This window comes from Rhamphochromis sp. 'chilingali' (genome assembly GCF_963969265.1).
Source record: "Rhamphochromis sp. 'chilingali' genome assembly, chromosome: 16".
NCBI classification, from domain to species: domain Eukaryota; kingdom Metazoa; phylum Chordata; class Actinopteri; order Cichliformes; family Cichlidae; genus Rhamphochromis; species Rhamphochromis sp. 'chilingali'.
Genome location: NC_137943.1, coordinates 13885880 through 14114369, shown reverse-complemented (window position 1 = coordinate 14114369; position 228490 = coordinate 13885880). Strand labels below are relative to the sequence as shown.

At 41.6% G+C, this 228490-nt stretch overlaps 12 protein-coding genes across 30 annotated transcripts in view; 3 read left to right on the top strand and 9 right to left on the bottom strand.

The window, feature by feature from the left end:
* Positions 1-1247, top strand: part of cactin — a 15826-nt gene extending 14579 nt beyond the window's left edge. Inside the window, exons 8-10 of the mRNA XM_080907250.1 lie at positions 1-44; positions 140-462; positions 559-1247. The exon at positions 1-44 is cut by the window's left edge and continues 79 nt beyond it. Of these exons, the coding sequence (XP_080763376.1) occupies positions 1-44; positions 140-462; positions 559-1049 (858 nt within the window). The 3' untranslated portion in view covers positions 1050-1247. The remainder of the gene's footprint in view (positions 45-139; positions 463-558) is intronic.
* Positions 1248-1371: 124 nt separating this feature from the next.
* On the bottom strand, positions 1372-7997 carry LOC308412716 (semaphorin-4E-like). 5 transcript variants are annotated; one of them, XM_080907252.1, is made up of 16 exons: positions 7521-7997; positions 7369-7397; positions 6099-6413; positions 5792-5937; positions 5010-5072; positions 4834-4932; positions 4626-4725; positions 4429-4536; positions 4199-4350; positions 3877-4055; positions 3608-3764; positions 3265-3487; positions 3022-3137; positions 2595-2767; positions 2454-2506; positions 1372-2344 (listed from the first exon to the last, which is right to left on the bottom strand). In XM_080907252.1, the coding sequence occupies exons 3-16, from the start codon at positions 6205-6207 to the stop codon at positions 1785-1787; spliced, it is 2238 nt and encodes a 745-aa protein (XP_080763378.1). In that variant the 5' UTR covers positions 6208-6413; positions 7369-7397; positions 7521-7997; the 3' UTR covers positions 1372-1784. The 5 variants fall into 5 exon arrangements, with proteins under 5 accessions (XP_080763378.1, XP_080763380.1, XP_080763379.1 ...); XM_080907254.1 differs by having other exon boundaries at positions 7575-7997; XM_080907253.1 differs by lacking the exon at positions 7369-7397.
* Positions 7998-8652: 655 nt separating this feature from the next.
* stap2a (signal transducing adaptor family member 2a) lies at positions 8653-15662 on the bottom strand (the record flags this gene model as incomplete). Its single annotated transcript, XM_080907256.1, has 11 exons — positions 8653-9958; positions 10044-10175; positions 10253-10348; positions 10428-10530; positions 13509-13578; positions 13684-13815; positions 13915-14066; positions 14151-14207; positions 14299-14418; positions 14504-14575; positions 15417-15662. 11 exons carry the CDS (start codon positions 15660-15662, stop codon positions 9903-9905), a joined length of 1236 nt encoding a protein of 411 aa, XP_080763382.1. The 3' UTR covers positions 8653-9902.
* Positions 15663-15857: 195 nt separating this feature from the next.
* Positions 15858-28248, bottom strand: LOC308412721 (endophilin-A2-like). 2 transcript variants are annotated; one of them, XM_080907262.1, is made up of 9 exons: positions 28041-28248; positions 21775-21843; positions 21404-21620; positions 21020-21153; positions 20611-20769; positions 19625-19728; positions 19133-19266; positions 18967-19026; positions 15858-18279 (listed from the first exon to the last, which is right to left on the bottom strand). In XM_080907262.1, the coding sequence occupies exons 1-9, from the start codon at positions 28083-28085 to the stop codon at positions 18092-18094; spliced, it is 1110 nt and encodes a 369-aa protein (XP_080763388.1). In that variant the 5' UTR covers positions 28086-28248; the 3' UTR covers positions 15858-18091. The 2 variants fall into 2 exon arrangements, with proteins under 2 accessions (XP_080763388.1, XP_080763387.1); XM_080907261.1 differs by lacking the exon at positions 18967-19026 and having other exon boundaries at positions 28041-28241.
* A 3031-nt stretch (positions 28249-31279) lies between these two features.
* On the bottom strand, positions 31280-43297 carry LOC308412607 (nuclear receptor ROR-beta-like). 2 transcript variants are annotated; one of them, XM_080907101.1, is made up of 10 exons: positions 42832-43297; positions 37222-37307; positions 36969-37110; positions 35765-36289; positions 34612-34733; positions 34017-34149; positions 33417-33524; positions 32591-32701; positions 31968-32080; positions 31280-31882 (listed from the first exon to the last, which is right to left on the bottom strand). In XM_080907101.1, exons 1-10 carry the CDS (start codon positions 42836-42838, stop codon positions 31721-31723), a joined length of 1509 nt encoding a protein of 502 aa, XP_080763227.1. In that variant the 5' UTR covers positions 42839-43297; the 3' UTR covers positions 31280-31720. The 2 variants fall into 2 exon arrangements, with proteins under 2 accessions (XP_080763227.1, XP_080763226.1); XM_080907100.1 differs by lacking the exon at positions 42832-43297 and having other exon boundaries at positions 37222-37344.
* Positions 43298-55389: 12092 nt separating this feature from the next.
* Positions 55390-57307, top strand: LOC308412943 (G-protein coupled receptor 35; the record flags this gene model as incomplete). The annotated part of the gene is made up of 2 exons (XM_080907675.1): positions 55390-55510; positions 56397-57307. The coding sequence occupies 2 exons, from the start codon at positions 55390-55392 to the stop codon at positions 57305-57307; spliced, it is 1032 nt and encodes a 343-aa protein (XP_080763801.1).
* Positions 57308-59295: 1988 nt separating this feature from the next.
* LOC308383313 (semaphorin-6B-like) lies at positions 59296-95623 on the bottom strand. Its single transcript, XM_080861186.1, has 17 exons — positions 95070-95623; positions 78375-78498; positions 77342-77453; positions 75717-75777; positions 75553-75615; positions 72790-72888; positions 72614-72704; positions 72242-72361; positions 71578-71666; positions 71280-71497; positions 71065-71196; positions 70679-70828; positions 70343-70519; positions 67378-67518; positions 66705-66782; positions 65248-65309; positions 59296-63914 (listed from the first exon to the last, which is right to left on the bottom strand). The coding sequence occupies exons 2-17, from the start codon at positions 78478-78480 to the stop codon at positions 62932-62934; spliced, it is 2682 nt and encodes an 893-aa protein (XP_080717312.1). The 5' UTR covers positions 78481-78498; positions 95070-95623; the 3' UTR covers positions 59296-62931.
* A 1798-nt stretch (positions 95624-97421) lies between these two features.
* On the top strand, positions 97422-104971 carry abhd17aa (abhydrolase domain containing 17A, depalmitoylase a). 2 transcript variants are annotated; one of them, XM_080907092.1, is made up of 6 exons: positions 97422-97610; positions 98322-98407; positions 99159-99637; positions 99810-100004; positions 101035-101214; positions 102041-104971. In XM_080907092.1, exons 3-6 carry the CDS (start codon positions 99159-99161, stop codon positions 102264-102266), a joined length of 1080 nt encoding a protein of 359 aa, XP_080763218.1. In that variant the 5' UTR covers positions 97422-97610; positions 98322-98407; the 3' UTR covers positions 102267-104971. The 2 variants fall into 2 exon arrangements, with proteins under 2 accessions (XP_080763218.1, XP_080763217.1); XM_080907091.1 differs by having other exon boundaries at positions 99156-99637.
* Positions 104972-105118: 147 nt separating this feature from the next.
* On the bottom strand, positions 105119-116652 carry LOC308412606 (GRAM domain-containing protein 2A-like). Its single transcript, XM_080907099.1, has 13 exons — positions 116468-116652; positions 115688-115831; positions 115491-115536; positions 114825-114894; positions 114468-114571; positions 114053-114139; positions 112641-112712; positions 112475-112534; positions 112279-112369; positions 112076-112132; positions 111891-111972; positions 108474-108584; positions 105119-107769 (listed from the first exon to the last, which is right to left on the bottom strand). The coding sequence occupies exons 1-13, from the start codon at positions 116506-116508 to the stop codon at positions 107754-107756; spliced, it is 981 nt and encodes a 326-aa protein (XP_080763225.1). The 5' UTR covers positions 116509-116652; the 3' UTR covers positions 105119-107753.
* A 6377-nt stretch (positions 116653-123029) lies between these two features.
* On the bottom strand, positions 123030-196265 carry ptprsb (protein tyrosine phosphatase receptor type Sb). 12 transcript variants are annotated; one of them, XM_080862113.1, is made up of 34 exons: positions 195935-196265; positions 182605-182818; positions 178970-179118; positions 175711-175852; positions 166728-166916; positions 157314-157424; positions 151604-151873; positions 150826-151205; positions 149714-149915; positions 148714-148850; positions 148312-148456; positions 145945-146262; positions 145646-145839; positions 145477-145503; positions 145102-145219; positions 144258-144908; positions 143426-143520; positions 142219-142472; positions 141891-141978; positions 141463-141681; positions 140163-140320; positions 137305-137420; positions 135475-135572; positions 135080-135203; positions 134427-134602; positions 134158-134277; positions 132109-132263; positions 131252-131537; positions 130383-130561; positions 129885-130011; positions 129656-129781; positions 128690-128844; positions 128391-128526; positions 123030-125805 (listed from the first exon to the last, which is right to left on the bottom strand). In XM_080862113.1, exons 2-34 carry the CDS (start codon positions 182747-182749, stop codon positions 125737-125739), a joined length of 5859 nt encoding a protein of 1952 aa, XP_080718239.1. In that variant the 5' UTR covers positions 182750-182818; positions 195935-196265; the 3' UTR covers positions 123030-125736. The 12 variants fall into 12 exon arrangements, with proteins under 12 accessions (XP_080718239.1, XP_080718236.1, XP_080718241.1 ...); XM_080862110.1 differs by lacking the exons at positions 144258-144908; positions 145102-145219; positions 145477-145503; positions 145646-145839; positions 145945-146262 and adding exons at positions 137649-137663; positions 153280-153294 and having other exon boundaries at positions 123031-125805; positions 195935-196262; XM_080862115.1 differs by lacking the exons at positions 144258-144908; positions 145102-145219; positions 145477-145503; positions 145646-145839; positions 145945-146262 and adding exons at positions 137649-137660; positions 153280-153294 and having other exon boundaries at positions 123031-125805; positions 195935-196262.
* A 2923-nt stretch (positions 196266-199188) lies between these two features.
* fem1a (fem-1 homolog a) lies at positions 199189-202906 on the bottom strand. The gene has a single exon (XM_080907745.1). The coding sequence runs from the start codon at positions 202716-202718 to the stop codon at positions 200865-200867; it is 1854 nt and encodes a 617-aa protein (XP_080763871.1). The 5' UTR covers positions 202719-202906; the 3' UTR covers positions 199189-200864.
* A 3408-nt stretch (positions 202907-206314) lies between these two features.
* Positions 206315-209014, bottom strand: LOC308383383 (C2 calcium-dependent domain-containing protein 4C-like). The gene is made up of 3 exons (XM_080861308.1): positions 208880-209014; positions 207614-208361; positions 206315-207464 (listed from the first exon to the last, which is right to left on the bottom strand). Exons 2-3 carry the CDS (start codon positions 208328-208330, stop codon positions 206910-206912), a joined length of 1272 nt encoding a protein of 423 aa, XP_080717434.1. The 5' UTR covers positions 208331-208361; positions 208880-209014; the 3' UTR covers positions 206315-206909.
* Between the last annotated feature and the right edge of the window lie 19476 nt (positions 209015-228490).

Sequence of the window (228490 nt, the reverse complement as noted above, 5' to 3'; positions counted from 1 at the left end):
TTGTTTCCCATCATCAAAGAGGAGCCTAGGAGTGAGGAAGATGAGTAAGTTAAAATGTACAGACCTGAGTTGCAAATTCCTCTTTGCACTATTGCAAGAGGTGCACTGTAAAATCTAAACCAACATTTCCTTATTCCAGTGAGAGAGGAGGGCAAACTAGAGAGAAAAAGAGAAACACTGAAACAGAGCCAGAGGAGGGTCCGTCCACATCTACAGCAGGAAACCAAGATGAGGAAGGTGGCGAAAAGGGTGACAAGAAGGATGGAGAGGAAAAGGATGATGTTGTGGAGGCTGTTCTGACGGAGGAGGACCTGATCCAGCAGAGCCAAGCGGAGTATGACTCGGGTCGCTACAGCCCAACGTTGCTCATGCAGTCTGAGCTGCCGCTGGACACCCACACGATCACCCCAGAGGAAGACGCACACCGGCTGCAGTTAGCACGCAGACAGCTCCAAGTCACAGGTATGAGATGACAGCAAAGCATTCTCACTGCAGAAATGTATAACCATGCATATTGGGAACTGTAGCCTCACTGTTTTCCCACTTTCTGTCTGTCAGGTGATGCCAGCGAAAGTGCAGAGGACGCCTTTGTGCGACGGGCCAAGGAAGGCATGGGCAACGATGAGGCCCAGTTCAGCGTTGAGTTTCCGGTCACTGGGAAAATGTACCTGTGGGCAGACAAATACCGCCCCAGGAAACCACGCTTCTTCAACAGGGTCCACACAGGCTTCGAGTGGAACAAGTACAACCAGACACATTACGACTTCGACAACCCTCCCCCTAAGATAGTCCAAGGTTACAAGTTCAACATCTTCTATCCAGATTTGATTGACAAGCGATCCACGCCGCAGTACTTCCTCGAGCCCAGTCCCGACAACAAGGACTTTGGGATTTTAAGGTTCCACGCGGGCCCGCCATATGAGGACATTGCTTTTAAGATCGTAAACAGGGAGTGGGAGTACTCGCACCGACACGGCTTTCGCTGTCAGTTCGCCAATGGGATCTTCCAGCTTTGGTTCCACTTCAAGAGGTATCGCTACAGGAGATAAATGCCACAGATCAGTACGGACCAAAGCCGCCAGTGACTGGGTTTTACACATGCTGTACAGTAAAGGTGCTTTGTTGTTTTTGTTTTAGCTGCTCTCTTAGAAAAGCAGTATTAAAGCTTCAAATCACTGTACTGATGTCTAAGAAAGCAGAACTGTAATTTAGTCAAAAAGTTACACATTAAAGATTTTTTTTTCCCCCATTCTCCTTTTGGCCACTGGTTAATGGGTTTCATACAAACTTCACGTTAGAGATGAAACAGTAAGCATTTTAAACTCGCTGAAACAACTTAAAGAACATATAGAAATTGTTTAATTACAATAAAACAAAGTCTTGGTAGCTAGTGGTTACAGAATAAGTGGCTCGATTTCAATTACTGTACATTCCCTGTTTAACAAAAAAAAAAAAAAAAAAAATCAAACCAGTCATTGCAACATATTCCAATCTGTGGTACTTAAAACAATTAGTAGGAATTTGAGCACAAACCTGCATATAAAACAAAAAGGCAGGAATTCAAGTACATCATATTTGTACCAAAAATAACTTAGTTTTATCAGTTTTGTTTATCAAAACAAGCATTTGAAATGTTTTTACATCCAAGTTTCTATGCAAATATTACCGCTGAACCCCTATTCTCATTAGTTCAGGGCAGAAATGAAACTGTTTCTGTCCCCCCCGCATTGATTTGACTCTAAAGTCTATCTTTGTTAATGTCATGCGCTTCAGCTTTGTGACTCTCAGTGTTGGTTGTTGTTACTGTTGCTGCTGATGACCACAGACTTTTCCTCTCTGGGTGCAGCTTGGTAGCTCACACCAGAGTGTAAAGCCTCCTGGTTCTGGCTCTCCTGAGATTGCTCTTCACTTTTACTCTTAAAGCAACTCCAAGGCATACACAGATGGCCTTTGTAAAAGTTCCAGGCCAAAAGGGCAAAAAAAGCAAGCCCCAAAAGAGCACATGCAACCTGCAGTCCTGTAACTGATGCACAATCAGTCTGAGCTTGGGTATCCAGTGTCCTATCACCTGAGTCTGATAGGTCAATTGTGACCAGATGCTCAATTACAGTTATGCTGTGCTTTTTAGCTCTGGAGTGCTCCACAGACAAGCAGCGGTAATGACCGGCATCGCTTAATGAAACATTCTGGATCAGAAGTCCGTCTTGTAGCTGAAGTGCAGCTGAAGGCGTCAGATCAATATTGTTCTTCTGCCACATGATTTTTCCCAAGCTGGAAAGGGGTAGACAGCTGAGCTTCAGGTCCTCACCTTCCCGGACGGACAAATTCACAGGCTTGATAGGGTCTGAAATTTCAACAGACACCCATAAATCCATTTTCAGTTTGACAACTGCAACAGATCACATGCAGAAACGTGCAAACTCCAGAAGATTCAGTTTCATGAATAAACTCACCAGCATCAGGGCAGAGGGAAGCATCTCCAACTTTCAAACTTTGAATTATTTCACTACAAAAAAAAGAGCAAGTAAATGGAAAATTAGTTTGCATATACAACATCAATATCACTTGGTCCTTGTCTTTAAAGTGATGCCTACCGGTGTGATTTAGAAATGAAAACGCATTTCCCCAGAGCACTGTTCCAGCCACAGTACGGGTCTCTGGCTAGAACACAGTCCATACAGGATGAGGACCTCTCACAGGTGGCCAGTGGTATCTGGGCTACTCCAGTGTCTGAGCCTGCATAGAGCTGACCATGTACATCTTGGATCTATGACAGAAACACAGAGCACCGATGATGCTGATGTACATTGACACCAAACATATTGAACCTGTTTATTCTTTCTGAGAAGACTCTTTATAAATAACTTAAATATGTGTTTTTTCACATTCTTGATGAATCCCGTCTTGCTGAAGGATAAAAAATAAATAAATAAAAATGTAATGGAATTCCTGAAACAATATCACTACTGAGGCATCAGCTGTGATATAAACTTTTTTAAATGAATGGTTATCTCAAATTACCGTGATATTTGAGAATTTAAGAATCTTGATTGGCTGACGGGGGTGGAAGATTTGTACTTCCTCTATGATGAACATCTCTCCGTCGTAGTTCACAGCTTTCAGCACTGTGCCTTTGTCTTTTGTATAAAAACAAGAAAACATATTTACATGCATAAAGTCCAGTATGCTTACCACTGTTAAGTCATCAAAAACAGCAAAATGGACAATAAACAGGAAGTGACAGAATGATGTACTGATGCAAACCTGTGCCTATAAACATCACGGGGTACTTGTTGCCATCTGCAGCTTTCATTTGGTTTACTATGATTTGTGTGAATGTAGCTCCTCTGCGCACCAATAGAGGTTTATCTCCTATTGGCTGGATAACCTGGTCCATGAGGGGCTTGTCCTTGACAAACTGAAGGGTTCGGTCTGGTAGATCCAAAGTTTCATGTATGCCCGCTTTACGAGCTGCATTATTTATACACTAGCAAAGGATCAACAAAAAGGAAAGAGAGAGCAGGGTGCAAAAAGGAATCAGCTTCCTGCTAGGGTTTTCTTTAAAAAAATAAAATAAAATGCACAAGGGAATTTTGGGAAGACTTACAGCTCCAGGCCGAGGGACGGGCACTTCTCCGCTATACATCACCCACTTAACAAAGGAGGTTTCTACGGGGACTGGGGTCTTGTACTTCCCCTCTGCAAACACTCGGCTTATGTCTGACACGCGGTACGCACACACTGCAGACAAGTCTGATGTGTCCCTTAAATAAACACACACACCAAACATGCAGGACATCTTAGCCAACTGGTGTCCTAAAGACATAAAAGAGGAAGTTAGCCTTTTCCTTCTTACACAAACATGTCCAAACGTACAACTGTGCTGTGAAGACGGTGTAAAAAATACAGCTCTTCCAATCCTTCTCGGGGTCACACCAGCGGTATGCGTCCCGGATAATGTACGGCAGCTGGGACTCCAGCACCGGACAGTCTATTCTAGCTTTCAAGAAGGTTGTCCACTTTTTCTGCAAAGTCCTTAGACCGCCAAGATCCCCCTGTGAACACAGAAATTCATAACAGGAGGAAAAATACACATAGCAACGAAACAACGGAAAGGGCTGCAGGAGCACAAATGGAGGAAGTGCCATTTATGTGCCAGTGTCATTGGAAGTGCATGCAATGTAAAACCTTTTATCACCTTGCAGACGCGGGCCACGCGGGACACCACCAGTTTGTTGTAGCAGTCACACTCCACAGCGGTCTCACTAAAGAACAGGTAAACTTTGTCGTCATCTCCGCTTTCACTTTCCTTGCTCTCTTGCATCTGAGCCATGGAAACAAAGGTGGGCTCTGGCACAAGAAGAAAAGAAATCTTTAACTTTGACTCAACTAATAGGTTTAAAAAAAAAAATTTTTTTTATATCTTACCATTAAGCCAGGAGCTTTTAAACTCAGTCCGTATGTTACCAGACGAGCGTATTAGGACGGGTTCAGAGCCGAGGAAGTTCATTGACGTGGCTGAGTAAAGATCATCACCTAACGAGACCAGAGAGCAAAAGAAAATCTGTTTGCTCTGCTAATCTTTTCAACAGGTTTCTTAGTGTAGTTGGCAAATTTCTACCTACCTGCCATGATTGAAGCGTATCTCTGGAAAGGATCAAATGGACACTTCCCTTTGCCATCCTCTATCTCCTTCTCAAAAGTCAATGCATCACCTGAAAAGGACTGCACCGGCAAACACCGTTTTATCTTTGGAATTATTCTGCACTTATTGTGAAGCTGATGAAAAGCCACAAAAACCATCTATTCAATCAGTTAGTGAATTTATCTCACCACGTATTTGCACTCGGGATCAAAAGCATTGGTTCCACACACATACATTCTGTCATCTCCCACCTCATGCAGGATCCTGATATAGTTCAAGCACTCCGTCTGTGAAAGGAATTCAAGAACCAGTGACTGCCTCTGCTTAATGTAAATTGACCTTTACAAAACTACAATTAACCAACCTCTGCATTTTTTCCTTTGTTTTTACATTCTGTCTTTTTTGCTGGAGTTGCTTCCCATGCAGCCTAAAATATAAAAAACACAATTTTGGTCACACTTCAAAAAAATTAATAGAAGTTCTGTTGAATAGGGTAAAGTTTGGGCCTGTCATAATAACTGATTGATGACAAACGTTATGACAAGTCCACAACTCTGACATTGCTTTCATTACTGGTCACACTACTCTGTGTGGTAGGAGAACATGTTTCTCAGGGCTAACAGGTTTTCTGCTGTACAGAACAATACTTCCAACGTTTACATTTTTTTAAAGAAAGCACAGCTGCTGTTAAGATGGTTAAACTGTGAAGATGTGGCTAAAATTGTTGCTGAACAGGAAGTGTTGCGGCTCAAATGAGATGATCTGCTTTAGTATGTCTGCTAGCTTTGTTTACACTGTGTTAAGAATCAACGGTCAAATACGCCATGATACTTGCCATTTTTTGACTGTAGCTGATCATTAATAAGGTGCAATCTGAGGTGAAAACAGGATAAATTCATGTGAAGGAAGAGTAATTTAAGGACAAAGTTTTAAACAGGTTTTTTTCCCATCTTTGAAAAATGTGTCAAAACTCTGGTTATGAGACTTCCTGTTAAGCTGGTGGTATGGTATGGTATGGTATGGGAAATGGTCTTATCGGCTATGTTGGGCACTTGCCCTGGATTGGTGAAAGAGATTGCTTTAAAAGGAATAAAGTGGGTGCTGCCTGTTAAAAAAACAAACAAACAAAAAAAACGGTGTTCTTACTGAAGCACGTTTCTGGGAGATGTTATAGAGGTCAAGTGCGTACACTTTTTCCCTAGCACCAAGCATGAGCACGCCTTTATCTTCTATCAACAGCATGGTGGAGTAGTTATAGACATCATTCTCACTAAAAAAACGAGCATTGTCCCCTAAGGGAAAAAAAAGAGACAGCAGACAAATGATTAACTCGGCAACCACCAGTGATTAAATCCCATTTCCTTTTGAGTCAATCCAAATTATATGAGCTAACACAAGCTGACGCACTGTAAGTCAAGTTGCAAGTTACACAAGACAAAAGAGCAGCGCTTACTGTGATAAGGCACAGATCTGCGGGGGATGCAGTTCAGTGGTAAGTTTTCCTTGGCCATCAAGGCCAGAGGCAGCAGGCAGAAGACAGTGAGGGACAGCAGCAGATTCATGGCTCCTTTTGCTCAAGCTCAGAGGATTTTTGGCTTTATTGTTTCCTCAACAGTCAGTCATAGAGCGGTAAAGGCGGCAGGGTGGCATCTATGACGTGATGTGGTCTGTGGTGTTTGAAGGGTAGCAGCCCCTTTACTGGCCCCGCTCTGCAGGCTGTCCATGGGGAGATGGATGGCACGGACCAAAGACACAAAGGCGATGGGGGCTGAAAAATACAAGGGTGTACAAGATATTAAAAATGGTTCATGAGTAAAGAAGGAAAAGTATAGAACCTTAATGGATGTACAGCACAACACCAGGACAATAGCTGACAGGGGTAAACATTAAAGTGCATCAAAACAAAGTGTAAGAAACTTAGCCAAAAAAAAAGGGGGGGGGGGGGGGGGGGGGGAAGAAAGAAAAGAAAAAGTAAAGGAATCGCCAGAAAGGACAGAGTGAGCTAAAGTCAGCACTGCAGTAATTCTGTCAGTGCCATAGTGATGTTAATGCAGGGCCATGAAAAGCATTCAGCAGGGTGCAGGGATGTCAACCTCAGCTCTCCTGCAGCACCAAGCACCGAAACAATGAAAGATTCACACAGAGTGCCAAATTCTGGGCTCGATTAGAGACGAGCTCTTGCACAAAGTTGGCTGCAAGGAAGTTAGATGCAAGAGTGGTTTCACTGCACAGAGCAAGAAACTGAGGTAACCTTTAATTAGGTCGTTGTTACAAAAGGAGCATCTGTTTTCATTACTCTCACAGTAATCAAATTTGAAGTAATGATGTGTGTGTTACCTGATGAGCCACAACATGTCAGAGAATGCACCCCGATAAGATTATTTAGCCTTGAGGGCCAATCCCAGCTTCACTCTACACCCACACGCAGGCGCACACGCACACACTCACAGCACAATGCCTCTCATGTTTACGTTCAACTGAATCTGGACAGTAGAACAAACCCGATAAGTGTGTGAAAATCAATGTAGAAACAAAAATCCATAAAATAAATGAGAATTTAACAGTACGCTACTTAGCTAAACTAGTTATAATAATAGTAATAAAGTACGTTACCCCATGTAGTGAAGCTTTAACGTGAAATTCACCCTGAAGCTGTTAATAAAGTAGCTCTTGCAGGTTAGCTAAGAGTGAGCAAACACTCGAATCACAAGTTAATGTCTTACCTGCGCACGGACACACCCCAAGGTTTCCTCTAAGAAAAAAAAAATAGTCCCAGCACCTGTTTACGACATATTTCACCACCGCTTCACGGATAGTTTGATAGTTTAAAAAACAAAAACAAATAAACAAGGCAAAATCAAAAACTCCCACATACCTTTAGCAAACACTCAATAAAAGTGTGAACAACTGAGACTAACGTCTAACGTACCCCAGAGGTGTCAGACGTTGGCCGTAGCCAGCAGCTTCACTGAGATTTATTATCTGCAAGCTTGCGTCTAAAAATCAGCGACCGCACAAAAAATTAAAAAGGAAAGGCGCTCAAGCAACGGCTCAGCAGCCCGTCAGCCTCCAGTGAGTGTTTCTAAAGACACAGCGGTGCTTCGTTTCTGTCCACAGCCTCTCTCAGCGGTCATATCCCTCGGTCGGTGAAAGGATCTGAATGGCCGGGGCTCCTACTCCGGACAGCCGCGCAGGTTTTTTTTTTTTTTTTTAAACTAGTCCCCCACACCCCTTCAGAGTGTGGCGGAAGGCGCTGACCTCCGGTCTGATTAAGTGTTCGTTATAGTACTACTACTGTCGGTAGAAGGCACAGCTGACTCCAGCTGGGCGGATCAGGTAAACCGTAAAAACACCTGGCAGCGTGTCCAAACAGGAGTGATGAAGCAATGCAACATAGCAGGGCGGCGTGTTGTTATCTGCCCTCCACGATGGAAACGATGTATTTACATTAATGCCACCATCATCTCCCTGCATGTGCAATATTCTGGCACTATAATAATCCTGCACATGCACAGAAATATGAAAAGCGCAGAGAACTGATGCATATTTGTTATGATCTTATAGTTACATTTGATTGAGACGCCACAAATCAAGAGAAAGGTTGTAGAGAAAGGGGAGATAGAGGGTTAGCCACTTTGTTATTAAACAAAGAAGCATGTTTGACAAGGTAAATAGATTGATTTTTCTTCTAACTTAGCAAAACCTCAGACTTTAAAAATATTCTCCTTGCTTCCAATTGAAACCAAATGTCTAGCCGTATTTCTGGCAAGACATTTCTAACCGTTTAAATGTGTAGAAACTGTCGATTACATATTAACATTTATTTCTGATAGTTGTCGAGATCGTGGAAGGACTAAAATCGCAATAATCCCCATGTTAATACCTTAACTTTTAACCTAAAAGATTTTTTTAAAGGAAAAACAGGGCACCAATAGTCTTTCTAATCATCAACTGATAACAGTGGAATTTATCAATACTATCTCGATAACAAGAGGCCTTAAAACTCACAACGGATCCATGCAAAAACACATTTAATTCTTCAGATATCCAACTACCTTTGATAATAATAAAGTAGACGAGACAATCATGTACCAACATACAAGAAACTGTTCACTGCAAGACATTTAAGAGTCATTTGACACTGATCTGTAAACGTTTTTTACACGTAGAGTTACTTGTCGTTGTTTGAGCACCTTCAGACCTATAATCAGTTAACTGTAGTGCAGCTGGAAAAAAAAAACTATAACAAAAGTTTCAGGTTTACTCTGCAAAGTAAAGGGGTTGACCTATTGAAAGTGATTGTGCTCATTAGGGTTATGGGACAGACGTACCACAAGAGGGCGCCCTCACTTATGACTACACTAGACTGATTTTTTTTTCTTTTTCCCTTTTTCTTACAGAGGAACAGAAATCATCTAGAGTTACATACAGTCTGTGGTTTCCAGGCAGGTCTGGTCAATCATAGCACCATACAATAGCACGTACACAAGAGAAGAGAATAAGGAAACACGCACAACACAGTTAAAGTTGAGCTGTAAATGAGCTACATTGTGTCAACAGCAGTGTTGTAGGACTCGGAGCAGGCAGGCAGAGAGTGTGCAGCTAAGTTGTATTGTTATTATTCCAGTCATGCTACATGTAGTGATGTGAATGAGGTGACTCAAGGAGCTGAGCATGCCTGGATTTGTCTCATGTCAGAGTTTGTTGCATTGGAGTTGATCATGGCAGTCTACATGTTGTTTTTTTAAGTGGTTTCCAGTGTTGTAGCAGCAGTTTAGCACCCAGTATTTTTTCATTTATTTGTTTGTTTTTTTGGCTCAAACAGGAAAACATGAGGCTCAACTGGAGGTCCGATATGTGCCAGTCCTTCTGTGAGTGATTCATAGTTCTTGTGGACTGTATTTTTGCTCGGAGGCAGGTTGTAAACAATATTATGCAACTGGACAACGCGCAAGTGGGTCATCAGCCAACCAGGGCGGGCAGCATTTTGAGAGATTGCATGAAAGTAATCTGTGATAACCAGTCGGTCTTGCTCTTAGGGAGCTAGCCAGAGTCAGTTAACTCATGTCAAATCTAACAACATAAATACTGAAACAAACATACACAGTTTTAAGGTTCCCCAAGAGAAAGTAGTGGTTCTGTAGTCCCTTGTCTTCCACATTGAAGGCACAGGATGAGCACGTAGCTGCAGTGAGAGTAGGTTTGGCACCGAAGATTGTGTATGCTGTGACAGGAAGTCCCTCCCAATCAGTAAAAGTCACTCCTGACTCACTCGTCTCTTCTCCAGCTTCATTTTCAGCTCCTCATTGAGCGCTGTGGACAACCAGGGATAAACAATTTGGGATTAAAGGACTGCAGATAAACTGCCGCCACTGAAATCAGCACATCTTGTACTCACTCTGTGTGAGAGGTGAAGGGGAGAGGATGAGTCGTCTCATCGGGTTGCTGGGCGAGGCCGGGACTGGTGAGGTCAGAATGCGACGGTCTGGGGCGGGGGACCTGGACAGGGGACTGCTGGAGGACCAACGATCTGCACCAGAATGGGAGCAGTGATCACGATATACTCTCTGCCTCTCATTGCACATGGTTTATATGACCGGCACAAACCTTGTTTTGGAGGAAGGACAGGGGCCCTAGGCAGGGGGCTTGAGGGGGCAGTGTGGAGGATCCTCTCTCCATTCTCATCATTGGCAGAAACATATGCTGATGACATAAACTTAACAAAATTAGTATTAAGAATTTGTTTAAAAAGGTGGGTGAGAAATGTTTAGTAATGCCTCACTTATATTCTCCTCATAAGGCTCCTCGAGTAGGAAAGGCTGAAGAGTTCCTGCTGTTTTCTCTACTAGTGCATCAATGACCTCATGAAGAGTGGCACAGGGGATCTGCAAGAAGATACCTCTGTGTTATAATAATAATAACAATAAAAACAATAACATTAACTTAAAACACACAGCTACAGTGTGTTTCATAGTTTGGATAAGCTTTACATTAAAAATAAGTATACATAATCTAGCATACAGACAAATAGTCAATCATATGTTATTGACATACTCACCTCCATATACTCATTAGATCTAAACTACGGCTAAAAAAATAATGGGAGAAAGATGAAGGGAAAGATAATCTATAAAAAATTAGTTTTCAGCAGTTGTTAAAAACAAAACACAGATTCACCCGACCTGATAGGCTGAGGGAAGCTGTTCTAAAGTTTGGGCACTCCAACTTCAAAAGCATCTCAATATCACCTCAGGCTTAAAAGTAAAAACGTGGAACAGTTCAAAGAACCTGTTCAGATAAACTGACAGGCTGAGCAGCAAGAATAGAGGTGCCTCATCAGGGCCAGTGACTTTTTAATAGCAATCTTAAAGTTGTAAATTATGAAATGACAGCGACCGATTTTTGCAGCGTTTTTTTAAATGAAAGAATCAAGTCTGGATTCCCTTGGAGGTGTATTTCAAATTTCAGTTGCAGGTCAAAAATAATACCAAGGTTTTTAGAAGATCTGATATTGGTGGAGATGGGGAACAATGTAATTGGCTGGCCTCCCTGGAGAAATTGTCAGGGCTGAACACAAGAGCCTCAGTTTTACCAGTGTTGAGATGGAGAAAATGTAAATGCATGCAAATATTAATGGCAGTGAAGCATTTGCTGAGGTAGGAGAGGGCCCTGAGGTTGTTGGGCCTAACAGAAAAGTATAGCCGTGTATCATCAGCATAGCAAAGTAGCTGTTAAGCAGAAGACCGAGGGGTACTGCATATAAACAAACAAAAACCGGTCCAAAGATTGAGCCTTGGGGACTCCACATACAAGAAGCACAAATGAGGACATATAAGTGTTAATATGAAGTATAGCCCTGATTCTCCTGCTTTCTTCAATCTCTCTACTCAAATTTAGAATTTGTCTTACAGTTCTATTTTCAAATAATGTTTTTAAGGCCTGTGTGCCAAAATATCCACAAAAATCCTCAAAACCTGAAAACTCAAAAAGCTTTAAAGGATTAATGTGAGGACAGAGCTATATTTGATTTGGACCAGCTGTCAGTACAGAGAAAATAACAGCTCTGAAGAGATCTGAAACATCAAGTTTGTATCTGACATCCTGCATAAAAGCTCTTTATTTAAAAAAAAAAATTATCCAACATAGAGCATCATGGTTAAGTAGCTGTGATTCACAATAAAAGAGGTGAACTGAGACCCGTGTTTTTAATAATCTCATGCATCAGTCTGATCAGTTGGATTTAAGCGGTTTGATGTTTGCAAAAATAAACAAACAACAACACACATTTCTTCAATAAAAACACAGCCATGATGTTAAAATTCTGAATCTATAACAGTAAGGTCTATAAGTTTTTGATCAGGCCACAATTTTGTGAATTTTGGCTCTGTGCACCACCACGATTGATTTGAAATGATGCAAATAAACTCTTTGACTCTTAACTTTGATTCAAGACAAAAATAAATAGCATTGCCCATACAGAAACTACATCATTTTTTTATATAAAAACTTAAACATTGTTTTCAGAGGGATTATTTTCAGTGCTTGAATGCAATCCTTTGCATACAAGGATTCTCTGTTGTCTGGAACTCATGGATATCACCAAACAATGTGGTTCCTTCTCTGTGATGCTCTGCCAGGCCCTTATGTGCAGCTGCTTTTGGTTGCTGCTTGTTAGTGGATTTCTGGGTTTTTTTCCCTTGCACAGGTGAAAAGCATGCTCATTTGAACGGAGATCCTGAGACTCACTCAACCACTTTCATTTCACTTCTCTGGCTTATCAAGCTCCTGGGTTACTTTTGCTATAACCTTTTCAAACTGTACCTTTTTTACTCAAAATGTATACATCCATTTCAAAGTTCACCCACTTACTTCTATGAGCAGTCATATCATCAGTAAACACTGGTGGACTTTGTTCCACTGGCAGCCATGCATGCACATGCTATAACGCTAATTCTGGTGTATTTTACAGCCGGTGTGATCTACTTTGGATCGTGTGCTGTTATTTTCCTTCTGCCCACTCTTCCCATTCTTGAGATAAAAGTTCATCTTGGTTTAATTTTAGCAAAGAATCTTATTGCACAATAATATATTGCTTTCTGTTTCCAAGCAAAGTCTAATCTGATCTTATTGTTCTTAAACGTAAACAGTGGTTTTTGTGTCTTGCCGTAAACCGTCTGCACATTCGTGAAGGCGTCTCTTGATTGCAGGCTTTGACAATGATACACTTACAGTGCCTCCTCGAGTGCTCTTAACTGGCTAGATGTTGTGAAGGGGTTTTTAATCAGTTAATTCCACAATCATCCACTTTACTTGTCTGTTATAGTCTTTAACATCTTTTAGTGTTGCTGAGCTGGAGAATGAAAGTATTTTTAGAAGCAGGTTTCGCCATTTGAAAGCCATAGTGATGACACTTGTGGCAGTTATTTATATGTGTCATCTGACCTAACTTTGATGGTCACTGAGATATAAAAGAATCCGCAGTCAAATCTGATAAACATTTTAAAAATGTGCTGACTTAACACCAAAATAAGATTTAAAATCACTGCTTTGTTACAAGTCTTGTATCTTGTGTCTCCTAAATGAAAAAAGGCACCCATGTCCACAATGTGTAATTACTTTTGAGCCTGTGAAAATGCTGTAGTTTCTAAATGGCTGATGCAATAATTGTTAAAATCCTTCCTTTTCTTTGTGTTTATGTCAATCACACCATTCCTGATCCACTGTGGTGTACACTAGAAAAATTAAACCTCTTCTCCTTTTCCTAATACTCATGAATCTGTAAGTAGGTCAGTTATACTAACATGTTTTACATTCCTCTTATGAAATGTTGTAAAACTGTAACTGATGACACTTGTGCACTTACAGGATTTTCAACATCAATGACATAACCACCTTGGTCCCTCTGTGTGACTCTGTAATGTCTGAAAACTGACCTGGAGCCACAAAAAAGAAAAAGACAGCATGTAATGATATTCTAGTTAACCTTTGATGTTTGTGATTTTGTAACTGCGGTTTTCAGATATTCAGAATGTGTTTACCCGTTGAGATCCTGTCGAGTAGTAACGGCCAACGAGCATCCGTCTCTGCCTGGACGAAGCAACATGTTGCCACAGTCTGGGTGTCTCTCTAAAAGGACTTCAGCCTCCGTCCGGGACACAGGCCGAAAACATCTGCAGATGAAACACACAGTATTACAGTTAATGTGGTGATATACCAAAGCCACTTTAGCTGCAGTGCATCTTCTCTATGTAGCACAGAGGAGCGCTCACGGTGGGATCTCTCCTACTAAAGGAACGGAGAGAGGCGAAGGAGGAGCTCGTGCAGGATTGCGACTTCTCCGCCTGGCTCTTTCTTTGTCCACCACCTCCTGTAGCATTTGTAGCTGCCCCGGCAGCAGTGTGAGATAGGATGGTACATTCAGCTGTAATTGGACAGGAAAAACATGTGAGAGGCAGGCTGGTACAGGGACGCAGGGACAGCAGCTGTGTAAAAGATTAACACCTACATCTATAACAGAGTAGAGGAATCCTTTCCACAGCTCCCGTGATTCCAAGTTTGGTGCCTGGAAAAGACAGCAGCAGCATTTTCTGTCTCAGCAAAGATTTGTTAATTTTAGCATCTTTGCGTCTGAGTGTGTGAGCCAAGTGGCTTACTGTGAGTTTGGTCTCTCCATCCTTCATTTGGAGGATGAGCCTAGCTGCCTCTAGGTTTCTGTCCCGGCTGCAGTCGTCCTTCAGGGACACAAAGCCGCTGAGGTCCAGCTTCTCCACATACTGTTGCACACATAATTATATTTTAGTACCAGCACACTATTATATGAAAAAAGACACACAAGATGCTATATAATCTGGAACTTACATGAGTGTCCTTGGCGTTGTTGAAGAAATACAAAGAATTCCCACACAGGCACGTCCACAGCCGCCTGGATGCCTGTCACATACAGATGGACACACAGACCTGAACTAAAAATGTTAAACCAAAAAGGGCCAGTGCTGTCTTCCCTGTCAGTGTAATGGATATTTTCCTTTTATCACCCCCACATTTCCTGTCCCTGGAGATGGCTGTAGTGAGTGAGCCTCAGCTGCTGTCAGTCTGTGGCCATGGATCACTGCGACACCCTGCACCTGAGCCATGCTCACATTACATGTCCACATTGCATTAAAAAGGAGCCTAATCAGAGAGGGGTAGGACACCTGGGGAGTGTCTTCTTTATCGTCTTCCCTATAAATAAAGCTAATACGTGAAAGTATCCTTGGGCAAAACTGCCAATTTCTCTGTGTAACTTTATTTGAAATCTAGGATATGTATTTCAGAGATCAGACTGGCGGATCAATAATTCAAAAGATTGAGTGTCTGTGAGTCAGCTAATGGATTCTGAGTGGAAACACTTGGCTGGGGTACCGTTTGTGACAATCAGATGCCCCGTTATCAACAAAATACAGTCCTGTTCGGTTCATGTGGCAATAACATGTAATGTTCGACAGCAGTCGTGATTTCTGTCATTCAGACGCTGTGATTAGATGCTACATCGTTGCATGCTTTGCCTCCAATATGCTTCACCGCTGTGTGAATTAAATAAATCCCCGCCAGCAGCAGCAGTGCAGTTTCGCCTCACCCATTCTCGCACAATAAGGAAGTTGACAGCTCTCTGGGAATGGTGGCTCAGCCGGTGTGCGGTCCATACACACATATACACACACACCGACTTCCAGCATCTACAGGACGCGCCGAAACCAAAATACGGCAATTGATGTGCACCGGGTGAGCCTACCTTTTCTTTCGGTCCTCGCTTCTCCAGGTACCCTTCGTAGTAACAGGGCGGGAGCTGTGCCCGCTGCCCCCCTGGTCCGGAGCGCTGCCTGACGGGTGCAGCCGCCATGAGTGTCGCTGGCTGGCCACCGAACGAGGACAAAGGGGCGCTGAGTAATTCGGGGACTGACACGCCTTCCCCGATGAGATAGTGCCGTGGCAATAATCCAACAGCTGGCTGATGCAGCCTGCTGTGTCTGGGGGTCATGCAGACGGGTGGTTATAGAGATTAAAAATAGGATGACTGGGGGATGAAGTCCCAAGTATTGAGATGTTTAGTGAGCAAGAAAAAAAAAGAGCATTTGTCGAAACGTCAAAATATGTATTGTGTGATAATCAACGAAAAAAAAAAAAAAAATCAAAACAAAAACTGTAGCAGTTTAGTTTTACACAGACACACGGGACAAATTACTTAACATTTATTTAAAGAAGCAAATGGACAGCATTCATTCATACACCACATTAATTATACAATACACAAGATTACATTTAGCATAGAGGTAATTCATACATCCTAAAGATAATCCAGGATAATCCCACTTTTAGTCTCAACATTTCTCCCTATTGTGTCACAGTTACAAAAAATGAGGCATTGCATATGGCAAAAGCTAGAATAAAAAAAACATACAAAAAGTTAGGCTACTTTCACAGAAAATTCAAAAGCGTGCATGATGGGGGGGAAAAGAAATAAAAGCTTTATTTCCACAGTAAGAGCAGCAGCTGACAAAAGCTGATCTTAGCCCTTTGTTCTTCATGAATATTATACAAGCTACAGAACAGCTCAACCTGAGCCCCTGAGTCCCTGACCCTCCTCCTCTCCTAAACTTGGGAAGGGGGCTTTTGATTAGGTGTAATGAGGCATGTAAACCCACACCTGAACCACAATTATTAGTCTGCTATGCCAAACCCCCGGTGCAATGCATACCACTAATAACAGAGCACAGATGCAAGCAAAACATTAAGAGGTATCTACTGTGATAGCAATGATGGTATTATGGACTGGGAGACTGAGCCTCAGAGGCACCGTGGGCTTGGGATGGGGTAGATAATGAGAAAGGGGGTAGGGGCACAGGGGCAGGTGGTGAATAACGCATAGTGGGGGAGGGCATAATCCAGTGCTGTGTGCCCTTGCCTGCTGAAAAGACCTGTCTGTTCCACTCTCAGTTTAAATGGAGATGGGAGAGATGAGTGGGGCAGGGGGCGGTCTAACAAGGGGATCATGACAAGAGGAGAAAGTTGGCATTCTAGTGAACAGCACAGACCATGACAGTTCATAGTTTGCTTGTAATAGGCTTAATTGGAACTGAAACCAGCCATTGTGCAAAGGTCCTTCCTTATTATTTGTAAATTCAGTACACAGTCACTGGAAGATAGTAACCCCCATCAGGTCTGATGCAGTTTCGGCCTGAAAACTGAGGCAGGTACAAAAAACACCAAACACACATCAGATTAAATTCCACGCATCAAATTGGAGGTTAGAATAATAAGGCCAAGCTCACCCGAGCACTGACGTGGAAAATGCACCAGTGACAGAAAGTTCATGAAACAAACAGCTGAATTAAAAAACAAAAACAAAAAAACACCCCACAGAACATTATGAGTGACACTGCCAGCAGTATCAATAGAGCCTGAGAAAACAGGAACTAAAAGAACATGGTTTTGGCTTTGGTGTAACGTTGCACAACATGAACGGTGGGATGCTGCATGTAATCATCTGAAATATCAACACAATTGTGCACACGAACAGCCCTTTGCATTTTGGAAATTAAAAAAAAATAAAAATTCTTTGGCATCCATGTTGAATAAAATGAGGGCAGTATGATCTAGGTTGTAAGTAACCTGCGTTACATAAATAATGTTAAATTGTAATTTTTAGAGTTTAACTGCAATTCTTTTTGTTAATGCTAAAACTACCAATGTTTAGAAAAAAATACATCTATTGACTCACTCACGCTGTTTCAACATCTGCAAACTAAAACTTAGGACAAACTACCCAACATAGATTTGGTAAGAAACAGCCAACAAACATCACAGAATAGTGTTGCTGAATAAGGAGCTAAGAAGAAACTCTGTGACCACTAGAGGGCGGCAGAGACTAAACATTGATAAAGGGTAGCCAGTCCTCCATGTTGGCGCACAGTACTAAGGCCTTAAGGTACAGAGATTAAAAATGGGAGTGTATGAATAGTGTTTAGAGGAACGCATGCATGTGTGTAGTACCAATATGAACAATGCATAGAACGAAACGTAATATTCTGAGTATAAAAACAGGATAAGAAAAATAAAGTTGTTGCACTTAGGAGTTTGTAGACCATTTCTTCCCCAAACACCATTCTCTCTCAGCATTTCTTAATCAGTCCTGGTGATAGAGGTGTAGTGTAAAAAGTGCACAGGTGCATAGAGAATGGCTATAAAACTCAGGATATGACAGAAGCACCCAAATATTACGATATAATTTGGCTCATCGAACATTCCTCTGCCCTTGATGTTTTTACAAATCTGTGTGTACTCTTTAACCTTGAGATACAAAATAATATTGGTCATTGTCTTGATATTTACTCTTTATATAATCTTTGTTATCAAGAGATCTGGTAATCCTTTATCCTCCACTCTTCATAATCTTAACCCCTGCTGTTTTCAGTGTGGCAGAGGGACCATCACTTCAACATAGTTGGTGGGGAAGTATCCTGATTTTCCACGGAGGCTTCCTTCATACCAGTTCTCATCGATTTGAGAGACCAATTTAATGATGTCACCCTCCTGGAAGCCCAGCTCTCCGTCATTCTCTGGCTCAAAGTCATACATGGCCTTACAGCAAGGCTCAGCTGAAGAAAGAGACAGAGGCACAGAGATGGAGAAAGGGAGAAAAACAAAACAAAAAACAAATACAGTTATTCCATGGAAACAATTTCCCTTCAACGAGGTTAGTATATTCTCCTTTGAAAGGTTTTCATTATAGGGAATTTAACACCAATGTTTTCCAGTCCACTCTGTAGCCATGAAGTCCAAGTCATAAAAACTGGAAACATAAAGACTTTTAAGTTAGTCACCAGTGTGCTTAAGGAGAATCCTTCTGAACCTCAAGAAATCAATGCAGGAGTACAAATCAGGCTACATATTTTCCCCATTATTTTCTTCTCTTTTGTCTGAGAATTGATTCAGACTTTAAACTGCAAATTAAATATTTGGGTACATCACGATTGTTTTTTCTTCTTCTTGAGATTCAGAAGATTCAGTCATCAGTGCACTAAGCTGTCAGATACATACAACTTCATACATAATACCATACTCAATGGTTATTTAAGATGTGTTTTTGTTTGCCAATGAATGAATGTATCTGCAGCCTTGGTTATTAATTGACCCACCAATCACAGTGTAGCAAAGCTAGTGAGACACTTCACACTAATGCATAAACTTTTCTGCTACAAAGATGTGCAACAGGCTGAGTAGTAGTAGTAGTAATAGTTTTAAGTTCAGTGCAAGTGACACATTTTCTTCCTCTGTCCCCTCACGCCGTCTGTTCTTGATGGACGGTCTTTGGAAGGATGGCCCTTGATACTGTGCTGTGTTTGCTTAATGTTGCAGAAGGAAAGACACATCAGTCATATGAATGAGACGCACGCACGCACGCACACACACAATATGAAGAGGGGAAAAAACAGAATGAAAGAAGTGTACCAGAAGAGTAAGCTGGAGGGCTTGAAGCGGATGAAGAGCATCCTCCGTTTGAGTGTTCTACTTCTCCAAAATCAAAGGCTGGTTTGGGTTTGGGTGTGTACTCTTGTCTTGGGCGAGACTGAGCATCATTTACCCTGCAAACAATCAGAATCACAAACCACTACCTCTTTGAGCTCACAAGTAGAAGATGTGCCAATACAAATACAGACATGCTAACAAAGAGTTGGCCGATCTTATTTTGGGCTTTAATCCAATCACAAAAACTAGACACATTTTATTAAAAGAAAACAAAATGATCTAAAGTTCTAAACTAAACTGATATTTTGTTTCTCTAACAGAAAAACAAAAAACTAAACATATTTTGCAGCTTGGTATTCATTGGATGTAATCAGATGGATAAAAGATACGGCTGAATCATCCTGTCATGAGCCAGAGGACGAAGCCTCAACATACAAAAGGCATGCCACTTTCCAAAAATAGTCTGGTGCTGACCTTTCTCTCAGTTTGTCAGAAAGCTCCTCCATGATCTGTGTGGCCTGTCTGTGATACTGCAGCAGAGACTCCACAAAAGACGACAGCTGACTCACCTGCTCCACCTACAAAGGCAGAAACATGATGAGTATTTAAAAAACAGAAAAAAGAAACGAAACATGGTGACAGCAAATACCACACCAAACAGGTTTGACGGGTTTCGCATAACTGCACAGCACATTGGAAAAAAAACAAGGCAAGTCAGGTGATACGTACTGCCCTTAAATACTTGTGTGTTTTGATGTTGGAGAACCTGTGAGCTGCCAACTACATGCATTTCCAAAACATGCAACAGTGAAACAGTTGGGCAATGTAATTTCACATGGTTCTCATGTTCGCTACGTAGTTTCTTATGTGACTTGCCACTCTTTTCTCAGTTTAGTGCTACTGTATTAATGCACCATTACAGACTTTAACAAGTAATCCATCAGCATACCTTGCATTATAATACATTTCCTCCTAGACTTAGATCTGCAAGTACTGGTACACAGATAGCTTGGCAGCCACAAAATCTGCCCTAAATCATTATTCTTGCTAAAATGATTAAAGATGACTATAGACTAAATAACCATGTTTGTTGACACTGAACTAGGTTAACAATTGGTCAAAATTAAAAGCTACTGCTGCTTTTAAACTCATTGGGGATCTCTTGTCACAATACATTCAGTCTCTATCAAAGTATTTTTCATTATGCATAATGCTGATAGTGCTGTAGAATAACAAAGAGTGTCTCACTGGCACTCCTGCAGATATATAATCTAAGTTTATACAGTCTTCCTACAAGTTAATCCTTTTGGTCTTACACAGAGCCACAAATGTGGCATTAATCACATCAATACTTTTGTTACATCAGACTCATTAAACAATGTCAGGTTTTCTTACAACTATCTGTTGAAGGAACTTGGCGCAGCAGTTCTAAAAGCCACATTGTACTACTTAATACTCACATCTGTCTCCAGGAGGTTGTGCATTGAGCGCTCAGCCAGTTCTTTGGACTCGTGGAACTTTTCCAGGGCCTGCCTGATCTCTTCATCTTGGATTTTACCTTGACGTTTCTTTTTATAGTCATAGTCTAGACGGCGGCCCTCCAACTTCTTCAGGTGGAACTGCAAAGTGGGGGTGGGAGATTAGTGTTACAATTAGGAGGATGAAATTTCACAGAATATATACTATCATACAAACATCAAAAGATTTTCACTTGTTCATAACTGCTTTGACAAATGTTCTTTGTCATTAGTGTAATTCAATGTCAGCTTGGATTCTGAATACTTTTTTATAACATTGTAACTCACATGCAGACTGTAGAGCTCATTAGTGAATGCCTAGGCCTGTATGCGCAAAATCTTTTGAGTCTACCTGAATGTCTTTGATGTCCTTTTCAGCGATTCCCTGCAGTGGGTCAATAAAGTTCTGCTTCACATCAATATCCAGCGCATCCTTGACCTCAGCCAACCTCTTCATTGACTCTCCTGCATCTATAAGAGCCCCACCTGTGGAAAATGCACACACAATTAGCATGAGCATGCCTAAGATAATATGAGTCATGTAATTAGCAACAATCAAACACAACAAAGCCCCCAAATTAACAATGTCTGTCGGCAACCCCCTCACAAATGCACACAACTCCCCTATCATACTGTCCACATTCTTGTGTCTTTTCCTAATTTAAAGCATATGCTATCAAGTATAACATGCCTCTTCTACCTTATATCTTTTCCTGCTATTAACTGCTGTTCTTACCAAAGTTGCTACTCTCGCCGATTTCATGTCCATATTTAGTCATACACTCCCCCAGCAGGCCCTCAGCCTGGGGGTAGCCTGGACTGTTGACCTGCCCACGGATTTTGGAAACTGTGGAGAGCATGCTAAGCTTAGCTCTCGTTGCTGGATTAGGCTGGATGTACTCTGTTGTTTTATTGAGGACTTCCACTACTGCTTTGCTGGTAATATCAGCTTTCTGGTGGCACACAAGAAATGAAAAAAATTTAATGCAAGTTGAATGCCATTAGGGCCACTTATGTAAATCAAAGGAAGCTGGAAGAAATTATTTCAACAAGCTAATACAACTTAAACACATGAGCTGTAAGTATTATGTGGAATGCAATAAATACCCTTTCAAGGTCCTTGAAGTCTTCATCCAGTTTGGTTCCCTCTGCACCTCCAACCTTCTCACTCATCAACTGTGAACCCAGAGCAAACAGAAAAATACAACTGACTGAAATTAACATTCTGACTGGCCTTCACGGAGGATTACGAAGACTGAAAAAGAAAAAATATTTCATATAAAATTTCTATTGATATCCCTGTGAATGTTTCTGAAAACTGTAAGCCACTTTTTCTACAAATGTTGTAAACATTTGAGCTTGACAAATTCTGGCTTCTCTAAATAATCTCCAGAGAATCTAAAATGCTGGTTGTCTGCGCCAACACAAAATGCCTAACCCTTTGCATACAACTCTATCCACTTCCAGATCCAAGGACACCTGTGCTTTTAGAATAGAATAGAATTCAACTTTATTGTCATTGCACATGTCACAAGTACAAGGCAACAAAATGCAGTTTGTTTCCATCCAGAAGTGCTTTAGCCATGATACAGATATATTACAAATATATGTTAGCAATAATATAGATATGTGAGTATATTACAGAAATGGGTCTATTATGGTATGTTATAATGTACACGGTATGAAGTATGTTATGAATATGCTATAACTATAAGTATGTACAGGCTGTAGTGAGTACAGGCTATGAACAGGATATAAATATGAAAAACTATACAGAATATGAAATTTAAAAAAACTATACAGAAATATGAGATATACAGTTATACAGAAATGTGAACTATGCAGTTTATAAACAGTTGTAGAATTAAAAATTATCGAATTGTACAGAATGATTATTTACAGAGAATTATACATTAATGCAGTTAAGATAAGTGAAATATGTGGATAATTTCTACAGAGGCTATAGTGCTAGTGGTTGAGAGTGGTGGCTCAGTCCATGTTATTATTGTGTGTATGAGGGTACAGTTGTCCATTGTGTGTGTAGGTGGTTGTGGATGTGTGTATGTCCATGTGTTAACGTGGGTCAGATGTCAGGAGGCAGAGTTCAGGAGTCTGACAGCTGTGGGGAAGAAGCTGTTCCGGTACCTGATGGTCTTAGTCCGGAGGCTCCTGTAGCGCCTCCCAGAGGGCAGGAGGGTGAAGAGTCCATGTGATGGGTGACAGGGGTCTTTGATGATTTTCCCAGCCCTTTTCAGACACCGCTTCCTGTAGATGTCCTTTATGGCAGGAAGTGGTCCTCCGGCGATGCGTTGGGCAGTTTTCACAACCCTCTGCAACGCCTTTGCTTTTGTTGCTTTTAAAACTTTGTTGTTTATCTTTCAAGATTTTGTTTTAATTAACTCCCAAGTTCCAATACTTGTCCATTTTCCATGGGGGAAGCAACCTCCTCAGCTCTGTGTGAGGGACTGAGTTCTTTCCTCTTTACTTAGAACCATAATTCCATAAGGAATTATACTAGAAGTTTTCCTTTTTTCCATTAGGCCAGCACAGACTTTTAGCAGAGTTTCCTACACTACAGCCACATCCATGGATAATTTTAATAATCACAGATGCAGGCTTCATCTTTCTTCCACTAGGTCTCCTGGCAAGCCAAACAGAGGCTCATTGTGTGTGCGCGCTCTTATTTCAGTTCAGTTCAGTCCAGTGCAGCTGTCAGCAACACACTACACATAAAACTCTATGAACAGATGGATCGATCAATCTCTCCAGTTTATTGTACACAGGCCTGGCAATGTTTTTTTCTAACCTTCAATGACTCTGAAATTCGCCCTAAGCACCTATCACCAAAGGGTTCATGGGAAATAGATTAGCCCTGGATGTTTCCCTATTTAGAAACTGAAATCAAAGAATCTCTTTGTACCAGATGAGAAGTTGTTATGCACAGTGGGAAGTCAAAACTTAGCTCATTGCAGCTCTGTGGTTTTCTGCCCTTATAACAAATCTGATCTGATCTGAAACTAATCAAAGGCTTGAGTTAAAAATACAACTATTTTTCTGTGCTTTATTGAACACAGACAAACACACATTCCCATTGCAGGAGGGAAAACAGTGAGTGAACATTTGGCTTTAATAACTCACCAAACCTCCAGCAATGACCTCAAACAAGCAATTAGGTGCAGATCTGACCTTGCAATGTTAGCTTAGCCATCTTCTATTGAGCACCACACGAGACAGTGGCAGGTTTAATTCAGCTTAGTCCAAGAAATGTCTTTGGCCAACAAGAAAAGTAAAACCAATTCAGCTCCTGTGAAAGGGTTTGGCTTCAGTATACTAAGGAGCAGAAATTACCACTTTAAAATCAAATTCATTTCCAAGTTCAAAATGGGCTAATTATAATGAATTATAATGTCAAATGGGGCCCAGCAGGCCCCATTTGAGCTGACATATTTTCTGTAAAAATATGTTGGATGATCCATATGACACCATGACACAGTCTGACAAGATGACTGGCAGTCTCCAAAAACTGGCAAAAAGGGAATACTGTAGCCAAAAGATGCAAAGCACAATGCCAAAACACTACACACTTCCTCCCTTTCAGAATCAGAATCAGAATCAGAATACTTTATTCATCCCGAGGGAAATTAGGGGTTACAGCAGGCAGCACGCTAATGGCGCATGCGCACTCACAAAGGATGATCTCCCTCCATCTCACCCTATCCCTAACATTCTCTTTTTTCACACCAACACTGAGGATCTCTTCCACCACTAGCTCCATGAATCTCCTCTGTGGTCTTCCTCTGTTCCTCTGGCATGGCAGCTCTATATTATTGGTAAAAACACAAAACTCTGACCTGGGCCTGCACGTCTGGGGTAGGGCTGGGCCATATTATACCGTTCACGGTAACACCAGTATAATGTTAGGCAACGATAGGAAAATGAAATATCGCGATAGAATGGGAGTAAAACGCGCATGCGCAGTGCCTTTGTTTTCATAGCACATGGCCGATTGTTGAGTGAAACAGATGAACCAGAATTGGTTTGTAAAAATGGTGCAACTTCCGTGATGTGGAACTGGTTTGGTGTTTGTCCGTCAGATACACAACAAAGCACATTTTTTTGCAGAACATGCAAGCGGCCGTTGTTATTGTCATATTTGTCGGACTAAGATGCTCTTAAATCTGGGAGTAATCTGGGTCCTAAACTCCGTATGCTTCAGGTCAAACAACACTGCAGCATCACTTAGAGTTAAAAACTGTCTAAATTCTTTCATCTTTAATAAAACGATCAGCATTGCTGCTTTACCAGGTGTAACTATAAAGTTTAACTTCCAGGCATCCATGAAAACAAAAGTTATTACATTTAACGGAGTTAGAAGTTAGCAGGAAGCTAGCGGAAGTTAGCTCGCTAGTTTCGCTAGTTACCTAAGCATGATATAGCATGTTCTGACTGAGAGATTTCTGAAAAAAATCAAACGTACAGCTCTGCTATCACTTCCAACATAAATGAAGACAGGAAACTAAACAGCAGTGACGTTTGTAGGGTTACTGAAGTTGGGCTAGCTGGTATATAATGATGTGCTACGTGATCGCTAGCGACACAGCTATGTTAGCATAACATAAACAGTGAAGCTGGAGGACGAACACTAACACTTTTCCACTTATAAAAGTTAACGTGAAGGTTCTTCATGGTTAGAGACAAATGCAATCGCATGGCAGGGTGCTGTAAACGGACCAAACTTCAGTCAGGAGAACAACTGAGATAATCCATCCACAATACGAGGTTAGTCATTAATATACTGCAACAACATGGGAATAGAGAAGCTGCCAGAGAATTCAACATTAATGAATCAATGGTACAGAAGTGGAGGAAGCAAGAAGAATGAGTTTAATAAAGTTTGATTTATCTGACTGCTTTGTTTCGCTTAATGTGCCTTATAATCCCGTGCACCTTATGGTCCGAAAAATGCGTACTGCACACTGCAGTTTAATGTTGCAAAGCACCTCTTTTTAACTTCAGTGGATATTATATATGGTTATGCTCAGGATATGTCAGCCCATTTCTACTGGAAATGCCTTTTGGTTAAACTTTCAGCAAGGAATTTGCATTTGCACTGTTACATTTTTATAAAGCTTTAATGTACATAAAAACCAGCTTCTTGTTTAAGTGAAAATAAATGGAAGGTTGTCTTTTTGCGCTAGTAATGTTGTGGAGTTGTATTTTGTCTCGCATCAATTATATCGTCGGTTATATCGTTATCACAAATTTTCAAATATATATCGTGATAAATATTTTTGGCCATATCGCCCTGCTCTAGTCTGGGGTATTTGTTTGGGATATTTTAATAAGATAAAGGGTAAAGCAACACAAAGTCCTTCTAATAAGGAGCAAATTAAAAATGGCCTCTGAAGAATGGCAGAAATTTGTGCAACACTGGTGGCCACATGCCGAGGAGAGATTAGTCTGTCAAACATAAAGGAAGTCTTAATAATCTGAGTAATTAAAGGTGCACTGATTTTTTTGATACGGTTATGAACCATTCAGCATTTATGTGATATTGCACAGGGATTTGGCACTTCACTTATAAACTGTAAAACATGCTGAAGGGCTTGTTTATTTAGTTGTTTCCTGCAACAGTGGCTATAGGAAATAAAAATTGTGGGGGGTTTTGTGTGGGCAAAGTACTAAAAACAGTAATTTGAAAAATCGCACATTTTATTTAAGATTTAACTTTAAAATGTAAATGTAGAATCTATATGTAATTAATATCTAGGCCATATGACGTAAGTCTGTTAGGCAATTACCTTACACAACTAATAATCTCCACCCCATTTTTTTCTTTTAAAACCTGAATGACAAGATGCTTAGCTGTGCTGGGCCAGGTAGTACAACTCAGATAAAAAAAACACTCAGTATAAATCTTGTGTGTTTGCAGCCATAGCATATTAAATAATTCTTGATTTTTCTATGACAGGAACTGGTCACTGTTCTGTATAGTTAGCAAACCACTTGTGCAGCTAGTTTAGCAAGAACTGGTTTCTGTGGATTCACCTATCCGTTGTTACAGTACTAACATAACAACTAGATCTGTGTTATTACTTGTGAGTTTGAAGCTGGCTTGGGCAGTATCCACATTACTAGGATTCCATTACTTACAATGGAGGACGCACACACCCACCGACGTAAGCGCAATCCCTTTTATATCACATGATGTTAGCAAAGCTGGTACAGGGACAACGCAGGTCATGGGCAGGTTTTGCATTTACATCAAAGGGCAGCTATTTATGTTTCTCTGATAACAAGCATTACTGTTAATGGATAAGTGGAAGCTGGAGACAAACCCAGTACAATAAATTCATGATGTAACAAGAATGCACAGACTTAAATTTGTGTAATCATCTGAATCTAAGCTTTCAAATCCCTCAGCTGTCTATGTTAACGTGTGCTGCTTCAGTTTTTACATGCTTGTTATGTGACATAGGAGATGCTCAGCAATGAGAAAAGCTAATGTTTAAAACACAGCACTGAACTCTTAAGCTTAGAGTTTTATACTTCCTTATTGAAGATGGAAAAAAAAAAAAAAAGAACATTACACCAGGTGACTGATGAACAGAATATCTAAGAAATAATGACAGATCATTTTACACAGCTGGGAAACATATGAAACTTAAACACTTAAAATTAGTTTACTTTTAACTGTTATCATCTTAACAGGACAGCTCATCTGTCTCGGGGTTGTTGCGATACACCAAGAAACAGATAAGGAACCTTAGTTTTGAACAAGACTGGCTAACTGCCCTGCTATGGAAAACAACAACAACAACAACAACAACAACAAAACACTGAAAAGATACGAAGAAACTCCACCCAACGTACGAGGTCTCTGTTTGGGAGACGGAAAAGAAACCTCCGATTGTCTGCTGCTCTTTTAACATCAATTTAACAAGAGCACAAGCCAAGTAGTACAAAACTTTGGTAGAAGCTCGGTACAAATACTGTTCCCAGGTCTCACTTTCTTAGGGGAAAAAGTAATTTATCAGAAAACAGTGGGTGCATAAATACAAATCGTTAGACTTGAGGAAAACAAAACTTTTATAGAAAGATTAACAGCTGGGTTAACCAGTGCTGTGTCAATGTTTCGCTAATTAGCATTAGCTAAGATAAAGTCAACTATTAACTTTTACGTTAGCCGTTACGTTAGCAACACATTTGTCATATTCTGAAATGTTTAACAAAAACATAGCCTATGGTATATGCAGCAAGCTGGAGGTGTTTAATTGTTTGTTGTTAAAGTTTTCCGTTGTGCTTAACCAGGTAGTCAGAATGCTACATGGCTAACTAAACGACAGGCTAATGTTTAACTGTCGCGCGCTTACCTGAGTGGCTTTGTAAATCTGTTTTTTAAATCCTGCGACGGACATCTTTGCAGGTTTCAGCGTTGCCACCTGGACCTCAAAGAAGGGGGGAAACGTAAGGAAAGCAGTTGCTCTGAGTTCACAGCACAAACAGCGACTGAGCAACACGTCTCCAAACTTTGGATCGTGGATGAGAAGTTTGCTAAGCAACCACAGTTTCCTGGCTTCAGGTTCGTGTGGGAGGCTTCATCCGGCTGGATAAAGTAGACCAAAGCACTTCGTGTAGACTAATAAATAAAAATACTAATAAACTGCCCACCTTAAGGTATCGTTACTCCATATTAAAACTGCAAGTACTGAAGCCTAAAGGTTGTTTCTCTATTCTAATAAGTAACTGGTCATTCGTTTTTCCACACGATTTCCACTACTGATTCACCTATTATATTTTCAAATAATATTTTATAGCTGAATATAAAAGATTAAAATGCATTTTAAAAAGTTTAAAAAAAAAATCTAAACCTTAATTTGAGGTGTTAAATTAATTTACTGAGGACAAAACGAGTTTGTAGGAAGAAAGTCACAGTCAGCTAAAGTGATTTCCTGAACTAACTAATTCTAGCAAATCGATTTTTGTTGTAGATCTATGGTTAATGGCATGTGGAAACTTTAGAGTGTACAGTGTACAAGATCAAGTACAACAATGCTCTTGGCTTTTCACGTTTGGTTTTAGCCCACACCGAACGGTAACCATATGCAAGAACTTGCAGCACTGTGAATTTTCTTTAGGTTCTAGTCAGAATGTATTTATCAATTATAGTGCATGAATTATTTTTTTTAAGTGGCAAATTACACTTTTTTTTTTTATATACGCAAATTAACCTTACACCAGCACATTCTTGCATCTTGGTGAGCTCACCAGTGGATTTAGGCTGTCTGGATTGCTTCTTTACATTCATGTAATCCCAGTCTGTCTCCATTATATGGTGATCAAGGGTCTGTGGGGATCAGACCATCTGCTGCAACACTCCTAACTCTTCCAGCGGCTGAAGATAGCGCTTCACAACTCCCACTGTCTGGCATTGGGAGGGAAGGTTCACAGAAGCATGAATTTGGGACCAGTCTGAAGCCTCCCTGATAATGCTGTACAGTGGAAAACCGCCTATACATTTGCCTATATTCTTGTGCATTGACCTGTATAAATTGACACAAAAGCAAATAAATTACACAAACACTTCAAAAGAAAAAGAAACAATTTATTACATTCTTAAAACCACATATAATGTATCCCATTGGACAACAATATACTGTATATCGAGCTGTGTGACTCTTGGACTAGTAATATACCTCTTGTACATTTTGTCATACAGGGAAAGAGAAGGGAGACAAACATTTTTTTGTTTGAAGTTTTCTTTCTTCAATTAAAAAAAAATAGATCACTGACTTTACAAGACGAAAGTGGAGACACGTAAAGAAAAAAAAATGTGGAGAACAGACAAATAAATGAAAATCACAGCAAAAGAAACATTAAACCCAATAACGAAATTCATCCTGAACTCTAACTTATTTACTTTATTTATTTTTTGTAATCCTATGCATCTTAAATTTAAAGTTACAATATTAGGACAAACGGGAAGGGCTTTGACACTTTGTGAGTAACATTCACAAAAATAACTTACGTCCACAGTGATTATGGTTATGCGTTTCATCTTAGGTGTAAAGGTGTGAGGAGTACAAGGCTAAAAGACGACACTGGTAATAAAGGGACAGGAGATCACAGCTAGCTCCCTGAGCAGCAGGCAGCAGGTCCTTGGACTCTGCTCGACAACCATCGCCCATCGTAAGACATTTATCCCCATCTCTATGCTAAAATAGAACCTTTAGAACGTGTGTTATTTATGTACATCAAAAAATGTAAACAGTTATGGGTGACTTTTGTGTGACAGGCTTCTAACAAAAGATACAAATAGCTCAACAGATTAAATGAAGTCTTAACTGGCATTGAAGCCCAACTCAGGGGGGCAGCTGGTAGCTCTGTCTGGCCTTAGACTAGTGTCCAATGAGAACGAGGAAAAGTATAAGTGCTTCGTAATAAGACAAGTGTCGGGTTTGGGACTACAGGAGGAGAGAGGAACAGCAAATGTACAAAATAATACAGTTGCACCAACCAGCAAAGAAGGTTAATGATACATATTATGGACCATCGTTATCCCGGCCTTTAACCACCTGAAACACTGTGAGTGAAGACAGTTTAGCTGTGTACTGACTGCTGGTTAGAAACAGGTGGGCAGTCCTGGTCTGTCCGCTTGTGTTATGCAGTTCCTGAAGTCGTCAGTTGCCTTTTTGCATTCTCGTTTCCTTACTGTTTATCCTCTTGTCTTTTTAGGCAGAGGGGAGGGCGGAGGGACGGGACGCCACAGTGCAAACCGAAAGCTGACAGTTCAAATTCAAAACAATGTTTGTTTCGTTAAGTTCGAGAACACCGGCTCCGCTGCTGTGTTGCATCTGCAGCAAATGTCCAAACCGTCGCTTGGGGTGACGGCCGCGCCTTTGCCCGGTTGGGGTTGTTGGTTGCCGTGCAAACCTGAGAGTATTGTCAGGAGAGGAAAAATCATCCAGGCAAAAAAAATAAAATAAAAAAATTCCAGTCCAAATATCAGTTCTCCTCACGTATCCATCCGTTAAAAAAAAAATCCTCCTCTCACGTCTTGCTATCCTCTTCTCTCTCCCTCTCATGCCAAACGGAACTCACACATTCTAACTCTCTCCATACACTTATATACTATTATCTATTTACATTCTTATTTAAAATATTTCTTTTATAAATGTGTATATAAATTAAAGATAATTTCATCATGTCCTGTCACTAAGTGGCATTTACAAGGAAGGGGGTGCGTGGGACTGAGGTTTGTCATTGCATTACAAGAGCCTACAAAAAGGCAGCACCAAACACTGTCTAAATAAGTGAGTGAAACTGGTACTTAGCTTTTTGAGTTCAGCCGAAGTTGTGAGTCATGGAGAAAAAACCCCACAAATTTTGACTCATGATCTTGGTCCCTAAGTGATGGTCAGTACAAGGATGCTGTCTGTATGAATACGCGGACGTACCATACTGAGATGCATGAATATCGACTAAGAGCTGCAAGAACAGGGAGACTTGTTACTTGATGCAACTTTATACAAACGCTATTTGTAAAACTCTGTCTTGAAAGTGGCAGGGTTGTACATTCTCTGTTGTTTGTTTCTCGCTTGTGCACTGGTGCTTATTGATTTTTTTTTTTTTTTTTTTTTGTGCTTATTGATGAGGTACATTCATAAATGGTTGGGTGATCCGCAGTGGATCACATGCTGAACATGTGTTAGAGCTTGCAGCTGTTACATGCTTAGTGGGCTGCTGTGGTATTATTATCATTATTATTATTACTACTACACCCATATGTGTGTTGTCAATGCTACAATATGCAGAGGACCGTGAGCATGTGTGGTCTGTAGTGTAAGGTGCTTTTGCCTGCTGGGAAAGTGGAGGACTACTTTGGGATCATGGGAGACGGAAAATTTAAAGTCCTGGATTGTCTCTTAACTGCTGGTTGTGGATCTTAAAAATCCTTACCCTTCTCTGTCTCTCTCTCTTTTTTTTTTTTTGCTTCCCTACATCTTAATGCACTTTCTCTCTCTTTCTCTCTGTCTTTTGCCTAACTGCCTGTCTAGCTGTCAGTGGAGTCCGGCAGAGATATCTCGCTGCCAAACACTTCCCGGTACAGTGGTGGGAAACTGTAGGCTGTCTCTGGGTGGACCAAACGGAAAAACTCCAGTTTATCAATGTGGAGGTTACAGATGGACTTCATTACAGGCAGCCTGGACAGCATCTGTGGGGATGAAAAAAATACAAGGGTAAACATGTGAATGCGTAACTGTGCGTGTTTAAAAAGGGCAACGTTTGCTTAACCTTACATTGTCCAGTTTCTCGTCAGATGCGCCACTCTTTTGTAGACTGTGCTGCAGAGCCAGATAGACTTTCTCCTGGAGTTTCTGAACCTTCTGCCCTTCTGTCAGCCAGGGTCGGTCTACAGAGATGACATTTAGATATTAGCCACCTACAGTGTAGGTTCTAAAGATGAGATTTTAAACGAAAGCCTTGATAGAGATGTGAGGGCTAGCTGACACCATCCAATCGAATAGAAACATCAAGTGTCAGGATTTCTACACCTTCTCTCCCAGCCTGATACTGTATATATCCCCAGGAAACGATAAATAAGGTAGATTAAAGCTTCATTTATGCAATTATGTCATGAAACTGATCTACGCTTTTGTCATCCGAGCAACCCACAAATGTGATGCTGAAGCTGATACACGGATGCATGAAACCAAATTAAGGTTTTTTACTGCAAGTTAGCTTAATAATCAGTATTGCATTTAGAATAAACATCTAAAGCAAAACTAATACATGAATGTAAGTGTAACCTGTTTTCTGATTATCACTATTATTTTGCAGTCAAATGTGTAGCTCTTCTCAAGCTTGTTTGCTTTTATAAGTGTGTATGAGCGACAAGGAGATGTGCATGAAAGATAATCACCCGGCGTTAGAAGGACAGCAGCGCTAAAGAGAGCCATCTCGTCGTCGGACAGCTGTAGACGGCAGAGTCCTTTCCCCAGGTCAAACACTGCACTGACGAGATCATCACAGCCTGCACACATGCATTGTGTTTGATAAGTTAATTGTCAGAAATAATAATCATAAAGGTAGCACTGCTTAGAGAAACAGGACATGCATAGAGATTGAAGATCTCGGTCTCTCTTCCTGATTTGGAAATTTCACAACAGTTAAATGAGCTGCTTTCTTACTCAGATTACTGTGTATCTGATTTCTTAGAAGTATTTAAGAAAAGGGAAAATCCTTCCCCACTGACCAATCTGTCTTTTAAAATGAGACCTGAGCAGCATTCCTTTAAATGAGTTTAAATGTTTTTAAAGCTGATTTTTCTTCTGTTAGAGCGCACCGGTGATATCGCAGAGGCAAAAACGAGGCAAAAACTGGAAAATCCATCTGCAGGGTTTCAATTAGCCCTAATTAACGTTAATATCTGTTCTCGTTGTGACGAACTGCTGCTGATAAGAATAAAAGAGAAATAACTATCTTAGAGAAAAAGCATTACAGTGACATTTATGACTGTTATGTCATTTATAATAATGATTTGTGTTGATCAATGTAGGGTTTAGGTAACAGGTATAGAGGTGTTGGCTGTATTTCTTACAGTGGGATCACTGGCAGTTTTGAATGCAATAATGGTAGATTTGCATATTGCATTTAGAACAGATGTTTGATTATAAACCTTGCATAAAGAAAAAGAAATGTGATATTTCCGACATTTATTGTATTGTTTTTAATGCTCTGATACTCACCTAGTGCTTTGAAGAACTGAGCTGAAGCAAATTTTCCATTGAAGAAAATGGTGTTGTTGCTGCTGTTGAACGCTTGGCACATACGTATAAGGAGGACCTCCAGGCAACCTAAAAACGGAGCCACAGATAGAGCAAAAAAGATGGAGACAGAAGAAAGAAGGAGGGGAGGATAGAAAAAGCCCAAGATACTCCAACACGTACAAAACAAACAACAAGATGTAAGCAATTTTGACCCAGATTGAAGGACGGCATATATAAGACATTTTTGAACAGTTTTAAAGTGTTTTAAAAAGTTCAAAACATTTACAGAAATGCATTGTCAGATATATGCAGGTATTCAGGTAACATAAAATTATGTTTTGGGTTTTTTTCCCCACCAGGATTGCGCAATTTGATGTGTTCGGTACAGTGTTCAGATCAGGAGCGTATAGTTTATTCAAACAAACGAACGGGTAGTTAAAACAAAAGGCAAAGGTAGAGTTGGAGACAAAAAAAAACAAAGCAGAAGGAATCACAGTTAGCAAGTTTCAGCCTTTGTTTACTTACGAAGAACAAACTCAGTGAACAGAGTATTTGCGCTTTCATAGACTGTGCACTAACCTGCTTTCAGCAAAATGATCTGATCGTTCTGACACAGATCCATGAAGCCTGCAATACGTTTGGCAAACTCCACAACGTATTGGATTGCGTTGGTAATGTGGTGTGCACACTGCTGCCACATCCACTCAGCAGACTGAAAAGCAAAGTGTGCAAGAAAGAAGAGATTTAAGTTCTAAAAGTTCATCAATGTCACAATGATAATGTGATGGACAGCATCCTGATGCCTAGCCTCCCATTAAAAAGAAATACGATCATTGATGCCCAAATATTAATATAGATGTAAATAGTTTTGTTTTTCTGTTAAGTATAGAAAAACTTGCATATTACAGTACATCTTATGGACACATGTGTCTTTCTAATTTTCCGACTGACTCAAAAAACCACAATATGGATGTTCATGGTTAAGAACATGCCAAGCAATAGTGTGGCTTACTGTGAGTTTTAGATGAGGACTGGAGGTGTATGCCACTGAAGAATAAGCTCCATCATGCTTTGACTATATAACCCATGCTCACTAATAGGATCAGTCTTCTTGGTTTAGGTCTTTTTTTCCTTTTCCTTATGATCCTCAGGAGGGCACGTGCGGATTATTTACCTTGTTCTGAAAAGTACGCATTTCTTCAGGTGTATATTGTACATAGTTGAATCTCTTCATATCTTCGGCGCTGTACTGACACGTTTCCAAGTGCGACTTAACAATACTCTGAGTGATGTGCTCTGTAAGACAAAACAGGTATATACACACACAATCAGTGCTGTTTATTTGCGGTAGCACCGATTTTGCGCTTTGGAAAGACAGCATTGAGCTCAGCAGAGTTACAGTGTAACACTGGTATTGTTTACACATCTACAGACCATGGCCATGTGACCTTGAATTACTAGATGCTTTGCACCACTCTGCTGTTACTGCTGACTGACCCTGACAGGAGTGTTAATGGCTCATTTCCTCACCTTATTTCCACAGCCGTTTGTCATTTTACCACCTCCTGCATTTATTATTCACAAGTGGTTTTTTTGGTTGATTTAAAAGTTCAAAAACCAAAACCCCATTCAATTCCTCACAGTCTGTTGTTGCAACACCTGTAAAGTGAAATGTGTTCACGCTCAAGATCTCCAGAGACCCGAAACACACCCATCCCTTCATCTGTTGCCGTTTTTGGAGAGATGATGTACTATATAGTTTGACTATTATTATTTTTTTGTGTTCTTTATAAAACTTGCCAACGTTCTTTGCTTTTAGATTTAGCATGTATGACTCAGATTCCTTTTATTAAATCAACCTTTTGATGAACCATGTCCTTGTCCTTGAATTGAATATGATTTCTTTTTTTGCTGTTAACTTTTTTTCATGTAGTATATTATACTTATTGCTCAACCCTTTTGCTTGTTGACAAAGAAATACTTTTAGCATTTCACTGTAAATTCTCAAAGCAAAGCCTGCATATTTTACTTGAAATAATGATCCAGACTGACTCTGCTTTGCTTAACCAGAATCAGTCATAAGCTTCACGAACCATTAAGAGTGACTATGTCAAACGGCTGAAAGAAATATTAACGTTGCATGAAAAGCATGCACTAGGAAAATACGGACTTCTAAATCACTCTTCTCTTTTATTATATCCTGTCAAATAAAGTCCTGTTACACATCAGCCACCGCTATTTGACATTTTGAGGTACTCCTGTACACACGGGTTTACGGGTGAAGAACAAGAACTTTTTTTTTGTTGTTTATTATATTAAGCACTCACCAAGGTCTGTTATTGAGCAGTCATCAGGCAGCTGGTCCAGCAGTGCATGTGTGTGTCCCAGAAGCGAATGTGTGTGAGAGTGCAGGAGCTGGATGCCATTACTGTCCGCGCCATCCAGCATGGTCTGCTGTGGGGAATTCTGATTGGACATAGACGAGGAAGTGGAAGAAGAAGACGATGAGTTGGAGGTGTTCCCGGCACTGGCTCCTCCGCCTCCGAGCAGCTCCAGGCTGCAGTATTCGCTGGCCTCCTCGGGTGTCAACGGCAGGTCAAACAGATCAGGCAGCGCGGCGATGTCATCCAGGTCACTGAGGGTGGAGCTGGAGCCGCCGCTGCTGTAGGACCTGCTCAAACCCTCTTCGCCATCTTCCCCACCGCTGCCACAGACTCCATCTTCCCTGGGTAAGGACAGAGTGGCAGAGCCCCCGCTTCCAGACCCCACACACTCTTGGGACTTCTGGTGCTTCTGAACCTCAGCGTAGAGGCTGTCGCGCTGCTTCTTTGACATACGGCCAAACTTCACCGCTGCAAAACAGAAATACTTTCATTATAGTAGACAAACAAATACATTTTATTTATTAAATGTACAGTATGTGATTGACTGTCACGTTTAAGCTAAGATACAGATAAAGATTATTTTATGTTGCTGCACAGTGAAAATGGAGTTCAACCCATTCATTCCACAGAATAAAATAAGTATAATATAAAATAGCAAATATAAAAGCTTAAATAAAGTTCTGCTGAAAAGATAAAAGGATATTGCACTTTCAAATTTTTTTTTAGGTTAATTCAAGAGCTTGTGTAAACATTTCTTCCTCAGTCTAATTGTAGGATATCTTACCTCACTTTGAATCCCCTATTTCTATATATGAGCACTGTATTACCCAGCCCTGGGTAGCAGACACATAATATTTGTCTTCTTTCTGCAGCCCACAGAACAGGTCTATATGTGACCAACCCTCTTACAACAGCTGATCTCGATCTTTACTGGTGAGGTCTTCAAATTCCTCTGGCATCAGCTTTGAAACCGATGACACCCACACGCCTTACGTGTCACTGAATACACACATATCTCTTTACTTCCCTTATTTAAGCAAGTCTCAGATTAACCAAATAGGTTGTGATAACTGTTAAAAGTTTAAAGACTGAGGAAGTTGGTAAGGTGGATAAAGTGCATGGTTTTTGCGTGTATTTTGTTTTTTACCATCTCGGCTCATGCCCAAAGCCAGACATTTCTGTAGGCGGCAGTGCTGGCAGCGGTTACGGTTGGTTCGGTCAATCAGGCAGTTCCTCTGACGGGAACAAGAGTACATGGCATTGTTCTGCTGGCTGCGACGGAAGAAACCCTAAACACACACAAGAAGACAAAATACAGACACTGCGAATGAGATGCAAACGTTCGATAAAACAGCTCGGTTAAAGTGAGATTTGATACCAAGGCGTTACTCTGGGCTCACCTTGCAGCCTTCACAGGTGATGACTCCGTAGTGGATTCCTGAGGACTTGTCCCCGCAGATCTTACAGGGGATGACCTCGATCTGAGCTGCATTGATGAAAAGAAACATGGAGGAGAGGTCAGAAAACTGCTCCTTAATGTGTCTCAAAATTAAGAGGAAAGCCGTGCTTCACATTAGGCTTTCAGACTACATATTCAGTCATACTTTGGCTTTAACATCCAAACACACAACACAAAAACAGGAAGAAAAATATTTAGTAAGACTTGCAAAAATAGTTTCATACAAGTCCATATTTGGCAAAGAAATGCTGTTTTGCGCTGGCTTTCCTTTCTCCTAAATAAGGAGTCCAACATCTGTTGTCCACACAGCCCTACAACTGTTCAAAATCTGGAAAAGTTTTAGTTTCACTCCCAAATTCAATCAGCTTAATACAATTAAAGCTATTCCTACATCTCTGTTCCCTGAGCCAGGCACAAATTTAGCCTTTAGACCGCGCTATCCCGATTTCTCTCCCAAACGCACCACTTTTACGCCTTCTGATCTCTGAACTTCTTTGTGTTGTAAACTGCTCGGTACACCATATGATTAACTGAAAACAATGCACCTCAGGCCTTTTCATTGGTATTGGTAAGAAATTATTACCGTATTTTGACGTTGACCCAGACCACTCAAAAACACATCTTGTAATTAGTCCACTGAGTGATCTCCACTATGTAGCACTGGCATCGATTATTTGTTTAATGTCAACAACCCCATAAACAAACCGTCCCGCAATTAGCACACAGTGTATATGAGAACTTGCCATAAACTGTGTTTGTCTGCGCCCTGTAAATGGCCCCCATGAGGCAACAGAGTTCACAACCACATATGAAATCACATGACACTTGCACATATGACACATACACAAAGACTCGTTCTCTTTAGGTCGCGGTAGAGACGACAAGCTCTATATCATATGATAGTTACAGCAGAGGTTTTCTGCCTGTACTATCCTAGATTGATTTACAAAATCACCCTTTGTGCCGCGAGGATCACGTATGGAAAAGCACTTAGGGATTGAGAAGGAACTGTTGCACTCTTAGGTACTGGAAAACACAACTTTCCACTTCTTTTTCTAATGACACAGTCGGCTGTCTCTTCTCTAAAACTGTTGACTGAAATACTCCAACTGATCAAGGCAGCTGCAGACATGCAATGGAAAAATATCACCCTCCCTCCCTCCCTTCCTTCTTCTCTTTCTCTCAGGTTCCCCTCCACCCCTCCCTCATCTCACGATTATATAACTCCTGTCTGTGAGCATTCCTAACAACACTCATTCAGCACGCTCACTCTAGCAACACTGACAACCCGCCCTGCTCAGCCTCTCTTTCTCCCACTGGCTGAGCTGCATTAGCAGCTTCTTGGTATTGGCTGAGTCATACGTCACTCGGGCGATGTAGCCTGTCAGCCCATGTGGACGGTCTGTCCTACTGACACACTTTCCCACTGCAGGGGGAGAGGGAGGCGAGCGCGATCCCGGCGCTGCGGAGCAGTTTTAAGGTGGAGCTGAACAATGCTCAGACTTCACCATAAAACATTTCCCTGAAGGCTTGTGGCCTGCATTAGCAAACTGGCTTGGTTACATAACAGCCAAATTTAACAAGAAAGGCAACGATAGCAGGCCTAGACAAACTGCACATTACCTAATATCCAACACAGGCCTTCACAGTTTTCTCCTACTTCTGTATAGATTAATTAGGGCTTCACCTTGCTTTTATATTAAAGATAAACGACATTTGCTAGAACTGTGACTGCCCTCTCTTCCTGTCCCTGGCTGCTGTCCATGCAAACCATACCATTTCTGAACTTGAATGTCAGTTATTCAGCCCCCACTCCTCTCCCAGGTCTTTGACATTGAGCTTCTGCTTCTATTCCTGTCCTGTGCTGAGAGCCAGAATAACACAGATGCCCAGCCAGCCACCCCTGTTGCTACAACCACACATACATACTTTCATGGGCCTCTTTTCTGAATCTGTGCAGACATCCAAGAAAAACCAGAGACAGAAACAGATGCATCTACTCTGTTCCCCTGTTTTAAAGTCGCTCTGAATAAGGAACAGCCATGCAGTTAAACTGATTAGATAGAAAACAAAATCTATACAGAAAATTAAGAGGTATGCCTTAAAAAAGAAGCAGTCAGTGGCAAAATAGATTTTCAAATAGCAGCTATTTTAATTACCGGTTAACTTTCTTCTGATTGGCTGGTTAATGTTTGACGTAAAAACACCACTAGTGATAGGATGGTGAAAAATGCCCCCTCAAATTGACGCATTTAGATTTTGGACCAACACTGTAAAAGTATTATTTTAACCATTATTAAAGACTATGAAGCCCATGCATGTATTAGAAGCCATTTTGTCCTAATTTTTGCAGACTTTTGTGCCTTTAGTGATTAAGGGATATTCAGATGTCAGATATTTGGCTAATCTTTACAGAATTATTGCTGTTAGCTAACTACCTGATAAAAATTCAGCTGCTTGAAATGCTGATAGCGACACAGCAACAGTGGCCACACTAAACTGCAAAAAAATCCAAACATGTACCTTTAACCCTGAAAACTAGTCTGAAGTATGTGACCTTTAGCACTCTTCAGACAGCCAGCTCTCCAAAAGGATCAAGGTAGTTCTTCTTCTCGCTAACATAGCTCATATATCCTGTAGCTTTATTACTGGGTGACACATTAACTTAGTAACAAATGATGAGAAATGACGCAAATGGCAAACGCAGAGTATTGTTTGAGTACGGCAGGTGTTTCGTCTGTAGGACTTTGGCGCACCCAAACCTTTTGCACAAAATAAACAGGGAACAGGCTCTTTAACGGTTCAGGTAAACACGTTGGCCTCACAGTGTTTATCAGGCAGCTAAATGTGTAACCTTGTTATCTCTAAAGAGGCTAATTCACTAAGGGTGGGGTATGGAGAGGCAAAGACAGAAACAGGAAATAAAATCACTGACTTTGAGCTTCTTCCAGCAGTTCACTTCTCTGCATCTAACGAGGAACAAACAGTCAGTAATTCACCCAGGAGCCACCTGCCTTATGGGTCAAATGGTCAGTATGTCAGTGTGTCAGTAGCTTAATAAAAGAGAAAGCTGAATTTTTACCTTCCACATGTTCCCTGAGACATACGTGCAAGAACACACGCACACATGCCACTTCTCGATGATATAATCATAAAAACTAAATTATAAGGAGGACAATTTGTTTGTGTCGGTTTATTAAAAGGGTTAAAATAACAAGTGATACACTAAGATTGATCCTAGTCTTTATAAAAGGCGGCATGCCTTTAATTCTTTGCTACCTACTCATAATGACTGGCAGAAAATACCTTCAACAAAAGGTGGAGGCCTTGTGCTGGAGCTCTATACTGTACATACTGGAAACACTGAAGTGCTTGTTGTATCATGCTTTCTAATTGGGTGTAGGCTTACAGTGTTTCACAGAGCTGTATAACAACAGTCCACTGTGACTGTTCCTTGTTGCATTGGAACTACATTACATTGGAACCGTCTTAAACAACCTATGTGCTCAATTATATCTCTGATATATATTTATATTTATTAACTCTCTTAGAATAATACAACTTAAAACACAAGAACTTGAGACTGCAGCATGCATTAAATTAACATATACAATCTGGCCACCCGTGCATTTAGCTTACTTTATTTAAAAAGATGCAAAAACAAGCAAGTGGAGGCCCAAGTTGAGGCCCCACTTGGGAGAGATTAGAACAGAGCTAAGAAAGTCACGGACTTCCTACACTGGCTGTCAGCTTATGACACGAGTCTTGTGATCTTTCACTGTCTGCTAGGTTATAAATAAGTGGAACACATTTTGTAGAAGTGCTGTCTAGTGCAGCAAACGAGGGGAAGTGTCAGAAGCCCAGACATCACAACAGGCCAGAGCCCATCTGCATGCCTAAACATTTGGAATGACTCAACACTCTGAAATCAAAACGATTCAAGATGGGATAAAATAGCAAAAAATGCTGATGTGCTTTTCCAGTGAGGACACGACAGGTTGTGTGACTAAACTACATTTTGAGTGCAGCCAACTAAGAAAGGGCTGTGGATTGTTTACATTTGAATATCCTGCCAGAAAGGGAAACTCCCTCCACCAGATACCCCCCTTCCCTACCTCCCCACCTCTCTATCTTTTAAGTACAAGAGAAAAAAAAACGATCTTTCTTCCCCTGCCAAAAAACCCCCAAACTCCTTGCAGGTAATCTCCTTTCCTGTACATGATAGATAGTAATCCTTGCTCTGGCCAAAACTCCCAAATTGCCAAACAAACAGATCCAACCATCAGAACACTATCAGCCTCTTTAAAACCGCTGTAATTGGAGGGGGTTGTCTTATATGCTGCCTCTTTCCAACAAGTAAAAAGATTTCATATGAAAGTGATTTGCATTTTTTGCAAATCTGAGGACTAGTTTGATTTCATGTGAAATCGTATCTATCTTTAGTATTTCATTATAAAAGCCCCTTCCCTTTATCACTTGGAGCTGCCCTCTTCCCAGGCCAAGTTCAAGTTCAGCCTGTGTCAGGGAGCGACACCGTGAACATCGAGCCTGTAATCGCACATGAAGCCGCAAGTCCGGGCGGCACGACGCTTCCCGGAGCCGCTTCCCCTCCTTCCGCTGTGTGTGCTGTATAACGTTGGGTGACATAACTAGGTCAGTGGAACAGCCAGGTCCGTCTCCCTCTGTAGACTCACACAGTCGGCCATGCTGCCACAGCCACCGCATCACAACAATAACACAACTACACAAACTGCTGCTCAGATCCGTGTTGTAACATCAGCTGCAAAAAAAAAACCCCACGAAAACACGCGCATTTGAAGGGCTCTTTTATTTTTCAAATATATGGAAATATTAACAAAATATATGGTTATAAGTTTACAAATTCAAGATTATGTCTTAATTTATAATTATTATGATGTTCGATTGCGTGATTATTGCTAAATGTGGCCTATTTAAGCTTTAGTTTAGCCGATTAGACACCTGATAAGGTCAAATAACATCTCGATTACATAATTCTAGTTTTGGTTAACAACATCCTCCTTCCACGCCCCTCCCTCTCCTCATTGCATAACCCCAACATGGACGCCCTGGCAAAATTTACAGGAGTCTCAGGTGAGATCGCGCTCACACTTCTAAGTTTTCTTATTTATTTATTTATTTAAAAAGGTAGGTTTGTAAGGTCTGTCACTGCACAAGTTACAAAGCACAAATGCGCATGTGTGCATTTAGGACTTGGTCTGATGTTATCATAATAAGCAGATGCATAGGAAAAAAGAAAGAAAGAAAAGTAAACATGTATAACATTTAGCATTTGTCACGAGTGAACGCCATGCCTCCAGCGCTGCGTCCTTTAGCGTTTGGCGTGCAGCTCTGTGCGCCTATAATCCAGTCATGAGGGATTAACGCGAACTGAGAGGAAAACAGGCGCACTCCTAAATCCCTGTGTGCACACATGTGGCTGTTCCAGCCCGTACATAACCACAAAATACAAAGTTCACCCCCAAAAAACACACGCATTTATTGTGACATTTAAAAAAAAAAGTAAACTTACCTCTCATTTTGGTGTTTTCTTATTTCTGGAAAGAACGACGAAAACTGGACTACATGGGTTTACTGTAAGTGACAGTGGGGAGAGAGGGGAATACGGCGCTGGAGCCAGAGTCAATTTACTCTGTAAATATTAACTTCGTCCCAGCTGCAGGCAGCTTTCGCAAACCACGGCAGGGGAAAGAAAAAAAAGCTATCCGAAACTCTTCTTTTTTATCGCTCGGTAAAGTCCGGGGAAAATAAAAGAGTGTACGAAGTCGCTTTGGTTCGCATCGTAACTGTCTCCGCGCACTGGTGAATAGATTTGGATCAACTTTTTTTTTTCCTCCTTCTTCTTGACAGAATAGTCCCACGGTGGAAGAGCGGTGCTCGGACCCCCCCTTTTTGCCTCTGTGACTTCTCCGCCTGCTTTCCTCTCAGTCTACCCTGCTAACCTACTTTCTCCAAGCGTGGACTCTCACATGATCTCACTGCCGACAGCTCCTCTCTCAGCTCTCGCGGGGACGCGCAGTCGGGAGCGCGTTTAAGGTGGCTTGGCGTTTGATTCACTAGTTGTTCCCCCCCCCCGACTCCTGACAGCACACAGTTATAGTGTGAGAAATAAATATTATTACCATCCAGCAGGGAAAAGGAAGGCAATTAAACCTGCAGTCAGTTCTGCTTTAACACACTGTTTCCCCTCATTTAAGACATAATTTACTGTAACAGCACAGGTTGGGACCTATAAATCAATGTAAATTTAATACCTGTCTAATCAGGCTCTTGCTGAAGATGTAAACAAGCGTCATGATGCTATCAAAAGGCTGTTGTTTACCAGAGAGTACTCCCCCCCTACACACACACACCATTTGTTGCATATTTTCCAGATTTGCATTAATGGTGTATGGAAATGTGGCCTCAATGAAATGCAAAAATGAAAGGCTCAAAATGAATATTTCTCCTGGAAACAAGCTTGACATTCAAGCTGATAAACTAATAATCAGTTGGGTGCTCATTGAAGAATAAAGTAAGTGACTCCAGCTCCTCAAATATTGGTTTCACGGTTTAAAGCATGAATAAAATCGCGCTATTTCTCCACTGACTCAACTTTTCCTAATTGTACAATGCCTCTTCTATTCAGCCTCTGTGCTTATGTCACCTTTTGCAGTTCTCGTCCCATTCCTGAACATTTATGAGCGACCTTTCTCCTCAAAGAGAGGGGGGGAGAGGGGGGGGGGGGGGGGGGGGGGACAGAGGGGTAAAGTGGATTTAGATTATTGTGACAAGGACTGATAGACTTTGTGGGTCTGTAAAGTATTTATTTCAGCTTGTGCACTCAGATGAGCTTTGTTCCTCAGTGGTGTTCATCTGGATTTGGAAGAATAGATGGGAAAATATTCCTGGCTGTTTTCCCGGTGATTGCTCACCATCTCTCAGTGTATTCTCGGTGGAACTGAGCAAAGTTTAGACTCAGTAACCTCAGGTTTGCTTTGCAAAAGTCTGGTTCCTGTTTCGTGTTCATATTTCTGCACTGCACATGCAAGGGCATGCAATAGAAACCCTGTTATCGCATTTGCGTCTCATTTATTTAATCTCACTATCATGTCTCAACATCGCAACAATTTTTGTTGCAGATGCATGTGTTATTCTGTTGCTCTTGTGAATTGTTTGTTTTCATGGATTCTTTGTGTGGTTGTTATAGCAAATCTCTGTCTTTAACTGATTAATAACAATAAAAGGGATTTGAACTCTGATGAATATGTGTGCTTGGGAAAGTATGAGCCTGTGGGTGTTAATGAGGATCTGGGAGGGTAGAGGGGCAGGAGGAGTGTGTGTGTGTTGCCGTAGCGGGTGGCCTTATGATGCAATGCGCTGGCATCACTGTTATGAAACAGCATGAAGGCAGAGATTACTCAAACTAGGTTAGTGGAGCAGCTGAGCACAGAACACCTACAGCAACAGATTTTTTTTATTTTGTTTCCTTGCTTTCCTCTATACACAGACACACACGCACAAACACACACATACAGATGTCCAGAGTCATTTATTTTTTCCTCCAGAGATCCTTTTCCTCTTCCCCTTCCTTGTTTTTCGTATGTTATCTTTTTTATTTATACACTTCCTCGTACTCATCGGTATCAGCCAGCGTGAAATAAATTCAAACTCCTCAGTATTTTTAATCTTTCACTCACGATAAATATCCTCTTCTTTGTGGCACAGTTTTTCTTTTTTCGTGTTTTTCATCGTGCGTGCATCTCCTCCGAAGCCCCCCTGTTCTGTGTTTCCCTTGACAACCGCAGCAACACTTTGACCTTAGCTCTTACGTAACGGCTGTGCTGCTCAGTTAGACAGCAGAGGAAGCAGAAAGAGAGACAAAAAGAGGGAGAGAGAGGGAGTTAGTGGGAGGCGAAGGGGGGCTTCGGCATTGGCTCTTATGTGGCAGACATTTTGTTGATAAAGTAAGAGGTGAAGAGGGAAGAGGCACGGAAGAAGAAGAAGAGCTTAGAGCTGGAGAAGACTTTGGAAGGTTGCCAGGAGAAGCATAACAGGATGAGGGAGCAGATGGGGAGGCCGGCAGAAGTCATATATAAATGGATGGATATTTATATCAGAGAGGTATAGAAAGGAGGTATGCAGAAAAATTGGCTCTCTGAGATGAAACAGGCTGTGAAAGAGCCCTTTGAATAATGTGTATAAGAACGTGTAGGATGGGGAACTGTAGCTAAACACATGGAAAAGCACAGTGTAGCTGCTTTTAGTTCAGAGTAATTGATTTTTCACATTTTTCCACCACCTACTGAATCTGCGCTTGCCACTGAATCTTTGAATCTCAGGCAAGCAAGCCTTTTTTGTCATACACAAGGTCTTGTTGTGAGGAATGGAATAAGGTTTCTCCTGACTGCCATCAAAGCCGGTATAACCTCGTGCCTGCCCAGGGTTGAATTTAAAGTCCTCTCACATCAAAGAGTCTTTGTAGGGACGAGGGACCAACTGTAACTGATTGGCTGCACATGGTTTCAATGGGGCCCCATGGGCGATCTCGCTCTCTTTCTCTCTCCTTGTGTTAGCGGCATCACCTCCCGTCGTTCGCGTCTAGCTCCTCATACACATTTATATGCAAACAGGGGTCAGTTTAACCAACATTTTTCATGCACCACATTCACCGTTTCATGCCCTTTCATTTCCTAATTTGTACAGAAATGCTTTCACCCTCAAGAAGGTTGAAATTTAAACACACACACATGCACACACTCAGTGTGTGCTGGGCTGTGCCAGTCAGTTGGCTGGGATTATTTCAGGTTCTGAGCTGTAATCCCTACTTCCCTCATTCAGTTAAGCTCCCTGTTTTCTTCTGTTTCGAGGCTCCGTTAATCCCCCCTCCCCTCTGCTCTAAAAAGCCACGGCTCTGTAATCTGGACTGTGAGCTTTGCTGCGTCACTAGGTCAATGTGTCAGAGAGAGTGCAAGCGCTGTTCTCTCCTGTCACAATCTACTTTTTTCTCCATGTTTCATACATATCATTCTCAGTTCTTTTTTATCATCCTTTCAGCTCCTGTTACAGCTTTACACGTGTGCACCTGCTTCATTTCGCTCCTAGTTTCCCCTTATCGGTTTCATTTTTCATGTACTGCACAACTTCACAGTTTGATAAAGGCTGAGGGATGAATAGTGCGAGTTCAATCATGGGTCACAAGGTACAGATTATCTCACCGAGCACTTCCTCAGCACTCCCTGGACTTGCATGCATCGTAATAGGAGCTCAGGCATGCTGTTTATAGTAGTGTTTTTGGCCTGTATAATAATCAGTTACAATAAAAAAAAAATTCAGTATCTGATTTGAAGGTCTAGCATCAACGGCACAAGGCTTGTAGCATACAAAGCCGCATTTGAAAACCAAAACGTGACAACATATCTCCAGTGACATTTTGATGCATATTGATGCAGCAGAATGTTCGGTTTTGATCATATTGTCACGTTACGCTTGATAGACCAAGATAATGGATGGGTAGGCTGGTGGTCTGCTTTGGCGTAGCTTTCTCTTCATATCTGTCTGTGGCTGGTTCTAAGTAGAGGCCCTCTTCGCTGCACTTTCCTGTGGTGTGCTGCAAGGTTTACTGTTTCTGTTATGTCTGTCCCCCCTTCAAAACATTTTGAGCCCTTTTAATGCCATTTCATGCCATCTTATTTGCAGATGACATTCCGTTATATATATATATATATCTATCTATCTATCTATCTATCTATCTATCTATCTATCTATCTATCTATCTATCTATCTATCTATCTATCTATCTATCTATCTATCTATCTATCTATCTATCTATCTATCTATCTATCTATCTATCTATCTATCTATCTATCTATCTATCTATCTATCTATCTATCTAGCTATGTATGTCTTGTAAGCTGTCTTGTAAGCATCAGGATGTTTCAGAGTTAAAGATCTTGTGTGTGTGAGACTCTAATAAACGTTAATAATGAAAACACAGAAGTCTTTGTTCATGCCCTCGATAAATTTGTCGCTTGCGTAATAGAAACTCGAGCCTTTTGCTAAATCCACCATCACCTCGGGGTAACTTTCGATTCAGCTTTTACTTTGGATGCTCATGGTTAATCTCTGGTTTATTCTTCTTTTTAATCATTTACGAAATATTGCCAAACTGAGTTTCACTGTGTCACATAGTGAAGTGGAAATTGTTATTCATGCTTCAAGCTTCTTCTTGCTGGTAATTTGATCAGTTGATGCTTTTTTTGTGTGCCTTCATAATTATTCATAAAATAAAGAAAAGACCAAGAAAAACCAAAGTGTTTTACTTGAAGCATTCATGCAACAAGTGTGGAGTAAGGGGGCACAGTGGTGCAGTGGTTAGCAGCACTGGTTTGAGTGCAGCAGCTGGGTGCGGCCTTTCTGTATGGAGTCTGTATCTATATCCATGTTGGTCCTTTCCAGGTACTCCGGCTTACGCCAGAGTCCAAAGGCCTGCGTGTTAGGTAAACTGGTGATTTGCTTGTGTAAATGGTTATCTGTCTATCTGTGTTAGGCCTGTAATAAACTGGAGACCTGAACAGGGTGAACCTAGCCCCTCACCAGATGACAGCTGTGATAGACTCCAGCCTATCCAAGAAAGGCTCCAAGAAAATTGATGGATGGATGAACAGACATTTGCAATACATTATGATCTCATTTGTTGGAACATTTGGTCACTTCCAATGAAACGTGCTGTCACCTAGAGGGGAAAAAAAGCAGACTTAATATAGAAGAGATTAGATGAGGTTATGCCGAGTATATTTCCTCAAGAAAAACAAACAAATAACAACAACATAATAGCCTAGCTTATTTAGTTGTAAATATCTTATGTTCTAATATTAAATTGCATTTCCTGGTGACTCTAAACAAGCAAATCCAAACTTGTTTACTGTACTTTCACAGGCATTTGTCTTATTTTCCACATATCTATTCAGTTACTGGATTTCTAGATATTGTCCCAGCAGTTTTCATCTTTCTAAAAAAAAACATCCTGAGATTTTCTCAGTGGATCAGAATTTCATTATTGACCCACATAAACACTCACCAGCAAACGTGGCATGTGCAGCATACCAGCGTGTTTGCTAAACAGGACGCGTCTTTCTTTCGTGTTGCTAAATTCAGACATGTCTTCATGGAGAGGTTCTCTATCGTTATTTGAGTTTGTAAACGATTTAACCACACACGCACACACACGCGCGCACAAGCCTATGTTTAAATTTCTCCAGTATGTCTGAACTTGTCTTGACAAACACAATCAGCAGCAAAGCTCTCGTTCTGTCACTCACTGCCTTTTCCTCCACCCTTCCACGTTTCTCTCCTCTTTGTTCTTCACAAAAGCAGGTTCACGTCCACACCCACGAATGCTTGAATAGAGCGAGAACTCTGTGGTGTTGACGCACTCGGACTACTCATGGAACCTCTGATTTAGAGAAGACATCATCCAAACAGTCGACAGCCGTGATTGATTGCATTCGTTCAGAGCCACAACTGATAACAGTGGGATTTGGTGGGACGTCACACACTGTCCTGAATCTGTAGCTTGTGTATGTGTTAACAATACAGCTGAGATCTGATGCAAATACAAATGTATAGCATGCAAAGTTGTGGGAAGAGGGAAGACATGTTACTATGGCAACAAGGTTGTGTTTATCTCCAGCATGAAACAACGTGCTTTGCCATGTGAACTTGACCCAGTTACACCCAGCTCATTGTGACTGCGCACACACTGAGACACACACCAAATGCACCTGGATTAGCACATGTAATAGCACATGGACGCTGACAACAGTGTGATATTTCCACCCATGCTAATTAAGGCCAGGGAGTTCAGTGAATAGAAAGAAGCTACTTCTTTTCTCTTCTCTGTTTTCTTTTCCACCTCACAGTGATGTGTTTCCTCAATCACCGATGACCTAAATCTGCTGTGTGCCAACAGGCAGGGCACTACTGGACAACCGCACTCTGCTGCTTTATCTCAGTGTTGTCCTCCCATTTTCTTTCATCATCCCATACTCCCATCAGGTCCTTGCTTCCTTTTCTCTTAAATCCAGCTTCTCTAAGCGCCTCAAATGATCTAATCAGGGGAGAGCGATGCTTTTGTCACTCCATATTATGGCTAAAAAAAAATCTGTGAATTAATCTTTTTTTTTATTTTGCAGCTCATTTATGGTTGTTGGCTGGAGTTTGTGATATTTTCTTGCTTGTGAGATCAGCTCTACACCTACAGATAGCAGGATCTATTTCCTGGTTGTTGTTTACCAAAATACATTTAGGAATCAGGCATGAGTGACATTGATAATTCAGTTCATATATAACCTCCCAGATGACTCATCGCAGCACAGCAAGCAGAAACGGAGACATCCAGTGTCGGGATTGTGCCATAACAGGCTGGACTTATGTAACACATGGAGTTAGCACTTGTGCTTATTTTGTGATTTCCAGTCCAAACTGTTCGAAGAACGTGTCAGACACATCGCAAGTAACAGGCCGAATATGTTATGGGTTTCACAAGTTGCAGATAAATGCATTCATTTCTATCTGCTATATCACTGGTGTGCACCAGCTGACTTTCTATAAGAGGATGTTGTTCCCAAAGCAAACAACCCTTTATGGCGGCCGCACTGTTCCTCCAAATGTGCAAAAGGCTGATCACAGATTGACAACCCCCACAAACATTATGCAATGCCGGACCATTATGTAATCTGTAATCACAACAAGAAGCCGGGCGAAATCATTGAAACTTTGGCCGATTAGAAGGTCCACATGGTGCAGCTGATTCATCTTGCCCGGGTTGGCATCTATGAAAGTTGTTTTTTGTGTGGCTGTTTTGTTGGATGTGTCAGTCAGTTAATGAAATGGAAGACTGTGCTGTGTTTTTCAGCTTCGGGAGGTTTGCAGAAAGTCTGCATTGCGTCACAGCAGGGAACAGAGGAAAAAGGAAAGGAGACAAGCAGGAGGGGGAGAGGAACAGGGGCACAGCCAGGGTAGAAAGGGGTGTGTCTTCATTGACCTAGTTAGAGCTGTGGAAACCCCCACCTCCCTGCACCACCCGCCTCACTACTGACGTGTAAAGGGCACTTTCAAACAGTACCAGACAGACAGAAACGAATGCAGGGAGTCAGAGCGAGAGAGACAGGTAGGAGCGGATCAACAGACAGGCCCGTGTGAGTCAAGCAAAATGAGACTAGTGGAGCAAATATATCCACAAAATATATCAGATCAAAGTAGATCTGGGAAATATCTTTGTGAAAACAGGATAGGCCTTAAAGGGATTTCAAACGAATTAATGTGAACAACAGACAGCATCTGAAATATCAAACCCCTTCATATCCTGTGCAATATTAGATTTCTCCCGTTGTTCTAGAGAATAATATCTTTAAGGCATAAAGTAGCTTTTAATAAAATCACAAGATTGCCCCCTCCCCCCAAAAAATGTAATAACTGCAAAATGCATACTGTAATTACTGATAAACTACATCTAATCCGACATTTCCTCCGCTTTATAGAGTTCCTCATCTTGTTATGAATGTTAAAGGGTGTTATAATGGGAAATCGTGTGGCTGCACTACATTGATTTGCAGGTATTTTACTTACTTAAGCCACTCTATTTAAAAGAGAGGCCCACAGTCAATGCTCATTTAATTCTGACCTTCAGGCTTTCCCCTAGGATCACAGTTTAGTTCACAGAGGACCCAGACGGATGGAGCCGATTACTCTTTTTTTTTTTTAAAGCGACTGTAAAACTTTCCTGAAACCAAGCTGCAGGGCCTAAAATAGCTTTAACTAGTAAAAGGACAAGCTCACACTTTGAGCCTCTCTGCTCTGTCATCTGTTTTCTCATTATTTCCATTAAGCCCGTCAAAAAAAACCCTTTCCAGATTACATTTTCAGTCACTCCATATAAAATCAGTTGATCACTTTCAGTAGTTTTCGTCAGTAATTCCCTTACCTTGGATGAACTTTCAGCCCGCTCCAACTTTTTTTTGTGGAAGTCCAAGTCTAACGCAAAAAATCTAACATTCTTCTAGTTCTAGTTTTCTAGTATTTCGTGCTTTGTCATCATAGTCCCTGAAAAATCATTGACAGGAAGTATAAGCTTAAAACCCACATTATGAATCAGTCACTCACACCATGACGGTTTTGTATAAAATGTTGCCAGGAGCCAGAATGACTAACATCCTGGCTCTTGCGTGTGTTGCCTGCTGCTAACTAGCACTTCACTGCCCATCGCTGTCTGGGCTTGTGCACTAAAACTTGAACTCACTGTGGGACCACAGCTGTATAAAGAATTATAATGATGATTATTACATGCATTATTATGGTTACGGTGACAAAAACACAAACACAAGCACACATATTCTGTGACCAATCTGTGGCCCTGTCTAGTTAAATTCCCATTGACTGTGCGGAGTCTGGCTTACATGAGTGTCACCCTCAGAAACATGTCCTCATCATAGAAACACTTTGATGAGGACGTGTTAACAAAATAACTCATGAGCCTGAAGCTGTTTCATCAGGCAGAATAAAGGTAGAAAAAGTCCCGCAGATGTCTTGGTGAGCTCTCAGTCTGTTTCAATGATCTGTGCATGCTCATAAACAGATGTTGAATCCTGGAGTCTTCGGCTGTTGTGCTGTGACTGTCTGCTTTTGACAGCATTTGGAGAAATCATAGGTGGTTTCTGGTTCATCTGCTGACAACAGAAAATGACTTAAACATTTTCACAATCAGGGCTGACACACTGACACATATTTTCCAAGGATCGTCGCTTTCCTGTTTGCGCTTGGTGAAATTTGCTGCCTCCTCTGGTGCATTTTATCTTTACAATCTACTGTCAAGTGAAAAGGAAAGTTTACACCCCGTGATTCAATAGCTTGTAGAAACACTACTAGCAGCAATAATGGGAATTAACTGTTTTCTGTATGATTTCATCACTCTTCTCTAAAATGTTGCTACAGTTCATTGAGGTTTGTGGGTATTTGTTTATGCAGAGCTTTCTCAAGGTCTTGACACAGCATTTCGGCAGAGTTGAAGTCTTGACTTTTACCAGGTAATTGCAACACTCCAAGTTTTTTCTTTTTCAGGCATTCTTTGTTAAATTTGCTGCTGTGCTTTGGATATTTTTTGGGTTGCACAACCCAGTTTATCTGTCAGACAGATGGTCTCACATTTGACTCTAGAATACTTCAGTATACAGAGGATTTCACTACCAGTTCAATTACTGCAAAACAAGCCCAAATCATCAACCCTCCTGTCATGAACTTTTAACATGCTGACTGAGGCCTGGACAGTTCTCTTTGAGAAATGAGCGGTTTGACCTTGGGGTGAAATTGTTCACACGTCCACTTCTGGGAAGATTGGACACTGTTTTAAATGTTTTCAAGTTGTGATTAATTTCTCACGCTGCAGTCAAGAGAGTGGAATACTGAGTCGGGACTTTAAAGTAGGGAATATAACTGGCGAAGAGAGCGAGCTTTCTGAAATAATGCACAAAATGAAGGTAGATTTATCATTTTTGCAGGAGACAAGGTGGAAGGGGAGCAAGAGCTCAGCATTAGAGGGGGATTCAGTGTGTTCTACCATCGTGTAGATGGGGAGAGAAATGGAGTAAAGATAATTTTGAAGGAAAAGCATGTAAATAGTGTTGTGGAGGTGCAGAAAGTCTCATACCGTATCATGAGTTTGAAACTGGAAATTGAAGGGGTGATTTTAAATGTCTGTAGGGCATATACCCCACAGCCTGGATGTCAGGCAGAAGACAAAGAGGAATTTTGGAATAAACTGGAATAGAGTGTTCTCAGGGGAGAGCGACCAGTGATTGGAACATTTTGAGTTCAGTGGACACACCGGTGAGCGAACAGAGGTCTTGAGGAGGTGTTGGTAGATGTGGTGTTAAGAAGGGAAATGCAGAAGGACAGATGGTAGTGGATTTGGGGGAAAAAAGGATGGAAGTAGCCATAGCCATCAAGATATATTTCACAAGGTGACATAGTATTGGGTGGACTACATCGTATCCAGGAAGTGCAACCGGAAAGAGAAAGGAGATGTCAGGGGAGAATGTAGTTAGGTAGCACTGGATGGTAGTATGTATGATTTTAGAAATCAAGAAGAGAAAGCCAGTGAAGTAGACGCTAGGACAAAATGGTGGAAGTTGAAGTAGGACGAATGTTGCACAGAGTTCAGGGAGGGGTTGAGACAATCTCTGAAAGCTGAAGTGGAAAGGAAAACGGCCAAGAAGGTTTTTGGTTTATCCTCCAGACAGAGGAAAAAGGAGACTTGATGGCTAGGTGTACAGCTAGAAAGAGAGGTTACAAAAGCAAATGCAAAGGCTTATAGTGAGCTGTATGTGAGGCTAAACACTAAGGTGGAGAACAGGAGTTGTGTTGATTAGCTAGTTAAACAGACAAACTGAGGTGGAGTGGACGTGCAGTAGTGTGGGGTGATTAAGGATAGATATGAAAATGTGCTAATATGTAAAGAGAGTGAGTTGAGAAGTTGAAAGGAGCCCTTTAAGGAGCTCATGCTTAAAGAAAATGAGTGAGAGAGGAGGATGGGTGGAGGGCAGTTAGTGAATCAGGAAGTGGAGAGGAAGTGAGGGCAGCCAAGAAGAGAATGAAAGCATGCTGGTCCTTAGGCTGCTACCCCTGCGACCTGGCCCCACATAAGCAGAAGAGGATGGATGGATGGATGGATGTTTAACACAATCTTGTAGAGTGAGAGGATGCTTGAGGAATGATTAAGAAGCGTGTTGTTACAGAACAGAACTACGGAGGGATGAAGTTCATCAGCTATACCATGAAGATATGGAAAAGGGCTGTTAAAGCTAGGAGCCCTACAGATGCAATGTCTGTGTGAAGAGTGTTGATGGAGAAGGTCAGAAGAAGTTGACCTGTAGATGTAGAGAAAGCATATAAAGGTGGAACTATGGTGCTGTACGACAGGAGTGGCAGAGAAGTATGTGAAGGTGATGCAGAACATGCATGACAGGAAGACAGTGGTGAGGTTTGCAGTAGGAGTGACTGAGGATGGGGGTAGCATTACATCAGGGATCAGCTCTGAGCCTCTTCTTGTTTGCAATCATGATGAATGGGTTGATAGATGAGGTCTGGCAAGTCTCTGTGAAGTTTGCAGACGACATTGCTATCTGTAGTGAGAATAGGCAGCAAATGGAAAAGTGCTTGGAAAGGTGGAGGTATGCTCTGGAGAGAAACCTGTAGAAACAAGACAGAATATGTGTGTGGATGGATGGGAGGCAGGTGTAGCAGTGAAAGTGCAAGGTGTAGTGGCAGTTAAAGTAGATGATTTTGAATTCCTGTGGTCAACCATTTAAAGTAAAAGATGGCGCAAAAGAAAGTTGAAGAAGAGAGTGAAGAGAGGATAGCAGAAAGAGCCATGCAGGAGGAGAACAAAAGACCACAATGAGGGAGGAGATGCAGACGGTTGGTGTGACAGAGGATTATAGCAGAAATAGGATGAGACAGAAGCAAATGATCTACAACGGTGATCCCTAAAGAGAGCAGTTGAAAGAAGAAGACTGTGGAATAATGGACTTATAATCTTTGCCCAGACTGATCAGCAGCAATAATTGCTTAAGTAAGCTCAGTGCCGATGTCTTTTATCCACTGCTTTGTGTTAACACACACCAGCAAACTGGAAAAACTTCTACATAACTAGAACTCCTGCACAAGGACAAAACTACACCTTTTTAAAAATGTCTTTGAAATGTTACTATACTGCCCTGACTTGGTTCTCTGGTTCCAACCTGTTTTAGATCTTTCTTGGATTGCAATGTATTGATTAAAAAATGTAAGAACTTTACAAACATTTTCTCGTATTGCATGCGAACAGCAAGTACTACAGATTCAAAGTGTAGTCATAAAAATCTGCACCAGTTTCATTTTCTCACCACACATCTTTCTGTGTGGCAGGTAGTCTGAAAATAGATACTGTTAGCCTGCCATGAAACCGCCATGATGTGGTGTATCACCATATAGCTCGTGGCTCGTGCTGCTGGACGTTTCTCATGAAATTTATAAACCGAAATGAACAAAGAAGGAAATGAGGCAACCTAACAGCAGATTTGAATTCCGGGCGTTTGTTACTGACACAGAAACATGCTGGTGCAGCAGTACGATAAATCACTTCAGCGAGCTTTATGAAGAAGAGTGCATCTCAGCCGGTGAGTTTTGGTTTCTGATGGTTGACTTTAATCAGGAACTCAAAGTTTATCAGATTTTTCTTCTAGTTTTGACAAATTTCAGCGCTATCAGGAAGTCAGACACGTTACTTTGTTACAGTTACTGTTTCTCACAGTTTTTCTTAGCTGATACTTTACTGGCTGATGTCACTTGGCTGTGAATTGAGTTTCTCTCTTGGGGATGAAGAAGACAGACAGAAGCTCGTGTTGCATGTTTGGAAATGATTAGCTGAAAAGGCAGACTTAATTTCATTTTTTTGTTCTGTTGAACACAATATTGTGAGGCAGTCCTGTAGTTATTGGTGTGCAATAGTTGTCTTTGTTATGTATTGCCTGCTTGATAGTTTATACACTTGTTTCACTGTTTAAAAAGGGGAAGATTTTGAATAATGGTTACATCTGATTTTATTTATATACGACCATTTCACTGGAATTTATATTGCAAGGTATTGATATTTAGTCTTACCAGACAGTTATTTTCAAATAATGATGAAACTTGTTAACTGCTGCGCTAATATTTCTGAGTACATATGCAGAGGACATGACTGTAGCAACTCTAAGCAAAGTCAAGCGAGTGCCTTCTACGTTTTCACTTCTTCTAATCACTTCACTGTTTCCCACACTTGCTGAACTCCAGGGTAGATACAGTAACACGTGAGGACCTTTTGTGCTAAAAAGTAAGAGTTAACAGTTACTCCAAGGCAGCATTGTACACTTTAATGTACATATGTCATGAAAATATTCCCTGAAGAGTTGAAAATATATACAGTACACACGCTTTAATGAGTAACATGTGGATTATTATGACTGATTTGCTCGCTTATCTAGACAAGTAATTAACGTATTACTCTGTTTGATTCTAACGCAGGGCCGCAGATACTGAACAATATGTCTGCAAATGAGACCGTTTGCAACATTACCACCAACTGTGCCACGAATTGCACAGTGGATTATCTTCAGGGTCTGGGTTATGCAACTTTGTTTCTTCTGGGTTTCCTGATAAATGCTGCTGCTCTGTATGCCTTCATTACCGTACGGCGCTCGTGGACAGACACGCACATCTATATGTTGAACCTGAACATTGCAGATTTTTCCCTCATCCTTTTCCTGAGCTTCAGGATTTACGATGCCTTCTCCTGCCTGCCTGTAACTTACTTTTGTACCTTTCTCATGTATGTACATTATATCAACATGTATGCCAGCATCTTCACAACAGCAGCCATCAGTGTCCAACGCTACCTGAGTATAAGATTCCCACTGCGTGCCAGATCGTGGAGATGGAAGAAACAGATAGCTTTTGCAGTGTGTTTGGTCATTTGGGTAGTTGTGATAACAGCATGCATTATAGTCCGCAAGGACAACTATCCTGAAAAACTCTGGACATGTTTTGAACGATGTAAAAATATTCCACATCGTACATGGAGTATGACGTCAGTGATATTTATAGGTTTTCTCATCCCACTCCTGATCATCGTTTTCTGCTCCACTCGGATCATCCGTATGTTTTTAAAGGAGGCCGACAAGTCAGAGGAGAAGAAAAACATTGTTGGCATAGTCACAGCCAATATGATTGTGTTTATCGTCTGTTACACGCCGATCCATATCGCCTTTGTTGCTGGCCTCTTTGACGAGCCACAGGAAGACTGGATATGCAAAAGCACTACTGTGCACAAGTATTTACTCTGGTCTGAATGGATTGCTGGCACAAATTGCTGTTTCGATTCCATCAGCTATTGTTTTTTATTGAAAGGCTTTTATTCAAAAGCACGTAACTCTTAAGGCAGCATTTGAGTGTGTTATTTAAAGAGGCAAAATACCGTAAAGTTCAGTTATATTTGAAGTCAAAAGTTAAACTAGAAGAAGATCTTAAAGCCTGAGGCTTTGATAAATATGTAGAACACATGGGCAAAAATACAGGTCAAATGACCACAATGAGTCAGAGCTGCTGTTTAACTTAGGTAAATGTTTGTTCAGTCACAGATATCAGACAACAAGATGTATGCTAACTTAAATGTATTTCATTTAGGTGCTGTTTTGTCATCTCCACACACATTTTTAAGAAAATCTAATAGACCATAAAAACAAGAAAAGACAAATACTTTAGAAATCTGTCAAAAACATCCATCCCTCATGCATAATTTAAGTGAATAATCTGTGACTCGTATGGATGATTTTTTCTGACAGCTTAGATATATCTGACTGTTCCCTTGGTTGCCACGAACTGTTTGTAGTCTGCAACAGCAAAAGCTGATTACCATGCCTACCAATGCTTAACAAAACCAATCTAAGGACTCAAAGAATATTAACGTAAAACTCACATTTACTGCACATGTAGGCATGCTGGGAGTGGGTGTCCCATTCTCCACACTGATGGCACAATGCATGAAGGGGCTTTCTAGTAAATTTCACCTGCTCTGATTGACATTTGCTGAAGACAAGTACCTGAAATCTCTGAGAATTAAAGTGAAGAAGCTGTGGTACACTGTGAGAATCACAGGAATCCACTTGATACATTTGGTTTTCACAAAAAGTTGGAATACCGCTGCTACTCTTTGACCATTTTAAAAATGTCTCTTGCTCTCTCAAGACATTTTTTGACTTTTAAAACATTGGTTCCATTTGAGTTACTTAGCAATGGAGCAGCTGATTGACTTATTGCATTAAAATAAATATTTGACTGTTTTTTGTGATTTGTTCTTTTTTATGTATTATGACATATGATTCCTTTTTCGCAGAGGCAATTTTATAGTCTATGAAGTACACAAATATTCCTGGTTAGCTATGGAAATTTGTATTAGTTGCACAGCAAGATTAGTAGTGTTGACGCAAAGCAAGAAGGTCCTGAGTTTGAATCAACTGTCTGTGTGGAGTTTGCATGTTGTCTGTGGGTACTCTGGCTTCCTTCCTTCTAGTCCATGGTGATTTAAATTGCCCATAAGTGTGAATGGTTGTCTGTTTCTCTTTTAGGCCTGTGACAGGTTGTTGGCCTGTCCAGGCAGCTCATATGGTAAATGGCATCAACCCCTGTAAACCTGAATTGGATAAGTGGAAGAGAATGGATTTCTTTTTTTCCTTTTTTTTATTATCTGTGTTTATTTCCCAGTGACTCATTGGTATATATCAGTTGTCTTTAACACCTGGCTTGGACTGACTCAATAAATTGCTGTATTAAGTCTTAGTTAATGTGTGTTATGTATGTTTTATATTTGTCTTAAGCTATAAATATCTGTATTTTTTTAAAACCCATTATGTCTTCTGTGCTGTCTGTGTGATGTTCATAGCAAAACAGGAAAGGAGATAACAAAGGCTTTGCTTTGCCAGCTTTGCTACACACCTCTCATCAAAACATCAGTCTGTCTCAGGCGTATAGCAGCACAGACAGACAATGTGCACTTAAGAGAAGCGGGCCCATGGGAGTTTGTGTCCTTCACTCCTTCCTGTGTGAAACCCAGGAGCACATGAATGCAGGCCAGTGTCCAGCTCCCTCTAGTGGCAAGAAAAGCACATGCTTGAAAGATTTTCCACTTCCTCTGCTCTGAATCTGTCTACTCTGAAGCCTAAAGCTGCCAGTTTCGAGACAAATATGTCTCATTTAAAGAAAATAAACTGCGATAATGATATACACATCACTCTAGACGGCAGTGAAGCAATCATGCTGCATTAGTGACTGTGCATTTGTGTGTGCACTGTGTGCGTGGGCACGTGTATAATGACATGCATTTATTTTAATGAGTGCATTCAAAACCACACGCGACAACATTAGCAGTCAATTATATAATGCCATTTAATAGCAGTACTCCAAAGATTGATGATTATTATATCAGCAGTGGCTTAGCGACTGCAAAACTTGGCAGGCATCAGTCAAATGAGACGGCTCAGCTCAGACTGAGGTCAGGCCTGCGACTCTACTCTAACGACAGGAAGGAAACTGCTGAAGTCTGCGTTCAGCCAATAGTCACGTAAATACTGTACATACGTCTTATTCACAGTATCGTCACCGAAAAAATAGCCTCGCACTTCAGCAACCGCGCTGCCTTAGAAGAGCACGGATCCCCCCCTCCCAATTTCCACACCCCCATCCCTGAAACCACACAGGTACACAATACATTCAGGATGGTTATTTACATTATTCACAAATGTTATGGAGAACAGCTCCCTTTTAGAAAGAAAAGGAAAGAAACCCCCACACAGTTTGTGCTTTTCCTTATTTCTGCACATTGTAATGGTGCCAAACAAAAGTGATTACATTCATTCACTCGGGATGCTGACGAGCGGTTTTCAAGATCCTCCAGTATGGCAGTTGGTTGACGATGACAGACAGACAATCACCAGACTACAGACTACACAACGAAACGTCCATAATCAGGAAATGAGCTACACAGTGTTCCCTCAATGCACTTCAGTCCATTTGAGGGTTTGCTTATGAACTACTTATAAAACATTATTATTATTGTTAGATATCTGCTATTCAGTTCATGTCACGGCACCAGCGAAAACATTAATAGTGTTGAAAGGGCATGACAGAGTATGTAATGTATGCTTACATATGTACAGTATATGGCGTGATGTATTAAACCTAAGATCAGGGTTTTTTTCCCCGGTCTGCTGCGCTTTCTATCTAAAACGTGTTGGAGATACATCAGCTGTAGAAAAGTCAGCCTTCTCTTGAATATAATGGAAGCACATTGCAGTTGCCTTGTGGCGCACAAAGTGCTGAAACACTACATTTGAAAGATTCAGCTGCAATATTTCTACAAAAAGTGTTACTTGGATAAAAAAAAAAAACAGCCCACAAACCTTGATGTAGGCAGTTTCATGGAGGAACCAAACTACATCAGCCACATATGTCACTATGCAGAAGGAAGCATCAGGCTCCTTCTCACCAATGATTAAACGTTACGGAGAAAATAGTTCCAATGACAAGCTGCTTACAGCAAGCTTTGTTGTTTTTCCGGGTTTTTTTGAGCAACTGCATCATGATGTGTGGAAAGGGACAAAACTGCTGAGTTTTTATTTTTATTTTTGAAAAGCACAAGGAAATGGTCATCTCTTTCCATTATATTCAAGAGCGGACAAGTATTTCTACAGCTGATGTCTCTAAAGGAGCAACTCACACTATGGATAAAATAAAATAAAGCAAAGCAGACCAGAGGAAGAATACATACATTTCATTTCAGAGGTGAACCGTCCCTTTAAGTAAAAGTAATTTACAAACAGACCCTCAAATAGTGTTTTTAACATTCAGCATCAGGAGCGTCACATGAAGAGAGCTGAAAAAAGTGTATTTTAACAGCAGTACAAGTCGGCATCTCAATGAAAAAAAGAAGAAACATTCATCGCGTTACGTCAAAGGCAGAATTATAAGAAGTATACTGCAATAAGTGAGTTCTTCAACACCACAGTACGTGAGGAAGGTGCACTGCTGACCTAAACTATGTTTTCATGGCACTTTTAAAGTTTCTCCCACTCTTTTTTTTTGCTTCATTAATCAGGCATCAGTAAATCATTCTTCATTTGGGTTTGGCACATTGAAGTAAAGAAAAGAAAAAAAAAGACACCGGCGATGCGTAGTGTCTTGGACATTTCCATCTTGGAGCAGGTCACTGTGAGAATTTTCCACGTTACTCTTATAATGAGACAGTAAAATGCATATTTTTGTTTCCAAGCTGATGCCTGTCTATATTTTTTCTAAGTTACTGTTTGTCTAACATTATGGTCTCACCTAAATTAAAGTTTACTATGTACATATAAACCATATATTGCTGCTCGCTTCGGATTCAGCGCAAACCAGCGTTCATTTGTCGTCTAGTAGACCGGAGGGTTGACCGTCAAGTCACCCAGTCAGCTGTAACAGATTCTCATTGTTTCCCACAGTAGTTTTAGTTCTTGCACCTTCATATGATCGTGTTTTTATTTCCTTTTTTCCATCTGCCCTCTTTATCTGGTCTCTGTTTTACTGCTGCAACACGTTTAAACCGTGTTGTGTTGATCTAAAGGCCGACCATTTCGTGGCACCGCGGACACTTTGATGGGCTGAATATATAGTCCCATTTGCCAGCTGAGAACATTTCCCCTCACCCCTGTTGGCTCTAAGATGAGCCAGAGGTTTCAATCATCCCCACTGTAACTGCCACTGTGCTCTGTATTACATCTGTGGGACCTTGACCCACTGTGAGCCTAAGGGGAAATCTTCCCCCGTAAAACTGGACTGCGTTCTATAATGCAGACCTAATGAATGTGTGTGTGTGTGTGTGTGTGTGTGTAAGCAGAAAAAACCATAAGGTGACAGTGAAGGACAAGGTGTTCTTACACTGCAGTTCTTGTACGTTATATTCTCCATAACGCCTCCTGCCTTTCTGTCTATCTTTCTGTCATTTGTGATTTTTCTGTCAGTCCAGTGCTGTGGTACAATCCCACCTGATGTCCTTGTGGAATTATTGGTTGTTAAAGAGTACATAGAGTGGAAGCAAGAAACGAATTGAGTGATGGACAGCTGAGATGCCGTCATTACAGAGAGCATGCATTTGGCAGGAATAGTGCTGACGTTCCAGTCCTGCGCCCTGCACTCCAAAGACGTGAGTTATGGTCCCATATCCCCACGAGACAGGTTAGAGGCATCTGGCACACAAGTCATGCTCCTTCGTATACACAGAATACTAAATACCCACCTGTACAAATACATGTACTTGTATGTGTGCAGCAAGGAGAAAGAGTGGGGAAAAAACTGAAGGACTTATAGGTTCAATATCTGTCTTGAGAGAATGACCATTTTTTTTTCACCTGGAGCTTCAGATACTTTAAAGATGTTCAGAATTTCCAATTTCACTTCAAGTACCCAGTTGGCAATCACACCAACAGGTAATGCAGTGGGGAACAGATGGCTAGCAGTCTTGTTAATGCTATCCATGAAGGGAAAAGCATCCCACTATTGCAGGAGCATTCGACTGGCTCTGCAGTCAATCTGCACAGTGAACGCAGTATCTAAGTGCCACGTCCATTTTCATCCTCGTCCTCTCTGCTGCCCCCCTTCTGCTCTCTTTCCATCTTCTTTGCTCCCCTCTAGTCTCTCTCTCTCTCCCTGCTGCCACTAAGATCAGGAGAGGGAGGCAACTCTGCAATGCAGACACAGCAACAACCTCAGTCCATCTGACCAATTAATGTGAGCCAGGATATGAGCGGCAGACCCAGCAGCCAGTCATAAGGAGAGGCTCATCACGGGGTGAAAGAGGGGTTGCCCGAGAGACTGACAGAGAAGATTATGGAGTGGGGTAGTGGGCCGAAATGACAATGAAATAAAGATGTGGGGAAAAGAGAAGGGAGAGAGTGACAGGCAGAATAAAGAGTAAGGACATTTATGTAAACAAAACAAAGAGCCCTGGAAACAGAATTGGTTTCCTCCACAGTCACTGGCCAGCCTGAGTCCTGTCACTGCAGTTCTTCTTACCCATCAGCTGGCTGAGATCCACCAGCTCACCCAGCTCCCCTCGCTCCAGGGCCCCTCTCAGGAGAGCCCTGCTCAGCCCGGGGGTGTGTTGCTGGGACACATAAGCTTGGCTGCTGGGAGCGGGCATTGATGGGGGAGGCAGGGGGACGGGAACCATCCCGTGGCTGCTGAGGATGTATCCTTCCTGGGCTGGCCAACGCAAAGGCAGTGGCTCGCTGTACTCCATTGGTGCGCTGGGTGCTGAGACCACCCTCCGACGCTCAGGTGAGTCCTGGGGGGTCATGGGGTAAACATATTCTACTGCAGACTTCCTGAGGGGGGCTTTGGGCGTCCCCTTCGCTTTTTCTTGCTTGCTCAGACAGACATAGTGCTGGCGTGGCGTGTCATTCCCTCGGCTGTCGCCGCTGTGTCTTCCACCTCCGCCTTGCTGGAAGAGTCTGGTGGTCAGATAAACAGAGGGGGGCATGCGACAGGGTGAACCCAGACCTACAGAACCTCCCCCGAGGTAGGTCTGACTTGTGTCCCACCCTCCAGAGTTGGAGTCGGACAGCCGCAGGCCTCTGCGTTTCTGCTGGGGTGTGTGCTCCGGAGTGGGCAGGAAACCGGGGTCTAGCTCTCCCGACTTCACCCAGCCGTTGGGCATGACAAACAAGGTCTCCCCGCCCTGAGAGCAGGGGCGCTCCCCTCCTCCCTGCCGTGTCACACTCAACACAGAGCCTTCCATCCCTCCGCCGCTACTCAGCAGGCCTCTTTCACGCCGCTGGATGGAGGCCTGGGAAGTGGTGCCATGGCGACGGTTTGCAGGCTTGTGGGCCATGATCCAACACACAGCAAGGCCCGAGAGCGCCGCCCCTATGGTGAATGCAGAGACTGCAGATGCCACGAGCAGGTTGAGCGAGACCAGGCTCTCCGGTTCAATGAGCAAACTCTGTTGGAGAATTCCTGAAGATTAAAAGACACAGTTACAAAGATGACATTCAGTAGAACTCTCCAATGACCGTCCTGTCTCAATGTGTGACCGGAGGCTGTAGTTTAAAATGATTATTATTACATATAGTCCTATTCTGTTACTTAGCACTTTCCCGTCTCGTATCATGATAGATCAAAAACTACAATACACTCCTAAGTGGTGATCATCATCTGCAGCATTATAGGATTTTCTTTCTGTGATGATTATGTTTCAGAGTAACTTCTCTCCAGTTTGGCCTTGAGGCTCCACGAGCTCTGTTTCAGAGAGGCCTGCACTTGTCATCAGCACAGCTAAGACTACAGCAGCTCCCTTTCTCCCTCTCCTCACACTTTCCATCCTGCTGCCTGGCCAGAGAGTTGCCCCTTTGCAGCAAGGCCTTACCTCAGTGTTTCCACCCAGCTCTAATAGCTCCCATCTGCAGACACAGCACCACATGCCTGTCTCTGGCTCAGCCTCTCCGACGTTTTCACCGCTTGGATTACAGTCTGACAGATGTGCAGCTGGGTATCACTGACTTCCAGTGCTATCTGTTGTCATATGTTATTTCAAGACAAATGAGTGTGGTGAGGGCTTGGAATGTGCTGCGTATCCCTTTTCTGTTGTTTTGTTGGAAATTCCGAACCAGCTAAATGGATTTTATGATGCTGAATCTGGGTTACAGCAAACGGAACACCTCGTAAAAAAAGAAAATGCTGTAGAGGAAATGCCTTTTTTTGGTGTTTTCCACTGACTCTGTGGATTTCAAAGCACGGTTCAAAGAGGGCCTCTGTGGTACTGCTGCAGTGACATCTGAGCCTCTCAACAGAAGCGGGATGTAGTGACATTATGCTCAGCCGTTTCCTGCTCGCGTACCAGCCGAACCCATTCCTCGCTATCAGATATATGACAAAACAAAACCTCATATGCTGAATGATAGTGCATTTCCAGTATTATCTACACACAGTTGCACAACTTTCACAACCTCCCTAATTAAAATGTCACTCTGGGATATGTTTTGACCTGAAGGAAGTGAGACCGAAACCAGAATCTCACTTCTTCTTCTTCCAGCTCTCACAAAAATACTAAAGTATTCAGTTTCCATGCTGAATGGATCTTGCTGAGCTGCGGAGTAAATCATGTTACATCCTTGATAATTAAAATTAACTTAATTCCAGAAATGACTGTACTCTCTCACTTGGTACTATCAGAACATAATGTTCAGTGACAAATAGGCAGGTGTAATGAGCGATTGAGCCACTAGGTGGAGCCTGCCCTCACTCGACTGCACACAACCAGCAGCATCCATGTCATAGTGCTGCAACCTACCATCACAGTCTCCGAGGTGGGAGGTGGTGTTTCCATACTCCACATCTTGCTGAAAAGGGAGTCTACGAGACAGAGAGATCACAGACAAAATAATCAGAGATTTGTTTTTAATAAAGACAGCACACAGCAGGAAACATGTTTCCTTAATTGTTATATAGACACATGAATACTCATGGAAGAGCGCATTGAATGAATTTTGATGCCTGACTTCACAAATAAATCATTTACAGCTAATCAATGAAAATCCGACCCTTTTCATGCTCACTTTTGTGCAGAAAGTTGTTTGTGAATGATGATGTTTGTTAGTGGGGATCAATAAAAACTGATATTGCACATATGGATCTAAGATTCGGTGTTATGACATTTTTGATCCCTTTATGGATTTTCTTTCTTTTTCTTTTCCACCCCTAAGAGGATCAAAGGGTGGGGAGCGTGTGTTGTGATTTACAAGCTGGTGGAAAAAGAGGGGAGAGGGGGAGGGGGGTCGTAACGTGTCCTAATAGCAGTGCTGGACCTCCATATGCTGTCAGAACAGCTTTGATGCCTCTTGGTATTGATTCTACTAGAGAAGACCATCATTCTCCCAAAAGATGCTCCCTAACTTAGTGTTTTGATTATGACGGTGGAGGCTGCTGCCTAACAGTATCTCCTATAGATATTTATTTAGGTCAGGCATACGATCTTCATCATCATCAAACTGTTCGGTGACCCCGGTTACCCTATGGATTGAGACATTGTTACGCTGGAAGTGGTCACTGACATCAGGATAGAAATGTTTCACCATATAATAAAGGTAATCGTACTTCGTATTGATTTGCTGGGTCCCATCCCTCTAGCGGGAGGAGTGGACCCAAACTATGTTGGCAAAATGACCCCCATAGTGTAATAAAGCCAATGGAGTCCCTCTGATTACGGGTTTCAAAGACTTCATCAGTCTGCAGGTTCTGCATTTGATTCAGACACCTGTATTTTTAGTAAGAAATAATAAAAAATAAGCACTGTCTACTGGTCATTACAAAGAAATAACAAAATTAACTTAAACATTTAGAAAGGAAAGCAAACTGTTCACTGGTTTTCCTTTATCAACATGTGTATTGGCACAAACTTGCTAAGGGGTGACAGCCCAGACTTGGAGGTGGGGACAGCGGTTAGCACTGCTGCCTCACAGGAAGTAGGTTTTGGGTTCAAATCTGGGCTGTGGGCCTCTTTCTGTGGAATTTGCATGTTTTCCCTTCCATTTGTGTTAATGGTTGCATCTCCTAGTTTCAGTTGTGTGACCCACTGGTGGTTTATTCATGCTAACATATATATACACACATACATATACATACATAGAGAGAGAGAGAGAGACCATTTAGGTCAAGTAGTCTGTGTAGCTCATACTGATTTTGCAATTACATCATCTTCATTTGGAGGCAGTAAACATTCAGTGTTGTGTGCATGTTTGTTGTCCTCACCGTGTACCGGGTCTTAGAAAGGAGCAAGTGCTGCCTCTGGTCCAGCCACAGTATGGATCCCTGGAGGCCAGACAGCTTCTACTCACACAACAAGCAAACAATCAAAACAACATCATTAAACATCATTAAAATCCTCAAATGTGAAACGTGTCTGTTTTGAAATATGCGGACAACTACTGAGATAATAAATCCTTGCGAGGGATTCATTTTTATACGCCGCAAGCACACATATTCTATCAAATGGTTGCTTGTTCACACTATCTAAGTGTGATTTATCTGCTGTGGGAATCAGGTCCATGGCACAGTGTTCAAAACACCTTCCTCATATAGACAGATAAAATACAGGTGCCTCCTTTGTTTTCACAGTCAATCAGCCTCTTGTGTCAATTTAAATATCATTTGCTAGCAAAACAAATTTTCTCAAAATAAATATTAAACCAAAGTAGCCAGCTGTGACATGCATATCCAAAATACAAACATGCAAAAAATGAAAATAGAACTGTACATTTTAATTGGATGATAGCAGTACCAGGAAGTGAGAAAGCAGAGGAGAAATAAAAGTTGGCCAGAAAATAAAGCCTTGGCATATGGCAGCTGCTAAAGTGACCTAATTATTGGCCAAAGAAAGATTGAAGAAAAGGAAAATACTCTGAAAGGCAAAAGTGCCACTCACTTCATGCAGCGTGAGTGAAGGTGGCAGCGAGATGTGGGGACTCGGACCAGGCACGAGGGAAAGGCCAGCAGCAGAGTGTGGCTTGTTCGGTCCAGCGACAGAGACAGGAGCTGACGGGCCTGAGGAGAGTCCTCACCACATCTGGACACAGGGACAGAAAGTCAAGTCAGATGTAACACCTCTGCACTCCTCTTTTGGCTTCACATACAGTGGGATGCAAAAGTTTGGGCAACCTTGTTAATCGCCGTTATTTTCCTGTATAAATCGTTGGTTGTTACAATAAAAAATGTCAGTTAAATATATCATATAGGAGACACACACAGTGTTATTTGAGAAGTGAAATGAAGTTTATTGGATTTACAGAAAGTGTGCAATAATTGTTTAAATAAAATCAGGCAGGTGCATAAATTTGGGCACCACAAAAAAAGAAATGAAATCAATATTTAGTAGATCCGCCTTTTGCAGAAATTACAGCCTCTAAACGCTTCCTGTAGGTTCCAATGAGAGTCTGGATTGTGGTTGAAGGTATTTTGGACCATTCCTCTTTACAAAACATCTCTAGTTCATTCAGGTTTGATGGCTTCCGAGCATGGACAGCTCTCTTTAACTCACACCACAGATTTCAATAATATTCAGGTCTGGGGACTGAGATGGTCATTCCAGAACGTTGTACTTGTTCCTCTGCATGAATGCCTTAGTGGATTTTGAGCAGTGTTTCGGGCCGTTGTCTTGTTGAAAGATCCAGCACGGCGCAGCTTCAGCTTTGTCACTGATTCCTGGACATTGAGTGGAATCCATGTGTCCCTCAACTTTGACAAGATTCCCAGTCCCTGCACTGGCCACACAGCCCCACAGCATGATGGAACCACCATATTTTACTGTAGGTAGCAGGTGTTTTTCTTGGAATGCTGTGTTCTTTTTCCTCCATGCATAACGCCCCTTGTTATGCCCAAATAACTCAATTTTAGTTTCATCAGTCCACAGCACCTTATTCCAGAATGAAGCTGGCTTGTCCAAATGTGTTTTAGCAAACCTCGAGCAGCTCTGTTTGTGCTGTGGGCGGAGAAAAGGCTTCCTCTGCAACACTCTCGCATACAGCATCTCCTTGTGTAAAGTGCACCGAATGGTTGAACAGTGACTCCATCTGCTGCAAGATGATGTTGTAGGTCTTTGGTGCTGGTCTGTGGGTTGACTCTGACTCTTCTCACCATTCGTCGCTTCTGTCTGTCTGAGATTTTTGTTCGTCTGCCACTTCGAGCCTTAACTTGAACTGAGCCTGTGGTCTTCCATTTTCTCAATATGTTCCTAACTGTGGAAACAGACAGCTTAAATCTCTGAGACAGCTTTCTGTATCCTTCCCCTAAACAATGATGGTGAACAATCTTTGACTTCAGGTCATTTGAGAGTTGTTTTGAGACCCCCATGTTGCTACTCTTCAGAGAAATTTAAAAGAGGAGGGAAACTTACAATTGACCCCCTTAAATACTCTTTCTCATTATTGGATTCACCTGTGTATGTAGGTCAGGGGTCACTGAGCTTACCGAGCCAATTTGAGTTCCAATAATTAGTTCTAAAGGTTTTGGAATCAATAAAATGACAACAGTGCCCAAATTTATGCACCTGCCTGATTTTGTTTAAACAATTATTGCACACTTTCTGTAAATCCAATAAGCTTCATTTCACTTCTCAAATATCACTGTGTGTGTCTCCTATATGATATATTTAACTGACATTTTTTATTGTAACAGCCAACGATTTATACAGGAAAAACAAGGTTACCCAAACTTTTGCATCCCACTGTAAACACTTAACTATAAAGCTCTGTGCCCTTGCCATCATATAAAGGGTCTCAGCCGAATTTTGCTGTCAACATGAAACAATAGTTAATTTGATTATTTTGGTGCTTCCAAAACAGAACTGGCACATGCACTCACCTGCCACTTTGAGATTCTCATCACGGACCTGCAGCCAACATAACTGCAGCAACCGTGTGATACCATCATGTCAAAATGGACTGAAATCTCTGAGGAATGTCTCAGGCACCTTGTTGAATCTATGCCATGAGTAATTACTGCAGCCGTGAAGGCAAAAGTAGATCCACCCTGAGACCAGCAAGGTGTACCTAATAAAGTGGCCAGTGAGTGTACCTATAAATCACTGGTTCAGCAACGAAACATCATAACATCAAATATCCCTGATATGTTTGGCTGAATGATTTGTTGCTGTCAACCATTTCCATTGTTATTTTTTAATAATAATTTGAAGGTGCAAAAAAAATGTTTTTTTTAATTAACATGTCATATTGGGCATTTTACACAATGCACCAACATTTTTTGGGACAACTAAAACTTAACTGATTAATCGATTGAATAACCTGCAAATCACCTGAAGTCTGTCCTAAATAAACAAATAAACAAACAGTTGAATATTAGATACCTAGGCAATAAAAGTTTTGGCAGCTGAAAACATTTTCTAGTCACCAACTCCCTGTTGCAGCTACATTTTCACACGTAACTGCTGTGGGCAGAGTTGTTTTCAGTCACAGTAATCAGATTAACCAGGTGCTGAGTTGACATGCGTGGACAGTGAGATTATTGGTTTGTTGCATGAGAGATTGATAGGCTGTGTTCCAGTATCCTTCAGCCCAACCGAATTTAATGAGCTGGCGTTGTGAAAGTACCATGGCTAAGACTGCTGTCACTGCTGCTAAGAAAAAAAATGTCACCACACTGCTTTAATTATATAGTCTATATGACTATACCTGTGATAGATACGGTCAAAGGCATGAAAGAATAGGCTTTTACTGTGAAATGGACTTCAGAAATGTAGAAAATCTAATATTTAATTAAGTATAAATGATGAAAGTTATTGGGTGAAAAGCACTGCTGCTCTGCAGTTATCAGCCAGAAGCAGTTACAGTGACTCGATATATGCCAAGGACAAAGATATCCTGCCTCATACTCACTTATCTGGGTTGAATCCCTCCACCTCCTCCAGAAAGACGCTGCTATGAGAGACAGAATCTCCACTGGGAATCATTAGGAACTTGAGAATGGTCCCACGGGTTGAACCCAGGAACAAGACTGTACGGTTCTTATGGGGGCCAGCTTCTGTGTCCACCACCATAGACGTCAACTGGTACCTAGAAACAGAGATCATTAAAAAGAAAAAAGGTGAATCGACTACATTTCCTATCCTATCCTGGCTGTTATTTTTCAGTTTATCCTTCCCTTTTTTTTTTTCTTTTTTAGTTCTATAGAGCTACATGGATGCTGTTAAACAACTGAGTCACTCTGTGTACCGTCCCATAGTCTTGACCACCCAGGGTCTATGTCCCAGCAGCGGAACTGTCTCATCCATGAGTGGGTGGGTCTTGACAAAATTCAGCACCTCATCTGGCAGTGTGGTCGAGGAGCTAAATCTGGATCCCTGCACTGCACATCCTCCTGGCCTGCAGACAGAGGGAGAAGTTGAAAAGCAGTCCGAGAGAAAAGCCAGAGGAGATTCTTTTTTTTTCATTTGCTGGAGGCAGTATTAGAATATTTGGTGAATAGTTGTGAAATAGAAGTAAAACTGACAGTTGGAGCTTATAGGAGGACTTTACTGAATGTGAGACAGATGCTTAGACAGCAGCACTGCAGTACTCTGCTTACAAGTCCTGCTTACATACACTTTGCATAATAATACCTTGGTTTAGGCACGGCTTCATCTGGTACAGGTGTCCAAATAGACTCGGGGGATTTTTGCTCCTTAAAGCGTCCCTCAAAGACATGAGCGAGCTGCTGCATGTCAAACACACACACCGCAGATCCCGGGATGCTACCAAACACAGGGGGAGAGGACGGTGATGAGAAAACAAGAGCAACATTACATTTATTTGGGTATTATGTGTCCCGTGGTACCTGTTGGGTGGCGTGGAGAAGAGACCCAGAATGACATCTCGTCCCTGCATGCGGATGATGCCACTCGTGGCGTGCAGGAGGTTGAAGTAAAAGTGCGAGTCTCCGGGGACGGAGCAGTTGAGCCGCGCCTTTAGAAACGTGGTCCACTGTTTCTCCAGGACGCGCTGGGAGCCACCCAGGTCTGATTTACACACACGGGCCACGCGGGACACCATCACCTAGAATAAGAAGGGAAAGTTTAACAAAAACCCTTCAGACTAAGCAAGAAGAAGGAAGGAGAAAAAGGGAAGGAGAGCACCTTCTCCAGATGATGAAACTCCATGGCCATCTCTCTGAAGAAGAAGTAAATATGAGGCCCCCACTCCATGGCACTCACAAAGTAGGGCTCTGAGAAATTCAAATGAGAAAAACACCACAATCACAGTTACAGCACAGTCCCTGGAGTCAAACAAGGCTCCGCAACCCCTGATATGGGGCTGCAGTGAGAGTCGCATCAACATGGACCGCTGCTGTCCACCAGCCTCACTCATTAAATATACATGTCCTCTTTAATTTATCGTTGTGGGTTAAGATTATACACATTACCTATCATTTATTCATCCAGCACTGTGCCAGCTTTGACCTGCCCCGGCTTGTTTTCTTCTCCATGGAAAACAGGCGCTTCGCTGCTTGGTCCAAGGCTTGTTAAAACCTCGAATCTGTGGAGTCTGACTAACCTCAATACATCACTCTGCCCGGACATGTTCCACTTATGATAAAAATCGATAAAACGAGAGCCTAATCGTGTCTGGTTTTGCCAAATTTAGCTTGCTATTTAACTCGCCCAAACTGTCTTGTGCACCTGCGAGCCACTTACAAAAAGATAGCAATGACAGTTTTTCAATTCTCTCTTATTTGTTTTGTGATTGTCTCTTTGTCTGGCTCTGGAGGGACATTTTCAATATGTCTGTTTCTAAAAGTACCTCGGAACCATTTGGAGTCGTGCTTGACTGTGCGGAGGGCAGGGCTGTCGCCGAGGCTGCGATAGATCACTGCGTCGATGGCCAGGAAGTCTGTCACGGTGCCGGTAAAGAGACTTCCATCTGACGGAGAAACGCAGGGAGAGAGAGAAGGAGGAGAAGAAGAAAAGAAGGTGAAGATACAGATAGAGCGATAGCACAAGGTCGGGAAGATTAAAACCAAACAAGCAATGCAGCGAGAGGTCTGACTATAAATCATTTGCAAAGGTAAACACAAGGGCACAGACGTTTCACTGTCTGGAGCTGGAAACTGAGTCTGATGTCAGCAACAAAAGCGACATTTTTCATCTTTACAGAGCAAAGCCGAGATGCTACCTGCAAATAAAGCCACATTGGCATGTCGTGGATCATATGGGCACCGTGCCATCCCACTGATAGGCTCTCCCACCATTTCTAGACTGTCTCTCTGCAGGAGGAATAAAAAAAAAAAAAGATAAACCAACTGGCAGATACACAAAGAAAGGGTGGATGACAGATAGACGGATACTAACAGTGTAGTTGGCACACAGAGGGTTGAAGGCATTTGTTCCGCATACAAACAGTCCACCGTCCTGCTTGAGTAAAACCTTGATGAAATTACGACACTCTCCCTGTAGAAAAAACAAACAGACCAAACAAAAGGAAATTATTATTACAGAAGGAAGGGGGGTAAACCTACAGGGCACTCGAGGTGACAAAGAGGGTTTTGAACAAAGCTGCTACAAGACTGTCAGCGTGAAGTATGAAGAATGCAGCTTAAAAACAGCCCTGAGAGGAAATAACACTCTCAACCCCACTCCATCTGGAAGAACAACAGGATGGGCACTTTATAGTAGTCTTCAAAGTGGAGGCTGCTGATTGAAGTTTAAAGATGCTACCAGAGAGTCGGAAACTTGATGATCCTTTCCTCCCTCTGTGATAGTATTTTACCACAATGTCTGATGGCGTGAACTTGAAAACACAGAAAAAATACCTGTGCAGGTAGACGATTAACACTTGTGCTTTTCGGCAGCTCCGTATTTATTCGTCAGATTGGAAATAATTGACAGGATCGCTTCCCTTGAAATCACTTTCTTGTCAAGAGTCTCATGCCAGCTACATTGGATTGGATTGGCTTAAAGACTGAGAACAGGAGAGCACAGCTATTCCAGCACTGTCCAAGATCAGTTGCATCCACCTACCACCACCACCTCTATAACACCGTTCATATACCTCATTTGCTTAATCTCAAAACTCAGAACTACCAGAGATAGATAGATAGATAGATAGATAGATAGATAGATAGATAGATAGATAGATAGATAGATAGATAGATAGATAGATAGATAGATAGATAGATAGATAGATAGATAGATAGATAGATAGATAGATAGATGTTTCAGTGAATTGTTGAGGCTTTTACCCATTTTCCTAGAAAATACAAAGAAATGAAAGTTGGCACAAGAGTTTTACACAAGCCCGTAAAAAGAAAAAAAAGAAGCTTTATCCAGAAAATGATTTAATTCCTTCTTTTGTAATTACAAAAATATTACCAGGAGCAAACTACAGTAATTGCTGTTAAATTGTCCATAAAGATTATGTGTGTGTCACAAATTATAGCTAATCTGCAAGGATGCATTTGTGTGTAAGATAGGAAGAGGACAGATGGTAATGAATTATTTAAATTAAACTTCTAAAGGGAAAGGAGAGAAGTTTAATACTTATCAAGAGCTACCCCTTTATATAAATAGAAACAAAAAATACAACCTAAACTTTATACAGGCTGTCTACATTGGCATAGCTGTAGATATGTGTACAAAACAATGATAAAGGAAAATAGCTGCACCCAGACAACCCGAGTGAGTCAAGAAAACAGAAAAGCCTAAGCCACTTATTTACTGAGCCAATTTTTTCTCACATTCACATCGTTTCTTGTTTTTATACAGCCGTGTGAACTTCTGCAGTGACAAACAGGCTTTCATTGCCTCTGTGCAGTTATTCCACAGCGTTACTCCCTTGACTGTAATTCTGTGATATTTACTCTTGGTTCTTATTGCCGGTTTATTAAACATATAGCTCCTCTCAGTGCATGATGTTTTTGTCTTCCTTCAAACAAATATTCGAAAGACTTGGGGATAATGTATGTTGTCTTGCTTGCTTTGTACATAATTTGGACTCAAGCTTAAGCTCAGCTGGGCAATTACATTTCTGTGAAAACTGCTGGCATAATGCAAATGAATGTAAAGTCCAAAACGTCAAACTGGTTCTTTTAATACAGCTGCTTCATTAGTGCCTGCTTACTATTAATGTTCAAAGAGCATTGAAGGTTTTATTAAATGTAATGAAAGTGGGGCAATGCTGCACACTTACCTACTGCTTCAGTGTTGATGGGGGTTTAAAATCCAATCTTATAACATGAATTAAAGAATTTTAATTAACGCAGTTCACTTGTCTGTCCTTTGTCTCACATTCTCACCACTCTCCAGTGTTTATCCTCTTGACTTTCTTTGTTTCTCCTTTTATCACAGCGTTACTTCTTGTTTTTTTTTCTCACTCCTACATCATCTCCTCTTTCATCTGTGGTGTTTGAAGCAACACCTTTTCCCTTTTCTCATCCCTCCACCTCATTCTTACTACCTGGTGGCTGCACTGTGCTCCTAATGTCTTTCCTCCTCAGTTCTCCTCCACCTACATGCGTCCCATTGCCATCTATACATGCCTTCCTCAACTCATTTCAATTACCGTTTCCTCCCTGAGGCTGTGTCACTCTCCCTGCTCACTTTGCTCTATAATGTCTCCCCCTGCCTTTTTGGCTTAGATTGTATTTTGCTGGTGGCATTGCTACATTTATACAGTGTACCCCCCCCCATCAGATACTTATCCTAAATTTGATCAGGTTCCCTTCATACTTCACAGAACTGTCACCTTTCACTTTATATATACACTTAAAATTGTCCCACTTTCTCTGTCTTACCCCACAGGCTGAAAATGATATATGACTAGAAAACTAGCACAATGCAGATGCTGAAGAAAAAAAACCCCCCAACAGCTTTGAAGCTCCATGAACATCTCTTGGCCCGGGTAATGTGTCACCGAGCTGGTGTGATTAAGCGATGTGCTGATTCTGTATCAACAAGATCAAATTTGTGTAAATACCGTATGCAGGTGCGCCCAAAGGGAATAAGGTTTCTGTAACAGCTGTTGTGTCTGTCCATGCGTGTGATGGTGTAGATAGCGCTGGTGCGTGCACTAGTGGATCTCAAAGTCAGTCAAAGTGCTGTGAGCGATTATTTTACCTCGTGCTTGCCCTTCATCCGACACACTCGAATATCGTTCTTATTGGATTCCCAAGTCCTTTTCTGGAAGGGGATAAACCACAGTCAGACCTCCCTGCACGCTTGTTATGTGTGTATGCGCACATGATTATGTTTTTTTGTTTTAGTGCATGTGTGAGTCTTACCTTGCTGTAAAACATCTCATCGCCTGCCATGTTATCCAGCTCCACTCTGTACAAGTCATCTCTGGAAACACACAGCAAGACAATCGAAAGCATCAGTTAAGCAATATGATGCAAATTGACACAGTGAACCCGCGTTTTTTTTTTCTTCAACAGATTTGAAATCATTTTCAGTTCGCTTAGGAAACTGTGAGTCTTCCCGTGCTCCGTTGTCTCATGGAGTACCACAGGGTTCCATTCTGGGCCCTATCCTGTTTTCACTTTATTTACTTCCATTGGGCTCAATTCTTAGAAAGCACAGACTCTCTTTTCACTGTTATGCAAATGACTGCAAGATTTATGTTCCTCTTAAAAAGAAAGATGGGTCATCTGTAAATTGTTTGCAAACATGTCTGGAGGACGTCAAGTCGTGGTTGGCGCTAAACTTTCTTTGTTTTAATGATTCTAAAACTGAAATAATGGTGTTTAGACCTGCCTCCACTGCTGTTCCGTGTGTTGATCTGCAATCCCTGAAATCATTCTGTAAACCAGAGATTGTTAATCTGGGTTTTAAAATGGATCCTGAACTTAAGCTTGAAAGCCACATCGGGTTGGTTGTAAGGTCTAGTTTCTTTCATCTGAGGCAACTGGCCAAAATTAAGCACTTTCTTACGAGACAGCAATTTGAAACAGTAATCCACGCTTTTGTAACCGTTCGGCTGGATTACTGTAATTCTCTTTATTATGGGGTGAGTCGATCTTCTGTTTTTCGACTGCAGCTAGTCCAGAATGCTGCTGCACGCCTTTTAACTGGCACTCGTAGATACGAGCACATCACCCCAGTTTTATATTCACTTCATTGGCTGCCCGTGCATTTTAGGATCCATTTTAAACTGCTTTTATTTGTTTTTAAATGTTTGTCCAATGCTGCCCCTCTGTACCTCTCTGAGCTTCTTCATCCATACATACCTTCCTGGTCCCTCAGGTCGGCAGACCAGCTCCTCCTGAGTGTGCCCAGGACTAATCGTAAGCTCAGAGGGGATCAGGTGTTTGCTGTGGCAGCACCAAAATTGTGGAATGAGTTGCCTTTACATGTTAGACAGGCACCTTCCTTATCTGTTTTTAAATCGCGTCTTAAAACATATTTATTTACCTTGGCTTTTAGCACAGCAGGACTTGTTGATGTCTCTTAATATATTTTCTTATTAATTATATTATTTTTAATTTTAAGATATTTTATATGTAATTTAAACTGTTTCCTCTCTGTTTTATATTTGTAGCACTTTGGTCAACATTGTTGGATGTAAAGTGCGTTATAAATAAAGATGCTATGCTATGCTAATTCATGATTGTTAATCAATACGCCGATGGTGGGTCAAAGCACTGATGCATTCAGAGTGAGAAGTGTTTGGACTGCCGCTGGAGTAAGGCGATTCATATTTTTCCATCTGTAAGTGTAATGTGAATGAGCAGCTTTTCACTTGACATTTAACAGCAAAGCTGAATACATCGCCACTCCAGCAAACTGCTGAAAACGTCCTCCACAAAGTGACAGCAGATGGAAGCCGTGGCATCAAAGCGAAAGCAGAAAAACATATCAGTGCGAACGCATCAGTAACGCACAGTCGGAGGTGGTTGCTGTTGGTTACCTGGCTCCTATGTACAGCGTGCGGTTGACTTGGAGGACCGTCTGGATGTGCAGCTCCTGTCTTTGTGCTGAACGATGAGCTCGGCCCAGGAACACTGGATACCTCCTCACCACTGGCGTGAACGCACAGACAAAAAGACACAGACTAAAAAACTGAGAATTAAAATCCTTGCTCAATGATTCTCTGACAGCTGAGGACAGAGTGGCTACTTTTCCCATCTATATATACCCAAAGTACTCAGGCAAGCCATCAAACAGCTTCTCTAACCTTCACTTTAATAGTGTCCTCACTCATTCTTGATGTTTTTGTTTCCAAAAACAAAGATAATGGGCAGAGACGAATTATGCAGCGGTTCAAGCGTGCTGAAACGCTGTTATCCTCTAAGTGGGGTTTTTTGTGCTTTTTTGCGCTGTTGTTGATGCGTGCAGCTCCACAATGAGAAAAACTGTGTTTAATCACTCTTGCTGTTATTTTATGATGATAAAAGGCGCTTCTTCCCTGTCTCCTCTTACCTTTGAGACAAATGAGGGAGTAAAAGATGAGGTTGAGAGAGAAGGTGGGAGTATCAGGCTACAAGAAAGTTTGGGAGAGGAGGTCTCCATAGGGAGCCCTCATCATCAGGAGACAGATTGGGAAAGCGCGTCTCTCGCTGTCCTTGACTGCAGGGGAGGGAAAGAGGACGTAGCGATCCATCTCCACCTGTCTCCTCCCCCTCTCTCCCATCTACATCACCTCATCCAATCCAACTACCCCCCCACCTTTTCATCTTTCTCCACCTTTCAAGCTCTATTATGATCATTTCTCACACGCCACTGTGTTTATTTCGTGCCCTCTCTCATGCTTATTAATCTATTGCTGCCATGGAAAGATGAGGTGAGGCTTCTTTGTATTTGTATGCCTGGGTAGTTCGAAAGTAGCTTCACGCCAAGGCTTTGACCCTTGACCTCCAATTTCCACATCCACCGCAGAGCCATTCATCAGTGCTGCACTTATACTGGTGCACAACACGTACACAAAGGCGAAGGACACGTACCCTCCACAGGGACGTAGCTGAGTGGACTGGGTTCCTCTGGGAATGAGCCATCAGCCAGTTGAAGCAGCAGGAGAAGAAATGCGAGGGGTGGAGCCACAGTTGCCATGGCAGCAACACAGATGCACTGTTAACAAAGCGAAAAGGAGAGAGAAAAATTTCATTGCGCACTGTCTGTGTGTGTGTGTTCATGGCTGGGAGTGCACACGGGTATGCGTATTGGTATTCTGACAATATTTCTCAGTGCAGAGGAACAGGTGTGTGTGTGTGTGTGTGTGTGTGTGTGTGTGTGTGTGTGTGTGTGTGTGTGTGTGTGTGTGTGTGTGTGAGACAGGGTCAGAAGTGCAGCGGGGTGACTGCTGCTGCAAACCTGGATTCAGCAGGGAGCAAATGTGTTTCTATTGTCTGCCTTAGAGGTGTAACAGGGACCTATTGTCAGAAATGTCACTCCATTGTCGAAGAGTCTGAATGGAAGGGGATTCTCACAAAACGTTCACACAGAGACAAAACACTCTTGGGTGGCAATGCTTTTCTGACTAATTGTGTTTCTCTATGTACATATAAAGGCAATAAAATGGGTAATTAGCCACAAAACAGAAAAGACTAGATGGCCTTTAGAAGTAGAATGAAGAGAGCAGAAGGTAGCGACCAGGGTAAGCTGGACATTGTCTTTCTGGTTGAAAAGACGCCCTAAATCAAAGTGGAGGAAACAGATTTTGGCCTTTAAAAAGTTAAGAGGCCACATAAGGATCACACTGGTGCTAGATGCATGAAATACAGATGCAAAAATTAGTGACCAGCTTACTGCTTTAGCATGTTAGCTTTCAAACATTTGTTGATTTGCTGAGAAGAAAGTGCAGATCTTCTGCAGGAATTTGGTCACCAGCCAAAGTAAAGATCATATATAAACTCTGACCTGTTTATGTCTCTATAACATCTCGGGCTGTTCATCATCTGTGAATTAACCAGTTGGTTCATTAAATGTGAGCGTCTTCAGAACAGACCAGGACTTAAGGTACTAAAGGGAAAGAGGAATATTAAGAATTAAATTGTTTATCGTGCTATGGTTTTACTGGTCTGGCCCACTTAAGACCCACTTCAGAGTAATGTGGATGTCTCTAATCAGATTTCAGGACAATTCATTTATTATTATTGAGAGATTTCACATGCAACCATACCAGTAAATGCTAACCTCCCGGCACCCGAGGTAGCATCAGGAGATCACTAAAATTGTTAGCATTCATCCCTTTGGGTCCAGAAATGACTGCTTAAAGTTTAATTTCCATTAAATACTTGGATATTTTAATTTGAATGGCAACAATGGACCAACAGACACACTGGAATTTATACAGCCTGAAGGGTGGGTTACAACAAAGAGTTCAAACTCTTGCAGAGACAGTGGAACAATACTGCTGCACATAAAATGTTAGGGATAAAATGTGGTAGCCAAACCATCCAGCACATGTTTGAATTCAAAAGCTTTATTAGTACGCCTTTACTCAAAATGTCTATGGCTCACACTGTTAAAAAAAACATCTTAAAAAAACGGTAATATTCCGGCAGCTTGGGCACCAACATACTACCTTAAAATAACAGAAAATAACTTCCTCATAAAAATACTGTTATTTCCAGTAATGACAATACAGTTTGTTGCGCTAATTTTACATGGGATTCTGCCTTTTCCAAGTGCTTTTAAACGTTAAATTAGAAACATTTTAACGTGATCAAACAATGAAATTAACGATAAACAAGGTGAATGTGGCAATATGAATCGTAATACGTAAATATGCAGTTAACAGTTGGTTAACAATCGATTGCATGCCCTGGGACAGACTGACAAAGGTGAGGCTGCCATATCGCACCATCGGCCCCTCTGGCCATCACTAGTAGCTGAAGACACGGACACAATACCGAGAGTGTCCGAGCCGGGGCTCGAACCGGCAACCCTCTGATCACAAGGCGAACTGCCAACTCTTGAGCCAAGATCGCCCTAAATAGCAATGATAATAATACTTATGTGATGTAACCAGAGATGGGCATCCGATTACTTTTTTCAAGTAACGAGTAAAGTAAGGGATTACTATTGCAAAAACGGTCATTAGATTACCGTTACTTTCCTGTAGGAACGCTGCGTTACTGCGTTACTAAAACCGTGATTTTTTTTGTGAGAATGTCTCATGACAGTGACGTTCGTGACAACAGCTGTCTGCAGATCAACAGTGCATCATATATCGAGTGTGGGAGAGAGTATGAGCGTGCAGCGTTTAAAGCGTGGAAGTACTGACCTTACTTTGAGTTTGATTCCATAAAAAGTGACAAAAACATTAGTGTCCGTTCTTACAGCGAAAAAACCCCCCCTAAACTTCCAAGCAAGCACCGAGTGCGCTATGACGTAATGGGAAACTCACAGAGAAACTCGCAGATTCTTCCACTGACCGCAGCGGCACATCTGCACCAGAGCAAACCTCCGCCTACCCCACTCCTGCTTTACAGGTGAAAATAGAGCAACAGGGCCGCTAGTCTTTGACTTTATTTATTTTCTGCTGTGTTTTACTTGCATCTATTTGAAAGAGTGAGTGTAAACACCCACAAAAAAAAAAAAAAAAAAAGTGCTGGAATGTGCAGAAAATAGGTTTAAATATTAAACAAATTTCTTCCAGTCAGAGAATGTTGCATATAATAAAATTTTTGCTTGATGCATAAAGTTAAAAGATTAAAACTAATAAAACAAGTTTTAAAAAGGGATCTTTCCATTTGATTACATTTTGTATGATGGATTATGTAGAAAAAGTAGAATTGGGCTGAAAGATCTATCGCTTTATCACCTATTCGGGTTGTAAATCGTGTTTTTAAAAAGTAACTAAGTAATTAATTACTTTTGAAAATAAGTAATCAGTAAAGTAACGGGATTACTTTTTGGGGAAGTAATCAGTAACTAGTTACTGATTACTTTTTTCAAGTAACTTGACCAACACTAGACAAAGGAGCTTGCAAAGAAAACACTAGATGTAACACAAGCTTATAGAATAGAATAGAATAGAATAGAATAGAATTCAACTTTATTGTCATTGCACATGCACATGCACAGGGCAACGAAATGCAGTTTGCATCCATCCAGAATTGCTTTAGTGATATAGATATATTACAATAAATATTAGCAATAATATAGATATGTAAATATATTACAGAAATGGGTCTATTATGGTATGTTATAATGTACACGGTATGAAGTATGTTGTGAATATTCTATAACTATAGGTATGTACAGGCTGTAGTGAGTACAAGCTATGTACAGGCTATGAACAGGATATAAATATGAAAAACTATACAGAATATGAAATAAATAAATTTACAGAATCTGAGATATACAGCTATACAGAAATGGGAACTGTGCAAGTTGTAAACAGTTGTAGGGTTAAAAATTATCGTATGTACAGAATGATTATTACAGAGCTATACAGTAGTGCAGTTAAGATAAGTGAGATATGTGGATAATTCTACAGAGGCTATATAAAGTGCTGGTGGTTGTGGTGGTTATAGGAATCATGTTATATGCTTTTCCATAGCATTACATTTGAATTCAACAGTTTGATCTTTCAAATAACGGACAGATATTTGTGAAATCATGATGCATTTGTGAATGTATTTTAACAATCTAAATATGCATGTGTACAGACAGATACATTTAATAATCATGAAAATTATGTTTTATTACATTACAGTGATTTAACGTTCATTTACATTTGAAATGTCTATCACAGTCTATTTACGTAACGTTAATGATATTCTCGAAGAACAGAACAAAACTGTAAAATGCAGTAAAATACTTTTATATTAGGATTTTTTCCTACAGTGCAGCCATACCCGCAACCTTGTGGTTGTTAGTTCACATTCATTGGCCGATGCTTAGCGTCATGTTATTATGTCTCCCAACGTCACATTGTTTTCATGGCCACACCCCAGGTGCAGAGACCTATTTCTGTTCAGGAATGTTGTGAATACTTCGAGATTTATATTAATTGCAATTCCTACCTTTACATTTATTTTTTAAAATATATAATTAGCACAACGTGGCCGTGCAATGTTTTATATGGGGTTTTTTTTGTTTTTATTCCTATTAATTATATTTTCACTTGTTACCTCTGAATTATTGAGTCAGACCTAGATGACATGAAATTTTCAGCAAAATTATAATTCAAATACTCCTTTAATTATTGATTATTCTCATTAATTTTCGATCATTTTATATACGTTTCCATAGTATTACATTTAAATTTAACAGATCATTCTCTCACATAACAGACAAATATTTGTGAGATTATGATACATTTCTGAATGTATTTTTACAATCTAAATATGCACATGTACAAAAAAATATATTTAAAAAACAAGTAAATTGTGTTTTACTATATTTACAGTGATGTTATGTTATTTTACCTTTGACATGTAAAATCACAGTCTACTTATGTAAATGTAATGATATTCTAGAAAGACAGTACAAAACTGTAAAATATACAGTAAGATACTTTGACATTACTATTTTTTGGAACAGTGCAGCTGTAGCCGCCTGCGAGGTAGCACAAACTGTCTTTGATGTGGAAAATACTTTGAAAGAGGAGAGGCGATATAACGAGGAGAGAAGAAAAAAGACAAACTGGGGAGAGCATAAAGGGCGGAGTACTTGGGCTTTGTCTTGGGTTTCTAACAGAGCTGCTGTAATACTGGGAAATGTGAAGAATGACACAATGTAAATGAAAAGAGAGGTTGGAAACGGAAGAAGAGATCTGAGCAATATCAATGCTGCTCCCATCAAATCAACCCGAATACCATGTTCCATGTTTCCCCAACCCCGAGCCGCTTATTTCCTTTCTTCCTCCATCTCTCTTCCTCCATTGCACACCACCTCCCTTCGTTTCTCTACCTCTCATCTAGTCTGTACCCACTTAAAAAAAACCTCTTACAGTTGTTTTCGGTGATAGAAAACCAGTTTGAGAGGTAAATGTGTTCGTTTCTAAGGAGATGACAACTGCTATTTGAGGCGCACAGATGTAGGGCACATATATTCGTACATACTTAAGTACACAGTAACCTGTGTTGCCAGTACTTCAGACTTTGTGTAAGATTGAGAGACATGCTGTTTGAAGACATCTGTGAGCTGATGTGGGCTAGAGGCTATACTCTGGGGCCACTTCAAATGTAATTCTAACCCAGAGATTGTAGGTTTGACATCTCTAAGCCTGCTGCTCATCAGATGCATTGGATGAGGCCTGAGGGGGAGTGGAGGGTTTGTTTCATCTGAAACTCCTTTGGGATACCCTAGACTAAAACAGATGGAGTCAGGTTTAGGGTCAGCCTCGTTTCATTATGACCACAACACGAGGAGGGTCCACACGTGATGCTTAAGTCTACGATGAAATTCTGTTGTTGTCCGTGGATTTGAAAGATGGATAGATGGAATTAAATGAAGTGTGTGTTCCAGTGAGATTAGCTATCATACGCCTGAACACACTGCCGCTAAACAATTGTGCTCCTTCTGTTTATCTTAAGTTTGGTGACTTACACTGCGTTTCTAAATAGACGTGCATAAATCGTAATATATATCACTGAAAGGACACGCTTTGTTTCACTCTGAGCCTGCTTGAGAATCGTCATGTTTTTTTCGCTGTGAATAAATTCACTTATAGGTTTTTGTATATTTATGAGCTCATTACGAACAGGAAGCAGTAACCACTCTCAAGTGTTAGATGTTGCTAAATATCCAAAAATAAAAACAAATACAAACTTGAACTACTCTAGTGGTGTTTGCTTTATGTGGTTATGATTCCTGTTTACATCAAAAGTTCAACTGGATTTGCGTTCAAGAAATACAAAATGAAACAAATAACTACGCGCGTCAAAATATCTTTTGCATAAAGAATTGACAAACACATTTGAATACTTTTAATAGTATTACAAATCTGAAAGCCCCATCGACAATGATCTTATATTTCTGAACCACAGGAGCTTTTTCCTTTCAAATACACCAGCAGTAGTGATTCCCAGTGGGGTAAAAAAAATACCCCAGGGGCTACTTCTGCAATTGCCAGGGGGTGCCATGACAGATCAGCTCAGTGACATCTAAGAACAGGTTTGTGCAGAAAAGTTAACAGTTCAGCAATAAACAGATACATAAATAAACTGATGATTCAAGCGGACAATTGATGATCGAGAGGTGAAAACAATAGTTACATCTATAATAAAAACTAAGACTACTAAGCAATGTGAGTCATCAAGTAAAATCAAACCAGCTAAACCCCGTATCTCTCTGGTGTACGGCGATGTTGGTTCAGCTGTGGCGCCTTTAAAATATCAGCCTATAAGACCATTTAACAATGTGACTGGGTGAGTTTCTGTTCTTTACAGATATGTTTCCAAACCATGACACAGAGAAAAAGGATACGAAAAGATTCAATCAAAGCATGATCAAATAAAATCATCCTGGTTTTATCACTATGGAAATGCGAGCATTTTAGACACCAATACCTTTTTTTTTGCCTCACAGTTGCTTCTAAGTTCAGCTTTTAATCAATAATTATTTCAAGACATTTATGAGACTGAAGATGCTCCACTGTCCGATCCTTAATGGACATGACCTCTTGTGTATGAATACATTTTCTAAAATCAATGATCATATCTTTTGTCTTAGACATGTTTAATGATGAATGCGGTTGTTGGTGCCAGACGGATAGCCTGGGTATTTCAGAAACTGCTGATCTACTGGGATTTTCCCACACAACCATCTCTAGTGTTTACAGAGAATACGCCAAAACAGAGAAAACATCACGTGAGCTGCAGTTCAAATGGCTTGTTTATGTTAGAGGAGAATGGCCAGACTGCTTTGAACTGATGAGAAGGAAACAGTAAGTCAAACAAATATTCATTTCAGCCAAAGTATGCAGAGGAGCCTCTCTGAACACACATATCAGACCTTGAAGCAGATGGGCTGCAGCAGCAGAAGACCACACTTGGACCCACTCCTGTCAGCTAAGAACAGGAAACTAAGGTAAAACAGCTAAAACAAAATTGGACAGAAGAAGATTTTGGCTGCATCATTCTAATGGTACAACAACGCAAATGCATGGATCCATCCTGCCTTATATTAACGACTCAGGCTTCTGGTAGTTGTGTTCTGGTTTGAAGGATATTCCCTTGACTCCATCTCTTTATAACCATTGTGTATCCATCATCTTATGGCTGCTTCCAGCAGGCTAACATACTCTGTCACAAAGCTCAGATCCTCTCAAACTGGTTTCTTGAACATGACAATAAGTTCATTGCACTCAAATGTCCTCCACAGTCACCAGATCTCAATCCAATAGAGCAGCTTTGCGGTGTGGTGGAATGGTAGAGTCATATCATTTATGTGCAGCTTACAGATCTGCAGCCATTGTGTGTTAATATAATCATGTCAATATGGACTAAAATCTCCCAGGAATGTTTCCAGCACCTTGTTGAATCACTGCCATGAAGAATTAAAGCAGCTCTGAAGGCAAAAACCAAAATAATTTTAACTTGCACAAAAATCTTGTGCTGCATAAAGGTGTTCTATATAATGATTGTTCTGAAAGCCTGTAAAGGCTAAAAACACACACTCCCAAACATACTAAAACCCTCTGGTAAAAGATTAATTAAGCCTGCTCATTAGAGAGTGTATTGATTACGGTTATTGATCCATAAGATAAGCAATACGATCTGGGCCAAGCCAACTTATTAAACCTTTGCTGCTATCCAGTGCAAAGACAAAGGTACTGTTTTTTTAATGATCTGAGTTATAAAAAAAAGAGGTTTGGAGCAACTCTTTGATTATCAAGGGCTCTGAGTTTTCCCAGCTGAGCCAAAATCCTGAATAAAGAAGTGAAAGATGAAAGACAAAAAGGGAGGAAGAGCGATGCCACTTGCGACTGCCTTCCAGCTCATCAAGCTATAAAAACCAGACTGGTGACAGGATGAGTATCAGGAAATCAGGAGAGGAGAGGCGAGCAAGTGGAGCAGAAGAAAGGCTGTTATGCTATTTGTGTCAGATCATGTTGGTGTGATAGGATTAAATGGTGTGACACTGACACTCGTATCATGGGACGCATGTAATGACGACGACAGCCGCACGGTGCAATCTAGCCTCATCAGGCAGCTCATTAGCAAATCACCTGCTAACACCCACATAATTAGCAAATCAGCGGGTCATCTAAAGGAGCGCACACACCGGCTTTCACTTCTTATCAGTTTGACCATATGTTTGGTACTCGTCACTTGTGACTGAGCTTCATTTGACAGTGAGTCTTCTTCTCTGAGGTCTCGCCTGCCACAGCTGATCTGACAGGAACCAGAGGGGGTGAGCAGCATGCTGGGGACTTCTATACAACCTCCAGTATGTCAACAAGCTACGTGAAGGACATCTAGTTCGAGGATCAACTATTCAATATTTACCAATGATCCTGTCCCTAAATGCCTCATTGGCCTTGAATACACGCTGCACATGCTCATATTTGCATGACATCTCAGCTATTAAAGCTACCGAGTGAGATCAATACACTCTCATCCTGCTAAATAGGGAGTAAAGAGCACCATCCCTATTCACACTGATGAGCTTTGGCCATGAGCAAAGCCTGAGCAACACCCTCTAGCCCCCCCACCCAGGCACACGAGGCCGCCAACGCACACCCACACATCTACACATACAGGCAGACATCAACTCAATGCTATGACCTGTGCTGCACCCAGCTACACTACAGCCATTAATTAATCCTTTGACACACACACACACAGACACACACACACACAGACACACAGACACACATATATATAAAGATATTATGGATGAATAAAATCCAAACCTATCTTTTCATGGTGTTGACATTTTACTCATGACTGTTACCAAGCTGTGTTTTATGGTGCGATACACCGAATCTGTTGTTGTGATTAGGTCTTACAGGCAGAATCTTTTTTTTTTTTTTCCTCTCAGTCTCTCGCTCACTGTTTGGCTGCGGCAACCACTCCACTCTGTGCCTTTGTTACCGTGGCAACCAATAGCAAAGCTAGGGAGAGATGTTTTATTGCAGTAGATGTAAACGTGAGGAGGGCGGGTCTGCCCTCTAACTCATACGTTACCCACATATGTGTGCGCAGTCAAACAAACAACACACACTGATGCGTACACACTTAAGCAGGAACACAAGTACACGCGCAGTCGTGTACATGGACACAGATGTAAGGAGGTGTGGGTCCCCGCATGGAGGGGGATGGGAGACAAGCAATTTGGTCTCTAAATTTATATATATATATATATATATATATATATATATGCTGGACATAGTTTAAACTCTGAGTCCACAATTTTGGCCTTAAAGAACTATGTGTGGTGCTTTCAATGCTTTTCCCCAGTGAGCTTCTGAGACCTCCTCTGCTGTATTATTATGACAGACTGACTTTTACTAATATGCGATATACAATATACTTACAAGGATAACTGGACTGTAGAGTTTTCATGCTGGCTATGGCAGTATTAAAGACTCAGCTGAGAGAGAATCCTTTAGACCTTGTTCTCATTTGTAACACACTTGCTCCTTGAGGACAGTATGCAGGTTAAAGCCCGGAATAAAGCAAGATGGCCTAAGGGTAGAAACACAGACACGGGCTAAAATGGGAGAAGTGGGTCACCTTCAGACTTCAGTTTTCCGCGCTACAATCAGTATCGTTTCATTAATAGGATTCAATCAGATATGAGCTGAAAATGAAAAGGGTGCACTGGAAGGGTAAAAAATAGTGAAAAAAATCCAGAATCCTTCTTTGGTATGTGCTGCTACTGTACAGTAGACTCAATTCAGGCAAAATGTGATGAGCTGTGTTTGTAGCTGACCAGGGTGTTTGTCATGATGAATTTTAATTTTGTCCATTAATAGAGTGATACCAGTTAAATAGTTAGATCAAACTGTGATGTGGTAGCCTTCATGCACAAATCTGTTTCGACACTAAAAACAGAATCAACATGAGCTTTATATTTCAAAAGAGAAGCTGAGAATTCTTGGAGTCATCGCTCCAAGATCCAAAGACTCTGAAGGTGGGTTACAGCTCCTGTCTTTATCGTACACGTTGAGGATGCCATCTCTGTTAATGGGCAGTTCAACATTTTGTTTCCTCTTTTCTGCTCTGGAAATTAAATGTAAAGAGCTGAAAGTTAGCTATTTGCAGAGACTGGAAAAAGCAAAAACAAGGTGTTTTATCACTGTTTTACATGTGTTATGTACAAGACTCTTTCTATGGCTGGGAGCTTCATGGAGAAGTCTTTAAAAACTTCCTGTAAAAGTGTGAATGAATGTTTTTACACTTCGGTTATAAGGTGTAATATGGGATTTTTCTTTCAATTTTTTGACAGAGCTAAGTTTCACCTGCTTTCGGGTTTGGTATTTAGCTAAATGAACTTGTCTTTTAATCCCAGAAGGAAAGTAAATGAGCATGGATCCCTAAAATGTTAATTTGACATGGCTCATTGGGTAAATTCCCACACATTGCTCTATAGATAACTCGGATTTTATGAATGACATGTGTCTTTGTTGTAAATCCGGGACTGGGTCTGTGACGCAAGTTCAGAATGGTTAATGTGAAAATCTCTCAAAACAGGTGGCTAGACTACATGGTGTCAAAGGAAGCAGGTTGGGAAGAAGCTAAATTAAAACACAGATATTTGATGTGTTTACATGCGCTCATATTCAATGACAGGACAGAGCAAATGTCTATGACGGACACAGTCACGCGCTCCTCAGAAGTGGAAGTGTCGCGGTCTTTATCTTTATTGAGGTGGAGGCGATATTCCCTCAAGTGGCTGCTTGTCTCCTTAGAACGGGTCTAATCAGAGTTAAAGGAATCTGTCTCCTGCTGTTAAATATCCTAAAATACTATTCAATCTATAGGGTCATTTATATGCTAATGCAAAGGTTACCTCTGCGTATAGCTCTGACGCAGCTGTGTGCTGTTAGTTTATGGGTGAAAGCGGAAAAAGGTAAAAACTGCGAAAGAGATAATGAGGCTCAAGGAGATGAAAAGAGACGGTGCTAGCAAAAAAAGAAAAAAGAGACAGAAGGGAGATGAGGAAAAGGGTGGAGAAGACACAGAGAGGAAGTGATGTTCCCCTGGGTGAGTGCCATAGGTAATTAAAATAGGATGGACAGAGCTGGAGTCTAGCCAGAGAGGGTTTCATCTCCCCTCAGACATCTTCTCCAACAGGCCCTTTGCCTAAAGCTAAATTGCTGGTAGTGACAGACACACAGCATGCAGGGAGCTATCAGTGTCTGGGTGACAGGCAGGTTTGTGCAGAAAAGTAGAGAGGATGCATCTAAACATGCAAATAACAACAATTTGTGGGCTAAAAAACAGGCAAATGTATGTACTTTTTATTGCTACTGTGGGATAGAAATGCATATGAAAACGTCTGAAACAGCACACGCACACACGCAGACAGACACACACATAGACTTGCACGCACAGAAAACATTTACCGTGCTGTACAAAGCTGCAGCAAGGGCAAACGTTGCTAACCAGAGTTTGACTGCAGTAAGCACATATACATTCACTGCACAGCTCCGAGCTGGAGGCAGGCACATGAGTATGCAGTGCACACACTCAGACACACACTATGAGCACAGAGTCAAGCGCACGCACACCCCTGTGCGTACGACGCCAGTGAAGATGCAGTCTAATTACACAACAGCGACAGGGGTTTTTCGCCTATGAATTTGACCTGGTTTTATACAGTCATTATCCTGTTTAGTCACACAGTCTTAATGGTGTCCATGACATCTGTCTCCAGGCAGAATCTTTTTTTTTACTCCCTTCTTATCAATTTCTGAAGCAAAGCCTCGTTATTTTTTAACATTCATTACAAGGAAAGAAATCATCTTACTGCTTGGTAACTGGTTCTCTTTTGACAAAAATAAACTGTGGATTTTGCAGCCAAAAATAATCGTTGCATTTGTTGTATTTTTTCTTTCTTTTTTTACCTTGTGTTTTTCACTGACCAGCACTCGTCATCCACCTGCCTATTCATTTTTCTACCTCAACAAAGACTATGCTAAATAGGCTGTGCTAATGTCCCTGCGCGGCATCCATTACCATACATCTCACACTCTGTTAGTGGCTTCTCTTATGCCGGTGTAGAAGGGGCTGAAAGGTAGCTCATTTTCATGACATGCTGTTCTTTGTGTGCTGTGATCACCGGCAGCAGTAAATATAGCTCTTTTGGCAGAGGCCTGCTAAGAGGATCATAGCCCACAATAGGTGGTCTTCTCACTGCAGATATCAAAAATGCCAAAGAATCTGCTTGTACACATGTACATGATGCATGCTTGCACAGACACACACTCCCACAGCAGCAGCAGCAGCAGCAGCAGCAGCGTATAAACACCCATACACTGACACCTCCCCTGAGAAGGTTCTCTCCTCCTCGCAGGTATAATTGTGTTTCTGCTATGCTTTGCTCCTCTCCGTTCAGTTGTGACTGGGTCCCCAGAAGAAAAGCCATAATTAAAAGAGAAAAGTTGTGTTTGCCGCGAAGATGGGATGGGTGCAGGCGAGGACAGAGAGGGGAGAGAAAGATTAGCCACAACAAAGCTTCACCAGGCCACAAAACAGTCTCAAGTAGCTGGAAAGACAAAGGACTCCAATGCTTTTATCTCCCAATAAAAAAAAAAAAAAGTCCTCCAAATCCCTCCGGCTAAGCTGCCATAACTAAAGCTTGCTTTTTGGCATAGGTGCTCACTGAATGTGTTGGACAACAAAAGCAGCAAAATATGAGAAGATAGACCAAGCTCCCAAGAAATATATATATATATATAAAGCCCCATTCATTTTGTGCAGAGAAGTAAAAAGTCAAGTGCCTTAGTGGTGGCATTTGAGAAAAGGTTACTGGTTATTTGCTTATCTTGTTTGTGTGCGCGCGTAGATGTGTGCGAGTGCTTCAGTGAAAGCATGGAGTGGATGGTCATTTTCTCCCTTTTGCAATTTTGCGATGTAAATGAGATCACAGAATGAAGGAGATTAGGCGGTCTCTATCTGTCTGAGTTGAAACAGCTGTGATAACGCTCCAAACCCAATTTCTAGCCACTTAAACGGGAATACGAGTTACGTGCAAAGGAGAGGGTTGATTTGCGAGACATACTTCCTTTTTTCAAGCTCATGTGCGACACACGCACGTGTAGTACGCGCACATGAAATATGTGCGTACACCTTCCTACTCCTCACCTCTGGGTGAGGGAGTAATGGGAGGTGCTGATGAGGTAAGACAGTGGATAGAACAATACAATAAGAACACATGTATTTGAGTAATCTAACATGCTCATGTATCAAGTTATCCAAAACTACTCAGATTATGTTTGATGTCATTTACTATTTCAAAAGCTTGCAGGTAGCTTGTATTTGGCAGCTGATTACATTTCATAATAGTATGATCCATCCCTGCATGCGAGGCCTTTATAGCGTGTGAAGAATGTGCACAGGCATACATAAAAAGAGCAGCACCCTCAGGGAGGAATCACTGAAAGAAGAGTCATAAAACTGAAGATGTATGGCCACTCTGAAGGGATTTTAACATGGAAATAACTGCACGGTATTATTACACGGCGCATGTGGCTGATGCAACAACTAAATCCACATGCTTCAGCCACCTTGGCCACCTGAACATCATTTATCTTGCAGTGTGCACTTTATGGTGTTGTGGACAATTTACAGCAGTTTTCCACAGGTAACGCTCCTCTGTTTGCAGGGGTACTTGCTATCTTGCTTCTTTCCGTCTAAAACATCTGGACGGGCTTGCTGGGGGGGGGGGGGGGGGGGCAGTAAAACTCCTGAAAGCCTCTCACATCAACACAGAGAAGCTTTGCGTAAAGGAGTATATTTTAAACACCTATCTCAGCATAGGGAACAAAGTTCTGCCAAGGAAAGAAAGCACGCCTGCATGACTCCTGACCCTCTGGCCCCCTTTAATCCTGCAGAATGACTCCCTGAGGTCCATGCACCGAGGGCCCAGCGGGAATAGGTCACCCAGCAGATGCCTGCCTGCTTAAACTCTTCTGATTTCATTGCCCCGAGGTCTGAGAACTCCATCGCCCCTTTGAAGTGTCAATTTTGTTCTGAAGAATCCCACCAAACCCTGCCACCCGATAAATATGGCTCCCTGTATGAAACTGGAGCCTCGTAATATGCTGGCTCCTTTTGAGGAAAATAAGCATTTCTTCAAATCTCTTGATACTAGACGCAGCTTTGTTTTGTTTTACAATCAGATTAGTGGATAATCCTGTCTCCGCTTTGACACAGAAATTACTGTTAGGGCAGGTGGGAGTTCATTCATCAAGTCTGGAAAGTAAAGTTCATCCAAACACTGTAAGAGCGTATGTTACCATTACTTGAGTGGGTGGTAGGCATGTCCAGGCTGTGTGAGAACAAGGCAATCTACAGTGAGCAACTTACGGGTTAAATGTAATGAGAAAATTAGAAAAGGACAAAAAACAAACAAAAAACCCCCAGAAAGCATTAACTTATTTCACAAAAATCTGCTCACCCAACCGAGTTTATTGAGTATAAAAGATCTTCGGGGCTGGCAAATAAAGAAACAAGTAAATCTGATAAGAAAGCGACTGGTTTTGCAGCAGCTTGCAGCCTCCCAGTGTTAAACCAGGGGTGTCTGACTGTTCCTTTCTGTGTACCAGAGGTAAAGAGGAGCAATTTGTCGCCAATTGCTTGACGTATTCTCTTGGCAATAGGAACAGAGAAGCTGTTAGGTAACATCTCTTTCCTTCCAACATCTTCTGTCTGTTTCATCTCACTTTGCTTAACACACAGGATCTGAGACTGTCATTCTACACATTTTTAGAAATGTGGTACTTAACAACCCCATCACAGTAATCTGCCTTTGATTTACTCTCTTTGTGTTGGGCTGTATTACTCTGGAATCCAATCTCTTTCTCTGTTTTTTCCCTCCAAGACTGAATTTCTCCGTTTGTGGCTTAGCATATGTGATTGAATAGAGTCCTATGTGATCAATAGAGTTCATTAAATGTCCCTATGGGAAGCTATCTCAACCTGAAGCTTTCTACATTGTGTTTACCTGCAGCTCGCTTTGCTTTATCAATTCAAGTAGTTTCACTTTTGCTTATGGCATAATAGATTTTATAATTAAATTCCTCATTCCTGGCTATCCTCTGCTATTTTCCTAAATGTACACTGAAGTATCCATTTGGTTCCCTTCAGTATGGGCTGTGGGCTTTGGGGTGGGGATGTTAGAAAGGTTTGGTGTAGCTGTATGTTTTTGATGGGTAGGTGTTAGATGGATTTCCAAAGGAAGGCTGAAGGAAAGAGTGGCTGCACCTGTTGTTCCCTGCGGTTGCTGTGTGGTGGGGTTAGCACCTGCTCGCACGGCTGCTGTGTGGATGTCTGTGTGGGCAGCAGGGATAACAGGGAAACCATTCACACCCGCTCCAAGTGCTGTCTGCAGCCCCTCTCCCTCAACACTTGTGCTTTCTGCTCCATCATTTCTTTTTCTGTGTTTTTTTTACCCCCCCTGTAGTTTATGCCAGGACTGCTTCATCCTTTGCATTGTTAGCCTGTCTGTCTTTTTCTGTCTGTCACCAACCATCTCTTTTTGCCTTTCAGCTCGCACAGAAAAACAAACACAAATTACAGCAGCTGGAAGCTGTAATAGTCCTTCTGTGGAACTTGATAGCTTTTAGTATGAAGGGTGAAGTTGTAAACAGTGAACTACATGTAACTGTTAAATCACTTCAGTAGAAGCTGGGACAGCGGTGACTGAGCACTTAACTTTGGCTATAGAGGTTGTGAGTGCGCAGGCTGGTTATGGACTATTCGGGTGTCAGTTCTTGTAACTGTAAAAGGCACATTTAGGAGAAAAGACATAAAGTGACTTCAGTTTGTGTCACTCTGTGACTGAACCTATGCGATGAAAATATTGAGGCACATGTGTCTATGTGTAAATTCACAACAATTTTCCATTTCTTCAATTTCATTTCATTTATCAACTGTTTTCTTTGCGCATTCACCCTGTAACCACACAAGTGAGTAATGACATAATCAATCGACTTTATGGCTTCTAAATGATCACATCTGACCTTTTCTCTTGTTAAAGAAATAAAAAAAAAACACTTGCAAACACTAAAGAAAACCATCATAAATGTACACAGAGGGGCAGTAAAATATGTCACCGGGGAGCAATGGGCACAAATCACGACCTATGATCCAATCCAAATGAAAATGTTAATTAAGCCGTATCCGTCGTTTTAATGTTACATGGTAATGTGCATTGTGAGTCTTTATTTATTTAAATATTTAGTTATTTTGCTGAGACATCACTCAAGCCTATAAAGAATAAGCATTTCAAAACCATATGCAACACGTGAAAGCAAAATGATGAAGATTTGCACGTCATACGCAAATAACACCAAACTTGCACAGCAGACACAAAGAGCAGCTCGTGCCCACAAAGGTCCAGACGGTACCACATCCAAGCCGGAGGACTGTAATAATGCAGCATGGCGTTTAGTGGCAGTAATAAAATTGCACACTTATACACTACCTGTTCACCCCAACCACCCTCCGTTTCCCTCAAAGCATCTGTTCATCTATCCATCTCCAAACCCCACCATCATTTGGCATACTCACCGCGCCAGATGGCCAGGTATTGGAGGGTGAGGCAGGTGCCAATCGCCAACTCGCCCTCGCCGGTCGATCTTCTTCTTTTCTATGATGAAACCGGGGTTGGGTAGCACAGCTCGGGGGTATTCAAAGCCTCTCTAAAATTGCGCTCCTCAGCCGCACCTCACCTGTCCCTTCCCTCTGTTGTGCGTCGCCGTAGCATCACTGCGCGTCCAAAACGCCCAGTCAACTAAACGTTTGGGTTTTTTTCTCCTCCCTGAAGGAAAAGAGTCCGTAGTGTAATTGCGTAAAATCTACTGAGGTTTCTGTGATCTCGAATGCGTTTTGCGTCCCGTTAGGTTTGTTCCGATCCTTGCAAATTCCCCAAATCCTGCAATTGCGGGGCAGTATGAAGTCTTCTTTCAAGAGGTACCGTGCAGTTTTCTGCACTTGGTCGAGCTGCGGCTTTGAAATCAGTTGTCAGCAAAATCTAATCCCCTTTTTAAATTTACAGTGGCGAGGTGAAACGTCCAACGCAGAGCAGGCACAGTGACAACAGGGGCCCATAATTCACACCCCCATGAAACACAGTCCTGCAGTGGATCAATGATGAATGGAGGACCTCTCTCTCTCTCTCTCTCTCCCTCTCTCTCTCTCTCTCTCTCTCACACACACACGCGCGCGCGCGCGCGCGCGCGCACAAACACATACAGGTCTATACGTACTGCATGTTGTGAGTTACAGAACATAAACATAAAGCTGCAGAGTGAACTAGCACATTAACAATATTTTGCCAAATAATAAAAATACCCGAATAAAGCTTATGACTAAATACATAACTGGCAGACGCCTTCACCTTAATGAATACAAAGAGGGTTTAAAGACAAAGACATGCACCTCTACTTCTTATTTAGGAAAATGGTGAAATAATAAGTAGACAGATGTAGGGCCGGATCTATACCAAAATATCACCAAATAACACTTGTTTTAATTGTAAACGACATCAGCAAAAAGACATGAAAATATATGGATATATATCTGTTATTCATTGCATAAAAGCAAACTCAAACAAACAAACACACAAACAAGCAAAAAGTGTTAATCAGATAAAATAAAATAATTAATAAAAATATCCTTGCTCTCAAATTCATTATAAGGTTAGTTTAGCATACTGTATTTATATTATTTCTTTTTCTTTTTCCTGCCATGTTCTTTTACTAACCTTATTTGAGGTATTGTATTATTACATTTATCTCTCTTTTATAGTTCTCTGTCTCATATTACCTACAGACATATGCATTTCATCACATGTAGGTATCAGGACATTGGTTGTCCACCCTGTTTCCCACCACATAGTTATACAAATAGTTTTACATATGCATATACACAGATATGTCTGGATCAATGCAAACTAAGTCAGTAAGGAATTTTGAAGGGCTGCTATGCCACATTGGTCTCTGTTTTTAAGTCCTTCATCACATAATTGGGCATAATGCGAAGAGTGGGTTGAGAGGGTTATTAGTGTGAGTGGTGAGTGCTAAGAATGCAGTGGATCTGAGAGCTTGGGATGGGGGTGCAAATAATTGTGGAGGCAGTAAACAAAGACAAGATTTTGCATTCAGAAAGCTAGGACTTCCTAAAAACTAAGAATAAATAAAATAACTGATATCTAGTTGGTCTCATTTTGTTTTGTTTTTACTCCATGTTATTGAAATAATAGAGCGTGCACACACACACGCACATAAATCCATTCTGCTGCATAATAAGCACCTTCAAGCTCGACACAGCTGCATTTTGCAGTACTTCTGGGCTTATAATTAAGATTTTAAATGCAGCATATTTACTACTGATTGAGTATTTTCTGCACTGTGGCATTGGCTCATCCTCACTGCTGTTCCAACAAATAGCACATTTTCAAATACATTTTGTCTCCAGTGAATATGAAAAAAAACAAACCCTTACTTCTGTGACCTGCTGTTCGAGCTATTTTAATTTAATCTCCCAGATTCACGGATTTGATTAAATATGCTCTATTATTATTATTATTATTACTATTATTATTATTACTATTATTATTAGTAGTAGTATTAGCATTAGTACTAGTATTATTATTTTGTTAAAATTTTGAAGAACTTTGTAAACCCCTCCACCTATTTTGTCCTTTGTAATTACACTGGTGTTACCCATATAACTGACACTATATAGAAAAGATTGACAGTGTGCAATAATAAACAATGATAAATAAAATGATAACTGAATGTCACTGTTTAAATTTACTTGCGGACAATATCTATTAAAAAATAAATTTCAAGATAATAAATTATTGCTGTCACATTATAATAAAGCTTTAAAAGGGATTACGTTCTTACGTCACTTCCGGTTGTCGTAAGACAGTAGTAGAAAAAAAATCTGTTTGCCATGAATATCAGCTAGCTAGCCACCGACAGCTGTTAGTACACTTGAGTAAAATCATCCATGTCAAGGCAAAAGAGGGAATATCGAAGTCTTGTGCTGCTTCTGTGTACAAATAGGGGCACACCTTCCTGCCTACAAGCCTACTGTGAATCGGTAAGCAGCTCGCATTTAGGATACCTTGCTAACGAGCTAGCCGCCGCTAGCTGCTTGCCTCGCTAACGCTAAGTGATGATCTATTCGACTCGGAGCTGATATTAACGTGTGCACCGGCTAGTGTGCAGCAGCAGCGTGGCCCTTATCTAGCTCATCGGTCGCATGCATTGCTATGCCAGCAGTCTGCTGCAGTTATACAGCCAACATCGATGGCTAACACTAGAGGTTATTATCGTTAACTATGTAGCTACCGTTAGCATATCGCTCTGTGTGACTGTCTGCTGAGGGGGTGTTGAATTTAAGCACTCTTGTCCACCCGTTTCAAGGGTATCTAAATAACCTTAATCTCCCCCTGAGAGGTTAGGAGCTACAGTCCACACCTGAAGTTAAATATTTCATATTTACTTAAGATTATGGGTCGTGTGCAATGATGTCAACAACAGCAGACAAATAATGGGTTGTCACATACTTTCCACAAAGCTGATCTCATCCTCAGACGATTCCAGGATGCTATTGACTTTTATAATTGTATATGACCTAAATGTAATCCAAAGCAGCGGCGACTGTTTTAGACTGAGACTCATAAAGCGGCCACGCCTTTGTAACTGTATATTGCCATGTATAATTTTGTCGTGTTGCGCGACGCAAAACCATTTTAAACATTTCTTTCTTTCTTCATCTTCTTCTTTTTCTTCCTAAAAAAAAAAAAAGATCCAGCTGGCTCAGTGACAAGACCAGAGGACGTTGGCACCATTGTGTGCCAGTAGATTTCAAGATACTGGGATTTTTGAATCCAGGTACGTCCATAACAGGACATAGCAGGGTTTCCCCAAGGCAGCTGGTTAGCAGAGGTGGTTAAACTATTTGTGTGTAGCCATCCACCCAAAACCGAATTTTTTATTCACTTTGAAAAACACTCTTCACCAATCAGTCTGTTTAAATTAACTTATAGTTCTTTTGGCATCACATCTCATCTTCAGTGTAGTTAGCAGATGGCAGTTTAAATCTTTGCCTCACTGATTAAATATTTTTCCTTTGCTGAATGATGTGATACCACTACTCTTCTCATAAGCTAAATCATCTTTCCATCCATCTTTTACTTATCCAAATTAAGGTTGGTGGGGTGTGGGTGGCTGGAGCTAGTCCAGATAAGAGGCAGGGTACACCCTGGACAGGTTACCAATTTTTGCAGGGTTATTGCATAGAGACAGAACAACCATTCGCTAATCACTAATTAATCTGACCCCATTCATGACTTTGGCATGTGGGAGGAAGCTGGAGTACCTGGAGAACCCACAAAGACATAGAAATAACATGTAAAGGAAAGACAACAGTTCTATCAACTGCACCATTGTAGCGTTGTAAGCTTAATCAGCCAAACAATAATAAATATGTAAAAAAAAAAAAAAAATTTAAACAAAGAAAGAAACTGTGGGAAACCCTGTTGTGAACTAGTGGTTAAAGGCTTTGCTTGTAGCATGTTGTTTTTGTTCTGTTTTTCCTGACTCCTAATTATTCTGTCTGCTATATCTGTATTTCCACCAGAAGATGAACGGTCTGTCCATACGAGAGCTATGCTGCCTCTTCTGCTGCCCCCCATGCCCAAGCCGCATTGCAGCCAAACTGGCTTTCCTCCCCCCAGAGCCCACCTATGCTCTTCTCCCTGACCCAGATCCAGTTTCTGGGGCTGGAGCGGCATCTGGGTCCACGTCTGCGACTGGTCTCCCTTCTCTCGGAGCCCCTGGACTTCGCTCTCGACTCAGCACTGCTAGCGGAGGTGACAGAGGAGGCGGCGGCGGTGGTGTTGGAGGTGGTGGCGGTGGTGGAGGAGGAGGTGGTGGTAGCAGCAGTGGCAGTGGTGGTGGAAGCAGTGTTGGGAGTGAGGGCAGGTGGAAGCTGCATCTCACAGAGAGAGCAGAGTTCCAGTATTCACAGAGAGAGCTGGACGTGACGGATGTATTCCTGACCAGATCTAGCCGAGGAAACAGGGTTGGATGCATGTACATTCGCTGTGCCCCAAATGCCAGGTGAGAGGCACAGCAGCACCTGGAAACCATGAGACATTTTTTGGATAAGTGGATCACAACCTTGTGTGTCTGTATTTAGAATGCAGTTGTTTGTGGGATTTCACACCAACCCTGGGCCGCACAACTCGCTGCCTAACTTCCTTTTTTCCAATTTTTCTGCTTTGTCCCTCAGGTTCACTGTTCTGTTTTCCCACGGTAATGCAGTAGACCTGGGCCAGATGAGCAGTTTCTACATCGGATTAGGGACCCGCATCAACTGCAACATCTTCTCTTATGATTACTCAGGCTACGGCGTTAGCACTGGCAAGCCTTCTGAGAAGAACTTATATGCTGACATTGATGCTGCCTGGCACGCCCTGCGCTCAAGGTAAGAAGGCCCAAATTCAGTCCTTGGTGGGTCCAAACCTAATGGGCAGCAAGCATGAAATGCCATTTAAGTTTTTAAGGGCCACTTACATCACTGACTGGTAACTTTTTGAAAAAAACAAAACCCAAATAAACAAAAAAAACATTTGGTTGGCTCATGAAAGCTTTTTCCCTGCTGACCACAGTGGCTTCTCTCTGTCGTTCAGCCAGTGTAGTCACAGCTAAACAGTGGCTCGCAGTCAAACAGTAGGATGACATACTGTGCTCTACGTGAAGTGGTGCATCTAATATTCTTCTTTCTTACTTGTCCCTCTTGTTTATCTGCTGCCATCATAGTTAATGAGCCTAATGTTGGTAGAAAATTAACATTTCCAGATGGCACCGCAGAGGACGCTGAACAAATAAAACAAGATTCTGGTTTATTTCAACATTTTATTTTTGTGCTTTTCAACAAGTTTTCCCCCAAACTTTTTTACATGCATGAATCCTTTTTGTTTTTATTTATTTTTTTCTTGTTCACGCGAATCATTTTCTTTTCTTTCCCCATCCTGCCAGCTGGCCTAATCACCCTGCCAACTGTGCAAACTGTGAGTGTAACTAGCAATTACAGCAAACAGTAAACAGATTAACTACTGTAACTCAAGCTTATGTGTGCAAGCATAAAAAAACGCTTTAACTTTGCACAGCGTGTTCTCTCTTTAATATTCAGGGGTGGAAGAAAACCGTTCAGAGCACGAGTCTGAAAATTAGCGTTTATCTGGACATGAGAAGTTTCACACTTGTACACTGTGCTCAACATATTTCTGTGTTCAGTGTTTGCACTTGCATAGCATTTGTTAACCTGAGGTAATGTGGTTCCTCTTCACCCACTCTCACACCTGATGGCGACTGTGCGGGATCAGGACAAACTTGCAGTCAGTGTTTTGTCTTGTGGAGGAGCTGGGAATAAAACCACCAACTCTCTGATTAGGGGACAGGCTGTGTCACTTATTGCCAAAATTTATTGTGAAACGTGAATTTTTGTGTCTCAGGTACGGCATCAGCCCTGAGAATATCATCCTGTACGGACAGAGCATCGGCACGGTGCCTACAGTCGATTTGGCATCGCGGTTTGAGTGTGCTGCTGTGGTCCTCCACTCTCCTCTCACCTCCGGCATGAGGGTTGCCTTCCCCGACACTAAGAAAACATATTGCTTTGATGCTTTTCCAAAGTAAGTTCACTTCCCAAGACTGCAAACCTGAAGACTGTCGATTTGATTACTTGGAAGTCATTTAGAATTAAGTGAATTATTACAGTTTAATTAAGTGAAAAGGAAACATGACTAGCGTCTCAGTTCTTTTCTGAAGCAGAATTAGTCCATCTGTATGTTCTAACTTCTTAACAGTGTTGATTGTTGCAATAGAGCGATAGTTTGAGACATCATATTTTAAATTCAGTTCATTTAAAAGGTACAGAGCATGTGTTAATGAACATATCGATATAAATATGCCTGGATTAGCCACAAAGCTACTTTTATATATAGTCCCTTGCAGGATATTAACACTTTATTTCTAAATGGTGATGTATAGCAGTGTGATGTGGTCTGTTGAAGATATTTTCATAGACTTGATAGGACTGCTTGGAAAAAGCAGATGCACAGGGGGTTTTATTTATTATTTTGTTAATGTTCATTTTAAATCCTCGTACTTGCTCATTGCTCTGTAAATGTTTTTTTTTTAATGAAAGATTGGAAAATTGTACTGTTTTACAACCAAATCGAATGATACAGAGTTTAACCATGTTTCGATTGTTGCTGAAATTATTAGCATTTAGATAGATTGCAGAGAAACCTTCAGAATGACCACATGCTGTTCTTTGTTACAGAAGAAATTAAAAATCTTATAGAACCACCGGTTTCAAATGCAGATCCTCAAAAAAGAAAAAGAGATTAGATGTAAAATCAATCTGCATGCCATAAGACGTGCTGAGACAAATGCATTACAATGGGACAGAGAAATTGATTCCGTTCTCTGCATTTTCTGTAAATATTCTTCCAGCATCGAGAAGGTGTCAAAGATCCCATCTCCAGTGCTTATCATTCACGGTACAGAGGACGAGGTGATCGACTTCTCCCACGGCCTGGCTCTGTTCGAGCGCTGTCCCAAGGCCGTGGAGCCGCTCTGGGTGGAGGGAGCGGGCCACAACGACATTGAGCTTTACAGTCAGTACCTGGAGAGGCTACGACGCTTTATTAACCAGGACCTGGCTGCACAGCATGCCTGAGAAACACACAGCCTCTCTGTGTTTGTATGAATGAGACTGTGTGTGTGTATTTGTGAATACGTGGGGGGGTGGGTGGATATAGGCATGTTTGCATAGAAATATGGGTGAAGGGAGGGGGGGGCTCTAAAGGGGTTGTGTGATTTTTGGTCACATCTGTGTGTCTTGAAGCAGCACACCTTCAGGTTAAACACAAACACAAACTATGTTCTGTTTCCTGTTTTAAAGGTTAGAACATTTTTAATAAGGATAGATGACACTACAGTAGATAAAGAAACAACCTCACAGGTGCAGTTTTTAATGAGGGAAGAGTTTGATTTGCAGCTTTAAAATGTCTTCACCTGGTTCACGGTGTGCGTTGTCGCAAAAAAAGGCATACAGATGTAATGGTGAAGTGTCTGGTGGTGAATGTGTGTGCTAACACTGTGAGTGTTGCTTGTATAGTCATACCCCCATGGACCTATGACACCTGAATAATGTGTTCACACGTTTGTGTGTGGGTGAGCGCTGATAGAAATGAAGGACATCCTGATGACTTGGACATCTGAGAGTGGAGGAGGCTTATGGAGATTTATCAGATATTGGTGTTTTTTTGTTTGTTTTGTTTTCTGTGTCTGTATGTATGAAGAATACCTCCACAGCTTGACCAGTTCTCTCTCCTGTGGACAAACACTGGTCAAGCACGTGCACCCTTCCTCCTCCCCTCCTTGTTTACTGTTAATGAACATCCATCTGACTGCCAGGGCATTTACCAAGTTGTCCAGCAAACACTACCCTCCTCCTTTTTTGTGTGGTTTTGGGGGTCCATCTCCTGTCCTTTGGTGTCAGTTATGGTGGAAATGCAAGGGACAAGCCTGGAGTACTGTCACAGTGTTATGGCTCTTAGGTGTCTCATACATTTCTTTTCTTATTTTGTCTCCAAAAAGATCAAAGAATGGTGAGCCTCCCTGTTATTTCCCGGCTGTTACATTTGACTGTCTGCAGAATTGCAGCTACATGCCACAGGGAACTATTTTAATTTCTTTTTTTTCATGTATAGTTTGACATTTTTCATACTCATTAATAAGTGGTTGAAATGGAAATAAGCCTGTCAGAAGGCACATTAACAATACTGCTATAGAAAAGCAGGTCTACTCAGTATTTCTCACCTCGCATTTTAACAGAAATCTGTTGCCCATCAGGTACTAATGAATGACGTTAAGAGGTTGGAGTGCATGGGTTTGGCAAGATTTAAGGAAAGGTTTGGCAATTTGGGACACACATACAATTGTCCCAGAAGGTGACTGCACCCAGAAAAGAAGTTGTCCAGCCTGTAACACCCCATAAAACAACTGCATGTCACATACAAAGGGTTATATAGTAAGGTTTATAGTGGCTGCTGAGTGGATTTTGTCACCTTTGCTTAGAGCCAGGCTGGCTTCCCCTCCACTTTTCCAGTCTTACTTGTAAGCTGGTAATTGCTGGTTATAGCTTCACATATATATACACAGGTGTGTCATTCATCTCATGTGACTTCCAGCAACAACAACGACAAAAAAAGAAGCAAATATGCACATTTAGCAGATGTCAGATTGTACATTTTAAGCCTGGAGTGCAGCTGTTGAGAAGGTTGTGAATAATTGTAGTTTCTTCTGGTGAATTGTGGAGATTGATGCTCTGGTTGGATTCAGAGGCTCTAAAGGAATAAGGAGACAAAATAGCTGCTCATTTCCCCCTAAACCATAAGATGTTATGTTCATTTTATTCTGAATTACCGTGCTTCATTAGAAGTGTACTGAGAATTTGTAGTCTTACAGCACAAGTTGATTTCGATGTCTTGTTACCGTAGCACTCATCACCAGGGTTAGTCAGCCTCCGCACATTTTAAAAAAAAATTTTTGTAGCGTGTTTTTGTTGTTGTTTTATTTCTCGTCATGATTGTAATGTGTTTGTTTTAGAATGGGCCATGGGTTGTTTCAGAACCACGCATGTTAATGGTAAAGGCTAACAGTGCGATTCGGATCAGGTTGCCGTGAAGGGAGATCATGTCTACTAGCTCTGGTTTAACCTCCGTGGCCCTAAATGTACAGGAGCTCTTTTATGGGTGGCAGCACGCTTCATGTGTGACACAAGCCATATTTGAGCCTCTCACTGTTGGTGTGGTGCAGGTTCCACCACACACACAGACACACACACACACATACACACACCTTTGCACATCATCACACACATACACACACCCGCACACACACACATACTGTCTCATACAGTATATTTACACATTTATATATATCAGATCAAGCATGACGAAAGCAGGTCTTAAGTTCAGCACTATTGTACAAAGTATCCAAAGTGTAATAAGGGTATAAAATGTAAGTTTCTGTGTCTTCTTCATTACTATAGAGTGTGTTCTAAAGGCCAGCATCAAAGATACAAGAGTCCTGTTTGGACTAACAGGCCCTGAAAAAAAAGCATGAGAAGGTGCCTACTGCACAGCAGACCCGCCGGTGTCAGTGATAGCAGCTGCGTTTTGTCAAAGGGAACATTTACTGAACTAGCACTGATCTGATTACTTCATTTTGGGAGTACCAGTGGGGCTTGGTAAGCAGCGGAGCAGAATTACTGAACACCACTCAACTTCCTGTTAATTGTTTTTAAACTGGGGAATATTCCCGGTTTCATCTTGTGGCTTTTTTTTTTTTTTTTTTTTTTTTTTCTGTCTGATATTTGAATAACGGAAAACTGCTACCTTCTCGAACCAGGGATCTGAACTGTCGGATGAATTTGAGAGTTATTTATTTCCTCTCTCTCTCTCTAGAAGTAAACAGTGTCTTTGAGTTTTTCGTTGACAGGTCGAGTTATCAGGGAATCCTCTGTATCCACATCTCACTCATGGGGTCAAAGAAACTGTGTGGAAACCTACCGTTTTATTGATGCACCACTATAGTTGATGTACATTGTATCCTCTGGCCTTGAATGTTTATTGATGTGGTGGGGGTTCGCGGGTGGGGTGGGGCGGGGGTAACAGTGGGGAAAAAACCGAAACTGTATGCATGTCTGTTGTGTTTTGCGGAGCAAATGAGGGGGTGGTTCATTATCTATCGTGTAGTCTGCGGGAGGGTAAAGCTGAACTCACGGCATTGAAACATTGAAGCGCTTTTTAAAAATGAAAAAAAAAAAGGGACATTTGAATTTTTTTATCGCTGATACTAACTGATGTGTTGTTGAGTTTTGTGCTAGAGTGGGGCAGTGGCAGGCGGGCGGGCGGGTGGGGCTAGATAATATTAGTGGACTGTTTATATGGTTACTGTACTTACCTATTCTATTCTTTGTATTATGATTTGTAATTTTATGTTGCTTTTTTTGAACTGAGAATATGATGTAATGAAATTAATTCATGGGACTGAATCTTGACCTTTTTATGGACAACAAAATAAAATCACTTATTTACAAAAAGATACAATTGGTAGGGTTGATTTTAGACAGTCATTGCATTTTTCCAAAGTCAATAAGTTAATAGGTTGGAGTACAAGACCTGAGAGGCAGCGTTTGAAAAATTACAGTACATATTGACATAATAAAAAAATAATTTCCCCCAGGGATCAATAAAGTATTCTGATTCTGATTCATAAAGATTTGAAAGACATGTAGAGCTTTAAATAAAAATAGCATGTAATATAATTTATATTGCATTTGCACTTTATCTAAAACTTATGTACCTAAATATAGTTTGACACATATAAGGTACTGCGCAAGAGTCTCGAGCTGTCCCTCAGTTCTTTATATTTTGCTTCCAAGCAGTCAGACTCTCATTGAACCTTTTCTTGAGAAATAATTCTCCAGGCTTTCTCAAAGTCTTTGGACGTTTTCAGTCTGGCCCTTGTCCCTGGCCATTTTCAATTTGTTCTTATCTCTAAGAAAATGCCAACAATAACACAGTTTAACTAGCATAAAATAGTTTTTTGGGGGGTACAAGGTGATTCTCAAAGAACTATTAGCCAAAAATCACAGCATATCTCTGCATGGTGTGCAGTGTGCTTTTAAAGATTTGTAGGAAACTGACAAGTGTCAGGCCTAAAAAAAAACTATTGATGAGCAGTTGAAACTCTGCCCTTAATAAACAGCAGAGAGCTGACCTGGACCTGATCAGAAATGGTCTCAGTGGAAGGATGGCTGTCAAGAAGCTGTTCTTAATGAAGAGAAATGGAGAAAAGGCTGAGTTATGGCAAATTACATGCAGAAAAATGCATTTTAGAAAGTGTCTGATTGCTACAGCATCGTTTTTCAGCCCGACAATGATCCCAAACACACTACCATTGCAGGAAAAGCAAACCTGTACAGAAAAACTAACAATGAAACACTATCAGTCATGGATTGGCCTCAACATTATTGAAGCAGTGCAGGAACATCTTGACAGAACAAAACACAAGGCAGCCAATATCCAAAGAAGAGCTTTGAATGTCCTTCAAGAAGCCTGGAGAACTATTCCTGAAGACTACTTAAATTAATTACAAGAAAGCTGCCTGTGTTGAAGAATAAAGGTGATCATAACAAATATTGATTTTAACCCTTGTTAGAATTCTGTCGTTGCCTTTCCATTTATATTGGCAAATTCAAATAAATTGCATAAACTTTCCATTTTCCTGCCAAAATAGAAAGAAACAAAAGGTGGTTGGAGACTTTTGCACAGTACTGTTTACTACATACAATTTATGAAGGGTTGGGCATGAGTCATGGAGCAGTCAAGGAAAACACTGGCCAAAATGTGCACAAGCCCTGTATGAAATAAGTTTAATGATGGGACTAATGAACCACTCACTGACTGTGTTTAAATATCAGAGCCTCAAGTCGGTGTGAAAGTGCAGTGAGTGCAACTGAAACAAATCTCATCTCTCGTCTGCGTTTAATGGAAGCGACTGCCCTCTGCTGGCTAATTCTTGTCATTACCAGCCTTCTTCTAAAGCATGCCTACGGATTCCAGCAGTTCATGAGCGCAATATGGGGCCCTAAATTAATTCTTTAACATCAATTTAAATCAAGTAACAAATTGCTTCATTTATACTCTTCTTCATCTTCAGTTTGTTGTCAATGTTGCAGATTGTGTTGATTCCAGGAAAAAAAAAAGAAAAAAAGAAAAAGGACAGCCAACTACTGCTAGCTGAGCTCAGCCGTTTATCAGCCAGCAAATAAACATGGCTTCAGCAGACTGTCTCCATATGGCTCCATGCAGGAGAGCCTCCCCTCACTTTCTGATCAGTCAGCAGAGAATCAATGTGCTCCTAACAGAAAATATTGTCCTCCATCGGTCATCCACGTCGTTCACCACATGTGGCCTCGATTCAGACACACCAACGCTGACCTCCGCCCTCTGTAGAACATCGTGCTACCACAGGAGCTCCATGTCTACTCAGTTTGTGTGCAATACTGAACATTTCTTTGGACAAACAACAGCAGAACAATGGTACAGTATGTACAAAAAGGATCATAGCAGTCAAAGATCTCAGCCAACAGCTATGTTTCCTGGTACCTGGTTAAAATAAAACAAGGAGCAAGCATGAGACAGAGAGCAGTGGTGGGGCATGTACTAATCTTTTAATAAAGTAAAGTGGCAATCTTACTATATGAAAATGCAAATGAAACTCCCATGTGCTTGAAATGGTATGTAATAAAAAAATACTGAAAATGTAAAAACAAAGTCTTTAACTGCTTCAGGTTGACTCTAATTATAGATGCAAGCCAGTTAAAGTGGAGATAATTTGAACTTAAAATGCGAGGTAGCTCAGCATCTAATTATGCCTCGTACGGCGTAATGACATGTTTTCCATGAACAAATCGACATCTAAACACAGCCTCACAAAATCAGAGCAAAAATAAAAAAGCTGAATATTTTCCTCTAAAACTAGAGGACAGTATCGATACATTTTGAGTATTTTGCCCATGTAACTTATTACATCCATTCCCATTACTAAAACAATTTAACTACAATGAGATTCAGGCGTATTTTCCAGCCTGTTGCAAAGCATCATTTCACTGCCTACAGTTTAAAATGCATAATCCCGAGTGGGTGTGATTCTCCTTGGAAGCCTATTCTTTTCCTTGTGTCATTGTTAAGAACCAGTAAAACTGGTCTCCAAAAAAAAAGTCTCCAAAAACCGGTTTGAGACACCCCCCCCCCCTTCCTCAACAGATTTCTTTTTGTGGCTTCCCCTTTGCGTGCATGTGTCAACTCACTCTCTGTGATGTGAAGACCAGTCAGTCAAAGCTCCCAAAGAGTTCAGCTGCTCCTGCAGCGCTAAAATCCTTAGCCCGATGTATCCGGACACCAACAGGAGCAACACCAGCCTACAAACACCCACAGTAAAGTCTTGAATGTGTGTTGTGCAGGAAGAACTACAGCCTGAGAGTCTAGGATGAGTACATGTTGTACAGGACTAACAGCAGGATATCAGAGACTTGGATCTGTGTGCAGCCTTGATAACATTTCCACAACCAAGGTTTAGATATTTGTCTTTCCTGGAGAGTTTGCAGCCATTCCAGTAAATCAGTATGAGAAAAAAAAGCATGCCAAGATCCAGTAGATGTGTGAGTGCTTTTGCAGTTTTATACCTCAAAAATATGAATTTTGGTCTGCTGAAAAATTCTACATAAAGCAATAGCTCATGGTCCTTTTTTCCCTTCAAACCTTCAGTGTTTTAGGATGTACAGTCAGTTTCAGTCAAACTCACAGCTGTGACTAGCACTAGGAAGGCCCAGGCTTCTACCTTTCTACCTTTAAAACCCGCCACCAGCCAAATGGCTGGTAGGCTTTTAGCTAAGCTTTAGCTTCAGGCAAGTGGAAGCTAAATTGGCTAGTCATTCATATGTAAATTGGGTTGTTACCTGGGAATTCTGGAGGGAGGGGAGTGGGGGTGTGTGGATGAGGGGGTGGGGGAGCTGCTAAAAGCGGTGAGCTTCCTTTTGTTTCATCTTGATGCATTCTCAATCATCCAGGGAAACAAATCTCCAAAAGTCACCAACTTGGAGTGTTTCAGTTTGCCATCTTAGGGAGAAATCAACACACATGGGTGTATGTCCTTTGTTGCTGAGATTTATTGATAAAAACAGTACAAAAAATCAACCATTTGTACACATTTTTACAAATAATTATAAAAAGTGAGTGAGTACATTTCAACATTTTCAGCAATCACTCACAATCCTGGCACTGCCATGGTATCTGTAGTCTGCATTTACCTTGGCTTGGCTTCCTGATCAATTGTCCACTACCAAAAGGAAGCCAAGCCCTGTGATCACACCTTGTTTTGTTGTAAAGGGTGGCAGGGCTTGGCTTCCTTTTGGTAGTGGAGCATTGATCAGTCGTCCATTGTGGCATCAATGTGATCACACCTTGTTTTGTTGTAAAGGGTGGCAGGGCTTGGCTTCCTTTTGGTAGTGGAGCATTGATCAGTCGTCCATTGTGGCATCAATGTGATCACACCTTGTTTTGTTGTAAAGGGTGGCAGGGCTTGGCTTCCTTTTGGTAGTGGAGCATTGATCAGTCGTCCATTGTGGCATCAATGTGATCACACCTTGTTTTGTTGTAAAGGGTGGCAGGGCTTGGCTTCCTTTTGGTAGTGGACAATTGATCAGGAAGCCAAGCCAAGGTAAATGCAGACTACAGATACCATGGCAGTGCCAGGATTGTGAGTGATTGCTGAAAATGTTGAAATGTACTCACTCACTTTTTATAATTATTTGTAAAAATGTGTACAAATGGTTGATTTTTTGTACTGTTTTTATCAATAAATCTCAGCAACAAAGGACATACACCCATGTGTGTTGATTTCTCCCTAAGATGGCAAACTGAAACACTCCAAGTTGGTGACTTTTGGAGATTTGTTTCCCTGGATGATTGAGAATGCATCAAGATGAAACAAAAGGAAGCTCACCGCTTTTAGCAGCTCCCCCACCCCCTCATCCACACACCCCCACTCCCCTCCCTCCAGAATTCCCAGGTAACAACCCAATTTACATATGAATGACTAGCCAATTTAGCTTCCACTTGCCTGAAGCTAAAGCTTAGCTAAAAGCCTACCAGCCATTTGGCTGCTCTCCGGGTTTTAAAGGTAGAAAAGCCAAATGGCTGGGCTCTGGGCCTTCCTAGTGCTAGAATCGTGTTGTCATGGACCCTGGGTTTTGTGTTTTTATGTGATTTCTTCTGATTTGAGAAGTGATTCATGTTTAATTATTTATAGTTTCCTGCTTTTACCCCCTTAAAGTTGATTCTGTTTATCTGGACGTAACGTTTTCAGTGGGAGAAACGTTTCATCACTCATCCAAGTGACGTCTACAGTCTCTGCTGACTGCAGGTTTCCCCAACCCCAACCACTGATCAAAGACCTTGAGCAGTGGTTGCTGATCAGTGGTCATGACAATTTGCATATTAATGATCAAGAAGCTGACCTCACAGCCTAATGTTCCTTCAGTGGTGCTAGTTTCAGTCATTGTGCAAATGTACTGTTTATAAGATTGGGGAAACCTGCTGAGAGTACAGAAGTCACTTGGATGAGCGACGAAATGTTTCTCCCACCAAAAATGTTACGTCCAGATGAACAGAATCAACTTTTTTTGGATTTCCTTACCTGGATGATTGAGCATGCATCAAGAAAACTTTTCCCTTTAGTTCCTAGTTAACCTAGATGACCTAGTTGACCTAGATGACCTCGGACTAATTAGTTCCTTTTTTGTGTTCCCATCATGTTCCTTCAGTCTTGTCTGTATGTTTGTCTTTTTGTTTCACTTTAATCTGATCTCCCTGTACAGTTTTGTCTCTTGTTTCCTGTTGTATTTTGCTCATCTTATTTCTCTGTGTCATGTTTCACGTTTTACTTCCTTTGTCTTGTTTTGTTGATTAGTTTCAGCTGCCCTCCCACCTGTTTCCGCTCCCCTCATTATTATAGTTAACTAAATATAGAGGAAATATCCTGGGTTTTATTATCTGTTAGTTCGGTAAAAATTTTAATACGGCTTTCCTGATGAGACGTTGATTGATGCCTTTATTGAGACAAGACCGTGAGGGAATTGCTTTTAAAACGTTCCGTGTCTTTATTGTAATACCTACACTGATTTTCCTAAATCTCGCCTCTGACATATGTCACTCATACAAGATAAAACTAAGACTGAAATGGATAAAAACTACACTAAGGGTAAACATTTAAAAAGAATAAAAGAAATAACTGAAAGGTGAAAATCTACGCTGGAAACTAAACTGAAATAAAAACAAAAAGTCAAAATCAAAGAAAAATAAAAGCTAATTAGAAAATGTGAACTTATAATAACTCTGGTCGGAGTCCCTGGATGTTGTGTTTCCTTACCCTGTGTTGTCCCTAAAGATCTTTTTGCACTCTTGTGTATTACCAGCGATAAAGCCGATTTTTGAATTTATTCCTGTTTCCCTGAGTCCTGCGTTCAGGTCCACAATCTGCCTTCCACATAGCTGGTCTATAACACAGAAGCTGGGTGAAGGCGCCGTCTTTAAATTTCTAATCTCCTTCCACATCGTTACTGTTGAGATGACCCTAATGGTACATCATGTTTTCTTCCTTCTACAAAGAAACTGCTCACTACAGATTTCAAGCAGTATTTATCTATGAATCTGAAAACTATACTCACAGCACCATGTAGATGTGGAAGACAACACTGAGAGTCTTAAGTTCTGGCAGTTGTGCAATGAACCTCCAAATCCACAGTCCAGCTGACATAGACCAAAAAAACAAATAAAAAAAATTAATACTTGTTCTACAATCACACGACTCTGTATGGCCGCAACATGTGTGTGTTTGTATTTGAATACACACCGCTGTCTTCTTCATCTATTATGCTGTTTTGACGAGTGGAGTTGGCTGTGCTGGGGCCTGAAAAGACATTAAGACAAGTAAGCTCAGCAATTAAACCCCTTAATGTAATTTTTTCAAATAGAAAAGTGAACTTTAACAGTTAAAGTCAAAACCATTAAGCGGTGATGATCACCCATCAGTGCTCTTTAGTGTCTTTCCTTTACCTTCACTGGACGTCTGAAGAAAGCTGGTATCAAGAGAGTCACTGCTCGGAAAATCTACACGGTCGTCCAAACTGGAAAAACTGGAGAATTGCTGACAAAGAGAGAGATGCCATAAGATAATTTATCACTACGCAGTATGGCAAGATAGTCGCTAAGCTGCTACAAGATTCCTGCAGCTGCTGAGCGTCAAACCTACCGGATTGTGAGCTTCGTTCTCTGCAACGGCCAGATGAGGGCTGCTGTTTACAGCCTCCGCCTGTTCGAAACAAATGAAAAACAAGTTCAGAAAAAAACAACAGCTCGTGTTAGCCTGAGAAATGATGCCTGCACCTGCATGTGTGTCCGGGGAGCAGCAGCAGTACCTGCGCATATGAGCACACACTTTGGAGGAGTTTGTAACACTTCTCACGGTTTCTCAAAGACACAAACGAGTACTGAGGGAGAGAAAACAAACAAGCAGAGGAAAGGCTTAAATCTCAGTGTTTCCCCGGAAAGTTAATCTGCAATGTTAGCTCGACAAGCTGTCAGGCTCACTGCAGGAGGCCTGATCACAGTTAACACACTGTCCATCATTTCCTTTTACCAGCTGCTAAACCAACCGGTACATTTGTGTCAAGTCAAGAATGAACACTTATTTTTGGAGATCTCGTCATTTATAAATAAATGAATGCTACCAGATGCTACATTGTGCTGCTGGTTTCTAAATGAATTTTGCGCGTACACAGTAGACAAAGTAAAACACATATTAAGGAACACATAATACACATTATAAAAGGTAAAAACTACACAACAAGCAGTCTGAGAAAACAAATGTCCACCAAGGCAGCTCACTCACTGAGCAGCGTTTACTTCTAAGGGAATAATATAGATTTTTCTGTACATTCATCTTGTTTTCTTTGTTCTTTTTAAACATTAAGAATTTTGTAGTGCAGACTTCTGTTAATTGGCCTGTTTCAACCTATTTTAATTATTTTCATTGTTTTTTTTATTTATTTGGAAACACTACATGTGTAATATTTGTTTTATTGTTTAGTAAAAAAAAATTACCCATTAATTACCAAATATAAAGTGAAAAAAGTTTTGTATTTAAACGGTTATAACCTGTTATTCTAATGTACGTAAGAAAGTCATAATAAAATTATGTCCTTGGTGGATGTAAGCCAAATTTTAAATGACTGTTAGCATGACCTCAGTCTACACCTCTACAGAGTTTGATCAGAATTAATTCAGAATTTTTTGAGCTATCGTGTTTACAGACAGAATGACATGCACGCATGCAAAATGCTAACACAAGCATAACCTGTGTGGTGGAGGTAACCAAAACCTCCCGATCATCCATGCTTACACGAATCAACTTAGCTGAACTCAAAAGTATCCAGTTAAAAAATTATGTTTTCAGTTTTTTGAGGCCCTGCGATAAACTGGCGACCTGTTTGAGGTGTACCCCGCCTCTCGCCCTGTGGTAGCTGGGCGACCCTGATAAGGATAAGTGGAAGAAAAGTGCTGGATGGAGTTCTTTGAGTTGTAGGTAAGAAGTTCAACAATAAAGAAAGGTTTCTGCTTTCACAACTATAATTCCCTTTAGATGTAAACTTCGTCATTGAGGCCAGAAACCCTGACAGGGTTCCCCGTGATACTGAGCACCAAAGCAGCCAGCTTATTAGAGAGCAAGTTAAGTTTCTGATAGCTTTTGATTTAAATACTTAACCGCAGAACTACACTTTACATCTGTAATGCAAAGACTCAACTGCTACTTTTAAAGGTGTGTGCTGACCTTCTCTTCAGCAGTCTGTATAGAAAGCATAGACAGGGCTGAGCCATGTTTCTTCACATCCTTTATGCTGGAAACAGGAATCACCACCTGCAATGTATGAATGGTAATGAGTGTGGTTTTCTTTAGAAACTTACAGAGCTCATTACAGTAAAATGACATGCCAAACGTTCACAAAGTGAAACAAGCAGAAACAAACCCCAGAGCAAGTTGCTGTGTCGTTCTCTCTTCAGGTATGATAAATGCTAAAAATCCTAGTGAAATACCAGGATTTGGACTTGTAATGCTGACTGCTCCTCTGTATCTTTATCTAGAAAATCCAAATGATCTCCCTTTGATTGTAATTTTGCAGCTGGGAAAGTCCAAGTACTGCAGCTCCTGCCATCACATTTCAGTGTGTGGCGTAAGTTTGAGTTACCTTGGTGTCTTTGAGCAGCACAGATGAGTAGAAACACACATGGTTCTGAGAAACAAAGAGTTTTCCGTGATACAGCACTTCCTTCTGCAGGGAACACGTGAAAGCTGCAACAGATACACACAGTTCGAAGGCATTAGGTCACTGTTTCTAAGGTGATACCCACACAACACCAGAGCCATGACTGCTGAAACATTTACTGAAGCGTTTCGGCCGTGCAGTCACCCCAGACCGCTTGGAAAACAAAGCATTAAGTGGCACTTCATCTGGCAGCAAAGACATCGGGGACACTCTGCGAAGCCATTTCCATAATCAATATTCGCAAATGAGTTACAACCTCTGGACCTCAGCTCAGCTCACCGTGTGCCAGGCTGTCCCACACAGGAATCTCTGGAAACAGCTTGTTGAAGCTTTTATTGTGCTTGAAGTACTGCAGGGAATAAAGAAACAAAAGGTTTTCATTCAGACTTGTTTCAGATACAGAAGAAGAAGAATCAGGTTTGTTAACTGACTTCGAGACCTGCACTCAGCATCAGTATACAAACTTTTGAGCTGCCAAGCTTGTCATCAAACATTTACTTATTTAAACCCTCTAGCAGTTAGAATTTGCTTTGTCTCTGAATACCTGGTAAATGGCCAATAACCAGCCTGCATTGAACTCTAGTTTAGATCACTCGTGGCTCTAAATTGTCTACTTCCTCATTCATGTAGTTGATAACCATGTGTATCTGATGTTACATTGTAAAGCTTTCCCACCTGGGATGTCCGAAAATGCTACGAGAAACTAGCTTGAAACTCAGCCCTGAAGCAAGAAGATAAATAACAACCTAAAGGTAACCACAAAGCCCCTTAAATCCAAGTAGAGCGTCATATTCAGGTAGGTTTCTTGCATTCACTTTGTCACATTGCTTTCATGTTGGAACATAATGCATTGCCACTGTGAAAACATGATTCATGGCCGCCTCAGTTCCTGTGCTGTGAATAAAAGGGAACAAGAAGGAGCAGGGTAAAGGGAAGCAGGCTTACGTGATCATCTGATCGCTGAAGATTCTCCTCTGCTATGGTCTGCTCTCTGATGACACAAAGGCACAATAGTAACACAAATGAGATAAGGATGTTTTCAGGGAGATATCTGACAGTCTGTGCAGCTTTAACATTTTAAACCATCCAATACTTAGTAAATACCCCCCCCAACCCTGTGTAGTGATGAAGGAAGACTCTACCTCAGGGCCATGTTGGAGTCAAGGCTGTGATTTAGTTGGCCCTCCAGTTGTACTGCGTCCAGCATCGTGCTCTGTTTATTTTTCTTTGTACTAGATCTAAAACTGCTTCTTCTCGTGCCAAAAATATCACTTCCTTCCACGATACTGTCCCAAGAGACCAGGATATAAATGTCAGACTGATGATCCAGCTTTTATATTACCCACAGACACACGCTATCAATATAGAACACCAAAAAGGTAATGAAATCACAGCAAAATAGAAATTAATGCATTTCTCCCTGATGGATGGGTGCCAGCTCCTGCGTGGCGATGGGGAAAATGTTACAATCTTCAGCTATTTTGTTTGCATCAGTCACAGAATGACTTTTCACAACGATGAATGGAGCTCATCAACAGGTACAAGAAAGATCTGTTCGCCATCAAAGCACTCTTGAACATTAACAAGGTACAAGAAAATAATATGCTGTTCCTACACTCTCTTCCAAGTCCTTGAGCAGCCTTTTAAGCACCAGCTGTGCCAACTTTCTGACTGTCTGCCTCGCAGACCGGTGGTTAGTCTGCTGTCTCCGGGCAACTGACTTGGCTCTCCGGAGGATGGTTTTACTTTTGCAAAAGCAGCCGCCACAAAGCCCGAGCACAATGAAAAACTGTACTCTACAGCTGGTATTTAGAGTGGCTTTTTGTTTTTACACTGCACGCTTAAAAAGTCAATATCACTGTCAACCGATAAAACATGTACATTAGGCACAAAGGAGGAAATGTGATAAGATAAACACTCACCCAGAGCTGTCCAGTGAGAATTTCCTGTTTTTCAGAGTCATGATGGAACATAAACAATTCCGGCTCACGCACACACAAAGTCATACACTCGAATACATAGTGTAACTGTATAACTTTATGTCTGTAATCCACGTTTACTGGCTCTGTGCAGGGCTTTGCTTCTCTTGTATTTCCTGGAAATGACTCTAAATCACCAAGGGCCAGGTGAACACAGATGAGAGAAAAAACAAAGGACAAAGACAGCCTCCTGACGGCTGCCTTTTAATGTTAACCAATTAGCTGTGAGAGGTGGAGCTTTGCATAACAAAACCAATCAGTGAAGGAAGGAGGAAAATCTACACTGATGCAGAGTTTGCTCCTCATAGGAAGATCTTTCTATGGGCGGCACTGTCTATGTTCACCCTTTGACTTAGAGACACACCTTCTAGACCCACACGCATCAGCACACACAATGAGAAGGTATGCAGAGACAACCGTCATGAGATTTAGATATGACAGTAACATTGTTGTCTGTCATGCAAAACCTTCAGCCTGCATAGATTAATATCACATGGAAAGAATGACGGACACACAGCAGAGGATAGCGTGACATGACATATTTTTATGTAAATATTGCATCACTGTACAGACAGTAGCTTAAAAAAGATACTGCCAACCGCCAGTGCTACCACTTTTGAAATCCTACGATGCTTACTTTTTGTGTTATTACATTTACAGGATTTTCCCAAAAAATGGACTTCTGAACTTTAGGACACTGAGATTCAAACTTGTCTGAGATTTTAGTAGATACGCCTATGGTATCAATTTGAAAATCTTACACCGCCACGTTCTCCAGTTATTGCATTCACAAGATTTTCTGAAAACCTGCCCTTTAACCTTAAGGCCAAGGTGTGCAAGGTGTCCAAAACTTGTCCAAGATTTTTGGTAAGAGAATTTTGAAAAATGTGAAAATCCTAGGTAACTTTCTTTTTAAATTATTGCATTCAGACGATTTTCAGAAAAGAGATTTGAAGATTTTTAGTCGATCCAGTCGATCCACCCATCGTATAAATACCGCAAAAAATTTCCAGGCCTATCTACATTAAAATGTTATTGGCCTTACTTTTTTGTTTTTCTTTCTCAAACTTGATTCAAACATAATCTTCAGAAAGTCATGTCTCCTTTCCTATAACATACCTGCAGCTTAGGCAAAGTTAAGGAAAATCCATAATATGATCCAAAAAGGCCCAAAAAGCACAGTGTACTATATGTAACATGAAGAAATACTGTTTGATTTTCCACAAAATTACACAGTGCTCAAAATGACTATATTACTTTGTATAATTAGTGTCTCCTTTCCTGTAAAATACCCAGTTTAGATACAACTTAAAATTAGTTATGCACAACTTAAATTTACTTACTGCATAATTATTTCCTTGTTTCTTGTAAAAATCTGACTTGTTCCAGTGTACCCACCTTTTAAATATAAGGCACATATAATTACCAGGGAGTTATACCAGGTAGTTAAATGGAAGACATGATTATAAAGTGTTACCAAATCATTTGGTCTTGAAGTAATGAAAAAGTAGAATTGCTGATGCTTGCTAACTTTTCCTTAAGAGTCTAAAAGAAAAAGCTCAACACTTTAATTAGTAATTTACAGCACAGGACTGTGGGTGATTTATGAATGTTGTTGCTGAAGGTGATTTAAAGACTGCAAAAGCTGAAGCTAGCGCCTTTTTCCTGATGTACATGATTCATTTGCTGTGTGTTTAATTTATATCGTTGTGTTTAGTTCATTAGTTACTGCACACTGTTCTTCCAATGGCACAGTTGATTTCACTGCACATTATCTAATAGGATGACAAATAATTTTTTGATAAAAGTCATTTTATACAGTTGTAAATAAAGTCCCTTTCTACCACCGTAACAGGTGACATTACACGTCTCCATTAATTTTCTTAATAGCATATCCAAGTTAGGGTGCAGGGGGTCCTGGGGCCAGAGGCAGACATATTGTATTTAAGTTGAATTTTCTTGAAATTAGCATTTATTTGAGTTTTATTTTATAATAAATTTGTAGTACTTTTACTCCCTACATTTTATCAGAAATGTCGGGTTCGTTTTTCCACAATAAATAAATAAATGCGAACAAATTATATATATGTATGTAAAAGAAGCAAGGTTGCAGGTAATTTTTCTAATAGCTCAGCAAATGTGGGCAAACACGCGACCTGTTTGTGTACAAAGGTGAAGTTAAAAGTAAAGGTTTCGCTCCTGTAGTTCCCAGACAGAGAAAAGAATGTGAGATAAAATCACTCCAAGATACAGAAAGATATCAGAAAGACAAAAGAGGAAGATACGAGATTATTTTTTAAACGTAAGCACTACTCATTTAGATTTGATAAACCAGTAATTTCAGTTGTTTTTTTTGTTTTTTTTGTACGGATATCGAAGCTACACAAGATTTGTTGCTGAAGTTATGTTGTTTATACAGTGAAACAGCAGGCAGTTTAACACAGGCGGAGGTATTGTGGCAAAGTTTACACTTATGCATTGTGTGAGACTTGTGCAGAGTGTCTGTGGTGTTCATGGTCAGAGTTAGGTTACGTTTAGATTCACTCACTGAATTCCACCTGTATATTAGCTTTATACTGTCTGGAGGCTAAAAATCAGCCGTGTTAGCTCATGCAACATCTTTCTTTCTTTTTTAAATGAATGTTATTCAAAAAGGGGCTGTCAGTATTGCCATTTGATGCATTGTACCAGAGTTAGCTGATAGCTAATTTCCATGCATGATTACACGTACAATAGATCACCATAATAAAATATCATAAAAAAAAATCGGCTTTGTTCACATTGGAAATTACTGTAGCTGTTTCTAACTGTTTTTCTCCACCTGCCAAACCCCACTTTAACCTCTGGGTCTATTCATTTTTCTATTTTAGCTTTGAAGGGAAGGTCACCCATCTACAATGCAGGCAACAGCAAAAATAGTTCCTTTTTTAAGTTTCTCTGCTTGTGTTCTACGCAACAGATGTTCAAGCTGGGTGCATTCATTAGAATTGGATCTAAGTTGCATTAATATTAATGTGACATGAGGTTCAGATGGCTTGGCAAATAAATAAAGATCTACTTTTTCTTGTATACTTTCAGTACTTCTTTACTTTGACTCGAGTGAACAAGTCGAATCAGTTTGACCATTTTTTAGAATTTTTAAGTCCATCTCACAGGGCTAATACCACACACACCTAAAGCCAATTTAAAATACCAAATTAAAGCAGCATGTCTCTGGAATATGGGACAAAAGTGGTGCAGACACAAAGAGAACTCACACAGAGAGGAGCCAAGCAGGAGGCTTCAGCTGCTGTTGGGAAATCGCACTAACCTCTGCACCCCGGTGCCATCTGCAGACCACCTTGCAAATTAATGAAATATTAGATTGTCAAAACAACTGTGCTCTTCTGCATCGCGGCATATTTTGATATGCGAGAGGGGGAAAGCACAGGTGTAAATAATGAAGCAATGTTTTCTTAATGAGATGTTGTAATGAAACAGAGCCACAACCTCTGAGAACTGAAACAAAAGTGTCTGCTCTGACAGAGGATCTTAGGAAATCTCTTTGTTTTTGTATACAAGTTCAAGAATGAAAATAAAGTTTATACAGTTGCATTTTCTAGTAATATGCAACACACTTTAGTATTTATTTCGCCCACTTATGTACTGCATGTACATGCAGAGTAATACTGCGTATTATGGAAGCAGTGAAGAAGTTCTTGCGGTAGAAGACTGTTTCTGTTATGAAGTATAAAATCAACTCAGGTTAAGGATCTTTCTTTGGTTTTCTTTTCCTTCCTCCTCCACTGAGCAGCCAGTTTGTTTTTTTGATGATCAGATTTTCCTTAGTGATAACTGCTATAAAAAGAAAGGTAATCAAAGAAATTGTGTAAACATAAAAGTTTTAATTTAACTGAGTATTTTTTTTTAACCTGTACAGTTTATGAGTTTTTAAAATGTACCGACAGAAAAACGCTATGTACAATTAATGTCAATCAGAGTGAAATTAAATTCAAGCATATGTGTTTAAATAATTCACATAATAGGAATTTTTCAGCCCTAACGCTGACACCATCACGGGTGCTTCACACTGACTGCTGTGACTTGTCTGTAGGTGTGGAACCAACTGGGGCACAAAACCGTGTACAGGCAAATAATGTTGATTTTGTAACATACCTGACGTGTTTTAACATATCTCATTAAGGACGTGCACCAGCATGGAGTCATGAAAGCGCATGTAAACGTGCCTTTCATGGACAGAACAATGCATTTCTTGACTTTCCCTTTCTGTTCCTCTGTGCAACATTTAACAGCAGTGAGGGGTTGGCTTTTAGAGAGATTTCAAAGAAATAGTAAGTTAACATTTGGCCCCGTCTGATAAGAAACAGTGTAAGATGCAGCAGATGTTCATATCAGACCGATAACAGTCAGGAACAATGAGGATGGCAGGCAGATTTTTCAGATTTAGTCCAGACGTCAGACACGTGTAGAGCTCTGCCTAGGACAGGCAAGTTCGTGAGCATTAGTGAACAGCAGTTGATAATCTCTTTGTGCATGGCATGTGCTTTGAAAACAGACCCTATCACTAATCCGAGGAGCAACATTCCTGATGAAAGGAAAGTAGTCTGTCCAGTCCTGGTTTCCGTCACTATCTGCCATAAATTCTGGTTTGTTCAATCCATATTTTTGACGGGTGGCTTTAAATGGATGGGGTGAGGGATGAAAGACATTTTTGTAATGTGAAATTTTTTTACTTTTGACTATTTAGAAGAAGTGGAGGTATCTTAAATATAATTTTTATGTTAAAAGTTTAATTTTAACTGAATAAAATTCCATTTAAAATACCTGAAATGGAGTTCTGTTCATTATTAGGCTGGTTTAAATTCCCAACAGACACATCAAAATCTCTATTTTTAACAATTTAATTGTTTGTGTTTAAATGGTCTTGTTACTGCACGTGACAGATTTGTGGCATCCATGTATTGTTTAAAATCATTAAGATCTGATTCTCAAACACTCCTGATCATCCTGAGGTCGGGGCTTGTGCCTTTGCAGTCGTTACACTGAAACTCTGGAAAAACAAACATTTCTGTCAAACTTTTAGAAACTGCTGATTTCTGGAATGGTGATTGGACGATTGGTTGTTGTTAAGTTATTCCATGTAAACATTGTGAATGTGTGTGGCATACATTTTTCACGAACCTGAATATTCTTTGTTATGTTAGTATAAGGCACTTTGGTTTTACATGTGCTATAGGAATAAAATTTACTTGCCTACTTAATTTTATCAAGTAAGGAACCTGTGATGTGACAACAGTTATAGATTTTTATAATGAACATCGTCACTACTGTGCTATAGAGATGATATATTAGATATAATGTATTAGAACTGTATAGAGTCAAAGCCTTATGGATACGTGAACTTGGGATTATAACATTTTAAACTTGTCGCTGAGCTTAAATAGTCAAAAGTCAAAGTTTAAAAAAAAATTATTGTTAATATTTAGAGTTAATCCTTTGAAAAAACTCATTAATAAACCTCGATACTGAAGATGTAGAGGTGGCCGAGGCTCAGGAACGAGGTAGGTAGACTAAAATTAAGAATATTGGTCAACGTCAAATTGTGCCTCATGCATTCATTATTATAGGTAAGATAAAGAGCTACATGAATATGTATCTGAATGCATGAATATTCTTTGTTTTGCTGAAAACCCTCTGAGTGGTTAGTAAGACTAGAAAGTGCATACACGTTCACCGGCCACTTTATTGGGTTTACCTGCTCTTTAACACAAACATCTAATCAGCCAATCACATGGCAGCAATTTGATGCATTTCGGTGTGCATACGGGATCATGAAATAATTTCCCCCAGGGATCAATAAAGTATTCTGATTCTGATTCTGAAGCTCAGACTGAGCAACAGAATGGGGAAGTGAGCTGATTTTAAGTGGCGGACCAGTCTGTCTGGCACCAGTGCAGAACAACTGTTGATCTGCTGGGATTTTCCCACAAAAACACCAAGAGTACCGAGTAAGGGAGCTCCAGTTCTCTGAGCCAAAATCCCTTGTTGATGTCAGAAGTCAGAGAAGAATCAGTACATTGTTTGGAGCTGATAGGAAGGCAACAGTACTTGAGCCCTTTGTACCAACTGATCATCGTTTAAACAACCACAAGGAAGGTGGAACTAATGAAGTGACCAATCAGTGTAAATGGTCGTCTCTTTCTCTCAGTTTGGATAGGGCAACATTTTCAGTCAACCATCTGCACTTTTTACATTCAGGCAGGGCTTTTTGCTTGATTAGCACAAGAAGTACCTGCAAGACCAAGAACTCACCTGCAATTTTTCAAGATTTTAGTAAAAGCTGAAGCTAAAGAATTTTGTACATTTTGAGTGGAAAAAGGAGGCTAAACCGAATCCAAACAGATTCTGTTTGTGTGCGCACTACTGAAGAGTAGGTGCAGCGACTTTGGCCCCATCTAGTGATCGAAGAGTGAATCACACCAAAGAGCTACCCCCCCCACAAGAATCAAGCAGCTCATTGTGCTGTATATCCAATCATCCTGCTTTTAATACAAAGTCGAGATACAATATCTACATCTATGGTTCGAAAGGAAAGAACAGGTACATAAGTGAGGGGTATGGCATCACCAGAGCTTTTCCCTCAACACATTTCATATAATGTTTCGCGTGTGCCTTTTATATTTCTCTTGACACAATAATCATTAGAAATCGAAGGAATAACATATTTCATATATGTCAAACATTGTCAAGACTTATGGACCACACATAGAGTTCATATGAGAATCATTTCAGGTTCAAACAATAACTTTTCAGGGTGTGTAAAGTGTGTAGCTAGGCAATTCTTATCCATTCTCTGTCAAAAATACACTTGCTACCATGTGCTTTCAAGCAAACTAAACACCAACAGCTTGCCAGGAGGTCTTCACCGATCTGCCCTGTAGTCTGCTCTATATATCTAATTTCTCTGATGCCCTTACACCTATCACGGTGGGGTGAAACGTACCTCCAGCTATGGAGGTTGAACGAGGGAGAGCATCGAAAGGGCATCTCTGTAAACTGAAGCTAGTCCTGCCTCTATTGTACGTACATCTCTAGCTGACTAGTTGGACATCAGTAATCAGTATCAAATAGCACCCTACACTGAGGGCATACGTTATAACAATAAAGCAATTTTCTTTTAAAAAAAAGGAGAAAAAAAAAGCACCAAAATGGACGGTTAAAGACAAAATAAAAAAAGTGACAATATCATACTTTAACAATGGCTCGCCAAAGAAGCAAATAAACATTGTCTTATTGGATAGAACTGCTAGAAATCCCAAATAAATAAAAACAAACTTAAAAAATAACAAAACAGTCATAATAAATATCCTTTAAAAAAAATCATACGAAATAAATATGACGAAGTGAACAATAACAATAAGGCTTTTTTCTTTTTTTTTTCTTTTTTCGCGACAATAAGTACTACATCACATCCAATCCCACGTTATATTTTGTGCTCAGACGTTATGCAACTGTACTGTATAGGACTCCAATGATAGACTGTATGTACACAATCGGTGATTTCGGTCGAGATGTCTGCTATATTGGAACATCGCTGTGCTGTTTAATCACCACGTGGGACCAATCATGACTACATTTCAAATTCAGAAAAAGATAAACAACCATATCGAGGAGTTGTGCAGTCATACTTAATTGGAAGGGGAGGGCGGGGATCTATCAGTCGGTAAAGCTGAGCATGTTCTGTACAACAAGGGTTTAAGGAAAAGAGAAACTTTTAATAGGGTTAACAGGAGGATGGGATAGAGGCAGAGGACTGTTGAAAGTGAGCGGTTCACTACTAGCTTTGAATGTAATTTGAATTTTTTCCTGTAATCGTTCACTGACGGTAGCCTTAGCAAGGAAAAGCAATTAACACAAGGGTTCAACTGCAGAAGCGGCAAAATTCAAGTAGGAGAACTTCAGTGGAGGAAGATGATCGGGACAAAACCAACCAAACAAAAAATTTTCATCCTCGAGTGAAGACAATGCACGGCAATAAAAGCTTTAACACGGTTTGCGCGAGCATGAAGCAGCATGTGAAGGACGCAAGAAAAAAAATAAAGTCAACGTAAGGCAAAGACATACAGTGAAAACAGAAAAATCTACAGAAAGATGGCTCTCTGAACTCAAGAGAGAGAAAGACACTGACTGGAGCTCAGTTCTTTCTTTCATTAAGCCTCTCTTCAGTAAGCCACTGCTGAACTGAACCGATAGGACTGACATCAAGAGGAGCCAAGCTGGAAGATGAACAAGGACTACAGCAAATAGCGAGCAAGCTTTGTTGAGTGAAGAAAGCAGTAGGTTTTAATCGCTGTTTCGAGGTCAGCTGTTTGGGGCTGCCAACTCATCCTTGTTATTGTGTTGTGTTTTTTTTTAAGGAGCGGTCTCTAGTCTGATTATGTTATGCTGGATGAAAGAAGGAGTCACCTCTCCTTTTAGGCCACAGTTTATGTTCACGCTGCATGGTTTCTCTTGGCACTGTGCATCAGGTAAATGATCATCCACATGCTTCTCCAACAGTCCTCGGGGTGGTGAGTCCATACTGAAGGCTTCTGCTGAGCCACGACCTAGTCAAACTACAGGCAGGACTACTGATGGTAGCAGTAGACACCTTAGAAATAGACTCACAGACACATAGAAACGTTCACCTTTGCACTTTGTAACCCCTTTAGTACATCAAACCAATAGATACAAAGTTGAGGATAAAAAGCCCATTTAGGGTGCAGCAAATATCCAGGCTCTTGTGTTTTTTTTGTTTAGTTTTTTTAAAATCTTTGTTTGTTTGTTTGTTTGTTTTATACACATAGAGTATCATAATTCCTGTTCAGAAGCCATTTGTATTTCACTGGTTCATATTGGAGATAGCTGACCACAACACACATGTATTATACGTCCTTCACACTGGAACACTGAGGTAAGTATATGGATTACACATGGATAGTCTCCACACCCAGCAGCTCCTCAGGGAAACTCCTGCTGAGACGCTGTTAGACAGAGATTTTCTTGTTGCTGTTTTTGTTGCTTTTTGTCCTCGTTGGTGCAGAATTTGAATCTCGCTCCCGGAAAAGGTTCAATGTTCACGTTTATCTCACGCCGTCTTTCTGTTGGCTCACTCGGTTGGTTTTGTTTGTGGACCTCAAAGCAGAAAGATGGATGGATGGTTGTCTGTTCTCTTACGTTGCATAGTGGTCAAAGCTACCCAGGTACTCGAGAGCAGCCTGGTAGCAGAACTGGTACTCGTCCTGTGTGAAAAACACAAGTACAAATAAGGGAAAAATATATTTCCCATAAACAGAGTGTCATATATTTGGAAGAAATGCAGTTCCAAACCAAGCCTGTGGCTTTACAACAAGCTGCTAGTAACAAAGTGCTTACAGATACTTTAAAACTGGCTCTTAGCTAAGGTTTCTGTTATGTATAGACACAACAGTGGCTTCTCCCTTGAGGTATATGCTTTTTTTCATTCATGTTTCTCAAATGATTCATAGGTCAGTGTTGAGTGGCTTAGGAACAAATGAAAAACACTGCTCAGTTCAGGTAAAAAGACTGGCCTGAAAATGAGTGAAAAAGCAGCAAATGTCCAAAGAAAATCTTTAAAAGATCAGCAGAAAGCCAGGAGAACTGTTGCTCATAGAGAAATCAGGTGGTTCAAGACCTTTGCACAATGCTGTATACTTATGAATATGCATTTAGCACTCGAGCACACTTAGAAATATATTTTCATTAATTCCTTACAATTAACATGAAAAAGTCAGATTTTTACTAGAGATAAACCGATCTGATATTACGTATCGGCATCGGTCCGATACTGACCTAAATTACTAGATCGGATATCGGAGAGAAATAAAAAAATGTAATCCGATCCATTAAATATCAAAAAAGCACCTCACAAAACGTAACTCGGCTCATAACCGTAGCACGTTGGAGCAGTATGCGTCAGGTGATAGAGTGGCTGTGGCGCGAGACCTGTCGACGGTCTGGTTGAGCATTTGGAGCCTCATCTCATCTCCGAGAGAAGTAAAGCAAGTGTGTAAGTTCATCTCTGAATGTTTGTAAAGCATTCCAGCGTTAAGCTTAACCACCGATATATGGAGCGACTGCCTCTCTCTCCCTCCCTCTCCTGTTGCTACTTCAATCCTGAAACTGATCAATGATCAGCTGATCGGCTTTTCTCACTTGTTTGTTTATTGCCCACTTTGCGCCAGAAAGAGGAAACCAGCGGCTGAACAACAGCAGCACGTTTAAGCTTGATAATCTGTTGTTAGAATGTATTTAATATTACTTTCTACACCAGGATCCTTTTCTACGCAGCTGACGGCTGGTAACTGTGCAGGGGCCCCCCTGGCAAAGTTTAGCCAGGGGCATGAACAGGGAAAAGGGAGCACAAAGACATACTTTTCTTTCTTATTCTCATTTAAAATGTCTAGCTTTTAATAAATAATTATCTGAATCTTACACCCAAAGTTTTAATCTGATGTGAAATATATAGAAGTCCATTACTGTATATAGTAACTATTAAGTCTAATATACCCTAGTAAGCTATACTACTTTTTCCTTTGGGAAGATACCATCTGTGCAGTCTGCAATTCTGTTGAAGAAAGATGTTGAATCTATTTAAATACTGTAGAAAAATAATTGATTTCTGTGCATTTTTCTTCACACTGCATCAAATTAAAGTTGATTATGCATCATTAAGCATCATGAGGTGGAGGGTGGAGGGTTCCCTTTCTCTTTTTCTTTTTTTTTTTTGCTGGGAGTTTTCAACCCTGTTAGTTAGGTTGCTTACTCTTTAAAATACCAGAATAGGAAGGATGGAGCAGGTTTAAGTTCATTAGATTGATCAGTTTTGCTGAACTATGAAATATTTTGGTTGCAGTGTATTTTTTGCATACAGGTATAACAGAATAGCTTCAGTCTCTTGTTTTTTAAAACTTGAGTATGAACTTATACAAAATGCAGCAAGATATAAAAAAAAACAGTTTTATTGATTAAAAACACTATATCGGATTCATATCATATCGGCAGATATCCAAATTTATGATATCGGTATCGGACATAAAAAAGTGGTATCGTGCCATCTCTAATTTTTACATAGTAAAACAGTGCACTAGTGCATAGTGTAAAGCACAGCACTTTATCAAATATGCGTTCACATGTTTATGCAAATAAAACTATGAATTAAACCATGTGCATACCTTGCTTCTGTATACAGAATATAACATGACACTGTTACAAAGTGCTCCACCAGCTTGTGTGTGTTGCTGTTACAGTTTACAATGAAAAATTCACACTCTGGGGGCTATTTCCTCCTTTCAGTGTCCTACTTATGCTAATGCAAATGTATATTGATGTGGGTGGGACTGCTCATCAATAGCTAGCGCTGCCTAAATGACATTAAGGCTTTGCCTGTGTTATTGTAGCATGGATTAAAAATATGCAGTACAGTTCAGCATGCCAAGCTGCGAAGCACTTTAGCTTCTTGGGCAGATAATGAATATAATTCTAAACTCTTATGCTAGTGACATTTCTGTTCTTTTCCCAGATCTGACTGCAAATACATACACAACCAGTGGAATTATGATCTCGTTTATGTGGTTAACATTTCCATCTCTGATAGTTTGGGTGAATTTTAAACGCTTGGTGATAATATGAATCTAATGGTTTCTTAATCCACATTATTCTTTACAAAAAGACTTTAATAGAGAGATTTTCCTTTAATCACCAAATAGTTAAAATAAACAATAAGCTAAATGTCAAATACCACCATTCTCATTAATGCAGCGCTCTACTTCACTGTCTCTGCCCTGGTTAATGAGTGTGTGTTTACCTCAGTCTGCACCATGGCTGGTCTCTGTGTCCGCAGCATTTTGACAGTTTGGAAGATGTCTACCGCCCCTTCGTAACGCATCCGCTCCAAGACAATGCTCAGAGTGATAAAGACACCTGTCCGCCCCACACCGGCACTGCAGCCACAAAGGAAAACAATTTTACTAGAGTATGTAGTGTGTCAGATCAACAGTGTGCTGGATTCTCACACACACTACTGTTATTACAAAGGCGAGAGTCACATTAAACTGTGATTTAATTACCAATGACGAGTTGTCTAATATAAAGTCCGGTGCTTACCTGCAGTGAACGCAGATTGGTCCATCCTGGCCAAACTGCTCCTTGGTTTTGTGCACTTGGCCAATGAAATCGATGAAGCCCTCCCCAGATTTGGGCACACCTTGCTCTGGCCAATCAGTGAACTGGAACTGACGCACTGTTCGTGACTGGCCGTCCTGGGGGAGCGAAGAATCAGTTAAAACAATAACCTGCACACTATATGGATGTGAACATCTATCTGATGTCTTTCTCACATATTCAGACGCTTGTCCTTGAATGTGCAGTTGGTCTTCATGCAAGGTGATTATTTCGAAATGATTATTTACAAAGCTTCCTCTCGCTGTATTGACTGAGGAGTGAGACTGCCAGGCAATATCCTCTCTTCCTTCTAATGATTACTGTTATCTGATCCTGGATCAGTGGTTGTGGTTAACTTAAAGCTGTAACGTCAGTGCGTCTGCTATTGTCAGCCTCTCAGAAGGCAATTACATCTTTTCTCTTCTGCTCAGCCTTTCTGACTCCCCTTTAATGGAGATCAATAGAGCATCTGTCAATGTGGCGTCGGGGCAGGACAGGCTTAACTGGATTTATGTATGACTGACACGTGTGTGTGTGTGTGTGTGTGTGAATACACACACACACACACACACACACACACACACACACACACACACACACACACACACACACACACACACACACACACACACACACACACACACACACAATGTCAAGGTAATCTGGAGACAGTATGGTTGAATGAGTGATCCATAGGAGTCTGTCAATATCTTGAACCTGCTGTGTTACACACATTCACATAGAAAACACACACTAACCAGCACACACTACAGGTCGATAGTACATGCTGTGCGCCACTGCCTGCTAACAGCACTGACAAAATACTCCTGAATAACCTCAGAGTGTGATGTTACACCGTTTTCTGAATGCAACATGCAAGAGGACACTTTAAGCAAAGCATGAACCAACCCTGGCATCTGTAACTTTGAACTCTCGGAGGATGTACTGAGGCATGTTGTATTCCGCCATGGGGTCCACCACAAAGTACTGATACCTTGCTGAGCGCTCAGCGGGCCAGTACTGGTGACACTTCTCCTGTCAGAGCAGAACACATAAGAAGTCTTCAGTAATCATATGCAAGAGGGCTGCAATGTTACAAGACCTGTTGTTTATTTAGCTTTGTGTATTTTGTCCATACCCGTCCCATTTCTCTCAGCTTAGTGAGCATAACTACTATAGTGGAGTTGTGTTCCCACAGCATTCTCCAGAAGTCCTCTGTAGTCTCAGCCAGTGGACCCTGGGTGGCAATGTAGCCTCTCTGCTGCCTACACACAAACGCACACAAACACACATTATGTTGTCACCTCCTTTTCCCTCCTTGTTTCTTCATCTGTCAAGAATCAGACTTAAAAGGGGGTCAGGCTGCAGGCAAGAAAAGCAACAGTCACAACATGTGTGTACAATGACTCTGAATGCCTGAATCATCAGAAAGTCTTCACTGGACCAAAATGAGTGCCATGCAGCAAGACAAATAGTGGCAACATGTACACAGTAATGACAGATCTGACAGGAAGTGACAGGTGAGAGCAATGTGGTGAAAAGCTATCCAGTCCATTCACTCATCAAACCATCATAAGAGGACCGCAGCGGAGGGAGGAGGTCAGGTCATATTAGCGTTTGCAGGACGAAAACATACCTGTAACCGTCTATGTAGCTGGCGTTGATGTAGTCGGACCCCTCCAGTCCTCTGATGGGCTGGAGGCACACGCGAGTGGTTTCATAGGGCATGATGTTAACTAGTCGGTTCTTGAATTTGTTGCAAGGCAGGTTGGCTGTGACGAACCTGGACGTGTGGGCTTTGGTGTTAGCCAGGCGCTGGGTGGAGAGAAAATGAAGGAAAGTGTTTATATTCTTTTAAATGCGCAGTCAGTAATTTTTTTCCTACTGTGGGCATCATGGATAGAATCATGCACTTGAATTGAGAGGGGTAAGAAATCTACCCTCTACTGACATCTGCTGGTGACATTTTCCACACTGTATCTTTAAGTATATGAATCAAGTAAATGTTTTTCAAATCACTCTTAAATCATCTTTCTGATTATTTAATTGATTATTTAATCCAATAACTGTTTAACAACAGCCCAAACACACAAAACAATCAGTTTGCTGCCAAAAAGTAAAACAACAGCATAAATTCATGTAGTCATAGCTGAGAAACTGGAACAAGCCAAGAGTTATCTTAACTACTTAATAAATTGAAAATAGTACAGGCTCTAATTATCTTTTTTATTTTTATCACAAAGATATGGGTGTTATATCATCATTGGGCCTCTAACAATATTTTCTATACTAAACCAACCTGTGAGGCAAAGATCACGTCTAGCTTAAAGGTTTACAACTCACAGACACACTATCAAACCAATTATTTCAAATGGGCACTTCTTTTTTGAAATTTGGAGACAATGTTGCCAATATTTTCTACATCTCAAACAAATATCAGACGTCAAATCTGCTTGCCTTCCATTTCATTTAAATGGTTTCCAGCTCCACTGCCTCCACTCTCACCTTAAACTCCAGCTCCATGCCAATCACATGCTCTCCGCTCTCCACCTTGGACAGCTTCTGCATGTAGGAGTAGAGACTCCTGGCAGCCACTTCAGTGTTTCCGCATGCCACAGCCTCCAGAAGGGCCTCGTGGATGAAGCTGTACTGGTCCTCCGTTTGCACCATGTAGTTCCTCTGTGAGCGCATCAGGGTCACGTGACCGTAGATGTCCACAGTGCGCTCGTGTCGGATGCGCTCTAGCATGGCGTCGATGACAATGAAACAGCCAGTGCGACCAACACCGGCACTGACATAGGAGGAGGAAAGACGTCTTATATACTGATATTTTCTTCAGTAAGATTTCTTTAAAGATTACAATGTTTTTATGGGTCTTTTCAGAAGTTCAGGTCAAATGTAAAAATAGCTGATGCTTGGCCCAAAGACTGGGAATAAAAAATTAGCCGAAATGATATAATCTACTAAAAATATAAAGAATGAACAGGACAAACTGTATTTTTCCAGTGGCTACATTGCATCCTACGCAATGATAGCAAGTCCTCTCACACTATTTCTGTTGACCACTGGAGAGTTAAGGAATTTTCTGTACTCAGCCAAGAAACAGTTCCCAGCATAACCAACCAGTGAAAATGCAATTTTCAATCTCTTCAGTTTTTTGCAGATCAAACAGCTGTGAAATTTAGTGAGCTCCGCAAGGGTCGGATATTGTTACCTTCAGATGAAATTAGCGTAGCAAATCAGCCACTTTCCCAGTCATTTTTCCAAGTTAAACGCTCCCTCAATAAAGCTTCACAGTCATGATGAAAGCCGCATTGATCCTATTTATCTCCAAGATAGATTAAATGTGGGTGTGAGCATACCTGCAGTGAGCAATGATAGGTCCAGCATCAGGGGGGTTGCAGGCTTTGACTCTGCGTAGGAAGTTGAGGAAGGGGGTGGGATACTCTGGCACGCCGTGATCGGGCCAGGCTGTGAACTGGAACTGACGCACCTCTCGCCTTTCGCTGCTTCCACTCTGATGTGAGAAACATGTGAGAAAAACTGAGGTTAGTGTCACTTAAGCCAAAACAACTTGTATGGCGACATTTGTAAGCTTCATTAGCACAGACTCTTATAAAAAAAGTTGATTAAACAAAAGAGGTGGAAGTTGTTAAATTTAACCATCTTTGACAAGATTAATTATCTATTATTGCAAGTGTGTGTTCCAAAAACCATCTTGAGCTTAGGAATGAAATGGTTCAATAATTTCCTTTGGGAATAAAATGAGTGTGTCAATAGTACAGTTAAAACCTGGAGGAGGATTTGTAGAGCAATGCAGAAAGAAAAGTGGAATGATTTTATTTGAGAGAAATCTCACAGGATACAGAATTTAAACCAAATAGGAAAGATAATGTTTTTAACTTAGTGGCTATAACGGGACTAGTCAGACTTTTAGCAAATATACCAAATAATCAGTTTTAAGACAGATAGAATATTTGATGTGTTAGAAAAAGTGGAAACTGAGTAAGGTGTGTACACACATTAAACTATGACTATAATAAGATGCAATAGATACAAAGCCGAATGCAAATGAAGCAAAGAAATCAGATGCTTAATAAAATTCATAAACCTACCAGTTTCTTATTTTGGTAGGAATGTAATTTAAAAACAAACACGGATTAAATCTTGATCCCAGAAATTTCCTCTAAAATTAATGTAAATTTATACATGTTTTTATTCATGCAAATTATTTAATGCGTAATCAAAGTTCACAGGGATCTGCATTTAAAAACACAAAACTGACCACTGGTCTTAAGACGAAAAGAATTTACTCAAAATAATTGAACTGAAAACAAGAAACAAAGGGTTATTTTGATATGTAGGAGTTAGCATGTTTGCTAACTTTTTTATGTATGGATAGCTACAAAACATCACAAAATGTCTTTAGCTCACAGGGGAAAGAGAAAAGCACAACCCCAATATCAAAAAGAGGACTGCTAGTGTACACACAATCTGATAACCCAGTATTGGTGTTATTCCTACATCATCACAACAATATTGTATGAGTATTCAGTTAGCATTAGCCAAGACATTAGCTAATGCTATTAAAAACTATCACTACCAAACCAAGATTAGTAAGCTAAATGTGGCTAACAACAAACCTCAGTTTAATCATACGTTTACCATGTTGTATAGAAAACTATTGAAATACCGACTATTTGATCCAAAAGAGTTTTATATTAAGAGAGTGGGGTTTTTTCGACTCCACATTGCAAAGCTATGACATCACAACAATGCGATTTGTCAGCTGCAATGCTGATGCTGGACCAACATTATTATGATGATGCAGGATACACATCTATTGCTCCCACTGTTGGTCCCCAGCCTAACATAAGGGGGCTGGCTGGGTAAGGACATCCGCTGTAAAAAAGGTGAGCAGCTGAAAGAAGCTATTCGTACATAAAAGTACTTCAGCCTACTATTATTATTCTCTTCGTCATTTGTTAATCTAACGCAACATTTTACAACACATAAACAAATATTTCGAGAGGTGGAGTATTACTTGGAAACTACAGCTGGCCTAGTTTCTGTTTGTAAGTAGGCCAGAGAGAGACGCGCCAGTCTGACGGTCCTAGATTAGCCCTGTGCCACAAGAAATTGCTCTGCCTCCAACAGAGATCAAATCACAGTCCCTGACACAGGGAGGCTGGCCTGGTTTGAACACTCCACGAAGCCCAGACTAATCTATTATCCTCTGTGTCCACACGCGCTGCTCGCTCATGATTACTTCAGTTGCTCCTGCTTCCAAATTGTAAGTTCAAGAGATCAAAGCTGTTCTCTGTGGATATGTCCGTAAACTTAAGGGAGGTGAGGGCAGAGAAGTGAATCGAGGGGCACACAGGTGGAACAGGAGGCGTGAAATAATGTACCTTATGCAGGGAGAAGGTGCGAACACAGAAAGTGGCCAGCTCCATTGTGTCCAGCAGCGTGGCCTGGATCATCCCGTATGTCTCCGTGCCACGACTCGGCCAGTACTGATCGCACTTGATCTGCGAGGATCGAAGAAAAGCATTAGCCTCATCGGTACTGCAGTTCTCAGAAGAAAAGCGACGTTCTTCTTCAGTTTCATGTATGCAGTATGACTCTGGATAATTGAAATTGCAGATGTGGGTCAGTGGGTAAGGTCTTGCTTTCTTACCCGTGACTTCTCCTCCAGGCGTGTCATCATGACGACAGAAGCAGCCCGTTGCTCCCACACCATCCTCCAAAAGTCCCCGAACGTCTCTGGCAGCGGCCCCTGCGTCGCGATGTAGGCATTCTGCTTCCTGTAGCCATCAATGTAGTTGGCGTTGATGTAGTCGCTCCCCAGGATACCTGCAAGCGAGACACTTCTGAGTCTCTTGCTAAACTGCAATCTGCGCAAGTGGCACAATAAATTAACCCCCGTGTATGACATCCAACAGCCTAACGAACTGTTTGTTTCTGACAGCCGTGGCTTCCAGCAGACAGGCTGCTGGATGACTAGTGGACGACAGCAAACAAACAAGAATCTGTCGGTGTAAATTCATGAGCTCCAGATCAAAACCATTCCCCTCCTCCTTGTTCTGGAGGAGAGCGGGCTGCACTTGGATGCACTCACGCTGTTTGTCAGTCTCATGCCACTGCACACAGTTGGTCTCAGCACTGTTCGCAAATTCAGATTTCATCTATCATGTAGCTCTCGCATCACTCTCCCCATACCAACTCTTTGTGTGCTATGCACCCACCCGTCAGCTCAAACATGCCCCGCCCCCTCCATTAGGAACTCTCACAATCTTCTTTAATTGACATTCATTTCCAGCAAATCCTCACCATCTATGGGAGACAGGATGACTCTGGTGTGGTCGTACGCTATGACGTTGGCGTAGCGGTTTTTGGGCTTGTTAACTTCCAGATTGGAGTGTTCCCAGGTGAACTGCTGACTCGGGTCGATTGACTGCGAGAGAGCAACAAAATACGTGCATTAATAGCGTGTGCTGGCATATTTAGTGGTGCATTTGAGGATAATGGAAAGAGAGCACTCTGTAATGTAGACGAGTTACAGCAATAAATTGCGCTGCTGAATAAATCATGAACAAGCAGCCTGCACGCAGGTAAACAAATGTTAAGTAACACTTGTTTTATGAAGGCTTAACAGGCTTAACATCGCCAAATAACAGGATGGTATCTATTTATTATATGGAATGATAATATACAGTATTTCTCACCTCGTACTCCTGGGAGAGTCTCAGGTTGTCGTTGGCTTTCAGCAGCTCTATGTGCTCAGCCAGCTCGCTGATGGGGATGGGAGGATGGCTCATCATTCCTGCGTTACAATGAGGGTCAGAGGTCACGCAGACTTCAGCTCAGCGACCTAAATTGCCGCCGCTCGACATCACTCATATGCAAAGATGCGACGATAATTATACAATCAGACAATGTCACATATCATTAAGGAACACGCTGAGGCAGAAAATCAATTTTGATCCATGTGCGCGGACAAAGTGAGGCGAGGTTTGTTTGTTTGTAAATTGTTTTTCTTTGATAAATTGCTTTCTCTGTGATCAGAGGAGCAGCGACTCAGAGAAAACAAACACAGACAGAACACTAATTAGGAGGGCGGTGCACGCACGCACGCACGCACGCACACACACACACACACACACACACGCGCGCACGGATGCACACAAAGGAAGCAACCTCTGCCTCGTACAGTCGTTTCTTTAGAGAAGCTATAGCAATCTATTCCCCATTCAAAAGGCAAACACTTTCAACAATAAATCAAACTAACACAAACTCTGTGTGCAATAAACAGATTTCACAATGCCAGATTCCAGAACGCATTTTCGATGTTTGGGTGATTTATAATGCACGCAGATGCACTATGAAAAGCATTTGACGCGCTGTGCTGCTACAGCCGTCAAACACGTGCTCACATCAACGCTGATTTTTCTCTAAAGGCAGGCACTGCAGCACCCGCAGGTAAGCACGACAAAACGTTCAAGTCGGGACCGGAATGACCTCAGATAGGATCGGCCGGTTTTGTTGGAAACAAATTTCAGCGTCTCAAAAGCACAAATCTCAGGGGAGAAGAAGTGGGCGAGGAGGGAGCGTCAAGGTTGCTGCCACGCGAGCATGAAAAATTCTCATGATGAAAGAAGCTCTGAAGTGCTTTCTTCTGTATGTGTGAGAGTGTGTGTGTGTGGGGAGGGGGATTCTTTGCTTCCCAGGAACATGTGGGGAAAAAAAGAAACTTTAGACCTTTATCTATTGATTAAATAAAAATCTTTCTCATTTGCCCTTTAATATCCTGGCAGGTGACCTTTCTCTGTGGTGACACATCTCGCCACCTTTTTCAACAAGGACCCCGAAACGCTTCTATAAATTGCAACCACAAAAAATACACAGAGAGCGGTGATTAAATTCCTTCAGGTCATGTGTTATTAGGATGGTGCTAACTGAACGGGAAGAAGTGAAAGCGAAGCCTCATTGGCCCGTTGCCTCGACCGAAGCAGCTGTGTTGTTAGATCTCGCTCGGTAGGGGGTGGGAAGCAGCAAAATCTGTGTATTTACTTCAAAGTGAGGCTTTGGTTGGTTATGCTGGCGAGAAGAGAGCCAATTACTTTACAAATGATCACTGTTAACCCACAGCATAACTTCTGAGAATCCGCTCTGAGCTCTAAACATTCAAGATTGATAAGGCAGATTTCTGTCATTTCTGTTTGTTCTGATGCTACTTTCTGCAGCTTGGCATGTGGATTGTGGGCGAGCGGAGATAATCAGATTTTGTCACACCGTGATGACTCAGCCGTGACTAAGCAGTGACTGTACTACCTGGGTAGAAGCCATTTTGATCTCAGAAACGACTAGAAGCTGCCAGGTATGTGTTGGCTGTGATGAGGAGGAAAACTTTCTCAATCTCGTCTGTGGGTTTCTACCAGGAATAAAACTGCCGGCATGAATATTTCATTTTCAAACGATGAGCAATCAAAAGTAGATTTTATCGTTCAGAACAAAAAGTGTTTCTTCAGGTGCCCGTGGAGGCGCACGCTGCCTACCGGGAGTCTGGAAGTTGATGCGTCTCATCTCCACGGGATCGGTCGGGTGATGGGCCATCATCTCGGCGTTGCTCAAAAGGCTCTTGGTTCCAGGTTCAGAGTCTTTGCGCTTACTGCTGAAACACCAGTGAGTCAAAAGAGCAATTAGCACATGCAAACAAACCGGGGACAGGAAAGCAGGCTCGGTACTGACACGTCATTAGCATGGCCGCTTGATTCGCGTAAACACAGCATTAACAGATACAGTGTTTAAGTCCTTGTACAAGTTCTTTGTACAGCATCTGGTATCTTGTAATTACTGTGGGTTAAAATGTACAAAGAGCTTGACATTGGTTTAATCTTACCTGTCAGGTTTGCTGCTTCCAGTGAAACGGGAGCATGGGCAGGAATAATTAGAGGAAGAAAGGGAAGGAAATGGACAGATTGTTAGAGAGGAAAATCAATATTTTGCATTAGCATTCAAATGCTTGAAGGCTTGCAGCAGATATCACAGGCTTACAGCAGGGTCAGACTGCTTGATGGCTGTCTGAGGAATGAACAAAATTTCCAAATTCATAGAGAATTTGGTGAATGTTGAGCTGTCGTGGAAGAGTATAACAGCAGGAGGTGCAACAAGGACATAAGCATAGTACCTGAGTGTGTATGCTTAATGTTGCTGCACTGTCTAAAACCCATCAGTGAGCCACACGGGCGCAGCTGGAACATGGATGATAAGTAATGGCACCGTCGTTTATCTTGACTCGAGTTTTGACGCATAATCGCGCTGCTGTAAATACTCACTAGCAACCACAAATGTATTTTACTCTAGTTGCTGTAAATAGTCGCTGACACATATTTGTTTGCCAAAAAATACAGTCCCTAAATATTAGGGGTGCAATGATATTCGTATCGATATTGAACCGTTCGATACAGTGCTTTCGGTTCGGTACGCATATGTATGAACAATACAACATTTGTAATTTATTTTATCAACTTTCCTTCTGACGATGCTGTCTGTGTGGAGCGCTCAGTGAATCTGCGTTCGACTACTCCGCCTAGGCTGCACTGTCGAGCGCAGATCCACTGAGCGCTCCACGCAGACAGCATAGTCAGAAGGAAGAGCGCAGGGCAAGCTAGCAAGACAGAAGTTAAGCTCTCCTTGCAACAGGCAAATTGAACCTCCCCCCCTCATTCAGATCTGGCGTTTGGAATTATTTTGGTTTTCATGTGACGTATGACCCTGAAGGTAAGCGAGTCATGGACTAAAGTAAAACAGTATGTTGGATGTGCCACGCAATGCTCAATTACATGGGTGGGAGCTAGCGTGTTAGCGCAGTTAGCTCGTTAAGTGTTGGCTGTCTAGCCCCATGCACGGGCTATCAGGGGTAGCTCGTTAACGGAGATTTGCCGTGTTGTGGCGTTAAGGTCATTTTAACGAGGTTAACCTGAAAGCACTAGTGGGAACACAACGAATATGACTGCACATTTACGCCGACATCATCCTAGTGCAAAGACAAAAACAACAAGCATGCATGCTACAAACTTTACCCGAGTCATTTAGACAGCTGTTAGCACATGATTCTCCTTATGGGGACCTGATATGTTTAATATGCTGCTGAGAATATAGCCCAGAAGAAGCGGATAGTATAGCTGTTATTTTGGAAAGAGCCATTTCTCTGTAATAAACTCTCTTTTCCAAAGATGAGTGATTCCTCAATCAGATACAGGGCTTGCAAAATCGCTAGCCTGACGTCCTGGGGCTAGAGATTTTTCCAGTCGGACTACCAAAATCTATCTCTGCCCTGCCCATCGGCCTATCGTAGGAAGGAAAAATATATGTCAATGCTTTTGCATTCTTTCGGAAATGTAGCTGGGTAATTATGTCATTGGCATCGGTGAGCCACTGTCAATATGTGACATATTGAAATCGCATTTGAATTTGCGCTTGTTTTTTGCTTTCACTTTGCAATCGCGTGAACTGTGTATAGAGAGCGACAGCACTGATTGGTGAGTGATGATAATTTGTGCACCAATTCCTCTGACATCGTCTTATTAATCGTTAGCTTACTATGCAAACATGACAAGTGAAATCTCCCGCAGCAAGCTTAAACATGTGAGAGGTTGATCGTGCAGAGAATTGCTGAGCTTATGTGAGTGCGTGTGTAAAAGCAGCAGGATATATATTTTAGTTCTGCTGAGCCAAATAAGACAGGTCAGGGTGAAGAAGTGACAGCCAAAGAAAAGCTTACCACAAAACGGAGAAGTTATGACAAATCAGACTATAAGGCAAAAAGAAAGTGCAGCTTTATGGTTTCATGGACAAAATAATTTCTGTGGCTGCGATATGATGAGCTAAATAACCAGGGCTGCACATAAGTGGCCCGCAGGTGTGCATTCGCTGTCAAAATAAAAAACACGCACAAGGGTTAGGGTTAAATTTAAAAACTTACTTTTGAGTTAAAATATATATTTATAATTTTAATAAATGACAAATTAAAAATGCATGAACATTTTATTTTGTATCGAGAAAATATCGAACCGTGACACCAAAGTATCGAACCGAACCGAACCGTGAATTTTGTGTATCGTTGCACCCCTACTAAATATATAATGTATTATATGTGTGGGACATCTTCAAAGATTGACATATTCAGTTAGAATGAATATTCACAAACAGCGAGGCTGAAACACATGAAAAGATTTCTGCGCATTTCATGGAGTTTGATGTCATTGTGAAAAGTTTTGACTAAAGTCAGTCTTATCCTTGAAGAGTCATAATCAAAGCTGCTGTGGCATTTACCCAGTGTGACCAAGAGTGTGAGTTAGCGTCATGGTTGGAAAATTTGACATTTTATTTTTATGAAGTCCATCCCACTCACTTTTTGTACAGGAGGATGGCGATAACGATGCAGATGATGAAGACTACAGCCAGGACTGGTCCAACCACCCAGATCAGACCGTCACCTGCATCGAATGGCTGCGGGTCTGAGTCCGGGGCAATCACGCGGTCTGTGTACGGGCTGGCCACGTACATCTTCTGTAAAAAAAAACGTAAACGAAAAAACACCACAGAAGAAGATGATCACAAAATTGTGGACAGGCAGTGACAAAAAAGGGCATTTTATTTTTTTGTGTTTTACTTTGGTCTACCGTGAACACCTGAGACTAAATTCCAATTTGATGCACTCTCTATCTCTGTGGATTACTGCAGCAGGTGTGGATTAGGATCACCAGGAAAACTGGAGAGAACCTGAAAACCTGAGCCTGGTGTTTCCTCACAACAAATCCCCACATTCTTCAGGCTGAGTGAGATCTTCACTCCAATGCATCTCTGTTTGATTTGTGCCATTCAAAATACTGCTTCTCATCCATCCTGCTCCCGTAGTGAAAATACCGATGATAAGACTGGTTATTTTTAAAATTTATTTAACACTCTTTTGATGTATTTTGGCAAATATTTATTTATCGGCCTTCATTCTCTTGCTCTTTTTGTCATGTCATTCTAAAGACTATGACACAGAGAAGTAAGTGTAGAGTCGAATCGTTTGTTTTCTCCCTCAGGTTTTTCATTTTTTTTTTGCAAAAGTAAAACAGGGTCAGTGTTTTCATTATTGCTGAGCTGTTGCAGTGGATTGCATTAGACTGAAAACATGTCCGTATAATTGTGATCAGTCATATAATGTGCAGGCATTTGTGCCTTTATTTTTCCTCAGCATTTTAGACAGTAGCTCAAAAAAATGTACCTAACCTTACTGTTGCTCGAACTGTTGCTTTTTATTAGTTCTGCAGAAGTTTGGAAGAGCATCCCCTGAGCTAGAAGGGATCCAATAATGAAAAAAATCTAATATAAAGACCCTAGTCTAATTTTAAGTTGTATATTTATGTCTATTCCAGTTTGAATGCACATACATAGCAGGGGTGCATGAGGCAATATTTCTTCCACTGCCACAGCGGGTACACTCACTCTTTATTAGCAGTGGTGATGGAAGTATGTGAGGGTTATTGCCTTTTGCTTACAACACTTTGACTGATGGGCATTTTATTGTTTTAGCAGCTCGGCCGTATTGATTACAATGTATAGTGACAGCCTGCAGGAGAGAAACGCGGACAGCCTGGAATGTGGGAGCAGTTTAAAAAAAACAAACAGGGAAAAGACATGTAAAGTAGTGTCTTTCATACCCCGGATGTGGAGTTCAGCTCAGCCAGAATGAAGAAGACGTACTCCTGCCCTGGCTCTAGAGCTCGGTTCTCAAAGCCGCCATAGTCCAGTTGGTCCCCCAGGGTGAAGAAAGCCGGCAGGATGGCAGGTGTGAAACGGGCTGTGATGTAAGCCCGGCGCAAGTCCACCTGCTTCTGCTGTCGAGTATCCTTCTGCCTTTGACTGATGTCTTTTAACAGCTAAAAGAAAGAAAGAGAAAGAGAGAAAAGACACAGACAAGCAAAATAAGCCGCTCCAATAACTGTGACTAATGTTTAAAGACTGATATTGAATTAAAAAGGGTAAGCGTTGCCAGGAGTTCTCAGAGATAGGATTGTGTGTGTTTATAGGTCTTTTCCTCCTCGCAGGCTCAGACATCAGTGGGTGCTGTTATTGTTGTGGTTCTCACCTCCTCTAGGTCCATTTCGTCTGGACTCTTGAGGTGTCTGATGACGCCGCGGGGCCTTCGCAGCGGAACCACAACAACATAAATATTCCTGTAGGAGTGCAAGAGGACAAACAACATAACAACAGCTGCAGTTGCACAATAGCAAACTGTCTGTAACTATTTTCACTTTAGAACAGTCATGTACTGTTATCATCAGTGCCCCATACTGTTACCGTGACTGTAATCACCAGACTTGAACACAGCAAGTCAGATGACTGTCACCCCTATATGACATGACAACGTTTTCAAGGCCTGTAAGAGCATCTAAGGCTCAGTCTTTCAGCCTTACTTGATGGGACTGCGATTCTCCAGTGATGGCAAGATAAGCGTCACGGTGGTCTCGGAGTCACGAGTGCGGTCGATCTCAGGGCGGCGGATGGTGATCGTTGGGGATGTCTTAGCAGAGATGCGATGGCGAAGGCCTCCAGGGTTCCCCTCAGGAGCAGTGATTTTAAAGTCGTAGCTCGTGTTAGGCTGAAGGTTTGGGATGACTGCCTTTCTCAAGCGAGCGTCCACCTCCATTTTCTGACGGTTATATTCAACCTGAAGGGTGGGAAAGAGTTGGTGAAGCTAATCTTTATGTTGTGTGCTGTTTAAATAGTCATTTAATGCTATAGAACTAAATTAAGGAACATTTGTAAAATTCCCTGAATAAAGTTTTTTGATGGGTTTGTTTGAGAGTTTGAACTAAAATTCCGTTCAGCTGCTCCCAAGGGGTCATCACAGCGGGGGGCTCTGCACATTCACTTCGGCAGATTGAGGTTTTTTTTATTTTTTTTTATACCAGATGCCCTTTCTGACGTTTTATTGGAGGAATGTGTGCTAAACTATTCTTAGCCAGGACCAGTGTAAACTAGGAGTTAGTAAACCTAGTCAGTTATTAGCAAGGGATATAATCCCAGTAAACCTCTTTTCTGGATTCAATAAATGAGATAATAAGTGCACTTTAAAGTGCTGGTAGATGGATTTTGCTATATTCAGTAAATGCTCAGTTTAATTGAACTTCTCATAGTCCAGAGAAATTCCACATGAATGCCTGTGGGTAGATCTGTGGGTGTATTATTGTGTCGGGGTCGTGCATGCTAAAAATATTTTAAAAATGAGTCAGCAGCTCATAAGTGTTTTTAAATTTCACATTTTTTATTTGATCAATCTTGGATTTAAAAAAATATTGCCTGTTTTGCTTTTTATTTGTGTTCTTTTTATATATTAATTTTATACATTTTTATTAGATCTGTGTTACTCAGTATTTCACGCTTTATTTAAATAGTTTCTATCCTCTTTCCTGTCATACATTTTTTCTGCATGTCTGAGATGTTGTTTGTCCTACAATGTGCTGATCTGTAATTAACTCTTGCTATTTAAAATGCACTCTATAATTTCCAAAAACTTGACCCAAATAAAGCTGAGTATTATAATCTTAAGGATCCCACAGATGTTAAAACATTAGAGTTTTACGTAACACAATGAGGCACTGCACGTGCCATTCAACATACAGTAAAGCGATAGGGGTTGCTAGTCTCTGGAAACTCCCAGGTAAGAAGAACGCTGGTCTCAGTGGCCAGATTGACCGAAAAATTCCTCGGCACATCTGGGAAGTGAAGAAACAAACAGGCAGAAAGTCACTCGTGATGAAGCGTTTTATTAAAATCGCGGCGTCCTCTGCTTTTCTCGACCTGTAAAAATGGAGAACAGCCCGGTCAGTTGATGAGGAGGGGGAAAGACATGATGGTTAGGAGGATAGGCAGGTGATGAGGAAAGTGGATGGCAAGAGTAATAAGTACAAGTAAGAGACAGACTGGCTGCAGAAATGTGACATGCCACGTTGTTAGAGTGTAAGGTTGTGTTTGTTAGACTCAGACTTCAGCAAAGCCTTTGGAAAAGGTGGTAGTGAAGGTCTATCAGATAAAAAAAGCTTACCTGCAGATACAGCGCCAGACGCCGGTTTTCGCTTCAAATCAGACCGAACACTTACCTTCGCTATTAGATACTGTATATCCGAGCCCTGTATTGACTTTTACCTGAGGGTTTGTGATAAGCAGTGCTCTTGAAGCAAACATCCATTAACATTCAGCCTGCTTCCATTGGTGGTGAAGGGTAGGTGATGAAGGTATAAGTGAGTGAGTGGAGGAGATTGGGGAGAGTAGTTGTGTCCCGCACTTTGCAGTTCTCATCCTCTCTGAGGTGCACTGGTGAGAGGCAGACCTGTAAGAACTGGCCCAGACTTCATTAAGTTTAGTGTTTTTGGAGTGAAATCCACAGTAAGGGGAGATGTGAAGTTGAACCAGCGCTTAGAAAGGTGTTCCTGAGGCCGGAGGCCAGCCCTACCTGTTTCCAAGGACAGGGTGAGGTGCACCAGTAGTGGGCTGAAGGGGCCCGGCCCTGCCTTGTTGTGGGCTCTGAGCTGCACCTCGTAAGCTTTGCTGTGATTGAGGCCCAGGATGGTGTAGCTCGACTCACTTGCTGGTAGCGCTATCAGCCGTGGACGAGCAAAGGGGGTTGGAAAAGCGGAGGGGCCAGGGTCAGCAGAGGGTTGGGTGTGTGCAGCCTCTTTGTAGGCTAGAGTGTACTCTGTAATCACACCGTTGCTCTCCTCTGGGGTTGGGGGCAGCCAGGACAACTGCAGGGAGCAGCAAGTGACATTAACAAAGTCAGATATTTTGGGGTATCCCACGGGAGGAAAAATAGGGACTGTTATTTCCTGCTGGACTACATCTCCATAGCCTGCTCGGCTCTTTGCGGCGAGCACAAAGATGTAGGAGGAGCCTGGGGAGAGGTCTCTCGCAGTGAAGTTTCTCACACGATTTGTGAAATCCACCGTGGTGTCTAAAGAGCTATTCTTCAGGCCAAACTGTAGGCGGTAGCCCTGGATTTCCACCGGGGCCCCCCGGCTATCAGAGCATTCCAGCGGAGGAGCCCACCGCACCACAACTGACGGGCTCGATCCCAGACGCACCCAAAGGGAGGGGGGACCAGGCACTGCAGACAACAGCGTAGGCAGCAGAAAAAAAGAAAATGAATAGAGATAAACATATATCACGCAAATACAGAAGAATTAGAATTGATTGTCGGCTTATTTATTGCCATCTCCTGGCGCAGCTTACTGTACGATCAATTCTTGAGTATGCTACTAAATCTGGGGCACTGAAATGTATACTTGACATATGCTTACCAATCCCCGGGGTCTGCACCAGCTTGGCTTTGCTGTGTGCTCCATCCCCTTTGGTGGTGTATGCTGCCACAGAGACAGAGTACAAAGTCTCTGCTTTCAGATCTCCTAAAATCAGCTCCTGCGGGAGAAAACACAAAATACCACCATCAAATACTGCAAACTCACTCCTTTCAATCTTAGAAAAAAAAAAGACACTATTTATTGATTTATTCCCCTTTTTTGGGGAAGAACTGTGCATCAGCAAAAAAAAAAAGAAAAGAAGAAAACTTACATAAGAGTTGATAATTAAATCTGTGGTCTATTAGCAGCATAGCGCTGTATGCATTAATAATTGGTTCATTTATAATGAGAAGAGGACGGGTAGTCTGCACTCACATATTGAGTCGCGTCATCCTCCTCCATCTTATCCCACAGACGAGACACACCCCACAGGCAGCCGAGACGGATGAGAGAAGGAGTGAGTCAAAGGAGCGGAGGAGAAAGGGAGGATGAATATAACAAATGAACACCATTTAATCATTTATATATTTAGCTATGCTGTCACCTGAGACTCGTCCAATAAGAGGTCTTTGATCCGGGGAAGGTTGCGTGATTCACCGCTCTCTGCCTGGCTGAAATGCACCTGGTAGCCACGGATCTGGCCTTGCCGTAACCGTGGCAACACTGGGCGCCACGTGACTCGGAGAGCCGAGGAGTTCAGCGGCTGGACATCCACCTGACGAGGGGCTGCGCCGGGAACTGAGCACACGTGTGGAATTAATTAAGTGACCAAAGTTCTAGCCAGTAAATAATCAACTTAGCAGTCAATAACGTTTAGGTCTGATCTGCGGCTCTCACGCTCACCGTCCTCGTCTGTTCTGCAGAGCACAGCAGGGCTGCTGGGTCCAGTCCCCTCTGCGGTGGAGGCTGCAATAGTGATGTTGTACCAACTCCATTTCTCCAGCCCCTCTACCACAGTCTGCCCCTGCTGGGCCGGGATAGGAAGGTCTTTCACCTCCGGACCCAGACCTCCACCTCCTGCCCCAGAAACTTTCTGGTATCTCAGCTCATAACCTGCCAACTCGCCATTCTGGCCCTCCATTGGAGGAGGCCCCCAACTTACTCTCAGCGAGGTGGAGCTGGCACTCTCGCAGGACACACCCTCTGGTGCGGCTGAGGGCTCTGATTGGACAAAGGGCAAGCAGGGCAATTGGCAAAGAGTTTAGGAGAGACGACCCGGGAGAAGGGAAAATACAAGCAAAAGGACAGGAGATAAGGATAAAAAAGGAAACAATGAGAAACTAAGGTAAACTGAACTGAAAGAGATAACACTGGGACAAACCTGAATTGGGCAAAAAAAGGGGGAGCAACCACATAATGTAAAAGCATAATGTTAGCCTGAGAGCCTAATGAAATAAACCAGAGACAAGAGTATCGACCCTAAGTGGACAACTTAATTATACCCAAGGAGAATGTGCATCCAGCAGTCAATGATTATATCTTATCCCCTGGCTATAGGTAGTGCCAAAAAAGGCTCGAGATTTATGAATGAAAAACAGATAACTGTCTGTTCTCTTTCAAAAAAATGGGGATGCACAGCTAGCTGCACGACAGCACAGACACATGTATACATTTCACATGACCAGCCGGCTAATCCTCGAGTCCTCAAGACGGTAGGGTGGTGTGAGATTTTTCACTGTGGCTGACTAGAGAAAGGTCTTACACATCGCAGCAGGAGATAAAAAAACAAACAAACAAACCACTAAACCAGATCTCATACGGTGCTGAAAGGATTTAGGAGGCAGGTAAAGGAGAAAAAAACAAAACAAAAGAAAAAACAAACAAACCACAAAACAAAATCTGAGATCCCGGAGGGGAAAAAAGGAGCTAAGACAGGAAATTGAAAGTCAAGCTAGAATGATGAATTGCAGACACTGAATCAGACAGAGGCTTGGATATTTACTGTCACAGACATGAGTGCAGAAACAGAAATCACGAAAAGACACCACAGATTTACGAATCACAGATATAGCTCAACCAATATAATGTCATTTAAGTAAGACACACACACACACAAACAAAGGCGGGCATGTCCGAGGTCCAGGCTTGTGCGTGTGTGTGTGGGAGTGTAATAGTCATGGCTGACAGGTTCAAGTATCTATCCACTCAGCCATACAGCCACTGTTCTGTTGGCCTCGGGGGACAATCTAGATGTGCACCAAAGCTTGGCGATAAGAAAGCGCACATAACCTCCCTGGGAAATGAATTCTGCTGCATGAAATAGTCTGCTTATCTAGCACCTTCCCTTTTTCCAAATATCACCCCCCCCCCCAACATCCTCTGGTACACAACCTTGGTTACTCTTTCCGTTTGGGGGTAAAGAGAGAAGAGAACCCCACTAAACGCAGTCTGATGGGTGACTGCAAGTACTTACCACTTAAAGGAAAACGGCGCGGTGAACTGCGGGGCTTTTCATATCGACTTTATAAATTCTTTTCCTTGTACCATTTTTCTGTTATCCTTTCTTGAGAGCAGATATGAAATAACTTGGTGTCAGAACAAAATAGTGGAACTCATTTAACTCTTATTGGCTAAGAGTGATTGCACAAAAATAGAAAAAAAACCAAAGAAATCAGAGAAAAGGAGACAAGGGAGAGAATCTAAGCTCAGCGTGGGTAAAATACAGACTGGCCAGCACTTACCTGTCAACATAGCAGGCTACCCGCCATCCTTTAATGCTCCTGACCACTGGCTGCTAGCCAATAAGTGGCAGACAGTTGCACCCTTTCAAAGACATTAGACACTGATAGAGTGGAAAGAGTGAAAAGAGGGCAAAGGAAAGGAAGAGTGAAACATTAATCGGTGCTCCATCTCCATCTGTCATGATGTTTTGGCTGTGCGAGAAAGAGAGAGGCTGAGGGGTGGAAGAAAGGCACGGTCAAACAGAGATGGATGGGTTGGAGGAGGGGGTGGGGCTGGACGTATGGGTTGATAAACGAGACACATGGAGAGATGCAGAGACGGCTTCCAGGTTTTACCAGGCCGGGAGCTGAGGGAAATGTACCGCTACGAGCTGTGTGTGAGAGCGTTTGGAGGACAAAATGTTTCCAAGATATTCGCGGCACAATACATTAAATAAATAAATAAATAAACACAATAGAATTTGAATTTGTGGGATATGCGTTGGTGTGTGCAGGAACACTGTGTGAATCCGGCTCAGTCGAGACGTACTGGCTTGTGATGTCCTCTGCACCAGTTCGTTAGTGAAAGCGCCGATGCCTTTGCTTGAGATGGCAGCCAGGGAGAAGGAGTACTCGGTGTTCGCTTTGAGACCCTCCACAGTGTAAGAATTCCTGGGCCCGAAGGTCAGCTTCTCCTGTGAGAGAGAAGAGAGGGGAGCAGAGAGGTGCGACGATGAGGGAGGGGGGGAGATGAGAAGAGTAAAAAGAGAGACATTAGAGAAGAGCTGGAGAAGAGAAGTTGACCGAGAGTGCGACCACTAGACACAAGGGTGCAGGACTTTGGGGTTAATCTTTTAAAAAATCTTCTTTTATCTCCCTTTCAAGCCTTTGTCTTGATAAGAAATCCACTCAGCAGGTGGATTTATTAAAAAAACAGACTAAGAGGTCTTACCAAGCTGCCAAACTTGACAGGTTTGTAGAGGAGCTCATAGTTGACGATTTTCTCTTTGTTGTGGACAGGCTCCCAGGTCAGCTCTATGCTTGTGTCTGTCACTTTACCCACTTTAAACTTGCTTGGCTGGCCAGGGACTGCAGGGAACAGGACAAAACACACTCAAATAAGACCTTGGCTTACAGCAGTACTAATACTTGGCTTTGCACTATTCATAAAGATTATTTATTATATGTATAACTCTGTTTCATTGAGTCATTCAAATGCAATGAATATTTTTTTGATAATATATTCATCATTATTATTGGTAATTGTGCTAGAAAGACTTCAATTTAGACAAAGGTTTTAAAAAATGTACTTAAACCCAACCTAATTACTAATCATTTAAGTACTAACCCTTAAACATCTAATCATAAATCAGATTCTTACATATACTTTCATTTCTTTATGTGTCAGAAACTGTTAGAGACTAAAAGTGGAGCAGAAGTAAAAGTGCCACAGAAATTTAACCAGCAATACCGTCGCAGTTTTTTTTATTTTGTCATCTCTTTTCACCTCCCATCATATAAACCTAGCAGCTTCTCAGGAGCTGTCACGGTGACACAATCAGCACCGGGGCATGAGGGATATTTCTCGCTGTTAATCCCTGTTTCCTTCACATAAATCTCCACACTTCGGTCCCGGCTGGTAGAATTTATTCACTTTGAAGAAGTCATATGTTCTGACAGGTCAAACTTTCACAGTGGCTTGCTACTCAAACTTTACATAAGCTCCTCGAATAAGCTCCTGAGCGGTTTGTATACTTGCACATAATCACGAGTACTTACTCATTTGTGCTCTGCTGCACATGCTCGTCTGAAAAAATAACCATTACTCATCCACACATAAGTAAATGCAAATGGCTACTTAGCCGTTATCAATGCACTAGCATGCGGGCTAAATTTATTCTCTTTCACGAACGTCTACCGATGATTATGTCGATGCACGGTCGCGCACTAACCTCCACGCAAGACTTTAACGTGGACGGGGTCTGAGAAGGGTCCGTCCCCAACGGAGGTGAAGGCGAGGACCTGGATGGTGTAGGTCTCTGAGGTTACCAGGTTCTGAATGGTAGTGAGCACACTATCCTGGACGTTATGAATCTGCCACTCGTTTATAGGCCGGGACGGATCCATGGTGTAGTACACACGATAGCCTTTCACCTACAAAACATAGCAAAAGGAAAGCCACCCAGTGAATCGTGCGGACAAGTTTGTTTTGATTGGGACTGGATTTTAAGGTCATCGGGGACTGGGATGCATTACGTGACTTTCACCTAATCCCACTGTCCTACAACCGGGGTAATCCATAATGCCATCTTTTAACACAACAAGAATTTACGGCAGCCAAGGTCATCGTGTCTGAATTATTGTTTGACTTCAGGCCAGATGGTCCAACAGATTACTGTTTCCTAGAGGTCACTGTCATAAGGTGCAGTTTTACATTTCGTCCTGATAAAGCTTCAATAAAATAAATAAATAATACTGTGGATGCCATCAGATTGTAGCATTTAAAATGTGATCACGATATTCCTCGTCTGTGGGATTAGTTTATGGGTAGTACAAAGTATAGCTCTCCTGTTATTACTCTTTAATATCCATAATCCTCATATGCACTCAGTTTCAGTCTTGTACTTTTATGGACCTACGGTGCAGGTTGGTAGGCTTGAAAAAGGAAACAGGCCTCTGGAGGGAGCGCTCTGTACTTAGAGAGGACTGTCCAATTACCCTTTCCTTCTTTAGAGAGAAGAGCACAGGGAGACATCTATCTATCTATCTATCTATCTATCTATCTATCTATCTATCTATCTATCTATCTATCTATCTATCTATCTATCTATCTATCCATCCATCCATCGGTCCGTCCTCTCTGTTACAGAACACAAAGCACAAAAATGAAGGACTTTTTCTGCTGGGTATCTGAGGTCTCGGTGCAGGCATTCACCACCCTTTTGAGAACATTTTTCAGGTTGACAGCTGGAGAAGCATGCCAGCAGATAAAAGGAAATGTAAAAATGTGTGTTTTCCTCTACTGATAACAGATCAAACAGGGCTGTTCCAATCCTCATCTCACCTGTCCATTGGGCTCTTCCGGTTCTTCCCAGCGGACCATCACAGTGTTCTCAGAGATAATGTGAGCTTGGACGTTTCGCGGCGGGCTGGCGGGGGCTTGCTCTCCCGTACGAGCCTCCACGCGAGCGGACGGGGGCCCCTGGCCGATGGTATTATAGGCTGAAACTCTGATTTCGTACTCTGTGTTGGGGTAGAGCCCCCCGATGCTGTAGCGGGTGGTGGTGATGCTGTCCACTGTCTCATACTTGCTGTCGGGCCCTTTGGCTCGGTACTGAATGATGTAGTAGGAGACGGGGTCGGGGTTGCCAGAGTCCCATGTGATGGTCACACTGGTGGCTGTGGTCTCGGTGACAATGGGCGTGCCGGGAGGCTTTGGTAAAGCTGGGGATTAGAGTGGCAGCAGGTGATTTAAACGTTTGAAAAAAGAAAAATACTCTCTTGGTCTCAGTGTTGAAATTACATTTTATATTTAGTGGAAATACTTGATTCTTTTACAGTATAAATGTTGCTTTGTTTAACATATATTACATTTAGATTCAACCTGCTAAACTGCATTTCTTTAGTGGTACTTGCAGTGTCCAGTGACAGTAACATTTAACCTGAAATACACTGATTAATAAATTAAGGATGCTACGTTATACTATTTAAATTGCTACACTTTCACCTACAAGGGATGCCAGAACCCTGCTGAGTACATATGAGAAGACAGCTGAACTTTTCTACTTTCTCACTAAAATTAAAAACATTCTTAGGCATCTAAAGGTTGCCGGGGCCCTTACTCTTCACTAAGACCTGAGCGCTGGCCTCAATGATACCCAGGCTACTCATTGCCACACAGGTGTAGTTTGCAGACTCGCGGACACTATTGAGCTCCAGCACGTTCCGTCCAATCGGCATTTCATCCTCGGGAGTCAGGTCCTCGTTACCCAGCATCCACTTGACATAAGGCATGGGTGAACCCACAGCCACGCAGGTGATGTTGATGCTCCCTCCTGGCATGATCTCGTGGTTGGAAGGGAGGATGGAGAAACGAGGGGGCACGCGGCGCACTGGGAAAGGAGGAGAGTCGGGAGGGGAGAAAGGAAGTGGGACGGGGGTGGGGGAGAGGGGTTAAGGAAAGGGAAGGAGAAAAGTGGGGAAGGGAGTGAGAAGGAGAAAGGTGGAGAGAAAGAAGGAGGAGGGGGCAAGGGAGTAAAGGGGGGAGAGAATGAGAAGAAAAAGAGCGAGGCAGAGAGCGAGATAGAGATTGAGAGAGAGAAAGAGAGAGAGAGGGCGAGAAAGATAAAAAAGAAAGAGAGAGAGAAGGAGAGGAGAGGTAACAGGAAGGGGGAGAATGAACTTCAGGGTTTTTACAGAAAATTACATAGGGATATTTCAAGTTTAGTCCCAATTACTTTATGGCACTGATGAATCCAACAAAAAGACACAAATCTTGTGCTGAGCTCAACCACTCAGAGTGAGCTGCCTTCTCAAAATAATAAAGTGACAAACTCTTGAGTATCATTTCATCCAGGACATGACACCTATAGTCAGTTTCTCTTTCGTAAAAAACCAAAACCCAAAAAACGACAACAGCGGGTTTTTTTTTTTTTTTACGGGTTATCAATTTATGCAGGAAGCAGATTTATGCAGAATTATTAATAAAACACCACCTTGAAGCAGTGACTAAGCAGGCTAAACTTTAGCAGTAACTTATGAGGGAAAAAACTTTTCTTCATTCAGATTGCCGTGCCTTGAGGTGCCTGTGCGGCAGATGGGCTCCTTTTAGAGAGTATATGCATCATGGGGGCCAATCAATAGGCCCTGCCTGCTATTTGTGTCCCCATGAGAAGAACAAGCAAAGTGGCAAGTTATATCCAATACTGCATCTGTCAGAGCTCGGTTGACTACACATTAGGGGAGAGATGCATCGAGAGACTGAACTCATAGGTCACTTGCATGCCTGGGCGACTCAAGAGGGATAAAATGGTGGAGAAACACAAAGAAGAGAACGAAGAACTGTGGACTGAGAGGGGGGACAGAGAGAAGCAAGATAAGAGCAGAGACACGGGAGGGACAGATCGAAGGACAGAAAAGAAAAAGACAGAGAGACAAAGAAAAAGAGCGAGAGGGAGGGAGAGAGAGAGAGAGAGAGAGAGGCAGCTCTGCTTCTCTTCCAGACAATGAAACGCAATGTAGCAAAGGACAGCCACATTGTACAACAACATACTGTACAATACATAGGATTCAAAACTGATACAGTGTGTAGTCAAATGAATAGGAAATGTGGACAGGAGTGGATCAAGGGTTCTAAAAAGGTGTTGTGGCATTTACAAAGTGATCATCGGACACATTTAAGTAAAGAACACCAAGACAGCATGAGAGAACGAGGCAGAACGGGAAAGAACGAGTGCGAGCAAAAAGAGAGATATGTGAGGTAGTATGTGCATGTTTATAAGTTAATAAACTTATGTACATGTGTCTGTCGCTCCTACACATCAGGGTGAAGACAGAATGCAGAAGGAGAAGAAGGAGAAGAGAAAAAAGGAGGGGGTGGGAAAGGAGGGGAAAAGACAGGGGAGAGAGGATTAGAAGAGGGTTCGTGGGGAAGGAGGGAAAAGGGGGAAGAAAAGAGGAGCGAGGAAGAAGAAAACACATGGATCTATTTTAAAACACGGCTGTATACCAGAGTCAGGCCCATTCAGAAAGAAGGTGCTTCAAAAGTAAGAGAAGAGGGAGAGAGAGAGAAAGAGAGAGAGACAGAGAGAAAAGGACTTGAAGAGAACGGATGTTGAAAGAACAGAGAAGAAGAGGATACCCGTGGGTCAAAAACACAGGAAACAGAAAGAGACAAAAAGAGTAACGGACAAACATCTCTGGATGAAAGGAGAGAATGAAAGGGAAGGCAGACAAAGAGCAGAAACATTGTTGAAACTAAACTCAAAACTAGAAAGCTTATATGTGCGATAAACAACACAAGCCCTAAAAATAGACAGTTTAAAAAAGATTACGAATAAAAGAAGATATCCCTACAGTAGCAAAACAATAAGAGTCTAGTCTTTTTTTTCTCAATTACTTGCAAATCCAGCAATAAATCTAACGCTATATGAAAGAAAATGTCAAATTAAATACTTGAATGAATACATAAATATTGATAAATTTGCTGCATAACCTCCACTCCTTAATGAGTGACATCATTACTGGGAATCTTCGTGGGCCACATCCCCCCTACTCAAAGCATCTAGAGACAATTGGATAGAAGTTAACATTTTTGCATGATTTCAAGAAATTAAAAAAAAAAGTAAATAGTTGTGGTCATTTCACGAATAACAAAGTTCAAAGCAACTTGGAAAAACAAACCAAAGCAATAAAAAAAAATCAAACTTAAAAATATACCCAGAATTGGATACAGAAGTTAAAGACAAGAAAGAGACAAAGAGACAAAAACAGGTAGATCTGTTAGAAAACAGACATGATTGGGCAGGCATCTCCTCATCTGAGCATGCTGGAGAGACACGCACACAGACTGCATCCATGACAGCTCCATGCACAAGACAAAGCAGGTGTAATGCAGCAGGACCAAAACGTCAGTTTAAGCCACACGGGCATGTATCTGTCAACACAGCAAGAATAAATAAAAGATGTCAATGTAAGCATGTGGGCTAATTTGATAATGCTTTAAGTTTAAGGATGAAAGTAAAGACTCAAGATGACTGTTCGGTAATCTCCTACATCAAGCGGTGGAGTAGTTCTAAAAATACCGGTCGTGAACACAGACGACGACTGAAGAATCCACTGGGGAGCCAAAGGTGAGTACTTTACAATAAAGTGAGCTCATAACAAGGGATAATCCTTTTTGTGCTCACAGAGCCTCTAGCTTAAAGTTAATCGAGCCAGGACGCATGATTCCCCACCATTTTCTATACAGTTTGTACGAGCCAGGAGCTTCGCTCTTTATTAGTGGAGCTATCATTAGTCCTGTTCTCTGCAGGGAGTCTGGAGGCTACGGGCTGGGGAGACCTTGGCACAGCCATAAGGATTACCGCTGAATCTCAGCATCGCTATATAGCTGACATTTACTCAGCACCATCTTGTCTGTCTCAAGGACACAGCTTTCATTAACCACTGTAATAAGAGAGAATCATTAATACCCCTCTCAATATCTAAGATTGAGAATGGATATAATTAATTTCAAATGTCAGTCAACAAAGACGTATCACAGTGTTTGGTGGGGAGTCAAGCAAGGTAAGACATGGCCTAGACTGTATAACAGTCCATTAAAGAGAGCTTATTTTACTTATTACTGTATAATAAACCTTCAGAGGCTACCTGTAGAAAATGTGCAGCATTAGTATGAATATTTAAAGCACACAGGTGGAAAAGGGGAAAAAATAAACAAATAAACAAATAAATAAAACCTGTAACCTTGTAAACCTTATGTCTTTTGTCTCATAGCTGTGGAAAATACAAATCAAATGAACTTGGTTGAGGTGTAGCTAATTTAAGTATTCTATAATGTCTAAAGCAAGGCATCCTATTTTTCATATTATGCTTGAGTATGTAACACAAGCAGCAATGCTGGGTGTTATTATTAGGAGTGGGGCAGACAGACGTGTGTGCCAGCAGAGGAGGCTCTGCGGCTAGCTGTCTTGAAGTGTCTCTAATGTTATGGCTTATGGACATGATATTAATGCAATTGTCTGACAAATAAAATGGCTTTCTGAATGGTTAACACAGTATCCTAATGAGATGCATCTCGGTGGATGCATCTTGCTAATCGGTCTTGCTAATGCGCATCCACCTTTTCATCTAAACATGGTAACTTCTGGCTCCAAAGGAAAAAAAAGAAAGCAAACAAAAAATTATTGCTCACAATCCATCTTTTATGTACAGTCTATGATGCTCCATCGTAACACGTGTATTCTGAACTGTAGTGCAGTGGTTCCGGATAATTTAGCCAACGTTAATGTTAGTTTCAACACTAGTGTCCATCATCAGTCACGTGACCCGTCCTCTTGCCATTTTGAGTTTGCGTCATGAATTTATACCAGTGAGTGATTCTCGTCTGACAAACCGAACGTAAAACTGCAGAACAAGGGGGCATACACAAGCAAGTGCAAGACTTCCACTCAACAAGTGCAGCACTGGAGCAGATGTGATGACATGGGAACAAAGACAAACCGCCAAACAAGATGGTACAAAGGGGAAAAGAATTAAAAAAAAAACATACACACACAAAAAAACAGTAGCAAGACATGACAAGACAGCAAGTTCAATCAGATCACAATCTGAGCATATCAATAAGCGTGATAACACACTGTGCCATGCTCTGGTGTCAGTCCGTCAGTCAACACACATGCAAGCGGTGCTCCTTTCTCTTTCTCTCTCACTCCTTCCATGCAAACATTGCCTCTTTTTAATCTTCCAATTCTTGGGTCTCCATGACAACAAGATCATACCATGCAGAAAACATTGATCGGGGAGTGAAGGCAATACCAAGGGTTCTGCACACAAGGCCTCACAATGCAGTCAATGCACTCTGCTGCGTAGGCAGACCGCTTCATCATCGCAGCAGCTTTACTCTCATCATTTTGGATACAGGTTTGAATCATTTCACTTCAAATCTACTCCGCTGTCCTTTAACTCATACTGTGGTTTGTTTGTTTTTTGTCGTCTTTTTTTGTTTCCCTCTGTTTCAATAAGTGAAGCTTTCTGAAACAAAGGAGTAACAAAAGAAAAGAAAGAGCGCACCAACCTTCTCGAAGCTCTGAGGGATGGAAGGGGGTTGATGCAGAACACAATGACGTGAGAGGGGAGAGAGAGAACGGGGAAACACAGAGAGAATAAAAACGGCCAGCGCAAAGCCACTCGCTTCACTGCACCACACACACACGCACGCACACACACACACGCGCGCACACACACACACACGCACGCACCAGTCAAACTGCATTCACGCTTCTCTGTTATCCCACGTAAAATAGAAACTAGAACTTGCAATACTGGACATTGGTTGTGGCCTTTGAGCCATAAGCCAGTGTTACAACAGCACCCACAGATTTATTTAAGCATGTGGGGTCCACAGTGATCCCATTAATGTGAAACACTGTAAAGCCAAAATTACATCTTGACTCTCACTCCCAATTTTGTTCAAATCTCTCAACCAATTAATCTGCCTCTAGTACAGAAACCACTTTAGCAGACAGATCAGTGATGTTTCCATGCAGTTAAACCAAGGTGTGGTCCCCACTTTATCCTTGCTTTGATTCAACCGTCGGAGCTCGCACCAAGGTTTAAGGTGGACTTGTTAAAGGTGGTTGTGAGAAATACCAAACAACAGAGTCAACATATATTGTAGACAATGGATGGGTTAGTAATACTTGTTAAAGAGCACAGTAATACAGAAGAGGTAGTTTTACTAGTAATACCTAAGGCACCTTCGTCACAGTGATTTTTCTGTGTCTTGTTCGTGCGTGTACGTGCATGTGTGTTCTGCGTTTCAGGTCCTACCTCGCACGTATAAGTTGGCGGGAGAAGAGTAGCGCACGCCTTGGGAGTTGGTGGCCACACACTCGTACTTCCCTTGGTCTGTTTCCTCGCTGTTCTCAATCTGTAACGCTCCTGCAAGAGAAAAAAAAGAAAACCCCAGATAAATATGTTTGCAGAAAATGCTTCTGCCACTGTCCGCCATCCTTTTGCATCCTCTCCTTTTCATCCTGCAATATCTGCTATAGTTTGACCCTGGGGTATCTCTTTGTCTGTTGCTTCAACATCCAATAAAGTCAGCTCAGTTGTTATTTCTGCAAGGCAGAAATGAATGGTCCGCACAACACTCTCTCTGTATCAGGAGTTGGATTTTCCACAAAGAACTGCGTCTCCTCTAACCATCCCCGTCTCCCATCCTGCTACCGAAAGGGGGAAAGGAAGCGGCAACATATTCACAAATTCAGAATTCCCTTTCGAAAAGTTTGGAAGTCAAAAACAAGTCTCAAACTCACTTTTTACAAACTTAGATGACACTTAAAGCGCCTTTAGTTTATACTTCTGTACTAGCTGGTGATTCCTCTCCAGCAGCAGGCACACTGCTGAATGAAGAAAGCCTGTTTCTATCTTTGCAGTTAACTGGCAGCAGCTACACAGCTTTACCCCAGGGCAACGACCCAGCGATGCTCTTCGGCTCTTTCGCTTCCTCAGTTTTTATCCTAGTCTCCCTAAACGTGCTATAATTACACACGGCACTCGTCAGGTGTTCTTTTGCTTCACGTGGTACTATTCTTATTGCTGTGTTTCTTAGCTAACGGCCTTTTGAATTACCAGCAGAGATGTTCTTTCTCTGGTTTTGTTTTTTTCCCCCCCTCTTTCAGTCTGCTCTGTCACATCCGTCTCATTTGAAACTGACTTTGACACGGAGCCCGAGGAGGAGGCACAAAACCATGCATCACTCTCTGCTGCACTGCACAGAGTAGAAAGTGACACAAATCTAAATGCACATGGCACACACACACACTTTTTAAGGAAAGGATGGAAACACATACGGGAGTGTGTAGATAAACAGCCACACAAAAAGAGCAAGTTTTAGTCTCATACAAAGCACTGTGTTTTATATCAGATCTTCTGTGAGACTGATAAAAGGCATCTGGCTTTTAAGAGAAGCACAGGGATATTTAGAGAAAAGCAAGATATACTGTGCATCGCTCTGCACAGATTTTTTATTTTCCATACACAATACACAAGATAAAATACAAAAATAAAAGCCAAAATACTTAAAAACAATCCCTCCGTTTATATTGATATTAAAAGGAAGTAATAGCGAAATAACCCCTGTGCATTACACCAATATGCACAACCATTCAATCTAAATATTATTTAATTTTAAAAGATAAGTAACAGAGTACTACTTACAAGTACTTTATTACCGTAACCCTGTAAAAGTGATGTAAACCTAAAGGAGGAAACCATATAACATAAACGCTAATCCTGTTGGTCTATCTATCACCAGTGCTTATCACACAAAGATAAGAAAGAGGCAAAGAGAAGCATATAACTAATGCATCAGCTCTATAGTCAGAGGTTAAAGTGAGCCGAATCAGTTAAACACAACGACTTCTTTTTAAGGAACAAATGTGTGTACTTTTGCCATCTCTGAAGATAACTGCACATGTCATTGTTGTATGTTGTAACTCTTGAGCTGCTAAATTTAGTGGGTTTATTAATTCATGTGGACCAGAAACAAATTATTTATAGACATTTTCTTTTCACTTTAAGTAAGCTGACCTTAAGGAAAGACTCTGTAAAAGATCTTTAATGGGGAAAACTGAGGTCACCTTGGGAAGAGCAGCAGATGTGGAATACCTCTTCCACGAGAGATAGACATTGTCATTGATATAATAGGCAGAGGTGCACGGCAGTGACAGACAATATGAGCCAAAAGATGGCACATGTTAAATACCTCAACCATCTGCTCCAGTGCTGGATGGTTGACTGATGCCTTTTACTGTATTCATCATTATGTACAAATGTTCTTTTGAATATTATCTGTTGTATATCTTAAAAATGGTAAAGAAAATAAAATGCACAGTAATAATATTTAGAAAGAATACACTAAATAGATGCTTCATTAGGTGCATTGGTTAATTGGACCCTTATTTGGCATAAACTGCTTTAATAAAAAAAAGAGAGATTTTGGTTCATATTGACATGATAGCATCACACAATTGCTGCAGCTTTGTTGGCTGCACATCCCAAAGGTGCTCTACTGGGTTTAGACATATTGGCTGTGGAGGTCACTTGAGTACAGTGAATTCATTGTCATATTAAAGAAACCAGTATGAGGTGATCTGATTTTTGTGACATGGTACGTTTTCCTGCTGGAAAGAGCCATCAGAAGATGGATATACTGAACTCATACTAAAGTCATTTCCCATTACACCATTATTACTGATACTAGGCAGGATGGATCCATGTTTTCATGATCCTTACACTAAATCCCAACCATAACGTTGTCACAGCAGGCAGAATCTTCTGTTGTCCATGAAGATAGGAAAAAACTGCAGAAGAGCTTTCAGAGATGCTCTTAATAATAATAATAATAATAATAATAATAATAAATTTTATTTATGAGCGCCTTTCAAGTCACCCAAGGACACTTTACAATAAAATAAAACACTTAGTAAAACAATGGCAGAATAAGAACAATAAAAGCAGAGTTCTGAACCAGTTGAAGCTTATGGAGGGATTTTTGGGGGAGACCATGCAAAAGAGAATTGCATTAGTCAATACGGGAGGTAACAAGACTATGTACAAGAATGGACGTAGACTGGGTGGAAAGAGAAGGAAGCAATCTGTTAATGTTACGTAGATGGAAGTAGGCAGAACGGGTGAGATTATTGATGTGAGATTTATAGGAAAGTGAACTGTCTAGGATGACACCAAGGCTCTTAACCTGAGGAGAGGGGAAAACTGTGGAGTTATCGATGGTGAGTGAGAAATGGTTCGCCTTCAAAAGGTTGGATTTGGTGCCAATAAGGAGGATCTCAGTTTTATCCTCATTGAGCTTTAGAAAATTAGAGGCAAACCAGGATTTTAACTCGGATAGACATTCTGTAAGGGAAGAAGGTGGGAGGGAGGAATCAGGTTTGCAAGAGAGATATAACTGGGTGTCATCAGCAAAACAGTGAAACTGAAGATCAAATTTGCGGAAGATGGTACCTAGAGGGAGGATGTATATTATAAAGAGAAGAGGGCCTAAAACTGAGCCTTGGGGTACACCAGAGGTGACGGGGAATAGACGAGAGCGGAATGATCTTAGTTGAATAAACTGGGAACGGTCGAGGAGATATGATTGAAACCAGGCGAGGGGTGAGTCAGAGATGCCGAGAGAGGAAAGTCTGCTTAGAAGGACAGAGTGAGAAATGGTGTCAAAGGCTGAGCTCAGATCTTCTGCATGGCTTGGTAAGAATGAGTGGTTATTTGAGTTACTGTTGCTTTCCTCTCAGCTCAAAGCAGCCTTGCCATTCTCCGTTCACCTCTGACATCGACAAGGCATTTGAACCGCTGCTCACTGGATATTTTTTTTTTTTTCTACCATTCTTCCTGGAGACAGCGGTGTGGGAAAATCCCAGTGGATCAACACCAAACACTTAATAAGGTGGTTGTTACACCAAAATAAAACCTCATATTTAAGGTTATGTACACACATACAGACAGATTTTGTGTGTCTTAGTATACGTAGATTTTGCACACGCACACATACACAGACACACTTGCAGGTCAGCTTATGAAGAAGTTTGAATGCTGTGATTTCAGAGGGTTAAAGGAGGGAACGTGTTAGGTGAGCTGAGACGCTGCTCGCTGAAGCTGTCATCCATTTGTTTCTGTCTTCTGCAGTTACATGACAGCAGAACAGCTCGTGCCCTCCTCTTTCTCCCTATTTTCCATCTCTCATTTCCCTGTGGTTCAGGGCAGAGTTGGGAAACAAACAGGAATAAATTATCCGCTCTACAAGAAGAGCCTTCTTCTCAACCAGAAAGCAGAGGAAGAAAGGAGCAGTGGGAGGAAAGATGGCGAGGAGGTGGAGAGGTAGAAATGGACCGGTTTAGATCTGCAAACGAGAACTTGTGCGACAGCTGGAAGCAGCTCGTGTGGCTAACAAGCAGCGAAAATTTGAAATTGCCAGTTGTAATCTACTGCTGTAAAACATGACATTACATTACACTGGGGTGGACAGGTGTTCTGAATATATACATAGAAAGGTCAGCAGGTCAAAACTTATGTACACAAGCACATAGCGCAGACAGAAAACGGGCGTCAAAACGACGTGATGATGGTTTGTGGGACGGCAAAGCAAAAGGTCGAAAAAGTAAAAGAAGAGAGACGAGGAGAGAGAGCAGTTTTGGGATGCTGACAGGCCCAGAATAAGATGTGACTTAAGTAAATTGAGCTACTGTGAAATCGTGGATGGTGTATTATTTCTGTGGGCTGAGACTCAGCTGATCAGATGACAGCGGATACTGTTAATCTGATAGCTCTGATGGGACACTGAGGTAAAACAGATCACTTGGGCTCCAGTCTCCCACAAGTTGAGACATTAAATTAACCGGAGGCACATGTTAACAAGCATCGACACAAAGGACAGTTACTACGAACGCAACACAGTTACGAATAAACTGCTGGTAATTTTTAAAACCGAAACTGTTGTTTCCAAACCATTATCAACCTGCTCTTTAATTTCACATTTCACTAAAACATGAACAGAAAAGCCTCAAAGCAAAGTGTTACGCAGCAATTTAGGTATGGTTTAACGCAGCAGTTACTTAATAAATCGATAATGAATATAGACGCAAAAACGCTCAAAATTTCCAGGTTCTGACTTAGTTCTGGTTTTTATTCTCGCACACAGAGACAGAAACGATTCCTAATTGTCAGTCTGCAGATTTATCCGTGTCACAAGTTCCACTTTTTCTGTCAGCCTGAAAGCACGTTCTGTCAAAGGATTTGTACTGCTCACCATTTTTAGATTTTTCTTTTCTTAGAAACAGACTGTTACCAAAAATGAATGATTTACTTTGGCTAAAGTCCCAATTTCAAATTCTCTTAAAATCTGGTTGTGAAATATTCTGCTGAGTAACAGCCAACCAAATATAAACTCTGTGAAAATAGCATTTCACGATGATGCGCGATTTTGGGTCAGTCTCTTTGACGCAACCCTATATAGGTGTTAAAAATGAATAACCAATTTTGTTTGGTGCATGCAAAAATTTACTTTAAAAAAGTGTTCTGTATTGACGTCAACAGATAAACTGACATACACCATTAACCTTCATCACGTCTTAGTCCTTACCAAAGAGTCTGCATATGTAATCCTGGAGTCAACCTCAGGGTCCGTACTGAATGCCATCTGTTAAGAGTGTGGGTCTACATAAGCTGTTAAGTGCTTAGGTTAACTTTCCAGCTCTAAGTCCCAAATGTCAGGGGCAGACAGATAGCTTGTCATGGTTCTCCTCATGCACATACAAACTGGTGCAGCAGATGGCATGGAAAAAAGATAGATACCTGATCGAGGCATACAGATGCCAGCAAAAGTTCATCTCTATACCACCCCATATGTTTCTGTCACCGAGGACTGATGGGGTGAGTATGTGTGCATTTGAGGTGGGTAAACACAGAGTTCACGGCTGTCAAAGGCCACCGTGGACAGTTATCTGCAGTGATAAGCCCCCACACATGATGGATACTTATGAGCTATGAAATGGCTAAGATGAGACATCCTTTGTGGGATTCTACTGCAGTCATTCTCTATCTCATTTTTCTTCCTGACCCATATGGCTCATAAAAGTATTTCCAAGAGCCAACAGAAGAAGAAAAGAGACAGAGAGAACAGAATGACTGTGGCCAAAACACATTCCTGGCTGCAGTCCAATAAGAGCTGGCAGCTATCCACTAAATCAGAAGCATTGCTCGGAAAGTGCCTCCATTAAACAAATCTTAAAGGAGTGTTTTATCCATAACGCATTTCTTGCCCAGCTCAGGTGTAATTGATTTCCTCCAAGTCATTTCGCTGCACTGTTCGGTTCATTATACAGCACATTTTGTTGTTTGGCTTTGTGATGGTTTTGGTGATTTCAAATCCTATTAAAGCCTGGGGTGAATCTCAGTAGGCCATTCGTCTTGCTACTGTTTCATTGATGTGATATGTGTCCTAACATACTGTACCACTGAATCATTGTCATGTCTGCATGACACACAAGCAGGGAGCAAACGTCTCAGAGCAGATCAAGTAAATGTACAATTTTAGGTGGCTACAATTTAGCAGTTGTTATAGTTTAGTTAAAAAAAGGACAACTAAAATAAAAAAAATAAAAATAAAAGCATGGCCAGTGATGATCAGGTGTGGTATAAGCTGCAACCATTACCGAGGTGGCACAGATACTGATGTTTTGTAATTTTTTATTTCTGCACATTCTGATGTAATAACAGTGATAGTCTTTGTTTTCTGGTCACTCACTCTTATTGTGTGCTTTGTGTGGATTTTGAGGTTCAAATACTTAGTCTATACATGTACGTTTGGTACTTTGATTTTTGTTAGGTGGAGTTTTAGATTCCTACCTTGACTTCATTATCATTCTAGTAATTTTCAGCATTAGTTCTTTTTGTTTTATTTGATTTTCGGTGTTTCATTTCTGGGGAGGTTTGGGTACCAGTTTAGACTGCCTTACTGTTCTTAAATTTGAATTATTTGTTTGTGTTAAGCCTCAGGTCCTATTTTGAGTTTGTTATTTTTTGACTGTGTTCGGTTGCTTCAGCGTTTCATTATCTATTCCTTCCTCGACTTTGTCTTTTTGTGTTTATGCATTTGCCCCTCAGTACTCCCCGTCTCTGTTTTCATGTTTATTGGGAGTCTTCTTGCCTCCATGTTTTGCATTGGTACTTTGGTTGCTTCCTGTTTTACTTTGAAGTAAATGTCTTCTAAGTCTTCTTACTTGGTTGACTCATTCTATCTTTCTATCTATCTTTCTATCTATATCCCCACTGCCATGTAGAAGTACACAATGTGAAAAGGAAACAGTAAATAACAACATTTGTTGTTTTTTTATTGTTCATGAAGGTCATAAGATAATTGCAATTGCAGTTCTAGTATATGTGCAGCTCCCCTAATGGGCTTCCCCACTGGTTGTATGTGCCAGACTAGTCAGTAGTGGTCGTGGCCGTCCTTTGCCATCCCTTTGCTCTGCGTGCGTGACCAGGGGAGGCTCTGTACTTGGTGTTGCACCAAGGGGACCAAAATGAATAAAAAGAAATGAATATAATTTATTGTGAATAATAAAATACTGTTCTGCTGAATATGCAGGTTTAAAAGTCCTATTTTTCTTTAGAGAACTCAATTTAGGGTTTCTCTTCATAATTATGGCTACTTGAAACAGCCGGTGTATTTCTGCAGGTGCTGGAGCAGCGTGCACTGGACGATAAGCTGTGTTTGAAGAATACGAATGAGCGAGGAAAAAAGAAACGAAACTGGCTGGATTACACATGCGTTTATTTATCTTTCAATAAGCCGCAATCATTAGCTTTCCTGCTAGCTGGTTCACTACCTATAGGAAACTAAACTCATCTTTAGTTAATATTCATCTATTTCCAGGATTCAAGGTGTATCAAAGTGTTGTACTAACACATCTTAGCTGGTTGTGCATGCCATCTAAGATTAGGCAGACATTATGGCTTTGTCCAGTGGTTTATTGCAGTTCCACTCCAGTCCAGTCTTAGCCAAACATGGTAGCCAAATGAGAAGTACAACTGCCAGACCTACTAATTAGTCTTCAACTAAAAAGCCTTGTCTTAAAATTTGAAATACAAAGAAACTGTATAATTCTGTAGTTTAACTACAGTTGTCTGTGTAAAGTATCCACACTGTCAAGCTCCTGGGTTTTTTCTGAGAATCATGTCTGTTTTAAATTTTGTTCCGTGTTTCATAGGTAAATGGGGTTGTCAGCACTGCTTATATTCTTTACTGCTGCACATATTCAGCTCTTGACGAGCTGAATCAGGAACCACGCTTCCACCCTAGAAGAGAAAGCGTGGTTCCTGATGCCGGAATTGGCAGCCCCAGCCCTCTGATGCTGTGTGCCCTGCAGAGCCGCAGTTTGAGCCTGCATTTCCGCCAAACCTGCCAATGCCCGGTCCCTGCCAGAGCCTGTTTCTCCGGCCACATCTACTGATGCTGGGTTTCCTGAAGCTGTGAGTAAAACATATTTATTTCCTTGTGTGCTCTTCAAATGTCCAAATATAGTAAGAGCACACAAGGGAACAAAGAGACTGTAACTCCAGAATGTTTCCCATGCCCTAAAGCATGGTTTGTTTTATTGCTGTTAACCAGTCCTAAACAGTGATATAAAACACTGTATAGGAGCTCTCATTAGGATTTCTTTGACATGGATCACAAGCCATTAAGAAAGGTAACTTGTTGCTTGGGACAACATGGTAAATGTATTTAAACATTATAAATTCGGCAAATGGAAATGCAAAGACACAGCTAACGGAGGGCACTGGTGATCAGTAAAGGATATTGGCTGACAGGAGGGATATATCAGAGCTGGCAGGCCGGAGCAGCACAGAGAATATGGATGAAACAACAACAAAATGGTTTCGCTTCACCATCACTTTCATTCCCCCTGAGGACAGCTGAGTGGGAAAGGCTGAGAAAAAAAATGTTTCTGCCTTCTCCTGGAGACACTGTACTCATCTATACAGAAGAGCATAAACAAAGCTGAATAAACTGTCTTAAGCGCACAATGTGATTCTTTGGTATGCAGACACATCGTCTTTGCTCTCTTTTTGTGTCTCTGGTAAAGTGAGCTTACCTTCACATTTTGGGACACTGAGCTATGTCGCGCACATTTAGGCAGTGGGTCAAAATAAAAGCATCACCAGTTAAATGCTTAATTTTAAGAAGCGCCAAACACATTTGACATCAGAAAAGAGGATATTGTGGTTGCTTTGGGATAAATTGAGGAAGACAGTTTCATTCTATGTGAAATTTCTGAACCCATTTGAAATGACTATACAATTATATGCTGCTATTTTTTTCTTATAATTATGATACTTAATGGAAAGCAAATTTTGCCTTTTAAGTGATATATATTTTTTATAATCCGTTCTCCCAAATGCTAATAAACAGCATATTTTTTTCATGGCTTAAGGATGGCACAATTATCCTTTTTTATGAAATTGGCTTTAAAAAGGTTTTATACCCCCAAAGGAGAGAGATAAACTTAGAGAACAGCATGTAATCCCTCAATCATAATTAAAATAATCACCAAATTTAGAGCAACAGGGATTTACCTGATCGCAAAAAAGTGCAAAGCTGTAAATGCACTGTTGGTTCCGTTGGTGGAAAATACAAACAGTCTGACTAAAAGTCACCTGTCTCACCTGATCTGAGCTGTTTGATGCGACCCTGGCTGGTGCTGGGGTCGACAGGCAGGAAGTCTTTGAACCAGGAGATCTCGGGGTCCGGGATGCCACTGGCAGCGCACAGCATGGTGGCCGTCCTTGTCCGCTCCACCACTTTCAACTGAGGGCCCATGTCTATACTAGGGAAGCCAAATGGCAACAGGTCCTCTGAAAGCATCAAGAGAAAGAAAAGAGTATGAAATGTGCAGCATTTAAAACATGAAATATAAATGTCTAATTGCACTACTTGCGCATGTCTGCTGGTAACATATGATAACAGGAGCTAACATGTATATTTAGCACATATAATGACTTGTGTTTTGACCATTAGTTTAGCATGTAAGCATGCTACGATCTGCTAATTAGTGCTAGAGGCAAACAGGAAGACGTCATACACTGAACAGTGATCATCCCCATATAGTACAGTGCAGTGCTAGGAAACATGACAACACATGTGCATGCTGTTTTCACACATACCACCCTTCAACACTGTTGCTAACCAATCACATCAACCCATAGCAACAGGAGCACCAGCCTCCCCTAGCAAGACGCCTCACCATGTTGCAAAAATCTTTTCCTAAACAACCCAAGGTACAAGACAAAGAGCCTATGGTGCTAACCACGTCTCCAAATTCCTCAGAAATCCTTTAGTATGCCTGAAAAACACGATTCTACTGAAGCCCCACCGGCAACCACCACAGCACCCAAAGGATTTGCTGCCAAAGTCCCAAAGTCCCTGTGCCAGACACCATAGGACATCCTCTGAGGTCCATGACTTTGTAAGTGCGCATGCGCCATTAGCGTGCTGCCTGCTGTAACCCTAATTTCCTTCGGGATTAATAAAGTATTCTGATTCTGAATCTGTGTAAATCAAAGTACAGGGTTAGAGTGGGGCGAAGTGCAGTATGTGTACTTATTTCATGAGGACAGTGAAGGCTCAGTTTTTCTAAAACAAATAACGGATGTATCAGCTTCTACTGCCATGCATTCAGTCCTTCCTTTCCCACACATGCAGTGATGTGAAAGCTCCCCCCTCATAGCTGCTTAAACATTAGTAGGCTTATGAAAGCAAAGATATCAGCAAAGACAGCAGAGCCACTATAGCCTTGGTGATCAAAGTTGTGTGTTCATTCCTACAGCTAGCTAGTCATTAGGTGATATAGCAGGCGGGCAGAAACACAGCTAGGATTTTTCTGTGTGTTTGACAGGCCATTTCTGGAAGAGTATAAACATACCGCCCAGTCAGCAGGAGTTACTTAAGTGCCTACACACACGCACACACACACACAAATACACACACACAGGCTTTGCAGTACATTACTAACCTAGAATTACAGGTGTTTGGTGGCAGTGGCGATGAACTACGAGTTTTCAAAGGTGTGGTTCTGTGTTATGTGGTGCTAACGATTCCTGTCTAATAACTATTCAGAAAGCTGCTCAGAAACAGCAGCGGCAATTAGAAGCTGGGACCAGAGGAGGGGCAGGGCACTGGGGGTAATAAGGACTTGTTAGCAGTAATTGTTAAAATGTACCAACGATTAGAGAGGCCGATCTGGGATGTGTCTGAATGCGTCTGGATATGTCTTATTACGTTGTAGGAGCTGAGGACAAGTGTGTGTGTGTGTTTGTGTGTTGGCTGTGTGTACATATTTGCTTCTATGGCTATGTTCTCATTAGCATCTTCACAGATTTCTGCAAAGTGTCGAATAATGTTGAGCGGCACAATCGCACATATCCAGGAAAATAAGTGTGTGCACGCAAAAAAGCAGTTGCTTTCTATTTCGCACACACACATACACAAACACGTTCACATACACTTTCTCTGGTGAATGGGATTAAGAGTCTCAGTGACAACAGTCCAGATGGCCAGACACGTAATCAAGCATCCATCAGCCCTCCTGCTTCCTTTCCTCCTTACCCTTTAAACCACTCTCTCTTTCTCACACATGCACACAGACACCTCCTCCATACCTGGAACTATAATTATAAATCCACATTCCCGCAGCAGCGAAGCAACGAGATGGCAATTTCCTTGGCTAATAAATCAAACCCATCGGAACATCTTGATTGTCAGACAAAACAAAACCTGCTAAAGTTTGCTTTGCTTGAGCCCAGAATCACAGACATATCTGGAGCTGAACGCAGTCCAAGATGCAGACCGTGGCCACGTCAACTGTCTGTGTGTTTTTCCTCTCCTCCACTCCTCCTCCGGGCCCCCTGCTACCTAACCACATGACAGACATATACCATCTGTTCCCACACACTCTGTGATGGGGATGAGAGGCTGAGTTGAGATAGGATCTATCGCTCTCTTTCTCTCTTTCTACAGTCATCAGCGCTAGAGAGACCTCGTCAGATAGGAATGTCAAGCTGTTGCTGATGCTGCGCCTGAGAAGAGAAAGTGGAGAAATGCCACAAAAAAGCAAGAGAGGAATCAAAACTTGATGATCAAGATGTTTAGTGCAACAATTAGGCCTCGTGAAGACAGGAGAGACTGGAGTGGGCAGAGTGGACCACGCTAACACTTCTGAGACCCCCCCCCCACCCCAACCCTTCAGCATCCCTGACAGATCAATACTAATGATCTACCTGAATGGAGGCTAGTGGTATGGCCACTGATGAAATAGACAGGAAGAGAAAGGAAAGAGAAGAGGGAGATCGATGGGCAGGTCAGAAGGTGAACTCCCAAAGGCGAGGAATATGCTAGGCCTACATTTGCTCCCCTCTACCCTCCCCGAATCCTACCCCTCTCTTGAGAGGGTTCAGATGGTCTTTTTATCACTCTGCCAGCTACCACAACATGGACTCCCTGGCTGTTAATTAGAGCACACCACAGCACTGGGCTCAAGGCATGTGCATATACAATGCATGCGTGTGTGTGTCTGTAGGGCGTGTGGCTCTATATTTCACTCAGGTCTTTATTAATGCTGCAAATACATGGTGTGGGTGGACTTGGACTGAACACTTGGAGAGAATTAGAAGAAATGGAGAGAGTCGGACAGATAAACAGAGAGAGTGATAGAGAGAGGGATTAAAGACACTTACTGCCGTGCTGTAAAATACCACAAAAAGAGGAAAAATAGTAGTGAATCTTTGCAAGCATCCAGAACCCAACGATGCTTTTCAGATAGCTAAGGATATTCAGCAGTGTAGAAAACAAACAAGGGTTAAGTTAGTCATTTTAACTTTAAAATTCTGCTCATTTCAAGCTTGAGTAGAATTGTTTTGCATCATTAACTGTTTAAAATAATCCGAGTTTATCTTCTACTGCAGCACCCAGTTCATCCAATTCATCCTCTGTATAAAATGAACATTTTTAACTCCATTCCCTTTAAAGCTAGCTCCCCATTTAAGTTAAATCCATACTGTCTGTGAAGGTTCTCAGTCATCCAGGTCATCGTAGTCAAAGGAGCTTGCAAAGAAAAGCGTCTGGACTTCTTTAAGTTACTTGAAGACGTTTCACCTCTCATCCGAGAAGCCATTTGACCTTAGAACTGAAGAAGCTTCTCGGATGAGAGGTGAAACGTCTTCAAGTAACTTAAAGAAGTCCAGACGCTTTTCTTTGCAAGCTCCTTTAAATCCATACTGATTTGTTGTCCTTTGTAAAAAGAACATCATACCAACAGTCAAACATAGTGGTGGTAGTGTGATGGTCTGGGGCTGCTTTGATGCTTCAGGGCGACACTGTGATTGATGGAACCATGAATTCTGCTCTCCACCAGAAAATCCTGGAGGAGTATGTGTGGGCAACAGTTTGTGTCCGGAAGCTCAAGTAGCAGGACAATGATCCGAAACACACCAGCAAGTCCACCTCTGAATAGCTCAAAAAAAGAAAAAGAAGCTTTGGAGACACCTAATCAAAACCTGGCCTTCAATCAGATTGAGATGTTTTGGCGTAACCTTTTTCACGCTCAGAAACCCTCCACTGTGGCTGCATTAAAATAATTCTGAGGAGTGGGCCAAATCTCCTCCACAGCGAAATGAAAGACTCGTTGCACAAATGCTTGATTGCAGTTCCTTGGGCTAAGGGTAGCACTATCAGGTATTAGGTTCAGAGACAATTAATTTTTTCCTTTTTTTTTTTTTTACACAGGATTTGTGTTAGGGGTTAGGGGGTTTGGAAATGAAATGAAAAGATTTTCTCTTTACATTTTCTCAGGTTATCTTTGTGTAATATTACAATTTGACAAAGATGTTTGATGATCTAAAACCTCAAAAGGATGGCACAATCCTTATGATGTTATGATATATACAAAGCTGTGTTAGAAAAACAGCTTTAATTATCTAAAATATCCTGCTTGCCCTTACCTGGGCTCTCATATTTCTTAGATACAGACGGAAAGTGAGTGCCTGTTAAAGAATGGCCTTTTTAACCCTCATCTGTTGCTTTATTTGATTAACATTTCATGATAGTTAATGTTTCATGGTTGTTTTAAACGTCTATGAATTATCTTATATTAAATCCTCGTGTTTAATACCCTAACACTAATGCCAAGATGGTAGCTGCATTAATGAGGTAAGTTAAAAAAATGTCCTAATTTCTTTAATTCATTCAGTTTGTTAACACTGACATTTTCATTTGTAATTGTAATTAATTTAACTTTTTTATATCATCACTCATAAATAAGAAAATTATCCGTCTATGGACCTGATCATCATCAATGTATAATATAATATAATATAATATAATATAATATAATATAATATAATATAATATAATATAATATAATATAATATAATATAATAGTAATTAGAAGGCATCAGTTTGCAAGGTCTCTAATGCCTTTTCCACTGAACTGTAGAGCAACATAAGATAACAAAACCCTTCTTTAAAGGGCAAAATGTAGGAAACAGCTTTGTTAAAACCAAAGCCAGCTGTTTTAATAGACTGGCTCAATTAAAAGGACACAAACACAGCAGCAACAGCACTGCCCCGCAGATGCAGATAACCCATTCCACAGTACAGGACACTAAAGTACAGTTCACCAGAGAGGAGAATATGGAGCTACAGGTATTCAGCCAGGCTCCTGGATGAGTCAGCGACCGCTTGAAATAGATACTGCGGGCATGGCCTTGATCACACTTTCCTCTAAAATGAATCATTTATCAAGAGCAAACACTGCTGCACAAAAGTGCCGCTTATTTTTCATCTCCTGGTTAAATTGATAAGATAGCCTATGGAAAAATGTGGCATGTGTATACAAACACTCTGTGTGTCAACAGCGTTTGGGGGAACATTGGCAAGGGTCGAGCAGCATTGTTCCCCGGAGCTTTGTGTTTGCGTGTATTTGTGTGTATCAAGAGGTTGAGCGCGTACATTTTGGCCTGGTTATGTTTGCAGAAGGGCAATCAGGCCTAGTGCCCAAAACCAGTCAGTAGAGCCAACCAGTTCTGGGCAAATATGCAATTTGTGTGTCCGTGCATGCACACACGCATGCGGCAGTAGAACGGAAAGACACAAACACCCAAAGGGTCAAACACATAATGCATATGATGCAAACAAACAAACATGAATCCAGGTTTTCTTTCCCCGTGCCTCTTTGTATTTCCGTCTCACGCGCACAGAAACCCAAACAGATACTCTTTCTCTCTCCCACATTCACACACAAACACGCCCGCTTCCCCGCGGAAAAAAAATCATTATTTCTCCCAGTTAAGAAACAGGTTGCCTATTCATCTCTCAGTTCATTTCAGTGGGAAATGGCCATGTGCATGAATGAAGTCTGAATAAAAGCCGATCTCGGGGAGCCTGATTCAGGATTAATCTGCTCGCACTCAGCAGTCTTCAGAGGCTCTAATGCTTTGACTCCTATTGACTGCAGGAGGGCTGAAGGGGAGCACTTTAAATGCTAATAGACCTTTATGATAATAGATCACAATGCAATGCAAATGCAGACTTTGTAGACCAATCACATGAAAAACCCATGTGTCTTCACCATTGTGTGCCCTACTTTAGGGGGCCAGGACTAAACAGGATCCCACATGTAAGGCTGATTCCCGAACCACATATAAACATTCAAGAAGAATTTAAAAAATGAAAGAAGGACCAAATATAAACAGCAAAGACGAGGGGTTAAAAATGATGAAACAGCCAGTTCTCCACTCGAGGAGTGTAATCCTCCTGCAGGCTGAGTAGATACTCTTAGTTGTTTCCAGACCGAAATGCTGCTTGAGCCGCCGGCCTGCCAATGCAGCAGACGCCTAGGGGGAATCACTGATCTGACTCTGTTGTTCATATGAAGGGTGTTTGCCGTGGTGGCAGAACATCTCTCTTCCCTCTTCTCTCTCTCTCTCACCCTGTTTCTCCCCCATCCCCCGCCTGCCTTTCTCCTAAAATGGGACACTGGGAGGTGAGTATAATCAGGATTACTTTGCACAAAACCAGACATACACACGCACACAAATGTATGCACTCACGCACACACCCGTGCGCACGCTTACCAGCGCACACACATACAGCGCTGCGGTGATGAGAATCTCTCGCCCACAAGAGGCTTTCAAACATGCAGAGCTGCAGATATTCATGTCTCCTGAAGGGAGAGCAACACAACTGCAGTGTCCATAGAAAAGAGCAGCTGGGATGGAAAGGGGAAGGGGTGGAGCAGCGGAGGGCATGTAGCAATGCAACGGGAGGAGTTAAAAACAGAGTCAGACAGACAGAATAGATGGCTAAGAAAATGAAAGCATGAATAAAACAGAAGAGAAGAAATTAGAAACGGATATTGCTGTAGGGCCAAAGTACGGCTCCTGGAGTTAAAGAAAGAAAGATATAAGGAGGAAAAAAGGTCATTTTACAGGTAATGTGTGAGGATGATAAAGATGATGATGATGTTGGTGAAAGCCCATAACCTACCACATCTCCACCCATTAGGCAGCCAACAGTGCAGCAGTAAATATCCTGTGGCCAACTGCAAGCCCCTCACTCTGTACGAAACTGCTATTAGTCTTAGTCCACCATTATACAGAACGATGAGATAAAGCACATCAGTGGATGAAAAAGACTTTTCAGTGGAAGTGGAAGGGTTTTGGCCAATAATGGAAAGCCTTTTTTCTACTTCAGTGGTGGACCTTTTCTACGATGGACTGGTTCTTTTTTAAAGACTGACCCAAGCACAATTTCTGCAGACATTTGTGCACTTAACAGCATTCTTGGATGACATGATCTATTCTGCAGAATATCACTGAGCCTACAGTAGGCTGCATGGGTGCAAGACACTGGGAGTATCCTGTCATGTTTGAAGTAGGAGGAGGTGCCGTCACTGTGTAAAGTTGAAGTAAAACTGCGCAGTAACTTGCAGGTAATTTAAATCCCTCTCCTCGTGTTTATGTATATATAGAGCAAAGAAGCTTTAGATTTACTTTTGAATATAAATTTAAAAACACTTAGAAACATCTTGGCAACAAACTTTTATTTTATTTTATATCTTTACTTTAAAATTTTCTGAAAAGTTTGATTTAAAATACACAGGCATTAATCATCTAAAAATAAATTTTAACCTCAGCTCACGCAAATCAAGGTTTTCAACAGGAATCACTAGCAACTGTGGGTTTAGTGTATTGTCCGAGGGTAATGGCCAGGGATTAAAACACCAACCCCGGGATTAGTGGACAACCTTGACAACCAGCCTACACCGTTGTTTGATGTGCAGCACTTTCCAGAATGACTTCATGCGCCCTGATACGTTAAAGGGACAGCTTACAAAAAATGGCTGATGTGCAACAAATTTCTAAGCAGCATAAAACTCTCAAAAAAAATAATATATACACAAAATTATTGCCTTTATTGCCAACTGAATGCCAGAGACGTGCCTGTGCATGATCATTCAGGCCAAATCTAACTATTACAGCTACAGTCAGCTCTGATTCTGATTGGTACTCTCGGTGAAATATTATCTTATTCATTGCTACCCTTCACTCTGCTCTCAAAGACTGAAGATTGTAATGTCACTGAAGGGATGGGGACATCACCGCACACAGAACGGGTTGAGAGAATAGGTTATGGCACCAGGAACACACTACCACCCACACACGAACACGACCACACACATACACACACACACTGGGAAGCTCGCCCTCGAGGTGTAGTTTATGTGGTAATGTGCTTTAGATTGGGGCTGTGTGTGCAGAGAGGATGGGCTGGGTAACAGATGGACAGGAGTCTATTCCCTGGGCTACCAGCCTTCTGCTTACCACACCGCCCTGCCAGCTCCACAATCCTCATCCATCTCCTTCACTCCTACACCCCCACCTCCCACCAAACCCCATCTCCTATGACATCCCATTCAATCTCTTTTGTTTCACAGCATCCTGCTGTGTTACGCAACTTACTGCCATCTTTTCATCTTCCATCATCTCCATTTGACCTCTTCCATCCCCCCTTTCCCTTTTTCCTCCTTATTTACTCCTAGCGAGCAAAGGTTCTTTGCCAAACCAGGGCGTAATCCCTTGATTTTCCTTCATGTATTAACAGCCTGAGCAGTCATGCCTCTGTTTCTTCTTTCATTCCTGCTGTGCTGGGTAGATGGTAGGTGCTCTCATGCCAAGCTATCAGCCACATGCTGCAATTTTAGTCTATAACATGTTGGAGCTCCACATTAGATAAGTTTTCCTTCAAGGGGCCAGTGTACATTCGATTAACACCCTCGCTCTGGACGGGAAGTGCAACGTTTAGAGCAAGCCGGTACAGTTTGCTAAAATGCCCCTTAGCTAGCATGCTAGCTGGCCCTCTCTGTGGCCAGATCACGCTCGCTGCACTCAGAGGGACTATAAAAAGAGCAGCTCCCTGCAGCCTCCTGTGCTGGCAGGGTGCGGCCCTGCTTCGCTGTTACATCTACGACTGACAGCTCAGTGAAGCAGGGATGCCGGTTGAAGGCGAGCGTGCAAAAGAAAGCACCTCTTGAGTAGACACAGTGTGTGTGCGTGTGTGTGTACAGTATATGTGAGGGTTTTCTGTTTGTCTTACCTCTGATAATGGACAGCTTTGCAGTGACAGACTTCTCGTCTACGCTGTTACGTGCCACACACTCGTAGGTGTTCTCATCTCGGGGACCTCTAAGTGGTTGGATCCTCAGCACAGCACCTGCACCATCATCAAACTCTATGGTCTGGACAGCCACAGAACAAGACATATTAGTCACAGCAGAGGAGGCACATAAACCCTACTATTAGAGCAGCTGACTATAATGTTGCATGTCAGCACCTCGGCCCAGTGTGTGTTGTGTTAATATCACAACAATTACAGCTAAGCACTTCATCATGCCCCACCAGAAAAAAAGAAATACAAATAATAATAATAAATACAAATAATGATTTTGTTTGCTCTTCTCTACGGAAATGCTAGAGGTCAGGCACAGATACAAAACATTTACCTGTGCTCACACATTTACCTGGAGCGGGTAAAGAAGGAGGCAGTTTCTTGCACAAATACACTTCATCTGGGTTGATACTTACTGAGATGGGGGGGTTGAATGAGGTCCTCTGGTAGAAACTGAGTATTTCTAACCATTAGGTCACAGGATCAATACACAGTCAGGCCTCTACTGAGCCACAAGAATTTACTCTCTGGACTAGGCTGCTGTATAGCTCCATGACAGCAATATGTGAATTCAATAGGCAGTAAAGTCAGTAATACTTAAGGGTCCATTGATTAGTTTTATTTTAGGTTTGTAAAATGATCGGACGTTTAATGGAACCTTGTGATCTACTGTATATTGGAAACATGTATTTTTAAACAATTATTTTTCACTAATAGTTTAAATGTTGGGTCTCTTTATCTTCTTGATAATACTGATACCGCCTGTTTAACTTTGGAGCTGCAGCCAAGAGGTCAGTTAACTTAGATCAGCATTAAAGAAGGTGTGCGCTTAGGGTTGCCAACTCCCTGAAAAATAAATAAGGGACACCTCGTGGCCAGGGCCGGGCGACCCAGTTGTCTTCACCCTTCCCAGTGTGGTGAATTTTCTAGCTCTTTTTTTGTGTGTGAAATTATTTTTTTAACCATTTGACTTGAAGTTGATTTAAGTAGATGCATATTCTATTCTTTGTGATATGAACACATGTGAAACAAATGATCATTTAGCCATTTATTTTTAGCTCAAAATGACAACATTAACACAGTAAAACAGGTCTCTTTCTTAAACAGAAGCCTGTCATGCTTAACTTTTGAGAATATAAGTAAATCTTTCTTTAAAAGCACTCTGTCCTGCTTAACTTAAAATAATAGAAAACAATAGAAAGAAAAATATTCTTGTAACAGTGCACATTTAGTGCATTTAGTACAATTGGCTTCAGTTGAGGTATTATTTCAGCTTTTCTAATGCTAATCAGCTGCTCCTGTTTGTAAACCCGCTTGTTCCCATGATTACGCATCATAACTCATCATCATTATTCATCTATGTATTACTTTTATGTATTAGTCATCAATTTGTTGTAATCATCTATCCTTGCAGTTGTTTATTACACAAAATAAATTATATTATCACACTTCTGGCCACATAGCGCTGATATTCACTGCACATGCCCATATTAACGTTTTCCAGCCAGGTGTTTTCCTTTTCCCATTCTTCCCTTTCTCTGAGGGGAACAAACATTGCTGCTCTAATGCTGGGCTCACACTGTGCGATTTTTGGCCCATTTTGAGCCGATTTTTGAGTGATCGGACCGATTTTGGCCTTCATTGTGCGTCGTGTAGTATACGTGGGGTAACGAGAAGCGATTAACACCTCACGACCAGCTCCCGATCATCAATCGCTCGTGAGGTTCTCACCACAGCCGCTCACACTGCTCGCGCGCAAACGTAAACGTCGGTGAAAAAGACGGAGCAGCACGGCTGTGCAGCATGTGATCTGGACACAAGCGATGGAGGCACAACTTGTAGAACTTTGGAAAGCTCATCCGAGCCTTTTCGATGTGGCATCACAAAATTATCACAACCACAACAACCGTGAAAATAGTTGGATTTACACTGCTGCTCAATCACAGCTGCCTGATCAATGTTTTTCATTAGCAATTTAGCAAAGTTGATGGTAGTGGTGTGTCTGTGTGAGTGAAAGACAGAGAGAGCGAGCGACAGATTTTCTGTTATAACCTTCATGTTATGGAGGCACAGTGTGAGCACTCAGGTCCCATCAGAGCATCGGGCGGTATAGTGTGGGAGTACATCGTGACATACGAACTTCTAACCCCTGCGAGTCAATCGTGCAGTTTGAGCAGGAGCTGAATAACGTGACTGAAAAAAATCGCACAGTGTTTGCCCAGCTTTAGGTGTACTGTCGTCCGAGACTTGCACCGCAGAGTCGGCGTTTGTTCCCCTGTTGGCCATGCTTCTTGTTGTGGTCATCTGTTGTCTTCCGGTATTTTCTCCGCAAGCGACCTTTCCTCGACCAATGAGATGAGCGGTAATCTGAATTGTCATACTCGAATTGTCATAAGTGTGCTGTCAGCTCATTGGTCACAAAGCAGGAGAGGGGCTGGGAATTATGTTTTCAAACAAAGTGTTAATTCCATAAACATTTATAGACTACTTTTGATTCTCACTGTATTACGGGACAAAGTGCGTCCCTTATTAGCTCAATCGGGACGTGTACTTTTGTTTCGAAATACGGGACGATTCCGTATTTTAAGGGACGGTTGGCAACCCTATGTGCGCTACACTTAGCTTCAGCATAGACAAGCTAGCTGGCTAATTGCATGCGTAGAATACTGATTTAGCATGTAAAAACAATAATAATAAACCCTTTAATACGTTTGGCATATTATACTTATTGTACAGATTAAACAAACAATGAATTACCTTTATATTTTTATTTTCAGAGACTTAAAAAGAACGAATAGCTGCTTCACCCAGCTACCATTCTGTATGCTAAGCTAAGCTAATCAGCGCACTGGTGTAGCCTCTTATTTAATCAGACACATCAAAGATACCAGTCTGTGTATTTCAAAAATTTGTGAACATACCTTGATTCCAAAACATATTTTTAGTATTTTATATTAAAATAAAAAAAAAAATAACTGGAAAAAAAACTATTTCTCACATACATAACAAAGTTTTATCTTAACAGTTTTTCGCCTATCCACTCTCTGTATAAATTTATTTACAGTGTAACGTCAAGGTTGTAATTAATGTATACATTCAAATAATATGCATGTTTTTTAAATGGATTTGCATATTCATATCTGTCATGCAGTTACAGTAGGAGTTGAACATTGAGCACTGTGACAACCACCTCGATACGCTGGGAGTTGACCTTCTTGCCCTTCTTGTTCCAGTAGACAGAGGGCTTGGGATTGCCTGTGGCTTGGCACACAAATGATGCTACACCTCCTGATACTCCGATCTGGTCTGTGGGAGTCTTGGTGAATTTTGGGGGAGCTAAGAGAGAGAGAGAAAAGGAGGGAGAAAAGTGAGTGAGGGATGGGGGAAAATTAAAACAAGACACCAGAGGGCTACAAATGAACTCCACAACCAGCAACAACCGTCCCCGCTGACCACGCCCCATTTCACTGTCAGTGACTGGTCAGGCCGACTTGTGTTCTGATGGCTATGTGTTGTGCTTACTTCCTGGGTATCATCTAGAGGACAAACTGAAGGACTTCCTGTGGGCCATAAATAAAAGATGGGGCTGGGCTTCACAGGAACATCTCTTTCTCTCTCTCCGTCTCTCTGCTTTCTCGAGGGCAGGCTGCCATTGTATTTCATGCAGCACAGGCTGTCATGACACATGAGTGTTTCACAGGTAGGTGAAGTGTTGGCTGCAAATTCACAGCATATAATTGGTTTAAATGTATTAATATCAGAGGTGTCATTTATGCCTGTGCATGCCAAAGAACTGCACAGAGATCCTGATGATGTTAGCAAACACAATGAACACAGCAGCACAGGCTTTTGTTAATTTTCAGAGTCGACTCAAGGAGACAATTTCATCTTGGAGGCCGAAAGCATCTTAGGTGGGACGTATGAGCGCTGCGGTCGCCCTCTAAGACGAAAACAGCAATTTCCAAGTGTGATATTGAGCCAGGCGTAGCGAACCTACACTTCTCACAGCGGCTGAGTCAGATCAGTCAAACAACCTCATGCATCCACCCTTTGCTATCTGTCTGTGGCCTGTTTCCATGGTGCCCAGCTTAACTCCTCCTCAGCTACAGAAACACCGCTATCCACCAGGGTGAAATCAGGATGACCCTTACCATGGCAACCTGGATGCCTCCTCCCCTACATCTGGGTGGGTGAGGTCTGCCTGTGTTGATTCACTTCTGCTCTGAAGGCCACACAGGAGCAAAAAAAAAAGAAGCCATGCCTATCAAGAAATCACCAGCAGATTCTAAAGCCTTTTTGCACGTCTTCCCACTCCTACTCACTTCGTTGGTTAACAGCCATGCAGAACACTTCCCAGTGCCTTGACAGTAACTGGAATAACATTATGTCAAAAGACTGCTCCTGTCCCGACTGCCCCGTGTTGTCTCTTAAAGACCCACTCTGAATGTCAGAAATAAAGTGGTTTGCCATAATCCGCACAGGAAGAAGCAAAAAGCTGGTACAGTAGAGTCAATCAGAACAAATTTATGCCCACCATTTTGGGATTCAAGAGCAGGGTAGTTTTTTCTGAGGACTCTTAGAAAAGCACAGACTATTGAGCAGGCTGCTGGTTTTTTCTGACAACAATATAAGAACTATCAAAAAAAAAAAAAAAAAAAATCAAAAAAGACTAAATGCCATGGCTGAAACTGCTTTCTCCATCCTATAGGGTTATGAATGAATTTCATGTTCTTCTTAGGGATTGAACATGGTTTTCGGTGGCTTTACTTTGAGTCCAAAACGTTTTCTATGTTCTTTTTAATGTACTTCAACACCAATCCGCGTGCAAAACCTACCCCACTGGCAGTGTTACCACTTAAGCCTCTTCTGAAAGCCAGAGAAAAGCCCTACAAGCTACTGGCTCTGGATGGATGTGGACTGAACAGCAACTAGTTATGAGAGGAAGATTCCAGAAAGCTGCCCCGAAAAAAGAGGCACTAATGAGAAACCGTGGCTCTTTAATACCAAGTCCCACTCTGTTTCCACGGAACAGGATGGTCTACCACTGAAATACCTATTGTCTGTTTTTAAGGGAGCACCTTTGTAACCGGTAATCATTTGACTGAAAGACTGACTGCTGCTGAGCTGAGATACAGCTGGCACCTGCAGGCGTAGTGCCATGAGTTCGGAGCTTGTTTCAAGTAACGCTGTGGGCTAAAGAGGAATAAGTTTGGGTTGGAAATTTTCTTTTGGGGGAATTAGAGTAACCTCTTGTGAAATGTACAGCTCTAAAAGACGCTACTTATGGCAAAGGTATTAGTGCAACCAGCTGTGGTCTGACAAGCCCTTAAGCCACTTTAATAATGCATCTCTTCCTGATTGTGTGTTTTTTGTTGTCAACTTTGTTTGCATTTCCTGGCTAAATGCGTGACAAAAATGAAAGGAAATTTAAAAATAAAACCTCCTGTGATACAAAGATGATGACTGCAGAGTACGATGTGTTGCTGGGCACATAAGAGACGAAAATAAAAGGAACACTGTCTCGGAAGAGGATCACTGTCAGGAAAACGCTAACCATGTTTTGCATAAAATTCGACAAAGTGATGGTGAAGCATAATATCTGAAATTAATTTTCAATAATTTGGAAAAGAGCTGAGTTGAACCAGTAAATACTCAGAGGCACTGAGGGCCTACTAGCAAATCTCTCGTTTTTAGAAGTACTTATTGTCCATTATATGGTGTAATCTGTTTACCTAGGCTAATTTGGTCATTGTTCTGCTATACATATTGTTAATGGAAGAATTCCAGTTATGATTTTATCTCCTTCGTTACTCAGAAAGCTAGAGAGATTTGGATCTACAGGGAAAGAAAGATTATTTTCCCCTCCACAATACTATCTGCTCTGCTGAGCAACACTGTAGGTGGTCAAAAAGCAGCAATATTCAGTCCCACAACATTTCAGCTGAAAGTTGGCTGTTGTGTAATTTTTTTTCTCTTCACTGAATATAAAAAGATTTCAGATATGATGTCAGTCTTATAAAAGAACCGTGGACGCAAATTGGTTACGCAAATGGGAGATGAAAAAAAAAATGCACGAGGCAACTGCCGTATCTAATGGTGAGAGGTGCCATCTCTGTCTTTAACCTATCTTACCTTCTTATCCAAGAAAATCTAAATATATCAGTTTAGTAACATTTTCAGAGCTCTGACAGCTGTGTGTGTGTGTGCATTTGTGTATCTTATGTGTGTGGCCAACTGAGGCAGGAAATTTGTGGAAATGTTGTAATCAAGGAGATGATGAGGAACATGCTGATGGAACCTCCTGGCTTATCACAACACATTAACAACGCTACAGCCCTAAGATGATGTGCTGACGGGCCTGGATCCACTCCTCTCATACACACACACACACACACACACACACACACACACACACACACACACACACACACACACACACATACAACACACACCGCACACATAGACTCACATACACACACACACAGAATCAAAGACGCACACACACACACACAGCCACATATATATACACGTCTGTGCCTCGCATTCATTGCTGACAATATACCAGCTGCCATTCAACTGAGAAAAAGACAAAAAGACAAAAAAAGACTACCAACACATAAATAGACAGACAGACAGACAGACAGACAGACAGACAGACAGACAGACAGACAGACAGACAGACAGACAGACAGACAGACAGACAGACAGACAGACAGACAGACAGATAGATAGATAGATAGATAGATAGATAGATAGATAGATAGATAGATAGATAGATAGATAGATAGATAGATAGATAGATAGATAGATAGATAGATGTACCTAGTGCTTCACCCACGCTGCTCAAAGGTCTGGTTAGCAGGATAATCAAAGGCAACAGCAGACACAGGGGAGATAGGCTAATCCACAGCCCCAGGATTGGCCTTCTGGCCTGGGCCAGGACTCCACCAGTCTTGGGCCGAGGCATGGCACCACCGTAGATTGGTTAGAGATGACGGAGATTTGAGTAGGGCTTCACTCAACAGGGATAGGCACTCTGCAGACACAAGAGAAAAAAAAAGAAGGAAGGTCAGGCATATTTCCGTCACCTCTGATTCATCATTCTGCTTTTAGAGCAGCATCTGAAATGTCAACGCACCATGAAGGAAGAGGGAAAACATACAATACTTTATACTAATGTAGAAAAAATAATAAAAACACGAAGAAAATTAAAGACATATTCATGCTAATGCAGGATTAGGTCTTTTGATTTAGTCAGAGCACTTCTGACTTGGGATTAACAGCTCAAGCAGGCCAGCTCTGGCTGAACTAATACCAGAACAATAGAGCCACTGCTCAATAACTATGACAAGAAACAGACCGAAATAGTTTCCAGCATACTGCTTCTGTATTAATAAGTCTTCTTTTCTAGTGAGCCGTGAAATGAGCTGCAATGATACAGTTTTAAGTTCTTTTTTTTTCTAAGACGTCCTAATAATTTCATTTTGCTCTGGCCTAATTCCTTCTTAGCGTTCAGTATTTTAGTTTTCTGGTGCCACATAAAAGTGTTAATGCAATAATACATCCAGAGTGTACCACCGTAATGGAAAACACTCAAACAAAGAAGAGTGGGGGGGGGGGGGGGGGGGGGGGGGTCAGTAGGAATGCGGCAAAATTCAATAACGGCAAACGTATCAGAAGCTGCTGCTTTAATAGATGTACCCCCTTCTTGTTAATCCCTAGCCTTGGGGGGGATCTCCATCAGCATTTCTTTTTTTTCTTTTTTTCACTCTCTTTCTTCACACAAACACAAGCGCACATGGGCACACAAATCTGTAAGACTGAACATAATTCAGCTGTCTGCTTACAGAGATTTAGACAAGCTGTGCAGAAGCTCCCCGTCTGGGAGTCAATAACTCCTCAGTCCTATCGAGCTCTTCCGACCCCCACCCCTCTCACCCGATGTGTCAGAACGCAGGTGGGGAGGCCAAATGAGAAAGGAGCCTTTGTTAACCTGTCATAAATCACGCACATACATGTTCTCCTTTCAAGCAGCAGTACGGGATAACATATACGCTCCCAGGGAGACATAATAAGCATTAACAGGTGACAGGGCAGGCTGTGATTGGCACATAAATATGCGCAAACACCCATAAGCACACTTTCACCCTGACATCCGCCGATACGCTGCCAGAAATGGAGGAGCAGCGATCAGGCCAACACTTAGTCGCCTTTCCTAAGCGAAAGCGGCATTTCTGGTGAGTTACATATTCAAAGTCTCCTCCAACCACTTATTGAGCTAATGACCTGCTCATAAACATTACTGTCTGCCAGTTCCTACACTAAAAATAGCTCGACTGAAAACATGGCCGTCTATCTGATAGAGACTCTTCTCGCCGCTCTGCCCTCGCCTTATCTAACGCCGTGTAATAGCCGCTGAATAGAAAAGCTTTCAGCGTCCCCTTTTCAATTGAACAATGTGATAAGAAAAATCAGATCAGAGCTCATTCGAGCACCATTGGTAGCATGTTAAGTAAATTCCCCTCTTACGGAAACTCAATTTGCCAGCGTTAATCTAACCAGGGTTACCGTTCTGCGTAGAGCCACATGGCCACTGAAACATTAGGCACTCCTTGCATGATGCAGCGTCTGCTACCACTGTCCTGTGTGCTGGATTTGCTGTGGCACTAATATCTCTCTGTGACCTCAGTCCAACCCTTTCTATCATTTCGTTTATCCCCTCCTCCCTGTTGTCTTTTCACCTACTGACAAAAACCCCTCTCTACCTCTACCTTCACTATAGACGCACAGCCTCTAATCCTTAATCTTACTCTCGTCACACTCCTGCATTAGTCTCAGTATTCCAGAAATCTCCTCTTCTCCCATTTCCTTTCATCCGCTTCCGCCCCTCTCCTCCCCGTTTTTCTCTTTTCCTTCCTCGATGCCATCTTCTCTGTGATACCCGATCATTCATCTCCTTTACTCGTTTTTGTTTTTTTTTATACGCACTCTAACCCCTGCTTGTATACAAATCCTCTTCCTCCGCCCCAGCTGCCCTGCACCGGCTGCTCCAGCTGTTGTTGGTCCATTGACACAGTTCAAACAAAAGAGCTTAGAGCATCCTACAGCTGTGAAAGTTGAGGGAAGAAGCCAAAACAGATACACAGAAGCCCCAGCAGGAGCAGACCCAGCAGACCAGGCCCATCTAAGCATATCTGAGCTCGTGCTTATGGTAACTAACAATCGTCTTCACCTCTCAGCATACAAACAGTCAACAACCAGGCACGTTGCTCATTGCCGAAGCAGAATTAAAAGGTGCGAGCACAAAAATTCTCATGACTCAGGCCAATAACCCCTCAGAGATACTGCAACTCCCCCCACCCCGATCATCCGAGCTCAGCATCCGGAAAGAGAGAGGACAGCAGGGGTTGTGCTTATTACCTTTTCAGTGTGACAACACAGATGGTCAGCCAGACAGATAGATTGATGGGGATGCGTGTGCTATTTATTGCGGGGAAGCCGATAATGACACCAAAGCTCAGGTGGTGAAACGTACACCGGTTATTGTGCCCCATCAGGCTGATGAAATAACATTGTTTAGGTGGCATCCAACCTGGCCCTGCTCCGCTGGGGCCCCTCGGAAAGATGACATGTTTTGTTTTCCTCACCTCGTCCTCCCACCCCGCACCTTCCTTCCCTCCACCCTCCTCACTCCCTCCCTTCCCACCGTACCCGCGATGCCTTGCACCACAAGTGGGTTGAGATGGTCTCCCAAGGCCCGTCTCCATGACAACGAGCCACGAGCACTCATGGAAGGACCAGATCTGTTTCCTGCTGCACCACGTTAGCTGTGAGTGAGCACACCTGATAAGGAGGCTCGTGTTGATTCCTTTTACCTTTAATTTGGATCCAGTTCTGGGAGTAAGCATCAAAGGAGTCTTGTAGAGGAGGAATCAGTCCAACTATACATATGTATATACGTAGTCTGGCATTTATAATTACAGGGAACACAACTGAAATAAACAGAAATAAACACATGGCTGTGCACCACTGAGTTATTTTTGGATTTTAATGAGAATGCATGCACTGCAGTTAGCCTTCTCTCACATTTTTATCAGTGATTCTGAAATCATGTACACAAATATGGGCACTTAAACTTTTTCGGCACAAATATAACCATGTCTTGAATTATGCACGTTTTAGTGCCAGCTTGGAGTGGAGGCATTTGGAGTAGAAATCCTGTATCACTAACATACATGGCCAGACTAGAAGCGATATTACTTCATGTTTCTACGACCCTGGACCCTGTAGGCAAACGACACTCGCAAATGCTTGCACACCCACAGGGCCGTGCGCACACAACACGAACGCACACACATAAACATGGCAGATGGCAAAGCATCATGGGGGAGATTGGCACTCGCTCGCTCACACTTCCCTTCACTTTCTCTCTTAAACACACAGCCCACAGACACACACACGTTTATGAACACACACACATGCTCACACGCTGAGGATCAGAAGCACAGGATGAAGTACGGCTTACTGCAGGCATGAGCTACACCGCCCTGGTTACATTTTTAGCAGTGGAAATAAAATATCTGAGGCTCCTCTCTAACAAGAAAAAAAACAGCTGTCACTCAAACACGGAGATGCCCCCCACCCCCTACCCCTCCCTGGAATTTAAATGCATATGTAGACCTGCGTACTCCAACTAAACCTCCATCGGTCTTGCTTAATGCTGCAGGATGCTGAAGCAGGGGCTGCCTCATACAACGCGCATCCAAACAGCGTTATCAGGGGACATTTTGACAAACACCAATAAAATTCCCAACCCGCAGCTACCATTTTCATCACGGGTCTGAGCCTATAAACAAGGCTGCTGCTGGAGTTTCAAATCACACCTCTGAGAGCAAACATGACTCACAGAAATAGCCTAAGAAACATGTAGGCATGGAAGGAAAACCCATATATGTCGCGTGCGCTGCCTTCTTTTCTAATCGTCACGTAGCACATAACCGAGGGGAAATGCGGATCATCAATTCATTGATGAGATTGTGACTTTTCTGTCATCCATTCATTTAAGCCTTATCCCAATTACTGTTATTCTCTATCTTCACTAAGTGACTATTTTGCTTTAAATCATGTCACACTGAGCTGAGTAATTAGGGGGCTTGATGGTTGGTCAGGGGAAAAAAGGCAATTTAAAGGCACCACTCTGGTCTCAGTTAAATTGTGACTTGCATTTTTCTTCGACTTAGTTAATAATTACTAAAGTGAACTATGAATGAAAGCACTAATTGCACACAAAATGATTACTTGTCCAAGAGAGAATAACAGCTTTGCTCATAAAGAAAATAAGATTGGAGGATTAGAGTGGTAGTACTTAGTAGTGGTAGTACCGCAGTACGGTTTACACATTTGCTTAGCAAGTGAAAGCTCCCAGGTTCAATCCTAGGAGAAAACACAAACCTGTTTGGGTTACGTCAGGAAGGGCATCTGGTATTTAAAAAAAAACATCTGCCAAATTAAGCACGGAGCGCTACCTGCTGTGGCGAGCCCGTGTGAAAAAGGGAGCAGCTCAAAGTATCTTGTTGTAAAATTATAAATAACTATCCTTAACTCTGCCAGATCTGACTTACAACATCTCAACAATTTTAAAAAGTACATTTAAAAACAAATCACTAGAAATTATCTGTCGTCTTTTTTTATTTGAAAATTATGCATTTTCATTTTCCTATTTGGATTAGTAGACGGAGAACAGCATACATTATTAATACATGTGTCTTTGTTCATCAGTTCTTCTGTTTGTTTAATTTGTTTCTGGGTCATACTGTGTGACAGGTGAGTGCTGACTTTAATTCCTCATTTGTTTCGACACCTTGATGTAGCTGACGGTTTGCTTTACTTGAATGTTTTAGAGAGATTTCTGTTTGCACAGTTTTGATGTGAACATACACAGGTATTCAGGGGTGGGTTTGGTGTGGGTGCTACTGTGGGTGCTTTCAAATCTTTCTGTCTCCAGCAGGAAGTTTCCTTTTATACCTTATTATAAGCTCTTCAGAAAGAAAAAGCAGCATGGCTTTCTCATTATGATGAAATAAGCTTTTACAGATTAAATACACTTTCTCGGGATGATAACAAAACAAAATTCAAAACTGAATCTACCCACATACTCTCTCAGGCTTTCTCTGGTGGGGAGCGTGAATTTAGCTTTAGGTCACAGTTTAATTAACTGATCACCCACAGCTAAAAAGAGAAGAGCTTTCCTGGACTCTACGCTTTGACTTTCCTCATTTTAGCCAGATTTGCAGCAACGTCCTGGGTGTCTGACCCCTCTTTCTAATCCCAGCATTAAGAGAAGATGCCAGTACAGCCTTTCTCTCTGCACATCAGCACATCAATAAAATTATAGAGCAGCACGAGCATCATGTGACTATTTAAGCATTAAAATCGCTGTTCCCCATTATAAAGAAAAATCTGGACGCGCTTCAGTTTTTCCCCATCAAAACTACGTTTCCGAGCCAAGACGACACACTGATTCGTGATGATGAACAAAGGGAGGGGTGGAGAGGAGAGACAGAAGCGTGACTAACCAAACTAACTTTCACTTTGACCTCAATCGCTGCATACCCGGGACGGACTAAAGCTGCCGTATCCCAACAATGGTGAGGCAAATGTACACCCACGCGTCTTAAAAGGGGCTCCAAGGTCAGACTGACCAACACAACTAGAAAGAGGCATCTCTTTCTGATGGATAAAACAGCCTCAGATAAGCCTAGCAACAGATGGACTAGATCCTGCTAAGCAGGAAATGCCTGTAAAATGCTATAAAAGTGTACACAGGCCTGATTATCTTACGGGAGGTCAGAGGGTTGACACGCATTTACTGGCTAAGGAAGTCCTTGTCGCCTCCTCACAAGAAGTTAGATTTGATCCTTCTGGTGTCCTTAACATTTCAATGAGAAAAAGATCCTTTCCTAATGTCACACATCTGTTAAACACATTCATTGCACTGGTATTAGATTACATTTAATTAAAAAAAATTAAATTACTCTCTGACCTTTATTTTAACAGCTAAGGGTTCTTTAATACCCTGCCACCTGTTTTCTGAGGTGGTAGTTTTACCCATTAGCTGCTTACACCGAGTTTAAGTATGTTACTGTCTGACAAGGCTCCAAGTCGAATGAGTGATTTTGAAAAAATATGATAGTAATATAATTATGAAGCCAGTACACACAAGGGCCAGATGGATCTGATTCTCAGCTGAACGTTGTGTGTAATCTTTATACTTGTTAAGATTGGTAGGAAAGCCAGGATATTTAAGAGTCAGCCCAGAATCCATAGGCCCTGACAACAGGTCCCATATTCATGATCTATGCATCACGGAACTGTGTGCAAACCTTGCAGCTTCAATTTGACAATTTTTCACGCTTTCAAATAAGTTCAAGGATTATTTGCTCCTCCGTGAGCTCAGTCAATTTTTCAACCCCTTAGGCTCATAAACCTCTTTCAAATCCCTTAGGGTAATGCCAAAATGCATTGTCATCCAGCTAAAACATGGCTCTTTCCTCCCTAAAAAAAAAAAAAAAGAAAAGAAAAAAAAAACAATTGACATTTTAGCAGATGCGTTTTCACCTGACAGATGAAGGTTTTTATCTGACAAAAGCAGAGGAAGAGGATGCGCGCGTGTCCACATGCAGACACCTACGCAATGCTCACTCAGCTGAAACGGCAACACTGAGCTCGCAAACACCCAAACATAATTCGTAATTTTCTTTCAGCGACCCAATCCCCCCCCCGCACCCCCTTGTTTTTTTGCCTCCTCTGTTGCCGCTTCTTCAGAGGCAGCCGATCTTCTGTGCAGCGGCTCATTACGCAGGCTGATGGTTGAGCCCTTGTCAACTCACTGTCCAATTAGCATATCCAAGGCTGGCACAGACTCTTATCCCAGCGGGAGAAAGAACTGTATATACATACTGATGTCCACATAGTTATGCACTTGCATGTACGTCCCTAATTGTTAAACAGCTCTGACATATGAGAAAAGATGCAGAGTGTAAATTGTCCGCTCCTGATTCAGATGTAAGCAGGGCGATTGCTTCTTTACATAAATCCAAAACACTGGTAATAAATGTGTTTTAGATGAAGCAAAACAAGCAAAACACACACACACACACACACGCACACACAAAACACACACTGACAACCAATTAGTGAGCTTCTCCTGCAGCAGGACTGAGGCTCCCTGACAACACAGAGCACCTTCATCTTCCTGGACGTTATTGTCATCGTCCTGACCATCATCATATTTCACTTACGCTTCATTAATGGGACATGCCACACATTTTTACCTCCACGTTTCAGCTCTTTCTCGAAACCTACACATCAGCTAGGAGACAAAGCCACGCTGTGTGAAGCGGATTTCAGAGCCCGTTAAAAGCCTCGAGAGTAATAATAGCAGCCTTGAGAAAGACAGCGCCTTTCTGATTTACCATTCATACATAACCCAACAACGAGGATGTCATTAATGTAAGCTTCACGGAGAGTCTTCAAACCGATTCATCTTCTTATTGATTTATAAAAATGAAAATCACTGTCTGCAAACACACAGCAGATGGTTTAAAGTCCAACACGCCCCGGGCATAACCTTACAAGTGTTTAAAGGCAGCTTTTGTGCTGCGATTTTGAAGCGACCCTCCTTTTAATATTTGCTCAGGTAAACGATGTGCAACCGCTTCGGCAGGTCCTTATTCATTTCCTGTCGACACATTGTTTGTTTGCCCAAGAAGCCACTCTCTCCAGAGTATTTTCGCTGCCATGGTATCACCTGTCTCCTGTGGTCACATGACACGCCGTCCACTGAGAGCTCATTAACTCACAACTGCAGCACTTTTCTCCAGCAACACTGAGATCATCTGTAGAGCATCAGCATTCATTTCACACGCCACACTGTTTGGTATGCAGTTAAGGTCAATGTAAAACATATAAAATAAGGCAAAACACTGAAAACTTGCAATGTTTTTGCCGCATACGCCGGTGAACGAATCCTATTTACGTGCTACACAGGCGCTACTCTTAAAAGGTCTGTCACTAACCAGCCATTGCATGACTTCCTGATGGAGATGAGATTTGTGACGCCAAATGAATTTCTCCTTGAGGGACAATAAAGTTGTGAATAGAATTGAAAAGCGAAGTAATGGGGTAGAAAAACTGCATTTGTCCTCTGCCTCAGAACTGAAATCAGTCGGGGAGTCTGTCTCGGTAAGTGAAGAGATGAAATGCTTGTCAAGGGTAACAGACTTGTGCACGGACGCCTTTCACCAATGACTAGCCATTACTCTCACCCCTGTCAAGCAAACACTTCATCCAAACTGGCATCCTTCAGTGCTGCGGAGACAGAGTAATCATGAAATGCCACAGACAAATGTGGAGGTGCATTCAAGAGCCATGTCAACCAGGCAGGCCCGGCACCTGCACACACACACACATTAAAGACTGCAGAATGCTCCTGCTGAATCAGGCCTAATCCTCCGGCTTTTAAATTTCCCCTCTGTGATTTGTGACGATGGAATAGAGCCACAAGTTTCCTGGACATCGTCCCTTTACCATCCTGCATGGTAAAGGTCTTCATAGCAAAGCTGTTTCACTAAAGCAATAAAGATGTTCTTTCAAAGGCAACTGGCATATGGAGGCACGCCAAAACCTTTTCTTTTATTGGACGACTAGCGCTGACAGCAGGGTTTAAATAGGTGGCACAAGCACCGGGCTTATTTGCAGGGAAATTTAAAATCATTAAGTCTGCTAATGCGGAATTACTCACATAAAGACTATTTTAAGTTTACTAGCTGCCGGTGAGGTTGTAATTAACAGCAGTGCTTGGAGTTGAACACACAAGAACGCAGGGGTAATGTTTGCATTGTGAACCTAGTTTGTTGTTTAGTTTTAAACACAGTGTATCCAAATAAAGCCTTGGGGGGTTGGGACTGCTATTAGCGTTGTGGGTATTTGATCAGCAATCATGCTGCTGAACAGTAGGATTCATCCTCTATGCAACATGAACTAAAGTGTATGAGTTTACATCTAATAGCTATAGACTGACAGTGCTATCCTTAAAGCCACAATCGGCTAAGAAACCTGAGCTAACTTTATCAAATCCAGTCTTCTGCCACACAGCGTGTACCATAATGACATAATGGTACTAAAAAAGGGATTGCAGTATATGACAGCTATACAGATGCAATTTTTCTGCCTCCATGAGCATTCGCATTGGCTTTATTACACCAATTAAACCAAAGCCATATGATTTTATGCTTTACAAGACCTCCAATCAGAATGATTTTGGCATCACTTCATCCAAAATTAACTGATGGAAACCTACACTTTCTTCAAAGAGAAGGGTTTTTTGTTTGCTTGTTTTACTCCACGAGTTGAAAATACCTCAGAGAGCAGCCAAGTGCTGCTGTGGAGGAGCATGGATTATTCTGTCAAACATTTAATGACATCTAACTGGACGCTTCAAAACAAATGGTATCCCCTCTTTCACCAAGTCCTGATTAGTCAGTTTGTCTCCTGCTTTATCAGCCCTCTTGTCAGTCAACCTTATCCTCCTAATGACTCCTGTCAGTCAGGGATGTAACTGTCAACCCGTGTCAATGGCTGCACGTCGTCCTCCCGTGACTTGATAACGAGCTGTGCACGTCAAAGCACTTGGCCATTTTCAGCGCAAATGTTTGCACGCGCCTCATCTTGAAATGCGCCGAAATTTCAACAGGAGAAACTTCTGCAACGCCCGATGATAAGAACGAGTTAGCTGTTCGGAAGGAGAACAGGGCTGACCCAGGGGAGAGCGAGGTGGCGGCGGCGGCAGCAAAACCTCGTTTGCATAAGGGAGGAGGCCGGGGGGGGAGGGCTGAAAATGAAGGTGAAGATCTCTTCAGATGTGGCAGTTGTGATGAAAAGAGAAGCAAATGACTGAAGACAAGAGGTGGAGAAGAGAGGTAGTGGAGCAGCGTGCATTATTCATCCCTGCTGACACATCAGAATCTCTGATTCATCTGGAGAAGGGCATCAGTCAAGTCAAAACCTATCTCTGAGCCTTCACTCATGTGTACGCATGGGAACACAGACCCATGAAGAAAAGACACACTCACATAACCGCAAGTGACCCTTGTGGTCGAAGAAAGGATCATAATGGGTCTGGTTTAAGAGACGCATCTTTACATAACTAGATTATAGTGCAGGTTTCAACTGTTAAAGCAGCTACCTAATACTTTTTTGTGTACTTTAATTATTTGTACACATCATCAATTTTAAAGTAGGGCAGCTGTGGCTCAGGAGGTACAGCAGGTCATGTACTGACTGGAAGGTTGGTGGTTTAATCCCTGGGTGCTCCAGTCTGCAAGATGCTGTTTGAAGTGTGAATGCTACATAAAAAAAGGTCCTGATGTATAAAGAGCTCTGAATGTTTGACTCGAGTAGAAAAGCACTATATAAGAACCAGTCCATTACACAATAAGCATGTCTCGACGCACTCTTGGAGCCAGTTTTGAACTTTTATCATTAGATGTGGTGATGAAGCCATAAAGTGGGCATTTAGTATGTGATTGTTGATAATTGTGTGTGTGTTTCTTTGCAACTAATGTCGTCATATGAATAATCTGATGGCTGGACGATTACCAAAATGAACATATAAAATACCACAGAATATACTTCCTACATGCTATAGAAAGGCTCAGCCACCTCATTTAACCATTTATGAATTAGATTAGCTCAGAAATACTAATTCGACCACCAGAATTTTGAAAAGCATTAATGCTATGCTACGATGATATGATAATAAGGAAAGCTGGTTTAATGCCCAGCCATACTAAAGATAAGGGTTAGATTTGGATATAAAACAATATAGTTTTAGTGTGCATCCTGATAGTCCCTCATTCAAGTTTCATTCCAGTTATTAGGTCAAAAAATAGATGTTTTGATTTTTAAAGGGTATTGTTTTGAGTAATGCGGTGCCTCCAACCACATTACACAGGCGTATCGGCTTCATTCTGCATGCTGTATATGAATTGCTTTCAGGAGCATATAAATAAACAGAGGCAAAGCAGACAAAAGCTCACTGTTTGGAAGGCTTTGAAAAGGTCAATTAATATCTATTCCTAGACAACAACAAGTTGTTTTTTCCCTCCTTCTTGTAATACAGGTGGCTACGCTCCCAGCATCAAAGTCGCACGCCTTTATGTTCTCCTTCCTTCCTTCCTTCCTGGTAATGGAGGGTAGGCACAGAGCCTGGCAAAATCCAAAGATGGGCATAGCATGTAACACAGGGGAAGAACGTAAGAGAGCAGAGCAGTTAGGGTGACGCTGCAGCGAGAATGTGGGATTGAGACTTCAATGAAGCCTTTGACTTGGAAACCAAAGCTGCTCCAGTGCACACGTCACCCGGCATATTAAAGTCTGGATGGATCTTACAGTGGTATCTGTTCAGAGGGAGCAGAAAACCATTGAGGCCCATGGTTGAACCCTTAGAAATGCTATTTAAAGAGTACATGCCATCACTGATTTCATAAGCTACCGCTCCTAACAGCGCGTAGATGAATACCTATGGGGCCAAGAATCTCTTGACTCTTGGAAGAGAAAATCTGATCTATTTCCAGCACACAGAGGTAATCAACCAGTCCAGTTATTCTGCTTCCACCATAATGACTTCCTTGTCATAATGATGCAAATATACACATTGCTTGCCATCTTATGAAGGTGCATAGTGTAGCCTTCTGTTAAACACAGAGTGGAGCTGAAAAGACGAGGGGGAAAAAATCGGGAGGGGATCTGCTAAAGAGAGGAATCCATGCATAAAAACGACTGATTAAAATAATTAGGGATGTGGAAATGGTCTGGAACAATAACCAGCAAACACAAGGTGCCCCAGGGAACATTTCCCATCTGTGTGTGAGGAGGAAGACCTCCCTCAAATTCACCACGACAGCGTGATTTTCTAGTTTACAGAGGCCACACAACGGAAACCCAGAAAAACTAAACAGGCCCTTGAAGTTTACATGATTAAATCCCAAACGGGCAATAGCCATCGGAAAATGTGTCAGGATGAATCGACGTATCATTAAATTACATTCTGCCTGCACGCGTGACTGGCTGTGTTAACAGTCAAAACCTTGTGTTTATAATTATAGACATCTGAGAGGTCTATGGACTAGAAACACTGCCTATATGTGCAGATGGGCTTGTTTTAAGTAATGTTGGAGAGTAACAGATGCAGCAGCAGCAGAACCACTCTATTGTCTAGGAACCAGTCCTGCTAAATAAGTCCATCCGCTTTGCCACCTGGTGCCTTCCATACCATAAATGATTCACAAATACTGGTATAATAGCCTGTATGGATTCATAATGTGTCTGCGAGGGCCCCTTTGAGTATGCTGACATAATGACATTATCATAGTGTTATATTTACTTTGGCGTGGCATCAGTGAAATTTAGACACAATAGAAACAGAACTAAGAGTTTTCTTCCTTTTTTCTTTCTTTTAAAAAATATCCTTGGCAGATATACAAGATGCCTGTGTTACATAGATTTGATCATAAAGATGAGCTCTTTCTTGTCTGAGTCTACTGTTTATATTTTTCTTTCTTTTTCTTTTCTTCTTCTTTTTTTTAATAGTCTTTAAAAAAAACGGACTCAACATAGACTCGTCGCCCCTGGAGAGCGCTTTAAAGGGCCATCAAAATAAAAGCCACTTTTAATGACAGTTGATGAGGAACAAAGGCTTTGCCAGTCTGCCCGGGTCCCTCATGCTGCCCAGCCAACAATAAGGAGGAGGGGGTGATGAAGAGGGACGCGCACTCACAGCGTTGTTGCCAACCAGCCTGATCTGCACAACCTCGTTTTTTTGTGTGTGTGTTGTTTTTTTTTTACCCAAACGCTTGAAACAAAATCTGAAGTGATGCTGCAGCTGCTGAGTAAAAGAGAAACACCACAAAGAAACACCCCGGGAAAGACTGAGCGGTGAAATTCCATCCGGGCTGGGATCTACTCTTGCCGCTTTAGTTTCCAAAAGGCTAATCGACAAGTAAAAATGTAACCAGCCTGGGTGGGGTGCACGACTGCAAACATTAACTGTTAAAATAAATATACATATGTATAAATGGATGGTGCGGGTTACCTCGGTAGGAAGTGCTCCGTCTTCCTTACTGTCTGGTAGATTCATGTGGGTGGATTTGCAGCTGGAAGCTTCCTTAGAAACAGCAAGGATAAATGTAATCCAGTGGCAGCTCCACTCAGATGAAGGTCTTCCTTTGTGGAGGGTGCATGCACACATCGCCGGCGTTTCCCCCCCCACACACCGTCCTGGCTGTCCACCGACCTCTCGGAGCGCAGCGGGTCACGGCTGCTCCTCAGCCCTTTTGTCGGGAGAGCATTGCTGATCGGGCGGCCTCAGATACTGCTGGTTGATGTCATTGATACTCCCTGCCTTCTTCCTTAATGCCCTCCTCCTTCCCTCTCCTCGCCTACCCCTCCCAGCTCTCTCTCTCTCTCTCTCTCTTTCATGCACACACCGGAGCACTCCCCCCACCCCTCCCTCTTACACATGACGTGATGCAGGCAAGATCTCCAATAGCAACCGTATCCCCCATCACCTCTATTACCCCCATTACTTCCCCACTTCAACCCCCACCTCCTCCAGCTCTCTCTGGTATCGCTGACTGGTGCAAAAGAGGCAGCAGCTGTGGCAGGTTGGTCTTGTGTATTAGTGACTGATTTATTTATTTATTTATTTGCCCCCACTTTGCTCCCCAAGGAGCTAAAATGAAGAGAAGCACCCTAGACCTCTTAGATTCCCATAACATAGCATCTAATTATAGCTGCTGGCAGGAATAAAGAGTGAGAGGCTCATAACGGCTCCCACTGAGCAGAACTCCCACACTAAATTACAGCTGGACTCTAAAATATTGTAGGGAAATACAAGTCCTGGTGAGATGTTATGGAAATGCATTAATAATTCCACAGGAGGTAAATAACGCAGTAGCATCTGAGGACAACAGATGGAAGGAGTTTAAAAGTATTATTTATTGTTCTGGAGACAGACTCAGTAGCAAGTTTATAGGTTCACTTGCCTAAAATGAACAACTATTAAAGCCAACAACAGTGCAACAAATCCACGTTCATCAAGGTTATGGTCAGCTTTCATTTAAGCTGCTGATTTAGTTTTACCTTTACTTTAGGGTTACATCACTGGCTGAGCATCAGTATCAACCAATATTAATGAGAAGGAGTGTTCTGGTAGCAGCGGCTGATGTTTATCTCTTGATGCATACGTATACATCATATATACCAGTACTGATATTCTTGGCTATTTTAGGCTGGAGTTAGCAGTAGTCTATTATAAATGAGCTGTTCCTTATAATTTATTCAGTCCTGTTATATTAACAAAGGTGGATTCATTGATCATTTATATCAGTGGGGTCAAATGTGTGCACTTTTATCATTGGTTTTCTTAATCTACAGTACATATATATCAAAAATGGTTTTCAGGGGATTTAATCAATATCACAGTAGCAAAGGGTCGGTAAAAATATATGGAAGTGACTGCCGAACAGGTTAATGTAAGAAATGAATCAAATGAAATATAATTATCAGGATAAATGCCTGCAGTTAAACAATGTGTGTGTGTAATGTAACCAATTTGGTGTATTAGCTTATCTTCGTTTCTGGCGTTGCCCACAAATTTGATTTAAAATATCAATAAAAAAAAAAAAAAAAAAGAAAAACAGGGCAACAAAGCACTATTCTTTAACCTGAAGCAAATTGAAATAGTTCAACATAGGACTTTGTTATATCTAGTTTAATGATCTGGTGCTATTTGGGTCACGCAGCATGACAAAAGCAACAGCCACAAGGGCAGATCGTGAGGTGTTGGAGTGTGGTGCTGGACGTTGGCATGGCACCTGAGGATGTCACGAAGGAGGTTTTATATTAACCTTTCTGCTGACCCCCATAGAAAACCCTGCAAAAAGACTCAGCGCCTCCCATCTACCAAGATTTCTTTTCCTCTTTACCTAAAAATGCACATTTAGTGCTTACATTTTCTTTCTTTTTTTTTCAAATAAATGCCATCCTCAACAGCTCATTCTGTTTCTCTATCGGTACAAAGACTTCTTTGTCAGAGTCAGACTCTCTGCTGAAAGAGACACAAAGAAAAAGAAAATCAACCCACCACCACCATTTCTGCCTGAGAGCTACATTTCTGAGCATTTCACATGATCTTAAAGGAACAAAAGACTTCTTGTCTGATTGATTTTCTTTGTTGCTAGTGACATCTAGTGGGAAGTTACTATTATATGATGTTACATTTACTTGAGGATGGAAATATGAACAAAGAAAATTCATGACTCCAGGTTTAGGTATGTCAGTATTTCTATGCCAAGTCTCTTCAGTTTGCAGAAGGTAAGTTCCTAAAAGGAAGCCGAGCTTTGGGATTTCCTTTTTTTTTTGCCTTCAAGTACCAAAAATACACTTTCCTCTTCTATTTATCCCAATATTACCACTTGTAAATATCTTATATGAAGAAGGGCTACTTCCACAGTTATTATCTAACACAATAAGTTAATGACCATTTTCCCCTTTAACAGAGGGGTCAGGTCAGCCATGGGAGACCATGTGGATTACGTCAGTGTTCACAGTTTCTTATTTTATGACTGTTATGCAGGGTAGACGCTACATTTACCACCTGGTGTTTCTCGACTAGCTGCCACCACACTGCCCGACTTAATGTAGTTAGGTTAAGCTTTTATCGATGGATAGCTAATATTGTGTCTGTTACTATAAGAATAATGCCGTCTCTGTTGTCCGTGCGCCGTCTCTGCCAGTCACCCTGTGACCTGCCTGTCTGACTGTATAGCATTACAGTATTCCCATTTTCAGAGTGGAAGCTAGGCCAAAAGATCCCTAAAATTAGCAGAGTAAGTGGCCTGTCTCTAGCACTACCCTGCAGCAGTGACGTTAATTGCACTCTATTTATATTTTAAGAGTGCAGGACTCTGAAAGATCAAGTTTCTGTTATGCTTTATTTCAGGGTGCTGGAGTTTATGTGAGCTGTGGAAAGCCTGCGTAATGAGAGCTCGCAGATTTTGTTTTTGATACGTGTGCACTCCAAGATAATGTCACTTCCAGTGTCCAAATTAGATCATTTCATGGACCTGGCTGTCACAATGGCATGGTAAGGCTGTTATGTCCTGCTGCTATCACAATGCAAACGCTGCTGCCATGTGAGCAACAGCGCTCAGACTGAATAATTAAAATCAAGACATCGAAAACTGGGATTCATTTCCAGCTTTCCAGCCTAAGTCAAGAACAACTCTCATTCACATTTTTGCACACAGACAAGAGCCACAGGAACGCTGAGCCGACATACAGGGATTCTGTTGTGATACTGAATTTTATTCAGGCATCTCCAACACACTTTTAATCTTGAGTTATCGCAAATCTGCTGGGAAAGACAAAGGCAGCGACAGTTTAGAGCCTGAATATAAGGTGTTTAGGATCTTCCAGAGCCTCTTCAGTGTGTATTTCAACTTTTTAGTGGTGCTTAACACAGACTGACAAATAAAATATTGCTGAAAACACAAGAAAAACAACTAAATATAAGACTGAGATGCAGGAATGGCCAAAGAGCCATCTTTTCCTTTTTGTTTTCTGTGAACTGCATCTGATGTTAAAGGGAAAATTCACTGCAAGGCAAAAACCAACACATGATCCTCGACAGTTGATTTGTGCCTTTTTTTATAGCGACGAGAGCGCGCTCAAAGGTCCGTCGTTGTCCCCGCAAACGTCATGAGGCTGCTTCTTTTGCATTAACTTGGATGTCTTTCTTGTGGATTTCATAATCCTGGGAGGAGGCACGCAGGTACGCGTCAGGCTCTGTTAGAAACTGTTCATTCAGAAATAAGTAGAAATTAACAAAACATTCTTAGATTTAAATATTCAGAAGATACCAAATTATTGTTAAAGAAGCAGCCCCAATCATTTAAGTCATCATATTAGGATGAACATGTACAACAGAGGGGAAAAAACCCCAAAAAAACAAAAACAACATGTAAATCGTGTTCATGCAGCGACTTTTAGCTTCACAATTTTTGGAATAATATTAACAACTGCATAGGTTATCTTGTTTGGAGACTGGGGAGTGTTAAATAATGGCACCTGTCTCTTTTTCTTTTTTTTTACTAAGTCAGACGGTGCAGCAGGCTGACAAAATACTGTCACAGTCCAGTCAATGTTCTCCTCAAGCTCAGAGGTTCATGTCTGTAACTTCATATTATTACTTTTGCTTGTAATCAGGAAGAAAACATTCATTGCTTTTGCCATTTTGCCACCGGTTTACAGTTTGTAACGGAACATTTGGCACAGTACTTTCAACACGTTCCCAGCGTCAGAGAAACATAACAGATGGTACACCGAATGCGAACAAGTAGAACCAGGCACAAAGAAAAGAAAAAAAAAATGCCAGCGACTCGTTGAGTTTGTTCAAATATTTCCTTTCTGAATGAATCTGCTAAACAACAAGTGAGCTACCACAGTCACACTTCATTTTCATGCATGTTATCTGGCTACTTTGATCAGATGCTTTGTGTCAGTAAAAACGAGCCCATTTCTCATACACTTCAGCCACTAGCAAACCCACACAAACCCCCATCAGCTTGTACCGCTCCCTTTTTGCTTGTTTGTTTTAGAAGGAGACACTGAGAGGAGACGCAATAGAGTCTATATGATGTTAACGTTTCACCCGGCATTAAGTAGCAGTGGAAACCAACAATCACCTTAAAAGTCTGTGTTAGAATAAAGCAACAACTGACCAGACCTCTGGCAGACACTTAAGCCCAGAGGTTGGATGTTTATTGCTATTGGTTTGGTCTGATAAAAACGTTGGTTACAGTCAGCAGTGGAGCAGAAGTCAAGAGGAGACTTGTGTCGAGCAAAAAAACCCCCAAAAGAATAGTTTGTGTCAGGTCACAGTAAAGAATAGGCGAGAACGGGAAGAGTAGTTGCTGGGATGCCTCTTCATTAGAAGGGGGCGGTTGATGCAGAAGTGGAAGTCAGTGCAGCTCAATGAAAGCCTCCATCTCTTCAGAGATGAGTCCCCTGTAGGGCAGTCTGTGCTTTTCGATTGCACGTGCTGCCAGGCACTGAAGGGTGACGTAGTTTAGCGGGTAGAGGGCCGGGTGCCCGCTGCTGTGCTCATCCAACAGCTCGTAGGCCGTCTTCCTCTGTGCATTTGTGGCATCGAAGTGAGCTCCAGCCTTCATGAGGAGCGCTATAATCTCCGGACAACCGTTGTTAGCAGCAATGTGCAGCGGTGTGTTGTTCTCACAGTCCCGCGAATCAACGTCCGCGCCGCACTCTAGGAGCAGTGCAGCCACCGCCTGGGAGGGGAAGCGGCCTACCGGGTAGCGGCCGACAGATGTCGTTTCCTTGTCTACGGCCATGTGCAGGGGGGTGAAGCCGCTCCGCCCTCGGGGGTTCAGCTTTAGAAGTCGGTACACCGTGTGCTTCTTCTGGTGCTCCTGCTCCGGGCTGCACTCGAGCTTCTCCAGTAGAAAGATGAGGTGGAGGATGATGGAGAGGGCTTTGGTGAACTGAGGAGCTTCTGGGGGATTATCCCTCTGTGCCACAGCTCTCTCTACCTCCCTCACGCTTTTGCCCAACACAGTCATGAGATCATGGAAGGTGATGCGTGTTGACAGCGAGCCTTTTGCCCGGTCTTGAAGAACAAACGAGAAGAGCTCTGCAAAAGACAGGAAACTTGAGGCTGTCATGGGACTGAGAGGGTCCAGGTTGCTTTGCTGCATGTCTAAAGCGTACTTCCACAGACTTATGCAGCGCTCAAAGTTGCCCGAGTCAGCGTACACAGCTCCCCTATAGCGGATGTAATAAGACGTGTCTGGATGGGACGGGCCCAGGATGCGCTCGCGAATCAACAGGGCCTGCATCCTCATTTCGTCCGGGTCGGTGATCAAAGCCTCGAGTTCCTCTGCAGTGCACACCTCCTGTGCGCAGCCATAGGCGGGGATCGGGGGACCGGGTGGGGGCTTGGCAAGAGAACCGGTCTTTTCCCCTGGCTGCCTCAGCTCCATCGCCCTCCTCCAGTACCTCATGGCGCCCAACAGATCACGCTTTTTGTCCACAAAAGTAGCCCCTAGGAGTTCAAGTGCATCAATGCGCTCCTCTCTGGAGGTACGAGGCTGGTGGGCGAGGTACTCCACTATGTTGGTGTGACCCGTCACGCTTGCGGCCAGGAGCGGGGTCATCCCGTATCCGTCTCTCTCCATGCGGGCACTGCACTTCAGCAGCATCTTCATGATGTCCAGACTACCTGACTCGGCACAGTCGTGTAGGGCAGTGTTTCCTTTCACACTCTTGCGGTTAACATCCGCACCGCGATCCAGGAGGAACTTGGCTATCTCCTTGTGGCCCTTATAGCAGGAGATCATGAGGCAGGTGTGGCCGTGGCGGTTGGCGACCTCCATGTCGGCTCTGTGCTCCACCAGGTAGCGGACGATCTCCAGGTGACCGTCGAAGCAGGCAGCTCGGAGCGGCGTTGAGTTAGTTAGTGTTGCATTGTTTACTGAGGCACCGTGTTTCAGTAGCGTCTTCACCACAAGGAGGTGACCGGCTGCCGAAGCCGCCCAGAGCGGCGGAGCCCCCTCGATGGTCTCGCCGTCAAAGTTCACCGAACCCCCGAGTTCAACATTCGCTTTACAATGTTCAAGGAGGTAGTCCACCACCTCTAAATGTCCGTATCGAGAGGCTATCAGCAAAGGGGTTCCCCCCTGTGTTTTCTCCTCAGCCAAAGCCTCCAGCTCCTCTGGACTTTTGTTGCTCAGCAACTTCTGGATAAGTTTCAGCTTACCATCTCTGGCCGCGTTGAAAACCGCCGTCGATATATCCATGTTACAGGCTCTGTGCTGCCTCGCTGGGCTCCAACTCCATAACCACCCGCGGTTGGGGAAAAACGGCGCCGACTGGTTTTAAATAGCAGAGCGCTGAGATCTTAGTTTGGACTCGGTTTCTAGCTCACATCTTTCTGCCATTTTGAGGGTGCTGTCAAGATGGCGTCTATGTTGTTTACGATGACGGTGAGGCATTGTGGGTGATGTAGTGTTGGGGGAATTTCCAGTTCTCAAGAGCAGGAGGCGTTTCCTGGAAGATAAACTACATTTCCCGTGATGTGTGTCAGTTAAAGAGCTGCCAGCTGATGGGTTCGTTTGTTGTGGCGATCGCACCAACAAAGCGCAGTGTTTCCAGCTGATTCCGCGCTTACAAAGCAAGTATACCCGAAAAGAGTTGTAATGAAAACGGTAGCGGCTACTTATAATAAAAGTCGGTGTAATCCACCCGCTGGTAGAACATATGCTGTGTTTGATATATAGTTTAGTCTCACAAAACTGTACACCGTTATTATACAGTACTGTGCAGAAGCCTCGAGCCGCCCTTCATTTCTTTATATTTTGCGAGGAAAAAGTATATATACAAAAACAAACAAAACTTCGAACAGAATCAATATTTGTTTTGCTTTTCAACTCAGCCTTAATTGAGCTTTCTTTCAATTTCTTTAAGTAGTATTCAGGAATAGGACAATCAAAGCTCTTATCCGGATGTTTTGGTTCGTTGTCACGCTAAAAAATAAAATTGGCACCAATCAGTTTCTTTCCATGTGGTATTACATGGTGGATGAAAATCGTTCTCCATGTTTTATTGATGTCTTCTTCATACATATTAATGATGATTTGAACAAAAAAAAATAAAGAAGGGAAATTTGGATGCAAATATGCATTCATCACTCCATCAGACCTGTTGCCACTGATTTTCAGTCCAGGTGCGATCTGGCGTACGTCAGCCTTCCCCCTGTTTCCCTTCCTTAAGAATGGCTTCTTGACAGCCAACCACTGAGTCCTCGTGATGATGTGTCATTGAACAGCAGGTGGATGAACCAAAGGATCAGACGCATCTCTCAGGTTCTGTGTCAGGTCATTGCTGGATTTTCTTTCTGCTTCTTAAGAATATGACTTTCAGATACTGTTCATTTGCTGTAAATAGTTCTTTCGTCCTCCACTTGGTCTGGTTTCCTCAAACATTTTAAGGACACCCTGCACATCCTGCCCAGATGTCACATTTGTGCCTGAAAGTTCCCTGGGGCTCACCTTGTTACCTCTGTGAGATCTTCTTATGCATTTTTCATAGAGTCAGTCAAAGTAGTAGTTGTTGTTTTTGTGACAGTCTGAGAGCAACAAAGCACCAAAAGAGACCATTTAAAATTTGTTCTCTAGTTCATCCCTTAAGATATGTATCTTAGGTCAGTTTTGAGAAAAAACGATGAAAAATAAATAAATAACAATAAAAATAAACAAAACAGATAAACAAAAAACTCCTGTTGCAGGCAGCTGAAATGTTGGATTCTCCTCCTTTAGACAGCTGCGTCGTGCCAAACTGTGACTGTCTGCATGCACATTTTGAATGTGCATGAATCCTACCAGCTCTTAATTCAAATCAGGAGTTTCAGTCAGTCTGAATTAAATAGCATAATATTCTAAATCTAATGATTATCACCGAATAATCAAATGACAGAATCCTATCTCACAGGCAGCGAGGCCTCCTGCACTGTGAGCAAACAGTCACCATCATCCCCTACTTGCCATATGACTACATATTACTTTGGAAGATTATTACTTAGGTTAATGTTATGGGGATAACACAGTTTTAAATTTGACAGCAGGGATGAGATTCATTTTTAGTTAAAAAAAAAAATCCAAATGAAAACAGTAAGGAGCTGGAAACCTACACCACTGATCCCAACAGTTGTTAGGTCACATCACTCTGTCCTCCTACTCAACGCCAGGGGCCAGAATATTGACTTAAATGTTCAGTGCCAAAATCTGTAGCCTACGTGCTTCATATGACTTTATCTTATTTGTAAAGTGGAAACTGGAAACATATAACATATGTATAAATACACTGTGGCATGGAGAGTTGCTATAGCTGATGGTTAAAACATTAAATGAATTCAGAGGATAAATGCTGCTACACGGCAGTCATTTTCAGTCCTTGCATACAGTAAAACATGAAGAGGAAACACAGTCTGAATGCAAATAAAAGCTTCCACTGTGCTTCTCTTTTAAAGCCTCTTAAAAATATCATTTCCAGTCTGTCTCATGAAATCATAAAAGTAAAATTTGGGGGGGGGGGGAGACATTATTTGGTCAAATTAATTAAAGCTTTTATGCTTACATAAGTGTTTGTTTGTTTTTTAAGTCGTCAGAGCTGAATTTTTTTTTTAAAAACCATCTGACTGTGCTGCAAACAGTCTGTTAATGAATAAGGAGATTTTTGATGGACCCTGGTTGCCGTGTGGAAATGTCTTTATGCATGTGTGAGAAGATTTTCCAGCGAGACCCGCAAACCTCAAACCAACAACTGCACTCACAGAAACAATCAGGACTTTTAATTTCTGCTTTTGATTACCTCAAGTTAAAAACAAAAAAACTCTTCATCTTCATTTGATTGTGTAGGCTGTTGTTGAGCTCTGGATTTTTTTTTCCAGTTAGGAGGTTATTAGATGGTTCAAGTTTCATAATTTCCCTTCTTGAGTATTACCACTACGGCAGCTAACACACTTAATTTTCTTTCAGTTTTATCGCTCTGCTCTTGAGTTTGTAGGAAATGCATCTCCTTTTAGCTTACAGATGAATGTTTCCCACAGGCTTATATCAGTGAAGAAATAGGGGTCATCACTCTTGTGCACAAACTTGAGCGTCGTCTCCCAAGTTTTTACATTTTTAATGAAATCCTGGATTATTTTCTGCTCTGGGTCACCAAACTGTCTGCCTGATATATCGGGGGGCAGGTGGTGATTGAAACAAAGGCTGTCTCAGCACTTATTTTATAAAAATGAAGTGACGTTTTGATGATTTAGCTCACTTGCATGTCATTCTGCTGTTGCACCAGCAGAGGAGGCAAAAGTCCACGTTTAATATTTTTTCTTTTTCTTTTTTAGTAGTGGGACTTCTGCCATGTATGTCTGCCAAATGTACAAGTGTGGATTGCAGTGTGTCTTCTACATTTTTTTTTATTATCCTATAGTAGCACAAATACATTTCCACTTGTCAACCCAAATGTTGAACTCATAAATCGAGACCTAACCTCCCTGTGCAGACGGATTATTTCCAGAGAAAGACAGTGTGTGCCAGTAACAGAAACTCACTGGAGGACTGAATAGGAAACATGCTTTTAAAATTAAACAGGGATTTTGAATGCACACAGAAACAATATTGGGGTTGGGGGGGTATTTGGAATCAAAAGGCTCACAAATGACACCCAGCTTGTGCCTGGCTCAGAAGACCCCACCTGAGGGTTGTTTGCAATAATTTAAAACTCGAGTGAGAAAATGAGAGGTTTATTATCATTTCTGGGGATTTCATGTGATCCTGGGGATTAATTCAAAGACAAAAACCACAGACAAAAAGTGCAAGGCGAGACAAAAGCCCTAGCATGTTTTTTATTCGTGAGTTCAAAAGCATATCACAAAACAACACTCATATCAACATTACATTTACTAGCAATTAAAATCGAATATCTTCCCTATATATAAATTCTCTCAAGCACACAGAGCCATTATTAATTTCCACAGTGACGTGCAAATGCTTACAGATAATATCACCGCATTCATTACGAAACAATAAGCAGCTCCAACTTAAACAAGATTGCATACCAACTGATATGACACTGAGCCACAATACAACGCTCATCGGTGAGAGTAAAACTGTTTGTAACTCAATACTCAAAGAGAAATACGCACAAACGAGGATCACAGCCCCACTGTTCACATAGTCACTTCACTGATAAGCCTATAGGTTATTGTGGGCTGCCCCTAATTTTGAATTTGAAGAATTGGCAAAGCGAGACTTTAACAGAGACCTTCATTTTTTTCTGTGCGCATATATAACCCAGTGTGGAAGAAACATCTTCCTTGTCATCTGTGTGCTTGCTCCTGTCCAGTATTTGTCAGAAGGGCGAGGTGGGATAAAAAGACTGGGGGCCCTCAAGGTGTGGACCAGCTCGTGTCCGCCAGTCTTGACAGGGGCTCCCTAGAGGCCTGCGAGCAGCTCACTGAGCAGCACTTCTCTTTCTCCAAGAAGCACATCTCTCTTCAGGCTGGTTCCTTTGTTCACTACCTTTACTTTCAAGGCCAGAGTCTTTACCTGTGCCTGAGGCAGAGCATCGAAAAAAAAGTCTTCATTGAACACCGGATTCCTGCTGTTCTTAATGATGGTGCTCCTTTGTTTCTGCTTCTTACCAGGATTCAGGTAGAGTGCTACGCAGCAGTTGATGCTTTTAAGGTCTGTCTGCCTGTCGTAAAGGGCCTCAGCTGCGAGCACGCGCACCCTCAGCCGGGCTGCCTCCCTGTCATAGTGAGTGCTCAGCCTCAGTTTCCCCCCCTTGTTGAGGTTTATAGTGTGCTCGCGCTGACAGAGGTCCGATGCCGCTGCTCCCCTCAAGCCACCGCTTTTACATCCACGGAAGGCGGGAGAGGGAGGGCAGCGCATTCGGCGGCGCTGCATGTTGGGGCTGTTGTCTGCTGAGCTGCATTCATCAGTGGAGAGGGAACTGTGGCGTGCCAGGGAGCGTTTGGCACGAGACACCTTGGGGGAGAGAGGAAAAGCAACTGTAAACATACAGAAATAAGCCACTAGCTGAATCAAACTAGGAGGAAAAAACTGTTACACACTCACTGATGATTTTGAATTATACATCGTGGCCATACATGAGCATATAGAGCACAAGTCCTCACCTTGGCTTGTGTCTCCTGTGTAATAGAGCGCAGGAGAGAGGCAGATCGGGAAAGGAGAGGTGAGTTAAAGGGAGATGACTCGGCTGAGGAGCAGGTGTCACTCTCACCACCGCTGAAATAGCGGTAGGGGTTGGGGTCAGCCGGGGCCAGTAGGGTTCCCCCTTGGGAGCGCCTCTGGGAGTTTGGGGAGGTGAGAGGGCTGCTGGGGTCGCTGTGGAAAAGGCTCTCCTTGCGTCGGGTATGAGGAGACTCCATCAGGGTGGAAAAGCCATAGGAGGTCTGAGCCTTTGGGACATATGGCAGAGACATTGCAGTCTGTGACTGTGGGTCAGCATTAGTGTTTACATCAATACCGACCCTGTCCATAGATCCAGCACCAGGCTCATCAGCGCTCTCTATCTGGATGATGTGCCGGTTGGCTGATTTCTGGAGATTGCGGGAAAAGAGGCGAGGGCTGCAGGGGTTCTTGCCGCTCCTAGCTCTGGGGCTCTGGCTGCAGATGGCATGGTCAGAGGCTGAGGGTCTGATTTTGGAGCAGTGCTGAGTTTCTGGGGTGACAGATTCTTCTGGGGGGCAGCAGATAAGTTTGGGTGGGATGAAGAAATCGGGAATCTTCTCTGGAGTGAGTACATTGGCATACACAGAAACAGGAATGGCCTCTATTGTCTGCGGAGGCTGGGATTGAGTCCCACTGCGGAGCTTCTCCAGTAGCCACATGCCTACTCAGACGCCCCAGCTAACAGTTTTTCTATTAAGAGAAGAGTGATGCACAGAAAAGGCAGATAGAATCAAAAGAAACGCATCCATTGATCGGAGTTCAAACGTGGGTTCCCAGAAGACATTAACCCTAGATCAAATTTGTTTTGCCCTTTACACCTCAGTAGAAAAATACGCTTCAGATTCAGCGGGTGAGTGAAATGATGACTAAACCTTTAAACCAGAAGTAGCATTAAAACAAAACAATTAAAAAAAAAACGCTTATCTAACCAGCTACAAAGAAGACTTTAATGAATGTGGAATTAGTGAGAACACGAGCTAAAATTAAATTTCATCTAGATAATTTAAACGAACAATGCGAAAAAAAACGTTTTCATTAAGTTTAACTATTTTTTCATCACTCCGCAGTCATTTAAATCACCGAAAACGCAAATATTCAAAGTAATATTAAAAATGCATGCGCAAAGACGAGTCTAAATAACTTTTCTCCACCAGATAAAGCCAAGTTAAGTCCCGCTGCGCTGCACAGCTGCAGCCGAGTAAACCCACCTGTTGGCTGTATGACTCTTTCGCTTCAAAAATTCTGATCGCTGGCGCGCGGACTCGCTCAACCTTTCCAGACACTCTGTGCGTAAAAGGTATTTTCCCGACAGTTGGAGCCCAAGTGTGATCCACTACCCTCGCCAGTGGGAAAGGGCTGTTAGACCAGTCGCTCTCGTTTTATATGATGGGGTCTCTGACTTCTGAGCCAATGAGATGATCGTGAAGCCTTCCCATGATATTTACCATGAAACTGTTCCCAGCGCAGGCATGGAAGGGGAGGGTGGCGGTGGGGGTACTCATTTTGAAAGCTGTTGCTTCATCACCCACAAAGTGTTGCAAATTATGTGGGTTTTATATCTCACTGCTTCGTTGGATTTTAGAGAGAACACTGTGATTGCATTTGGCACTCACGTGAGAGCTAGTCTCTAATGGACTGTGAGATAGTGCACCGTGTATTACATGGGTCTAATGCATGCAAACAGGGGACCTTAATTGGACTTCCTGATGGCAAACTGAGCGTTATATGGTCTGACAATATGCTGCATTTATACCAACCATCTGAAACTCATTTCCCAGTGATGATGCAGGGGAAAGCTCGCGCAGAGAAACTGAAGTAATATATATTTTAAAAAGAGAGAAAGAAAACATAATGAAAAACAATTTTAATGACCATCAGAAAGCAAGTTAAACTGAGGCAAATGACCACTTAGCTCCTCCTTTCTATGCATCACATTCAACTAATGAAAAAGACCTCACAGTATTACATTTTGAAGCTTAGGCATTGAATATTTCTCTAAAATCCCACTGTTTAACCATGGACTGAGTCTGATATACTGCCAGAGAACAAGAGCTCGGATCCAATGACTCTCTGCTCTCTGTACCAAAAACTCTGACATAGACCTGTGACAAAGCTGTCTTCTGTTTCTCTCGAGATGGAACTCCTGTTGATCTGAGGAAGGCAAATCAAAGGAGAACATCAGATGAATGAAGCACAGGATACTTAGAGCTGAAACAACATGTTGAAAATATTGGCTGACAAAACCCCCAAAAAGAAAATAACAAAACAAACAAGCTTTATTATTAATAATAATAATAATAATAATAATAATAAACGTACAGGTACAAATATTCACTGCTTTACTTTCTAACCTGCCAAGATGTTTGGCCTCTCTTCATCTCCTCTAATAGCAGCATCTTCACTTTGTTGGACTTAAGTTGTAGAAATTTTCAAACCAATTAACCAATCACCAAATCAGGAACGAATCAGGAATCAAGGACGATCATCAAATTACTTTAGTATGTTTGAGTTAGGTAAAATTTTATTTCGATTTTATTTCTTATTTCTGTAGCACTTTTAAAGACAAATATCACAAAGTGCTTCATAACAAAATACCAGACCTTTAAAAAAAACACTGTAAAAACAGTATTGCTAGTAGTACTTTTTAACATTCATCCCCCCAGTTTTTTTGACTGTGTCAGTTCACGATTTTCTCTATTTTTTCTCACTGTTTTGGATTTTATTTATATTTTCAAATTGCCACAGTTTATAAAGCTTTCAAATAACTCACAGTCTCTTCTTTTCTTAATGTAGTTGATTTAAATTTTCATTATTGAATGGCAAAAATATCTCCTCTGCTATGTGTGAGCTGGGGTATGAATGCAAATGAATGGACTATAGTAAAACAACAACCGAATTATACATTTATTTCGTGCTCTTGAAAGCTAAAAATAAAGGCATCTCCTGTGTGAAACAGAGCCAGTCACTTGCTGAGTTTTCCAAACAACATAAGGCATCTGAAATATGCCAAGCCTGGATAGTAGATCTGATCACAAAACTACAAAATTACATAATTTGAAATAGGGGAAGTCTAAGAAAACAAAACAAAAAAGAAAGACAACTCTGAAAGCCTGAAAGTGGTCAAGACACTTTTCCTGAAAACATTGCATTTGTTCAATTGTAACCATGTACTGCTCAATAGATCTACAATATTTAATGGTAAAACAAATAAATAAAAAAAAAAAAACCCTGAACAATGCAAAAGTAACATTAATTGACAATTTGCCTTTGTCTTCTATCTGGGCCTGTTTTTGTTTGGAGACAGCCAAATAAAAAAAATAAAAAAATAATAACTCAACCCACAGTGTCTTTTGCCAGGTGTTAAACATGGAGGTGGATCTGTCATGGTATGAGCAGCCATCTCGTAGGAGTCATTTGGACCAGTCGGTGTTCTGCAGGGTTTTAAAAACGGCCAATAAATACAAAGCCATTTTAGAGAATCAGCTGAATACCTTGGAGATATAAATATTAAAGCAAAAATCCACAATCTAGCCAGACCTTGCCAAACATTTCTAATGTGTGTATGACTTGTTGTTTTCACTATTTGGAAAGTCTGCCCATCATTATACATTAAGTCTATCAGCAAAAGCAGATATAAGACTATATGTGTGTTTGTGGCCTTACGTGACTGGATCATTAAACTACTGTTGCAGTTAAAGGCGCCGTAGGGTCTGATACATGCATCCTTAAATCTTCTTGTGGTCAGAATCGGATCTGCTTGGCTTGATTCACAGTGAAAGTGGGCAATCCTGTCTCCAACAGCAAACCTTTGTCTTTACGTCATTAAACCACTGAATTTATTTCCATGTCATTTGCCTTTAAAAGACTATTTCTTTTCATCACAGTTTAGTCAAAACCTCAATCTGCACAATTGTGAACAACAGGTCTTACCAGTTGGACACATGAGCGCTGTTCCTGGGAGATAAAAGCCAATTAGTTTTTAACATTTATTTCAATGTATATACTTTCAAGTCATTTGATTTTTATAGTTATTAACCATTTTTCTCATAAAAAACTGCATTCAGAAAACGTGAATTAGCAGAGTAGAGAGTAGGAGAAGACATTTGAGCCTTGGTATAAGTTTTGACCTGATCTAATTATGATGAAACTCAATAAGTATTTTCAGACATATATTAATAGATGATATTTGATATTTTTACTGCCTGACAGCAGACAGAGGGGGTTCACACGGAAAGCAGAGGAAGAAGGCGTGTGAGAACAATCTGCATTCACCATTTTTCTGGATGTACAGCAAGAACATTTTTACTTTAATGCTTAAAAAAAAGGAAAATATAGTCTCACATGACCCACCAATGCAGATGTGTGAACTTACTCAACAATACTCAAGAGTCTCAGCTGTAATTTGTGCCAATGGGACAAAGAACTAAATATAGGTCTGAAATAATTATGTAAATGAGAGCCATTCATGCTATTTTTTTTTCTGAAAGTAGACCGTTGTCAATTATAGATAAATGATGAGCCATTAGATTTGTATGAATTATCCACTGGTCTAGCTGTGAACGCAGACATTAAGCCAGGCAACTATTTACTGATCCCATTTGGAAATGCATGTTTTATCCCTGCACGGAGTACACACATGTACTGCAATCGAGCAGTCAGGTTTTCAATTTATTGCATAAAAAACACAAAATAATAATAAGAACAAAAAAAATATGATGATAGTGGATAAAAAGCATTGCAACTGTTTAACCATACATTCAATTCAATTCAATTCAATTCAATTCAATTCAATTCAATTCAACTTTATTTATATATCACCAAATCACAAGAATCTTTATATTGTATGGTAAAGACAGTACAATAATACAGGTAAACCCCAGCAAACAGATGATCCCCTATGAGCAATAACTTGGCAGCAGTGGGAAGGAAAACCTCCCTTTTAACAGGAAGAAACCTCCAGCACAGCCAGCTTCACAGAGGAGCAGCCGTCTGCCGTGACTGGTTAGGGATGAAGGGACAAAGAAGCACTGTGGAAGAGTGTATCTCAGAGAATAGCAGAGCGAACACCTCTAAATGAACTACTACTATTATTTTGAAAATTTTAAACTTGTACAGTATCACTGCAGTCATGATATTCTCAAAGTATGTCAAAGTGAACATGATTTAACTGGGTTGTGTGATATTATATGATTTTATTTCTAAAAAGTTTATAAATAATAAAACAATAGAAACCATTAAAACTAGCACAAACGTTAGAAAATAAAGATACCTCAGAAGCAGTCAGACAAACACATTCAATCCAGCTCTGAACTATGTGTAATGCAGAGGAATAAAGATTCAATCTGCACTGTTATGTTGTTTAAAAGGAAAACATGTGCGTTACCTCACATTATTTATATAAATACATATTGAATAAAAACATTAGATTAGCTGCAGTTTAAAATTATTCACAACTGTCAAAATACAGTATTTGATATAGGTTGATAAATACTGGCACTGTTGCACACACACACACACACACACACACACACACACACACACACACACACACACACACACACACACACACACACACACACACACACACACACACACACACACGAATTTAGAATAAAGTGAGAAAAGATAAATGCTGGGCTCTTTTGATTTCTAATATTGGCAGTTAAAATATACGAAACTCGACCTACTTTATAATCCTCTCTCTCTCTCTCTCTCTCTCTCTCTCTCTCTCTCTGTCTCTCTCTCTGTCTCTCTCTCTCCATATATACATATTATTCTCTAAAACTCTTCTCTCACAAATCATACCAACACAGTAAACAGACATTTGTGTACGCAGACACAAACAAGCGAGCAGGATCGTGTACCTCTGTCAGTTTTAATTGGACCGATGCTTTTGTGCTTCTGTTTATAACGAACCCTTCCTCACTTAACCGATTCTTCCTTGCCTCTGCAACCAACCTACAGGATCGAACTCAGCATTGTTTTTTTTTTTTTGCTCCAATTAAGCGTCAGCTGTTGACTGTCTTCAGCTACTCATGTCACTTCAGCTAAGCATCAGCTCATCCAGATAATCACCAATCATGTTTCAGAGTGGAATCAATGTGGGCTTTTTCTTTACTGTCAATGTATTGTTATTGTGAGCCGTTCTTATGAGCAGTGGGATTTTGTTTATCTGTTTTGGCTTTTAGTTCTACCTATTGCAACATTTGTTTGATGTGTCCTCCATCATTTCGGCTTTTTTCTTTTATTATTTTTTTGTTCTGTTATTATTTTTCTTTCACATTAGCACTTATGGATGTCAGTGCTTGTCTAACAATCGACCAATTAGGTCCAGACTGGACTATCTCTACAACCATTGTATGATCAAGACATTTAGTATGCGTACCTGCAGGAGGAATCCAGCTGATTTTAGTGACCTTTCACTAAAAGCAGCTTTCTTTTGGGTCAGACTCTTCATTTATCCTGTTATAGAGGCTATTTTAACAACTATTGAATAAAATTGTTTAAAATTTGCTGCAAAAACCCTCTAGAGCAGGGTTTGTCAAACTCTATTGGCCCTGATGTAAAACTGTGTTTTATACTATATTACATCAGACTCTCTTTGAGCAAACCTTTGGCCATGGTGTGAAGGAAAAGGTGATTTTTAACTGGAAGAGAAATCCATCATGGAGTGTGTAACCAAGTGGGGAGTAAAAGGGGGAGTAAAAGTGGGGAGTAAAAGGAATGAGGAGACTGAAAAGAGGAGCACGGAGAGAGTACGAAACACAAACTATGGGAGCGAGAAGGCAACACGCAGTAGAACAACACGCGGCATATAAACACATGGGAAATGAAAGTAGGGGAGTGAAATAGAGCTCTGCATCACTGGAAATCCCCCAGCAGCCAGAAGGCTTTTTCATGCTTTTACATTGGTCTCACGCAGCGCTGACAGATAGCTTTGTAGACTGATATCTACATGTCACTAACAAGAGCCTGTGGGCCACACTTTCTAGTTTATTTCTTGGCCTTCCAGCTAATGTAAACAGAGCTGAAATGAAGTCTTAAAAGCAAACAAAGAAAACTGTCGACTTCAGCCTGTCTGTGCTTCTCAAGCAGTTTTTGATGATTTTGAGCAGTTTTTGATTTTCTTTGATGCCTTTTGTCATGTTTCTCCCATTCATGCTGAACTCCACTGTCACCCCTTTTCCTGTTCCAACACAATTCAAACCAGTCAGCATCTGACTTACACATAACATTACCTATGCTGAGGTACCTGCTATTCATTTTTTGGAGGGCTGAATGTTAGCACATATCCAGTTTTACAATAAAAACAGACTTGAGCCTTAAGCAGCACAACTAATAGATGGTTTAGGGTGATCTGATCCAGCCCTAAATATAAAACCTTTCACCAAAAAATGAAACTTTTAAGCCCTTAGAGCCTTTAGGTAGAGCAGATTCTGTGTCCTGAATCCAAACGTCCACCGGAGAGCAGCCTGACAGCTAAAAGCCCTGCCTCTCTTTCTATTTTTGGAACCACAAGTAAGGCTGCACTTTGAGAGCAAAGTACTCCAATAGGTTAATATGGTACTGTGAGGACTTTGTGTTACGGTTCGGCGTTGGCAGTGTATTGTTTTAGGCGTTTTGTTTTGGCGTGACTGTTATGTGTTTCCTGTTTTACTTTGAAAGTCTGTGTTATCTTAGTGTTCAGTTTACGTTTCCTTGTCTCGTCAGGTCTAATTTGCCCCAGCTGTGTTTCCCTCCTGTGGTCCATTCCCTAATTGCTCCTTCTATGTATTTAAGCCCTGTGTTTCTGTATGTCATGGTTGCGATCTTCCCCCCGTTGTAAATAGTTTGACGTTTTGATGTAAATGTAGCCAAGTGAACTAATACTACGCATGGAAAGGGTTTAAAAAGAGGGAATTGTGTTTTTGACTGGTTGCCTGTCTACCGGAGGTCTGTTGTAGGGTTGTCATGGTGATGACTAGACCTTGCGTTTTGGGGGTATACTGTCCCTTTAAGAGCCGCCGTAAGCCAGAGCACGCATGCACTCAAGTTTGTGTCACACTGAGCGCTGTGAGCGGGAGCACTGGAGAGTTAGAGACTGCAAAAGATTCTGTGGCTAGCTACACACGAGGTAAATGTGCTAAAAAGTGTAGCATACTGCAAAATATTGTCACCAGTGTTGTAGTAGACTGTAATTAGCTAAGTTTCTTTAGCAATGACTCCATGTTTGTGACCATTTCTGTACAGTTCTTAACGCGCGACGGGTGCATGTTTAATGGTCACGTGCTGTGAAAGGGACTGAAGAGCGGGTTGGCGTGAGTAGTTACAGTGTCCTAACAGATTTCAAAGTTGTTAAGTTTATACTTTTACTCACTTTGCATAACTCTGTATGTTTCTGTTTGATTCAGAGGGGAGATCACTTGCTGTGTGATTCCTGCGTGTGTACTTGTCCTAGCACAGTAGCTGTGTGGAGAAACTGAAGTGAGTTCATGATGTTCTCCCATAGAAATGTATGTTTAAAAGAGAGTTTACAGTGCACTTTATTGCCAGTTGACCTGCGAAGTTGTGGGATGTAAACAATGTGTTTATTTGTTTTGTTTTCTCTTTTTTTGTTGTATTTGTTTCTTGACAGGTCACTACTGTTGTCTATACTGTTTGGATTTAACATGTACATATGATAGTTACTGTTGTCTCAGACCCTGAAAGGCAGTTTAGGCTGAGCCAGTGGAATAGTTAAATTTTGCCGTTTCACTCAAAACTACAGAATTAAAACTGTGCTCCTCCGAGTACAGTCGGAGAATAAAAAAGCCCACAAAAGAGTATTTCCTGTGTCCTGTCTCATTCCCCATGACCGGGCCACATAGTTTGGTGTCAGAAGTGGGATTCTCAGGTTAGTTTTGAGTTTCAGTATAGAGAGACACAGTGAGTGGGGCTTTATAGACAACAGTAGTGGCTTAGAAGATCCCACTTCTGACACCAAACTATGTGGCCCGGTCATGGGGAATGAGACAGGACACAGGAAATACTCTTTTGTGGGCTTTTTTATTCTCCGACTGTACTCGGAGGAGCACAGTTTTAATTCTGTAGTTTTGAGTGAAACGGCAAAATTTAACTATTCCACTGGCTCAGCCTAAACTGCCTTTCAGGGTCTGAGACAACAGTAACTATCATATGTACATGTTAAATCCAAACAGTATAGACAACAGTAGTGACCTGTCAAGAAACAAATACAACAAAAAAAGAGAAAACAAAACAAATAAACACATTGTTTACATCCCACAACTTCGCAGGTCAACTGGCAATAAAGTGCACTGTAAACTCTCTTTTAAACATACATTTCTATGGGAGAACATCATGAACTCACTTCAGTTTCTCCACACAGCTACTGTGCTAGGACAAGTACACACGCAGGAATCACACAGCAAGTGATCTCCCCTCTGAATCAAACAGAAACATACAGAGTTATGCAAAGTGAGTAAAAGTATAAACTTAACAACTTTGAAATCTGTTAGGACACTGTAACTACTCACGCCAACCCGCTCTTCAGTCCCTTTCACAGCACGTGACCATTAAACATGCACCCGTCGCGCGTTAAGAACTGTACAGAAATGGTCACAAACATGGAGTCATTGCTAAAGAAACTTAGCTAATTACAGTCTACTACAACACTGGTGACAATATTTTGCAGTATGCTACACTTTTTAGCACATTTACCTCGTGTGTAGCTAGCCACAGAATCTTTTGCAGTCTCTAACTCTCCAGTGCTCCCGCTCACAGCGCTCAGTGTGACACAAACTTGAGTGCATGCGTGCTCTGGCTTACGGCGGCTCTTAAAGGGACAGTATACCCCCAAAACGCGAGGTCTAGTCATCACCATGACAACCCTACAACAGACCTCCGGTAGACAGGCAACCAGTCAAAAACACAATTCCCTCTTTTTAAACCCTTTCCATGCGTAGTATTAGTTCACTTGGCTACATAAATAAATATCGTATTTTGCTTTGGAGAAATAGTTGTCGATACTTTCGTTTTGGGATTATTTTTGTGGAAGCCCGTATTAGTTTTTTCTCGTGTGTTTTTGCCTTATTTTTATTTTTCCTGCGTTGCACACCGGTTGCCTAGGCCGGGGTGTAACATATGGGGGCTCGTCCGGGATCGCTGAGGGGTCCGAGGACCGCTTCAGCCGTCCACCGTCGCTGGAGGGTCCGAGGGAGGGACCGCTTCAGCCGTCTGTCTTCGCTGGAGGGTCCGAGGGCCGGTCCAGCCTTCATCCGCCTTCGCTGGAGGGTCCGAGGGACCGCCCCAGCCTTCGTCGTCTGCTGGAGGGTCCGAGGGACTGCTCCAGCCTTCATCCGCCTTCGCTGGAGGGTCCGGGGAACCGCTCCAGCCTTCTGCAGCTGGTGGGCTGCGTGTCCGTGTTTGCAGCTGGTGGGCTGCGTGTCCGTGTTTGCAGCTGGTGGGCTGCGTGTCCGTGTTTGCAGCTGGTGGGCTGCGTGTCCGTGTTTGCGGCTAGTGAGCTGCTCGTTTGTCTTCGCTGGAGGATCCGAGGGACCGCTCCAGCCTTCTGCAGCTGGTGGGCTGCGTGTCTGTTTTTGCAGCTGGTGGGCTGCGTGTCCGTGTTTGCGGCTAGTGAGCTGCTCGTCTGTCTTCGCTGGAGGACCCGTGGGACCGCTCCAGCCTTTCGTCTGTCTTCGCTGGAGGATCCGAGGGCCCGCTCCAGTTTTCCGTTTCCACTGGAGGACCCGTCCAGCCATCAGCGTCGCCTGCGGGACGGCGGCCGGTGCCGTATGGGCTGGACATGGAACAAACATTTTTCGTTGGGGTTGTATGTTTTAAATGTTCGTTTTTTTGGGTGGGGGCGTATGTTACGGTTCGGCGTTGGCAGTGTATTGTTTTAGGCGTTTTGTTTTGGCGTGACTGTTATTTGTTTCCTGTTTTACTTTGAAAGTCTGTGTTATCTTAGTGTTCAGTTTACGTTTCCTTGTCTCGTCAGGTCTAATTTGCCCCAGCTGTGTTTCCCTCCTGTGGTCCATTCCCTAATTGCTCCTTCTATGTATTTAAGCCCTGTGTTTCTGTATGTCATGGTTGCGATCTTCCCCCCGTTGTAAATAGTTTGACGTTTTGTGTTTTGATGTAAATAAATATCGTATTTTGCTTTGGAGAAATAGTTGTCGATACTTTCGTTTTGGGATTATTTTTGTGGAAGCCCGTATTAGTTTTTTCTCGTGTGTTTTTGCCTTATTTTTATTTTTCCTGCGTTGCACACCGGTTGCCTAGGCCGGGGTGTAACATTTGCCATATGATGAGGCCTGCTCATTCATGACTGTGTGTTAAAAGATTTTGAAATAAATTCTTCATTTAAGAGGAAATTATTAAAAATGCAAAATATGACCTCTCTTTCCAGTCTCACCTGGTCCAAAGATGAGGATGGAAGACACAGTAACAGAGTCATTATGCTATTTTATTTGCATAATGGTCCCCATGTGTACAAATTCACTTTTAATGGATATTGAATTATTTTGTGATTTTATTGTACATTATTTTCAGAAGACTTTGGCTTTGGATGCTGTACAGAAATGTGATTCTGACTTGGGGATCATGTATATGTATGATCCATTATAATCCCTTTTAGTAGACTCTTTTATTTTGCATCACAATCAGATATTTCATGTTCAGTCTACCAGGATTCTAACACACTAAAGTGACCTTGTGAACATGGTAAACATGCTTCCTAATTATTACCACATACCATGGTTGTGAGTAAGATGTCAATGTTAACATTTAACTCAAAGCACTATTTGCCCAATATTAAAATGCTTTATAGTATTTTTATGCATAACTTTTTTCAAACTATTGATTTTGGATGCTTTACACAGGCTGAACGCAGTTACTATGATCTCTGATGTGTTATACATCTAAAAAAATATCGCCCCAATAACTTTATAAAGCTGTCAGTGGATTTTCATAAGGTGATTCTTTTACAATACAGGTTGATGAATGAAATCCAATGATTTAAAAAGAAAAAGAAAAAGAGAGCACCTATCTCAGAACAAATGTGGTCTAAAAACAGGAGACCGTAGACAATAGCTGAAATGCAAAAGTCCACCCACACGTTTTGGCAGCATTACCTTCATTAGGGTATATTCACCACTGGATGTTATTTGGCTGTCATTATTATTGGCCTGATAGGCAAAAATTGGTCCCCCATCAGAGGGAAAATAGCATCTCCGTCTCTTCCTTTTCATTCATCTTTGCACAAGATGTGCCAGAAGTATAACGGGAACGGAAGATTGATTTCTCATTACTGACGTAGTCAATGTTGAGGGTTGAATTTTTCTCAGAGAAACAGTACTGAAAACTTAAAGTAAATGTCAAATGAAATGTCACAGGGATTATTGCTGCATGCATTACTATGTTTCTGTAAGGCATTTTAAAACATTTCTATTTCAGAATTTCACGAGATGAATAAATACTTTTGCTTTTGCATTTTCCACTCTTTCTTGTCCCAGAACAACTTATAATTGCATTTTATTCATTCAGAGCAATGATTCCAAGCATTTTCCTCCACACTAAATTTGTCCCAAATCAAACTCTAGCTTGTTTAATCTATTTTCTAAGCCTATTTTGAATAATTATAGTTTCATTAAATGAACATTTCTGTGTTTCTGGCAGGTGGATGCACGTACATGTACAGTATAAGGAACAAAATAAAATGATCTGGTCCTTTAAAGATTAGAAAATTGCAGGTGCCACTGGGTGATTGACAGCTGATGTGAATGTTTTCTACTTAAGATTGAAATTGTTTTTGGGAATGGCTTGGTGACCCTTCTTTAACGTCACTGCAGATGACCCCTAAAAGGAACAGCCGAAACAAGAGGAAGATTTAAGATTTAATTTTCGCTGAAGTTATGTTTGCAAGTTAAAAACTTTTTTCAGATACTTTTACTGTACTTTGTGCTAATCTCTTTTTATTCCTATATTTGTTCATCATTGTTCCAAGTATATTTTTAGTGACTCAGTATTAAAAAAGTTAACAAAAACCTGTCACGTCTTCCATCTTGATTTTGCTTCGCTGGATGGAAGCTGCAGATGCCTCAGTGCTAGACTATAGTAATTATGGCCTGTAATATAGAATATTGAATTATATATAATGTGAGCACATAAGATAATAGCCCTTAATAAAGTCAGAAGCTTTCAGTGTGAGTCATGGCCCCACTAAGGCTGAGATGAGAGGATGGTAGTGAGCTGAGTCATGTTCATATAGTAGGATTTTACTTTGTTTGGAAAGAATCCAAACATTTATTGTTACACAGCGATATTCAACATATTTATTAAAATCAAGGATACAGTGATTGATATTACTTTGTATCTAAACTATCCAAACATAAAAAAATAATCATTTTCACAGTGATTTGCAGTGCAGACAAAATATGATAACTGACAGGAGATGTTGAGAATCTAACATTTCTTTAACAAAAATATCCGCTGTCATTAATGCGATATCTCTGTCATCACATGTAAAAGATCCCAGTGTAAACTACTACTACCACATCGTAAGTTACTGTGTCACTGAGCAGAAAATACACATTATTAGATAACAGCATGTTGGCTGGCGCAAGACTCGTTCCGTTGCTGTACTGATATCTTCTTCATGGCTTGGAGACAAACAGCCCATCTGGTTAGGGGCTGCACGGAGGTAAACAAACACCAAGCGCAGGCAGCTGAAGACAGAGTGGATCTGGAGCTGCTTAGTGTTGGTATTCGAAGTTATGATGATAAATTTGTTAGAGGATTATCACATATACAGACCAACCGACCAGAAGCCATGAGTGTGCACAACAAGTAAACAAGAAGGAAAAAAAAGGAAAGGAAGAAGACGGGAAAAAAAGAGAAGACAGATGGAGAGGGGGTGAAGACAGTACAAGCATGTAAAAAGTGAAAAGTGGACCAACACCATCTGTAAAACATTTGGGAGAAATAGAGTGCACGAGAAAGGAATAAGAAAACCAGAATGCATCAATGTTTCACAAGTAGCACACGAGCATAAAAGCACACGAGAAATAAGGCGTCCTTAGTTCTTAAAGCAGCGATAGACACAAATTATTCTCAGTTTAAAATCATTTGAACAGCAAAGGTTTATTTACTGCTCATAGAACAGAACAGAAAGAAAAAAAAATGGTCAGAACATGTCTGAAGTGCAAATTCCCACCCTTTTAATGAGGCTTCACACAAATAAGGAGCGTGTCCACAATCTGCACACACACACACATTCTGACACTAATTAATACACCCAAACACAAACAGCTCATCCATGAACACAACTTTTCACACAATTTGGTAGTTAATGAATTACATCATCATTCATTTTTTTAGTGAGATGCTTGGTTATCTACTAAAGTTTTAAATGGAAGGATACATTTCCAACTTTTCTTCTGTAGATGTTTTGAGTCCATCCATCCATCCATCCATCCATCCACTTCTGTTTGTAGAACTCTTTCCTCACTTCCCTCATCCTTAACCACAGTCTGTAATATGGATGCATCGTGGTTATAATGACCACAAATTATGAACAATCCAAAGTTTTAATTTGAAAGAAAAGTTTCAAAACACACACACACATGTAACTCCTGAGAGCACTCTTGATAAAAAAGTGCCATGACCACTGTTTAGTCACATCAAATTCTCTGCCACTGCACAGGAAATAGGAACCAACAGCTATAACATACCTCCTGTTTCTATTTTTACAGCATACATTTTCTCTGCTACATAAAAAGCCCACACCTACATATAACCTACACAAGTAACGCTCCCATGTTAATGCATCGGTGCATGTTCCACCTTTAAATGTGATACCGCAGACAGTTACATGCTTATTTGTACTTACTTACTGATTACTCAATAAAATGCATCATTAATGCGGCATGTGTGTAAAATTCTTCAGATGTCTTTATATTGTTTCTTCTGCATTCTCCAGCTGCTTTATAGGCACTAAAGAAAGGCCAGTAGAGCGATGAGGACATGCAGCACGTCAACCTCTGAGTGTGCAGCAAAGATATTATCAGCGCCATACATATCCGAGTCTCCTGAGCACTCTAGCTCGTAAAAGAAACAAAGAAGGTACTTTTTCTTACAATATCTGTCCTTTTCAAGTCACATCTGAATTCTTGTGCGGCTCTGACATTTACCAACATGTATCAGTACAGGTATTGACAATTCATCAACAGGCAAAAGAAGATCAAATACATTCATATAAGGCTATCAAATTACCCCTGAAGGCAACATGACTTCAACTGTTTGTGCAGTTTGTGCATCAAATTTCTGCCACGTTTAAGTCAAGACTTGTTGACAATTTTACACGTGGTTTGACTTTTCAAATAAAGTACAATGTATCTTACAGGTCTAGCCCAATACCATTTAAGTGTACTATAATGTACTTTTAAATGTCAAAAGGTGTTTTTGTCTATTTGAGCTTTCTCCCCTTCCCCTCCACCCCCCAACTCCTCTTTGAAAGACAGCATGAACTCCTTCAGTTACTTGGCTACTTTTGGATCTCCTCCTCTTTGCATTTATACTTTTGTGTTTATGTGTGAGCTCTCTCCATCCCTTGCGACTGCTTGGCATTTTGACAAGTGTGTGACAGTTAAATCTGTTGACAACGACAGCATGATGAATCCTTACACAATATGCTGGCAACGAACAGTGTCTCTCAAACAGACAGAGAGAAAAGAAGATCGACCAAATGGTACACTGCATATTTTTGACAAGAAGATAAACACAACAGCCTGGGTTCATCACCAGTATAAATAAATCGATGAATGAATCATGGCAGATGCCGACTGGCCGAGGGACAAGAGAAGCTTGATTTTGTTCCACCATCAACAGTTGTCAATACTTCTCGAAACTACTGATCGATGTCCACGACGCTCGTTTATTCCAGGAGTTAATCATCTAATTCGAGTCAAAGGAGATAAGCAGGATTTGTTTTCTTGCTCAGTTTTTTTTAGAAGACTGCATAAGTGTAAGACATGTTCGCAATCACCCAGAGCATCGTTAGGACTTTGGCAAAGTGAAAAATAAAAATAGTGGCACTTTAACATGATTCTCACACTTCCAGCACATTGCCATTGAACACGAGGTGATCACAGGTCTGCTGTGTCTCTGCACACTTTATTTCCTGTTGCTTTTCACAGGGAAAAAATGTTTCCATTTATAATGCCTATTTTTAATTAATTCACAGTCTGCAGAAGCAAAAAAAAACAGAAAAAACTTCCCGCTGTCTTCGAATTAACTACTCAGCATCAACTCAGAGCTTGAGGGGAACAAAAGGAAATGGCAAGGACTGAAGTACATTTCTGATAGGAAGAATTAAATGAATCGTGGACCCTTAAGGCTCCTTTAGTATATAACATCCTGAACAGTGCTTTTGCCGACCTTTTATAAGGGCAACATGTGGATGACTCATTGCCTTACTTCACAGAGTAAATGTGAATGATTGCTGGTATTTATTGTATAGGGCGAAGCAGCAGCAGGAAAAGGGGAAAGGTAACAGCAGGGCAGTGAGACTGGAGATGTTCAGCGTGACTCTCAGGAGCACTTCGCAATCCATAATTGGGATCGCAGTAAAGAGTCATAGCTGTTTCACAGTTTCAGTCTGTCTTTTTAGTACACCTTATAAGTACTGGATTAGACCTCCTTTTATGCCTTCAGAGTTCCTTTAATTCTTCATGGCACAGATTCAACAAAATGCCAGCATCACAGAGTTGCTGCAGATTTTTCAGCTGCTCTATTAGAGGCTATTTGCCTATGGTGAACTCATTCTCATGTTAAAAAAAACAAGTTGGTGTGATCTGAGCTTTGTGACATGGTGCGTTATGCTCCTGGAAGAAGTCATCTGATGACTGTTACTCTGTGGTCAAAAAGAGAGGGAGATGGTGAGCAACAATAGTCAGGTAGGCTGTGACATTTAAACAATGATCAGTTGTAACTAAGGGACCCAAAGTGTGCCAAGAAAATATCTCCCACACCATTACCAAAGAACCTGATCTGGTGATACAAGGCAGGATAGATTCATGCTTTCATGTTATTTATAACAGTCTGACTCAACCATCTGACTGTAACAGGAGAAATTAAAACTCATCAGACCAGGCAGTGTTTTTCCAGTTCACTGTTGTCCAATTTTGGTGAGCCCAGTTTCCTTTTCTTAACTGACAGGCATGACCTCCCCCTCCAGTGTGGTCTTCTGCTCCAGGTTTTACATCTTGAGCTCTTCTGTATACCTTGGACGTAATGAGTGGTTATTTGAGTTACTGCTGCCTTCCTCTGACTGCTGGCATCAACAAGGAATTGTTACCCAGAGATTTGCCACCCACTGGATATTTTCTCCTGTTCAGATCATTCTCTGTAAACCCTAGAGATGACAGTGTGGGAAAATCCCAGCAGATCAACAGTTTTTGAAATACACAGTCCCATCAGGCACCAACAAACATGTCACATTTAACATTCACTTAAATCACTTTTTGTCTAAATCCTGATTCTCTGGTTTTACTTCGGCAAGTCTTTTTGATCATGTCTACATAGTTTAATCTACCGAGTTGCTGCCATGTGTTTAGATGTTTTTGTTATCAAGTGCTGAACACAGGTACTTTATAAAGTGGGTGGTTAATGTACATACGACAAATTCGCCCAACTTGCTCAACCAAATGTCCTCAAGATCAGTGCCGAGAAGACCAAAGTCCTTACTACTGACAGGTGACCAGCTACTGTGCATCTCAAAGGCGTGCTAATTGAACTAGTGTGGGAATTCAAATACCTCAGTATCTGGTGCAAGAAAAGAAAGTGGCATCAATGGCAGAAATACACTCAAGAATCGGTCAAGCGGTGGCAGCTTTCGCCTCTCTCCAGTGGTGCATCTGAAAGCAGACAAACGTTACCCTCTTCACCAAAATCCGCCTGTACGGCACACTGGTATTGCCCATTCTTCTCTATGGATCTGAAACCTGGGTCATCCTCAAGCACGACCCCAACAAGCTTGAGGTCTTCCAAATGTGCTGTTCGCGTCAGATTCTCCAAGTATCCCTCCGTGTCTCAGCAACAGCGCGATACGTAGTCAATGTCACCATCAACCCTCGATGGAAGAGCTGATCCAGAAGTGACGACTGCAATGGTTTGGTCACATTTGCCGCATGAACAAACATCCCCTGCCGCATCACCTTCTGCTGCAGCAGCACCCCGCCCACTGGACAATCAAGGGTCACGCACCCAAGAAGACTTTGATAAAGCAAACTGAAGACTATCTTAAGCAACAACATCTAACCCTCAAGCAAGTGTATTGGCTTTGTGGACGACCTCCCCTGCCCACCGCCAGCTAGGGACAAAAGAAAGAAAGAAGAATGCACATACTGTGATCCACTGCACACTTCACATGCAACACACCAATGGACAAAATTCTGTAAAAGACTGTTTAATGAGGTTTTATTTAGTTGAAAATATCCTAAATCGATTGATCTTAACATTAAAATATCACAAAATGTACAATATGTTACGAAGTAGTAAAATGAACTATATTAATTAGATGGCACTCGACGTGTGGGACTAAAAATTTATCAGGAATGTCAGACTGATCAGATTGTTCCAATATTTGCTTTTTTCTCTCTTTGTTTTCAAAATTACGACAAAACAAGAGGTAAATCTTTCACAATTAACTGTATAAAATGTTTTGAAGAGCTTGAGAACGGAAACTAGGAGGACTTGGTCAGTTGTTGAAGCGTGACCATCGCTCCATCATTTCACCACTTGGAACATCCAACATGAATTTCCAGTTTCAGGTGATGTGGGGAAGCCTGCTTGTCAGAATCCTTTAAATCATCTCTCTCGACAGGCCCTGTCAAAACCCTCAGAAGTCGTCTTGTTACAGTGTGCGTGATGTAACCGTGAGAAATGCGGCACCTGTCATATTATAAGATAAGCTTGAAGAATCAACAAAGGTAAAAAGCTTTACAGAGGGATGATTTTTTAAAAAAATGTCTTTCTTTGGTTTTTATATTTTATTTCTAGCTGTCTGGCTTGTTATACGCACTGACTCATTCATGTGCAGAGCTGTTATTTGTGACTTAAGACAAGCCTACACGTTTGGTGAATGTGACCAGCAGGGCTTTTGCTATCTTATTAACAATCTTTCGTGTAAAGGTTCAGTGTCCTTGCTGTCGCCTTTTCTCTGTTAAGGTGCTCACACTGCCGGCCTGGCTTTAAGAGTGTTGGAAATGGAGGTGGTGAGACAATAACAGGCCACACTTAGCACAACAGACCCTGTGTTTATTTATATTGTTCGCACTCCCACAAACTACAGTTGGAGACTTATCAGGTGCCAGCTAACTTGGATGTCATCAGTATTATGATTTTAATGGATTACATTTTCCCCTGCCAAAATTTGACCAAAAGCAGCATCTGTAACTCGGTTGCCTTTATACAGGTTCATTACTGGGATTTCAAAAACCGTGGAAAACCATGGAAAAATTATTGCGGCTGTTATGCAAGCGACTGTTGATACAGGATGGACATGCCTACACATCTCCCTCCGTGGGTTGTGTGCACAGACAGATGACAACCTGAAAGATAAATATGAATAAATGAGTGAGGGAATGCAGTGAATGCAGATGTTTCCACACAGCAATTAGCAACCAGTCATGCTCTGTGGAACACATGACACGTGCTCTGTGGCTGAGCTCAGATTACTCTGATTGAGGATGAAAGGGGAAAAGAGCTAAGTGACTTTAAAAGATGGTTATTGTTGAGGAGCCACAGTCAGAAAGACTGTTTACTCGTGCATTTCTGAACACTGATAAAAATGACATCAGTCAATAGGGTAGGAATTTGTAGTCAGTAGCCCAACATTTAATGATTGTGGTTCATTTGTGTGACTAATCCAATATATTAGGAAAATGTGACAAACCAATCTTCGGTGACTGAGGATTTCATTTCAGACATAATCAGGCTGCTGATGATACCATGCCATATGAGTGAAACGGTAAGGTTACGATACAAAGCTGCATGGACATTGAAAGGTTAGTAATGCAAAAAACACTGATGTGTGAAGAAAACTGGGGGAGGGGGGGGGGGGGGGGGGGTGTATATTTTGTACTGTACATGTTTAGGTGACTCATTGATCACAGTTTAATTAAAAAGAAATTGAGATGTGATTGAAGTGCAAACTTTCAGCTTTAATTCAGGAGTTTAAGCTACTAAAGTTCAAACCAAGGATCAGAACGGGGAAAAAGCTGTTTTTAAGCCTTGTTGTTGCCTAATGTCAGAGGTCAAAGGCTGTAATAACACAATAGCCACTTGTTGCAGCCAAGGTATGTAGAAGGACATCTTTGAATACACAATATGGTGAACCTTGAAGCAGTTGGGCTACAGCAGCCCAACCACACCAGGTACCCTCCTGTCAGCTGGCAACAGGAAACTAACTGAGGCTAAACTGTATAATTTACAGGGGCTCACTATGATTGGGCAACAGGAAATTGGACAACAGTTAGTGACTGTGGTGGTGTGGGGGATATTTTCTTGGCACACTTTTGGCTCTATACAGCTAACTGAGAATTGGTTAAATGCCACAGCCTTCTTGAGTTGCCGATCATGTCACAGTCACAGTATACTCATCCTCTGATGGTAACTCGCCATGTCAGAAAGCTCAAACTGGTTTCTTAAACATCCCGCTGAGTTCACTGTGTATAAATGGACTCCACAGTCACCAGAACTCCATCAAATAAAGCAAATCTGGGATGTAGTGGAACAAGGGATTTGCATCGTGCATGTGCAGCTGATAAATCTGCAGCAGCTCC

Excerpts from the sequence above, each read along its gene's own strand:
- LOC308412716 (XM_080907252.1), bottom strand. The coding sequence starts at position 6,207 with ATGAATCTGCTGCTGTCCCTCACTGTCTTCTGCCTGCTGCCTCTGGCC. Across the intron at positions 5,938-6,098 it reads CAGATCTGTGCCTTATCACA|GGGACAATGCTCGTTTTTTT; the intron begins GTAAGCGCTGCT and ends TTTTTCCCTTAG. Across the intron at positions 4,537-4,625 it reads ATACGCTTCAATCATGGCAG|GTGATGATCTTTACTCAGCC; the intron begins GTAGGTAGAAAT and ends TGGTCTCGTTAG.
- LOC308412721 (XM_080907262.1), bottom strand. The coding sequence starts at position 28,085 with ATGTCCGTCGCAGGATTTAAAAAACAGATTTACAAAGCCACTCAG. Across the intron at positions 21,621-21,774 it reads ACTTCAAGGACCTTGAAAGG|AAAGCTGATATTACCAGCAA; the intron begins GTATTTATTGCA and ends GTGTGCCACCAG. Across the intron at positions 19,729-20,610 it reads ACAACCTCCTGGAGACAGAT|GTGGAGCAGGTGAGTCAGCT; the intron begins GTGAGTATTAAG and ends CTGCCTTTGTAG.
- LOC308412607 (XM_080907100.1), bottom strand. The coding sequence starts at position 37,329 with ATGTTTCTTTTCATCAATGCAGCTCAGATCGAGGTCATCCCCTGTAAG. Across the intron at positions 32,702-33,416 it reads TCAGTTCTTCAAAGCACTAG|GCTGTGATGATCTCGTCAGT; the intron begins GTGAGTATCAGA and ends GCATGTGTGCAG. Across the intron at positions 31,883-31,967 it reads CTGACGAGAAACTGGACAAT|ATGCTGTCCAGGCTGCCTGT; the intron begins GTAAGGTTAAGC and ends TCATCCCCACAG.
- LOC308383313 (XM_080861186.1), bottom strand. The coding sequence starts at position 78,480 with ATGGCAACTGTGGCTCCACCCCTCGCATTTCTTCTCCTGCTGCTTCAA. Across the intron at positions 72,889-75,552 it reads GGATGAAGGGCAAGCACGAG|GGAGAGTGTCGTAATTTCAT; the intron begins GTAAAATAATCG and ends TTTTTTCTACAG. Across the intron at positions 72,362-72,613 it reads CAATGTGGCTTTATTTGCAG|ATGGAAGTCTCTTTACCGGC; the intron begins GTAGCATCTCGG and ends TTTCTCCGTCAG.
- abhd17aa (XM_080907092.1), top strand. The coding sequence starts at position 99,159 with ATGAACGGTCTGTCCATACGAGAGCTATGCTGCCTCTTCTGCTGCCCC. Across the intron at positions 99,638-99,809 it reads CGCTGTGCCCCAAATGCCAG|GTTCACTGTTCTGTTTTCCC; the intron begins GTGAGAGGCACA and ends TTTGTCCCTCAG. Across the intron at positions 101,215-102,040 it reads TGCTTTGATGCTTTTCCAAA|CATCGAGAAGGTGTCAAAGA; the intron begins GTAAGTTCACTT and ends ATATTCTTCCAG.
- LOC308412606 (XM_080907099.1), bottom strand. The coding sequence starts at position 116,508 with ATGACTCTGAAAAACAGGAAATTCTCACTGGACAGCTCTGG. Across the intron at positions 112,535-112,640 it reads GTGTGTGCTCATATGCGCAG|GCGGAGGCTGTAAACAGCAG; the intron begins GTACTGCTGCTG and ends TGTTTCGAACAG. Across the intron at positions 111,973-112,075 it reads AATAGATGAAGAAGACAGCG|CTGGACTGTGGATTTGGAGG; the intron begins GTGTGTATTCAA and ends GGTCTATGTCAG.
- ptprsb (XM_080862113.1), bottom strand. The coding sequence starts at position 182,749 with ATGCCTCGGCCCAAGACTGGTGGAGTCCTGGCCCAGGCCAGAAGGCCA. Across the intron at positions 141,682-141,890 it reads ACGAAATGGACCTAGAGGAG|CTGTTAAAAGACATCAGTCA; the intron begins GTGAGAACCACA and ends TCTTTCTTTTAG. Across the intron at positions 137,421-140,162 it reads GCCATCCTCCTGTACAAAAA|CAGTAAGCGCAAAGACTCTG; the intron begins GTGAGTGGGATG and ends CTGGTGTTTCAG.
- fem1a (XM_080907745.1), bottom strand. The coding sequence starts at position 202,718 with ATGGATATATCGACGGCGGTTTTCAACGCGGCCAGAGATGGTAAGCTG.
- LOC308383383 (XM_080861308.1), bottom strand. The coding sequence starts at position 208,330 with ATGTGGCTACTGGAGAAGCTCCGCAGTGGGACTCAATCCCAGCCTCCG. Across the intron at positions 207,465-207,613 it reads CACAGGAGACACAAGCCAAG|GTGTCTCGTGCCAAACGCTC; the intron begins GTGAGGACTTGT and ends CTCTCCCCCAAG.